The sequence below is a fragment of the Orcinus orca genome, chromosome 11 (assembly GCF_937001465.1).
Source record: "Orcinus orca chromosome 11, mOrcOrc1.1, whole genome shotgun sequence".
Taxonomy (NCBI): domain Eukaryota; kingdom Metazoa; phylum Chordata; class Mammalia; order Artiodactyla; family Delphinidae; genus Orcinus; species Orcinus orca.
Genome location: NC_064569.1, coordinates 75,755,303 through 76,016,524, shown reverse-complemented (window position 1 = coordinate 76,016,524; position 261,222 = coordinate 75,755,303). Strand labels below are relative to the sequence as shown.

Below are 261,222 nucleotides of genomic sequence, written 5' to 3'. Positions count from 1 at the left end.
ACTTTTAATACAGTTTCAGAGCATTTAAAAATAAATCAATACACAGCAGCCATAGGTGCTATGGTTTAGCACTATTAAAGGAGAGTGTGGCGGGGAAATCTGGTATCCTTTAAGACATAAACACAATTTTAGCTAAATGGAACTAAATGGTATCATGGGAATGATAGGAATCGGCTTTATTTTTCTATTTGATGGTTCAGGAATCTTTTGGCTACTTACTCTAGCCACATCAACTTTTTGTTAGTTGCAGTAGCAAAGGTTTAAAAATACAGCCTTACCTACAAAAGGTGGCAAAAAAAAAAATGCCATGATTATAGGGCAGCTAATTCAACAGTCTATTTAAAAAAAATATTTCATTGGAATAATGTATTTGGGGGCTGGGGGCAACATTTCATTTAGCTATTTAGCATGCTGCTTAGTTTAAGAAATATCAGGGGTTTATTTTTAAATGACTTGATCACAAAAGCAAAATATGTTGACTGTAATAACTTGAAATATTAAGAATAAAAATCTGTACTCCACCATCCAGACTGGTGATACTTTGTTTCCTTAACCAAATCCCCCACCCCCTGAGTTAATTTCCATTTTTATCATTGAGGTTGGAAATTGGGAGGATTTGTTCCAAGAGTTGGCTTTGCTACAGCTTTATGTTACAAATTGGACAAGTTCCCATTGGCTGCAAAACTGGGAGTTGGATTAAAGTTTTTCCTGTTAAGTATGGAACTCAACATCAAGAGTCTGGGTCCTCCCTTCTCCCTGCAATTTCACCTTTGCTACCCTTTAGCTGATCTCATTTCGTATGTGCCAGTTGGCGTAGCATTTCGAAAGCGTATGAATGCAGACTTGCTAACCAAGCTGAGCCGCTGTGGACTTGATGTAGTTGTTTCTGGTTGGTTGGAGAAGCATATGGTAATTGTCTGAATATTTAGACCTTCCTTGTCTCGTAGCAGAGCAACTGAAATCCCATGATCTCGTAGACGTACATTTTATGGTGCTCATTAAGGAGCTTTAACAGTGCTCTGCTAAGCATTTTTACCTATGGGACAAAAAAAGTTTTAGAAATTATGAAAGATTTGATAACTCAGGTTCCTATCATGTGGAATAACTAGCACATTTCCATTTTACATATTCCTGATCCATACTCACCCACCATGTGACTCCTTTTGAAATAGTTCATGATCTAGATTAGTAAATCCCAATAACTCTTGTTTCATTATAACCTAGCAAGTTTACAAAGTATTCTGGCTTAGGTTCAACAGTAGACTACTCAAGACGATTTACTCAGAACTGTCAAAAGCAGGTTAGACACGATATGTTGGTTACACTAAATTTGAACTTGGTGCTGTTTTCCTTATGTTTCGGCAGGAAGCATCAGGACTGTGAGTAACCAAAAGAGTAGGGCCAAATTCTTGTAATCCGTGTTTTTTCATTCTGAAACGGTAAATATTTTGGGCTCTGCAGGCCATAAGTCTGTCTCTGTTACTGAACTCTGCCAGTGTGGTGAGAAAGGATCCATAGACAATTTTAAACAAATGGGCATGCTGTGCTCTTCTCTAACAAAACTTTAATTTTCACATGTCACCAGGTATTTTTTTTCCAACCACTAGAAATGTAAAAAACATTCCAAGTTTGTGGACTATACACAAAACAGGCTGGGGACTCCATTTGGTCTGTAGGCTGAATTAACCCCTACCTCCTTGGCAGTGATTGATTATTCCACTGCTCTTGTGTTAGAACCGACGGAGATGTGTCTCTCCTCCCCCTTTTAAAAAGTGATACGGGGCTTCCTTGGTGGCGCAGTGGTTGAGAATCTGCCTGCTAATGCAGGGGACACGGGTTCGAGCCCTGGTCTGGGAAGATCCCACATGCCACAGAGCAACTGGGCCCGTGAGCCACAACTGCTGAGCTTGCGCGTCTGGAGCCTGTGGTCCACAACAAGAGAGGCTGCAATAATGAGGGGCCCGCGCCCCACGATGAAGAGTGGCCGCCGCTTGCCACAAATAGAGAAAGCCCTCGCACAGAAATGAAGACCCAACACAGCCAAAAACAAACAAATAAATAAGCCAAGCATTTGAAGCCCTTTAAAAAAAAAAAAAGTGATACGTTACTGTTACTCCAATAACGGAAAAGATTTGTGGTGCAGATTTCCTTTTTCTGCTTTGATAGTAATATATATTTTGATAAGTTATATACAGGTTGGGCACTTATAAAACCCAGTTTTTTCATTTGAGATTATTGAACATTTTCACACTGAAAATTTCTCAGAACGTTCACTTAAAAACTATACAGGATTTTATTTTTTTGGCTGCGCCTCTCGGCATGCAGGATCTTAGTTCCCCAACCAGGGATCGAACCCATGCCCCCTGAAGTGGAAGTGCAGAATCTTAACCACTGGACTGCTAGGGAAGTCCCTATACAGGATTTTTAAAGGAAATCTGAAATCTGTACAGGCTCCTTTAAAAAATGTGACCTTAACAGGTAATGCTGTATTCTTTTTCAATTAGCATTATTGAAAGGACCTCCATCTGTGGCAGCACATTTCTTTGGTAGCTGTATAGTGTCTATCAAGTAGATGACCATAATTTAACCCCCCAGTTTGTACATTTAAATTGATGCCAGTTTTATAAATAATGCAATAGACATCTTTGACCATATTTTGATTTTGCAACTTGTTGAAGTATTTTTGTTGACTAGATTCCCAGAAGTGGAATTGGTGAAAGGGCTATATGCATTTAAAATTTTGATAGTTACTACTACTGTTGCTCTCAAAAAGGCCATACCGGTTTACTCTGCATCCTTAACCTGAATGCCATTTTTATGTCTATAATATTCCATTATATGGATATATTACTAGTTAACCATTACCCCTTTGGGCCTGGGCATTTTATTTCCACATCTCACCACTTTGGTTGCCTTATCTTGGTAGGTACATCTGTGTCCACATTCCTGGAGATTAGATTCCTAGTGTAGTAACTTGATTAAAAGGTATTTTATTTCTTGATGCACAGTAATAGCCAAGTATTTTTTATTTCACTAATTTGATTAAGGAATGAATTTGAGTAAAAATTGAGAAAAGCAGTTAAGAATTACTGCTTTTATTATGCTATTATAATGTCTGGCACTGGTGTTTAATTAGAACCAGGAAATGGGATGTCCAGAGGGTAGTATTCCACATATTGGGAAGAGTAACTTTTGGGATAATTAGTTGAAATCGCATCAAAGTAGAGGAATTTAAGACTAGCTTCTGGGGACTTCCCTGGTGGTGCAGTGGTTAAGAATCCGCCTGCCAACTCAGGAGACACAGGTTCGACCCCTGGTCCAGAAGATCCCACATGCAGCGCAGCAACTAAGCCCATGCGCCACAACTACTGAAGCCCACACGCCTAGAGCCTGTGCTCACAAGAGGAGCCACCGCAGTGAGAAGCCCGTGCACTGCAATGAAGAGTAGCTTCTGCCTGCCACAGCTAGAGAAAGCCCGTGCACGGCAATGAAGACCCAACCCAGTCAAAAAAAAAAAAAAAGCTAGTTTCAGAGTAAATTAGGGTCTTTGACATAATGCAATGCCAAGCTGGCCCTTAGAAGCCTTCTCATCTTACTGCTAGAATTTAGCCAATGGCACTAGTCAGGAAGGTATTAAAAATGAGAGAAAGTAGCACCAGGGATGAGATCACTTTTCAACCTTTGTTCTGCAATTCCATATAAAAATGTATGTATAAAAGTATTTGATGGGGATCACATTTTTATATAAAATTTTGCTTTTGAAGATGGTACCTATATGTCTTAAAAAATAGATCTAACACGTTGAAAGACATTTTCTGATGTATAATTATCACTCATCTCTACTTCACTAGAATATAAGATCCTTGAGGGTACAAACCTGTTCTGTAGCTCTAATGCTAGGCATAAAGAAGGTGCTGACTACTGTGCAGCTAATGGTAAACAGTTGCATTAAGAATTTATGAAACAAGGTATTGGATGGAAACTTCGAGACAATCAGCTACACAGCAACGTTCCAGCTGTCACAAATCCATTACAAATCATACTTCGATAAATACTCAACTAGTGTTTAGTCTGTGTAAGAGATATGTAGAGAATTCTTGTATTCCAACATGAAGACATTAGAAAATGCCAAGTTTTCTCTTTTCCTCCAATTTAACAATCCTAATCAAAAACCAAATGAGATTTGAGTAGAACTTTTATGTGAGGATTCTAAAGCTCATCTTAGGTAAATAATATTTTGGGTAAATATAATGGCCTCACCAGTCACCCTTTTAAAACAGAGCTGTAATAATTAATATGGGGACATCCCAGGTGGTCCAGTGGTTAAGACTCCACACTCCCAATGCAGGGGGCCCGGGTTTGATGCCTGGTCAGGGAACTAGAGCCCGCGTCCAGCAACTAAAGATCCTGCAGGTGGCAACGAAGATACTGAGTACCGCAACTAAGACCCAGCGCAAAATAAATATAAAAAAAAAAAAAATGTGATGGTAGTGTAGAAAGTGTCTGCAACATATTACAGCAAAATACTCACAGAATAAGCCAAGAGCCCTTGAAAATTGTTAAAATAATTATAACACAAACCCCATTAGGAAAGGGGACTAGCAATAAATAAGACAACCACAGTGGCATGACTAGTGTCCAATAAGATGGAAAACATACATTAGGAGCATAATGGCAACACCTTACTGGTGAGCTGTTCCTTTTAACTCAGTTCCACTAGTAAGGATCATAAAAGGGAAGTGTATAAATGAACTACTACTAAGAGATAATTATATGGCCACCCATGGGAAAACAGTAAAGTTGTTACTGTGGAATGCCAGACAAGTTTTCACTTGGACAGTGTTAAGATATGTTAAAAAAAAAATTCATTCCCATTTTTTATTTGATGTTTCCAAATATAAAAAAAGTCAAGATTCTTACACCAATTATCTCAAATGAGACCATGCAAAGCAATTTAAAGTGTATACAACAATCATTCCCCCTTCAGTTTTGCTGTTTTATACAACTGTATGATCAACAGAAAATTGAATGGCATGTGCCTGGTTGGAAAATTTCACCGGTTTACAAACAAACAAACAAAAACCCAACAACACACATGCAAGATAGCTGCTACTTTGTGTCTGCGAATCAACTTACAAACTTTTTAAAATCTAGGAGCCACACGGAACTGAAAATTTTAGCTGCCCAATTTTATCCAACTACCCCACAGAAAGCACAAATGACAGTCCCAACACTGTAAACTTTTAAGAGTTGAGATAGTAGACAGTATTTGTTATTTATAGTAGATTCAACTGTTGAGTCTGCAAATGTAGGCTTTTTTCTCTTAACAGAAATAAATCTCCTTAGCGCCTTTCCTCTAATTTTGCTAGGCTGGGTTCCAAAAGAATAGTGAAGAACCCTTCATGTGAAATTTAAAGTGTGACGACTGAAATATTCTGATGCATTATACAAATTTTTGCTAGTTGCATAGTAAAGACAGGTGGTTTGCTAAATGGCACTGAAGAAAACCCGACCCAGTGGCACTACTTAGTCCAAATGTTTCTGACCAAAGAAAATTATACAACAATATTTATAGGCTCACTTTTAAGAAATGGCTGACATTAATACTGTACATATTTTACATGTCAAATACATAGTCCAAGGGTTTATAAAATAAGTTCATGCATTATTACTTCTAATATCATATACAAGATACCCAGCCCTCCCCCCCACTCCCAGTACTTCTGACAACATTTCAGGTGTACACAGCCTTATATACAAAAACAATCCAGTTTCTCTGCTGTGTTAAGTATATAATTTAAAGAAACTTCAGAGATCACTGAGGAAAAAACCCTTAGTCCATTGAAGATTGATACAAAGTGTCAATCTGTGGGATTTAAAATGTTTCCTTTTAAAAAAACACCCAGAATACATAACCTCTGTACAAAGAAAAATATAAAAATTCTGGATGATCACGTTTGATCACACTACATAATTTAGAATGAAATAGCACTGGTTAAAAGTTTTTCTACTTCACTCATTCCTTTGACAGCATTAATTTGTGAACTAATATTTATATTTAGTTCAGCTGCATTTATGGCACAAGATCTCATTTTCAAAACAGTGGCACCAATTTTCCTTAAGTGTAACAGCACTCTATTTTTAGCAGCAATTATATTTTTAAAGGTTAACAATTTATAGAACAAATGTATAACTATGCTTATTTTCTACTTTATATTCCACCAGTTACAATTATTTACAAGAAGCTAACGAATGTCTACATATGGAATCATCTTTCACTTGCCCCACCTCATTTCTGACTTGGTCAGGGAAGTATAGGTGTTTCAGACAAGGTATTTATGTTTTAGATGGGATTCTTGGATTTAAGTGACTATAAAGACAAGTGTAAGACAAAGTAATTCTTAATTCAGGTATGTTCCAGTGCCCCAATATTTAGTTATATGATAAACAGTACCTACTAACCAGCTGTAAAAGATGAGATGTTCTAAGGTGCCTTAACAATCTAGGTCTGTAACAGCTGAACAAGAGGCCATTTCACTCAATTGTGATGCAGTCAGCACTGACTGGCATTTAAGGTGGTAACCAGCAAGTTTAACTAAAGAGATGTCACTAAATTAAAAAACTGGAAATATGTTTTTAAAAGCAATTTACATTGAGGGAAATGTGGTTCTCATGTATTCTGTGTAAGGAGAGATTATGGATGAAGGGGATTGGCAATGGAGCATGCTAACTCAAATTCCATGAATACAGTTTTCGTGATGTTATGTACTACATGCATTTTGCTTACTGTACCTGCCCTAACAATCACCAGCTCTACAGAGTTAAACTTTGTGTTAAAGAACTATTGAGTTTTAAGGGAATTGGCCATATCAGGTAGTTAGGGACATAATACCGGTTGTGAAAATTGAGACAAATGAGTTGACAAATTCCCGAAAATAGGGCCATATAGAAATAGTCCAAATCTGGAATCTATGAATCAAAATTGTGATCCTATGAAACAAGTTTTTGGGTTGATGGACTGCTTTAATATCAAGAATTACTGTCGTAAATTACCACAACAGAAGGATTTGTTGAATATGTTAATACTGTGAATGAGAAAACAATTTAGGGGAAAAATATACCCACGAATAAGCTGATCTGACAAAAACCACAGACTGACATCAAATGGACAAAAAACTGAAAAAAAAAATGCTGTGAAAATGCCAACCAAAATAATAAGGTTGGTGGGCTGGGGGCACAGTTAAGGCATCTAAAAAAAATTCCACATGGCTTTGGCTTATTAAAATATTTTACACTATTTTTTTTTTTAAAGAAGATTTGAAAGCATCTGAAAAACATGCAGATTGTTTGAAAATCCTGCATGGCAAATTCAGACAGTTTGCAAGCGTCATTCAGATGTTTGCCAAGGATAATAAAGCCTCTGCCCACGAGACTGCACATGGTGGAAGAGGTCCTTCCAATTCTCTCTATCTTACACTAGATGGCAGCCCAGAGGTCTGTGCAGCAGTTACAAACAGGGTGTTACTATCTGGAAGGGAAGGGACTGTGGAATTTCCATTGGTTGGAGAACAACCCAGCTTTAGTTTTTCCAGGTACTCGGCATGTACAGGCTTATGACACTGGAGAACTTTGATGGCATCTTCTACTTTGAACCACTCTCTCTTTCTTCCTAAAAAACAGTATGAAATTGGTTACTAAAAATAAAAAATAATGAGGTCAATTTTAAAAAGCTATACACTATTAACAATGCCCCCTCAACTGTCTCCACAAATAATGACTATGTTTTTGGGAATGGCTTAGACAACAATATATTGGGGAACAATTTTAAGATAATTCAAATTTGGAGATGTATATTGATCTTCTCTAAAAAGTAACCCAAAATAATTTAAGATGAAAACTGAATACACATATGTAGTATTTGAATTAAGAGAATTCAGACAGCAAAAGGAAAGGGAATTTACCTATATTAACAGAATCTTCCCAGTCTTCTAATATTTCAGTGACAGTAAGAACATAAACATATGTTCTGTGCTTTCGGTCTTGGTTCTGCTTGAATATAAAAAGAAAAGCATTTTAATCTACAAGACCTAGCCATATACACATTTTCGTGTGAAAAATTCAGTGTGGCATACATTAGCATAGTCTATTTGCCAATATAGGCAAGTATACTCAGTCACATAACCCAGCCTAAAAGTGAGTTTATATGAGACAAAATATTTAAAATGGTGAAATTAGCTCCCAATACTAAACTTTTAGCACTTTGATTTCTGTCCATTAGACAATTTTCATGAAGAAAATCTTAAGATTGGAATGGAATCTATATTAAAAGAACTGCATTCCTGTCATCTTTATCCTAGGTCCTATTCCTGTGGGCTAATCCCAACAGTCTTTTGTGACTATGGAAACTGCTTCCTTTAGGACCTCTGTAGAAGAGCAAATAGCCCCAGTTCCTTTAGAACATGCCTCTTAGAGGGTCACAAGATGCATACAGAGCACAGCCCTATTAACCTAGACCAGGGCCTCTCAACCTTGACCATCTACTTCATCACCCAGGATGAAAATTTTTTTTAAGAGACACTGATTCAGTGAGTCTGAGAGGAGGCCTAAGTATTTAAAAGCTTCCAGGTGAACTATGCGCAGCAATGGTTGAGAATAATACCTAGGATAGTCCATTTCTGGAATGTTACATTGATATTTTAGTCCTATATGCCCAAACTCAATTTTTAACCATATTAAAACTGCTGCCTAGCCTTGTCTCTAGGTTCAAAATTAAACCCAAGTTGGCCTTAAGATGAAGGGGCTCATCTTCATCTTGACTAAAGTTAGCCTTGTTTGCTATAGTCTAAGACTTTAGATAATTGCCCTATTTTTTTTCTACCACAAATCACCTGAGCAATCCACTCATTCAGTGTCTTATGTCTTCGAGAATGAAAGAAAACTCGCAATATGTTTTCCAGTTTAACCAGGAGATGGTGCTATTTAACTGGCTAAAGCAAGTGCTGAATTCTGCAAAATTTTGAATAGTATCTTAAGAACTTTATTCTTAACAATTACTGTATTCTGGAAGTCATCAATTCTATCAAGTGCTGTACAATCAGAATTTTTTCTGAATCCCTGTAAAAGACTTAAAATTAAAATCTGTAAGGACTGTATTTACATAGTCCTACCAGCAGGACTAAACTAACACTTAATCTTGGGGGAAAAAAAGGTCACAATGTGTCTGATATACTATGTATCTAGGTCTGAATTTTGGATGAAAATATATTTGAGAACAGCTTGGGTCTCATGACCTGACCTCATTTCTCCCCACCTTCCACAGAATACCTGTCACTTCCAAATTTCCTCTCCACAAATTCCATTCTGACTTCAGTCATAACAAATTATACAAGAAAATTCTACGCTTCTAGTATCTAGTCTGTGTATCTGAGTTCTGCATCCTCATGGTGTCCTTTCAGGATACCATGATACCTTTCAGGATACCTTTCAGGATACCATGTCATTATGTATATCACCCAATGTTACATGCTGAAGGCAAAGGGTACATTTCAAGACAGTATCCATGAGAAACGTAAGCCCTTAGGTGATACTGAGGATATCACCTCCTAAAAAGTCTATACCTAAACTGTATACAGTGAACCAAGAGGTAAGTCTGTCTATATCAGCCCCACTGTATTGTCATATAAAACAAATTACCACTGTAATAATGCTGTATAAAATTAATGGTATACGAAAGTTAAGCAGCTTTTACTTCCCTCCCTCCTAATCCTTATGACTTGCTTGCCTACTGATAGTTTTAGAGGAATGTCTAGTTCAGGCTGCTGCCAGAAGTAGGAAATGTCTGGTTCAGGCTGCTGGCCTGTTAGGAAGGAAGAAATCATTAATTCTATCATCAGCAAGATGAGGATTACTTTTGTAACTCACCTCAAATATGCCCAGGAGTCTGCCCAATTTTCCTTTGACTCCAGCCTATTAAAAAAAGATGAAATGTAAAATTTTTACCTCTACATAACAAAATTTATATGCAAGTTATTTTCTTTCTATGTGTTACACTTCCACTGCACAGTCCTGTTCCTTTTACCTAGTACTGTGACACTGGAACTTCAGTGTGTGCCCCATTCAAACCCATACTGCAAAATAACAAACTGGCACATGCTGTCTCCTAGAGGATGCTCATCCCTTAAGACCCGTCTCTAGGAAACCTTTCCAATTATGCACCAACACCCAATGAGAGCCTTACCATTCACTTCTCATTTATGCCCTAAATGCTGTTCAAGTTTTTATGGCACTTGATCTATGCTGTTTTGCCCCTGGGTAACAGCAAGTTCTATCTCTCATCAGGTGTGAGAAGACAGGCAGGCCAAGTGTGCTTCTGTGCACGTGTGTGCCCTTATTTTACTGAACTTTAAGAATAAGCCAGTAAAATAAAAGCAACTGGCTTTTTTATTCATTTGAAAAGGAATTGTAGCATATGAGGAATGTCTCTGTGCATTTTTGCTCAGTTAATACAAACCTTGCTCTGGGGCAAGGCCATAATGTTATATGTTGATCACTTATCAGACTTACTGTCTATTTTTACCAGGTAGAAAAAAAAATCTGCTTAGCAAAGCACTAGCTGTAGTCACATGCTTTAAAATGTTGAATTAGACAACCAAACAGCACCTGTGGGATCTGCCTGTCTTCTTGCCTTCTCCCCGGTGTACGCAGCAAAGTGCCTTGTTTGTGAATCTCACCCAGAACGTGCTACTCTTCATCTTACCTCTTCATAAACCTCCCTCACGGCAGCACCGCCAGGCTCCTCCTCGGGCTCCATTCCTCCTCCTGGGACAATCCATTGATCTGGGTACCGACTGCTGCTCACCAACAGCACCTGCAAGATCGACCATAATTGTAAACCCCAGCCCCAGAAGCACATTCACATTCATTTCCCCATGCTACAACAGCAGAATTGGGCAATTGCAACAGAAACGGTATGACCCACAAAGCCTAAAACACTGTTTGGCCTTTACAGGAAACTCTGCAAATCTGGGTCAAGAACAGCATTAAGATTGAAATGTGCACACACTTAAAAACAAACAAACAAAAACAAACACTATATTATCACAGAGTAGTATCCTATTAGTTCACTTTTTAATGGTATCTGAAACAGGAAATATATATTCATCCTATAAGTGAAAATTTGTGTGCCAGGTTAGGTTAGAATTCACCGAAGTTGGGGGGGTGGAGAAAGGCTATGATAAATAACCAAATAATGTTCATGAAGGTAACATCTTGACCAACTTGAACAAAAATGTCTGCAAAATTACCTTAGTATATTGCCTTCAAGTAAACGCAAAGAATTCTCACCAGAAATCAATCAACTGAGGGCAAAGCTTGATCCCCAATGCAGGTTCTGGTTTCCTGACACTGTGCCAGCTGTCTGCCCAGCTTCCTCCCTACTGCCAGAGGAACGGATGGCCCTCAGGAGTTCACAGCCAGCCCAGAATTCACCTACTTGAGTAAGTTGCCAGAACTCAACCTTCCCCAAATGGAAAGTTCCAGGCTGACAGTAGTAGTTTAGCAAGTCCCACACCTTTCCCCCAAACCTCTAAAACAGGGTTGGAAGATGAGGGAACACCTGTCCAGGTGCACAATCCCCCTCAACTTGAAAAAAGCAGCACACCTTTGCCTATGGACACACCATCACCACAGAGCAGTGGATCAACTAATGCTCCAGTGATCTGAGCTCCGTTTCTCTCATTCTCGATCTGGATAGGACTCTACTGCTCCTACCAGCATCACTCCTCCTAGTATATAACTGGCAGAACAGTGGCAAGTCCAGAGAAAGCACTGTAAATTAACCCAACAGTTGACAAAGCCTTAGCTAAAGTACTAATGGCTGACACTGAGGGAACCACCAAGTCCAAATATAGCAATTTTGGTAAAGTAAAATGTAAGACAGCCTTAAATTTAAGCTTTCTTAAGTATTAGCAAATAGGGCTTATGTATCAAAATTAGAAACTAAAGAGCCAGAGTAAACAAATCTAGCAAGAACTAGAAAGCACAGGTTTGAACTTGAGGATGTTTATAACTCTACTGATCATAAACAAGATGTGTTTCATTTCTTGATGCACATGGTGATGGGTACCAGTGTCGTCCTCTGTAAAAAGAAGTAACTATCCTTTCAAGACTGTTGAGTGTTAGTATTAAATACCTTAGATCCTAGACTAAATACTCACTGTTGGCCATTACTAGCTCTTCTGCTTTCCCACCAATTGAGTTGAACTAGCCTGTCAAGACAAGCTTGTTGGGATGTCCCTGGTTGCACAGTGGTTAAGAATCCACTTGCCAATGCAAGGGACACAGGTTTGATCCCAGTACAGGAAGATCCCACATACCGCGGAGCAACTAAGCCCGTGTGCCACAAATACTGAGCCTGCGCTCTAGAGGCCGCGAGCCATAACTACTGGGCCCGCAAGCCACAGCTACTGAAGCCCGTGCGCCTAGAGCCCGTGCTCTGCAACAAGAGAAGCCACCGCAATGAGAAGCCAGCACACAGCAACAAAGAGTAACTTCTGCTCTCCACAACTAGAGAAAGCCTGAGCACAACAAAGACCCAACCCAGCAAAAAAAAATAAAAAAAAAAAGATAAGCTTGCTTCCCAAATTTTGCCAGTTGTACTTGTTTTTATAATTACTGACAGTTAATGATAAATGACAGCAAGAAGGAATTACCAAAAATGGGTCTGCAAAGATTCATTAAAAATGTGTTATTAAAAACTGCTATCAAGGACTTCCCTAGTGACGCAGTGGTTAAGAATCTGCCTGCCAATGCAGGGGACACGGGTTCGAGCCCTGGTTTGGGAAGGTCCTACATGCTGCGGAGCAACTAAGTCTGTGAGCAACAACTACTGAGCCCGTGTGCCACAACTACTGAAGCCCGCGAGCCTCAACTTCTGAGCCCACGAGCCACAACCACTGAGCCCATGTGCTGCAACTACTGAAGCCTGCACACCTAGAGCCCATGCTCCGCAAGAGAAGCTACCACAACGAGAAGCCCGCACACAGCATGCAGAGTAGCCCTTGCTTGCTGAAACTAGAGAAAGCCCGCATGCAGCAACGAAGACCCAACACAGCCAAAAATAAATAATAAAAAAATAAATTTTAAAAAATTGCTATCAAATTAAGTATGGATGAGATACTAAAAAAAGACTACAAGAAGGAAATTTTAAAAATCCAGAAAGTTAAAATTCTACTCTGTACAAAGCGAACTGCAAATCAGATTTCACCTTTGTATTTTATTCAAAAACGAGACTTGCCAAGAATCTACGGTATTCAAAGACTCTGACCCTATTATCAAGACTGGCAAATGAATGTAAGTTTTTAAGTTAAAACAAAAATGTTTAAGGCACCAAAGTGTTATATCTTACATCAAGGGAGAAGTAAATGGTAACCACCAGTCCTGACCACAGAGTTGGAAGCCTCTTTTCCTGGTTACTAGGTGTGAGTTAGGGATAATCTGGTTTCTATTATCCAAACAAAATTCTTACTACACAATGCTATGCTCTCTAAGCAACCTCCTTGATTACCTTCATAATGGAACAGGACAGTGCAGGTGGCTAGCCACCAGAAAAGTACATCTTCATTTAGTAAATAGGGAGTTTCAAAACCATCAATATTTGTAATGTTTGAATTCTGAAAAAATGAAATTCAGTGTCATATATCTAGGTCAATGACTATTATGTTCCTATTTGACCAAGACAGTCTTTAAGAACTAAATTACATAAGGTTAATAATGTTGAAAAACAATTAGTACAGTCTGTGCCTGTTTTTGAACTAACACTTAAGCTTCCGATTTAAAACCAAATCTTTATCTACAGGATATCACTATCATATGACTAAGCTTTTCTTCCAAATGATTTAGCTGAAATCAAGAACTTATGATGCTGCAAGAGTCTCTTGACATTCCAAAGTGATTAAATTTGATTAAACCATTAACTTCAAATGTATCTTTTAAAAAAATGGTCAATTTAAAATGAGAATACCTAAGGTATACCAACTAAATGTTTAGATGATCAGCATCTAAACAACTAACTTAAGAGATCTGATAACGAGCCTTTGGTGATGGTACAGATTTGGAAACCAGTATGTTATTAAGTACTTGCCTACTCATCCTGAGTACTTTATTTGGAGTTCAAATGAGGTCAAGGCTACATGGGGGGGGGGGGAAGGAGGATGGTGATTAAGAAAGAGCAAGAGGGCTTCCCTGGTGGCACAGCAGTTGAGAGTCCACCTGCCGATGCAAGGGACACGGGTTCGTGCCCCGGTCAGGGAAGATCCCATATGCCGCGGAGCGGCTGGGCCCGTGAGCCATGGCCGCTGAGCCTGCGCGTCCGGAGCCTGTGCTCCACAACGCGAGAGGCCACAACAGTGAGAGGCCCGCGTACAGAAAAAAAAAAAAAAAAAAAGAGCAAGAACTGAGGGATATATTCCATAGACAAGAATAAACAGAATTATGGCAGAGGTCTGCCAGGGTAGAAGAAACAAATCTGAACACCATAAGCAGAAACAAGGACAATTAAAACCCCTTCTACACATTGGAAGAATCAAAACCTATAGAACCATATCACAAAGCATTATTATGCAATATCTCCCTCTCACCCCCTGCAAAGCCATCTAAACATTCTATAACACCCCCAATGTAGTAGATCTATAATGTAGCTTTAGCAATGCTAACTAATGCTCTAAGAATGGTGTTACTAAAAACAAACAAAAACTTCTAGAGAAAAGGGTCCTCAGACTATCCACTTCCATCTATACTTTGTCTCAAAATAATGCTTATCACAATTTTAAATTCTATGGTTGCATTAACTTTTACAAACTTCTTTCTTCCCTCAGACTTCCAAAAAGGATCCATAATTTTACAGGCTCCAAAAATCCCAGGTTGCCTCTTAGACGTCTGTGATGCAAAATCTGAGAGAAAGTGGTGAAATTTGCTGGAGGTTAAAACAATCTACACTGTAAGGAAGTGAGAGAGAGTGAAGGGAGTGGGGATAAGGTGTAAAAGACAAAAGGGATGAGGGTACAGAGCAGTTGCTATGAAGTAAGTCTACTGATATTTGCCACTAAACATATATATGGATATGAATATATTTATACTTATATATTACCGTTATTTATTAAGGAAATGACCAATGCTTTAAAAAAAAAAAGAACGGTATTACTGAAGTAACAAAAGATAGGTTACAAAAGCTTATTCAGTAAGAGGATACATCAACAGCTGACAGATCCATACATGGTCATTCACAGGTTTTAAATTCCATTTCAACTACTTTTCTAGGCATATAAGATTTTATGCACCCAACAAGTTGACAGTCTGTCACATTAGTGACAAGATGACAAAGATGAAAGTAGACATTTTAACCTTCCAGATAAGCCAAAGCTGAGACCAAAGGAAAGATTTATAAAAAGGAGGTTAGTCCACCCACCAAGTTGCAGTGCTGGACTTGAATCACACTCAAACCCCAAAGCCAATGGCATTAGAGTGGTGAAAAGTGAAGACACTTCTTCCCCTGATTCAACCTGACCACCTTCATATCAGCATTCCTCCTACTGCACTATCAGACCTTATCCCTCTTCATGTACTGGGCAATTTATCAGAATAAAACACTATTCACCTGGCATTGTTGAGAAGTCATTTCTCACATTTGTCTTTTTCTTAGATACCTAATGTTTTAAGATTTGGAACAGAAGTATTCTTCACTTTTAGTAGCAACAGTATAGTGATAGTGGTCCACTTGGAACCAGTCCTGAGTCTTGCTGGACAAAGCTTTGTCTGTGAATTGGAATAACCTATAATATAGATTCTATACCCTATATTGCCCAAGTCCTCCTCACTGGGGATGCGTAAAAGCGTGTAAACTAGAAAACGCTGTTCAATGTCTATATAATGCAGTCATGCCCTCAGAGGCTGGAGGTACATGGGATTGTTAGTTCCCTACACCAAGGGGCCCCAAATTGCCCTTCGTGTTTCAGCTTTTACCCTTAGAACCGCTCTGGGTCATGGCCCCCTGCGGCGAACAACTAGTCACTACAAACTACCGCTTCTTTCCTAGAAAAAACAAAGCTATCCAGAGAACCCCTCAAGTGATGCCTAAATCTAAGAATGAAGAATTTTATTTTGTGAATTGTAGCTATTTAGAAGCTGTTTTGGGGTTGTTGTTCTTTCTTCCCACATTATCATGAATAAGGATAGCATGAATGGTTAAAACGAGCTCTACCGTACTTAACTGTTTCATAGGCATTTAGCCAAAATTAGGCCCGCAGCATATTAGGAACACCTACTACACACATACACATTTTAAAAGATAGTAAGTTACAAAAATAGTTATTATATCCACTAACCACTACCAACTGCTATTACTAAGCAAACTAGTACTACTTTTTTGGGCTATAGAGGCAGAGTGCTATAAGAAGATCAGAAATAACAGTGCATTGTGTTGAAAATGTGTTTAACCCAAATTAGATTATATGGATTGGTAGATAATGGTAAGTTGGGTTGACCATGACTTTTTCTCCTAGCATGTTAATGTTCTGAAGTGCTGAGGTAAACTTTTACAAAAGCAGAGAATGCCTTGGCGCTAAACCAAAATCACAAGAATAAAACCAGAGGTGAATCGTACAGAAGTGCCTTCCCTTGAAGGAAGTGGCTGGCTGAGTAGGCGAAGTAGCCCTTCTCTAGGTCTGGGAGAGCTGCGGGCACGGATGAAGAGGGCTGGTGACATTTTCCTGGATTTAGAAAAGGCTACCTTTGGATAGTTAATTCTGATGAAAGTGGTTTCCATTTGAAGCATCTTCAAGGACTTAAATCTCTGAGGAAGTAAGAGTCCCAGAATATATGTCTGAAAAGGATTGTTGATCCTAGGGGTTAAAATACTAGTAGGGAGAAGTATTAATATTAGTTTTTGTTTATGAGAGCTCTGGTTTTAGAGTTCCGTAGGCTTTGAGACTCTACTCTTCCCAGCAAGTCTTAGTTTTAGTGCATGATTTTGTAGAATGCAGACATTTTGGAAACATACATTCTGCATTGAGATTCTACTATCTGTAGAATGCAGCCCCTGGCTCAGGGAGCTTAAAAATTAATTGGGGGCTTCCATGGTGGCGCAGTGGTTGAGAGTCCGCCTGCCGATGCAGGGGACACGGGTTCGTGCCCTGGTCCGGGAAGATCCCACATGCTGCGGAGCGGCTGGGCCCGTGAGCCATGGCCGCTGAGCCTGCGCGTCCGGAGCCTGTGCTCCGCAACGGGAGAGGCCACAACAGTGAGAGGCCCGCGTACCACAAAAAAAAAAAAAAAAAAAAAAAAAAGTTAATTGGAACAAAAAGTCCAAATGGAAGTTCTTAAGACTCTTTGTCTATGTTTCCCACTTGCAACTGTGCCTGGATTCCATCCAGGATCAAGTCATTTCTATTTCTCTCTTTAGAATTCTAGCCTATTTTGCTGCCAGATCATTCTCAAACTTGAATACATCTAAAATCAAAATATTCCTTGTCCAAAAGTAAGAGTTCCTTTCTTGCCTAGCAACTCCTTAACCTTACATTTAAGGTGCTCATTGTTTTTCAGCCATTATTTGTTCTATGCTATCCTAAGCTGCAGCTTAACTAGACCACAGCCCCAAGTCTTACTGTTTGTGAGGCTTGGTTCTTCCTTTCCCACTCACTGAAATCCAACTCCAAATGACTTACGTTGAATCTTAACCCTGGAGTACCTGATGGTACTTTTAACCTTATTTTATTTCCTTTTTATCAGTTATTTGTCTAACCTCCTGCTGTACAGCATGTTCCTTACCAGGTGACACTTTTCATCTTTGCATCCCTGTTCCAACTATCATATCTGCAAATATGTTCAATGGAATCCATTTCGGGTTACCTTTTGTGAATGTATTGTCCACTTTCACTGCACAAGCAGAGTATCCCAGCTACTCTATGGAACACTTACTTGTTGCCTTGACTGGAAGCCCAACTGTCAAAAGTAAGGGTGGTTCCCCACAGAAATAACTAGCTGGAGAGAGGATCAAGTGAATATGAGATTTAGAAATAAAGGGGCTCAAAATGATCTGCCAGCTTCTGTGACCTCGAGACAAGTTACTTCTGCTGCCTAATTTCTTCCTATACAAATGCTAATGCTTATTATTTAGCTCACAGGGCAGAAAGAGATACAATGGGAAAGTACATAAAACCACACCCAAAAGAATAAAGACTCCTGCTGTTAGAACATCTTTCCTTCCTACAATAACCTATTCTAAAGTAAGGTCTACTGAGACCCCCTTCAGTACAGACAGCCAGACTAGAATACTGCATAGCTTTTGAGGGTCAAACGGCAATTACTATTTTATTTCAACTTACATTCTATAAACACAACTACAGAAATGAAGATCTTGAAGATCTAAACCAGACATTAAAGAGCATATTCTCTAACAAACCAATTCACTTGGTCTCACAACCTCCAGGTTGTCAAAGTTTTATGCAATGAACTTATCTACTAAATTCTCCAAATCTTGCTCTTTACTTCATTTTATAATGGCACTGGTCTCTTGAGTCGACCAGAGGCTAGGAATTTAGCATTTATTGCAGTAGAAACAATTTCAAAGCACAAAAACAACTCATTTATTTGCTAAGGTTAACTTCTGAAGCTCTCCTCAGACTTTGCTTTACCATTCACACAATACAGATCATTTCAATTTCCTCCCATTTCCCATATCTTCCCCTGGGAACTTTTGTTTTTACAAAGCCTGAATTCCAAGTTCACGTTATGGCAAGACTTCAAAGTCACTACTTTCGCAAAGTCTTCCAAGCTCAGCCTCACAAAATCTCACTCATTCAAGCAAATCTCCGTGTGCCCAGTCGCTAGGGACTGAGCCCTGTGTTAAGAGCCCAGCATCAGGAGTAAGGACCCGATGCTGAATTCCGACTCTACCACTTCCTAATTACGTCATTTTGGGCAAAGTACTTATGCTCTGCAACTGTCTCCTCACCTATAAACCTGCACTAAGAGGATTAAATGTAACAAACTTAAAGGTCTTCAGGCAGTGCCCAGCACCTAGTAAGCACCCAACTAAGAAAATAATTACACAATAGGGAGCCAATCAGGTAAGATTCTTGACCTATCTTGATCACTTCTGGCTGCTGTATTATTTTATATTCAAAGTTTGCTTTGTCCTAACATGGTCCTTCCCTCAAGGACCTTCTAATCTTTTTAACAGAATGCACTTAAAGCTTGTTGACTTTGTAAATGCTAAAAACCTTTCCCTCTCTACTTTCTGGCTCTCCTAAATAGGCCCAGTTCAAAGACACCAATTTCCCTTGAAAACTCTTCTGGAATTTAAGTTTAACCACTTAGAGACCCCCAACTGAGCACCGGATCAGCACTAAAGGGCTTGGTTTCTTTTCAAAAAATAAAGGCAAGACAAGAGTTTGAAGAGCACCATTCTGAGGCACTTTGATCTTTGTTAGCATAGTAAGAACAACTAAGCCACTGAGAGTACGCTATGTCATACTCACCCTAACTACAGGGACTGGCAATAAGGAAGCCATTAAATTCCCGTCTCCAGCTTTAGCCTGTAATTTTATTGGACATAATTGGTTATGGAAGTAGAACTCAGAATGTTAATGCTTTCCCTGTCTAACCATTTTAGAAGTGGCAATGCTGAAAGATTTTCATCGGCTACCAATCGACTATTATTGCTCTATGGAAATTTAAAGCAGTGAACCATTTTTAAATTAAATAAATGTAACAAATAAATAAAAACTGTTCTCCAGGAAAACCTCAACGGCCTCACTATCAACCCAATGCTGATGGGTGAATTACAGAAGACTGACTGCTGCTTCCTTTTAGAAAAAGACTGCTTCTCTCCAGACGTCAAGCCAAACATAGCAAAGCAGCTCTGATAAATATGCAGAGAGCTAGAGATTACTGTCTGAAAATGGCAACTTTGCCCAACTCTAGTCCATCTTCTCCCTTCTGGTGTGACTCCACATTTTTCACTACCCATCATTCTATAGCCAGAAAACTTTCCAAGAGTAGGCCTTGTTTAAAAAAAAAAATCAAGTATAAATATGCCAAGTGCTTGGAAGTTAAAGGATCCACTTGAAAGTGGAAATGACAAAACTAGATCGAATGAGTTTTTATTTTAAAGCACGGGGACTGGATATTCCATAATCATGCCTACATTTATCTGAAACCGCAAACTGCTGTAACGGGAGGAAAATGTAACAGAGGCAGAAGGGCTTGGGCTGCAACACTCACGCCATTGCTACCCTCTCTGTTACAACTCAAGGTTTTATCTCGCTCCACGCTCAGTTCGCAGGTTAAAGTGGTAACTCCCCCTGGGCGGGACCTAGACGGCCCGGGACCTTTTCGGGTGCCAGAGGCGTCTCGGCCTCCTGTCCTAACCACGACCCAGTGGGAGAGCATAGGGCTGGGCGAGCCCCTTTGTTTCCACAATCAACCCAGAGAAAGGAAGGAAGGAGGGAGGGAGGGCGGGAGAGAAGGAGGGAGTGGGCTAATCCCTTCCAGCCCTGGGGCCAGACGGAGGGTCGGCTGGGAAGGGGGATGCAGAAAGGGAAGGGCAAGGGCAAGGACCCTCCTACTCCGGCCAGCCCGAACACCCACCCCAACCCCGCCCCGGCGCCCCCGAGGAGGGCACCGAGCGCGCCGACCGCCCTCACCTCGTCCTCCTGCTCGCTCCGGAAGCACAGGCACGCAGCCCGCTTCTTGAAGCCCTCGCGGTCATAGGTCCGCGTCTGGTTGGGCTTGAACTTCATCATAGAGGCGGGCTCTTGCTGCCGCTGCTGCTCCGGCCGCCGCCGCGGGGGCCTGGCCGCCGCCACCCGGCCGGGGAGTGGGGGCGAGGGCGAGTCGGGGAGCAAGAAGGCGAGGCGGCGGCGCGGCGAAGGGCAGCGAGGCCGGGTCAGTCCCGGAGCCGGCGGCCGTTCCGACGCGGTGCAGGGCGCGAGCGCCGGTCACTGGAGCCCAGGTGCCGGGGAGGAAGCGCCGCCTCTTCCCGGGCGTCCGCCGCTCTCCATGGAGCCCGCCGCCCGCTCGCCTCCGCTCTCTCCTGCTTCTGCAGCCGCTGCCACCGCCGCAGCCGCCGCCGGAGAAAGAGCGAGGCTCGAGGATCGCGCCACGAGGAGACAGCGGCAAGAACCGGCGCCGACTGGGCAGCAGCGCCGCGGCAGCTTCGCACCGCCCCCTCCGCCGTATTTAAGGGGACCGCGCACGCCCCGCCCCCAGGCGCGCCGCCAGGCGCGCCGCCCTGCGCGCGCCTCCGCGCCTGCGTGCCGAGACCGCTGAGGTGGGGGAGGGGCGGCGGGGACGGGGCTTCGGCCTTCAGGCTGCTCGATTTCGGCGGGGTCGGAGGGCTAGAGCTCCAACTCGGCGTGGGAGGACCGGGATCCAAAATGCCAGCGAAGGGACGGAAGCAAAGACCCTTACCTCCCTGTTTATAAATCCCGTTATTTTCCCCGTGAGGGTCTTAAATAGCCTCTCCGTGAGAGGGGGTCTAACCACATACCTCCTCAGAAAAGTCGCTCCCTGGTCAGAAAATGCCTGGCGGCGTCGCCGCGATGGCAGTCTCCGCAGTGACTGTGTACACGTCCAGAGAGCGCCCGTCAAGTGCGGGGACAGAAGACAGTGGAGACCTGGAAAGGTGAAGACGTTGATTAAGAGGTTTTACTGTTTTTGTTTTGCAGGGGAAGGGAGAAGGCAGATTTCCTTTTTGTTTTTCAGTCTTTAGTTGGGGGTAGCGTCGCTTATATTCCCTCAAGAGTCAACTCAAGCTTAAACGTTTGTTTGAAGCCCTGGATAACGTCTCTCACTTTGTCCCACCCTCCAGAATGCATTCATTAATGCCGGCAATGGCTAATATCTCCTAAGTGTATCTCGTGCTGAGTTAACAGGCACAGCCAGGTGCTGGGGGCACAACGCTAAATAGAGTGGAATGTCTGCTCTCTAGGGGCGTACAGTCTCTCGGGGACTTGGGACAAACAACTCTTACGTTTTCAGGCAAGCGCCAAGATGGGAGCCAGGAGGCCTGTCTTAGTGTTAAGGAAGGTGGTAAGGAAGCTCAGGGGAGCCCCTCACCCCCTCCATCCTGTCCTGCCCACAGAGCCCGGGCCGCTTAGGTCCAGCCCCACTTGACAGTTCAGTCTTCATTCCTGGAGGGCCTACTGAGTGCCAGGCGCTGGCATCTAAAACCAGCCCCTGCCGTGCCAGGAACGTAGGCACCTGAGAGCAGACAGTCAATCACACAAGTACATGTAAAACTACAAATGTGACAAGGTCTCAGGTGGTAGAGGGTTTAATGGAGAGATTTGACCAGTTCTGCAAGTCAGAGAAGGCAGCAGGGCAGGAGCTGAGGTTGAAGGAGGAGCTAAGTAGACTGGGAGCCTGGTGCAGTTTTAAGGCTGGGAGAACTGGGACTTACGCAAAGTCCAGAGGGGGAGGGAGTGAGGAGAGTTTGTAGAAATGAAAGAAAAAGGCCAGTGTGCCTGCACCACGGGTGTGGGGAGGTGGGTTCCATCTCTGGCCCAGGGAACTGTGGGGGCTGACTGTTCAGAGCCTGGGGGCCCTTGGAGAGCTCAAAGTGGGCATTGGTCTTCTTTTTCTAGGCTCTGACCTCCTTTAGGTTAAGAACTGTTGTGTCTAACTCATCTTCTTGCATCAGGTGCAAGTTTGTACAATGACTTAATGTTGAATAAGTGATTTAAAAAATGAGATTTTTACCAAGGTACAATTGGAAACCTTATCAAGTCTGTGCAGAGACATTTTCTAAGCCTTAGCTTTCTTAAAGAAACCACTTGAAGTTTATTTCCAGAGTTGCAAACAGGGATAGAGCACAGCTAGCTAGGGACCCCAGTACAGCTAATATGCAAATACTATTTTTAGATAATTGGCTCAAATTGATAAAGTGATAGTCTCACTGTAGTCTTTTTAAGTGACAAGGAAGATTACGTTTCTCTTTGCTTAAAACTCGTCAAAGGTCTGGCTCCTAGTTGGCGTTCACTAAATGCTGATTGACTGAATGTTGGTTCACTCAAGTCCTTCCCATTTTAGTAATTACATGAGCTGAAGCACGAATCAGAATTAACTGGGGAGGACTGAGGAGATGCCTGGAACCAACTCACCAAAGGCAGGAAAGGCAGCAGCACAAAACTAGTGAGCAGGAGAACAGGGCCACTTGCTTCCAGCTCCAGACCATAGGGCTTGGTTGAAAAGATCTTGAGTTCAGGTCTCACATATACTCAATTACTATATGTAGCTTTTCTCACCTCTCAAGTGGGTATAATATGATTTATACCACCTTGTACAAAGCTTAACTATGATATCACAGTGGCTCTGAAAATCCTTTAAAACTAGAAAGCATTTAAAGAAACATAAGATTAAGTTATTAACGAGGAAATTTTCATTGCAGATCTCTTTCTCCCTCCTTTTCTCAAGGAGTAGAGGAGTAATGGAGAGGGCCAGGTGCTTGGGGAGGGCTGCGGATTCTCACACTGTGAGGGAAGGTCTATTTAAAAGGAATTATGCAACAAATCATTTAAAATGAAGAATGTTTTGATACTATGAATAACTACCCCCTCCCGTTTTTGTTAAGTGATTAACTTACTATATTATTGCAATTATTTGAGAGGGACCTAACAGAAAAGGAAACTTGTGTGACTGAAATGAGAGAATAGTGAAAGGCTGAATTTACAAATGTTAGGTCTTCATTTTCCTGTGTCAGTTCCTCATTATTAGGGTGCACACCCCAGCCTGAAGCTCCCTGCTTAGTGTTGTCTAATGTGTATTATGCATGATCTGAAATGCACTGTTCAAAGCTTAGATCATATCTAGTCAGATCACAGTGGAGATGGAAGCAAGGTTGTTTTTCCTCCTCAGGGCCAGTAAGGACTGGGCTGCACCGGCAGGTTCCCTTGGGGATCAGAGTCCAATTTCAGGTTAATTTCTGTTTAGTTCACTTACCACAGTATTGTCTTACCTAGAACTTACTATACACAGAGCCATTTCTTGTACTATTTTCAAATGTTTAGAACACCAGAGAGGGAAACCGTTTAACACTGCCTGTGTAGGATAGTTCTTTTACCTGGGTTCTTTTAACAATGTATTGTTAATAGTAGTCGAGTGTCTTGGGGCGGTGTGACAGGGATGTGTGCAGCGAGCTTGCTGCCTTCTCTGGTAACTGACTCACACTGTTACCATGAAGTAAGCTCCTCTCCTGATAAAACCAGTTGTGACAAAAGATCCCTTCCTGTGTCTTTCTCATCATAATAATAACCAGCCTTTACAGAGTGTTAGCCAGTGCTGGGTGCTTCTCATGATCTCATGGGTGATCCCAGCAGCAGCTCTATGAAGCAGCTTCTATTTATTGTCCTCATTTTACAGGCAAAGAAACAGAGGACAGCATTCTCTCTTTGCAGCCCACATTCTTAACTCCTGCACTGTATTACTGTGTGCTTATCCTGCTTCTTCTATTACGTGGTAATTACTATTTTGTGTGTGTTGTATTCTGGGGTTTCTTTCCATTTTAAAATGAAAAAGGAGCTTTGTTTAAGGTAGAATCTGTAAGAGACAGTCTTAACAATGAGACATGAAAGTGGAACTCTTGATTAATTTTATATCACCTCAAGTGATTTTTTTTTCTTTTACCAAAGTCACAGACTAGAATGGAGTGAGCAAAGTTTGAAAATTCAAAAACTTTAAATTAGATTCAAGCTTTAGGATTAAAAATCCTAAGAAGGGTTCATCAATCCAACCAGCGTTGGGAAACTTTAAAAGCAGACTATTTGGTTTGGCCATTTATAATCTTCTCTTTCACTGAAATAGAGAAATGGTTTCCAGATTTACAATCCATTTTCTATTTCCTCAATTTCTGTTTACTGTAGGGCACTTTGTTTCACTAGCATCATGTTTGTATTCAGTTCTCTGTGGCTAATAAAAATGTTTACCGGGAAGCACACTTCCTCCTTTCGTTCTTTATCATTCAGAGAAAGGTATATGCCAAGTGCTTATCTCCTCAGTAAAGGCAATGACTTGACATTTTCACCGACTCCTCCAAGACAGCATTTTGAACTTCTGCTTCATTCGAAGAAGGTTGTTTTTTGCTACATAAACAAAAACAAATTCTGCATTTTTATTTGGGGATAAAGGCTAAAAAAAGAATGTTTGCTCATAAGAGAATGCATGTTAATCAGTTGCAATGTATAGACCTTGTTTTGCTCTAGATTCAAACAAACAACAAAAGACATTTGGAAGACAATTAGGGAATATGAACACCGAATATTTTATATTAAGCAACTATTGTTACTTTTGGGGGCTGTGATCATGTTTAAAAAGGAGAGTCTTTACCTCTTCAATCAACAGTGACAGTAGAACAAACAACGCAGAAAACATCATGGAGGAATGGAAACAACAACAATATATAAATGATAACAGTGATAGCATCTATCGAGTGCTTCCTGGGTAATAGTCTGCTCTACATACTTTTCACGTACTCATTTATTCTCCATCATCATTCCCATCTTACAGATGAGAATATTGAAGCACAGATGAGTTAAGTAATTTATCCAGTTCACAAAATTAGAAGGTGGCAGTGGAGATAAGAGTTGAACTCAGGATTCCAGAACTATAATTATCATCATAGTGACAAACATTGATGGCAGAGCTAATAACCAGAAGACACAATAGCAATCTCTGATGGACACCTAACCTTCAGCTAGAGACCATGTTTTGTTTAGGTAAAGATAACTGGGAGCTCAAAAGTTTGCAGGCCTGGGACAAGTCCTAGGCAACCTGGAAGTTTCTTATACGCCTGAAGATTGAACTAAGTCTTTGAATGCACAACAGGTTCTTATATAAAAGTGAAGGAGAATTTGAAGGAAGGATGTTGTGAAAGTCTAACAAATATGAATTAAAAAAGACTGGAAATTAGTACACTAAAATATTGACAATTGGGTATCTTTAGTGCTGGGATTGTGAGTGACTTGAAAATTCTTATTTATGCTTTTCCTCACTTTCCAACATTTCTACAATGTACATATATTACTTTGGTGATTTTTTTAGGAGGAAAATCTTGGGAGTGATAAAGACAAGCACTAGCTTTTCTCAGACTCCAGCAAAGGTTAATTGCATCTGTTTGTAATGACTAAAACAGATGCAGTTTTTTTTTTTTTTATACTATAGGTTAACCTACCAGTAGATGTCCCTCAAAAGGAGCCTCTAAAGGATCATGAATCTCTTGAAATTATACGCAGATCTGTGTGTGTTTGTGTACATATATATCTTTTTTATAGGGGATGAGTTCACAGCTTTCATACATTTTTCAGGGAACCCCTCAATAGGATTAAGAACCACTACCTGAAATGGACCCACCTAAAAATCCCGGACAAGAGCAACAGAAGTCTGAATCTTTTGTTAGGAAGCTAGAGTCAAAGTTGGAATCAGGTGACACTGTCAAAAACCCAGATGTGGGGTTCAGTAATAAGAGATTACAGTCATGGGTTGGTCATAAGCTTGTAAATCAGAATCCAGATGTAGGGACGGAAATTGTCTAGAACCAGGAAAGAGGAACAGATAGAACACAACGAAGGCAGTTTTAGTAAATACCTGTCACGTGAAAAGGAGTTAATTTTAGATTTGGGTAAGACAAGAAGTTTCCCAGTAACAGTTATATATCAGTATGAGTTAATGTGTCTGAGCTCCCAGATAACTATGTGATTACTCCAACTCTCCTTCCTAAGGGGTCTCTCCATACCCTATGGACAACTTACAAAAGATTCAAGGATGATGGACTCCCTGCTTTCTGTTACTTTCTTACTACCGCCATTACATTTACAAATTGAGGCTTTGAAATCTTCAGGGAGTGACCACAGAAAAGTGATTATTTATCATCATCATCATCATCATTGTCATCGTCGTCATCATCATCATCTTGAAACCGTATACAAATGCAGATTATTGTAGAGTCAAGATGTTCCACAAAATAATAATAACATTTGGTTTTATAGTTCAGAGAATGAGAATAATTTATTTCAAAGACTGGATGGTTAGTAGGACTGGTTCTCATGGAACACTGGATGAATTTTCTTTAAATTCAATACAGACATTGTGGCAGGCACCGTGGAGGATACAAAAGATATAGAAGCCAGAGTTCTTAACCTGAAGATGAAGTCATGCACCTCAGATTGGGACTTGAACCCATGCGGCTGGGACTCAAACCCGGCCAAAACCCACAGTCTTCCAACTGAGATCACACACCTGGTTTTAGGACTTAATGAAACTCAGGTTCTTGATGTCTCATTGCAGAAAGAATTCAGTGAGAGACAAAGTGATAGGTAAGAAGTGGATTTATTTAGAGAGAAACACACTCCACAGACAGAGTGTGAGCCATCTCAGAAGGTGAGAAAGGCACCAGGGTATGGGGTTGTCAGTTTTTATAGGGGTGGGTAATTTCATAGGCTAATGAGTTGGAGGAGTATTCCAGCTATTTCAGGAAGGGGAGGGATTTCCAGGAATTGGGCCACTGCCCACTTTTTGACCTTTATGGTCGGCCTTGGAACTGTCATGGTGCCTGTGGGTATGTCATTTAACCTGCTAATGTGTTACAGTGAGCGTATAATGAGGCTCAAGGTCTAGTGGAAGTTGACTTGTCTGCCATCTTGGACCCATTTGGTTCTAATCAGTTTATGTCATGTCCTCAGGCTATGTCATTTTTTCAAAGGTTGTGCCTGCCCCCTTCCCTCCAGTTTCAAAGATACTTGCAGTCTTTCCAGGAAACATGAAACAGTACAAAGTAGTATAGCAGTATAGAGTAGAGCATTTAATTCAACGTGGTCAAGTGCCAAATTATAACCACATTCAGAGGCTAGTTGAAGGCTCTTGGAAACTGCTCTTCAACAATAACACACATGTGCATACACACATGCAGGCGCACACAGACTCTCCCCATCGCTAATGAAAGTAGCTTTCATTATCACTTTTCCTTTCATCTTTGAAAAGAAAATTAGTAATACATTAAAGTGTTGTGTATAGAAGATGTCTTCTATTTCAGGTTTATGTTCTCCAAGAGTCCTCTGTATTCCAGTTTTCTATAAAAGTCACATTAGTTTAAAAGGCAAACATCCATACGCAGATGCATTTTCTATTGATGAATTTTTCAGACTGAACCTTTATGTATCTAGTCATCAAAAAAAAAGTATTGTTCTACCTTATTTGACAGAGTTTGGAAATGTTAGGATAAATATTCACTTATTTAAGTCACACACAGTGTAGTTTTTTTCTATATTTAAGAGACACACTTGCATTTCCTAGTTTTGTTTGCCATTTAAATGTCAACCATAGTTTTTCAAATATGATACTATATGTGAAGATTCATTTTTATCCCTTTTAACTTTTTGGAAAAATTAATGGTAAAGTTATCTTTGATTCCTACTTATATGTAGGTTAATTAGATGAGAAAAATTTTAAATTCACATCTGAAGAAACTTAGGGATGTTTTTTAAGACTGAATACATCAGTATGTGCTTGAGGAAAATACTCAGGGTTTATATGTTAGGTTTGAAACTGAAGTACAAAACCATTTTGAGATATCTGATCACAGAAGCGCAAGCCATGTCTCCATAGGCTTTCTAACAATACCATTTGCCAAAGCCACTGTGATAGTCTGTAAGAAAAGGCACACTGGGCCTAAAGACAAGACATCTGGGTTCTGGTGGCAGTGCCTTTAGTTTCTTCATCTGTTTTTTTCTTTCTGAAATGGAGGTATTAATACCTGCCTACCCATCTCTCAGGGTTTTGTGAAGACGAACTGTGATAATAATTGCAAACACTTTTGGCAAAACAGAATGAACTCAAAATTTTAAGGTAACTTTATAAGAAAAAAACTTGATTTAAGTGAAAATCAAATGAAAGTATAATGAAAATAGCATTTTGTTTTCCCCAGACTGCCACAAAAATCCAGGGAAATTAGGTTTTAGGGAGACCCTAAATTCTATATCACTTTCAAAGCATTCCTTCCCACAGTGTGATTCCAGCCATGTGGATTCTGTGCAATAACATCTGCCCCCTACTTTGTTGCTGGTAAAGTTTAAAGAGCATAGGAAAAGGTGAATGATGTGGTGAAAAGACAGTTAGTGTAGAAAGGAGATTGCTGTCAACAAATGGCTGTTAAAGTTCTTTGTTTAAGAAAGTGTTCCACCTAAGGACTTGTGGCAAAGCTTATCAGACAGTCTAGTCACCGTCAAAGGCAGCAATGGGAGAAAAACTCTGCGAGGTCACATGAGAGCCTGAGTTTTCTTTTTCCCAACTGCATGTCTTTACACCACCTCTCATTTATTTGTACTCCTTGTTCAACATTCCTCTCTTCCCCCAAAGCCTTCCTAGAACTGGTCCCACCTTCAAGTCAACAGAGGCTTAAATACATTTTTCTTGAGGAAATTTCAGAGTATTTCCTGCTTTTGTCCATAATTCATGATATTGTACCTGTTTTTCTTGGCTAAAGGAAGCCAATGGCTACAGTACTTTCTAAACTTTTCTCCTACTGCTGCCTACACCGTCTTGGAGTTCACGTTTACTCATTGCTGGTATTGAGAGCTTTTAAAAGGGTTAAATCCATATTATTATTCCAAAATATTTGAAAAAAAACAAAATGTCTAGTAGTAGAGAAATGGTTATACAAATTACAATTTCCACTTCAAAGTTTACTATATAACTATAAAAAACTGTTTAAATAGTTTCTAAACACAAGGCAAGAACTTGTTACAAAGTTCAAGTGTAAAAAGTACATACAATATAGTCATAATTATATATAGATCCTTGAGTATAGGTGGAGGTTTTTTCTTTATGCTTTTCTGTATTTTCCCAGTTTTCTATCATGAGCATGTTCGTTTTTATGTTAGAATAGAGTGTCTCTGTATTTCTTCCCCCAGCCAAATCTTAATTGCTTTCACATTGGTTAATAAGAATAAAAGCATGTGTAATCCCAACAATAATGATTTTAAAAAGTTCTGGAAGGAACTGGTGTACAACGAATGAGTTCACTCCAGACCATTCACCTTTAAGTCAGAGCTAGAGCTCAGCCTGTTACGTGCAAAGTAGGAAGTGGTGAGGTTACTGTAGCTTTGTGGTTGACTTCATTTAACCTTAGCAACTGCAGGCATAGATACCTCGAAAGCCCCCCCATTACTGCCCTCCCCTTCATCCTTCACTATCTCTTCCCTTTCCAACTTCCCATTTTATTTCCATGCCTCTCCGATGACTTAAATCAATGGACAGGAAGGGAGGAAAAAAATGAAGCAGGTCAAACTTAAAGGTATTGGAAAGATTCTTTTTTCCATACTTCTATCTCTGCAGGTAGGAGAGATCCCTTTGGACAAGTTCTGAGAAATAGAACTATTTCATGTGACTGAGCACTCAACTACTTTAGCCAATGGAGCTTGTGACCCAGTTGTGGGAGTGGAGTCAAGTTCCCTTTTATTTCTTAGAGCGACTTTTTAAAAGGTACTGGAGCATGTAACGTTTCTTTCTTCCTTTCTCTCTTTTGAAGACTAAAAATTCGTGATAATTAATATTACCCAGCTAACATTTTGTGAAATTGATCAAGGCCTAAAGCAGCTTTTCTGGCATAAGATTGTTGCAATATCATATTCACTAAAGGTTTCGTGGGCAGAGACTGTCTAAAGACAGAGTAGTGCATATTTGGAGGCCCCCTAAAATCTCCATTAGCTCTCTAAGGACACCCAAAATTAACACCAAAAAAAAAAAATGTGTTCTGTGATATTCAAACAATATTTTCTCAATCTTTAAAATGTTGAGGAGGAGGACTTCCCTGGTGACACAGTGGTTAAGAATCCACCTGCCAATGCAGGGGACATGGGTTCGAGCCCTGGTCCGGGAAGATCCCACATGCCACGGAGCAACTAAGCCCATGCGCCACAACTACTGAGCCTGCGCTCTAGAGCCCGTGAGCTACAACTACTGAGCCCATGTGCCATAAGTACTGAAGCTCGGACGCCTAGAGCCTGTGCTCTGCAACAAGAGCCACCTCAATGAGAAGCCCGCGCACCCAACGAAGAGTAGCCCCCACTCACCGCAACTAGAGAAGGCCCGCAGGGCAGCAACGAGGACCCAACGCAGCCAAAAGTAAATAAATTAATTAATAAATTTAAAAAAATTGTTGAGGAGGAAAATTGTCTCTAGGAAAATTTTGCCTTTGCTGTTTATTTTGTAGCATATAATTTGTGCAATTTTAGACAAGTCCCCTAAGTACTGTCTAGTAGGGAAGAAAAATAAATGGTTGCAGGTTGAGAAAGAAGAACAATAACGGATGTAGAACAATAACGGATGTATGTCCAGAGTACTACTCTCCCTGAGTCTCCAGGAAGGCTGGCAGCAGAGGTCTTAAAATGAGAGTGTCCAGGCAAGATAGGGAAAGAAGACGGGCCCCGGCTAAGGGAAGGTCATGTTCAAAAACGCTGCTGTGTGAAAGAGAATCTTGAGGAAAACGAAAGCAGCTTGCTGAGAATAGCTGAAGACAAGGCCAAAGAAGCAGACACTAGCTACCTCACAGACTTAAATGCAGGCTAGTGAGTTTGGACTCTGTTGTGTAGACAGGAGTATCAAAATGACTTCAGAAAGAGTTTTACTGAGCCGGTGCAGCTGTTGTAAAATAGTTTTAGGTTTGAACGCCTTTAGGTGGGACAGGTCTTTTCCAGGTCTTTAGTGCCTCTTACTTGGCTATATCAAATCACATGACTTCACATATTTAAATACCGAGCAGTGAAGGTATTTAAATACCTGGTAGTGAAGGCATTGTCTCAAGAAACCTCTGGGTAGACAATGGAGAGAAAAGGAAGGACTGGAATAGGGCAATGGCATGATGCCATTTGTAATTTGGGAAGGTCAGCCATGCAGTAAAGTAGAGAACAAGTTTTGTGACAGTTGGTGGCACAAACTGCAGGGAAAAGGCTGGTCAGAAAAATCATTTAGAAGATAGAATCTATAGGACTTGGTAACGGATCATGTGTGGAAGATGGAGGAGGAGGTATAAAATGGCTTCTTGGTTCTTGCTCTGGTAAAGGGGTAGATTGGGGTGTCATTTACTGAGATGGGGACTTTGCAAAAGAAGTAGCAGGGTAGAGGCAGTGCAGGGATGTTCAATTTAAGTCTGAGGTCCCGTGGGACATCTTTGGCAAGCTGTCCAGTAGGCTAGTTAGATGGATCCTGTGGGCATCCTTGTCCAGATCCAAGCCAGGTTGTTGAGTGCAAACTTCTCTTAGTACTGTTTGTTCACCAGCTTCCTTGGCTGTATCCCAAGGAAAGGCTGGATTTCTGTTTTCACTTGTTACCACCTACCTCAGTTCTCAATTTGTATCCATCATTCAGGGTTGTTGTTGTTTTTTTTTTTTTTCAGTACGCGGGCCTCTCACTGTTGTGGCCCCTCCCATTGTGGAGCACAGGCTCCGGACGCGCAAGCTCAGCGGCCATGGCTCATGGGCCCAGCCGCTCCGCGGCATGTGGGATCTTCCCGGACCGGGGCACGAACCCGTGTCCCCTGTATCGGCAGGCAGACTCTCAACCACTGCGCTACCAGGGAAGCCGCATGCAGGGGTTTTACGGAGGAGGAATGTAATTTTGTTTCATCTTCTTCGCCCATCAACTAACTGCCCCAAGGTTGTTTGTGCTATCATTGTTAGGAGGTAATTGTGCCTGCATGGTTAACCACCCAGCAGCCCATGCTGAGATTCCTGGGCTGCATGTGAACATGAGCTGCTACCATCCAGAGGTGGCAGACACCCAGCCTTGGCCATGAGCACACCTGGCACAGAAGGCTTCCCTGTCCCATAATGATGGGTTAATTTATCTGTAATAGGCTTACTGGAGGGGGTGGGGCTCAGGCCGAGCTGCTTATGGGGTTGGAACTAATGGCATAACTATTCTTAGAAGCTTGGCAGGACACATGCCATAAAACATTTGCTTTCCCTTCTGTGATTTGAAGCTTCCTCCTCTGGACCTAAGAGGGGTTTGGGTTCTATAAATAAGATCTGCTTGGGACTTCCCTGGCGGTCCAGTGGTTAAGACTCCACAGTTCCGCTGCAGGGGGCAATGGGGAAAATAAGATCCCACGTGCCTTGTGGCTTGGCCAAAAAAAAAAAAAAAAAAAAAGATCTACTTAAATCATGCCTCAAAATGACCAAATTCTTGGTGTGACTTTGGCATATGAAGCTATCTGAAAGATGAAACAAGTGACCAGCGAGTGCAAACCATGAAGGACCTCCACCAGGGAGGGATACTCAATGGCATCCCTCCATGGAAACGTAGGGCTCTGTGAACCTCAAGGTGGCTCCTTGATGCTTTGGGTAATCCACATACTACCCTTTGAGGTAGTGGGAAGGAAAATCTAGGTTAAGGGCAAGAGAGGGTCATTGTAGCACATTTGAATATGTTTGTATATTTGGGTTTATTTTAACTATTAAAATGCTGGTTGACAAGTTGAAAAAAAAGAAAAAGTTAAACAAACATAATTCCACCACCCAAAAATCCTCTCCAAATCCTTTTCTGCATGTACATATATAAACATTGTTTTCATTATAAAATTGAGATTATGTACATTTAGAGATTTTGTTCCTTATTTAAATAGCGGTATACTTTACATAAAGTGGATTATAGAGATGTTAAGTGTATATTTTGATGAGTTTTGATGAATGTGTACTCACCCTGTTCCTCCTCCTCCCCCTCCATCCATATTCCAAGGTTAGAACATTTCCATCAATCCAGAAAGTTCCTTTACCTCTTTTCAAATCAGTCTGCTCTCTTCATCTGCTCTCCACCCTCCCAGGCAAACACTCTTCTGATATCTATTGCTACAGATTGGTTTTGCCTGTTCTTAAAGTTCATATGAGTGGAAGCATACAGTTACATAGAGTTTTGTATTGTTTAAAGAAGAAAAAACTAGTAACATTTGTGATCCATTTCCATTTCAATATTTATCCACAACATCACTTTTAATGGAAAAATAATACTGCTTTTTTACAAATGTACTGCACCATATTTAGTTAAGCAGTTCCTATTGATGGATATTTTGATTTCTTTAATTCTCTCTCTTCCTCTCTCCCTCCTTTCCTTCTTTCATTCCTTCCTTGCTATAATGAACATCCCATATATCGATATCATTATAGGCAAGACTTTGCACGCAAGGCAACATGAATTTACATTCCTAGAAGTGGCATTGCTGTGTAAAGTGCATATTTTTAAAACAGCACACTGTAGGGACTTCCCTGGCGGTCCAGTTGTTAAGACTCTTGTGCTTCCACTGCAGGGAGCCGGGGTTTGATCCCTGGTTGGTGAACTAAGATCCCACATGACACGTGGCAGGGCCAAAATGTAAACAAACAAACAAACAAACAAAAAAGCCACACTGTAAGGAATATTGCCAAATGGCCTCCAGAAAGACTGCCTTAGTTTATTTCCTAGTATTGTTAAAACTTGTTAAGCTTGTTTTCTCACACCCCCACCAACTTAAGAATTGGGGGGGGGAAAGTCTTTTATCTTAGTCAATTTCATAGTATAAACATGATATCTCATTTTAGTCTGTTTTTTTAAATTATTAATGAGGTTGAAGACTTCTTCTGAGGATTTCATTTTGTCATTTTACAGTGAAAGTAAATGGTCTTTTCTTAAAAAAATATTTTCCAAATGACCAGTAAACTGGTTATGGAAAAAAAATTATCCTAGTAAAGATGGGAGGATAAAAAATAAATCAATAAAAAAAGCCACCAGCCAAACTTTCTGTCTCTGTTACTTTTAGCCAATGGCCTTATTCTATATGATTGACACTGGCCTTATTCTGTAATTGCTTTTTGAGTAAGGCTTTTATTTTCAATTACTCTTAGAAAGGTTTTGCTTCTGCTTGAGGAAAAAAATTCAATTTTGGATAACCAGGTTTTTCAATAAAAATTAATCCAATAAGGGTACTATAAACCAGGACATACCTTTGATATTTTCAGAATGATTAAGAGAGAGCCAAATAGCCAGCATCCAGGAAGCCGCTTGAGTTTCGCCACGTTGTCCAGCAACAAAGTTAGTTAATGAGGTTTGAAAACACTCCAACCTTTTGTGTCAAATCCCAGGGTAGGCTGATACTATCCTGTTAGTACACTGTCATTTTATTTCAAATTGTAATTATCATCACTATCAACAAATATAAACAAAGAGACCTACCTTGCCTAACATTTTAATGAGAACCATTGGTATTTTCGTTATAGCTCAATTAAACTTGGGATAGCTCAGATCGTTATTTGTAGAATTGAGGGTTGCTTGAATTTACCTCAAAGGTCACTTTGAGACCTAAACTCTTAAAACATAGACATTTATTACTTTCATAGTAATGTTAGTAATATTTCTATGACAATAGAGATTAGTAAACAGCACTTTGATAAGTTCTTGTTTATGGAATGTCCACGGAGCCATTTAGAGATTCATTAAGCATGTAGGCAGTAGGAGAGAGTGGAGGTTCTGGAGTTGTAGGCAGTTCTGGGTCTGAAACCCAGCTCTACCGCTTACTATCTGTGTGGCCTTCAGCTAGTTACTTAACCTCTCAGTTTCTACATTTGCTCATTTGTTAAGTGGGGATAGTAATACTGTCTGTCTCATGGGATGTTGTGAAAGATAAATATTAAGCACTTAAATCATTGCCTGACACATAGGAAATACACAGGATATGGTAACTGCTATTATTTGTTATCATCATCATCAACAACACAATCAGGAATGTATAGAATCAAACAGAAGAAACCATCGCTTTATCATTCATCATTCTGTTCTAATTTATATTTGAAACTTTTAGACTGGTTATTCATATTATCAGATACACAGTAAATCTGATTCCCTCATCCTATCTGGAAGGATATATTAATAGAAATCTTTCTCTATCCCTTGCAGGTCCTTCTTTCTAACTAATCTGCCCTCTTGAATTGGTGGTGTCTAAGGCCATTCATGTTGTGATGGTCCAGCTGGTCTGGAAGAAAGCCTAGAGCCCCTTGTGACCTGAATGCACCCACTTCCCAGACCACTCCCCTTCTGAGTCCTTGCCACAATGACGATGGAGAGACCACCCAACAGATCTCCAGGTGCAATTGCTCTCTGCTTCATATTCCTAGAGAGATTGGTGTGAACCACTTGTATGTGGCCCTGAAGCTTCCCTTCAATGTCTTTCTACTAATCCCTCTCTGATTTTATGTGACTTGACCTGAAGTGTTCCCTGTTGTTTTTAGGACCCTGTTGACTGTCATCTCTAGCCCTCCCTTCACTCTTTCACCAGCAATAGCATCTGTGTCTTATAGTTATAGTTATCCAGGACCTTGTTGACTGTCATCTCTAGCCCTCCCTTCACTCTTTCACCAGTAATAGCATCCGTGTCTTATAGTTATAGTTAATTATATATGGGTCTGTCTCCCTTGATGGCCTAGATAAGAAGTTCAGTAATTGTGTACCTAACAGATGAATTAATGCATGAAAAAAATAATTTCCATCCTTAATAGGGATGTTCAGAACTAGCCCAAGACAAAGTTTTCAGAGATCTCACAAATACTTCCTTCCACTGCTTCAAACTTTGGAACTTGTCCTACTTCCCCTACCAGGAGGGTTTCCTCATGCTTACCTTTCCCTGTCATGTACTCGGCCTGAAGCTCTGTATGTGTCACCTTCATTACAACCCTGGAGAGTGGTCCTATTTTCTTCATTTTACAGATGAGGACACGTGAAGCTCACAGAGATAGAAAGCAACTAGCCCAAGACTCAACATTAGCAAATGGATTGGATTCCAGGTTTGTGGACCCCAGAACCCATTGCACTTTCCACCATACTACATTGTCTCCAGAAGGAGGACTGGTAGGTGGTGAGGTCTGCTGTCTGACTGTCCCACTGTCTTAGGTGTATATAGGTGGAACTCGAAAGCTTTCACAAATATGTAGTACTGTTTTGAGGTGTGGGAGAAGGTGGATGGTAGAGTCTGTTTTCCATGTGGCAGAAGAGTTTAAAATGTCACCACAAGCTTGTCATTGATATTTAAGTTCTTTTTGGCTCAAGGGATTGTTTCCTATTAAAACAATTAAATTTACTTGGGAAGAGTGGGGCATCTATGGTAAGTCATTTATATACCTTATCAGTTCAAGCCCAAATGACATAGGTTAAGACAGTGAATATATATATATATATATACACACACACACATATATATATACTTATAAATATTTAATTTATATATAATATAAATATATACAAATATATAAGTGATTATATATTATTATTTATACTTACATAAATATATAGTTACATAAATTCTATACATATAGAATATATAGTTACTTGTATATATAGTTATATTTATATATAGAGAGAGTTATATAGAGTTATCTAACTCCTGGACATGTGTTGTCCAGAAATGTGTTAAATTAGTTCATTTTTTTTTCATCTTCTGGAGCAAAAGATGAAAAATATCTCCTTAAATATAAGGAGATATTGTTATTTAAAGGAATCCAAAGAAGAATTTTAGTATTTTAATTTACTAGAGGATTAATCTGGTAGATGTACGCTTTGATATTTTTATCAGGGCTGCATTTGTACATGAGAGTAGCTTCTTTTTTTTTTTTTTCTTCTAAAGCAATACATTAATATTAAGTTAAAGCAATAAGATTTCATAATTTTCATTTTTGCTGTTTTAGAATGGTCATAGTGGGCTCGATGAAATATTTCTAGCAAGATGTAAATACCATATTGAATCTTTCTTAGTAATGTCAAAGATTTTAAAAGTATTTTTTTGACAGAAATATCAAGATAAGAGCAAGATTACTATTGTTTGCGTTTATGGGGAGAAATAGTTTCTTGTTATAAAGGAGTTAATGACTGGGTTTAGTGGTGTGAGGCTCTAAGGAAAGCATTATTTAAATCAAGAATAGCCAGACAGGAGATAAATGCACATCATTAGATGCAATTGCTACATAAGTGGTCTTTTTGTTTTAGAGAGTGCAGTTTACAGTAATTAAAAAAAAAAGTCCCCAAAATGCCATTTTCATTGTTTATTCCATTTGTTTGCTTTCTGTGTAATTGAATCTCACACAAAGGAGAGAATGAAAACTATTTTCAGGTGCATCATTGTATTTTCTACAGATTCTTTAATTTTAGAGCTTAGCTCTTGGTAATTATTCTCCAGGGCATATATTTGCATGTGTGTGTGTGTGTGTGTATGAGAGAGAGAGAGAGAGAGAGATGAGATTCGAAGAAGGAGAATGACATTTTTTTTGAAACCAACCTTTGAGTTGATTGAATGTTACATTTCTTAAAACAGCAAAAAATTGACTTTCAGTCACGTTTTGGGTTTTTTCTAACCATTTTCCAAAGCAAACCTTATTGAAATTAGGAGACAATTCTATTTCACATTTTGTAGGGCTGTGTATCCAAAACTACAGAAACACAGATATATAGCACCCTGAAGGACAGACATCATCAAAAAACAATATATGAGACGCAGTTCTCGATTACACCACATTTTCCGGTGTCTTTTTGTCAGTATTTGGGCATTTATACCTGGATAAAATGAATTTGGGAAAAAGTCAGTATGTCCTCATTTTGAAGCAGCAAATCTTTGCTCCTGCTTCATTTTTATGAATGATGCATGGCATTGGCATGTGGGAATAAACGGGAAACTATAAGACTTAGATAGAGCAACATTCCAAAGATTTAGGGGGAAGACAATGTAAATGTTTTGCATGAATTCAACTATAAACCCATGGATATGGGGAACAGAATGGTTTGCCTTCAAGCTTAATTGGTTGTTTTAATTTTTGTAACTTGGGCCTACTATCTAGAGTTATAGCAGGCAAAAGAAATACTTACAAGGAATGTTCTGAACATAAATCTCTGAATCTCATATTAAGCTTTTAATGATCAGAAGGTGGTTCTGTGAGACTCAGGATCACGTGAGGCATTGGGAAGAAGGAACTAGTGCAGTTTTATGAGTTAGGACAGTATTGATGAGTTAGAGGAGAAGAAACCAGTATTCCTTGGGAAGAAATGGACAAAGCAAGGTATAAATGACAGAGAAGTGTGCTCATTCATTTATACATTAATTCGTTTGACGACTATATGACATCTGCTATGTGCCAGGCACTTTGCTGGGTTGTGAAAGTCTGGGAGAATGTGAGTGGGACTGATATGCTTTGGTATATTATTACATTTTTACAGATCCCATTTCATTCTATTTTTATTTTTTAAAAATATTTATTTATTTATTTATTTGGCTGCATTGGGTCTTAGTTGTGGCATGCGGGCTTCTCTCTAGTTGTGGCGTGTGGGCTCCAGAGCACGCGGGCTCACTATTTGCAGTGTGCAGGCTTAGTTGCTCCCCAGCATGTGGGATCTTAGTTCACCGACCAGAGATCGAACCCATGTCCCCTGAATTGGAAGGTGAATTCTTAACCACTGGACCACCAGGGAAGTCCCTTATTCTATTTTCAAAAACTGAGATATAGGGGCTTCCCTGGTGGAGCAGTGGTTGGGGGTCTGCCTGCCAATGCAGAGGACACGGGTTCGAGCCCTGGTCCGGGAAGATCCCACATAACACGGAGTAGCTGAGCTCATGCGCCACAACTACTGAAGCCTGAGCGCCTAGAGCCCATGCTCTGCAACAAGAGAAGCCACCGCAATGAGAAGCCCGTGCACCGCAACGAAGAGTAGCCCCCACTCGCAGCAACTAGAGAAAGCCCACGCAGAGCAACGAAAACCCAACACAACCCAAAATAAATAAATTAAATAAATTAATTAAAAACAAACAAAAAAACCCAGATATAATTGACATATAACACTGTTAGTTTTAGGTTAGGTGTACAACATAATGATTTGATATAAGTGTATATAGTGAAAAGATTACCACAATAAAGTTAGTAAACATCCATCATCACACAATTATAATTTTTTTCTTGTGATGAGAACTTTTCAGATCTACTCTCTTAGCAACTTTCAAATATACAAAACAGCATTGTTAACTATAGTCACCATGCTGTACATTATATCCCAATGACATTTATCTTACGACTGGAAGTTTGTACCTTTTGACCACCTTCACCTCCTCCGTCCCACCCCACGCCACTGACAACCACCAATCTGCCCTTCCATGTCCTTTTAGCATGAATGTATTATGCACAACATTTAGTTTGATTTGAGTGCAATTAAGAATCATCGTTTTATTCTGTTGGACAAATGTATATAATCTCATCACTTTGGTCTATGGTAAAGGAACAATATGTTTATAGTGTTCTTATTTCAGAAGTACTATGTGTAATAATTGTAAAATTCAGGTCTAATTTCCTGTTCAAATAAAGGGTGGACTGGGAAATATATCTCATAGTTCAAAATTTTGGATTCTCGTAAGAAAACTTGTCCTAAGAGAGAATACTCCTTTTCCTTTTAGTTGATCTCTCACAAGAGTTAATGAGCAGATGGGGATTCAGTATGATTCAATCTGGACTTTAAGAGTCAGACTTTTTAAAAAAGCCTCATAACTGTTTATTGAGATCATTTTGCTCTAGAAAATTGTATACAACAGTCTTCCTGGTGTAAATACCTACATTGTACATTTATAGCATGTTAACTTTGGACGCTCTTGGTCAGCTTCCACACTGCATTTGTGTGGGTATTTTATTACTAGAATCTCCTCACCCATTAGGATCTGTAGAAAATATGACAAGTATAGTGGCACAACTGACCTTTTTGAAAAGGAATAGTCCAAGATCCTGGCAAATAATTTCTGGGTACTACAACAGTTATGAAAGTCCATGGGTCTAATCGAGATATAGTCGCCAGGGCCTTCCCTGGTGGCACAGCAGTTAAGAATCCACCTGCCAATGCAGGGGATACGGGTTCAAGCCCTGGTCCGGGAAGATGCCACATGCCATGGAGCAACTAAGCCCGTGTGCCGCAACTACTGAGCCTGTGCTCTAGAGCCCGCGCTCCACAACGAAGAGTAGCCCCTGCTCGCTGCAACTAGAGAAAGCTGGCGTGCAGCAACGAAGACCCAACGCAGCCAAAAAAAAAAAAAAAAGTCAAACGTGCTTTTGTAACAAGCAGAATGGTTGGTGTTGGGAGACAGTTTTCCATGGGCCTCACATTTCTGCATGTCTGTGAGCAAAGGCATTGATTGTGTTATTTCCACACTCTTTTTAAAGATGTTTGTATAGTGAATGGCCTTGTAAAATAGAGATATTACCTCCTTCTGCAGCAAAGGAACAAGTTTATTTGCTGCCGATTATGAAAAAGTCAGGGTTCCTCTCCTGTCATGCAAACCAGTGCTTGTGCAAGTGTTATCTGGCCCCTTTCCTGTCACCCTGTGGGGACTGGGACTGTGGGAACCAGTGCAAGAATGTGCTGATACTCTGGCTACTGGTATCGTTTTGAGTAGTAAATTCTTTTGTGTCTGACGCAGGAAAATCACGTCTTGTACCAGCATTCATGAACCCGTGGCAGGCTTACAGTTTAATTTGCGGGGCATAACCTCAGAGCCTTCAACAGACCTTGGCAGTCGGTACCATAATTCATAGATAAATTTCATGTGTACCTGTCATTCTGATGGCCTTACTATTTTTTAATTAAAATTTTAAAATAATTCTTTTTGGGCTTCCCTGGTGGCGCAGTGGTTGAGAGTCCACCTGCCGATGCAGGGGACACGGGTTCGTGCCCTGGTCCGGGAGGATCCCACATGCCGCGGAGCGGCTGGACCCGTGAGCCATGGCCTCTGAGCCTGCGCGTCTGGAGCCTGTGCTCCGCAATGGGAGAGGCCACAATGGTGAGAGGCCTGCGTACCGCAAAAAAAAAAAAAAAAAAAAAAAAATTCTTTTCCATTATGGTTTATTACAGGATATTGAATATAGTTCCCTGTGCTATACAGTAGGACCTTGTTGTTTATCCATTCTATATAATATAGTTTGCATCTGCTAATCCCAAACTCCCAATCCCTCCCTCCCTCACTCTCCCTCCCCCTTGTCAACCATAAGTCTGTTCTCTGTGTTTGTCTGTTTCTGTTCCGTAGATAAGTTCATTTGTTGTATTTTAGATTCCACATATAAGTGATATATGGTATTTTTCTTTCTTTTTCTAACTTACTTCACTTAGTATGATAATCTCTAGGTCCATCCATGTTGCTGCAAATGGCATTATTTCATTCTTTTTTATGGCTGAGTAGTATTCCATTGTATGTGTATCTCTCTTTCCCTCTCTCTCTCTCTCTCTCTCTCTCTCTCTCTCTCTATATATATATATATATATATATATATACACCACATCTTCTTTATCTACTCATCTGTCGATGGACATTTAGGTTGTTCCCATGTCTTGGCTATTGTAAATAATGCTGCTATGAACACAGGGGTGCATGTATCTTTTCGAATTAGAGTTTTCTCTGGATATATGCCCGGGAGTGGGATTGCTGGATCATATGGCAACTCTAGTTTTAGTTTTTTAAGGAACCTCCATAATGTTCTCCATAGTGGCTGTACCAGTTTACATTCCAGCAGTGTAGGAGGGTTCCCTTTTCTCCACACCCTGTCTGGCATTTGTTATTTGTAAACTTTTTAATGATGGCCATTCTGACCAGTGTGAGGTGGTACCTCATTGTAGTTTTGATTTGCATTTCTCTAATAATTAGTCATGTTGAGCATCTTTTCATGTGCTTATTGGCCACCTGTATGTCTTCTTTGGAGAAATGTCTTTTTAGGTCTTCTGCGCATTTTTTTGATTGGGTCTGATGGCCTTACTATATGTATAACTAATAAAAGAAATGAAGCAACTGCCAATCTTCTAAAATAATAATTAAGATTCTTAGCGTCTTCTTCCTTTCCCACACTATCCCCCATCTAAAGTGTTAACTAGAAGCCAACTTTGAATTTAAGGAAAGAAAAAAATCTAGTGAATCATTTACCCCCATGAATTCCTTGTTTGATAGAAGTTCAGACATCACTCATTTCAAAAAAAGAGCTGAGAAAGCCAAGGCTGGGATCTGCAAAGGTAATGGAGTAAGTAGGGAGCCTGGCCTGTGATGGAAGATTCCCTGTAGTTCAGGTCATTTCCAGGGTACTTGTTAATGATGACTAGTGCATGTTTTCTTTTCTTGTGAGGTGGAAGTATTGTATTTCCCCTTAACATTTAAAAATGACAAAATAGGGTCTAGAATGGTGATGTGGCACATTGGTTAAGAGTAAGATTATGGAGGGACTTCCCTGGTGGTGCAGTGGTTAAGAATTCACCTGCCAATGCAGGGGACACAGGTTTGATCCCTGGTCCAAGAAGGTCCCACATGCCTCGGAGTAACTAAGCCTATGCACCACAACTACTGAGCCCGTGCCCTAAAGCCCGCGTGCGCCACAACTACTGAAGCCCGCGTGCCTAGAGCCCATGCTCTGCAACAAGAGAAGCCACCACAATGAGAAGCCCGTGCACTGCAACGAAGAGTAACCCCCGCTGTCAGCAACTAGAGAAAACCCACGCGCAGAAACAGACCCAATGCAGCCAATAAATAAATAGATAATTTTTTTTTAAAAAAAGAAAGACTAAGATCATGGAGTCAGCTGGACTGGTTTGGTTCCACCTGTGTAACCTTTGAGCCAAGTTACTAATGTCTCCAGGTCTGAGTTCCGCTGTCTTTAAAATAGAAATTAGAACAATACTCCCTTGTCACAGAATGGCTGTGATGATAAAAGGAGAGGAGGCCAGGCATAGTGCAAGGCACCAGTGAACGCTCATCAAATGCTAGTCGTTACTATTAGCTCTTTGTTAAATATGTGCCTGACAATTATCGAGTGACTTGGAAAACTGGTCAGCAAATCATGCAGTAGCATCATTCATGCAAAACAAATTGTTTTCAAGATGGAGACAATTATGTATGGAGTGATCAGTGATCATTGTCTCTGCCATTAGTTCATGTGGTTTCCCTAAATGTTTCTGTGTTCCTCTTCAGGTCTTGTTTGGAGTTAATTCAACGCGTGGCTCTTCCACAAATGATTTGGCTTTTAGGTGCTCAGGAATTTCATTTCTATTTCAACAACTTCATAGGGATTCCTCTGTCAGAATAAAAGTAGGGGCGTCAAGCTTCCTGGCCAAAGAATGGGTTTTAGCTACACTTTTATTTTCTTTCAGAGCCATATAAAAGAATGTTTCTTTTTCCTCTATTATTTGCATCTTGCAAAGTCAGTAAGCTGACTTTATGATTCTATTATCTTTTATTTGCCTAGTTCACAAAAGCTACTGTCCAAATTCTATGATTCATTTTTTTAAAAAAGTTTAAAACCTTTAATTATTAATTAGTAAAAATAGAAACGTAAGGGTTTTGCTAAAAAAATAAAAAGAAGTGTAAGGGTTTTGGAAAATATGGCTGTCCAGTTGTTCTCAAACACATGAACAAATAATGTATTCACTGCTCCATGGAGAAACGAGAAAAATAAGTATAATATAAAAAATTTCTCTTAAAACTAAATATAAGAATAAAAGTCATGTATTCTGATATTATGTTCTTCTTAAATTTTTAGTGTTATTAAAATATAATTTTTTCTATGAAGTGCTGCTTATGTACTAGGTTTTTAAAAAATGTTTTTATTTGGGAAAAGTAGAAAAAGAAGGCAAACTCATATTGATTCCCTTAATTCTTTTTTTAAAATTGGTTTTGAAGTCCAAAGTATAAGAACCAAGGATGATTATAATAGTGAACACTTAATGTAAGGCTTACTATGCCTGGTCCTAAGGTCTTAGCAGACATTGATTTATTTAATTCTTAAAGCAACTCTATGAGTTGAGTACTGCTATTATACCCAATTTATAGATAAAGAAACAGAAACAGAAGGGTTAAGTAACGACTAAGGTCACACAGCTAACAAATGGTAAACACAGGACTCAAACCCAGGATTCTGGATCTGATCTCTTCCTTTTGCTCTTAGTTACTCTGAGAAGAATGCTAGAAACTTTCATTGAACTAGAAATCTTAATGTTGTATTTGAATATCTGGAGGACATTTTGGCAATATCTATCAAAAGCTTCAAAACTGTGTCTGTGCTTTGACCCAGCACTTCTAGGAATTTATTCTAAGGAAACAATCAAAGAATTATGCCAAAATATATGTACAAGGGTATTGATTACAGCATTGTTTACATTGGAGAAAAATAGAAACTAACCGAATACCCCCATAGAGGGAATTGTTTAAATAACAGATAGGACAACCATGCCAAGGGTACTAATAAATAATTTTAAATAGGTGTTTAAACTGTGTTGCACAAAACCCTGGGGTTTATCTGACATGCATTAGGGCTGTGCAAACTTTTTGTCTGAATTTCATAGATGCTGATGGAGATTGATATATTGTTGTCTCCAGTCACCCCTGATTGAACCTTTTTGTGTTTGTAAAACATAATCTCTTAGATTTATTTTAGGATGAGTAAATGTTCTACGTTAGAATAGTAGTCCATCTTTATGGGTCGACAGATGCTTTTTTTATCTGTTTTTTTAAATGAGGATGCCTTGTAGACTAAGCCTATTTTCAACACCAACTCTCTAGTTATGGTGTGATGAGTGTCCCCATTAGGGTTTTCTTGCTGGCCAGCCTTGTCAGCCTGTCTCTGATGTATTCCTTCTACTGAACACAACCAGATTCATTTCGCTAAACTAGCCTGTAATCTGCAGAGTTCCTGAGAGGGAGATTCTCCCCATTATATTTTATTCTGCTTTAGGTATTAACAACCATATAAAAAGCTTCTTGGATCTAATCAATAACATTTTTCCTTGAAACTACTGAAAGAGGTAAGTGGATTACTGACTAGTGTGGACAACATGAATAGCTTTTTGCAATTAAAAAGTCTTGAAAATGTGACTGCATCATGGTGTAAGGGAAGAGGCAGTGGTTTAACAGACAGTTGTGAATTTGCTTTAGCTGTTCACTAGCTGTGGGACACTGGCAAGTTATTTTATCTTTCTAAGCATTGAATTTTTTGTAATAAAAATGGAAAAGAGGTTATGAGGATTACATGAGGTACATTTAAGCACTCAACAAATGTTGCCATAGAAAGAGTACGGCTAACACTACCAAATGTAAAATAGCTAGCTAGTGGGAAGCAGCCACATAGCACAAGGAGATCAGCTCGGTGCTTTGTGACCACCTAGAGGGGTGGGATAGGGAGGGTGGGAGGGAGATGCAAGAAGGAGGAGATATGGGGATATATGTATACATATAGCTGATTCACTTTGTTGTACAGCAGAAACTAACACACCATTGTAAAGCAATTATACTCCAATAAAGATGTTTAAAAAAAAAAAGAAAAGAAAGAGTATGGCTAATTTAGATAGGGGAGTTGGGGAAAGTTCCATCAATTTAATTCTTTCTCTGTACCCATCACCCTAAATACCAGAGGTAATTTTAGACATTTCAGGTAATAGAGAGATAGAGATGTATTAGACTCTTAGCTTTTAAAATGTTTCCTATTTTTTACTCTCAGAAAATCTCTATTCAGAATTTTACAACTTATATTAAAGATAATATTATACTCACCCTTTGCTGTGTAAATCTTGCAAAGTTCTCTAGCCAAAGGCAATAAATTTCACTCTGACAAGATCAAAGACTATTCATATAATGTGAATATAAACTGCACAACTTTTTCAGTTTATGACTCATTTGTACAAAGACTCATTTCATAGCTTCTTGGCCTTTTGGCTAAGATTAAGTGTAGCACAAAGACTCATTGCTATAGGAGAAGCATCTCAATTATTTCCTAGTAGTGGCGGTAATTTTATGGAATTCTATTTCTATTCTCTCTCTCTTTCCCCCTCTCTCTCATTTTCCTTGGCCTTTCCTGTATGAGTTTTGAGTTGGGTGACCTTCCTATAGGCTTCCATAGTCTTTGAATTCCAAAGGTAATCTGCGGTGCATTGTTCTCTCACTATCTTTGAGTCTCCCCCAATAGATTATGAATTTGCAATGGGCAAGAGCTCGGAGTGTTCCTGGCCAACCCTCACTCGCTGGCCCCCAACCCACAGCTGTGCCACTGCTATCAGACCTGGTGTCCTGCGCTAATCCCATCTTGCATTTCTCTCCATTTATGTCAGCCCTGGTCTCCCAAATCATCTCTCAACCTTTGGACTCTGATCTCCACATGGCCTCATATGTCCCTTTTCTGACTCTGTATCTCACTCCTCCTCAACTTTTGAAACCCTTCCACAGTGACCTCACAATATCCCCTCTATACCTCACTTCTCTGAATGTTCTCTTCACCTTCTTGCTACACTGGAGACATGGTTCTTGCCTGGGCACTGGTTCTTCTGCAGGTGTTGGCCATTTTCTCTCCAACACTCCTTGGGTAACCGAAAGTGGGGTCCAGCTGCTCACTGCTCAAAAGCCAATAAAGAGGCAAGGTTGGTGGAAAGGAAATTTTGCTTTATTGTGGATGCTGGCAACTGAGGGGGAGGGCGGACCCCTGTCCAAAGGCTGACTCCCCCCCACTGACAATCAGTGGGCAAGAACATTTATAGGTGGAGAGAGGGGGCTACATGCAGAAACAACACAGTCAGCTCTGACAGTTATCTTGAAATTGGTTATCAGTGGTCTTGATTTTGTTTTGTTTTGTTTTGAGTACAGTTAATCTTCAGTTCCAGGGTGGGTTTGTCTCCATTTCTTTGAGGCAGATTCTTGGAATTGTGGCAGCTTATGTCATGGCTACAGTCTGGTCATCATGTAGTTAACTTCTTCCACCTGGTGGGGGTTTCAGTATCTATAAGACAGCTCACAGGATATGGCTTAGAATATTACCTATAGCCCTTGAGACGGAACTAAGGGTCATTGACTATGCTCAGTGACTAAACTGTTATTATTTAGTCTTGTTGGACTGCTTTTCTTTGCTTCTGCATTTTCTCATTTCTCTGATTAAACTTATTCTTTGGCTAAAGTTTTTCCACAGACAAAAGGCAGGCAGAGGACACCGAAGGGGCAGGGAGGACCATAGGGTCCTGCTCCATTTCATTTGTACTATGGGCCTACAAGCGGGGTGCATACCGTGGACTGAATGTGACCACCCCCAAATTAGTATGTTAAAACCTAACCCCCAATGTGATGTTATTAGGAAGTGGGGCCTTGGGAGGTGATTAGGTCTTGAGGGTGGAGCCCTTATGAATGAGATTAGTGCTCTTATAAAAGAGACCACAGAGAGCTGCCTCTTCCCCTTCCATCTTATGAGGACACAGGAGAAGATAGCCATCTGTGAACCCGGAAGCTAGTTTTCACCATATACCAAATTTTCTGGTGCCTTGATCTTGGACTTTCAGCCTCTTGAACTGTGAGAAATAAATTTTGGTTGTCTATAAGCCACCCAAACTATGGCATTTTTGTTATAGTGGCCTAAACAGATTAAGACCTGAGGTATGCTCATCACTGCTTCCAGACCATTTTCCAACCCCATCCTCAGCTCTCCTTACCAGCTCTGACTCTCAAGTCATCAGACTATATCCCACCTTGTAGTCTTTTACCACATCCTTCTTCCAACATACACCCTCATTCCTTAAGGTTATAGCTCCAGATGCCTCTTTCCCACACTACTTCTGTCATACTTTGTGATGATTGTTTTACCCTCATGGGTTATTTTTTCAATATCTGGTCTTGGTTTTTGTTTTTTTTTTGGATTCTCCTCCTCTAATGACCTTGCCCTGACCCTACCTTACGGTGCTTACTCCCATGGTCAGTCCTTAGACTTTGTCTCTACGAACAATTTTGACCTGTCCCTAATCTCACTCTCAAGTGCTAGCTATTATCATTACCATTGCTATTTTTACAGAATTTGTTGGGTTGGACTACTCATGAGTTGGGTAACCACAGGCAAATGAGTTACATTCTTTCAGTCCCCTTTGTTCTATCTGGGGGCTGTTGTGTGGGGAGTTGAGATCAGATATTGGTGATAGAATACGGAGAAGAGAAGTAAGAGGAGCTGAACAATGAAGGGATTAAGGACTTCGAATTAAGCCATGAAGGAAGAGGTAAACCCTGGGGGACAGGGGAGTGTAGAACAATATTCTATTCTGGAGGAAAAGGATGGCAGACCTGCTTGTCAGGAAGTGGACGTTGGCTAAGAAACAGTAAATAGATTATAAACTAGAGGTTTGCAGGGCCAGCAGCCCGGGGGCTCCAGGGAGTAGATGTTCCAGAGCACACAGTAGGGGCTGAATAAATACTTGTTGAATAAAAGAATAAGTTATATGACTCCAGGCTTAGAATTTTGTTGTTTTCTCAACCTGTTTTGGATTGAGAAGTGCAAGGGTGTCACATTTTAGGCAGGTATGGGGGTGGGGAAGAGCAAGGCTGCTGCTGGCCTATTTGTTGTGCAAATTAGAAGCGGCTCCAGATCTGGGCCGATGGATTAGAAAAGGGCATCTACTTTTTCAGGTTCTAAGCAGCTTTCTGTCAACAAGTGTGGTGTGTATTTCAGCACCCCTATCTTTGTGCCTAGGTTGGGGGCAGGTGGGTAACAATAATGTGGTGAGGTTCTAAAGTCCATTCTTGAAATCCTCCCAAGTCATCTTTATACTCTTCGGACTTGGGCTCCTGTAGTGTCTGAAGCCAAAAATTTGGCCTCTTATCTTGTCTCTGTGACCTCCCTTTTGCTCTAACAGTTGAGGTCAAGGTCTAATTTGAAATGAAGATGTGGGTGACTGGGGGTATGAGTAAGAGATTTCTCTTTCTTGCTGGGGGTAAATAAAGGAAAGCAACATGGATTTATGATGGACTCCTCTTCACTTTCTGCGTCAGACATTGTTATAGACACTTACCTCATTTTCCATCCTCACAACAATCTTCCCCAGCAAATATTTTTTGCCATTATTCTTACTGAGGTCCAAACAAAGCCTACAACTTGGACCAGGCACAGAGCGAAGACTGAAATTCAGGGTATTCCCTGTACCGCGTGGTTGCTGGGTTTTCTTCTGGTGCAATACACCGCTAGATGTAAACTCAGGAGGTTAGGCACTGTTTTATTTTTTTCACCTTTGTATCCTTCCCAGAGCTTAGCATCATCCCCAACACTAAGAGAATGCTAAATGAAGGTGTGTGGGGTTAAACTGAATGTGGATGAGCAAGGGCTGCTGACCAGCCTTCCCGCTTCTCCCCACGGTCATTTTCACATCAGTCATTGGAAAGCTGTCTTCATAATTTGGCCTGCCAGCTTCCCCTCGTAAGGAAATACTTCTCATCAGGGGTATCTGCCTGGTCCAGTGAGCCGTAGTCATTTGACCCCCCAAGGGAGATCTGGAAACACTTTTCCTAGTGGCTCCCATTGATCCTGGGGGCTGACCGTCTGCTTACTGTCTCTGCTTGCTCTTACTTGGTTCTCATACCTAGAGGTGTATCCCAGGGTTCTTGAGAAAGATAATTTTCAGCTCCTTTTTATTGACCTCAGTATAGTACTATACAGCCTGGGTATCTTCAAATTATTCAATTAAATTTAACTCATTGATTTTGAATTCTTAATAGACAATTAACTGTCTGTTTGTAAACTTAAGTTGTTATGATGCAAGTCTCAACACATTTTAAAATCCAGTCCCTGTTATTAGTTTTCTTTTGATTTTCAAACTTGCCCAAGCCATAGAGTTAGTAAATGGAAGCCTTTTAGGGTTTAGTTTGAATTGATACTCTGTTGCTCACAAACTGGCCCATTTTCTTAACCTCTGTGATAATAATAAAAAAAAATAGTGCCTACCAGAAATTCCAGGCACTATCCTAAGAGCTTTTCTCAACTGTAAATTGGGTTAATAATAACACCTTCTTAATTTATAAGTGTTGTCTTGAATATGACATGCAGGCATGTGTGTGGCATCCTTTGGATGGAGGCTGGAATAATAAATGCTCAATAATGTTAGTCATTGTGATTATCATTAGTAATAATCTTGTCTGCTGAGAAATATGACCAGCCACAGAAATGTATTTCCATTTTAAATGATACTACTCTGAAGAATGTTTGTGAACCTGTCACAAATACTCTTTTCTTTCTAAAAAGTTTAAAATAACCTTTTTATTTTAGGATAATTTCAGATTTACAGGAAGGTTGCAAGATGGTACAGAGTTCCCCTGTATCCCTTACCTGCATCTCACTTATTATGGTACATTTATAACCACAAAGAAACCAACATTGGTACATGACTATTAAGTAAACCCCAGACTTTCTCATATTTCAGTAATGTCTTTTTTCTGTTCTGATATCCAAGGTAGGATACCACACTGCATTTGGCAAATGCTCCCTTCTGCACTAAACAGTCACTTCTGTCAGCCTTATCTCTGTGCTCTGCTCATAAGAAGTGCCACAGGGAGGCACCTGTCATGCTCTAATTCTGGCATTAGCAGCTTGTTGCTCTTCACCTTTTCTCACCAACCAATTACTTACACTCTGACAGATCCATGGGACTGGTCTGTAATCATATCACTTACTAGCTCTGTGACCTAACTTAATCAATCCTCTAGGAATCCTCAGTTTTCTCATCTGTACAATGGGGGTAATAATAATTCCTACAGGGCCCAGCACATAGTGACTCCTCCTCAAAAAATGTTAATTTATTGCTTTTGTTATATTATTGTGCTTTCTTCATCACATCATAAACCAGCCTAGCTCCTGATTCTTCCCATACTTTTTCAATCCTCCGATGTTATCGCAAATGTTACTCTGGTTATTAGATGAGTTTGCTGACTCAGAGGCTGCTTAATTGCCAGAGAAGTTTAAATGCTTCTTTTTAAATGCTTTGCTACTTTCCTTCCCTTATAGAGAATTTGGGGATGTACATAGTACCACGAGAGAGAATCTGAAATACCAGATTCCCAAGCTTTCTTCCAAATCCTCTCCCACTTTTTATTTTGGTCTGTCTTATTCCTAGAACTCCCACCATACGGCCTGCAAAGACAGGGAGGCCCACCCATCCATCTGCCGTGGGAAAAGAACTGGCAGCTGGCGTCTAGGATAAGCGATTTTGAGTATTCGAATTATTTTCAGTGTGATGTGCTTGGGTCACATGGTCTAATCAGGAAATTTCATGCAATCTGACATTTCCCATCATAGTTGCTTAGGAACCTAAGGAAGGCTCTGGCTCTGAATGGCAGGACAGTAATAAATTAAACAGTCCTGTGTCCAGCCATCTGCTTTAAGTAAATTAAGAGCATAACCCATATGGGATTTATCTAAAATAGCAATTCACATTTTTTTCCCTCTTCTCATTTGTATTCCTCTTTATGTGGGCTCTTTAAATTGGTTTAACTTTGCATAGAATACCCCAGCTGTCTTTATCTCCCACCCTCTCCTCCACATTCAGGCAGCCAACCTCAGAGTCTCCTACAGCCCACTAGCGAGGTCCTTTTTAATGGTGGATGATCTTGACATTTTATTTTGAGAATTGCCTGATTGGAGGCTGACACATTTTGACTCGGTGTTCTTAGCTATACCTCTGCAGTGCTTTCCTCCGTCCTTTCTCATTTATCACCTTCTTTTAGTCCCTCCGCATCTCAGGTCCCACTGACCTGTCCAGTTAGTTTCCTTTCATCTGTCCTCTCATCGTGGTTTTTTAGTTTTGCTCTTTGCCCACTAGTCATCTTTATAAACCGTTTTCATCATGCCACTATCCTGCTCAGAAATCTGCACTGTTTACAGGATGAGTCAAATGTTTCTACCTTAAATTCCTCCCTCAAGTTCCAACCTGCCTTTAAACCTCATCTACTTCTTACCAGTTTTTACTCTTACTTCACAGTCTGTTTTCTTCACTTCCTCCAAAGCACATCTACTTTGTCCTGCCTCATTAGTTTAGTATTTTAAAATTACAGCCTGCTTTATATATTTGCTTAACTGTTTGATGTTTCTAATTCAATTGTAATCTCCTTTTTTTGTGTGTGTGTGGACTTCATTCCATGCTTATCACAATTCTAGACACCTGGAGGTATTTGCTAAATAATGAATGAATGTTTGTCATGGTTTTGTTTCAGTGGGGTGACACAATCAGTTAAGACAAATAAGTAAGACATATAGTAGGTGAGACGTGATATGCTGTGAAAAGAATTAAGTAGAGGAAGAAGGGGGTTACAAATGTAAATAAGATAGTCAGGAAAGGCTTCCTGGGAAATGACCTTTAGGTAAAGATGTCAGAGTGGTGAATCTGAATTCTGTAACGCAGAGATTTAATCTTTAAAAAGATTCTTTCCAGCCTATAACACAGTAACATGCATGTTTGAAGAATACAGTTGGAATGGCATATATCATGGTGTCACCAAAGGCACAGAATATCAGTCAAATGATATTTTTTAGTACAAGTTATGTTGTTCTAAATGGGGACATAGTCACCCTTTTAAATCCTCACCTCAAACTGCACACAGGATGGAAAAAGAAAAGCAATAGCTTTGTGACACAGAAATCATTCAGCATAGATATGGTTAAAGAGCAGGAAATCAGTAAAGACAATGCCAAAGTGAAAACTAAATGGAATGCCATACTGAGGACCAGCTCCCTTGATCCTTTGTGGAGGACCAGAGCAATTGACCTGGAGCTTAATCCAACAAGGTCCAGCCTGGGGATGGCTCAAGGATGCTGGACAAGTGAGGCTATCTGGGGTCTGAGAAATTATGGGGCCAAGGCCCACGAAAGAGGGTCCGTCACCCAGCATATGGGAAGCAGCTGCATGCAGGCTGCCAGAGAGTTCTCAGAGGACTACTTGGGTTTCCATGTGAAGAATCACTTCAACCTGGAATTCATCCTGGAAAGTTCATCAACACTGAATGACCGAGGAACTCAAAAATGTTTATTCTCTTTCACAGCTAGGAATCTAGTTTAAGGAAATCTTCAGAGATGTAAATGTAGGGTTATGCATTAGACAGTCAGCATTATTTCACACAATAGTATTTGTGCAGTTATAAAAAATGCTTTCACAATGGCATAAAAAATACACTTATTATAAGCAAAATTCCATACTGTATGTATCATTACAAATGTGTAAAAATGAAATGATATTCATTCATTTATTCACTGAACATTTATTAGCGCATAGATGTTTCAGACACTGTGGTAGGAACTAAATAGATGAATTTTGATGTGTATGTGTGTGTGTGTGTGTGTTCATAAAAACAAAGGCTACAAGGAAATACTCCAAAACATCAACAATGATTCTAAGAGATTGATTTACTGTAATTTTAACTTTATTCTTTGTATTTCCTCTAATTTCCATGTTTTCTGCAGGGAAAAATGAACATGATTATACATACTGGGGCACCATTAAATTTGGGGGTTCTCAAGTAAATAGAATCACTAAGATGCTCTTTCCCTTTGTAAATGTAAGGTAAAAAGTGACCTGACCTTAGGATAGGTTGCATTTCCCTGCAGGCAGCTCCCCAAGACCAGCAGAGCACTCCTTCCCCACCAGTGTCTAAACATTTCTCCTTTCTGGAGGAGACCAGCCTAAACCAGCAGAGCAGGTTTGGGTCAGTGAGGTGCAGTGCATGGGGAACAGAGCAGATTTGAATCCGGGATTAGTAGGTTTGCAGTCAGACAAACGGACCACTTGAGTGGCCTCACCTAGGCCTGCCCAGAGGACGGACTATGGTTTTCAGACACAGGAAGATGCAGAATCTGATAGCCCAGCATGGAAACAAAGCAGCGTGAGGGAAAACAAGATGCTTTTGTGCCAAACAAGGTTTCTAGGCAACTACTCATTTAACTACTTCAATATCCCCAATCCTTTAGCTTTGCTGACCTTTAGAACCCATCTGATAAGGTCATGGGATTTCTGCAATGAAAGAGCTGACATATGCAGAGGAGGCAATCAACATTTGGCTTCTGCCTCATTTTCCAGCCTCCATCATTCCTCCCTGTGTTCCTGTTTTAACAAAAGATGGCCTTGGTGTCCCTAGACTTTCCTGTCTCCAGCTTCTGCCCATGCTGGTCCCTCTGCCCAGAATGCCTTTTCTGGACCTGGCAGTCTCTTTGAGATTCAGTTCGAGTTTCACTTCCTTTGGGACCCCTTTCTTGTACCACCATCCCCTCTAACTCTCCCCCATCTCCCCCAAAGAAGCAGAGAGTACCACATATATACCTCCATGACAAGGTCCTTGTACTTTTAGAAGTCTATGTGTGAGCTCCCTGAAGGAAAGGATGTTATTTTTTTAAATTTTTTTGGCTGCGCTGGGTCTTCGTTGTGGCACGCAGGCTCTTTGTTGCAGCGTGCAGGCTTCTCTGGTTGTGGCATGCGGGCTCCAGAGCGTGCGGGCTCAGTAGGTGCAGCGTGCGGGCTCTAGTTGCAGCGCACAGGTTCAGTAGTTGTGGCGCATGGGCTTAGTTGTCCCACGGCATGTGGGATCTTAGTTCCCCAACCAGGGATCGAACCCGCATCCCCTGCACTGGAAGGTGGATTCTTAACCACTGGACCATCAGGGAAGTCCCAGGAAAGACGTTATCTTATCCATCTTCATTCTCAGTGTCTAGCCTGTTTCTGGCACACAATGGGGGCTCACAAAATGTGTATCTGAACCAATGAATTTTCAGCGTAGGATATACATGGCTTCTTAGGAGCCCAAAATGCGTGTCGAGTTCCATCTATCCATTGCTTCATCTGTCCGTCCGTCCATCCATCCATCCATTATTCATCCATTCAACAACCCTTATCAAATGCATTCTATGGTTAAGAGTTTGCCTGCTAATTCAGGAGACATGGGTTCGATCCCTGGTCCAGGAAGATCCCACATGCCATGGAGCAACTAAGCCCATGTGCCACAACTACTGAGCCTGTGTGCTGCAGCTACTGAAGCCCGTTTGCCTAGAGCCCATCTCCACAACAAGAGAAGCCACCGCAATGAGAAGCCTGCACACCGCAATGAAGAGTAGCCCCTGCTCACTGCAGCTAGAGAAAGCCTGCATGCGGCAACGAAGACCCAACACAGCCAAAAATAAATAAATAAAAATGCATACTATGAGCTAGCACTGAGACAGACATGGCCACTGTCCTAATGAAAGTTATAACCTAAAGGGAAGACTGATATTGAACAAATAATTGTAGCTTTATTTTCCCCCGTAGTACTTATCATGACCTGAGATCCAATTTTATATATTTTTGTTTATTGCCTATCTCTGATATTAGACTATAATAAGCTCTAGGAGGGCAGGGGCTTTATCTTGTTTGCCACTGTGACTAAAACAGTGCCTGCCACTTTGTAGGTACTTGATTAATATTTGTTACCTGAATAGACTAGAACTATATGTGGTCCCGTTTGAAACAACTAAGGATGGGAATTTCTGATGTGTTTAAAACATGCATTAAAACCACCCACCTTCAGGCATCTTTCAAATGAAAAATGATTAAATACTAAAACCCAATATGATGCATTGTTGTGACAATGATTAATGTCTCACTCCCAACTTCAGTTAGAATGTTGGAGAGATTTGGTCAAGATGACACCAAAGAATTTTGTGACAGAAACTTGATGAGTGCTTTGCAGCTTTTAATTTTGTGATTCTCCTGGTGATTTCAGGGAAAGGCTTTGTTAGAGTCTGACCATGTGATAATAATAAAGGACACAAAATAGAAGATATTAGGTGTGTGAGAAAAGGGCATTCTACAGTGGTGTCTGCCTCGCATTATAATCCTATTTAGTTGACAAGCAAATCAAAATGAAAAAAGAGGTGACTATTCTACTGCTGTCCAATCTCCCTTCCCTTGGAACCCCCCTTCCCAACTGGGGGCCTGGGTAACTGGACCAGGGTTTGATCTTGGTGTGCTGGGAGCTTGCGTTGTTGGTGGGGAGGAGCAGGTGTCCCTGGGGGACTGTTTTGCAAGGCAGGGAGAGTGGGAGGCCTTATCTCTGTGAGAAACCAAACCCTGGCCCAGGGAATCTATGGAAACCAGATGAGAGAGAGAGAGAGAGAGAGAGAGAGAGAGAGAGAGAGAGACAGAGAGAGAGAGACAGAGAGAGAGAGAACGAGAGAATGTGTTAGAAGCCTGGGCCTGCAATGACGCTGGGTGGCTTAAAGAACAAAAATTTATTGTCTCATGGTTCTAGAGGTTGGCAGGATTAGCTTCTTTTAAAGGTTATGAGGAAGGACAGTTTCAAGCCTCCCTCTTAGCTTCTGATATCCTCAGGTGCTCCTTGGCTTGTAGATGGCATCCTCCCTGTGTCTTCACATTGTCTTCTCTCTGTTTGCGTCTGTGTTCAAATATCCCCTTTTTATAAGGACACCAGTCGTATTGGATTAGGGCCCACCCTAATGCCTTCATTTTAACCTGATCATCTGCATAGACTGTATTTCAAAACAAGGTCACATTCATAGGACTTCAATATCTTTTGGGGAGACAGAATTCAACTTATAGCAGAGAGAGAGAGTTGAAAGTGGATGGGTGGAGGGTAGCCTGAAGAATTTCTAGAAGAGCTGGAACATAACATAGGGCACAGGAACATTCCACAGGGCCTAGGCAGCCCCAGCCAGGTTGGAGGAGGGCAAAGGAGATACTCAGCTTGGACATATACGGATAATGAAACCAAAAAATCCCCTTGAAGTGGCTGGAGCTTTGGGGGAAGAAATACGATATATAGCCACAATACTGCTTTATTTATGAAGAAAAAAAAAAAAGGATGTCAGATCTGGGGCAAGTCATGAGAGGTAATTTGGTGTCTGGGGAAGTATATTGGTTCACAGTGGATCACATGCCACTTCTCTAGTACTGGCTGTGTGACCTTGCTTAAACTCTCAGGACCTCAGTTTCCTCATCTATAAAATGAGGCCCATGAGCTCAAACTCCCAGAGTGTCTGTGAAGATTACATGAGATTATGAGATTGGATGTGAAAAGAACCTGCTCTCAGAAGGCAGAACTCAACAAAAGTCAGTTACCCATTTTCCTTTTCTCTAGAGAGAGCTTCTGTTCAAGAAAATTGTTTCTCGTTTTCAGTATAATGTTAGAGTGAAAAAAAATAGAGAGATGTGGAAACAGACATGTAAATGACTTACAATTGGTTAGATTCTCCTATCTTAATCAGGGTGTTAGAGAAAATGGTAAGATGGACATGTGACCAGAACCATCCTATATTACTCTAGTCATTAGGGCAGGAGGCCAGGAGGATGGGATTACAGGATCTTCCTGGTGAGTTACTATTTTTAGATGGAGCCTCTGAATGATCCAACATACAGTAGAAAATCTCTCCAGATCTGTAGACCAGCAATCAGTAAATTTAAAAAAAAATGAAAAAACTGTAAAAGTTGATAATCATAAAGGATATGATACCTACAAGCCTTAAATGTTTTTATACAACTCACAACATATAAGGTAGATTCATTTGTCTAGTTTTGGTTTAGGCCTCAAAACTAAGGTTTTCTTTCAGCATGGGTTGGCTGATTCAAGTTCTATGTTGTCTTTTTTGCACAAACGCTTTCCATAATGTATTATGCACATTTTCCAGTTTTGAGTGTAGAATCTTAGTAGACTTTTCTCCCCCCAAACTTTCAGAGTTTACTAGCTCACCCCTAATCTGAAAGTATTTTTAATGATTTATCTTATCAACCTTTCCTAATACATTCAAGTTCATTTCTGTAAAATAACAACTCTTGTTTTGCATTCCTATTTCATCAGCTTCTACAATATTGAATTGAATTGAAAAGTATAATAGCAATTACAATGGACATAAATGTGAGTGGGAACAAAGTCAGCTGAGTCTTAGAAATCATACAGCTCAGCTGGTGGGAGCAGAAGCGGACACACAAATGACCCTTCCAGCTGTACCCTTTCAGTTTGTTTTAGAGAGGAAATGGAGATCTATATCAATCCAATGAGTTGGTTAAGTAAAGATGGGTTGAAGTGTTTTCACTGCATGAGCTGTGAATGAAAACCATAATGGTGCAACTGTTGACAGATTTCAGTATCTCTCTGGTAGGGTTTTGCTGTAAGTTAAGAGTACCACCACCATCACTCTAACAAAAGATCACAGATGTCAGAATAATCTTATATCACTCTTCAGAACTATCATTATATCTATAATTGCAAATCATTTGTATATCTAAGCATCTTTCATTTTTATTTATAATTCAACTTATTTGTTCAACGATCTAGCAAATATTTATGGTCTGCCTACTATTGCTGGATGTTAGGATACAACATAAATAAGGTGTGGCCTTTGCTCTTGGAGAACTTACAGTCTAGTGGGGCAGCCAGGTCAGTAAGTGGGCAATTATCGAGCAGGTGGTTGGCATGAGGGACAAACCAAGAGAGCAACATTGCGCATTCCAGGACATGAGTCTCTTAGTGGAAGTCAGAGGGGAAGTATGGGTTCAGTCATTACAAACATCTGTGGAGCACCTTCTGAGTACCAAGCTCTGTTTTAGGCACTGGGGTTACAAAAATGAATAATTCATAGTCCTGTACTCAAGAAATCCATACAGGTAATTATAGTGCCCTGTAGTAAGTGCTTTCTTTTGGATCAGCACTGAGTCTTCAGATGGTGGGGACAGGGAAGTTTCCTACAGGAGGTGAAGCTTGTCAAGCTTGTAAGCATTCTTAGGGCAGAGGCCTAACTTGTCTTGAGCTTTGTTGTCCTTCCCGCCCGGTTCCTGGGACCATGTTTTGTACACCTTGTGTGCTCAGTCAGTGTTTGAATGAGTAAAGGAACTGCATGATGATTAGAAGTTAACTAGGGGTCAGGCCCTGTGCTCTGTTCTGAGAATACAAAATGAGTGAGCCATGGCCTTTGCCCTGATCGAGATTATAATAAAATCTCATTTCTGGCTGAATCCTGATGACATATCAACAGTGTAAAACACTTGCAAACCTGGGCACACCTTTCTAATAAGTTGTGCTCCATATTGGACCATTTACTGGCTATGGCAAACACTTGTCAAACATACTCTCTTGAGCTTATCCCAGGGAGAAAAGTGGATGGTTAAGGAAGCAGGAGACTGAGCAAGGCCAGCTCCAACCCTGGTAATAAAAAGGCATCATTCAGACTGACTTGAATGATGGTTGTGCCGGGAAATCATCAATACTCAACCCTAGAGAGTGGGTAATACAACTGGTAGCAGACTATTGGTATAGTGAGCAGTTTTGTCTGAGGATCTCCCAAGTGCTTTTTCAAAACTTTCCTCTGCACCACCCTAGGCCCTTATCACAATGGAATTGGCAAGTAGCAATTCTACAGCAACATCTAACACAAAGCTTGGAGTTGTTGGCTGGTCGTTTGCTCCATGTGACCAGCAATTTCAAGCCGGTCTCTAGGAACACGTGAGTTTGAATGAGGTCTCTCGGTGTTTTACAGTCGCTACTGCCTCTGCTCTAATTCCTCAAACCCTCAATTCCTGAACCACCAAAAGCAGCTGAAGTTGGTCAACAGGCTAGTGGAGCAGGGGACACCAGGCAAATCAGGATGGCATGGATATGTAATTTGGGTCCTTTTAGTGTGACTAAATGCCACAATTAGCATGACAGAAAATTCTGCAGCTATGTCACTTTTCTCCAATGTTATGAAAAGACAAGTAGAAGTGAAACACTGCAACCCAGATTGGGACTTGAACCATGTTCTTTTTTAAAAAAAATTAATTAATTTATTTTTTTATACAGCAGGTTCTTATTAGTTATCTATTTTATACATATTAGTGTATACATGTCAATCCCAATCTCCCAATTCATCCCACCACCGCCCCCCCACCACCACTTTCCCCCCTTGGTGTCCATACGTTTGTTCTCTACCTCTGTGTCTCTTTTTCTGCCCTGCAAACCGGTTCATCTGTACCATTTTCCTAGGTTCCACATATATGCGTTAATATACGATATTTTGAACCAATGTTCTTTTAACTGAGATCACACACCTGGTCTCAGGACTTAATGAAGCTCAGGTTCTTGATGTCTCATTGCAGAAAGAATTCAGTGAGAGACAAAGTGATAGGTAAGAAGTGGGTTTATTTAGAGAGAAACACACTCCACAGACAGAGTGTGAGCCATCTCAGAAGGTGAGAAAGGCACCAGGGTATGGGGTTGTCAGTTTTTATAGGGGTGGGTAATTTCATAGGCTAATGAGTTGGAGGAGTATTCCAGCTATTTCAGGAAGGGGAGGGATTTCCAGGAATTGGGCCACTGCCCACTTTTTGACCTTTTATGGTGGGCCTTGGAACTGTCATGGTGCCTGTGGGTGTGTCATTTAGCTTGCTAATGTGTTACAGTGAGCGTATAATGAGGCTCAAGGTCTAGTGGAAGTTGACTCACCCACCATCTTTGTTATGTCCTCAGGCTATGTCATTTTTTCAAAGGTTGTGCCCTACCCCCTTCCCTCCTGTTTCAGAAGGAGTACAGAATTTTGCTTCAGGACACACAGTAAGTTAGGGGCTGAAACACTCCATTATTCCATAACCAGCAAGTCATGGGTCTGACCCAGAAAAAGAAAGGCCAAACCTTTTTCTAGGTGGGACATCTTCACATCTTCGCCATTTCTTTTTAAGAATACTCCTCGGGCTTCCCTGGTGGCGCAGTGGTTGAGAGTCCGCCTGCCGATGCAGCGGACACAGGTTCATGCTCCGGTCTGGGAAGATCCCACATGCCGCGGAGCGGCCGGGCCTGTGAGCCATGGCCGCTGAGCCTGCGCATCCGGAGCCTGTGCTCCACAATGGGAGACACCACGACAGGGAGAGGCCCACGTACCGCAAAATAAATAAATAAATAAATAAAAAATAAAATAAGAATACTCCTCGTTTTTCCTCCCTCCATAACAACCTTTTCCAAGTTCTCATTGCCATACGTTCTCTTGGGAATCCACATGTCAGACTCCACCAGTGTTATAGTTCTAATATCCACTCGTGTCCCCCACATGCCCTCAGCCCTGCCTAGCTGGAGGGTCGCATTCCAGTTCAGAAATAGCAATAAAGAGAAGTCACTTCTGGGATAGAGACTGAGTGTAGCTAGAAGTTGGGGACCTCCAATCAATGACTAACACACCAGACAGGCTCCCCTTTGTCCATTGTTAACTGAGGATGAATGGATTTCCAGACCTCTGTTGCTACCTCTAGAGAAGGAAGGAGGAGGCTGTGGGCAGAGAAAGTTCCATTCAGCCTGACTTTGCCTTGAGTTATTGCCTTTTATTTTCCAACTTTAGTGAGGCTTAATTGACAAAAAAAGTAAGATATTGAGTGTTCATCATGATGATTTGATATACATAAACACTGTGAAAGGATTCCTCCCATGTAGTTAATTAACACATCCATCACCTCATATTTATCTTTTTTTGAGTTGGGGGGAGAACATTTTGAGTTATTGCCTTTTGCAATTTCTCCCACAAATCACTGAGTCGAGTCATGAATTTTTAGCAAGTGGGAACCTCTTACAAATCAGAGGTTTTGGCTCTGGTGAGTGTTCTAAGAAATGTCCCAAAGGCCTGAGTTGGAGGACGTCAGGTCTAGTTCTGTCTCAGACACCAGACAGCCACATGCAACCGTGGGCATGTTGACTTTATGATCTAGGTTTTGGTTTCCTTGTCTGCAGGATGAGCGTGTTGGACGTATATTAGGTCAGTGAATGGAGGTCTCTGGGCCATATATTGCTTGAAAGCATGTGTTTTGTCTGTGTAGTAGTTTTTTTTTTTAATTTACAAAATTTGAATTAGTGTCTATCATTTAACAGTTGACTCAACAACAATAAAATAATCTGATAAAAAAATGGGCAAAGGACCTGAGTAAACAATTCTCTAAAGACATACAGATGGCCAACAAGCATATGAAAAGGTACTCAAAACCACTAACTATTAGAGAAACGAATATCAAAACCACAATGATGAGATAACTACTGCATACCCATTAGGTATACCTAAAGAACAGAAAATAACAAGTGTTGGTGAGGATATGGAGAAACTGGAACCCTTGTGCACTGTTGGTGGTGAGAACAATCAACGTTATACCACGTGGGAGATAGCTGACCTGCTCAAAATGTCCAAATCAAGCGCTGAAAATAATTTTCCCCAGCTTGGTTATGTTAATTGCTTTGATGTTTGGGTTCCACGTAATTTAAGCGGAAAAAACTTTCTTGACCATATTTCTACAAGCGATTCTCTGCTTAAATGTAATGAAAACGTTCAATTTTTAAAACAAATTGTGACAGGCGATGAAAAGTGGACACTGTACAATAATGCGGAATGGAAGAGATTGTGGGGCAAGCAAAATAAACCACCACCAACAATAGCAAAGCTGGTCTTCATCCAAAGAAGGTGATGTTATGTATATGATAGGGATTGGAGGGGAGTCCTCTATTATGAGCTCCTTCCGGAAAACCTAACGATTAATTCCAACAAGTACTGCTCCCAATTAGACCAACTGAAAGCAGCACTCAACGAAAAATGTCTGGAATTAGTCAATAGAAAACACATAATCTTCCATCAGGATAATGCAAGACCACCTGTTTCTTTGATAGCCAGGCAAAAACTGTTACAGCTTGGCTGGGAAGTTCTGATTCATCCGCCGTATTCACCAGGCATTGCACCTTAAGATTTCCATTTATTTCGGTCTTTACAAAATTCTTTGAATGGAAAAAATTTCAATTCCCTGGAAGACTGTAAAAGGCACCTGGAACAGTTCTTTGCTCAAAAAGGTAAAAAGTTTTGGGAAAATGGAATTATGAAGTTACCCCAAAAATGGCAGAAGGTAGTGGAAAAAAAGGGTGAATATGTTGTTCAATAAAGTTCTTGGTGAAAATGAAAAATGTGTCTTTTATTTTTACTTAAAAACTGAAGGCACTTTCTGGCCAACCCAATAGAATGGTGGTTGCCAGGGGCTGGGAGAAATAGGGAATGGTAAGCTGTTTAATGTGTACAGTTTTAGTTTTGCAAGATGAAAGTTTTGTAGACTGGCTGCACAACATGAATGTACTTAATACTACTGAACTGTACACTTAAAAATCGTTAAGATGGTAAATTTTGTATGTATATTTTACCACAATTAAATTTTTTTTTGAGAGATAGCTCATGAAAATCTGAAGTCATCTTTTTTTGGGGGAAAACCCAGAAGATCAGGACTTTGGGCCTTAGACACCAGTTGGCAACAGCCAGCTTGAGCTGAGTATCTGCTCTTGTCTTCAGATGAGCCTATTCTTTGCTGTTCTCCCCAGGCCCCACCTAGTTATCTTCTTTCAATAAAATAACCCATCTGGCCACCATAGACCTTTGGGTTTGCAACCCCTGGATTAAACTATCTCTATGATACTTTCTAGAATTAGTACCTGTGATTCCAAAGTCTTAGTCATCATGAACACTCTGTAAGTAAACAAGATGAGTGAGATGTAGACAGAGGGACATTCAGGTTACCTTCTTGACATCTCTCAGGTCTACGGGAGGGTTAACACCCATGTCTACAATGGGCAGTAAAAACAACTGGCTAGTGACATTGGTTTAGTTGCTCCCTGACCTCTGTATAAACCCCAGTCCTGGCTGGGGTTTATGTTCTGAACCTGAGCTTTTAGTATTACTCAGGTCATTGTGTCTTGCTGATCCAGAGGACACTATTGTCACCAAGATAGATGAAATCCTTAAATGTTACATAATGGATGATCCTAATGGCATGGGGAAAATTAGGAGAGAAATGATACAGACAACTGGAAGCTTTGCTCCCAGAAAAAAAAGATGATTTAAAATTGTCTAAAGGAAACAAAGAAAAAATAGATCTGTTCCTTCAACAACCCTCATAGTTTGTTATCAATAATGCTGTGTATGCTACATGTGACATCGTGATACATAACTCTACTTTTGATCTTGGGACACAACCTAATTATTGAAATTTGGGGTTAGGTAATTTTGAAATCTCCCTCTACCCCTCTGAGGGAATGAGATCAGCTGGAATAAGATAACAGATGGCCCCTCTTTATGAAGAGTATCCCTGTCTTGGTTCCTCATTCATTCACTCACTCATTAACTCATTCATTTATTCAACCAATATTTATTTAGCACCTCCTAGTAATGCCAGTCCCTGACTAATAAGCAGGACAGTTAAGATTCCTACCCTCGTGGAATTTAGGTAGTGGGGAAAGGCAGAACAGCTTGTGAATGTCTGGTCAATAGTTTCCTAAAGGATATTATTTCGTATCTTTTTTCATTTCATTATGTACTAGGTATTTTGGTAGTTGCTCTGGGATCAGCTTGGTGGACAAGACAGGCATTAAACAAGATTGATTATATAAGGTTTTAGAGTTTTTATTAGTTCTGACTGCAAGGGACATGGGAAGTTGCTACAGAAGTGGTATTGGTGTCTGGTCTTGGAGGATGTCTAGTTCTCAGTAGTCAGAGGCTGGGAGATTTATTCTAGGCCAAAGGCAAAACATAGCCAGAGGCGGGAGGTATGGAATGGCAAGAATGTTTGTGGAGAGCAAGACTTTCTGCGTAACTGTTTGAGCTGTATTTCTTCCCCTAATGTTGAAAATTGCTCTGAGATATAATTATAGAAAGGGTCACTCCTAGGGGCAGCTACTCACTGCCCAGAGACCTGTCTGAGGAGGGGCTGCCACAGGCTTAAAGAGATTCACTCTGAAAAAAAATCGGTGTTTTGTTAAGTTTGTTTAGGATTGGGATGGTAGGTGTAGTGTGCAGGATGACAGAATTGAAACTTCTACACATTACTTGTGCCAATTTGTGGGTTGCACTTTATAGAATTGAAGTCAAGCCTTTAGACTGTACTAAGCAAATTTATGAGAAATACTTCACCATTCATGAAAAATCATATTTGCCAAAAGTATCTGATGACCTTAACCTAAAGAGATTGTCTTTAAAAAGCTAGGGATCTTACATTTGGCAGGAATATAAAATGCATTTACTTTAAAAAGATGAGGGCTTCCCTGGTGGCGCAGTGGTTGAGAGTCCGCCTGCCGATGCAGGGAACACGGGTTCATACTCCGGTCCGGGAAGATCCCACATGCCGCGGAGCGGCTGGGCCCGTGAGCCATGGCCGCTGAGCCTGCGCGTCCGGAGCCTGTGCTCCGCAATGGGAGAGGCCACAACAGAGAGAGGCCCGCGTACCGCAAAAAAAAAAAAAAAGAGAGGAAGTGTGCCGCATACCATTTTGGGCAGCTGATAGAAGAAAGTTTTGTGACCACTTCATGCATATACACTTTACATGTATGTGCAGTAATAATAATAGCTAGTATTTATTGAGTTCTTGCTGTGTGCTAGGCACCCTTCTAAGTAATTTATATATATATATATATATATATATAAACTCAAATGGCTATTCTAATAACTCTATAGACACTACTATTATCCCCATTTGATAGATGAAGAATCACAGAGAGGTTGAGTAACTTGCCACAGGTAGCCTGGCTAGTAAAGCAAGAAGCTGGGATTTCAGCCCAGGCCTGGCTCCAGACTCTGTGCTGTAAATACTGCCTCTGAGAGTAAATTAAAAACAAAAACAAGCCTAGAAAACAGTAATCCTTGGCAGTGATATTGTAGTTAGGAAATGGGTTGTATTGGATTTGTATATTCGTCCAGTATTTATTGAGTACCTATTCCATTGTGCCAGGCACTGTCCAGGTGCTGGAACATACAAGTGCACAAAGCAGATGAAAGCCCTGCTCCCAGGATGCTTATGTTCTAGGAGGTTCACTCCTTTGTTTTTCTAAAGACACTGGTCCTCTATTTGAGAGCTTCTCCAACTATCTGTGGTAAAGGAACAGTTTTTTTTTTAAAGTTTTCCAATTTGTCGTGAACTGATATTTTAATAAAATACAATACAAATCAATAACTAGAAAAATGAAATTTAAAAAACCCCAAAAACCTACAAACTACACAGCCTGTTTTTTAAGTATTTGACTCAAAGGTTAAAAATTACTCAGTCTATTTTCTGTATGTCTCTAAGGCTTACTCTCAATTTCTGTACTTATCTCATTATGGATCATGACAGTTCACCAACTGGCAATTTTCTAAGGCCCACACTTGGGGTAGCTGCCATATGCTCTCTCTTTGCCAACTATTTAGTTACTGCCCATCACACCATGTGATCTGAAAAATAAAGATGAATTGGATTGACAATATGATAGGCTTTTTTTCTGTAATGGGCCAGATAGTAAAGATTTGAGACTCTGTTGGCGAGACCATCTCTGTCATAATTACTCAGCTCTGCTGTTGCCATGTGAAAGCTGCCATAGATGATACGTAATGAATGAGCAGGGCTATGTTCCAACAGAACTTTATTTCTAGTTAATGAAATTTGGATTTTATATAATTTATTTGTATCACAAAATATTATTCTTCTTTTAATTTTTTCAACCACTTTTATAAATGTAAAAATCATTCTTAGCCTGTGGGTCATACAAAAATGGGCCCCAGGCTGGATCTGGCCAATGGGTTTTAGTTTTCAGACTGCTGCAATAAACCAATTCTGGACAATAGAAATATCTTGGAGTAGCTGCTGTCCTTGAATTTGCTGAGAAATAAATGCAAGCTACCATATTTTGTACAATTTGTAATGATTATTAGTGGTAGTGTCAATAAACACAAAACAAAGCTGAAAAAGCCAAAATTGCACATGGTAAATGATAATAAAAATTAAGAGATTAGAACCCTCTTAAATTGTAGTGGGAATGTAAAATAGCGTAGCATGTTTGGAAAACAGTGGCAATTCCTCAAAAAGTTAAGCATAGAGTTACCATATGACTAATAATTTCACTCCTAGGTGTGTGTGTGTATATATACATATATGTATATAGGCAACAGAATCAAAACCATATGTCCATAAAAAACTTGTACATGAATGCTCATAGCAGCATTATTCATAATAGCCATAAAGTAGAAATTACCTAAATGTCTATCAGCTGATGAATAAATAAAATACGGCAACATCGATGAACCTTGAAAACATGCTAAGTGAAAGAAAACAGATAAAAAAAGTCACATATTATGTGATTTCATTTATATGAAATGTCCAGAATATGCAAATCCATTGAGGAAGAAAGTAAATTACTGGTTGCCGGAGGCTGAGGGCAGGGAGAGGGGAATGGGAGTGTTGTTTTTGGAGTGACGAAAATATTATGGAACTTGATAGTAGTGATAGGTGAATAATCCTGTGAATACACTAAAAAATAGTGAATTGTATACTTTAAAAGGATAACATTTATGTTCATGGTTTATATCTCAAAATATTAAAAAACTGACATTTAAAAAAATTGACAAAAGAATCAAAATTTGTCAACAGCATTTGACCTGGAAAATTTGATCTTGGTAAAAGTAATAGTCATAGCAGGAACTTTATAAAGGGCCATAATTGATAAAATTTTATTTGGACAAAATAGTGATTGATGAATCTTATCTTTGTTGTGAAATACATGCTGATAAAAATTGATTAATTGAAAATGACTTCAGCTGAACAAAGGTTAAAATAGAAAAAAAACTGGGTATGATTTAACTGATTGCCATAGAAAATTGACTAAGAAATTAAATTGGCTTAATGGCATTCACTGCCTCCCCCCCTCGCCAAATTATTTCTTAACAAAAATTTAATAAATTTTGGTCTTATTTAAATTAAAATATTTGTATTAAAAATGCAGAATCAAAACTTCCTTAGCAAAAATGGCAGATAAACACATGTACTGGGCTTCTAATATTGCTCTAATGTTTGTTAATCATTTGTTGTATTAGTTTGCTAGGGCTGCCATAACAAAATGCCACAGACTGTGTGGCTTAAACAACAGAAACATATTTTCTCACAGTTCTGGAAGCTGGAGGTTCAAGATCAAGTGTGGCCAGAGTTGGTTTCTTCTGAGACCTCTCTCCTTGGCTTGCAGATGGCCACCTTGTCCCTGTGTCCTCACATGTGTTTCCTCTGTGCTTTCGTATCTGAATTTTCTCTTCTTATAAGGACACCAGTCAGATTGAATTAGGACCCACCCTAGTGGCCTTATTTTAACTTAATCACCACTTCAAAGGCTCTATCTCTAAATATAATCACATTCTGAGGTACTGGGGGTTAGGGCTTCAACATAGGAATTTTGCGGGGACACAATTCAGCTCATAACATCTGTTTAGTAATAGTGCCTGCACACACTTTATGACTTGACAGGCTCAAAGTACATTAAATTTGGAAACCTCAGCTGTCGTCTAGTGTAGTTCTAACCTTCTCTCTTTCAGAAAGAGGAATGAACTTAGCATTACGCAGGCACATTTCTCTGACTTTCAACTTTCTATCCTACGACAGGAGAGCAGTCTATATTCCGGATGAACACAATTTCCCTCAAATTTGTTATCAGAAGTGACATCTTGTGCTGTGACTAAGAGAGTGCTCTTGAGGAATGACGAAAAGCTCGTTTGCATAGTTTAGCGACGATGGAGGATTACTTATGAAAAATATAATGGAACACAGAAAGCATATTTATACCCCCAAAGCTGGACCACACCCAGACATTGTCTTAAAAAGTTCTTGAGGGTTAAGTTCACCTTAGAGCGGTATCAAGAGGCTTTAGCTTGCTTTGAAGGTATCCCAGGTGCCATCTAATAATAGATGTTTGGGTTCAGAGATAGAACTAGGGGAGGGAAGGCCTCAGAAATCATTAGTGCTTGGTTCTTGGAACCTCTTTTCTCACCTGTAGAAGTCTAGGGGCTTCTTAAGTTGCTAGGGGGAGAAGACGCCACTAGGGCATCAATTTTTGATGAAATCTTAGAGATTCTTTAGCGAATTCTTAAAAGTGTCCTGTCTAGAAGTAAGTGATAAGCAACATGTATTCAATTCATTCATTTTTATATTCTTCCTTCCATCAAATGCTCATTAAGTGTCTACCATAGTCAGACATGTGCAGGGTGATGGGTATTTAGTTATGATCACAAGACCACAGTTAAGAGACAGTCTATTAAAACAAGCAATTTCCATATAGTATGATAAGGTCTGTGACAGAGAAAATTAGAGTGGATTGTAGGAGCGTACAGGGAGAAGGGCACCCAACTCAGGCAGGGTGGTCAGGAGAGCTTTCCCCAGAGAAAGTGAGGGCAAAGCTGGCACTTGAGAATGAACAGGAGTCGGTCATGTGAAGAGGGGGAAGGGGAGAAAGGTCCTGGTGGAGGAAGTGCCACAGATGTGGCCTGCAGGCAAGAGATGTTGATGGCACCAAGGCACTTTGGCTGAAGTGTAGAATGCAGATAGAGAGAGCGTAAAGGTTGGAAGGGTGGGTGGGGTGGGAGTGATAGTTGGGGTATGGGGATGCAGGTCCTAAAGAACCTTGTGAGCCGTGGTAGAAAGAGGAGCTCCCTTATTTATTCCTGATCTGGTCCTGTTATTCTAAGGTGTTCTAAGGGGGGCTATATTGTGCCCTAGCCAACATCATGGGCTTTAGAGCCAGACTGTCTAGGTTTGAAGCTCTGCTGAGATGCTTCCTAACCTCATTACCTAATCTCTGCATTTCAGTGTCTTCCCTCATCTGTAAAATGTGGCCAAAATAGTACCCACCTCAGAGAGCTATCGTGAGATAGCTCTGGAATAATATATACACATAAACTGCTCTAGAATAAGGCCTACAGCATAAAAAATTCTCACAAAACTGCAGCTATTGGCAAAATCTTTAGTGTGAAGCCCATCTCATGAAATACTATCTCCCCCTTTGTTCTAGAATGAAATTACATTGTTTTGGCTATTGAAGAGTTCTTGCCCTTCACACTTTGAGTCCTCGGTTTCAAAGTAATGGTAGGAATTGATTTATGACACATGGTTGGAATTATGGTCTCTTGATTGTTATTATGCCACAAATGCTTTGAGCCAAAAGCCTGGTACATTTATGAACAGGTGAGTCATGGAGTGGTATACAAGTCCAGACTGCTATAGGGAATTTCCTATTGGTCAGTTGTTGCAGGAGTTGGGATGGTCACAGGTAGAGTCATCCTCATGGCCATCTACCCACTGCCCAGGAAAGCTTAAGGAAGTCAGGCCATCTTTTGTGCCTTGTTAATCAAGAGGCAAAGGTTTTAAATGGACTTTAGGATTTGTGGTCTCTCAGTGGGAAGTTGGGTTAATGGCCTCTTTGTACTCTGTTTTTAATTTTCTTCCCTGGGAAGCTAACAATAATTCCCCCATCTGGTGATTATTGTAAGGATTGGGTTTTATAATGTTGTCCTAACAATGTAAGAACAGTTTATGAATTCACTTAGTCATTAATTTGATAAGTGTTTACTATTGCTTTATTAAGAATGGAATATAAATATGGCTAGTACAGGGTCCTTACCCATGAGAGGGGAGGTTGATGTGTCTACTAATAACTTAAGCAACATAGTAAATGCTAAAATAGAGTTTTATTTGAGATGCTACAGGATGACAGAAAGAAAAACCCTAATCTTGCTCATGGTTAATTTTATATATCAACTTGGCTGGACCATCATGCCAGATATGTGGTCAATCATTATTCTGGGTCTTTCTGTGAGAGTATTTTTGGATGAGATTAACATATAAGTCAGTGGATGTTGAGTAAGGCAGATTGCCCTCCATAGTGCGGGTGGGCCTCATCCAGTCAGTTGAAGGCCTGAATAGACAAAAGACTGACCTCCTCCAAGCAAAAGGGAATTCTGCAGCAGGTGGCCTTCATACTTGAGTTGCAACATTGGCTCTTCCTGGGTCTTCAGCCTGATGGCATTTGGACTTGAACGATAACATTTGCTCTTCCCTGAATCTCCATCCTGCTGGCCTTCCCTGCAGATTTTGGGCTGGCCAGCTTTCATAATTGCATGAACCAGTTCCTTAAAATAAATCTCTTTCTATATATATACATCCTTTTGGTTCTGTTTCTCTAGAGAACCCTAAATAATACAATGGTAAACAGGAAAAGCTTTAGAGAATAGGTGATATTTAAGCTGAGTCTTAAAGGATGAATCAGAGGAGTCCATTTAGGTTTGGGTAAGGACAATCTAGGTAGAGGTAGCTGCAAGTTCAAAGGCATGGAGACTCCCAACAGCATGTGGCTTTGGGAGAATTGTTCAGAGCTTGGTTTTCTTGAACTCAGGGTGTTTGAGAGGCATGAAGGGAGAAGAGAATGGAGAAGAAAGTAAATCATGAAGGGCGTGTATGTGTATTATGGTGAACATGCAATCAGTCACTCAGATGTTGTGGGGAGTGGAGAGGAATGTTTAGGAAGAACTGGAGGAACGGTGGAACTTAAAGGATGGGATTCAGGCAAGGGATCACAAGGGGCTGAATGAGGTAGTGATGGTGAGGAAGGAGCATAAAGATGGATTTGAGAGTTATTTGAGATTATTCATTGATTAGACCCAAGGTGGTAAAGACACCTAGATCCTGGTTCAGGCCTATTGGTTGGGTGGTGGCCCTCTGACTCATATATTACAGACCTTATAATATCAGGTTGCATTATCCTGGACAACTTTCAAAAGGGTTTAATTAACAAAGTGCTAAAAAGGAACTAAACAACCACAACAAGAATAGCAGGCTAGTGAGCTTCCAGAGAATGAGAGAATTAGAGCATGCCTTCCAAATTCACAACTCTCATCAATTTCACTATAAACTGAACATAGGTAATTCCCCCCTCAAGGTGGAGCCTGTGACTTCCAAGGGGGCAACATAAGCCTAAAGTAAAGACATTTCAATGCCAGCTTCTATATTCCATGTATGTAATTGTCCCCCTTGCCTGTGTAACAAGCATAGTATGGACATATATAATGGCCTAGAAATAACTGTGGTAGTTCCATCAGAATAACATGATAAGACTGATTTCCCTGTAATGCCCTCCCTTTCCTGTTCCTTCCACCTAATAAATTCTGGTGTGTGACTCAAGGTGCAGCTCACACCACACCTTCAGGAACCTGGCCCATGTGATGTCAGCCTGCAATTAGCTCTCTTACCCCCACATTCCTTTGCAGCACTTTGGTGTTGATTATAGACTGCCTTGAATATCTCGTTTTCATATTCTGTGAGTCCCCAGACCTCATCTTACTTACCTGCTGTATTATTCTTGCAGTTTCAAGTTTCTAGTCTCGAATTTTATTTGCTGATCACCCGCACTTTTAAACAAGACAGCAAGAATTACATGCTACCTGCCCTTTATGACAATTTATCGAGTATTTACTATGTGCCAAGTATGTGATCCAGCCCAATCTACATCCTTGGCTCCCTCTTACCCTCACTCACTCATTTGCAACTATAGAGACTTATTCCCATCTCAGGGCCTTTCCACTTGTCTCTGGCTGCCTGGAGTGCCCTCCCCCAGAACCTCCCACTGTTCAGTTTCCTTAATCTCATGTCCTCAGAGAGACCTCCTCTGACCAGTCTCTCATGTATTTGCTCTCTATCTTATTATCCTTTACTTTGTATAGAGCACATATGATTATCTAAAATCAACTTCTTTGTTTAGTTGTTTATGGTCTATTTCTCCCTATTTGGGGTGTAAACTACATGAAGGCAGCACTGTCTTTTTCTCTGTTGTAACTTGTGTACATGGCACAGTGCTTGGCTTTAAGTAGGTGCTCTACCTTTTGAACCCATGAATCAGCTGTGTCAGGCAAATAGGCACCTGCCCTGCTTAGACTGCAGAGAAGACAGACAGTGAGTACCTGCTCGTAAGGAACATACCAAGTGAAACAGTGCATGTAGAAGTACGGTAACTTATAACAGGGAGTTAATTGAGACTGTGGGTTCAGAGAAAGACCTCCCTGAACCCAGTGAAGTTTAAGTGGAGACCGGAAGGTCTTCACAACATCTTTTACACCCTGCTGAATATATCCCAGTTTTCCTCTCTTCTTTTTTTTTGGCCGTGCTGTGCGGCATGTGCGGTCTTAGTTCCCCCGACCAGGGGTGGAAGCCGCGTCCCCTGCAGTGGAAGCGCGGAATCAACCACTGAACCGCCAGGGAAGTCCCTGTCCCAATTTTCTTGTGCTTTATGCTGCCCAGAAGCTCCTTCAGTTTTGATTCCTAGGACAAGACCTTTGATTACTGATGGGGTAAGGAAGTAATGGAACTTTCTAGTTATTTTAAGGCACTCGATACTTTTAAGATAGATCCCAAATAGTCTGTTTTAGTACATAATGAATACTAATGCTCCACTCCAGTCCACGTCATCATTATATTTATTAATGGAATTCAGCATTACAGCTGTTCATGAATTCATTTAACTACCACAAACGTTAAGCTGATGCCACCATATATTTGACAAATCTCCTTACTCTGTCTCCTCTTTTACACAGAGGCAGTTATGCTTCATGCTGTCTGCAGTTGTTTATTCCATCACTAAAGCACTGATGTGTTAGGACTTAATTGAAGAGAGTCTTTCTCCCCTACCTTCTGCAACATTGCTAGTGAGGCACTCTCTGGTATGCATTTATGGATTGCTACACTGATGATCTGTTTTTTAAAAAGAGTACCTTTGGATATTATTACCTTGATCTTACTCTTGATATCAAAAGTGTCACTGCTACATGGCTGATGGAAAAATGTTGCATTGCTGGGAGCAGAGCCACAAAACACTTAATCACAGCTTTCCCTTTCCCTGCTTTATAACCCACCATAACTGTAACTCTCTCCCCATATATTTATTTCATTGCTGCAAAAATGGATGTTTGTTGATTCAGTGGCTAGTTAGGACTTATTTCTACAGTCAACTGAAAAGGTTTTTGTGTTTGGGAAATCGAAGTATAATTTCAGCTGGTTTCTCCGTCTCTTTATGAGAAAAATGGGTGTGTGATCAGTATGTACAACATGTAATTAGACTGAAGGGGGAGACTCCATTGTTCTAAAGCTGCAGCCAGGCGCCAGAGGATGAGAATTGGAGAAGAAATGGCTATTGTTGGAATTCTGTCTTCTAGCCTTCTTTATATCTGTGTGACCTTGGACAAATCCTACCTCTCTACCCTGTAATTTTTTCCCCTATGAAACCATAAGATTGGGTCTGTGGGCTCCCTCCTGCAAGGCTGCCAAAGGATTTATTGACAAGATGTTGAAATGTCTTGCTGTGGAAAACTTCTGTTTGGTAGGGTTGCTAGGGACTTATTGTGAGGAGGGTGACTTTGTAGCCTCTGGTTGCCTCTTCTAGCTTTTGATGTCTCTGAAAGCAGCTGGAGAGAGAGAGAGAGAAGGAGAAAAGAAAATTGTGCTTACTGTGTAAACAGTTAATAATGCTATCAATTTCTACCTCATTGCCATATAATGGAGATAGGAATCTCATTATTCAGAGACATTCAAATGTAACAATTCTAGTCGTTACATACAGCCTCTTAATCACCATGCCACTCACACTGTGTAATTTGCTCTGTGAACTTGGGCACATAAAAAACATCACCCTAGTCACTGCCAGTCAGGGCACCACTGAAGACAGAACCAGAATAATAGGTATTTGAAAGGGGACATGCTGAGAACTGCACTGCTGCAAGGCAAAAACAGGTTGCCAAACACAATGGCTCTGATTGGCTTTGCAGAGCAACTGGCTGGAAACTGACGCAACTGTCCCCCAAATGGTGGCAAAGTTTGATGGTGGCCCTCCAAGACCTATATTGAAATTGGATTAGTAGGATTGGAAATGAGGTCTCTCTGTGGTCTTGAAGAATGCTGTCAGATCTGGCTTTCAACTATATCACTCACTTCCACTGTGCCAGAAATAGAGACTTTTAGGAGTTTCTTTGGCCTAGATATGTGCTGTTCAGTATGGCAGCCACTAGCCACGTGTGACTGTTGAGCACTCAAAATGTGGCTAGAGCAAATGAGATGAGCTGTACATGTAAAATACGTATGGGATTTCGAATACTTTGTAAGAAAAAAAATGAATGCAAAGTAGCTCATTAATGATTTTATATTGGTTACATGTTGAAATGATGCTATTTTGGATATATTGAGTTAAATGAAATGTAGTATTCAAATTAATTTCTCGTTTCTTTTTACTTTTTAAATTTATTTATTTATTTATTTAGGCTGTGCCGGGTCTTAGCAGCAGCATGTAGGATCTTTGTTGTGGCATCTTTGTTTGCAGCATGGGGGCTTCTTAGTTGCGGCGTGGGGACTGTTAGTTGCAGCATGCATGCGGGATCTAGTTCCCTGACCAGGGATCAAACCTGGGCCCCCTGCATTGTGAGCACGGAGTCTTACTCACTGGACCACCAGGGAAGTCCTCTTTTTAGTTTTTAAATGTGACTACTTAGAAAATGTAAAGTTATATGTGTGGCTTACATTTTATTTCTATTGGACAACACTAGCCTAGAGAAATCAGATGCTTGTTTACTCTAATTGCTATGATTCTACCTTGTTTTTCTTGCTCCTTTTACAAACTCAAGTCCCTTTGAAGATTCTTCACATTGATACTAGGAGCCTGCTTCCTCATTCCTATTCAGGAGCAGAGCTCCTCCCACCATTCTTCCTCGCACCCCTCTGCCTAACTCCTGGTGCGGACAGCTTGGGTAAAACATGTTCCTATGTTGGCAAAGAATGCCCTGTTTTCAGGGGCACCTGGGTGAGAATTTTAGATGGACTATGACTCATGGTAGACATGGGAATATCAACCTGACACAGGTTTAACCTTTTGATGGGGTTTGGGTTTTGTCCCAGAAGATCTAAGGGGGTGAAAAGGGGGTCAAAACCCACAGTACATCAAAATATGTGTGACTTGTAAAGCTCTGTTTATGGTGGCAAATTTATGGCCAGAGGTGCAGATCCTGGGGGAAGATGGTTTTGTTTGGCAAAAAAAGTGTGTTTTGTTTAGTTGAATTGGAGTGACTGCCATGGGGGACACACTTCCATTTCTCACAGACTTTACCATTCTTGTTATCTTAACTCAGCTGATTTGTGTCACCTGCCTGGCTGCTGAAGATGGATGTGTTTGTGTACCTTGCAAGATGGAGGGGCCACACTTAGTAACACAGCTATGCCTGGTGGCTGGCACAGCTCCTGTCCCCAGGAGCTCACAGCCAGCACATAAGTTACAGCATAACCAAGTCTGGATGGGCAGATGTTTACCAAGCACCTGATTACTGCTCTAAGATCCAGGGGAAAAAATTGAGAGAAACAAATCAGCTGTGGGTACAACAGAAAGTACAGGTGACTAACTGTGCCTTGGGGAAGGATATTTAAGAGGAGGTGGGGTATAGGAGGAAGAAAAGTAACATTTTTGAGCCAAGACTGGGCCATACATAAGATTAAGCACTTGTCATGCACCATCTCATCTACTCCTCAAAACAGACATCTGAGCTAGATATTGTTATCTTCATTTGTAGATAAGGACGGGAGGATCATGGAATCTGCCCAAGGTCACACACAATGGATAGAGCTAGGATTTGAATCCAGGTCTTTCCGAGTGGGCTTAAGGCCATGGTGTGTCCACTATGCTCCCCCTAACACCCCGGGATTAATGAAAGGATGATTCATAACAACTGTTTTATTTCTGTTTGCTGGGCCTCTCTCCCACCCCCTACCCACACCTTTCCAAGAGAGTTCTTGTGTTTTTAACCCTCAACTTATTTATTTATTAAAGTTACAATAATATATTTTTGCAAGCATACAAATTTGCAAAGTAACTAATGATTTTTCAACAAAGATACCAGATATATTTAATGGCAAGATAAAGGTATGTCTAACGACTTCTAAAGTCATCATGAAATCAAAAGTTGCATGTCTAGGAGATGTACCAATGGAGCTCTCTTCCATTATCTGTGTATTTTAATTAGTCTCATGTGAATATCTCTTCCGTTTTGGTGATTGGCTAGGATCCAAGGATGTTTGGAAGATGGCCCTTGGAGTTCATAAGCATTGTTAACTCTTCTAAGAGGAGAGGGAACACATATGTCAAAGAGAGGCATGAAAATGACACATACTAAATCCAACTTCCTGAGCTTGTTCACCCCCTAAGGAGACTCTAAAGGAAATGTCTCTGTCCCTGGCATCCTGTCTTATCTTTCCTTCTGCCTGGAGGGGATGTTTATGGACAGTCAAGTTTGTTGTCTAGGGCATCTGACCAGCCTGCAGTACACTCTGATCCCAGCAGTGATTAGGCCTGTTTGATTATAAAGGTCTGGTTCTCGTCTGTAGTAGCCTTTAGCACTGATTCCTTACTGATAAGCAACTGTGCCCCACCCCAAACCAGTGTGTTGGCTGAACTCTTTCTGTTGCTATCCCAACTAGAAGGCCTTTGCCCCACCCCTTTGCCCTAGACTGCCTTGGGACTGGCTCTTCAAGTGGGCAAAGGTCAGGGAGAGTTGCAACTGAGCATGCCAAGTGTTATGGCCTTTCTGTGTACCCTGAGACAGTGGACTTCATCAGCATGTGTCTGACTTCCCTCTGCTACAAGTGGGAGTGAAGGTCACCATGGGCCCATTCAGAGCCCAGGCTCTAGAATCTGACACACCTAAGTTTGAATCCTTACCCTGCTACATTCTGGGTGGGTCACCTAGTACAGGTTGACTTAATCGTCTATGTACAAATGTATAATAACATTTATGTAAAAATGTATAATAACAACAAGGATGTTGTGATATTTTAATAATAACAGCAATCACTTCTATTGCTTTTACTAAGTGCTATGCACTGTTCTGTGTGTTTTTATATATACTAACTTAATTAATCCTACAATAACCCTATGAGGTAGGTACAATTATTATCCCCATTTTATAGATGAGGAAACTGAGATGGGGAGAGGTTAAGAAACTTCTCAAAGTTCCATAGGTAGTAATTGCATACCTGAGATATCCAAGTAGTGTGAGTCCAGAGTCCATTCCTAAGCACTAGGTTATGCACAAACATTAAACACATGCAATTTTGGATCACAGTAGATGTTCCATAAATCATATTAATCCAATTATTATTATTATAATTCTTATTATAATTTGGCTGTGCTGTGTGGCTTATGGGATCTTAGATCCCTGACCAGGGATTGAACCCATGCCCCTTGCAATGGAAGCACACAGTCCTAACCACTGGACCACCAGGCAATTCCTCAATTATTATTATTTTTAATGGTCCTGGTTTTCATGGCTTCCATGAGGCACCTTAGAAATGGAGTGACACTTGAGGCATTTTTATGAAATGATGACTTCTTTTTTTCATAATTTTGAGCTTGGATGAGGGTATTGTGTCTAAATTCGGTTCCTCTTTTAACTCTAACTTATAAGCATTAATATTTTCATCACATTTTGCAGTTTACATTTTACATTGTACTTACTGATTGACACTAACATCTTCTCATGGGTTCTTATAAACTACAGTGAGTTAATATGTGTAAAGTATCAATACTTAGACAAGAGCTTGGCACTGAGCATGTGCTATATAAGGGGAGGATATATGGAGGGTCTTGATGAAGATATGAATATGATTTCACCCGATCCTCCACTTTGATCTTTCCTTAGGGGGATGCTTCTGTCCCCAGATCCTCTAGGACAAATCAAGACCGTGTGCCATTGTTGTATACTGTGTTGCTAACTGCCAGGGCAGGAGCTCCTTGAGGCTGGAGATCTAGCTGGATTTATCCCTGTGGCCAAGGCCCACCACATTAACTGGTGCACAAAAAACAAGATGAACTTGGCAAGAAACTGAATTACATTTCTTTGTACCAAACTCCAATAAGGAACAAGACAAAAATAAATAAGAGGAACATATCTTTATTTCCCAAACTTGCTATTCTACTTTTTAGGTCCTAGATTTAAATTATTATTTCACGACACAAGGAGTTAATAACACCCTTCAGGTGACCCAACAGTTAAGCCAACATCACCTTATGCAAATTGTCAGATATAGGAATTATGTCACATTACACGGAAGACAGGGACTGCAGGTACAATAAGAAGACTGGTTTTTTGCTCATATTGTTTCTGTAACCCTGAAGATTCTCTGTACACAATTTCTTTGTATGCATATACATTTATATATTATATATAATATTTATTGAGATTCAACTATGGGCCAGGCATTGTTTTAAAAGCCTTATATGTATTAACTCATTTGATAGCCCCATGAGGTAGATATATTTATGATCCCATTTCAAGGACACTGTGGCACAGAGAGGTGAGACAGGCCGCCCAAGGACACACAGCTGGTATGTGGTGGAGGTAGGATTTGAACCCAAGAATCTGACTGTGGTATCTTACATATCACACTAAACAGCTGATTCCTTATTTTGATCCAGTCCTTCACTTTCTAATATGTAACTGCCATAGAAAACTCTGTGTTAGTTATATCAAATTAACACATCACAGAGATTTCAGAAGGGGCTACAACCCCCCCCCCCCCCCGCTGCCCCCAACTCTGGAGAGAACTGCCTGAGGGCTACCTTTCCTGGGTGGTCAGCAGCTGTTTTGCCCCGTGAACATTTTCTTTAAATGGCAAAAGGCTGAGAGAAGTGTGAGTTCCTGAGAGAAAGTGACAAACTCTGCTACTTTAATTAAGTGGCCTTTCCCAAAGAGGTAGCACACTTCCAAATGGTCCATCAGAGGGATCTCCCTTCATCCGCTGCTCCCATATCTGCCCCAAGGACCTGGCCTGGGAAGTGAATCACCTGCAAGCCTAACATTTCCACTCTCCCCTGGTCTCAGTCAAGGGCTGCTATAGCACAATACCATAGACTGTGTGGCTTAAACAACTAACACTTATTTCTCACAATTCAGGGAACTGGGAAGTTTAAGACCAGGGTGCCAGCAGATGTAATTTTGGTGAGGGCTCCCCTCCTGGCTTGGAGATGGCTGCCTTCTTACTGGGTGTTCACCTGACCTCTTCTTTGTGCACTCAAGAAGACAGAGAGCTCCTCTTCTTATGAAGGCACTGATCCCATCATAACCTCATCTAAATCTAAGGCTACTTCTTCAAATACCGTCACATTGGGGTTTACAACTTCAATATATGAATTTTTGGGAGACACAGACGTTCAGTCTATAACACGTTTCCTCTTTTCTGCAGACAGTAGGTCCCAGAGCTGTTGATTCCAGTGCAAAGTGAGGCACTGAGGCACCAAGCAGATACTTAATAAATACTTGTTGAATTGGAAGAAGTTGAATGATGCCCTGGTATTGAAAAGTCTCTGAGGACTTAGGCTTTCCTTTCTGCCTGGAAGAGGGACTGCAGAATATACTAAAACTGCCAAAGCAGCCAGGAGGAGGAAGAGTGGTGGGGGTCAGAGTCACTTAGGCAGTGTCTGGTAAAACAACTTTGCTTTAGGATAAATAGAGAAAAGAGATGGGTGTCAGAGTGAGGAAGCCCCAAGTCTGTGTCTTGGAGCTGCCCCGGAGAGGCTGTGCAACCTGAACACGTCAGACAGCCCTCCTCCTTGCTCTTCTGTAAAGGCGGATGATACTAACCTCATGGAAGTGCTGGGAGGAGGTGGTGGAGCAGCGTTTATAAATCACCAGCACACCTCCTGGCTCGGAGGAGGTGCCAGAAAAGGTGTCCCCTTCTCAAATTAACGCGTTGTCTGTGTCAATGAAGCCTTCGATGGGATATGGGTAATCTGGAGAGCAGATACGGGAGTGCTACGTACACATGAATCACAGGCTTGTAGAAGCTAATGTTAGTAGATGACCTAAAAGAGATAATGTCACGGGAACCAAATAAATTGTTTATACCTGCGAGGCCACCCACGAAGTCTGAGGCTACCCTTGTAGCCCTCAAAACCTCTATCCCCCAGAAACTTTTTTTTTTTTTTTTTGCGGTACGCGGGCCTCTCACTGTTGTGGCCTCTCCCGTTATGGAGCACAGGCTCAGTAGCCATGGCTCACGGGCCCAGCCACTCCGCGGCATGTGGGATCTTCCCAGACCGGTGCATGAACCCGTGTCCCCTGCATCGGCAGGCGGACTCTCAACCACTGTGCCACCAGGGAAGCCCCCCCAGAAACTTTAAAGGGACTGGAGTAATACACTTAAAAAAAAAAACCAGCAAAAAACAGCTTACTGAAAAGGGCAGACTAGACACTGTATGCAAGGAAGAGCAGGGGTAATACTAAGCAAGCATGTGGAAGCAAAGGGAACTTGCTTCACTAAAATTGGAGCTAAACTTACCCACCTGGGTAGCTTTGTGTGCAACAAGTAAGTTTCCAGGCCCTCTGTGCCCCCAGGCTCCCCCTATCACTTACCTGGGAGGTCCAGCTGCCTTTCTCTACCACCAGCTTTACTCCCTCTGCCCGTCCTAGTTCTCATCACAAAGCCCAGCTCTTGACCCAGGTTACTGAGAATCGCAGGGCAATGGGAGTTTAGAAAAGGCTATTGACTCCCCTTCTTCAGGAGTAGTGTTAAGAACATGGACTCCAGAATCAGGCTCATCTGGGTTTGTGTTCAGGCCTCACTGCTTATTGGTCATGTGACCTTGGGTACATTTCTTAACCTCCTTATCTGTGAAATGTTCATAATAATTGCACCTACTTCACATGGTTGAGTGAATTAAAAGTGAAACACCTACAGCCATGACTGGAAAATAATGAACACTCAGCAGAGAATAACTGTTATCATTCTTAGTACTGGTATTTTTACAGACTGGGAAAAACCAGTTGTCTTTCATTCTGTTTCCTCTCTGATCCTGATGGTTGTGGGCTAGTGGAGAGAACAAGACCAACAGGAGGCTTTGCCACTAATTGACTGTGCAACCTTGAGCAAGCCTGTAACCACTCTGAGCCAGACTTGCCTCCTGTCTACAATAAGGACAATAGTGCTCGCCCTCCCTAGACTACCCGAGTGCTGGAGGTTCACAAGAGACAACACCAACAAAGTGCAGCAAGTCTACACAGAGGGGAGATGGGAGATGATACCATCCATGACGCCCTAATGACCCACAGTGGTTCTCCATGTGTGGCCCACAGCACACCCTGTTAGAAATGCAAATTCTTAGGCCCCACCCCAGACCTTGTAAAACCAGAAACTCTGGGTGTGGGGCATGCGATCTGCGTCCAGCCAGCATTCCAGGTGATTCTGTTGCACCTTCAGTTGTGGGAAGCACTGTGTTATGGTCATCCGGAGAAGGGCAGAGATGAGATACCCACAAGAAACTTTTTACTTAACTTTGGAAGATATTTAGAAATAATAAAATGATCTTCCCTCACTCTCTTCTTATGTAGAAGAATATTCAAATGTATTTTAAGTGTAGACATTGTGTCCCACTAGAATTCATATGTTGAAGTCCAAACCTCAGTACCTCAGGATGTGACTGTATTTAAAGAGGTAATTAAGGTAGAATGAGGTCATGTGGGTGGGCCCTAATTCAATATGACTGGTGTCCTTGTAAGAAGAAGAACTTTGGATACAGACAGGTACAGATGGAAGACCATGTGAAGACACAGGGGGAAGGCATCTATCTACAAACCAGAGAGAGGCCTCAGAAGAAACCAACCCTGCCCACACCTTGATCTTGGAACATCTAGACTCTAGCATTGTGAGATAATACATTTCTGCTGTTGAAGGCACCCAATCTGTGGTATTTGTTATGGCAGCCCTAGCCAACTAAGACAGCCTACAACCAAGGTGGAGCCCTAAGCAAAGAGTGAGCTCTGCATAGTCGAGGCTGGAAGCTGCAGGCAAGGAGTCAAGTGCAGGCTTGAGAGCTTCAGACCCTGTTGGGGACTATAAGGGGAAAACCATTTTTAGATACCTCTCCTGATGAAAGCAAAAGAGGTGGGGTGCTTCCTCACTTTAGAAAGAATTATCCACTTTATAATTGACTCACTTGTCACAAGAGATAGATGAGAAGCAGTGATAAAAACATTATGGAATCAGAATGAAGTCAGCAGAAAAATATTATTTGTTCTACAAACAACTGGTTCACATATAACTTTTTAGGACTGCGTTTACCTCAGGAAGGCAGACCCCCAGGACCATGAGCAAGGGATTAGATTGAACCTCTGGAAGAAGTTAGTTGGAAGGGCCAGAAGAGCCTGGCCATTTTCAGCCCAGACCAGGGGCAAGAATATTGTACTTATACCTAAGGGAAAACGATATGCAGGACCTTGATGCCTTGATTATTTGCTAAGTGGGTTTGCTTCTCCCACCTTTGAGTTTCACTTGCATTAAATTTAAAAAAAAAATTCTTCCCCCCTGAATGTTTAGACATAGAAGTGTGGCCAGATTCTACAGGGGTTTGGTAAACCTGAGGCTGGGTTGGTGGGTGCGGCCAAGGGATTTGAGAGAACACCTACAATCAGTTCTTTCATCCTGCCGCCTTCTCTAGGGTGTGACCACAGATGTCACATCAGACAGACAGATGTACGCACAAAACTTTTCACAAGGCTTTCTCTGAAGTCATTATCCTAGGGTTGACATTTGACAGGTAGACAGTTTGGAAACTGCTTACAAGAAGCAAGCCTTTTCTCCGAACCCCCCACCATCTAAACTCAAACTATATATTTTTTAAAATGTTATTTTAAATGATCATACGATAACTGGGCAGAAGGCTGACCTTCCTCATTTAAACGAAGACTCAATTCAATAGGAGATGCAGAAGTTCTTTCAGCTCCTAATGATTTCTTTCTTTTCCTCCATTAAATAATCCTTCCAGGGAATCTCCAGCATGTGCAAAGTTCGATGACTGCATGACTGAAATAACAATTTGACCTTTGATCTCTGCTCCAAGGACATTCCCACTGATAGACCGTTGTCTGTCATAAAGATTTCCACATAAAACTTTTCTTTATCCATTCTGTTTCTTGGCATTCATGAAAAAATCAATATGCCGGAGTTGCATGGAGTAAATCTATTGCTAGTAGACTCGCTTGCATAAAATGCATTTCCCCTTGCATCATTTGTGTTTGGGAAGGTACTGTCAGTGGTGGGCAGGGGCAGAGAGAAGAGTGTATAACCAGCATGAGATTTGCTGCTGGGTTGCTTTAAATTTGGCGCTGAGAAGCTGGGATCAGCCTTGTGCTGAGTATAAGACGCTGCATTGTCTTGGCAGTGACATGAAGGCTTACCTCTGGGTAAAAATTTCCATGGTGCATCTGTTTTTTTCTTTCTTCTTAATAGCTCACTCTTTCTTTGGGAAGTGGTCTTTACTGTCTGCTGGGTCTACACTGACATTTCCCCGGTGAGAGTTGAATGAGTATGTGATTTACACTTGCAGTCAGCGCTGCAGTGTGCTGCTCAGGCCCCCCACTTCAGGACTGCAGCTAGCAGTTGTGATTGGCTGACAGCTTGCACCTATGTCCTCCTGCTCCCATAACCCTCGTGAAGAGAAGCCACCTTGTTTAAGGTCACGTCCCTTTCCTAGGAGCAGCCAGAACACAGTTTTATTTTATAACTTTGTAACACCTGGAATTCTCATTAGAGATATTAGATGACAAATTTAAGCTTTTAGAAAACAAATTTGTGTAAATTTGTAATTCTCTTATTTTGGCATTGTCATTTAATTTTAATAAAGGATAAAATATGCAGTAAAGATTTTTTAAAAAATGGTGGGCTGATGCGGGGGTAGGAAGGTCCAGCCCCCTTCCCTTTTTTTTTTTCTTTTTCTTTTTTTTTTTCCCCCCCCTTCCTTATTTTGGGACTTCTCTGCAGGGCCATCCCAGCTCCAGAGCACCCTGTGGAATTAACAGAGACCTCTGCTGTGACTGCACTGCAGCTTGGCTTCTCCCTCTGCCTGAATCGGCAGCTTTTGTTCCTGCACAGATGTCAATGCCAAGATCATTCCCTAATAAACCTCCTGCAGGCAATTCTCCATCTCTGAGCCTGTTTCCCAGGGAACCCAACCTGCAGCAAAACTTTCCCTTAAATAGGACTGTTGTTTTATTTCTCGTATGGATTATTGTTAAGGGATAAGTTCATATTTTAATTCCAGGAATTGATATGTATTACTTTTCAGAGACTTTATGTATTTAGAAATTTTTCTGTGCATGCAAAGTGTACAAAAGAATTGAAAATGTTTTGAACTCCATTGGAACAAAATAGCAGTGAGAGAGCTCTCTTCAGGTTAACCCTGAAGTTTTGGTCATCAGGTTTAAATTGACTGCCAACCACATAGAGTGGCCATGTGGTGGAGGGGAAAGTCTGAGTCCAGGGGTCTTGATGAAAAAGGCCAAAGGGTCAATCTCTGTATTGTTTGGTTGGTTTTCCGTTCTTTCCTGGTCTCAACGTGTACTCTAACCTGGCCAGTCCTATCAAAAGTGTTCTCTTGACCGGTCCTTGGAACTGGTGCGAGTGTGTAGATAACCACTGCAAATCTGTCATCATGGGTAGAAAAACAATCCCTGGCACCTGCCCCACCATTTATGGAGAGCAGAACATGTATCAAGATCAACCCAGGAGAAGCCAACTTGGGATTTTGCCCCCAAAGGGAAGAGTAGGTAGGTTTCCCCAATTTGTTTTTTTTTTTCAAATTTAGAATAAACACAATTTTTCCTATATTTAGTAGCTTGTTTTACCAACAAGGAGAAACAATGAGTAAGATACAGGGAAAATAGCATTAAAAATGTCTTTGGCTTAAATATTTTGTTAGGTTGAGCTGATGATTGCAAATCTATCAGAAACATTGCTGTTTTTGAAAATGAGCAGGCTGGAGAATTAGTGAAAATTCAATGTAAGTATTGAAAAGTAATGGGATGCCCCTTTCATTCGTACAGTAAAAGTGTATTTTACTTTAGTATACAACAACACAGGGGGAAAACTGAATTCATTTTAATAGAATATTATAGCATAGAAACGAATTTAAATCTAATATGTTAGAATAATACCCCACTCTATTTTTGATTGACCGGGGAGCTTGAGGCTTACTAATTTGACAGCTATAAAACTTGGGCTTCCCTGGTGGCGCAGTGGTTGAGAGTCTGCCTGCCAATGCAGGGGACACGGGTTCGTGCCCCGGTTCAGGAGGGTCCCACATGCCGCGGAGCGGCTGGGCCCATGAGCCATGGCCGCTGAGCCTGCGCGTCCGGAGCCTGTGCTCTGCAACGGGAGAGGCCACAGCAGTGAGAGGCCCGCGTACCGCAAAACAAAACAAAACAAAAAAACCCTTATATCTTTGCATTATTGTTTCGTATTGCTATGCTCTGCCGTAAAATATATTCATTGTTATCGAAAAAAAGTAATGGGAATTTGTATCTATTTCATTATCATATATTATAAAACATGCCCACATATATACATATGTGTATATATGTGTGCATATGTTTTATATCTGTTTATATGATTTATGCACACTGACAAATGTTGGAAGAAATGTTTTGCTAAAAGTAAAACAATTTATTAGAATGGTGGAATTTGAGTAATTAGAACATTTTTATTAGTATTTTTATTATTGTTTGAACAAATTAATATTTTAAAAAAAAGTATCATATGGACTTCCCTGGCGGTCCAGTGGCTAATACTTTGCCTTCCAATGCAGGGGGTGCTGGTTTGATTCCTGAGGGGGAGAACTAAGATCCCACGTGCCTCGTGGCCGAAAGGCCAAAACATAAAACAGTAGCAATATTGTAACAAATTCAATAAAGACTTTAAAAATGGTCCACATCCAAAAAAAAAATCTTAAAAAAAATAAGTATCATAGAAAGAATGAAACAAGTTAATAAAATAAAAATGGAAAACTATAGGACAGGCAGATCTTGACGTTTGAAATAAGAACCTGGTGCAAAGAAGCACTTAGGTAGAATATAAATTGATGACAAATTCTATTATTGTGCCCAGTATTATGTCTGGGTTGGACTTTTAGCCTGGATTCAGATGCTTTGGGCAGGAATGATGAGCTGGTGGTCCTGGTAACCTGCAGGCATCTATTAGCTTGAGCTGATTTGCTTGGGTTGAAAGGGTATGCTAAGGGGAGGAAGAAGGAGAAAGAAGGATGGTTTGGTGCCAGTCTCAGATAATGACCCCTGGCCTGGCCCCAGGGACTCTTGGAACAGATGGGGCTGCTTAAATGAGGGGAGGAAAATGTATATGTGTGTCTGTGTGTGGGGTGTGTTGGGGGCCAGCAGAGATGGAGCGAAAAAGGACCGAGCCATGAAAAGGTTGTGGCGGGGGAACTGAACTGTGAACACTTGTGAGCTGCCCTGTCCCTGGTACCCCGCCAGTCCTCAAGGACAATTTAACTGGGGCCTGAAAGCCTGCAAGAGCAGATGCCAGTTGAGTCAATGGAATTGGAGCAACTGCTGTTACAAGTTAACGTCTACGAGCATTTACTCTGCCCAGGCTTCGTGCTAAATTCTTCACAGTCTTAGCTCTATTAATCCTCCTGCAATCCCATATCAAGAGTACTTCTACCTTTTTCTAACAAATGGAGGAAACTGGGGCTTAAAGAGGTTAAGTCACTTGCTCAAAAAATGGCTGAGCTGCAAAATGTTTCTCAATTTTGGGTAATTCTCTTGGCGTTTTTTTTTTCTTTTTTTTTGCGGTACGCAGGCCTCTCACCGTTGAGGCCTCTCCCGTTGCAGAGCACAAGCTCTGGTCGCACAGGCTCAGCGGCCGTGGCTCACGGGCCCAGCCGCTCCGCGGTATGTGGGAGCCTCCCGGATCGGGGCACGAACCCGCACCCCCTGCATTGGCAGGAGGACTCTCAACCACTGTGCCACCAGGGAAGCCCTTGGCTTTGTTTTTTTAATGGGAAGCATTTAAGTTGGTAAAAGCTTGAGATCTGAAGACAGATTTGGGTTTCTGTCATGGCTTTGCTGTTACCTGTCTGTGTGGTCTTGGACATTTATACAACCTCTTTGAACCTGCCAGAATTGTTGGAAGGATTAGAGATTATAGACACAAAGAAAAATACTTAATGATAGTTATTATTATTTTAATATCATTTAAGATGAAAACCTAGCTAATGACTATGAATTCATTGATGAATTAGTGACTGTTTACTTTTCAGCCAAAAGATAAAAGTAAACTCTGACCATAGGCTATTATACTTAATAGATTAATTACCAACAAATCTTTTTTTCTACATGCATTTATTGTTAATGTGACGATGGTTAACTTCATGTGTCAACTTGACTGGACTAGGATGTCCCAGGTATTTGATCAAATATTATTCTGGGTGCTTCTGTGAGAGTGTTTCTGGATGAGATTAACTTATTTTTAACCATTTTTTAAAATTGATGTACAGTTGATGTACAATATTATATAAGTTACAGGTGTACAATATAGTGATATACAACTTTTTTTTTTATCAGTCCCAAACTCCCTAACTATCCCTCCCTACAACTCTTCTCCCCTAGTAACCATAAGTTTGTTCTCTGAGTCTGTGAGTCTGTTTCTGTTTTGTAAATAAGTTCATTTGTATCATTTTTTTTAAGGTTCTGCATATAAGTGATATTTCTCTTTCTCTTTCTGACTTACTTCACTCAGTGTGACAATCTCTAGGTCCATCCATGTTGCTGCAAATGGCATTATTTCATTCTTTTTAATGGCTGAGTAATATTCCATTGGATATACATACCACAACTTCTTTATCCATTCCTCTGCTGATGGACATTTAGGTTGCTTCCATGTCTTGGCTATTGTAAACAGTGCTGCAATGAATATTGTGGTGCATGTATCCTTTCGGACTATGTTTTTCTCTGGATATATGCCCAGGAGTGGGATTGCAGGATCATATGGTAGCTCTATTTTTAGTTTTTTAAGGACCCTCCATACTGTTCTCCATAGTGGCTGTACCAATTTATATTCCCACTAATAGTGAAAGAGGGTTCCCTTCTCTGGATGAGATTAACATTTAAATTGGTAGATTGAGTAAAGCAGATTGTCCTTTTTAGTGTAGGTGGGCCTCATCCAATCAGTTGAAGGTCTAAATAGTATAAAAAGTCTGGCCCTCCTCTAAGTAAGAGAGAATTCCTTCTGCTTGACCACCTTAGAGCTGGGGACATTGGCCTTTTCATGCCTTCAGACTTGAACTGAAACATTGGCTTTTCCTGGGTCCTGAGACTACCAGCCTTCAAACTTGGACTGGAACTATACCATCAGCTTCTGGGTCTCCAGTTTTCCAACTCACTCTATAGGTCTTGGGACTTGTCAGTCTTCAGAATCGCCTGAGCCAGCTCCTTGTAAGACACAATCTCTCTCCCTCCAACCCCCATACACACACCTCATTGGTTCTGTTTCTCTGCAGGACCCTGAGTGTGTATTCACTCAATATTGCTCTAATGATGTCTGGATCCTGAGCGAGAGAGAGAGAGAGAGAGAGAGAGAGAATAAGGCAGTCTGATTTCCTACTCTCATATAGTTTGTAGTTTTCAGCCACAGAGAAAATATCCCAGTGGCTCTAAGTGCATAAGACAGAGCCCTCCTCTACTTTGGGCTTCCTTGAGGAAGTAACATGTGTGCTGAATAAGCTGAGATCTGAGGGGCCAGTGGGCTGGATTGGAAAGCATCCTGGTTAAAGGCAGCAGCATGGGTTCATTCTTCCCCTGTATGTTCCAGAGCTGAAAGAAGACAGCTGTGCTGGAGCAAAAAGACCAAGTTAAGCTGATAAATAACCTGTATATTCCCTCCTCTGCTGGTTTTTGGAAGAGCTTGTATTGAATTGGTGTTAATTCTTCTCTAAATGTTAGGTCAAATTCTCCAATGAAACCATCTGGGCCTGAAGATTTCTTTCAGAAGATTTAAAATTATGAATTCAATTTTCTCAATATTTACAGGGCTATTCAAATTATTTATTTCATATTGGATAAATTGTGGTAGTTTGTACTTTATGTAGAATTGGTCCATTTCATCTAAGTTGTCAAATTTATGTGTGTAGAGCTGGTTGTAATATTCCCTTATTAACCTTTTGACATCTGCAATGTCTACAGTAATTATAGTAATGTCTAAGTAAAAATCGTATTTTATTCCTGATATTGGCAACTTATGTCTTTTTTTCTTTGTCAGTCTTGCTAGAGGTTTGTCAATGGATCTTTTAAAAGAACCAGCTTTTTGTTCTAGTGATTTTTTTTTCTATTATCTGTTTTCAGTTTCATTGATTTCTGCTCTTTCAAACATTATTTCCTTCATTCTGCTTTCTTTGGGTTTATTTTGCTTTTATTTTTATTAATTTCTTGAAGTGAGAGCTTCTATTATTGATTTGAGACTTTTCCTCTTTTCTAATGTTAGCATTAGTGCTATAAATTTCTCCTTAAGTACTGCATTAGCTGTGTCCCACAAATTTTGATATGTTGTGTTTTTATTTTCGTTCAGTTCCATGTATTTTTTTTAAAGTTTCCCTTGAGACTTTCTCATTACCCCTGAAGTATTTGGAAATGTGTTGTTTAGTTCCCAAGTGTTTAGAGATATTCCTGTTATCTGTCTGTTATTAGTTTCTAGTTTGATTGCATTATGGTGAGAAAACACACACTGCATAATTTCATTTCTTTTAAATTTTTTGAGGTTGGTATTATGGCCCAGGATATGGTCTATTTGGATTTATGTTCCATGGGTGATTGAAAATGATGTGTATTCTGCTATTGTTGGGTGGAGTAATCTATAAATATCAATTTGTCCCATTGGTTAATTGTGTTATTGAATTCTTCTACATCTTTGATTTTGTGTCTGGTTATTCTATCACTTGTTGAGAAAGCGTGTTGAAGTCTACAACTATAATTGTGGATTTGTCTATTTTTTCAATTCTATCAGTTTTTGCTCCATATATTTTGTAATTCTGTTGTGTGTTGCATACACACTTAAGATAGCTATGTTTTCTTGATGGATTGACACTTTTATCATTATGTAATAATGTCTTTCTCTATCTCTGATAATTTTCTTTGCTCTGAAGTCTCCTTTATATGATATTAATATAGCTACTCCAGCTTTCCTTTTATTAATATTTGCCTGATATATCTTTTTCTACCCTTTTACTTTCAAACTACCTACTTCATTATATAGTCAACCCTTGAACAACATGGGTTTGAACTGCATGGGTCCACTTATATGCAGATTTTTAAAAAATAGTGAGTACCGTAGTACTACATGGTCCACAGTTGGTTGAATCTGAAAATGTGAAACCATGGGTACAGAGGAATCTCAGATAAGGAGGAACTGTGTATACAGAGGGCCAACTATAAGTTATACATGGAATTTTTTACTGCATGGAGGGTCAGTTCCCCAACCCCTGCATTTTTCAAGCGTCAACCATACATGAAATGAGTTTTCTATAGATAGCATATAGTTGGGTCATGTTTCTTAATCCACCCTGCCAATCTTTGTCTTTTAATTGATGTATGAGAACTTTTCCATTTATGTAATTATTGACATGGTAGAGCTTATGTCTTTCATTTAATTTTTTTGTTTTCCATTTGTTTTGTTTTCACTATGTTTTTGTTTTCACTGTGTTTTTGTTTGTTTCTGTTTTTTCCCTACCTTCCTATGGGTTGTTAAACATTTTTTAGAATTTTGATTTGATTTACTAATAGTGTTTCTCTTTTCATAACTTTTTAAGTGGTTGCTCTAGGTATTACATTACATATACATAACTTATAACAGTTACTGGTATTGTAATTTTACCAGTTCAAGTGAAGTGTAGAAATCTTACCTAGAAATCTTACCTCCCCTACTGTCCTTTTACCCTACCTGTTTATAAGTGCCTTAAATAATCCATCTACATACATTTGGAACCACAACAGACAGTGTTATCATTAATGCTTCATTTGTCAATTTAGAAAACTCAAGAGGAGAAGGAAAGTGCATTGTATTTATTCATGTTTTTACTTTTTCTGTTATTTTTTCTTCCTTCCTGATGTTCCAAGATTACTTCTTTTATCATTTCCTTTCCGTTAGAGAATTTCCTTTAGCCATTCTTTTAAAGTATATCTGACGGTGAAAAATCCTCTTAGTTTCCCTTCATTTGAAAATGGCTAAATTCTTCCTTCTTTCCTGCAGGATATTTTCACTGGATATAGAATTCTGGGTTGACAGTTCATTTCCTTCAGTGTTTGAAAAATGTTGGGCCACTTCCTTCTAACCACCATGATTTCTGATAAGAAATCAGCTATCATTAGAATTGTTTTCCCTATAGGTAAGGTGGTGTTTCTTTCTGCTTTCAAGATTTTTTTCTTTGTCTTTAGTTTTCAAAGTTTGACTATGATGTGTCTTGGCATGGATTTCTTTGGGTTCATCCTGTTTAGATTCACTGAGTTTCTTGCATCTATAGGTTTATGTCTATTGCCAAATTTGAGATATTCAGCCATTATTTATTTAAGTTCTTTTTCAGCCCCACCTTTTTTTTTTTTCTTCTGGGACTCCAGTGACATGAGTGTTAGATTTTTTTTTTTAATAGTCCACAGGTCTCTGTTGTTCTGTTTATTTTTTTCTTCAGTGTATTTTCTTTCTGTTTTTCAGATTGGGTAATTTCCATTATCCTGTTTTCAAGTTCACTGTTTCTTCCCTTTGCCCCTCTATTCTGCTGTTGAGCCCATCCACTGAGTTTTTAATTTCAGTTATTGTATTTTTCAGTTTTAACATTTCCATTTGATTCTTCCTTAAATTTTCTATTTCTTTGCTGAAGCTTTCTATTTTTTCGTTTATTTCAAATATGTTCATAATTGCTCATTGAAACATATTTTACGATGGCTGTTTAAAAATATTTGCCAGATAAGTCTGATATCTGTTATTTTGGTATTGGCATCTGTTGATTGTCTTTTTAAATTCAAGTTGAGATTTTCCTGGTTCTTACCGTGATGAATGATTCTTGACTGAAACCTGGACATTTTGGGTATTATGTTATGATACTCTGGATCTTACTTAAACCTTCTGCTTTAGCTGACATCCTCTACTACCACTTTGACTGGGGGAAGTGGGTCATCTCTTCATTAATGCCTGGTGAGGGTAGAAGTAGAGGCTTCCCACTCAGCCTCCACTGATGCCTGAGGACAGGCGCAGTTCCTCTTTACTGCTGGGTATAAGTGGGAATTCCAGCTCCCCATGTGACTTCTACTGATACCACAGGGGTTGGAGTGGCCTTGTTACTGCTGGACAGTGATGAAAGTCTTGCATCTCCACTAGACCTCCTCCAACACCACCCCAGTAGCGGGTAGAGGTGCCCCATTACCACAGGTGGAAGTCCAGACTCCCTGCTTGATCTTTGCTAGCATGGATGGAGGTGGGTTCAAAGTTTTTTCTGTGGTGTTGGCTGGAACAGTGGTTATTTTTTTGTTTGTTTTTTATTAATTTTTATTGGAGTATAGTTGCTTTACAATGTTGTGAGAGTGTATTGTTTAGAAGTTCTCTCTCTTGCTAGACTTCTCCTTTCCTGGCCCTTTGGCTGGAGACAGCAGGGTTTTGTTGTTGTTGCTTTGGAGACTTTCTTTGTTTGTACCCATTGGCATTCTGTGTGTCTAGCTCCAAGTTTGGGATACATAAGATAATAAGGAAACCCAGGGAATTTACCATGATGTTATTTCTTGGGTCCTGGGGTCCCTAGTGGTCTGCCTTTTTCTTTCTACCTTTCAGAGTCTTATGCTTGATTTATGAATAAGGGCCAGGGATTTTAGTTGTACTTATCAGGAGCAATAGGGAAAAGTACTTCTCCATTTTTCTGGAAGCAGAAGTCCCTAATGTATATCCAGACTATTTATTTAGTCTTTTTAATCGTGTTCCTCCAGAAAGTGGCTATAAATAAAACTTTAGCCATCAAAATTGAATCTGTATGAAGATTGCTGAGTTTGGGTTCTTTGAGATATTGTGTGGCAGTATTTTTTAGGAGTAAACCTCATGCCCTGGATTTTGCAAGAAAGTCTGGTTTCAGGTAATTTCATTGTTTTAAATAAAAGCATTTCATGAATTGAAGATGAGATTTTCCATGAAAATAAATTCACAAATATGAGAAAAACTCCTGTATCTGACTTCAAGTCCCTATTTGTATTTTGAAAATGAGGTTGCTCTATCTGGTCATGAGATAATAGTTAAGCTATAGGTGACCAACATTTATTTTAATGTACTCTTTTGCTAAACATTTGGATGATTGTTAGAGAGTAATGACGACAACAACAATAATAAAAGTGAACATTTACAGAATAGTTTACTATGAGCCAGCCACTGTGATAAGCTTTTTGTTCATGGTCTGATATAAAATCCACTACAGGCCTATTCAGAAGATAGTAATATTTCCCCCAGTTTACAGATGAGTAATGACGATTAACGAGGTCAAGTATCTTACAGTCATACAGCCAGTAAACAGAGGGAGCTAATTCTCTCTGACATCATTGTCCTTGCTGTAGACCAGCACTATCTCATAGAAATAATGAGAGCCACACATATAATTTATTTATTTATTTTTAAAATATTTATTTATTTATTTGGCTGCACCGGGTCTTAGTTGCAGCACATGGAATCTTCGTTGTGGCACATGGGCTCTTAGTTGCAGCATGTGGGATCTAGTTCCCTGACCGGGGATCGAACTGGGCCCCCTGCATTGAGAGCATGGAGTCTTAACCACTGGAATGCCAGGGAAGTCCCCACACATACAATTTAAAATGTTCTAGTAGCCACATTCAAAAAGTAAAGAGAAACATGTAAAATTATTTTTAAATAATATATATTTTTCAACCCCCTATAGCCAAAATATTATCCTTTCAACATACAATCAATTATTAATGAGACATTTTACATTCTTTTTTTGTATTGTCTTCAAAATGTGGCATATATTTAACACAGCACATCTCAGTTTGGAGACTAAATTTTCATTGGAAATATTTGATGTACATTTAGATTTCAGAAAATTTACAGTTGAAAAAGTAGATTCATATATCCAAATTGTTCCAAACATACTCAGAAATTCATCAATAACTAAATTTGGTATAAATTTTAAAGTTGATGTTTAAATAAAGATCAAATACAATTAAAAACTGAGTTTCTCAGTCACTGTAACCATACTTCAAGTGCTCAAGAGTCGTGAGTGAGCTTTATAATCACTCTATTACCCTGCCTGAATTCAATTTTCTGTTGAAGGCTGAATCTCAAGGAGAACAAAACCTATGCCATAGCCAGAAAGAGGGAGAAAATTCGTGGAAGTGAAAGAAAGGATCAGCCAAGGGTCAAGAGAAAAAGGCCTTCCTTTTGGCTGCTGTTGAAATTACAGTAAGTTCTAGAGTCTTTGGTAACCAGGAAAGGAAATAAAAGTGTTTTCCTTCATTTCTGAGAATGTGTCACGAGTGCATTCTATTAAACCTGGCTTTTCAAAGAGGGCTGCTGTGTCTTGATCTGTGAAGGATTAAAGTCAAATGAAAATGGCATTGAGCTTCAAACACAGCAGCTCATCAGCCAAGCACATCCACAAAATCCCCAGCTGTATCCCTGTGGTGGTTAGTCACACAGGAGAGTATACCAGTCAAAACTGAACCCTCCACCACAAGCATCGGTATGGAAAAGTTCTCAGATTTTAAAACAAATTTATTTTTAATACAGCAGGTTCTTATTAGTTATCTATTTTATACATATTAGTGTATATATGTCAGTTCTCCCAATTCATCCCACCCCGCTACCCACCGCTTTCCCCCCTTTTCAGATTTTTTCATATTGTAGTTGTTTATGGAGGTCTCTCAGTTATGAAACACATCCTAAAATGGCAGAAATATCTTGGTGCCAAGCAGTAGTTCCTGAGCTTTTTAAACTCAAACCCGTTTCACTATAATATATAATTTCACAAAACCTCTTAGGAATTAAAATAAAAAGTCATTGTATTATTTTTGCAAAGTAACTAGAAAGCAAAGAAGTTATTTTAAGTTAAAAATCAATATGAGTGGTATATTATTAAAGATTATATTGAAATATATTTTAATATGTCCTGTAATAGTATTTACAATACATATAGGGACCAGTTTAACTTTTCTCTATTTAGCAAATGAACATACGCTATTTAATTTACTCTCAGTAAATAATATAAAAAACCATGACGACAAATGAATATAAAAATAACATTATGTCTTGCTTTGAAGACTGGATGTGTATTAAAATGTAGATTGAAATTTTTTTTTTTAGATTGAAATTTAACTGTGTTAAATCACCAACAATAATGGCATTCACGATCTGATGGTTGGAATTCTTGCATTTTGTGTGCTTAAAATCATCACTTTAATTTGATTATTTTTTGAGTTCTGTTTCTACAAGAAGAGATGGGGGAGGGCTCTGGGCCTTCACTATATGGCAAATACATATCTATGTATTTGCACAGAGATTGAGAGAGAGGGATTTAGAGATAGATGGTCTGGGTTTGAATCTGACTCTGACACTTACCAGTTTGGGAACTTTGGGAACTTAAACTCTCTATACCTTGTTTCCCTTCTCTAAAAAATGGCATTAATCATTGTACAGACCTCATGGGGGCTGTTGTGAAGATTAAATGAGTTCATGTGTGCAGGGGGCTTAGAATAACTCTCAGTCCATAGGAAGAGCTCAGTAAATGTTAGCTATGGTTTATTTCTACCTGGATGTTCCACTCAGTGTGTCCAAAGCCAAATTTACCAGTTTCCATTCTACACTTGTTCTTCATACACTTTCTATATAAATTGGTCACGTACTTTATTACCCTAAAAGCCCATGATTCAATTTTTCTTATACTGCCTATCTAATTACTTGCCAGGTGCTGTCTGTTTTAGCTCTGATTTCTCCAAGGCATTTGCTCTTCTTCCTCACAGGACCATAGACTCTTTTTTTTTTTTTAATATTTACTTATTTATTTTTGGCTGTACTGGGTCTTAGTGTGTCACACAGGATCTTTAGTTGCAGCATGCGGGCTTCTTAGTTGCGACATGCAGACTCTTAGTTGCATCATGTGAACTCTTAGGTGCGGCATGTATGCGGGATCTAGTTCCCCGACCAGGGATCGAACCTGGAGCCCCTCGTTGGGAGCACAGAGTCTTACCCACGGAACCACCAGGGAAGTCTCAGGACCACAGACCCTTAACTGTTTTTTTGTGTTATTTCTTGTCTCCCTAAATTAATTTTCCATATAGCGTGCATCTAGCTATAATCTAAGTCTGAGTAAAGTCCACTCCCATCGGTGAGTCTCCATTGCCTACAAGCACCCAAGAAATCCAAGTTTCTTAGCGTAGAATGAATATAAGGTCCTCTGTGATCTGTTTCTGTCTACTTCTCATTCATTTATTCAAAAAATATTTATTGAGCACTTGCTACATATTAGCCTAAAATCTTGCCATCTCTACCTGATGCTTTTACTGAACACCATGCTGCTTATCATTTCTTGAACTCATATGTTGTTTCTTGTCTCTCTGGGATGGCTCACAAGTTATTCTCTGCCTGGAATGCCCTTTCCCAAAGTCACTGAGTGTCAGAGCTAGGGCTCAGATTCATGTTTCCTGGTTCTTCACCCAGTTCTCTCTGTCTGCCACACAACAGTTCAGGACCAAGCATCTGTCCTGCATCAACTGTGAGGTATGTAGTAGCCTCTCAATAGATGCTCCCTGAAACAGTGCGTGCTACCTTCAACAATAACCACTCAAATTCTTAGGGTATTTTTACCAGTTCTTATGGAAATTATCACATATCATGTTCTTACTTCTCTTTCTGTTAGTGAGTTTTAGCTTCTTTAATCTTAGAAAGCCCTTAAAGCTTACATGGTCTTTATTGTAAAATACAGGAGGAGAGATGCCATGTCTTATACTGATCTAATACACAGGTTTGGACAATGGGGCTAAGATACCTATTGTGACCTCTAACTTTCAACCCACATTTGATTGAAACTGGAAAGCATAAGAATAAGCTTCTGGATGGTGAGCTCCCTATCTTCTCTTTTCTTGAGCCTGCTTAGCTTAGGCAGGCTCTAGCTTAGGTAACCATTCATACATTTATTGATCCAATCAGCAAACCTTCATTCAGTGTCCATTTTGAACCAAGAGTTTTCCAGAAGTGCCTCATGTGACCCTACAGAACCCTGGTTTATAATCTTTTTCTTTATCCCCTAAAGATTCCACCTCTAAGGTGTAGTTTGTTGCTTCTTTCTCCTGGGACCCGTCTTTGTCTGGCACTGAAGTCTGGCCACCTCTCATTGTCTTATCCCTACTCCTGCCCTTTCATGCTTCAGACTCCGTTGCAGGTCTAAAGACGCTTCTAACTCTCTCCTTTCTCCTCTCCGTAGGTGAATGTAGTATCTCTCTCTAGAGAACCTGGGCACAGTTAGTGTGTGTTTGGGGGTGATGGTGGTAAGATAGTGTGTGTTTGGGGGTGATGGTGGTAAGAGTATTGGAATAGAATTTAGAAGCTTTACTTAGAAGTTAATTTGACCAAATCTTAAGCTGGAACATGCTGGGACCACGGAGAGAAACAGGAGTGAAAACAGGGCATAGAATAAATTTGAAAGCATTTTAAAAATCCCCTAAGGGTTAGTTTGGGTATGAGACTAGGAAAAAAAAAAAACAAAAACAGAACAGTCCTGGCTTATAAGAAGAATATATCATGTGTGCAGTCCAGCTGCTCTGCAAAGATTTTGCTTGGAAAACACAATGCTGGGTGTGAGAGGCAGTGGATTTCAATTTGCAGAGCGTCACTATCTTTTCTAGGAACAATTACTGTATTGTCTCTTGCCTCATCCTCAAAAGCTACCTGGACAGTGATGGAGTGAAGTTGAAAGTACAAGAAGATTCATTATTTTAATTCTTTTGTTTCTAAAAACGATAATTTTACAGCTGGATTCTTCCTAGTTTATAGAGGAAAACAATATCCTAAGAAAAGCTTTGAGCTGTTTTGGCTTTCCCCCCAAAGCTGTCCTAGGTGAAGTGAAAAATAATAGCGCTGGTGCCCTGACTGGCATTGAGAGACTGGTTTATCATTTGCTCCAGCTCTTTTCCTATCTCCTCCCACTCCCCTCCCCCTGTGTCCCTCTCTCTTGCCCATCTTGATTCCTTCTCCAGGGCCCAAGCTTTGTCCCTAGCTGTCTCAAAGCCACTCAAATGGGAATAGTGATATGAGCATAAACTCTCTTCTCAGGCTGTCTAAAGTCTCCAAAGCCCCAGCCTGAATCCCCTCTGCATCCTTGGACCACCGTCCTGGGATCTTGGGGCCTTAGCACTTCTCTGCTTGGGCTGGCCCAGCCTTTCTCAAGCTTCAATCATTTCAGATCTTCTTCACAATTTTGATGTATCCAAGTAGTGCCTATACTATCAATTCCTTCATAGTTTTAATTTGACTCATTTAAAAAAGCTTAAGTAAACTTATTTTTAAAAGAAATTTAATTCATCACCATAAATGAAAACCACTATCATTCACATAAGTGGAAGGTAACTGCTATGGTCTGACTGTTTGTGTCCCCTCCAAATTCATATGTTGAAATCCTAAAGCCTAATGGGATGGTATTAAGAGGTACAGCCTTTGGGAGGTGATTAGGTCATGAGGGTCGAGCTATCATGAATGGGATTAATGCCTAAGAACTCTCTTGTCCCTTTCCACCATGTGAGGATTCGATGAGAACTCTGTAGCTCACAAGAAGGCCCTCACCTGACCATGCTGGCACCCTAATCTCAGACTTCCAGCCTCCAGAGAGGCTGTGAGAAATAAATTTCTGTTGTTTATAAGTTAACTAGTCTGTGGTATTTTGTAATAGCAGCCTGAAAGGACTAAGACAGTAACCTTAACAATGAATGCAATCAAAGCAAGATAACTAATGTCTAGTCATGTGACATCTAGAATCATCTCTCAGACTACCTGTGTTTAAGTGCTGCTTTTTGGAAAATCCCCTGCAGGGACCCTCCAGTATGCTTTCAGGTCACTAAGGTGGGTCTAAGGCAGCTTTCTCTCACCACTGCAAGGACCTTGGCTCCCTGTTCACTCCGTGAATGAACTTGGCCAAGTTACTGTTTCCTGGGTGATTTCTAAGCTAAAGGAATAATAGCCATCTCTTACGAGTTTTCCTTAGGATCAATGAGACAACATCTGTAAAGGGCCTTGCATATGTCTAATAATAGGACACACTCAGGAAATGTTCATTCCTTGATCTAGTGCTCCCACTGGTCAAGGAATGAAATTTGAATGATAGGCCCTCTTGCCTTTGTATTTAACCGTCTGCTAAACTGGGTGATTTGATCCTAAGAACAGCCATCCTGCCTTCCCATTTTATCGACTTTCCTAGAATGGCATAATTACTAATGGTAGAACTAGAGTTCAAACCCATGTCTGTACGATTCCAAAATCCATATGTTTCATAATTAAGCTACACTGATTTTTTAAAAAAATCAACCCTATGGAGATCTATTTTACATATGATAAAATGTAACCATTTAAACATACACTTTGATAAATTTTGACCAATTTATATGCCTGTGTAATCTCCAACACAATTTAAATTTCACCACCACAAAGTTCCCTCATGCCTCTTCCTGGTCATTTACCCTTTTCTGCACCCCCAAGTTTCTGTCTTATTGTTGAGTATTCTCCATTCCTTTTTGTTGCTGAGTAGTATGTCTACACAGTGGGACAATTTTTTCTTGCCCATTGCCTGCTAATGGACATTTATTTTCATAGTATCTCAGTCCTGTCCATTTCTCTTCATCTCTGCTAATCACTGTAGCCTAAAGAACCAACATCTCTTGCCTGGACAACTATGATCGCTTCTCAAGTTGGTCCCCCAGCCTCCTCCTTAGCCCCCTCCAACTTATTCTTCAGTCCATAGGAAGAGTGATCTTTAGAGGTCCCAATCTGATCAAGAATCATCAACTCACCCTAAAACTCTTCATCCCAGGAGAGAGATCAAAAACTGTATTTTGTGTGGCAAGGTCCACTGTGGCCAGCTCCTTCCTACCTATCCTACATGTCTTATGACTGTTTTGCCCAATGGCTCATCCTTCACCATCTCTGACCTTTAGATTCCTCCTATGTGTGGGCTGCTCACTGTCTGAAAGCCTCAAGGCTTTTGTAATGCCATTGCCATCATCTGAAACGGCCCCCTCTCCCCTAAAGCTTCTCAGCCACTCTCTGCTCTGTCAGTTGATGCCTGCTAGTCTCCTCCCAACCTCTGTTCAAATGTCGTTTCTTCAGGGAAGCCTTTTTAACCCTCCTCGCTGGGTCAGCTCATTACTTTTCTCAAAGAATTGTATTGCTTTTTTCCATCAGGGTACTTTTCTCAGTTTGTAATTTTACCTTCTCTGGTGGGATTGCAGTAAATGATTAGTGTTTGTTTCAAGTGCTCAGAGATCTGGGTTGGCAGCGTCCATGACTTTCACATCCTGTTGACCCACAGTGCATTGCTCAGTGCTTGGCACATAATAGAAACCCAGTAAATAGAAGTTAAATGAGTGAATGAACGAACTGACCCTTAGTGTCCCCAGGAACACTTCTGGGGACTTCTAACTGCCATTGAGAGGTAAACTGTTGTTGACCTCAGGAAGAGGGGCTTTAAGAAAGGGGATTACATTTTTGGAGAATTGTTTTGTGTTAGATGAGGTGATTATCTTACTGTTGGTATTTGGGAAAAATAGGGATGTACCTACCTACGAGCTTTGAACTTTGGAAAGGAGATTTTCTTCTAAGAGAGCTAAAATGTAAAACAAACATAAAAGGAGTCAGATTACACATATAGGCAAATTACCTGAAAGGATGGGACGGCTTCTAGGCCCTTAAAACTTGACTGTAACAGGCTTATAGTTATTCACAGAGCTGAAGAAAGAATGAGTCCTTCAGAAATGGGTTAATTAGCCTCAGAGGAAGGGTAAACCCTGTCTCGGAGAAGCTATCTGCAGAGCAAAGGACTGGCCCCATCTGGCCTCAGTATGAACTCTTCAATTCTGATTACTCTGGAGATGGCTGGGTTTGCCTTCTTTCCGGTTTTATATTCACCAAGCAGCCTTCTAATTACAATGTGGTGTCCCATGCAGATTGGTCTACAGGGAGCGAGTATTGCCATCAACTAATCTAGTCTCCGGCCTGCTTGATGTGCTATGTCTCTTTGTAATTGATCATTCGACATTCTGGTTTTGTCCAAGGGTCTTGGTCATGAACTTGGTTAAGGGAAGTCTGTCTGTAAGAGATGGCTGTGTTCTCTGCTCAATGTCAAGTTTTGAGATACCCAGCCCGTAGACCAGAACCTGGACAGTGGGGAATTCACCCTGAAAGTGCTCTGCTGTTGGTGGGGGGCAGTTTGGGTTTCCCATTTTACAGATCGGGAAACTAATTGTTATTGGAAAGGTGGTTTAATATAACAGTTATTGTAGAATATAGGTCTTTATTCAATCTGTATAACATTGATGTGCTCTGGATTTATGACAGGAATGCAAGAGGAAGGAAAAAATAATAACTGACAACTATTTAAATGTTTTCTATTAGAAATCTACACTTGGAATGCTTTGTGTTAAGTTTGGGCAAATCACAATTTGGATACCAAAGGGAGAGTTGTTTTCACAGTGACCTCTTTGTTTATTATAGAATGAGAAGTAACTCATGTATGAAATATTTACAAAGGGCCAGATATTATAGGTTCATTCATTAGATATGAATTGCCACGTCTCTAGCAAACAGACTTTCTATGTCTCCGTTTCCTAAATGTAAAATGGGAATAAAAATAGCAGACATTAACTGAGCATCTACTTTGTGTCAAACAATGTTCTACATGCTAATCTTAGAATTAGATCATTGATTTTCATGAGCAACCTAGGAGGGAGATGCCATTGTATGATAATCATACAGAAGAGGAACTTGCCCAGCTAACAAATGGGAGAGAGCGTTTCTAAAACCAACCAGTGTGGCTCCAGAAACTATTCTTCTAAACACTTGACCACCTCACAGAATTAAGTGAGTTAATATACATAGAACACTTTGATTGGTGTCTGACTCACTTTAAGCTTCAATAACTGTTAGCCATGATTATTATCAATTTGTTTTTGTTGCCCAGTTTCTGGCCTAGGAGGAACTGGGATTGAACCTTCTGTATCCAAGCCGCCACCCTTTTCTACTATCCTTTGTCGGTGTGCATTTTCCTCTAGGGAGAACCAAAGTCAAAAAAACCACTTCGGCTTACTGCGTGCATAACAAAATCACATGTTTTAAAATTTAACAGTCTTTCTTGATGATTTTACTTTACTTGCATTATTCTGAATCTTTCCTCTTTACTCCCTGCACACTCCTGGAATTACTCTACTACTTTTAACCATATGAAAAGCCACCTGTCCCTAGCCCGTAGGGACTGGGTATTTTGTCTCTTGTGACAGCTTTGCCCAAATCTTATGGACATTTACACTTAGTACTTTTATTGCCAATACCTAATAAAGTGGAAAAGTCAAATCTGTTAGGAAAGGTAAGATTTACAGAACTATTTACGGTCCTGGGAATCATATTCACTGCTAGTTGGAACTCAGAAGGCTATAAGATCAGGAGAGATGATTTTTTTATTATTTCCTTGCTCCATAAGCCAAAGAGAGGACTAAGATTCTTCAGCTTATAGCTGACACCTAAGGTAGTTTGTATCTATAATAACAAGCCAGGAACAGAATTAAATTTCCTCCAAAGGAATTATTGTCCTGAGCTCTTTGAAGTGCAAACCATTTTTCATGGAACACAGGATTAGGACTTAAAACCAGATTGAAAACCAACTTCCAATTTTGTTGACTGGATATGCGAGGGCTTTCTGTGTATGATGCAAATTGATTTTCAGAGCATTGGTAGTATTGGAAGTATATTGGACCAGGAACCTGCTTATCAGTAATGACAATTTTTTTCTTTTTCTTCATCAGTTAATTAGTTGATCATCTAGAAACATTAGCAGCTACTCAGCTTGTTTCAGTATTGTTACCTAAACAATATCATTCTTTTTCATAGAAGTTTTATGTTTTGACAGGAAAAGTGAATTATTTTGACATTAAGTGAATTATTTTGACATTACTCTAATGAGGCATTTATGTAGAATATTACTCTCACTGTGTACATGAGGGTCACTTGAATTTTTACGGCATTTTTGGGTGGGTTCTTAGGGGTTTCTAACAAATCAGAATTAAATAACCTTGGTTTTGGTATAGACTTGAGTATTTAGAAATTCACTGTTAAAAATCACTAATGAAGGGCTTTGGCTTCCTTGGTGGTGCAGTGGTTAAGAATCCGCCTGCCAATGCAGGGGACATGGGATCAAGCCCTGCTCTGGGAATATCCCACATGCCGTGGAGCGACTAAGCCCGTGCACCACAACTACTGAGCCTGCGCTCTAGAGCCCGTGAGCCACAACTGTTGAGCCTGCGAGCCGCAACTACTGAAACCCTGTCGCCTAGAGCCCGTGCTCCAGAACAAGAGAAGCCACCACAATGAGAAGCTGGTGCACCACAATGAAGAGTAGCCCCCACTCGCCACAACTAGAGAAAGCCCGTGCGCAGCAATGAAGACCTAATGCAGCCAAAAATAAATTAATTAATTAAAAAAAAATCACTAATGAGAGTGAAAAATTCAATAAGAAACTCTATCCTAAGGACCATGGCTAGAAAGAGCAGTTAGTGGTTTTAGATGACAAAGCTCATTTCTCTCTTCCCTCTACTAATTGCTTTTGGTTAATTTATATTTGAAAATGCAATCAATGTGTCAGCTTCCCTTCTAAAGATGCTGACAATACTTCAGTGTGTAGAATAATGGAGCATTTTGTTTTAACAGCTAAACAAAGTGAAGGAAACACCCCCTTTGCCCTCAGCCAACAAATGCTCTATGGCTTCCTTCATTTACTCTCAGTAGATTATTCCAGTCTCTAGATTCCAAAGCAAACATGGGTTTGAGAATGAGAGCCAGGCTGGACGTATCAGGTGATGATTTAAACTTTTCCATGGGCCTGGTCCCCAAGCCAAGTTTAACATCAGTTCCACCCAGACCTAGATCTCAGGACCTGGTTCTTCTGGCCCCTCTCAGGTGGAAATGAGGGTGCTGGCATTTTCATATTAAGCCTATTTTAAAGATTAAAAAAACAAAAACAAAACAAAACTTTCCATGGGCTCTAGAGCCCTTTAGAAAAGTTTCATTTATTTATTTTAAAATCTCATAGGAAGAACTGCTTTTACAGATTCATGATAAAAGAATGGAAAGATCTATGAATTGTGATTCAGATGTGTGTGTGTGTGTGTGTGTGTGTGTGTTGGGAGAAGAAAAAGTGGGTTTGGGATCTGGGTTTGAGTCCCAGTAATATCACTCATTAGCTATGTGAACTTGGGCAAATAACTTGGCCTATCTGAACCTTGATTCTCATCTGTTAAATATTTGCACTGTACATTTCTATAAAGTGAAATTTAAATCAACTAATGAATATAAAAAGCCAGAGTGGTGCCAGGCACTTGTATAAGTTATATATTTGAATGGCATTTGACAGTTCTGAACACATTGTAGAATGATAAGAGGGTGTTGTGTTGAGATGTGGGTGACACCTCTTACTGGAATTATAAGCTGTTTAAAGCCTTCAATTTCTGAAGAATGGTCCTAGCAATGAAAACACAATGCATACAAGATAGATCATGCCTTGATATTCCTGACCAATATAGAAATGCAAGTTTTAAAATGAAATATTTTGCATACAGGAAAATGCACAGATATTAAATGAACAATTCCATGAATTTTGACAAATGAACACAGTCATGAAATCATTGCCAAATCAAGATATAGAACATTTCTCTCACCAGAAAGATTTTTTTGTGTCCGTTTCTGGTCCATACCCTTTGCAGAGGCAACCAGTCTTCTGATTTCTGACACTCAGATTAGATTAGATTAGACTAGATCCGATTAGATTAGTTCTGCCTTTTCTGAGCTATCTATACATGTAATAATATATATATATATATACACTATATATATATATATATATACATATATATATATATACTATCGCAGCCTCTCTTGTTGTGGAGCATAGGCTCCAGATGCGCAGGCTCAGTAGTTGTGGCTCACGGGCCTAGTTGCTCCGCGGCATGTGGGATCCTCCCAGACCAAGGCTTGAACCTGTGTCCCCTGCATTAGCAGGCAGATTTTCAACCACTGCGCCACCAGGGAAACCCCAATAATATTTCTTTGTTTCGGGGTTCTTTCACTCAAGCTGATGATTTTGAGTTGTGTCCCTGTTTTTGTGTATATCAGTAGTTTGCTTCTTTTTATTGGTAAGTATTGATATTATCCTATCATATATCACGTTTTTTATCCTTTAAGAGAAAGGACGTTTGGGTCTGTCACTTCCAGTTTGGATCTATTATGAATAGATCTGCTGTGAACCTTCTTTTTTTTTTTTAATTAATTAATTAATTTATTTTTGGCTGTGTTGGGTCTTCATTGCTGCGTGTGGGCTTTCTCTAGTTGTGGTGAGCAGGTTCTACTCTTTGTTGCGGTGCGCGGGCTTCTCATTGCGCTGGCTTCTCTTGTGGAGCACGGGCCCTAGGTGTGTGGGCTTCAGTAGCTGTGGTGTGCGAGCTTCAGTAGTTGTGGCTCGTGGGCTCTAGAGCTCAGGCTCAGTAGTTGTGGTGCACGGGCTTAGTTGGGATCTTCCTGGACCAGGGATCCATGTGGGATCTTCCTGGACCAGGGCTCAAACCCATGTCCCCTGCACTGGCAGGTGGATTCTTAACCACTGCGCCACCAGGGAAGCCCTGGAACATTCTTGTATAACTCTTTATGGCGACAAATGTTTTTATTTCTCTTGGGTAAACACCAGTTTCCCACCAGCAACATATGAATGTTCTGATTGCTCCACCTCTTCACCAACACGTGATATTGTCTTTCTAAATTTAATCATTCTGGAAATGGAAATCTTTACCACTCAATTTAGGTGTAATTATTTCCTTCAGTTATTCTTTTGTTTTTTGGCCGCACCATGCAGCTTGTGGGATCTTTTTCCCTGACCAGGGATCAAACCTGTGCTCTTGGCAGTGAAAGCGTGGTGTCTTAACCACTGGACCGCCGAGGAATTCCCGCAGCAGTTATTCTTAATCTGAGTGTCTTGTCACAGTGTTGGTTCTGGATGAATTATGAGGAATCACGAAGGATTTATTTTAAAAAACAGTAGTAGTAATAGTTTAAGCACCGAAACTTATAAATAGTTTTGCTTATACATTGAGAAAAAAATATATATGTTTTCTGAAAGGGATAAAAGAGATAATAGTTAATGCTACAGAAATTATATGTTACAGACTTAACTATGCTTCAGTCCATAGAAATGGAAAGTTCTAGATGCACTTTTAATACCTGTAGCAATTATAAATTATTGTAAGACAGGATAAGAAACTTGTAAAAACTCAAGGGTTAGAAAGTAAAAAATTTGCACAACCTAAAAAGGTAGTGGGTAGTCTGTATTCAGGTAGTTCTCTCTACCTGTCCATTCATCCATCTATCTATTCACTCAAGAAGTATTTATGGAGAACTTAACATATGCCAGTGACTATACATGTAATAATATTTACATGTATAAATATGTCAGTGACTGGTAGGTTCCGGGAATACAAGAATGACAAAAGTGCAAGGAATTTTCTAGTCTAGTGGGGCTAACTGACATAAACATGGGTGATTATATATAATAGTTGGTCAGCACCTAAAGAGATCAAGATTGCAAGTTTAACGTTATGATTTTTACAGACGTCACAGAGAACCTAAGGATAAACTAGTGACACTATTTATTAATTTGTTCAACCACGTTTGTTAAGCTCCCACTGGATGCTGGAGACTTTGTTGATCACTGAGGAACAAAAATGAGACAACTTCTGTCCAGTGGTTTTCAAGTGTTAGCATACACAAGAAAAAAAGAGGAAGCTTGTTAAAAGTGCAGATTTCCTGATTTAGTAGATTAGGTGGCCAAGAATCTGAAGTTCTAAAAGGTATTCCAGGAAATTTTGCTGTCCATGATCTGTGGGCAACCCTTTGAAAAACATCCTATGACTTATTGGAGAAAAAGACATAAATAATTATATAACCCTGTGAATGAGCAATACTGGAAATATGTACGAGGGAGGTAAATCCACTTTCACCCCCAGGAAAACAAAATCTCTTATTGTCATTGTCTATGTCTGGAGGTGATTGAGTAATGTTAGTACTACACTTACATTGTAATCGTAAGCAAGTGATTGCTACCCTGCTGAATTCGGACTCAAGATGGTAACATCAACTATTACCTGAATTTCCGACCTACCCCATGAATTTTGGACTGGCCAGCCCCCATAGTTGTGTGAGCCAATTCCTTAAAATAAATCTCTCTATTTATATTTTTTAAAAATTGATCCAGCAACACTGACTCTGCTTCTCTATGGTAACGGTTGACTGGGGCTGATCAGCAGCTGTTCCACTTCCGCGGGGTATTTGTATTTCAAGTTCCTCAGCTGGCACAGTTGCTCACGTATTTAATCTGCTTGACCTCTGTAGGCATTTGGGTTTCTGACCCCCAATCCAGAGAGACATAAAATTAAATCTTGTTGGTATTTCAGGGGCCAGGCCAGATTAGAAGCTTTGGAAGTTCTAGCATGGGAAAGAATAGGGTACCTATCTTCCACTCCCTACTCTAACCTTGCCTCTATGTATTTAAAAATAAAAACGATATCCAGCCACACCAAAGTGTAAGCCAGTCCAATAACTAAAGTTCAGATTTTGGTTTTTTTTTTCCCCTCAGGGAAAGTGACTTCCTGGGTGCCTTTGGGTAATAGTGAATTCTTTGCAAAGTAATGTTTTGGATGTTATTGCTTTGCTGGTGTCAAGCTATGGACTTGGTCTGTCTTGGGGGCACTGGGTCGCCTCCAACCTGCAGCATTTGCTTTCACCCAGGTTTCCCTGCACTCGCTCTGCATCCCTAGTCTGGAGTATAACCCCAACCTCAGCCTCTGTGACAGCAGCTGGGATAATCCCTGTCTCTTTGGAGCCCCTCTCTTCTTGGGTCCCAGAGCCCAGCCTGCCCCTCCGCAGCACTGGAGGCCAGGCTTATGGCGGTAGAAATCAGAACAGGTCCCTTGGCAGAGGGGGCCAGGGCTCTGGATATTGTCTATTAGCTCAGGAACTGAGATGGTCGGGTGTGCACTTGGAATTCGGCAGTGACTCTGGTTGTGAGAGTGTCCCAAGAAGGCTTTGAATTTGGGTCCTGCCTGGACCCATATTATCTTATCGATTCTCCATTTTAATTCCCATTCTCCAGATGAGGAAGCTGACGCTGATGATCTCTTGGTAAGTGGCACAGTCTGGCTTTGAACCCAGGTCTGTGTGACTAGTCTCAGTGCTTTGTTTGGGGCACGGAACAGGGGCAGTCACTGTTGCCCCATGGAGACAGAGTAGATCACAGGGAAGACTACATGTAAGTAGGTTGTCCTTTCTAGCTTAGCACAATGGCTTTAGGAACATGAGTCTTTTGGACTGTGATAAGGAAGAGGACATTTAAGGGCACCAGGTAAGATCTGTGGGCTCTTCTTTCCTGCTCTGTCCTCTGAATTCTACTGTGAGAAGAAGTATCATCAGATTAGGTCTCCTTTCTTTTTTCATTTCAACCTGGATTCTTGTGGCAGGAAGCAACAATACTCTTGTTCTTGTTTCAACGTGAAGTGGCATTCATAAAATTGTAAGCTGCAGGAGAGCAGACCCCAAGACCAAATCTGATAGTTGTTAGCATGTAAGTCTGTTTGGGTACTTTTACTTGTCTGAAAGAATCCTCGTAGAGTTGATTTTCCAGTTGTGATAGACACAGGGCCCCAAATGAAGACTTCCTGAGCAGAGGAAAAAAGACAAAAGAGATATACAAGTGGATTGGGCGGCACTTTCTTAGGCTCATGTTGAGAACTTCCTCTATATGGGTTGTCTGTTTACCTGTATGTGTTCTCTCTGGACCGTAAGTTCTCAGAGTCAAGGACTACTACCTCCTTAATCTCTGTATCCCCCTTCACTTAGCACAGTGTCTGGTATATACTAGGTGGCCACGGATGACTGATGCACAAATGAATGCATGAATGGAGGGATGAGAAGCAGAAGAAAAGTCTATAGACTATACAGTATTTAGGGGGCATCTAGGGAGGCAGCCCTGGTGACAGTGGGCTCTGAAGTCAGACTACTAGGGTTTCTATCCTGGCCCCACCCACCCCCACTCCTTAACCTTGAGCAAAGTGCTCCACCTCTGCAGGCTCCTGTTTCCCATCTGTGAGATGCTGATAAGATGGATTGTGATGGTATTTTTCTTATAAGATTATTATGGGGTTTAATGAGTTATAGTGTCCTGGGTTGGGCAGCGCATTCCACCCCTATGATAGTCAATCTAGATTTTTAAATAAAAATATGAGGCTTGTATTGAGCTGGAGATCTTTTTCCCCAGTTTTATTGAGATATAATTGACGTACAGTACTGTATAGGTTTAAGGTGTATGGCATAATTTTTTGGCTTACATACATCATGAAATGATTACCACAAAAAGATTAGTGAACATCCATCATTTCGTATAGATACAAAGTATATCTATAGAAGTATAGATAAAAGAAAAAAAGTATAGAAATAGAATTTTTCCCTTATGATGAGAACTCTTAAAATGTACTCTGTTAACAAATTTTATATATAACATACAGCAGTGTTAATTATGTTAATCATGTTATACATTACATCCTTAGTATCAATACTTAATTGTTTTATAACTGGAAGTTTGTACCTTTTGACCACCTTCATCCAATCCTCCCTTATTCAAGCACCACAGTTTCTTTTCCCAGTTGTCTAGAGAAGAGCCTTTGAATTGCTGTTACCACGCTTGTACATACACCAATTTTATGTTTGCAGGTGTATCCAAGAGAAAACCTGCAGATCCCCTGGGAGTGGGATGCTGGACCAAGGGCAGACATATTTATAATTCTGATAGACGTTGCCTAACTTACAGGTTATGTCTGTCGCACTCCGGCGAGTGGGTATGAGCCTGTTTGTGTCCTCACAGCCTCTCGACACAGTATCTTATCATACTTTTGCCTGTCTGTGAGGTGAAACATGTTTTCTCAGTGGAGCTTTAACTTGTATTCCTCTTCTTATGATGATGTTGAGCAACTTTCTGTGAGATTAAGAGCCATTTGTTTTTCTTTATTTTGTCAATCTTGTGTTTATGTCATTTGCCTATTTTTCTATTACTTAAAATATTTTGTTCCTTGAGATCAGAATACCCTGGACATTCATTTATCAACTCTTTACTGATCAACTACTGTGCTCCAGGCTCTGCTAGATAATGTTGAATAGGATGCTGGCCTTGCCTTCTAGAAGCTCACAATCTAAGGCAGGAGCCATTATATCTATAATCTATCTATTTCTCTATCTCTCTATCTATCATCTAATCTCTCTATATCTATAGATATCTATGTATCTATTTTTGTCTCTCTATATCTATATGTAGTTATCTATGTGTCTATCTGCCTGTCCCTATCTATATATCTATCTATATCTATGTATCTGTATCTGTATCTATTTATATTTGTATCTTTATGTAGTTATATATATCTCTATCTCTATTTAAATCTGTATCTATATGCAGAAATCTATGTATCTATCTATATTTCTCTATCTCCCTATCTATCTATATCTGTATGTAGATATAAATAGAAAGAAACACAGTATAATGCCCAAGCATTATGCTAAAGGGGGGTGGAAGGTGTCATGGGCCCAGCGAGGTGGGCGAATGCCCCATCCAAGTATCAAAGGGCTAGAGGTTCGAGTACACACTTTCTAGGCTGACAGGGAGGTGGAGAGAAATGCAGGCTGAAGAAATCCAGAGGCTCCTAGTCCCTTGTTCCTTAGTGCTGCTCTCTGGCCCTCATCCCCCACGCCCTTCATTGCCAGTGACTTTGTGAGTGCTAAATGCTTGTTCCCTGAGCGCAGTAACTGAAGAAGAGTCTGACGTAAGAGCTCTGCTGAGGTGTGAGAAGGCTGGGCGGAGGTGTGGCGCAAGGTCATCCTCACTGGGTGGACCATGGCAGCATACTGCTCTTTCTCAATCCCTTCCCTCGCTGGCAGGGAGTGTCAGAACCTTCTTTGACTCTTCTCCCTTTCAGGGAGCTGACCCATCAGACTTGGTTCCAGTTCTCCTCTATTTCCTTCTCACCTTGTTTCACTACCTTTACCATCCATTTCTGTCTGTCTGTCTCTGTCTTTTGTGGCCAGCATCCTTGCCTCATTCCCCAGGCCAGTATGCTAGAGATAATCTATATTAATTGTCTGAGAGTTGCCTTGCCTTTCTCCTCCCTCCCCCCAAACACATACACACACACACACACACACACACACACACACACACACATGCACTCCTCTCTCTCTCTCTCTCTCTCCAAACTCACACAGACAGATGCTATATTAGTTTCCTAGGACTGCTGTAGCAAAGTATCACAAACTTCGTGACTTAAAACAACGGAAATTAATTTTCTCACAATCTGGGGGCCAGAAGTCCCAAATCAAGACGTTGGCAAGGCCATGTTCTCCCAAAGGCTCTAGAGGAGGATCCTTCCTTGCCTCTTCACATGACCGTCTTCTGTCTGTGCGTGTCTGTATCCAAATTTCCCTCTTTTTATAAGGACACTAGCCATTGTATTAGGGCCCATTCTAATCCAGTAAGTCTTCATTTTAACTTGTTTCCACCTGCAGACTATATTTCCAAATAAGATCACATTCACAGGTACTGCAGGGTCAGGACTTCAACATATCCTTTTTGGAGACACAACTCAATGGATAACAGATGTCCTATAATTGTACCTGGCTTGGTATTTTTCAAAGTAGACTCATAATCCCTGTGGAAAGCAGTTTGTAACACTTGGTTAATAACATACACTTTGGTGCAGATCTGAGTTTAAGTCCTGCCTCTGCCCGTTAGGGCGTGACCTTGAACAACTGACTTTAGCTCTCTAAGCTTTAATTTACACATCTGTAAACTGGGGAAAGTAGTCCCACCTACTCTATGGTTGCTACATATTGGGTACTGAGCACAGATCGTGACACATGGGTCTTAGAAAACGATAGTTCTCGTTGTTATGCAGGTAGACTATTCCCTTCCCTCCTCTACTTGCCCTTGGTCGGTTGTCACAGGGACTGGGGGCAGAGCCGAACACTGGACTTGTGAGTCCCGAAGGAATGCTCCACATACAGAGGCTACCCACTGTCAGCACACTAAGCCCTCCGGACCAGAAGATGTCAAGTCAACTCAAGATTTATCCATGAGACAAGTTGAGCCTTTCCGTGTCCTTCCCTGTCCCTGTCTTGTCTGTTTGCCAAGCTTAAAGTGTATAGCGTAAATGTTAAGAAAACAAACTTTTGGGAATGAGGTGGAGGGGTGTGAGCTTTGATCACCCCTGTGGGATGCTTTTTGTACACAGCTCTCTTCTCCCCTCCCCCTTCTGTGTGTCCTGGAGGCAGGCGAATTCCCTACTGGGGGGATAGAACTCCCCTGCCTTGGCTTTCTGCTCATTTCTTGCTCTTTGATGCTGGTGTGGCGCTGAAGGAGTGGCTGGTAAAGACAAACCACCATTTGTTGCTGGGGAAAAAAAATGAAAAGAAGGAAAAAAAAATCCAGTCTTTTATCTCTGTGTCTCTCTAAATTTCCAAAGGTCTTATTGCCCAGAGAGGGAACAAGGGGGGTTTTATCTTCCTGCCCCTGCAGGCAGCCACGTGAACATCAAAGGTCTCAGGGCCCTGGGTGGTGGTTAGGGGTAATATGAGCAGAGACAAAACCAGGCTGGGCTCCAGCAAGGAATGCCGTGTGCTCCCAGGAATTGGGCTCTTTTGACGGTGGCTGTCTGGGCAGGAGGAGGAGGAGCTCACAGTTGTAGCACAGAAACCAGAGGCTCTAAGGCGTCTGGAGTGAAATTGACAAAACCACTTTGTGTATGGGGAACGAGATGCTCTCTTCACATTCGAAATGCTGGCTGCCTGGTGAAGAGGCAGTCACACTGTGTGGCACCACCCCAGTAATAAGCATAATAGCCATCAGTTTTTTCCTGTGCAGGTATAATGTGCCAGGATCTGTGATAAGTACTTTATGTATAGTTTCATTTAGTCCTAATCACAACCTTGTGTTATAGGAATTGATATCTCATCCTACCTATGAGCAAACTGAGGTTCTTTTAACTGAGGGGTTAAGTGACTTGCCTGAGGTCACACCAATACAGATTCAAACTCAGGTCCATCTGACACCAAAGTTTGCCCTTAACCACTAGGCTCTGTGCCCTCCTACAACATTTTAAACAATAAAAACAAAGAAACAAAACATGAGAAATTAGCCTTCTTTCACTGACCAATGATAAATATAGAGGTGGTAATGGTAGTGGAGAGAGGATGTCTGGAGTTTGAGCTGGATACAAATTTTGTTTTATGTGTGACCCTGGATAGGTTACTTTGGATGCAAGTTATATCTGAACCTCAGATTTTCATCTGTAAAATGAGAATGTTCACAGATATCTTATAGTCTGTAGGATGCTTTTGGGTGTAAGAAATAGAAAACCCTCATTCAACTTGCTTCAATAAAAACATTTATTATCTCACATATCAGGAAGCCCCAAGGAAGACCAATTCCCGCCTTGGTTAGTTCCGTGGCTCAAAAGTGTTGTCAAGAACCCATGAAATTTCCTTCTTTCTGCTCTGCTATATTTGGTGTGACAAATTTTGTCCTTAGTCAAGCTCGCTGCTCTCATGATCACAAGATGGATGCCATAGTTCTAGGCATCACATGTAGACTCAAAAAAGGGTGTACTTTTTCCCACATAGGTCTTTTTAAGAGCAAGAGACCTTTCCTTTTGGAATCCTCTTCTCTGCCCGCACCTCCCAGCCATGTCTCATCAATCACTGCCAAGGGAACTGGGACTACCATGGGGACTTAAACCCATCAGGCTTTACTTCTGGGGAAAGTTGGGATAAGGTCCCCTTCCCTGAGACTTGAGGGGAGAGGTGAAGACTACTGGTCCAATAATGGAGTTCTTTAACTGCTGAAGAAGGGGCGGTAACTGTTGGGTAGACATTTACAGGTATCCAATGGAATGCCAAGTGCCCAGCAGAGAGCCTGGAAGCTGTGAGGACTTTATTCCCTTCCCATCCACTCAGCTAGATGAGGGAAGGCAGCCCATTTTGATTAGTTAAGTTTCCAATTATGGGATTTTTTTTTTAAATGCCAAACTGTTTTCTTTTTTTATAAATTTATTTATTTATTTATTTTTGGCTGCATTGGGTCTTCGTTGCTGTGCGTGGGCTTTCTTTAGTTGCGGCGAGCAGGGACTACTCTTCATTGTGGTGTGCGGGCTTCTCATTGTGGTGGCTTTTCTTGTTGCAGAGCACGGGCTCTAGGCACGTAGGCTTCAGTAGTTGTGGCACGTGGACTCAGTAGTTGTGGCTCATGGGCTTTAGAGCACAGGCTCAGTGGTTGTGGCACATGGGCTTAGTTGCTCCGCGGCATGTGGGATCTTCCTGGACCAGGGATCAAACCCGTGTCCCCTGCATTGGCAGGCGGATTCTTAACCTCTGTGCCACCAGGGAAGCCCTATGGGATGTTTTTAAAAAGGTATATTGTGATGCCTTTATGCAGCCTAACAACTTAATAAAAAAAAAAAGTATTCAGGGATAGTGCTGGCTGGGAAGTCTTTAGGAATGGAGAAGGACAGCAGAAGATCCATTTACCTTATTAAAAGATAATTTTCAGAAAAAACATAAACTCATGACTCTTATACAGCTATAAAATGAACATGTTTTGAAGAATTAATTTTATTCATAGGATATAAGGGTACTAGGCAGTTGTTATAACTAGCATATTGGTTTGCTAGGGTTGCCATAGTCAAGTACCATAAATTGGATAGCTTAAACAACACAAATTTATTGTCTCACAGTTCTAGAGGCTCAAAGTCTGAGATCAAGATGTCTTTGGCAGGGTTGTTTCCTCCTGAGGGCTGTGAGGGAGAATCTGTTCCATACCTTTCTCCCAGCTTTTGGAAGTTTGCTGGAAATCCATGGCATTCCTTAGTTAGTAGATGTATTAGCGTGATCTCTGCCTTCTCCTTTACTTGGTGTTCTCCCTGAGTGCGTGTCTGTCTCTTTGTCCAAATTTCTCCTTTTTATGAGGACACAGTCACATCGAGCCCATCCTAGCAATTTCATCTTAGCTCGATCATCTGCCAAGACCCTCCCTATTTCCAAATAAGGTCATATTCACAGGTACTGGGCGTTAGGACTTCAACATATCTTTTCTGGGGAGCATGGGTACTGTTGATTCTGTAACAACTGTTAGAAAGGAAAAGTCAGAACCACACAGATTTATAGAAGCAAAGGAATGTTGAGGTGAATTGCAAACGGAGACAAAACTTTTGTCTGGTTGGTTGGCGGTGGTGGTGCAGGGGAGGTGGGGCTGTTATCAGTCACGTACCTCTCAGTTATCTACAGCTTACAAAGCTTTACCAGGCAACTCCAACACAATGCGCAGGGGTGGGATCTCATAACCTGCTCTAGATGGTACCTAGTACTGAAACATAAAGTATTTTCCCACAGTGCTGTAGCTCCATTTATTTTATTCCATGGATTAAGCGGCCCTAAAATCTGCTAAGCACGAAGTAGTCCTGAAATCTCATGTGCATGGTTCACTTTCTTGGCAACCTTGCAGCCACCTCTATCTTTTAGAGTCCTGTTTCTTATAGCACTGGTGGGAGGTTTGGCCATGTTCCCTCAGTGGTGCTATTGGATGCTTGAGAGTGGCAGTACACTTTATGGAGTGGTGTCAAGTCACAGGGTCCTCTGTTCATTTCCTGCTTGGTCACCTCAGGGAGGTGGGAGACCCCGCCACTCGGATACATCACTGCAACTACATGGGCCACAATACCCAGGACACCACGAGCCATTTTCTGTGTTGTATTTACAATCTCCAGTCCTCATGCCTCGGCCTCCAAAGTGCATGGGGCATAACTCCCTGGTGTCATTAGCTGTGTTTGCTGGGCCTGTTGAAATTCTTCCCACAGCTGGATGCGCGTGTGAGAAAAGAGCTGACAGAGGCAGCAGCAGGTATTCAAAGTGACTACATGTTAGAAAGTGAAACACAAGCAAGAACTTCTTAAGCAAGTACTTTAAGGAACTGTAGATACAGGGGCTCAAGAAAGCAATCGCTTTCTTCTTGATAAAAATAACTTTGGGAAAAGATAAATTTGGGAATTCTTTCCCCCATGATTCATACACTCTGACATTCTTTGGCATTCTCACTATACAGTTTCTCTCTTTTTACTGTATTGCTTTTTTTTCCAGAAAGAGAAAAATCTTACCGGAGAAAACCAGGCCAAGCTCAACAAGGCCAAGGAGTTTTCCTGCAAGAAATGATTCCATCTGTAACAAGGTCAGTTTCATGGGCTGTAGCTCACAATCTGTAGGAAGGCAGTAAATCTCCTTTCATCTTTTTTGCCCAGTTTTCTAATTTACTCCCACTTATTTAAGCTCTTACCAGTTTCCTAAGCATCACTCTTCCCAGAATTTCCCCAGGCAGATGTCCTATCCTGGTCAAAAGTCTTAATCTTAAATTCTATGTCAGCACCATAGGCCTCTTCAGGCAGTGTGGGTGGCCCTTGTCATTTTTTCTTTCCTGTCTGTCGGTGAACTCACCTCACACGTCTGAAGAGGAAGCACGAGAGGGATAGGGCTATTTGCAGTTTGTTTCTAAATCCCAGCCCAAGTTTCTCTTAGGCTTCTTAATTTCTTTTGAGTCCTGGTGTGTGTGCCTGTTGGCCTGGCTGGCTCATCACCTGAAATCCAGGGCACTTCTCTGTCTTAGGAACTGTATACTCCTTCTAGACTTTGCCAGCTTCCTCACCTATCCCTTATTTTCAAATTTCTCCCATTTATTAAATGCTGACAGCCTGACAGGCAATTTGCTAAGCACTTTAATTCATTATTTTATCTCATCTGCAAAGAAGCTACAGTAGGGGTAGGTACAGTAATGATTCCTGGTTTACAGCTGAGAAAGCAGGTTGAGGGTGGTTAGAAGATCAGCCTGTGATCACAGGGCAGTCAGGATTTGATAACCAGGCCTACATGACAGAAAAGCCAGCATAATTTACTTACTTAATCTTGTGCCATGGGGGAGAAACTTCTATTACGAGATTCTAGGGAAAAAATACTGAAATCAATATATTTTGTCAGCTACAGAACTGTGAAGGATACTTGAGCTACTGAAAGTGATTTAGGTGGGAGACTCAGGTTAGGTTAAGTTACAATGTGTTATCGGCATTCTCACAATGTGGTGCTTCCCTCCTTTTCTTGGATTGCTTCCTTTCCTGGACTTCTCTCAAAGGCTGAGACTATCCTGGGCTGCATTAATCTCTATGAAGGCAAAAGGTTACATGATTTTCTGGGGATCAGACTGTTAATGAATTCTGGCAGGGATGGTCTTGACAAATATGAAATTTAGAAAATTTAGAAAAATATGAAGTTTTTTTTTTTAAGTTTATTCTTTTTTAAAAAAAATATTTATTTATTTGTTTATCTTTGGCTGTGTTGGGTCTTTGTTGCTGTACACGGGCCTTCTCTAGTTGCTGCGAGTGGGGGCTACTCTTCGTTGCGGTGCGCAGGCTTCTCATTGCGGTGGCTTCTCTTGTTGTGGAGCACAGGCTCTAGGCGTGCAGGCTTCAGTAATTGTGGCATGAAGGCTCAGTAGTTGTGGCTCGTGGGCTCTAGAGTGCAGGCTCAGTAGTTGTGGCGCATGGGGTTAGTTGCTCCGCGGCATGTGGAATCTTCCCGGACCAGGGATCGAACCCGTGTCGCCTGCATTGGCAGGCGGATTCTCAACCTCTGTGCCACCAGGGAAGTCCAATGTGAAGTTTTATCTTTGGGGTTCCCCATCTCCTATTTTTGTTGTCCCTTTCCTCTTTAAAATAAACCCACTGACAAAGATTCTTTGCTTGACCAAACTTTGGTTAGGCTACTGAACCTTCTCCTAGGCTTATCTGTGCACTTCTTCGTAAAATCTAGTTTTAGCAGGAGCCCTGATAAGTCAGTTTAACCAGAACCCCACACCCTCAATATCTGATCACCTTTGATATTTGATGAGGTACCTGATCCTCCAGCATCCCCCAGATGAGGTCTGATCACCTTGGCATGTCTTCAACAAGAATCCTGTTAGGTGGGTTTAGCCAGAACCTCTCTTACTTCTGATATTTCCTCTTAATAATTTTCCATTTGATGCCCCTCACCCTGCTCCTTGGCTATAAATTCCCAGTTGCCCATACTGTATTCAGAGTTGAGCCCAGTCTCCCTCTCCTACTGTAAATTCCCATTGCAGAGGTCCTTATACCTATTATGATGGTCCTGAATCATCTGCCTTACCATCTTTAACAAGCATCATTGAATTTTTTTCCTCTCACAGTTATGGTGCCATGACTTGGGTAGGATCATATTCATCATTGGACCCCATACCTCTCATCCAGGACCCTAAGAGTGGACCTTTGTAGCTTTGTCTTCAGTCCTGACTGATTGATCAGGGATACATTGAATAGTCTGACTCCTGAACCAGTGCTCCAGACAGATGTCTGTTGAAGCTGGTAAAGACAGATTTTGATCCTTAAGGTTCTGAGTGTACTCCAGAAGCTGAGTTAGAGTCCAGACAAAGATGCTGGGCTAGTGTCTGAGGTGTCTCTGTGTGTGAGAAGCTGAGTTAGAGTCCCAGGCTTCCTTGTTTGGAAGGGACCTGCTGAACTGGCAGTCTCTCCTTGCTGGCTTTCTTTCCTGAGTGGAGAGTATTCCGTGATTCTCTGGGCTGGAAGCCTTTCTTCTTGGCTCTCTGTGAGACCTCTCTGTTCTCTCTGTTGGATCCTGCTTCTCCCATGGGAACTTCTCAGTCAATTGAAACCCCATTCTTGAACCTCTAACTGACTACATGCTCCACCAACTCTGTCTGCTTCTTTTCTTGTTGGCATGATTTTGCTGAGGATAATTTGGAACTTCATTGGCTTCTTTGGAAAACTTGAGACCTCCCCAAACTGGCGCCTCTAAGACCTGTGCCTTCCCATTGTGTTTGTTCCTCCTTCTTCCTCTTACTACGTTCATTGTTCTCTCCAGTTCCCTTGAACCCTTTTATAAGTCCCCTTCAAACCCCTACCTCCTCCATCCCTCTCTCCACCCTGCCAGACTTTTCCCTTCCCACTTAGCCCCTCATCTCCCTTGGATTTTAGGCTCCCTATCCTCCATCAGAAGCTCTCAAGGGACTCAGGGACCTCCAAAAGCACCTGAAGCTGAAAAGAGGAAAAAAGTTTATTCAGAAAGAGAGCTGGATGTTTTGTCCACTCAGATGTGCATTAGAGACATCCAGGTAGCAACTAGTTGCCTTCTTGGTCACTGGCCTAAAATTTAGTTCACAGCCTCCATCAGATTACATATCAGGGCAAGAGAAAATTTTGAAAGTCTCCTCCACTGATACTGGTAGACAGGTAACCTTAACTTGTCCCATTTGTTGGAAATACAATTCAGACAAAAATATAAAGTGGAGATAAACCAGTGAGTTTGTATTACTATGTTTTACTGACTCAACTAAAATTTTAGAATGAAGACTATAAGATCTCTGCATTTGCCTGAATATTTGTGTATGTTTGTATGTATATATGTTATATGTACATTGATATTTTTCTATTTCTGGATAGTATTATCAAATTAACTTATAAACTATTTCAAAGGAATTTCTTTGAATTGACTTAGAGATAAATGAGCACTTTTATAAATTTTTTCCTAAAACTCTCAAAAATATAGAAACCAACCCAAATTTTTTTTAAGTTTAGATAATCTGGGATATTCTTTGGTAAATAAAGGTAGTTTTAAAATTGTTGGTAGAACAAAACATGCATGTCTTCAGAGGTTTCAGCATTAAATATTATGTGGATATACAATTTTTTCCTACCTAGGTTTATGAGTCAAACAGGCTTATATTATCTCTACTAGATATTCAAGATTATAAAACTATAAACCCAACCTCAAAACAAAATGTACAGTAAAAAGGAATTGCTTGATGCATGTCAAGCATGACAGTAAAAAAGAAAAAAAAAAAGGAAAGAATCATGTTTAACTTTAGGTTTTCCACTTCTGTGATTTTTTTTTTTGATACTTTCCTGAATTGTTCACAAGAAAAATAAGATGATGGCTAGCTTTGTTTGATGTCTCATGAAATTTTCATGAACAAGTCAAGCATAATTTTAAAAACAAGTGAATTAAATAAATATAAGTGGGATAAAAGTTTATAAATAAACTTTTCAACAGTAATTATGCTTTATAATATGCCTAGTTAAAAATAGTTGTAAAAATCTTTTTGATGACTTGAACTCTTAAAGCTATAATAAGTTAAATTAAATGATGGAATTCACTGAATGTCTAGATCATTTCCAAATCAGATAAAATATTGAGACATTAATTGCTAAACATGAGTTTAAGTATATCAACTTTTGACATCTTGTTTTTATACAGTATAGAGAAGCTAAATATATTTGCAACTGTTAATAAACATCAGAAATTGTACTATGAAAAAGACATCCCTCTAGAAAATTGTGTATTTATACATTCATAAATTTGCTACAGAATGACAGTATGTGGCAGACAGTTCACAATTGCCTGCTTCCTAGTAGTCACTGAAATTTGGGTTAGTAATTGTTAAAAATTCTAATCAATATGTATAAAATGAATCTATCAGAAATAATAAGGGCAAAGAAAAAATTCTGTGTGCCGTAAAGTAAGATGTGTTTTTGATAAGGGAAGGTGTGAGGTATGCGTTTTTGTTAAGGGAGAAAAAGAGTAACTTGGTCCTAAAGTAGAATGGCTGATTGTTTCAGAATTAGAAATAAGAAAGAGTAAGACAAAAACTGAATAAATATTTAAAAAAATTTTTAGAATGTTTATGGAAAAGAAATCTTGGAAAATGATTTTTTTTTTCTCGTGTGGCCAAAGCTGGCCAAGATTGGATGGATTTATTTACTTTAAAAAAAAAAAAAACCTTACCTTAGTATTAATGGTGCATTGATGCAAAACTAGAACTTGATTTTCTCCTTGTGTTGCACTGACCAAGTTTTCTTAGATTATTGGTCTGCTCTTAAAAAGAAACTGTAAAAAAAAAAAAAAAAAAAGATTTTTCTTTACCTTTTAAGTAATCTGCCTGGGAAATCAAGATTTTGTGTCTTAAAATACTTTCCTGTGCTTCATATTGTCTTCATCAGAAGCCTAAGTCTTCTCAATATTAAAAGAGCTAAGTGGTTTGTTTGTTTCTTTGTTTTTTTACATCTATGTAACTTTCTGTATTTGCCCTTGAAATCTTTTTTTTTTTTTTTTTTTTTTTTTTTTTGCGTTACGCGGGCCTCTCACTGTTTTGGCCTCTCCCGTTGCGGAGCACGGGCTCCGGATGCGCAGGCTCAGCGGCCATGGCTCACGGGCCCAGCCACTCCGCGGCATGTGGGATCTTTCCAGACCGGGGCACGAACCCGTGTCCCCTGCATCGGCAGGCGGACTCTCAACCACTGTGCCACCAGGGAAGCCCTGAAATCTTTTAATTGTCACTTTGGTCAAATGGATAATTAAGTATTGTTTCACAGTGACCTGTGATCCTATTTTGTCAAATGTTCAAACCTGCTGACATTTTTGACAACTTTCCAAAATCAAATTCTAAATGGAGTCTTTTTGACTTCAAACTGAGATTTCCCGGAAGCACTCCTAGAAAATCTCAAAGGATTTGTCTCTCACCTTGTAAAAGAAAGGTATTAAGCTAATTAGTTTTATTTGGTGCATTAAGTTACATGGGAATCATTGTCAAATAAGAAGTGATGATTGGGCTTCCCTGGTGGCGCAGTGGTTAAGAATCCACCTGCCAATGCAAGGGACACGGGTTCCAGCCCTGGTCTGGGAAAATCTCGCACACCTCGGAGCAACTAAGCCCGTGCGCCACAACTGTTGAAGCCCGCGCGCCTAGAGCCTGTGCTCCACGACAAGAGAAGCCACTGCAATGAGAAGCCCGCGCACCGCAACCAGGAGTAGCCCCCGCTCGCCGCAGCTAAAGAAAGCCCGTGCGCAGCAACGAAGACCCAACACAGCCATAAATTAATTAATCAATTAATTAATTTAAAAAAAAGAAGTGATGATAAATCTTCTTAGGTTATATGTGTATACATGTTGCTTGATTATAGATATTCCAGAAATCGTATGAAGTTCTTAAAAATTTGCAATACGTTTGTTTCCAGTTATTATGTTAAAATGTTACATGCCACGGAAGTAACTATTTTCCTTATCAAATGAACTCGCATAAGAACTTTAACCATGGCTGTTTTTAAGTTTTTTGTCATTCCCAGGAAGTTACTGTTTTCCTTTGATTCTACTCTGAAAGCATTTACAATCAGCCACAGGTGAGAAGGCTCCATAATGGCATCACCTGAATAACTTTAAGACCACGCCGCTGGACTGAGTGAGAATTTCCAGAACTAATGAAGAAGCTGATGAATTCATAAAACTGCTAACCCAAGATCAAGCAGAACAAGAATTAATTCATGGGACTGAATGAACTGATGAGGATGACTATAAGTTTTTTATGACTTTTTGTTTGAAACGTTGATGGTTCCTTAGTGTTTTTTTTTCCAGATTTAAGGAAACTTTTTCTCTTTTTTTAAAGCTATCTATAACTTACAGAAATTTGGTAAATTATGTCTTTGTAAATAGAATTGAAGCATTTATCTTTTCTCCCTACCTACTCACTCCAGAAGTAACTCTTAGTATTCTTATTTTCATGGCAATATAGTCATTTGCATAAGTTCAATGAGAATCTGTTCTCCTTGTAACAGGACACAACTGGAAAAATTGGTTATATTTCTAAGGATTTGACTGGAATGCCATATTTAAGAATGATGCGCATCAAATCAGATATGACCAGACAGTATTAAGGAGCTAAGGTTGACTTTCAGGAGGCAACGCTTACAAAAGCCCCCTTGGAAAAGTCAGTGTGTACCTGGCTTTTGGGTTTTCCTGCTTTACGGATGAGTAAGGAAGGTCACTTTTGGCAGAGGACCTCAGAATATTTTGGGGACACTGAGAAGAGAGGAATTCACCTGAATTAGTAGGCATTGCAGGCAAAATATGGTAGTGAATTCTTGGCTTGGCTTCTCAGCCTTGAGAAGCTTTTGAAAGCCCAATCTGGTATTCCTTTTGAAAAATTCCAGCAAAGCGAACTCAGAAAAAGGGCCTATGCAAGCTTTTGCTGTGCTTGTATAAATAGGCCAAGTTTAATGAGACCAGATGTACTTCGCAAATAAATTAGTCTTACTTTGATTATCTTTGATAGAAGTGGGGGTGACTGTAGGACGAATTTTGTTTGTTTCAATGGACAACTTGTGGGCTCTGTCTTGCACATTTTGCTAGCCCTTACGAAATCCTGAATTCTAGTTTCTTCCAATATCTAGCTACAACTCTCCAAATGCTTCCAGTTTTTCTCCCTTCTGATTTGGAACTAAAACTGCCCTTCTCCTGAAAGCCTATGAGGTGAAGCTGGAGGACTTGACATAAACTTAAAAATGACCACAACGGATCATGTATGGGCAACCTTCATGCCTCCTACTGTATGAACCATTCAGAAAGTTCACTAGAAAAAAAAAAGAAAAGGGACTTCCCTGGCAGTCCAGTGTTTACGACTCCAGCTTCCACTGCAGGAGGCGTGGGTTTGATCCCTAGTCAGGGAACTAGGAACCCAAATGCCACGAGGCCAAAAAAAAAAAAAAAGAAAGAAAAAGAAGAAGTTCACTGGAACACCTGGTGCCATCACCCAAGGCATTCAAACTGCAAACCAGGAAAATTCATCAGAGGGCCACTTCCATCTTCACTCCATCTGATAAAGATGCTTCAAGCTCAAGCCTAAAAATCTTGACTGGCTATCCTCAGAAATTAATTTTTTAACTATTAATTTTTGATTTTCTTTTATTTTCACAAAGCTCCCCTTATTAAATGCCTGACTGCTAGCACCATCCAACAAATACCTTCTACTACCAAGTCCCAAAAGATGAGTCAGCTGGTCCTTAATGAACAAAAGGTGACTGAGAGAAAATGGACTTACATTATTCAGAGGAAAGAAGAATGTCTCTTCTTTCTTTGAACAAAAGGGGTATTGGCAAAGATTGCTTACTTGACGAACTTTAGTCAGGCTTCTGGACCTTCTCTTAGGCTTATCTGTGCACTTCCTTGTAAAATCTAGTTTTAGCAGGAGCCCTGATAAGTCAGTTTACCATAGCCCCACACCTTTGATATCTGATCACCCTTGATATTTGATCAGGTTCCTGATCTTCTAGCATCCCCTAAGTGAGGTGTGATCACCCTGGCCTGTCTTCAGCAAGAATCCTATTAGGTGAGTTTAGCCAGAACCCCTCTTACTCCTGATGTTTCCTCTTAGTAATTGTCCATCTATTGGCCGCCCCCCCACCCCCGCTTCTTGGTTATAAATTCCCAGTTGCCCCTGCTGTATTCAGAACTGAGTCCAATCTCTCTTCCCTATTGGGAAATCCCATCGCAGTGGTCCCTATACCTGTCGTGATGGTCCTGAATCAAGTCTGCCTTTACTATCTTTAATAAGTGTCATTGAATATTTTCTTTCTTTAATGCCACCTACTCTAACCCCTGTACAAATCTCAAGGACTTGTGGCTATAACCTGTGCTATTAAGGAAGAAAATTGACCAGATAAAACCATTCACTTGATTTAATGGATTATTCTTCTGAGCATAAAAGAATGCTTCAGGGAAAAAGAATCTTAACCCAAAGCATGCCTTAATAATCGTGAGATTTTAGACAGCAGAGGCAGAGGTGTTTAGGGGTTGGTGGACCTTTCTGGTGACTCTTTAGGTCAGATCTCTTCTGACTTCCCTCCAAGATGGCTCCCTTCAACACTAGGTCTTTGCATCTGCTGTTCCACTGACCAACACTTTGTCTCCCTCCCCCATTCCTTGGCCTAGTTAACCTCTACTCATCCTTTAGATCTTAGCTAAAGCATTGCTTTCTCAGAGAAGCCCTTGCTGACCTCTCTGACTAGGTCAGACTCTCCTAACCCCTCTGACTAGGTCAGACTCTCCTAACTTTGCCTCTCAAAACACCATGAACACTCCTTCCTAGCACTTGTCGCAGCTTCAGTTTTTCATATGTTCGTGTGGTTATTTGATTGTTGACTGACTCCTCTACTCCACACCAAATTCCACGAGGGCAGCAGTGATGCCTGCTCTTTGTATCTGCAGCACATGGCACCTTACCTGGTGCATGGTGGTCTTCCAATAAATGGTTGTTGAATGAATGGACTAAGGGCCTTCAGGGACTTTAGGTATTTCCCTTTCCACTCTCTTCATCCCCATGCCATACTGAAGGCCAAGGATATACATCACTATCGTTCCACATAAACCTATAAATGTAAAATCTGTTAGACCAAAGCAAAAGACGTTAAACAGTCTCTTCTTTCTTATCCCCTCAACATATTCCATTTTCAATGTTCTGTATCAACACTGTTTCACTGAAGCACATACATATGTGTGCCTCTCTGGTGTGGAGTCCTTACCAAGCTTATCATAACGTTCCTTGAGACTCACTTTGAATAAAACAAGCATAATCACACTGTGACCAAACTTGTGGGACCAAGCTTGCTGTTCAAGGCCCACAGCACTAGGATGCTGTCCTCCTCAGAAGTTGATTAGCATGACTTAGACCATTGAATTAGGATTCCCTGCCTCCCAAGCAAAGATTAATTTGGACTTTTTCTGTTTTTGCATTGGAAAAAGAGGCTTCCAGCTTTTACAGATAAGATCTTGGTCATTTACAAAGGCTATTACCTTTTTTCTCTACCCTGAGGCCATGATGGTCACATACTGTCATTGCTGGGTCCACCTCACCCTGGGAGGTCTTTCTAAAAGCTGAAAGACAACACTCTGGCCTCAGACTAAATGTGGAGTGAAAATGGCCTGGCTTCTTGGCAGCTTCTCTGTCCCACTGACAGCAGCCCAGCTTGTGGAGGCATCTGGTATCAAGAATATCTTGAGCTCAGGTCCTGGGAAAATTTTTCTCTGATGCTTTTGTGGAAAAAAAAAAAGCTTTAAAGCCTGTGTGTGTGTGTGTGTGTGTGTGTGTGTGTGTGTGTGTGTATTATATGTCAAGTGTTTTAAAAAACCTTAGAACTAACCAAAATGGGTTTCAGGTCATTTATGATTGAGACTTTTTATAGCTGTTAGGGTTGAGGAACAGAGATTAAGTTACATCAAGTTTTTTATAACTGCAGTTATTTTGGAGGAGTGAGGGTGGGAAAGCAGATTGTAATTTAAATTGTGTGCTAGACATTTTCCATCCAGCTTAATATGAAGATTTAGGAGTCAGGATTTGGGATCTTCAGCCCAAACTTCTTCCAAGGAACATGCTTCTTCCAAGGAACATGCAGAAGAAAAGAACAGTGAGAGTAATGTTGATTAAGTGTGTTGGCTCAGGTGTTGGTCAAAATCTCAGGTTATTAGCTGTGCGACTTCTGGACAATTATCTCTCTGAGCCTATCTGCAAACTGGGAAGAGTAATTCTTACTTTTCAAGCTATAAGGATTATTTGAACTAATATATATAAAAGTGCTTAGTACAGTTTTAGGCACACGTTAAGTGCACAATAAATGGTGGCTTTTGTTATAATTACTATTTCTATAATATGCCCAAACCAAACTTGACTCTTTAGGGCAGCTCCCTTAAGGTGGCAAGAGGAATCTGGATTGCAGTTTCTATGTGGTCTGGAGGGTGCAGGAATTCAAGAAGCAGAAGGAGCTCATTCTGGAGCAGCTATCTCTAATCTCTCTCTATTAATGGCAGTCACATGTGGATGATGCTTACCGTTTACAACATGCTTTATCCTCCCCCTCTCTCCAACATCTTAGTTTTTTGTTACAGAACCATGTGGGGTAAATAATGTTTGCCAGTTCTTAGATGAGGAAACTGAGGCCCAGGGAGGTTAAGTGACTAGCCCAAAGTTGCACAGCTAATAAATGACAGAACCAGGATCTAAATACGGGTCTTCTAATTCCTAATTCAGGGGTTCTTTCTATTATACTACAGCAGTCAAAGTTCAAGTAATATCAGAATCAGAAATTTAAAAGTATGTATTCTACTTCTATAACAAATGTTGATGCTATGTTTTTTAAAAATTTTATTTTATTGAAGTATAGTTGATTTACAATGTTGTGTTAATTTCTGCTATACAGCAAAGTGATTCAGTGATATATATATATATATATATATATATATATATAATTCCTTTTCGTATTCGTTTTCATAATGGTTTATCACAGGGTATTGAATATAGTTCCCTGTGCTCTACAGTAGGACCTTTTTGCTTATCCATTCTATACATAATAGTTTTCATCTACTAGTCCCAAACTCCCAATCCAAGCCTCCCCCACTCCCCTCCCCCTTGGCAACCACATGTCTGTTCTCTATGTCAGTGAGTCTATTTCTGTTTTGTAGATAAGTTCATTTGTGTCATATTTTAGATTCCACATATAAGTGATATCATATGATATTTGTCTTTCTCTGACTCACTTCGCTTAGTATGATAAACTCTAGGTCCATCCACGTTGCTGCAAATGACATTATTTCATTCTTCTTTATGGCTGAGTAATATTCCATCATATATATCTACTACATCTTCTTTATCCCTTCATCTTTTGATGGACATTTAGGTTGTTTCCATGTCTTGGCTATTGCAAATAGTGCTGCAATGAACATAGGGGCACATGTATCTTTTTGAATTATATTCAGAGATATGCCCAGGAGTGGGATTGTTGGATCATATGGCAACTCTACTTTTAGTTTTTTCAGGAACCTCCATACTGTTTTCCATAGTGACTGTACCAATTTACATTCCCACCAACGATGTAGGAGGGTGCCCTTTTCTCCACATCCTCTCCAACATTTGTTATTTGTAGACTTTTTAATGATGGCCATTCTGACCAGTGTGAGGTGATACCTTATTGTAGTTTTGATTTGCATTTCTCTAATAATTAGCGATGTTGAGCATCTTTTCATGTGCCTATTGGCCATCTGTATGTCTTCTTTATGAGCTGTTTGTATATTTTGGAAATTAAGCCCATGTTTATTGCATCATTTGCAAATACTTTCTTTCAGTTTGTAGGTTGTCTTTTCGTTTTGTTTATGATTTCCTTTGCTGTACAAAAGCTTGTAAGTTTGATTAGGTCCCATTTGTTTATTTTTGCTTTTATTTCTGTTGCCTTGGGAGACTGATCTAAGAAAACATTGGTACAATTTATGTCAGAGAATGTTTTGTCTATGATCTCTTCTAGGAGTTTTATGATGTCATGTCTTATGTTTAAGTCTTTAAGCCATTTTGAGTTTATTTTTGTGTGTTGTATGAGGGTGTGTTCTAACTTCATTGATTTATATGTGGCTGTCCAACTTTCCCAACACCATTTGCTGAAGAGACTGTCTTTTTTCATTGTATCTTCTTGCTTCCTTTGTCGAAGATTAATTGACCATAGGTGTGTGGGTTTATTTTTGAGCTCTCTATTCTGTTCCATTGATCCATATGTCTGTTTTTTGTGCCAATACCACAGTGTTTTTGATTACTGTAGCTTTGTAGTATTGTCTGAAGTCTGCCTCCTGCTTTGTTCTTTTTCCTCAGGATTGCTTTGGAAATTCTGGGTCTTTTATGGTTCCATATAAATTTTACACTATTTGTTCTAGTTCTGTGCAAACAGTCATGGGTAATTTGATTAAATCTGTATATTGCTCTGGGTAGTATGCCCATTTTAACAATATTAATTCTTCCAATCCAAGAGCATGGGATGATGATGCTATCTTTTGTTAGCCTCACATAACAGTTTGATGAAAATTTCAGATGATCTTATTCACTTGCTCCCCACAAAGAGCCTGGAAGACGTGTGTTTCTTCAGATGAGAAGGGTATTAAATTTAGAAATGTAGGGTCTTCAGGAGTTTGTTTGAATTTACTGGGGCCTGGTGATGGTACAAACCAGACCTGTTCCCCAAAGAGAGCCCCTCTGTGACCCCGCAGGACTCACCTGCACAGGGACAAGCACCTGCTAAACTCCCAGTTTGTGTGAATTGAATGATAATAGCTCACAGTCAGGTAATTACATGCATTTTCTCATTTATTCCTCAAGACAGCCCACCAGAGTCCAGAGACATGGCAAGCTGGGGAAGATTCTGCCTGAGTCTCTTGTCCATGCTTAAACACCACACGCACTCCTCTTTGATAAATCAGGCCAGGCTTGCTGATGCTTAATGTGGGACCCTTTCTGGTACTAACTGGTTTAGTGCAGGTCAATAAAAACCAAAGTTCCAAATCAAGTATGAAAACTAATCAACAAATCCCCAGAAACCTATCAAGAGGCAAGAACAGAGATGAATGAGATCTGAGGCGCTCTCTGCAGCTCTCCTCCTAGCAACTGCAGTCAACATACATCGTGTTCCCCCACCGGGAGGTCCCCACCCTCAGCTTTGAAAGTAACTAAAACACTCCACGTTCCTGATGCTCTGTTGGGATGAACAGACTGCAGAAACTGAACAATCTCAAGTTATTTTTGTTTAAAAAAGAACAATAGGTTTTAAAAAGTAGTGTGCTTTCGATCCCTGTCTGCAAGTGAGCACCAGCTTAGCTTCTTCCTCTCTTCTCTGCTACTCCCTCTCTTTCCCCTTGTTGACAGCTATTGGCCACAAGTTCAGGACTGTATAATCCTTTGTCCAGTGTCAAAGGCCTTTCAAGCTCCCATCCTGAACCATCAAAGATTCCTTAACTTCCTTTTAGTCTCTATAAATATCAATCTCTTGTTCTGTCTGTTTCTTGTACCGGCCCTGAACCTCTTGACAACAGCTTGATTCAGGGGAAAGCTGAGATCTTAAACATTTCAGAGAAGCAGTGGGTGATGAGAGCATTACTGTAGCTACTGAACTGATCCTTGGAGCAAAAAAGAGAAAAAAAGTTTGGTTTCAGAATTATAAGAATTTTTTTGTTGAACAATGTACCAACCAGGGCAGCACATTAGCTGATCATATTGCCACAGAAGTGTTTCCTCCCAAAGAGGAAGGAGTTGAAAGATAAGAAGGGTTACAGGTAGGCACAGAATGAGCTGCTAGGCAAACGTGGCAAAACATTGAACTGAAATGCATTGAGAATCACGGTATCTGAGAAGCTAGCAGTAGGATTAAGGATGGCCAAAGAGAAAATTCAGTCTTCCTTTGACCAAAGACTAGAGCAAAGCTGTTCTTTTCCTACCCTACAAATGGTTAAGAGGAAAGAGAGCAACCACTGGCCTGTCTATTGACAAGCCAATGGGATATGCTGGGTCTAAACAGGTTGTTTCTTAGCAAGGCAGTTAGTGGCAGGCACTGGAACTCTTAACTTCTCAGAGCCTCTAACCACTACACAACCCAGTTTCTCTAGCCCTCAAAAGTGATCTCAAGTTCCAGTACTCTACAGAAGGCAGCATGGTGTAGACAGGGTTTCCCAAACTTTAGCCTGCATCAAGATCCCCTGGAGAGCATCTAAAAACAGAGATTCCCAGGCCCCACACCAGAATTTCAGATTCAGTAAGTCTGGGGAGGGCCCAAGAATTTGTATTTCTAACAATTTCCCAGTTGATACTGATGCTGCTGGTCTGGGGACCATTCTTTGAGAACCATTGGTGTAAAGGAAAAACAAAGACTTGGGAGTAGGCAGACATGGATTCTGGTCCCAGTTCTTCCATTTCCTGTGTGTCTTTGAGTGAGCCACTTCTTTGAGTTTTGGTTTTCTCATCTAGCAGGGCAAATAATGGCAGATACCCATACTAAGCACTTGTCAAGGGCTGGCTCTCCAAATATCACCAACACAACCTGTTGATAAGACAAAGGTATGTTTATTGTTTGCTGTGGCAAGGCAGATAACCAGCTAGGCAGAGCCTGGGTGATGTCTCTGAAGGGAAAGAGCAAGGTCAGATTTTATTGAGAATTGGAAGTTTGGTTTAAGGTACTCTTTCAATGAGGGGGCTTTTTTAAAAAAATTGAAGTATAGTTGACTTACAATGTTGTGTTAGTCTCAGATGTATAGCAAAGTGATTCAGTATTTCTGTTTTATATATAAGTTCATTTGTATCTTTTTTTTTTTTTAGATTCCACATATAAGTGATATCATATGATCTTTGTCTGGCTTACTTCACTTAGTGTGATAATCTCTAGGTCCATCCATGTTGCTGCAAATAGCATTATTTCATTCTTTTTTATGGAGTAATATTCCTCAGTGGGGGAGCTTGATTAGATAAGGATAATAATACAATAATTTAGGATTGGAAGCAGCAAGAAAAGGATTTTGAGGTGAGGAATTTGAAGATCCTTAGGGTATTAACTGACTATTGATGCTTCCTGTTGAAGAGGTGAAACTTCTTTTTGGGAAGTTCCTATAATGCACAATTGAGTGATTTACCTGGGCAAGAGTCTTCTGGCTTAGTTAAAGCTATGATAATGAGGACAGTGGAGTAGTAAGTTCTGTTAATGTGTTGTTGAAAGTAAGGGGTATGTGTGTGTGTGTGTTTGGGGGAGGGGAAGGGTTAGATAGTTCTAGTCCTCAGTTTCCAAGCTGTGTGTGTGGGATAGATGATTTCTATTCTCACCCTCAACTCTTGAACTTATTGCTTGGATGAACACAATGAATGCTCATCTTTTATTTTAGGTATTTTCTCCAGGCTAGAACACAATGGGATATAACCTGAGGACACTATCTGTGTGAGATTCTACAAGTTCATTATTGTTGAGTTACATTGTGTGTCAATGCCAAGATCCACCCCCCCACGCCCAAATTTGAATTTGTGAAGTGTCAATGCATATAGATGACCCTCAGGTCACCCAGAGCTGAGAAACTTCTCTTCAGAACAGTTGCATCTGGAGACTTATCGGCAGGAATGGCATCCATTCCTTTGTTGCATTTTAGAATATTTTGGAGTGAAGATAGATAACAACTTTGAAATGACAGTTAGGCCTTTGTTTCCTGAGGGCAGAGCCTCCTAGAAGTGGTGGACCCCTTGGTCATGACCAGATGAGGGATGCATTGATGTGGACTGCTTTCCATTTACTAAGAAGTTCATATTCTTTAATGTGTTTCTTATTTTACAAATACAAAATAAGTGTCACTGATCACTCAAGTTTTATATAACATTTTAGGAAAAAAAGGACAGATTTGGTCTCTAAAGGGTCAGAGTGCAGAATGAACTATAGATTTAACTGATATCTTTAATAACAATAAAGGTATATTCCGTGAATTAAATATGAGCTAAAAAAATAAAACCTCCAATTTAATCTCAACACTCTGATATTGTGCAGCCAACTCAAGCAATATTTTCTAGGAAATTATTTTAGCTTTTCTATTGGTGAACTACTTTTGTCTCCAGGTATTTGATCTTATTTGGCAAAAAGAAAAATTTGGGGCTAATGGAAGAGTGGCTTTGAAAGCATAGGAATGGTGCTACATTACATACTTTTTATTGTAAAAATAAAAAAGATATGTTTAAGATCTTGGATAGTACAAATTTAGTGTGAACTTTAATAACCAAATACTAGCTGAAAGAAAGCAGGCCTAATTGTTTAGACAGCAAGAACAACCTGAATTCATGAAAAATAAGAAATATAGACTGTATTTTTAAGAAAGAGGACATATAGTAAGTGGAGATAGTACAGTCTAATAGCATACACTTATTGAAATTCATACCAGTTACAGCATTATGCTAGATCCTGGGAATCTAAAGGTCAGGGACAGTATCAGTGCTTGTTCCTGAGCTCATTTTTTAGAAGGGGAGACTGAGGTGAAAACATGAAAGTCAGAATATAGCGAGTGCTATGGTAGAAGGGGTTACAAAATGCTGGGGGTTGGTAGAAGGTTTCAGGAAGAGATCATGTATTAGTTTTGTATCGCTGTTTAACAGTAACCCCAAATGTAGTGCCTTTGAACAATAAACACATAGCTCCTGAGGGTCAAGAAACCTGGAGTGGCTTAGCTGGGTGGCTCTGGCTCAGGGTCTGTCACGAGGTTGCAGTCATGATGTTGGCCAGGGTTGCTGAAATCTGAAGGCTTGACTGGGGGAGGATCCACTTTCAAGGTGGTTCATTCACATGGCTCTTGGCAGGGAGCCTCAGTTCTCTGCCATGGAGGTCTCTCTATAGGGCTACTCATACCATGGCAGCTAAACCCATCCCAGAGTGAGGGATCTAAGAGAGAGGAAGGCAAAAGCCACAATGTCTTTTATAACCTAGCCTCAGGAGTGACATTCTATTATCCTCCATAGCCTATTGATCATGCAGATCAACCTGATACAGTGTGAGAGAGATGTGACCTCCAAGAGGCTGGGATCATTGGGGGCCATCCTGGAGAATGGCTACCACGATACTACCTAACTCTAGTAGAAGTTCCTAGGGAATATACTTTGATAAACTGTTATTCAAAATACTTTTTAGTTAACTGATAAACTTAACTGATAATTTTTAACTGGAATAAAAATGTCTGTATACAAGAGGAGAATAATAATACTAGCCAATATATATTGAACTCTTTCTATAGGGCAGGTACTGTCAAAGTACTTTCCATGTGTCATCTCATTGAGGGACAGTACAGCATAGTGTTTAAACATTTGAATTATAGAGCCGCATAGGCTTTTTTTTTTTAATATTGGCATATTGGGGCATATTACTTAACCAATCTGTGCCTTAGTTTTTTTTATCTATAGGCAGAAGGAATAGCACATCTCTGGTAGGATTGTCTTGAGAATAAAGTAAGCCCAGACACCATGCTCTCCCCTAATTGTTGGAACACTTAGGTCCCAAAACCCATATTTTTTTCCCCCTTTTCTTCATTTATTTTTTACCCATGGGAAACTGCAGGGCATGAGCACCACATTAGACTGACCCAGTGGGAAGCAAGGAAGTCTCAGTTCAGAGTTGGATGTCCTCTACAAAATAATCTGGTCAGCTCCTATAATGCCAGTCATCTAGGCTGTTTCAAGCTGTCAGTCTATTATGTTCACTCCTGCTGAAAAAAAAGAAAAAAAAAGAAAAGGTGGATCACCTCATAGACTATTGGGCAAGTATCTGACTACTCCCTAGGGAAGGCAGTTGTGCTCAGTGGCTGGGAGCAACCCACACTTTTTCCATTCGACGTTGAAGCTGGCCAGTAAGCCACCCTAGGTGTCCCTCTGACCTCATGCCCTACGACTGAGGACATTCTCTGTTTTGGCACTGGCACCCCTTGAAGTCCCACCTTCTATTCTCATCTGCGTCAATCTGGTTGAATTCAGCTCCTGTCATTTTTATCTCTTTAGCATTCGTCAAAATGTTACTGCAGGACCACCTCTATCCCCGAAACTATTTTTATATTTAGAAAATAGAAACCTTGGATACTAGTGCTGGCTCCTCCTCAGCTAGGTCGTCTGCCCAAAGCCTTCCCAGGTTACTGCAGGCATGCCATTGCATTCACATATCACTCTGAATTGTGAAAACAGCTTTCCCAAACTAAACAATCAAATGTCCCAGACAAGTTTATCTGAATTTGTAAAGGTCTCTGAGGATGTTTCTTTCCTTTTCTTGTGCACAGTTATTTAAAAATAAATGGTAAGGGGCTTCCCTGGTGGCGCAGTGGTTGAGAGTCCGCTTGTTGATGCAGGGGACACGGGTTCGAGCCCCGGTCCGGGAGGATCCCACATGCCGCGGAGCGGCTGGGCCCGTGAGCCATGGCCGCTGAGCCTGCGCGTCCGGAGCCTGTGCTCTGCAACGGGAGAGGCCACAACAGTGAGAGGGCCGCGTACCGCAAAAAAAAAAAAAAAAAAAAAATGGTAAGGACTTATAATGGCAATGAGGGGAAAACTGCGTTTAGAATGATTCCCCCCACCTCCTACTTTCTACCCCCCACTCTCCTTTGGAAATGATATTGTTAAGGCCCTTTTTTTTTTTTTTGAGATTAAGTGTTTTTAAAAAATTTTTTTAAACATCTTTATTGGAGTATAATTGCTTTACAATGGTGTGTTAGTTTCTGCTTTACAACAAAGTGAATCAGCTATACATATATCCCCATATCTCTTCCCTCTTGCGTCTCCCTCCCACCCACCCTCCCTATCCCACCCCTGTAGGTGGTCACAAAGCACTGAGCTGATCTCCCTGTGCTATGCGGCTGCTTCCCACTAGCTATCTGTTTCACATTTGGTAGTGTATATATGTCCATGCCACTCTCTCACTTTGTGTTAAGACCCTTTAAAATGTACGTGAGAAACACCAACTACTCACCAGGGATTAAGCTTCAAATGAGAACCGAGTAAGAACTGCATTAGTCAAGTAAACCCTCGTTAACTGATGGCTGCCTATTGGGCTTCTATACTTACCTTTTTATGATGAATGGCAAGATTTACCATCACCAAGATAAAGGGCGTATCTGAAGTTTGAGCAGCCTCCACCTTTCCCGGGGAGGCTGCCATCCCTGGCCCCAGTTCCTACCTGCTGGCAACACAACATCTATAGTCAGCTGTCCACAGTTGGGGTGAGATTGGGGCTGGGAGGCCGGAGCAAGCTCCTGGTTCACATCTTCTAAGCCCTCTCCTTCCCTTTGTTGAAACTTCTCAAATTGTCTCCTTAGAGAAATCTGCTTAAAATCATTTCCCTGTCCCCACAAGCAACCATCCATCCAGTCTAGCCACTCCCTATGGATTTTTTTCATAAACGAATGAGAGCATCTTTCTTCACAAAAAGAATATAAAAGACACAAGGGTGTATGTATCTGTCCATCTTATTGCCTTCAGAACCACACAGTTTGAGGAAATGACCCCATTCTGAGACTTTGCACTGTTGTGAGTTAGGGGTGTGCTCAAGATTGTGGGCTCTGCAGTGGGACATTTTGGTTCCAATTCTGCCACTTAGTAGAAGTGCTATCCAACCACCCTAAGCCCTATTTTCTTCACTGGTAAAATATAAATAATCATGGTGTTTACCTCATGGAGTTGTTGTTAAGTTTATGGAACCATATAAAGCATCTTGGAAGTGCCTGGAATATATAAGCACTCAGTATTCCACTTATTATCATAATTATTAATAAAAAAAAAGTCCATCTACACTCAAGGTTTCTTCCTGAGGCCTTGTGGGAAGGTGTGACTGAAGCTATCTCACTGTATTCTATTGCTACAGCTAATAATGCAGGCACCATTTTATCCATTATTATTAACAATTCATATTTTAGGTGTGAAAATTGAACCTAAAGTGGTCAAGTGACTTGCCCAAAGTTGTCTCATGTCAGAGCTGGGACTCAAACTGATTTTCTCAAATTCCACCTGAGTGCCAAGCTCAGGGTTTAACATTAAATCACAGTTTCTTTAGCAAGGTAGATGGATATGTAGGAAAACAAACAACAACGACAGCAACAACAAAACGATCATAAAATGTAATGAGTACTATAACAGGGATACACATAAGTTGTGTTAGTAACTCAGATCAGAGAACAGTTAATTTGGGGGTGAGGAAGGGGGGGAGGTTAGAATGGGGTGAAGTTATGGAGGCTCTGAAGGATAGTTATTGTTGTCTTATCTAGCAGACTTCTGGAAGAAGAGGTCACAAATTGGGTTGCTTGCAGACATTTTATTTGTCCTTCAAAGTGTTTAAAATTATTTTGAATTAATTGCCAACATTTAACAACAGGAGATTGCACATAAAAATAGAAATTTCTAGCTTCTCTTGGAAAATCAGATCTGTTGACATGGTTGGCCATAGTTCCATGCACTGTCAGTTGGCTGCTTCAGCCTGGGCTGACCTCCGTCACTGTCCCCACTGGGCCTCTTCTTGACCCTTGAAAAAGGTCAAGAAATTGAGAAGATAAGATTTTCATAGGCACATCAACAACTAAGCATGAAAATTTAAAGTGCTAGAGGGGCAAGAACAATCTTTGTTTACTTAAGTAGATTAAAATAGTCAAGAAATCTACTCTTTGTTGACTAAACATATCCTTTCCTACTTAGATTCCAAGGGACCATACACTTTGGTCCAGTGTATGTCTATATGTGATTAAAACAAGGGAAAGAAAGTTGGAAACCCTGTGGAGACTGTGGAGGTATTGAAGTGAATTCAGAAAGAATATGCTTCTGAAAAGGGCTGTAATAAAGTAGGAACTCTAAGGGTTGCATACCACCATGTTTTCTGGCTTTGCTGATTGCTATTAGACATACATTAATAAAAATTAATTAACTAATTTATAACTTATTCTATTTTTTCAAATTTCCATAAATGAACATACAATTTAACATAGGGGTTTCAAGCATTTTTGACCATGACCCACAGTATGAAACACATTTTTCATCACACACATGCATATACATTCATCAGTGCATAGGCACTTGGGTTGCTTCTACCTTTTGGTTACTGTGAATAATGCTACTATGAACATGGATGTACAAATATCTGTTCCAGTCCCTGCTTTCAATTACTTTGGATATATACCCAGAAATGGAATTGCTGGATCACACTTCTATTTTTAATTTTTTGAGAAGACAATGATTTTTACAAAGATTACAGCTACTGTGAAATAATGTACTGCATTAGAATGTGTATCTGTGTTTCCATTGCTTACCAGCACCCTGCCAAGTTTGCAAGTAGGAATTCTCAAAGAATTTTGTTACCATGGTTGTGAGGAGCACAGGATTCTGTAGAGGCATTATTAGAATAGAACCAATCTCTGAGAATTAGCTGCCCCTCAGTGATGAATAAATGAACACTCATTAAGAAGCTCAGTATGATGATTGAGAAATAGCCTCTGCCTTCTGTGTTAAAACATACACATTTATTAGTCTAGTCTATTTCATGTCATGACTATAAAATCTTTACAAATGCTACTTTTCTCCAAGTGCTAAGCAGTCTCAAAAAAGAGCAAAAAATGAGGAAAGGTCCTAAATCCCAATCAGAGCCATCTATATTTACATTAAACAAGATAGAAAGCCCCAATAAAACCAAAAACCCCAACTCTTATTTCTAAAATTACATTCGTAATGCAGGTTCACTGTGGGATAATTAAAAAATTATAGAGACATAAAAATAAAAAAAATTGAAACTATCTATAATCCCACCCCCTTTTGTTAAATTCTTCCAGGTTATTTTCTAGGCATAAATGCATTTTGTGTAATTTTGAACTATAAAATAGGGTCACACTATAATTTATTGTTTTGTAACTTGTTTTTTCCCAATAGTATATTGTACATGTATTTGCATGTCATATCTTTTTTCATGATATGATGTTTACGATCACAAACTATCCACCTTATGGATATCATTTAATTAGTTTTTTCGATGTTGTATTATTGGACTTTTTTCTTTGAAATTTTATTTTGCTAATATGACAATGAATATTTTCACAGCTAAATTTTTAATTTCATCTGTACTTTTTCAGGATAAATTTAAAAGATAATATGGCTTCTACAAATGGTATGTTTAGATTCTTATTTTTTCAAAAAGAAAATATTTGAATGTTTTTCAATATAGAAAGTAATGTATGAATAATATAGGGACTTCCCTGGCAGTCCAGTGGTGAAGACTCTGCCCTTCCATTGCAGGGGCTCGGGTTCGATCCCTGGTCGGGGAACTAAGATCCTGCATGCCACACAGCACGGCCCCCCGGCCCCCACAATAAAAAGATAGTATAAATTTATTACAGGTTTACAGGTTTGCATATTACAAAATGGAATAAAAAGAAAAATTAAAATTGCTCCTAGTTCTCAAGGTAATAGTTGTTAACAATTTAGTGAACATCTTTTAGATTTTCAATGCATGTATACAAACACACATATTTACAAAAATGAGATCTGACTCTACATTTGTTTGGCAGCCTTATTTTTTAACTTGACCGATGGTGGATTTTTTTCCATGCTGTTAAATACTCTTCTACAGTATAATTTTTGATGGTTTCAAACTATTTCTTTGTGGAGGAGGAAAAACGTTTTTTTTTTTTTTTGGCGGTACGCGGGCCTCTGACTGTTGTAGCCTCTCCCGTTGCGGAACACAGGCTCCGGACGCGCAGGCCCAGCGGCCATGGCTCACGGGCCCAGCCGCTCCGCGGCATGTGGGATCTTTCCAGACCGGGACACAAACACGTGTCCCCTGCATCGGCAGGCGGACTCTCAACCACTGCGCCACCAGGGAAACCCAGGAGGAAGACCTTTTTCTCTACCCTTTTAGGTTCTATCTCTGGGTGGGGGTGGGGGGGCTGAGAATTTAACTGAAAAAAGATAGTAAAAGAAAAAAAAAGATTTTTTATTCATGTTATGTGCATGGGAATTCACAGAAAGTTGTGACTCAAGGAGGTGATTAGAATTTGGGGCTTATATACCATCATGATAGGGAAGAAAATGGGGAAAAGGGTACTTTTGGGAAAAACAGATGACTTTGGGGGAAGGTAAATGAGCCTTTATGAGGATAGGTAGGAGATATGCTAGTTTAGAGACGATGTCTATTTAGGTGGTTTCTTATCTGGTGCTATCTCCAGTGATAGGAGTCAATCTTTCCTGGTTTCCTGGAGGGCATTTATGACAGTTGAATTCTTTTGTCATAATTCATTTATGACAGTTGAATTCTTATCTGCTTTTAGTCAGATAAGGACAATTCAGAAAAGGAAACTCTTCACAGTGGTATATTCAGAATTCCTTCACCAGTGTGGCACATATATACAGTGGAATATTACTCAGCCATAAAAAGAAATGAAATTGAGTTATTTGTAGTGAGGTGGATGGACCTAGAGTCTGTCATACAGAGTGAAGTAAGTCAGAAAGAGAAAAACAAGTACCGTATGCTAACACATATATATGGACTCTAAAAAAAAAAGGTTCTGAAGAACCTAGGGGCAGGACAGGAATAAAGACTCAGATGTAGAGAATGGACTTGAGGACACAGGGAGGAGGAAGGGTAAGCTGGGATGAAGTGAGAGAGTGACATGGACATACATACACTACCAAATGTAAAATAGATAGCTAGTGGGAAGCAGCCACATAGCACAGGGAGATCAGCTCAGTGCTTTGTGACCACCTAGAGGGGTGGGATAGGGAGGGTGGGAGGGAGATGCAAGAGGGAGGACATATGGGGATATATGTATACATATAGCTGATTCACTTTGTTGTACAGCAGCAACTAACACACCATTGTAAAGCAATTATACTCCAATAAGGATGTTAAAAAAAAAAAAAGAATTCCTTCACCATATTTGTATTACCCAAGTCAATCCCAGTTTCTGCAGCCTCTGCTAAGGGGAACTGACCCACCCACAGCTCCTTGTAACAGGGTGGGGCTCCCCTCCTCTCCTGCTCCCTCCCAGCCAGCCACCAGCTAATTGGAACAAGACCAGGTACCTGACCATGGATAAGCACTATGTTATGAGGGGGCCTGGGGCACCATCTTTGCTCTGACATGGAAAAGCTGAACCAATCATGATCTCATTATTAGATTTGAGATAAGAAACAAGTAGAAAGTTGAGCTGTTCACATTGGATACATAGCTTGAAAATGCGTGAAGGAGAGACAAGAGGGAGAGTAGTTACCTTGAAAGGTCATAAATAGGTCAGTTGACATTATAGGGAAGCAGGATGTAGGCAGTAAGACAAGCTATGAAGTTGACACAAATAGGTAGAATAAAGAGTAATGTTTTATTTTTTTTTATTTGTATGTTTTTAATATTTATTTATTTATTTAGACTGCGCCAGGTCTTTGTTGTGGCACGTGGGATCTTCGTTGCGGCATGTTTAGTTGCGGCACGCAAGATCTTAGTTGCAGCAGGCATGTGAGATCTAGTTCCCCGACCAGGGATCGAACCTGGGCCCCCTGCATTGTGAGTGTGGAGTGTTAGCCACTGGACCTCCACGGAAGTCCCAAGAGTAGTGTTTTAGAGTAGAGACTTTGGAGTCTGATGAGAATTTGAATTCTGACAGTTCTACTTAAATGGTATGTGACTTGCACCATTTAATCTTCTGAGCAGTAGTTTCCTTATCAGTAACACGTGGATAATAATATATCTGTTACTGAGTTGTAGAAAGAATTTATTGAGGTATTATAGGTAGGGTTCTTAGCACACAGTCTCTGACACATAGAAGCACTAAATAAATGAAGTCTATTATAACTATTTCTTCCCAAATATATCATATATTTGATATTCTTCCTGTACTATATTTTGAATCTCTGGCATTTAATATATCAGTTAATGAATAAGTAATTAATGTTTGTATATTATATTCCAGAAAGCTTTTGTATTGAAGTATGGATTTTTTTTATTGACCAGAGTTCTGAAATAACCAAATCAGTTTTCTAACCTACAACTTTCTTCTACTTTTAAGGATAAAAGGAGATTCTACCAAGACTGCTCATTTAATTTGGGGCATATGCAACTTGACTTTTCTCTCCCATAGCCTGTTAAAGTTTTGAACTCACACAATAAAAAGGATTATTAGCTATGAAATGCCAGTTGGCAACTGGGTAGACAGCATTCCCACAGGATTGGAGGTTTCTTACCTTTTTCTCTTAGAAAGGAAGTGCCTAGAATTTTCCCTCTTGCTGGAATGGTACAAAAGGGGGTGGGGGATGGATTTAGTTTTTAGTCATGTCAATTTTCCAACTCTTCGCATCCCCTCCCTACCAGATAATTAAGGACCATGTGACATGTATAAATAGCTTCGGCTGAGAACATCCTCATATCTTTGCCCCTCTCGTCATTGAGCAGTGCCCATAACTGATGTTGCAATTAGAGTACTGATTTAGCTCTGAGAGACACATTGCCGATGATCCGCTGAGGAGGATGGTATTTATATCAGTACTGACTGATGAAGACTTTGTCAACTGTACCTTTGGCAGATCATTTGATAGCATGCTCCTGGGTTAATCTACTTCTCATTATAACCGATAATCCATGATGATGTATTTTCAGAACCACTCATCTTACACAGGGTACCACAATGTGGAACAGATGTACGTAAATGCAGACAATTAAGGAAATTCTCAATCCAAAATGTAGAGCTCAACAGAAGAACTGTAGAGGTCAAGGCATTTAGTGATTTACTGGGACAAGTTTGGTATCATTTGTGCCAAGAGGAATTCACACTTCTGTACTTCAGGTTTAACTGTCTATTTTGACATAAGAGAAAGGAAATGAAAATAGATTGACTAGTTAGGTTTACCATAGAAATGTCAGGCAATTTGAATTTGTCTTTTTTCATTTCTTAGATCTTATGAGTGCTTCAAAATCATAACATATTCTCAGGTCAAGTAAGTAATACAGAATCAGAAATTCTAGGATTATATGATTAGAGTTAAAAGCCAGTGATTAAATGTCTATTTATTATCTATCTATCTATCTATCTTTCCTTACTGAAAGATGAATAGTGGAAACACAGATAGGGAGGTGGGCTCACTCTCTTCCTAACTCTGTCCTTAATGGCTAGGAGGTGCGACGTTATAGTCCTTTAGTAGAAAGCTTCACCTTTGCTCTCTTCTTTGATATGGAGAATTGATTTTTGCAATCCGTTGTGAACAGGTTTGCAAACATAGCTTCATGTCCTTCCTGATTTTCCAGCAACCCCAAGTAGATTACCACCTCTCAGCCTTTCCTACCTAAAAATATTTCTGTTGATCCAACATGCTCCAGAAGTCTAGATGATGTTTCAGTATGGAAAGTCACTGCTCAGTATACACTGAGTCCCTGAGGCAGCAGGGAAGTCCTCTTCCTCTCCTTCTTTTACGGTTCCCTTCTCTAAGGACCAACCTCTTATTCCTCTCTGATTCTGGCTCAGGTGCTCAGCCAGTTAGATGGGCCCATTGGAGGTGGGGATGTGGGAAGTAGTGAGGATTCTTACTCTTAAGAGAAAGGGCAGAATGAAAATGGCAACTTCTGGTCTAGTCTCAAAGTGAAACAGCTACCAAACTAATTCTTCCCTTACTGGTTTTGACCCACTCTAAGAAAACTTCTGTGTAGTTTTGTGTCTTTCTTCTCTCTGACCACAGACCCACCATATTGTCCTAACTTGTATGGAATAAGATGAAGAGAATGAAAAACTCTGGGTTACTATATAATCAAGTCCTTTTCTGTCTTCTTTAAACGTCTGCCTCCCTTGTGACTACTGTCTATGAGCTAAGGACCATCTCTACACTCATCTCAGAAATGTCTGACGTAGCCCCTTGGTAGGATAAAAAAAATAAGTGGGAAATCAACATGTGATTTAGGACTTTTATCCAGAATATATAAGAACTTTCAAAACTCAGAACTAAGAAAAAACCCTAATTTAAAAAATTGGACAAATAACTTGAAAGGAAACTTAAAAAATATATAAATGCCCAATAAGCACATGAGAAGATGCTCAACACATTAGAGGAATGCAAATTAAAACCAAAATGAGAAGCTACACACATAAAAGAGTGGCTAAAAATAAAATAAAATAACAAAAAATAAAACTTGACAATACCGAGTGCTGATGAGGATGCAGAGTAACTCGAATGCATGTCCATTGCTGGTGGGAATGCAAAATGATATAGCCATTTTAGAAAATAGTTTGGCATTTCTTATAAAATTAAAATACACTTAACGTGTGACTCAGTAATCCCACTTTTAGGTGTTTACCTGAGCTAATTGAAAACTTATGTTATACAAAAACCTGTATGCAAATGTTTATAGCAGCTTTGTTCATAAACACCTAAAACTAGAAACAACCCTAATGTCCTTCAACTGGTGAACAGTCCATATGATGAAACCCCACTGAGCAATGAAAGGAACTAACCTGTGATACGTGCAACAATATAGATGAATCTCAAATGCATTATGCTAAGTCAAACAATCGAGACTTAAAAAGCCAAAAATCATACCATCTGATTCCATTTATATGACATTTGGGAAGAGGCAAAACTACAGAGACAGAAAAGAGTAGTAGTTGTCAGGGGCTGAAGGGGACAACAAAGAACCATAAGGGAACTTTTTGTTTTTATTTTATTCTATTTTTCTTTGCTTTTTGGCCATGCCATGTGGCATGTGGGATCCTAGTTCCCCGACCATGGATCGAACCCATGCCCCCTGCATTGGAAGCATGGAGTCTTAACCACTGAACCGCCAGGCAAGTTCCAAGGGAACTTTTTGAGATGGTTGAAATGCTCTATATCTTCATGGTCATGGTTATATCACTGCATGCATTTGTTAAGACTCATAGGATCGTACACTAAAAGGTGTGAACTTTACTATGTGTAAATTACACCTCAGTAATTTAAAAAAAGGAATGCCCATAAATAAAATAGAAGACAAAGATAAATGGGATCAACCATGGCAACTTACTTCTTTAAGAAAACTAAGAAAATTAGACAAACCCTGATATTAAGTAGGGTTGCCAAAACTAGCCAGCGAGAGAGGTAGAGCATGTAGGGTAACAGGCCCATCCAAGGCAGCCTCTCTTAGGTCCCTCTGAGGTTCAGGACTGCAGAGGAAAGTGACAATGACGAAGCGCTAGGAAAATAACACCTACAAGGAAGGGTTAAAGGAGTTGAGATTACTTTCCCTGGCAACGAGAGGCCAGAAAGATGATTTAATAGCAGTCTTGGAGTTTCCAAGCCTTCTTGACAGTTTGATTACAGTGCCATTTAGCAGGGGTGAACAGCTTCAGGGGTCTTTAGCACATTATAGTGGAATTGTGTCCATGGAATTAATGGTTTCAGTAGACAGGGAAGTCTTCTCTGAAAGGGAAAGTACTTGTATTGTCCTATAGAATGAGAATGTGCCTGAAGTGCACTGAATAGCCATGCGGCTTGGAGCCTCTGTTTCCTCATCTATAGAATGGACACAGTGTTACCTACTTATAGTTTTATAGAGAGGATTCAAATCAGATGGCTTATGAAAAGTTCCTGGCCATCCTCCTCTTTCCCAAAGTCATTCTTCTTTTCCTTTCCTAATTGAAAGCTGCAAGCATTAACATTTTGAAGATAATAATATTAAAAAACTAACAATTTATTTTGCTTACTATATGCCAGATGCTCTTCTATGCTTTTCATACTTATTAACTCATTTAATCATCTCAGCAAGCTGTGGAAGGAGGTATTATTATTATCTCCATTTTACAGATTTGGACACTGAGGAACAAGAGAAGGAGTTGCAGTTGTATCTACTTGTTGAAATAAAACGATGCTTTTTGTGGATTTGTCTCGCTCTTGTGTTCTTTTTTCTCTTAGTAGCATTCTTTCACTTATGTTGCATTTTATACTTGACAAAAGTACTTTCAAAAGTTGCAACCATAGGAATTTTGGTCTGAAGTAGTAGTGATGCATATGTATTGTTGAAGTTTAATGGTGATAGTTTCTAGAAAGGTCTAGGAAGAGTTAAATGCTGATGTTCTGAATTCCATATTTTAGTTTTTATTTTCTATACCTCTTATAAAATTCCCTCTTTTCTTTCTTGATTCTTACTGACACTTCAAGGCCCAGGTGAAGGTCCCACCTCCCTACTCAGTGACATTTATGAAGTGCTTGCCATGTGCTGGGTATCAGCTTTTCTTCTCTGACACCTGAGGGAGTGTACTACCACCTGTCTTCACAGCAAGACTGCAAAGATGAATGGACCCTGCCTCTGAAGAATTTACTGTCTAGTTGGAGAGTGGACAGTTGCATGACTTACTTGATAGCACAGTATGATAACTGCAAAAGTGGGCAACTGTAGGTTCAAATGGAGACAGTGAATGAATCCAGGGACTTACTCATTCTCCTGAAATAGGAAGAGCAGGGAAGAGGAGAGTAAAAGGTGAGACAGAAGAGAGAAGATGAAGAATAGTCATCTGCCAAGAATAAGGGCATTGGGGATGGAGTTGGGGGCCTGAAGAAGTAAGGATGTTTAGGGACAGTTACCATGCAGAATAGAAAAGGAGTCAACTCAGAATGAGTTAAAACAATGATTCTCAACCTGGTGCACAGTAGACCACCTGTATTTAAAAAAATACCAGTATTTGCTTCCCATCCCAGAATTTCTGTTTCAGTTGATTTGGTTGGTGGGGTTCCACTACTGGTGTTTTTAGAAAGTTCCCAAGTGATTCTAATGTAAACTGGGGCTAAGAAACACTGAAAACAATTGCTGAATAGTGCTGAGAGGCTCATGCCCATCCTGCCTAAGTAAATTTCTCACTATTACTTACTCTCATATTCACTCACTTGTTCATTCAAAAATGTTTATTGAGCACCTACTATGTGTCAGGTGCCTCACTAGACAATGAAAAGGTCTTCTTATTGCATTGATTTTTATTTCCCTCCTGTTTTGACACTCATATTGTGGATTAAATCCTTTTCAAAAGTATAATAGAAGTCAAGATACTTGAACACTTACTTATATTATTGAAATTTTATAATGTCTGCTTGTGGTAGCCCTGTCCTTATTATGTCCCACATTTGGGACATATGAGGCACAGAGACGTGAAGTAACTTGCCTAAGGTCACACAGCTAGTAGCTGGCAGAGCTGAGAGGCTCCAGAATGTTGTCCTTAACTGCTCTGTTGCACCTACCTCTGTGCTGAGCCCAAAGACAGTGCTTCATAAATGTCTTGAACCCTTAGAAATACTGAAAACACTGTTAGCCAGATAGCTTTAAAATGATGGAGGATATCTTGTCTCAAATGTATACATTTCACTGGCCAGTTTGCAGTCACAATGGCCACATCTTGTTGCAGGTGAGGATGAGAAATGCAGTCTGGCTGTATGTACAGGAGGAAAGGACAAAAGGGTGAGTGAACAACTAGGAAGTCTTTGCTACAGTCTTCTCTGATATAATACAAGTTTTCAATTTAGTGTAGTCAAATATGTCACTTTTTTCCTGTGTAAGTTATGCATTTGGTGTCTTATTTTAAAAATATTTCTCTATCATAAGGACATGGAGATTTTATGCTATATTCTTTTCTAAAAGATATCAAGTTTTGACTTACACATTTAAGTCTCTAATCTACCTGGCATCAATTTTGGTATATGATGTGAGGTAAGGATTACATTTGTTCTCTTTATATCTGATGTTTTGGAGTTTCATGATACTGCTTTTTGGTATAGCTTTTTTCTTTTGTTCTAAAGTCTCTCAACCTGAAGGTTAATGTTGTTTAAACTCTGAGAAAATTTCCTGAGTTCTTTATTTGATAATTTTATGCTCTTTATTTTTTCCTTCTGGAATTCTTACCAATATTTGAACTGGATTGATCTTTTATATATTCTGTTTTTCTCTCATATTATTCATCTTTATCTTCTGTTTTGCATTTGTGTGTGTGTGTTGTATTTGATTATCATCATTAATTTAATACTAATCACTATCATTTCATGCTGCATATTCTCAGGCCAACATTGACAAAGGCCATTCAAAACAATGCATGTCACCATTTTGGCTGATGGTGACAACAAGAGTGCAAGCCACTAGGTGTTCTGGCAAACATGACCCTTGCCTCTCTGAAAACTTAATAGCAGATTCTGGAGGTAAAATCTGGTCTGTGTAATTTCAAGTCCAATGTTCATGTACTCATAAACTTTGCTAAGGCCTCTTTTTTGTGCAAAGTGGGTGAGAGAATATTCAGGAAGAGGCAACATAAACTGAGCCAAGAAGGCTGGCAGAGGTCATACTGGGGCTTCACCGCTGCTGTCAGTCATTCATTCTTTCCTTCACTCCTTGGACATTTGCCAGCCTCATGTGCCACAGACTTTAAGATTACAGATATTTCTAGTGGTCAGGAGCCCTCCAGTGTAGCCCAGGGCATGGGACATGGAAGGAAAATGGGTTAGGGAAGACAAGATAGACTTTATGATGCTGCAGTTGGGATAAGTATATGTATATATGTGTGTGTGTGTGTGTATATATATATATATATATATTTAATCTTATTTTCCAACTGTTTTATTGGATTTTCATTTTTAGCAGCCCTATTTTTAATTTCCTCACAACTCTTTCTTGTTCTCTGTTCTTTTTTTAAAATAGCATTTTGATGCTGTTTTTATAGATGCAATATCTTTTTTAACCTTTCAAAAGATTCGAGTTCTCTTCGGTTTTCTATATTTTCTTTGTTTACTCTGAGATGCCGTTATCTATTTGTTTTTCTTGGTGTCTCTCTATTATTAAAGGTCTGGTCACCTGTAGCACTTCATTCATAATTAAGCGTGAGCTGCTGGGAAACAGAGTGGGAATGCTTCTGATCTGGGTGGGGCTTGCTGTCCAATGGTAGTTGTTTTAGGGTGATTGGCAGGGACTTGGCTCAATGCTGGGAAACTTCCACATGCCAATCTATGGAGGTCTTTTCTCTGCAGCCATTCAGCTTTTCCAGATAAGAAACCTCATAATTCCTGTCTGGAGAAAAAAGGGGCTGGCTACCAGGAAACTGTGTTCAGGCATGTTTAGGTGCATAATGTTCATAGATTAAGTGTTCCAAATACAGGCCTCTTCAATCAATCCCACTCTTTACTGTAATAACAATAAAAATGGCAAACTCTCATCTATAGCTTTCTTTGTGTCAGGCACTAATCTAACTGCTTTACACTGTTATTTACTTTATTAATTCCTTTACCCATTTAATCCTCCCCCAAAAACTTATGATATTATGGAAGAGGAGACTTAGGCACAGGGAAATTAAGTAACTTGCCTGAGATTGCAGAGCTACTAAGTTGTAAAGCCAGGATTTGAACCCAGGTCCTCTGACTGACCATAAGGCCTATGAAATGGTGCCTCCTTGAAAGAAAAATGACATAGGCTGGCGTTCGGACAGTGTTATTTTTGAGGGAGCCACAAGACTATAAGCTCCATGCTGGCAGGGATTTTGTCTATTTTACTCACCACTGTTTGCCCAAACTCTAGCACAGATCAAAACAATAAGTTTTCATGGAATGAAAGAATATACAGTGCCTTTTGTACAGAAATGGCACGTGTCTCTCCTGGGAGTGGGCTCACTAAAGGAAGGGGTGGTACGTGTTCAGTACTGAGGCCTTCTGTGTTTCCTTTGGTTGCTAAAACTCATTTTTCCCTCTTGGCTGGTGAAAGAGAGTAGATCTGAGGTTGCAGGAGAGGTGGTCTAGGGCAGCAGTCTCCAGCCTTTTTGGCACCAGGGACCGGTTTCGTGGAAGACAATTTTTCCAGACTCGGGGGTTGGGGCAGGCGGGGGGTTGGTTCAGGCTGCAATGCGAGCGATGAGGAGTGATGGGGCGCAGCAGATGGAGCTTTGCTGGGTCGCCTGCCGCTCGCCTCCTGCTTTGCGGCCTGGTTCCTAACAGGCCATGGACCGATAGAGGTCTGCAGCCTCAGGGGTTGGGGACCCATGGTCTACGGCACATTTCTTCAGTTAAATGTCTTCATCTTCTTCCATAATTGGTTACCTCGTTCTTTAAGACTGCTACTATTACTTGGGAAGTGAGCTTATTAAATTTTTCTCAATACTGGGTACTATGAACCAACATTCTTCTCATTAGTCATCATCTGAAGTTTGAAGCAACTTTTAGCTACCACCATTCCCAGTTAAAAACAAAAAGCAAAAAACAAAAAATTCCAAGGTTTGATTTTGATATTGTTGTGCTTGAATGAATGCTACTACCATTCTTTTCCTTACAAAATGGCTCTAATTTTACAATGATTATACAAAGCATGAACTTCCTGAAATGGAGTGACCTGAAGGCAATGGCCATACACATGCTTCACATGCTTAAATGAAAAAAAAAAAATTGGGTCGTAATGTCAAGTATTTATTGCTGTTTTGACAATGTACTTATATCTTCCACTGAAATGTTTTTGTAAAAATGGGCCCATGCATAATCAGGATCTGAAGCTTTATTGCCAACGTCACTAATATTTATTGTAGTTGTGGAGCAGAAATGATTACCTTTTAATTTGGACTGCTTGTTTGCAATTCCAGACTTTTCAATGGCTTATGGTTAAGGAAAATACTTTTGGTGGATTTTTCTTGTTTTAGGAGGATAGCTATCTTAGTCCGTTCAGGCTATCATAATGGAATACCAAAGACTGGGTGGCTTATAACAACGGAAATTTCCTTCTCGCAGTTCTGGAGGCTGGAAGTCCAAGATCAAGTCACTAGCAGATTTGGTATCTGGTGGGAGCCCGCTTCCTGGTTTATAGATTACTGTCTTCTCACTGTCCTCACATGGCAGGAGGAACAAGAATGCTCTCTGGGATCCATTTTATTTATTTTATTTAATTTATTTATTTTGAAGTATAGTTGATTTACAATGTTGTGTTAGTTTCAGATGTACAGCAAAGTGATTCAGTTATACATATATATCTATATTTCTTCAGATTCTTTTCCCTTATAGGTTATTACAAAATATTGAGTATAGTTCCCTGTGCTATACCGTAGGTCCTTGTTGGGATCCGTTTTATATGGGCACTAATTCCACTCATGAAGATTCTATCCTCATGACCTAATCACCTCCTAAAAGCCCTACATCCTAATGCCATCCCATTGCAGGTTAGAATTTCAGCATATGAATTTGGGGTGTGTGTGTGGTGGATACAAATATTCAGTTCATAACAGTGGCTCTGATGATAGGTCTTTTTTTGTTTGTTTGCTTTGTTTTGTTTAATTAAAGAAAGCAATTCTCTGGAAGAAAACTGTGATACAAATGGGAAAGCAAAAAATTGCTTGAAAGTAATCAGCAGCTATCAGGAATTGCTTGATTAAAAATCACAGAAACCCATTTGATCTATGTTAAGCAAAATAGAAACATTTATAGAAAATTATGGAAGCCTAATATAGGAGAGTACAAAGGTTGATTGGAACCAGGACTGGAAAGTCAGAGCCTGAGATCTCCCTGCCTCCCTCCCTCCCTCCCTCCCTTCCTTCCTTCCTTCCACATACCCCCCCACACCATGTGCCAAGCACTGTGGATACAGTGGAGAACTAGTCAGATGAGAGCTGTCTTGTTAAAGAGCTTATATTCTTGTAGAAGGAAATTGACAATAAGCAACCCAAAGTCAAACAAAAATAAGATTCTTATAAACAGGGTGACCATAAAATTTGTTGGCCACGTTTGAGAGTGAATGAAATGCTAGTAATAGTCATGCTTGACAATAAGCATAAACCTGTCCAGGGTACACCGGAAATATCATGGGCAAAGGACTATGGAGAGGATTAGAAGAGGACCATGTGGTGACAACTGGGAGGCTACTTGAGACAGGTGATAAAAGGTGCTCTTATGTAAGCTGTGACCTGAACGACAGGAAGGAGCTGAGCATTGGAAGATGGCAAGGATGAGCCTCAGGCCGAGAGACCAGCTAGTGCGAGGGCTCTCGGGGAGGAGAGAACGTTCAGTACTAGTGTGGCTGGTGTGCAGTGGGAGACTGGTCAGGAATGGGATCAGAGATGCAGGCAGGGGCCATGTGAGGTTGGACCTTCTAAACCTTAATAAGGGGTTTTGCTTTATTCAAAGCGTGATGGGAAGCCACTGGAAGGTTTTCAGCAAGGAAATGGCATGACCTGCTTCACCTTTTAAAAAGAACACTCTGTAATGTTATGTAGTTATGGTTTTTAAAAACTTGTTTGCAATTTTTATTGATCTTTCCTTTTGAAAGTCCTTTAAAGAACTTTGTATCTTTAAGAGATAGAAACTTATGCAAAATCATAAATCAAATGATATGGTATCTGGGATTTATCTCAAAATTAGAGATAGAAATGAAACAGAATTGGCCATGATTGGATACTTGTTGAAGGTGGGCACATGGAGTTTTGATTCACCATCAGTTTTTTTTTTTTTTTTGGTTACTGTTGTCACTATTGTTAATATTGTTACTATTAATATTGTTACAACTGTTTCAAACTTCTGTTTATGTTTGAAAATTTTTTATAGTGAAATGTAAAAAATAAAAAAAGAGGCTCACTCTGGCTGCAGCTGTGTGAAGATTGTATTGTGGAAGAGTAAAGAGCAGGAGAGCCAGTCAGGTCCAGAAGAGTCCACCTGAGGTATGGTGATGGATGGGGTTAGGTTGGCTGTAGGGCAGACAGAGAGAAGTGGATGGGTTTGGGATGCATTTTGTAGCTAGAGCCAACAGGATCTACTGGTAGATGAATTGGGGAGGGGAGGGCAATGAGAGGAAACCAATGGTAACTCTTCAATTTTTAGCATAGCAACTGATTGGATTAAGATGTTATTGACTGGACTTCCCTGGTGGCGCAGTGGTTAGGAATCCGCCTGCCAATGCAGGGGACACGGGTTCGAGCCCTGGTCCGGGAAGATCCCACATGCCGCAGAGCAGCTAAGCCTGTGCACCACAACTACTGAGCCTGCACTCTAGTAGCCCAAAGCCACAACTACTGAAGCCCGTGTGCCTAGAGCCCATGCTCCACAACAGGAGAAGCCACCTCAATGAGACGCCCATGCACTGCAACGAAGGGTAGCCCCCGCTTGCCACAACTAGAAAATGCCCACGCACAGCAACAAAGACCCAACGCAGCCATAAATAAGTAAATGAATAAATAAATAAGATGTTATTGACCAAGATAGAGAAGACATAGGAGGAACATGTTGGGGTAGGGAGGGAGGAAACGTTCTCTTTTGACCACATTAATGTGCCTTTTAGACATTGATGTGGAAATGTCAATAGGCAAGGCTGGAGCTGGGAGGATAGGACAGGGATGTTGTATAAGACAACTCTTATGAGTTATTTCTGGTGCTCTCTGCCTCACCTGACACAGGAACCTTTGCGTTTTTGTTCTGCCTCTGTTGTTGGTTCTGTGTGGGCTCCCACTGACTTTGTGGGTGTAACCTGACAAAGTCCTGTTTCCCAGGTGCCTATCACCTTCCATCCTGGGGATTCCCTGTTGATGCAGACCTGCTCAGTGCCTTTGTAGAAGCAATTAGGAAGTGAGGAGGAGTCTGTTCTCCATGGAGTAAACCTCTGGCCATTGGGGAATGGGAGGGAGGAAATAAATTCTTCCCTCTTCGTCTCTCTGAAAGCCAGTTCTAAGATGTCATCATTCATGTGGCCTTTTGGAAGCTGATCCTGGGAGATGAAGCAGTCAATCATGCTTGATCCCAAGGGGAAGGCAGATCCATAATGCACAATTGTATTTGCTTTCCTACCTTTCCTGATCCACTCTCCTTTTCCTCAATATTTGGAGAACAAAGAATAAGGTAGATCCAGTGAAGTTGATGGAGATGAGGCAGCAAGGTAGAAGGTAAGCCAGGAGAAAGCCATGTCATGGAAACTTTGTGAAGTAGGTAATGCTCGTCTTTGCTGAATGCTGCAAACAGCCAAGTAAGAAAAGATTAGGAGAGGGATCCTTAGATTTGGCAAACATGGACATCATTAGAAACCTTGATGAGACCAGTCTTCATCATGCAATGGGCAAGGAAGTGGACTGAAGAGAGAGTATAAGATTAAACATTTTAAAAGTGGAGGAAGTAAACAGAGATAACCCTTTGCTCTGAAGAGGAGCAGAAAATGAAGTGGTTGCTGGAAGAGGATGTGTGGAAAAGGGAGGATCTTCCTTTTTTAAAGATGGGCAATAATTACTGTATATTCATGGGAATAATCCAGCAGAGGGGGCATAATCATGAGAGTGAGAAGCCTGTGGAAGGAAAATAGGGGATATAATTGAGGACTCAAATGAGAGGGCAGGTGGGCATGGGAGGGTTGGAGTTTGAAGAGGGGTGAATATGTACTTTGGAAATGGGAAGGGAAATAAACCAAGGATGTATAGAGGGGTCACTGGACGTATTGAGGGCAAATTGAGATTTGTGGCTGCCACAAGTCCACTTGGATTGATGTCTCTCTTTCTCAGAGAACCTGCTTTGTTCTGTTTTTCCTCCCTTTGAAGACTGGCGTTTCTTCTCAGTTTAAGACAAGAAAGAGGAGTTCCGGAATTCTGGTCTCTAGGAGAGGTGCCCTAACAAGGATCTACTCCTGTACTCCTGGTCCCATCAGCTGTGGTAAGGAGCTGGGGTCATGGGTGAGGCACAGTTGTCAAAGAACAGGGTATGGATAAGGCAGGCACCCAGGAGGTGTTTATCCAACTTCCCTCACCTTCCGGATGTCCTGCTCATTAGAAGAGCCTGGAGAACAGGTTGGATGCATTTGGCTAAGTTGATTTTTTGGTTTGTTTGTGTCTTGGGGATATCCTTGCTATAGACACAGTGATCATAGTCAGACTGTGTTCTGATTTTAGTCTGGAGCATTTGCTTCAGGGAAACATCTTTATTAAACTCAGTCATTTCAAAGGTTTTGTGTAGGCTGGATAACAAATAGAGATAGAGTGTGTGTGTGCTCTTCCTGTGAGTGGTGTCTTGGTTCTTTCTGGATACAGGAAGATAAATCTTTTCTGTGAGAGAGGAATGTCATGCAGTGATTTGCTCACAGGAGCTGATGAGTTAATGGGCCATTAGGGGAATGTTTTGTGAGTCTCTTTTTAGTTGTCCTCCTAGCAGCATGGGGGCAGAGGAGTTCAGAGCTTAATGAATTAATGTTGTGGCCTTTATTACTACTGGCAAGTCTCTGGGCCACTGTATTTGTCCAGGGTTGCCATGTTAGTCCTTCATCCAGGCTGAAAGGTTAGGAGCTCAAGCCTGTAGTCAGATTTGGCTCAGACCCCCACTCTGACATTTACTAGCCGAGTGGCCATAGGACATAATTAATATACACCTTCTTTATGTGGTTCTTGGGAAGAGTAAATGAGCTGTGGTGTATAGAGGATTCAGCGAGGTGCCTGGCACAGAGCAGACATGACACACATAATATTAGTCATAATTTCTAGGGGGACTTATTGGCATGAAGTGCTGCTATTGGATGCCCAGTGCTGTGTATGTTCTAGAGAAAAAAGAGAAGGCTATTTGATGAATGAGGTGAGACTGGGGAATAGAAGAGCAGCAGGTGAAACATGGAATTATGGAACTTCAGTTAGTGATGCAGATTTTGTTGCAAATTCCAAGCATACTGCTTGGGCCCTTGGGGAAGTTACGTCTCTGAGTCTCAGTTTCCCATCTCTAATATGAGGTCGTCGTAAGAAATAGATCAATAAAACACTAAGCATAGACCCGACATATAGTAGCTAATTCATTAAAGCACTTTGATGATTAATAGTAGTAGATGGAAATCATTGCTCACATAATAGAGGCAGTGTAGCTGAGTGGGAAAGAGTGGCCTCCTGCATTCCTGAAATTGCACCAAGTTAGTAATTACCCACTTTGCAAGGGCAGAGGCTGACCCTGCCCAAATCTCAATTCTGATTATTCAACAAAGGTTGTTAGATTTGACATGACAAGGGCCCCTTTCAAACATACTAAGTTATTAATAATCTTGGACAAGAATCTTTGACACCCCATCTTTCCTTTTGCTGTAGACATCACACCCTTCTGTTAAAAGGAGTATATATTAAATCTCATTTTAAAAAATGACATTTTTTAAACTCTGTTGAATTCGATCACTGAGGCCTTGGTAAAATCCTTGTTCTGGAGTTTGTTCAAAGTTCATGGGAAAGCATTACAATGTACTATTCTTGCCAAAATTGCTTAAGCGGAATTGAATCACAAGGAAGCAATCAGATTAACTCAGAACATGGGACATTCTATAAGACAACTGCCCCAGAGTCTTCAAAAAACTTGAAAAACAAAACAAAACAAAAAGAGCAGGGCTGGAGGTAGGTAGAATTAGATTTTAAAACACTTAAATATACATGATAACTAAATACAACGCATGAACCTTGAATGAACGTGGCTGTCCCTCTCCCTGCCCAAAAATCCAACTGTAAAGTGCATTATGGGACAACTGGGAACATTTGATTATGGATTGTATAGTAGATAATGTTATTGAATCAATGGTAAATTTCTTTGGGATGACAAGGTATTGTGGCTATGTAGGAGAATATCCTTGTTTTTGTAGGAAATACAAGCTTAAATATTCAGGGGTAAAGTATGATCTCTGCAATTTACTTTCAAATGGTTTAGTAAGAAAATATATAAATATTCATAAGTATATAGATATATTAAGAGAAAGAAAATAGATATTCTTTGGAATATTTGGAACATGGAAAATGCTAACATCCAGTTAACCTATATGAAAAGTTTATAGGTGTTCATTAAACTGTACTTTCAACTTTTCTGTAAGTTTGAGAATTTTCAAAATAAAACATTGGAGGAAAAATTTCATGGAAGAAAACCAGCTGGCCAGTCTGCATGTCTTCTTTCTGTGAACATTCAGTGAGGAACCTTCAACGCAGCCCTATAAAGACTCAGGGCTCCCACCAGAGATAAAAGGTAGGGAGGTATTCAAACCCCTGGCCAAGCCTCACCTGGGAAATCCTCATTCTTTACAATCCTGCACTTGAAACTCTGGATTAGGAGATAGGTGTGGAGAGAGGGCTTGCTCAGAAAAAGGAAACAATAAAACAAACATGCATTTGAGAGAGCAACCATTAAAAAAAACCCTAAGAAAGTAAAAGTCCCTTCAGTTTTTACAAGGCATTTGACCCATTAAGCATCTGTGTAAACTTGGTAGGAATCATGTCCTCCTAGGTGAAGAATCAGAATTCCAGGGTGAAAAGAATCCTTAAGTTTTCACCTTGAATCTCTGGGGAGAAATGAATATAATCATGCTATATTAATGATGTATCTCAGGGAGAAGGAATTTCTTTTCAAGAATGGCTTTATTAAGGACAGATGAGTCCTGGGGTCCTTCTCCTTGGAGCCTAAATACCATGTTCTGAAGCAGTTTGATATCTTAATGACTTGACTCCTTCACGTATCCGCTGGTGTCAAATTTAACACCAACCACACAAAATGTTGGGGGCGAAAAGTAGTTCAGTAAACAAACTTATTAATAGAAATGAAATCCCACAGGGAACACAGACACACTCAAGTCAGTGAGATATTAAATTCCTGTGATAAGTTAACATGGATTAAGCAAAACTTTTTATAGTGCAAGTTCTTCATATCAAATTTTGAAGCACAGCAACATCTAATAATATAATTATTTGTATTAACCATTTCTACTAGTTTGCAAATAATGCTAAAGGGATATGTTGAAGGAAAACACTGATTTATTCAATAAATAGTTGTTGGACACCCATTCTTTTCCTAATTTGGGAATAAAACCAGAGACATACCTTCCTGGAATTCACTCTCTATGGATGAGGTAGACTTAAATTATTACATGATGAGTTACAATAGCAGGAAATGCTATATAAGAGTAGTTTGTAGATGTGACATCTGGAGTAGCTTAGATTTTGTGAACATTAATAATTGCAGAAGAAAATTATCAAATGTAGAACTATTTTTTAATATATTTAAAGTATTTTTTAAAAAAATTCTTCATTGTACAAAGGTTTTGTGAAGGCTTTAAAGATCACTTTTTTTTTTTTTTTTTTTTTTTGCGGTACGCGGGCCTCTTACTGTTGTGGCCTCTCCCATCGTGGAGCACAGGCTCCAGATGCGCAGGCTCAGCGGCCATGGCTCACAGGCCCAGCCGCTCCGCGGCATGTGGGATCTTCCCGGACCGGGGCACGAAGCTGTGTCCCCTGCATCGGCAGGCGGACTCTCAACCACTGCGCCACCAGGGAAGCCCAAAGATCACTTCTTAAATGCTCAAGGTTGAAACCTTTATTCTCTTGCTTAGTTCTCGTGTCCCAATACTCCCAGGTAGGGTGATTGACAGGATTGGTATCTATGCATGTGATGGTGGATGGGAAAGACACGTGGGAATTTACTCATAGTCCTCCATTCCATCAGCATGGTGGTGTAGTTCAGTGGTTAAAGGTACCAATACTAGTGTTAGATCCTTGAGTTCAAGCCCAGGCTCTGCCACTTGGTAACTGGGTGGTCTTAGCAAGTTACTCAACTCTCCTAAACACGATTTCTTCAGCTTCAGATGGGGATAGTAGCAGTACTATATTCCTCTTTGATCTCTATCTCTATATCTATTTTGTATTCTAAATGAGATGATTCAGGTAAAGCACTTGGCAAAAAGTAAGTCCTCAATATTTTATGGTTAATTATTATGACTATTAGGTTGTCTGATCATTCATAACCTCTCCTATTCTTGGCAAGCTTATGGCTTTTTATTCTTATTTCCTAAGTTGAATGCAGGCAGATGCCTGATTCCACACTGAATACATTCATCTTCAAATCTTGTATGTATAGTAATCAAAGTAAGTGGGCTTTTATTCCCATAGAGGTAAAAAAAAAACAACCCCAAAACATAAAATTTTAGCTGCAGTATGGAAACCCAAATTTGGTATAGGAAAGGATGTTTAAAGATATCAGAGATTAATATATGAAAGTAAAAGTTGTTTAAAAGGCAAATACACAAAGTTGAGAACAGTGTTTTCCCTGAATGAACATCTGGGTTGACTTCATGTAGATTAAAACGCTCATGAGACAAGTTAGTGCCAGCTCCTTCTGAGTCTATTGGGGACTTTTCTAGTGACTGGGAAATCCACATATTTTTGCTTTTATTTTTTATGCTGGGCAGTGTGACAGAGATGGCTAGTTGTCCCAATATTCTTTTCTGCCTTCTTTTTGTTAGAGACCAATGATTTTTAGCTGGACTTATGGCTAATCAGAATATAGACTACATTTCCCAGGCTCCCTTGCAGCTTGGTGTGGTCATGTGACTAAGTTCTAGCTGAAGGGCTGTGGATAGAAGAGATGTGTTCTTGAGAGGAAGTATGTGCTCTCCTTCCTTCTCCCATTCTATCAGCCAGGATGTGGATGTTGTGGTGAGCTACCTGGACCATGCAACTTAGGATAACACCCAAAGAAAAGTGGAAGGAACTTGGGTTTGTGACACTGTGGAGCAGTCATGTTGTATGAGGGAGAGAAATAAATTTCTATTTTGTTTAAGTATGATTACTTGGTCTCCATTACTGCAATCATGTCTGTATCATAAATAATACAGGCAGGAATGAGTATGGTAGCAGAAGTGTCTCCCCAGCCACCTCCCAATCTTCTTCTTTGTGGCTTTAATACGGGGAAAAATGTTGGGGTCTGTGTGTGTGTGTTTTGTTTTACTCTGTGTGTAAGAACTCATTTACCCAACACATACAGTATTTATTTTGAAAGTGCCAAACATTTTTACCAGGCATACACATATATATTTATATATCAATTATAACTTCTATGTTTAATGAACATACAATCTAGAATTGGGAGAATCTATATAATATGAGAAGTACTCTATGGCCAAATGAACAAGATAGTGGGCATTAGAAAATTTCAGGAAGCCTGGGCCACCATTTTTACTCTGAACCCAGTGAGTTACCCATAAAAGTAGAAAGATAGTTTCCAGAATGACAAGGGATGGGAGCTGACTTCATTTAGTTTTCTCTATTGTTTACAGAACAGCCTATACGTAAGACTCAGAGTCCTGTGTCAGGTGGCGCCTCCCCCTGCCCGCCATGGTCTTTGGCTTTTTCTCGGCATCTCTCCCCCTCCCCACTCTTGTAAGGCCCCTGCTCCAGAAGCCTCTGTTATCTCATAAACCTAGCCTTCCTTCATCCCTTCATGCGAGGCAGGCAGCCAGCATCACTGCCCCAGTTTCACAGACAGCGCAACTGAGTCATTTTTCTATTGTTACTAGACCAAAGTTAACCAGTGAGTCATTCTAAAGTCCTAGAACTGGATCCTAATTCTTGTTCCTGACATCATTCACAGAGCTGAATTACACCGAAGGTTCAAGAGGATGTTGGCCTTCGAACAGCTCAGAAAGGAACGCATTTCATGTGACTGAGTCAAAAACAAGGATTAACTCTCTCTTGAAATCTGCAGACCTGAAAAATAAAAAGGGGAGAAATGTATCTGTGTAACATCATTATCATACCAAAAGTATTCTTAACCGCTCTCTAAATGCTCCACAAATTCTCTGGTTCGTGGCTTCCTTAGTACTAGGTTTTAAAATAGAAAATATCTTATTTGCAGTTGAGGCAATCAGTTTTCTTCATCTTATGACAGACACTTATGTGAATTTAGATGAGAGGAAACTAAATTTATTTCCTTCTTTTCACAAGAGAATCTTTAAAGTATCTGGCAGAAAAGAAATGAGCTTGCTCATGTAATAAAATTAGTAACCCAAACCATTCCAAACACACACTGTTCATATTTAGTAAGGAGATGCTTTTTATGTAGCATTTTCTGCATAGCTTAGAATTTCCTAAATTTTTTCCTTTCTTGTGTTTTTCTTTGCATCACATGACACCCTACTTATTCATCTTGTCACCCCCCACCCCCACCCCCAACCGGCAAAGTTGATGAGAGGTACAAGGTGTGTCTGCAGTAGTAACTCTGGATTTAAAAGTAGCTACAGCATCAGTTTGAAGGCAAGTTATAGCTTTTGTACATTAAACTTGGTGATTTTATCCTTTGTTTCATAGCTATGGGAGAAGGGAAAATTTTGGAAAGCAGAAATAGGATTTCTAACTGGGAGTACAGGAATCCTTAAAGCTGTCTTTCTAAAAATTATCACCTTCACGAACCTTTCAGACTCTACCCCAGACACCTTGAGTCAGGATCCTCAAAAATGGGCCCTGGGAATCTGCATTTTCACACACTTCCCAGGTTGTTCTTATATCCACTAAAATCTCCAGAGTCCCTACTTTGAGGGGGTCCATGGCTGGTTATTCAGGGGTGCTGTGAAGCCCCTTGATGTGTATACAAAGTGAGGTGTGTGTGCATACGTGCATTTTTCTGAGGGAGCTTCTCAAAGGGATCAGTGACCCTGGAAAAAGCTTAAGGATGTAAATCGACAATAATTGTTAAAAAAAAAAAAAGCCCAATCTCACTTATTAGTGAACAGGAAAATGAAAGTTAAAACAAAGATTATCACTTTGCACCCACAGATTTTTGAAAAATCTGACACTGTAGTTGGCAAAGATATAGAAAAGTAGGAATTCTTATACATTGCTTATGATTACAGACATTTTGGGGAGCAATTTGACAATACCTAGTAAAACTCAAAATACATTCTCTTTACAACCCAGCAAATCCACTTTTAAGTAAAAACAAACTCTTGAAAATAGTGAGCATGGCTTGTTTAAGGATATCCTATAGGATATTGTTTAAAATTGACAAAAATTGGAAATAACCTAAATATCCACCAATAGGGGAATAGATAAGTAAAATGTAGTATAATCAGTGATAGATAACTATAAAGTAATTACAGGGAATGGTCTAAGTCTATATATTAATAATAATGAAAATAATAATAGTAGTTACTTACATGGTCTTTACTGGCTTTAGGCTTACTAAAATCTTTTCATATATTAACCAAAAAAGCTGAATCTCAAAACATAACATTGAGTGAAAAAAGTGCACAAGAAAATGATGCAACATTGTGATACTACTTATGTTTAAAAGTACAAAATAATATTTATATGGCTTATCGGTACATATGTAGTAAAAATATTAAAACATGGATTTCACAAATATACACAAAATTCTCTATATTGGTAGTCTAGGGTGGCACTAAGGAGGATTTATGAGACTGGGGTAATTTTGGTCTACTTCAACTTTATCAGATATATGTTATTTTCAAAAGACCTAAAATGAATGAACACTTATATGATACAAGACCAATTAGTAAGGTGTGATGGTTAATTTTATGTGTCAACTTGACTGGGCTAAGGAATACCCAGAGAGCTGCTAAAACATTATTTCTGTCTGTGAGGGTGTTTCTAGAAGAGATTAGCATTTGAATCAGGGAACTGAGTAAAGATCACCCTCACCAGTGTTAGGTGGGCATTGTCCAATTCCTTGAGGGCGTGAATAAAACAAAAAGGCACAGAAAGGGCAAATTTGCCCTCTGTCTGAGCTGGGACATCCATCTTCTCCTGCCCTCAGACACTAGCACTCTGATTCTTGGGCTTTCAGACTCAGACTCAAACTTATACCACTGACCTCTCAATTTTCAGATCTACTCAGAATTCACAATATTCAAGGAGTAAAGGGCTTGGTGTTGCCAGGCATGTGCCTTAAACTTAAGATTGGAAAAACTGGGAAAACTCAAAATATGCAATTTTGATTTAACAAAAGCAAGATCCCCGTCCCCTCAACTTCTACACCCTTTCCATATAGAAAAAAAGGAGAAGGAAAAAGGGTTAGAAAAAAAATTAATAATAGTTACTCAAGGAATTCTCCTTTCAACCAGATTTCAAATTTAGAGCACTTTACCTCCCACTTTTCTGTCCTCTTTGTCTACAAGATTAAGTGGACCTAGAAAGATCTCCGTATTTGGTCACAACATCCTCCCGGTTCACCCCACCCACATGGTTCTTCCCCTTTCATTTTTCTGAAGCCAGCTTTTGCCCATGCCACTTCCTTTGATTTCTCTCTGACTCTGCTTGCCTGGGAAAGCCCAACCATCCTTCAAGAACCAGCACAAAGGTCAGCTCCTCAGTTAAGGCTCCCCTGAAAGAGGGGTGGCACAGTCACCCTTTATACACCCAGTTATTCACTCCACCTATGCTTACCAAGTGCTGTCAATGCCCTTTAGCCAAAGACCACCAGGAACATGCTGACAATGAAGCAAGATGGGCTTCTTACTCATTGATGGAGGGAGAACATACTCCTTGGGGAACCATGGGGTGTCTCAGTAACAGAGTGTTAGGAAGAACTTCTAAGATTTGAGCTTCATTTGGGTAATTTGGGGAGGGTCTGAGATATCGAGGATCCATTCTAGATTGGAAGCCACCAGAGAGCAAGGGCAATCCTGTGATTGGGTGGCACAGTGACCCTGTTTTTGTTTCTGCATAGACAAAGTTATACAGTGGCCTTGTTTTGTTTCATTCTATCATGGTTCAGAGTAAGCTTGTCTGAGGTTGGTGTTCTGTGAGATTGTTTATGTCCAACTTGGGAATAGAATTGCTGGGCTTTGAGTGTCAGACCAGCCTGTAATGCTTTTGGGCTCCAGCTGTGGTTATTTCCAGATGTCAGGGGCTGCTTTCTTTCTTTCTCAGCACCTACAATGTACCAGTCATTGGACTGTGATATTGTACATTTGTCTTTTACATCACTCAGCATGTTGTATTGCGTAGCAGATAGTGTGGTTACCTCTCAAGATCCATTCTAACCCTTTCCCACAGTGGGGCGGATGGGATGTAGTGAGACTGACACCATCTCTGGCTTCAATGATGAGCTCTGATTTGTCTAGAACATCCCAGTGACTGGTTCAAGGATGGGCATTGTAGGTGGGGTTCCCTGGAAATAGACACTGAGATTTGCATGCAGGAGATTTGGTGGAGAGATGCTCACAGGAACAATGTAATGGAGCAACGGAAGCTCGATGAGGCAGAGGGAAATGTTGTGGTTGCAAAAAGAGCCTCCCTTGATCCCCCACGTGAGCTCTGGAGCTGGGATAGCCCTTCAGAGATGTCTGAGTTGAGGTAGGGCTTTTGTACCAACCCATTAACCTGTCCTTCAAGGCAATTTCTTCCCAAGAGGAGCAGGCAGCTCCTTTTGGCAAGGGCAATGCCTGGGGAGGAACTCAGCTGTGAACCATCAACAGCAACCCCTTCCAGCAGTGGTGGGGGATGAGTATTTCAATCCTGAAAAGATCTGGTTAGTATAGCCATTGTAATGGATAAATATAAACAAGCTATTTTCTTGTCTTGCTAATAATTTCACCTTTCAGAGAAAAGGTTTTTGGTGCTGATTCTGTCCAACAAGGAGCACTTGGTAGGTGAAATGAAGAGCCGTGGGAGACAAGTTACTATTACTTATTTAACACATTGCCCAAGGCTAAGCCAGCTGGGAGTACCATTTTGGGGGGTACAGTGATTATTTCAGGGGAGCTCAGGAATTTTTTTGATGATTAAGGGAAGAGAAGCTTGTTCTTCTACTAGACACTAGCAAGAAAGTATACAGTCCCAGTTCCTGGTTGCATCATCAGGACAAAACCAGCCCCCAGAGGATGGAAGAACCATAAGACTTGTAGAGAAATGAGGGTGGCAATGGTGTGTTGGAGCTAGCCTGCATCAGCCCAGAGATGGATATGTACATCTTGTCCCAATTCTGTGTTCAGTGACTTCATGTTGGGAGCTTGAAATAAACAGGCCATGGTGGGAGTATTTACAACATGGATATTGGCAAACACTATAAATCAAAGCTTTGTTCTCTGGAGTCAGTTAGTTGTTAGAGACATTCCAGCACACCACTGAAGGAGCCCAAATCAAACCATGCCTGAAGTCTACCCTACCTCTGGACCTTTAAATTACATGAGTCAATAGACTCTATTATATAAGCTATTTTGACTCCTAATTATCACATACAATTTATCTGTTTGCACATTTGTTTTCTCCAATAAGCTGAAAGCTTCCTAAAAGTCAGAGAACATACTTATCTTTGAATTTTCAGTGTTTAGAACACACTCAGTGTCCCATTGAATAAATGAAGCAAAATGATCCTTGAACTGAAAAGGACTGAGCAAGAATTGATAAAAGAGAAGTAAAAGTATTTAAGGTGAGTGAAAGTACAGGTGTTCAAATAGTCCATTCTTCTGGCCTAAACAAATTACATACCACAGCTGAGGGAACTTTGAGAAGTTGTGGATATGGGAGAGAAGGTGAAAGATAAGATAGGCAAATGCTCATCTGATTTTTCTTTTTTTCTTTTTCTTTTTTTTTTTTTTTTTGCGGTACGCGGGCCTCTCACCGTTGTGGCCTCTCCCGTTGCGGAGCACAGGCTCCGGACGCGCAGGCCCAGCGGCCATGGCTCACGGGCCCAGCCGCTCCGCGGCATGTGGGATCCTCCCGGACCGGGGCACGAACCCGCGTCGCCTGCATCGGCAGGCAGACTCTCAACCACTGTGCCACCAGGGAAGCCCTCATCTGATTTTTCAAGGAGGAAAGTGAAAGTGGATTCTTTCAAGAAGGAGGAAAGTGAATTCAAGCTATATAGCTTCCTGATTACCTCATGTCAGGTTCTAGAAGAGATCACTGAAATGTTGGCTAGAGAAGAAGAGGAAACAGTGTTCACTGATGATCAGGACATGCTCATTAATAATGAAAGAAATGTAAAAATAGAATGGTCACAGGTTTGCCTGATGAGACATGGCCATAGAATTAAATTTAATAGGGATAATTGAAAGACACTTATAATTGGGTCCAGAACACCAACAGCACACTTTCAGGATGTGACATGGCTTAGCAGCAATGTGTATAACAAAGGCTGAGAGATTTTATTTGACAATATATCCAACATGAGTCATTGATGTGATGTGACTACCAGGAAAGCTGCTGCCGTGCTGGATTGTGTTAAATGAAGCTTAGTCTGGTCTGGCAACTTACTGATTGACGTCCGGGTCTCATCTGATGACCCAAACAGAAACAGATCCTGCTTGAACACCATTTTGAATAATTTGTTCTCCTTCCTCCCTCAAACCTGGCAGTCTTATTGAGAAACCGGTGTGTGTGATTCAGTCAGGGGTAGTACCTGCTTATGAATCACGTTTGTGGTTGCATGGAGAGCTAGGTCCACCCAGATTCAGGTGATCTGACTAACTAATCATGTGCCATCACTGTGCTGTAAAAATTACAGAGGCTTTGTGGTATGTTACTCGCTGAGAGAGCTGGTCTCCTTGCATAGGTCTTCCTTTGCAGTGTTTTTGAGAAGATTTTCGATGGTGTTGATGATCTATAGGCTCCTATCATCTCTGGCACTGATGTCTTCATTCCATACCAGTGGGACATGAGCATGGATGCGAAAAGGAAACAGCATCTCTTGGCATTCATATCTCTCTCTCACTGTCTCTCTCCCTCTACACACACAAGCACACACACACACACACGCCCCTCTCTCAAGGAGACACAGTGAACGTGGGCTCTGGTATCTGACAGCCACAGCCCTAACTTCCATTTTTGGCTCAGCTGCTCATTAGCTTTGATCCTTGACAAGTTCTCTAAAATCCCTAAGACTCATCTGTAAAGTGGGAAGAGGATGCCTTCCTCAGAGTGAGGATGAAAGGAAATGGTACATGGAAAGCACGTAGTACAGGGAAGAGTCTCCATGGATGGCAGCTGTTGTGCTTGTAGCAGACGTTGTTTGTTATTATAGTTCTGTTTTTATTGTAATTATTATCATCTGCAACCTCCTTCCCTTTATTTCCGTTGTTCTGGTTCATGAATTTGAATGGGAAAACACTGCATCTCTATTTTATCTCAACTTTCCCTGAAACCTAGCTTTTCCTTCTAGGAAGAATGCAGGCAACAAGCTGCAGTGGTGTTAGCACTGTGACTTTGTCGCCATAGAAATCACAGATCTTTTCATAACATCTGATGGTTTTTGCAGGCATCTCGAACCATTATTTTCTTCCATTTCACCCTTCATCAGCTCTTATTATTTAAAGCATTGATAAAGGAGTACAAATATCACTATATCACATTATTTAAATGTTTGATAACTATAGCAGTGTAATTGTTTTCCTTTACAGTTTTACAAATTTAAAACATGATTCTGAAAACAAAAAACAAAAAAACCCATTATTCTGAGAAGGGGTCTGTAGGCTTAACCAGCCTTCCAGATGGAGCCATGGCACATTAAAGGTTAAGAATCCCTGCCCTGGAGCCATGTTGCTGTTCGGACTGTCACCTGGGTGGGCTAAAGGGCAATAAGGGTCATACAAGTCCCCTTGGTCAGTTTACTTCACTTCATTCTATTCATAAGCCCTAAGTCCAGAGTATGTCAGGGCCAGGCATGTCCAGAGACCCAGAAGGCGCTGAGTAAGACCCACCCTAACAAACCCATCTATTTGACAGGAAGCAGAGTGTCCTGTGGATGGTGGATTAGCCTTGGCATTGCATTAATTGGGCAAGGGGGGCACTTGGACATGGAACTTGTTAGTTAGCCAAACACAGTAAAGGCAGAAATGAATCACTTGTAACTGGTGGAGGGACCTGTGATGTATCAGCAGTTCCTCATTCTGGCTGTCTCTCCCTCTCAGTGCAGGCCTTGCAGTCTACAGCCAGTAAGGCTCCCCACTTCTTATTCCTTCCTCTCCCATCTCCACTCCTCTCTTTCTCTTCGTCTTTGTTTCTGCTTCTCTTTCTTTCTCATTTCCCCCCCTTTTTCTTTCTCTAATTCCCTTTGCCCTACTTCTTCAGGCAGGAAGCAGTAGAAAATCCTGAATTTAGTCGTTGGGCACAGAGTAGATATTCTCTCTGCTTGGCCTTGTGTTCCTCACACTGATCCACTGGGCCTTTGCTTGCTCCCCTTTCTGTCATCACACACACACATGCACACACACACTCACTCCATTTCTGTCTCTTCCTGACACACACTCACACCTCAGAAAGATTATATTTATAATACCCTAGGGCATTTCTAAATACCAGTATTCATTTTGGGAGCACACTTGTTTCTCTTGCTTGGAACAGACTGAATTTTCCACCGGCTCAGAGTTTTGAAGTTCTTCTGGCTGAGAGAGGGGTGAGAGTCTCCGGGAGACCAGCCATATGTCAGAGTGCTATCAGCTTTTTGCACCAAGGGGTGCGCTCACGAGAGCAGAAAATTTGCTGGAGGACTCACGGCCACATTTGGCCCAGGCGGCTCGTGTTGTGTCTCTTCAGATAAAACCTGGTGGGGGAAAGGGCATCTGGAGTAAAGAGACCAGGTGTCAAGTGAGGATGAATCCTACAGGGCTGATAGTTACAGGCCATCAGAATAGATCTATTTCCTAGGAGAAGAGAAGGGTATTAAAACCAGTCAATCCCTGAAGGACAAATTATAACTTTCACTCAACTTCTGTGAATTCATCTGAGTGGCAGTTGAAGGCTCTCATTTCTCAAAACTGGACTCAAAGCTGCCTTTCTGCATAGGTAGACTTGGGCAGTTCCTCTCCTTTTCCTTGTATTTAGCTGTTTCATGAAATATCCTTAAAAGTGTTCAAAGACAGCCATTCCACAATTAGAGCTATGCCTTGAAATCCTCATTCCTGTGAGAGTTGACTCACTGACTTTAAATTCACACTAAAGTGTGAATGACTAATGTAAGATTCTTTCCTTTCTTGAAAACAAGTTTATTAAATAAGAAATATGGGAGAGTATGGGAGAGAAAGAGGAGGGGGAGGGAGAGAGAGAGAGAGAGGCTCAAGTTTGAAAGGGAATTGGGTAAAGGGACAAAGGAAGGGAATGCTGGAGATTTTATAACTATGCTCAGAGTTGGTCCCAGTTAATTTTCTGGAGGCAAATGCTTAGCTTAATTCTGGATTTCTCCCCGTAAGTTTCTAGCACTCAATTTCAACTAGACATTACATTGGCTGGTTTTCTTAGCCTCTCATATGAGAAGTTCTTTAGTGGGTAAGATGGGAAAGTGGCAGGAGAGAAGGGGGAAGTACTAAAATGGATCAGAACCATTGTTCAGAGGATGATGTTTCCTCACCTTCCATGAAATTTCATCAGATGTCATTTCAAACCAGAGATAACGTGCTCTTCCCTTCTACTTCAGAGCAAACAAATCTTGGGAGAATTCTTTCTGGCTGAGTGCTTCCCCAAGTCATCCTTCTTTAAGTGGAATTTATGTAACAATTTGACGTTTATTTCTAGTCTGGCTGCCATTTGTTACTTGTATGGGTCACCAAGCAAAGGGGCATAATGTGTCACATGTTCCACATATAAATGTCACCTGATTTTAGCAGTTTGTTGAGCTCCAAGGTCAAAGGAGAGGTTACCATCAGTGGAAAAGTATCACTTTCAACACAGGATGTGCTGTACGTATTAGTGACATGAATCACATTAAGCAATTTGTGCAGGTTTCCATGAACTTGTCAGCAGGGTCTGCATAAACTTCACAATCAAATTCACTTTGTTGTCAGTGCAAATTTTTAGCACGCCTTGCAAGGAGGGGAAAAAAATGGAAGAGAAGGGGATGGGTCCCAGAGCACCTTCTGCCATGTGAGGCTTCTCCCTCTGACATCTGGAAGGGAGGAGGGTGGTTGAGTTCAAGGTCACTGCCTTCAGACAGAGAGAACGGAGAGGAGAGTTTTCCTTGGGCTCCGCTCTCTTTGGGAGGAGAGTGAGGCTCCAGCCCCAGATTGTATAGAAGTAACAGAAAAATTATGCTTCACTACTGGAAACAAAGTACTTTTCAGTGTTTGTAAATTGTGAATAATAGTACCTTTGGTACAGAGTTGAGAAGTAATGAGATAAACTATGGAAAGTACCTAATATGATACTGGGTTCCTAGTAGTCACTCAATTATTATTTGTTTCTTTCTGGCTATGACCAGGCATGGCTGGAGGTAGCACCCAGTTCATGGCTGACTTTTCTCGCCAGTATTCCAGCGATCAGACTAATGGAATTATATATTGTATCTTTCAGTTTAAATTCCCTCCCTCCCTCCCTCCTTCCTTCTCTCCCTCCTTCCCTTCCTTCCATGAGGTTAATTAAGGGTCTGCTATGTACCAGGCACGTGGTAAGCGCTAGGAACCTGAGGATGAATCAAACACAGGAGCGCCCATGTACGGGGAAGGCAAACCCAAGCAGTATTGACTTCAGAAGCACCTACTGGGCACTATTGGAACCAGGCACAGGGCCAACAAGAAAGATGTGGTTCCTGCCCACACACAGCTTACTCTTGAGAATGGATGATTATGATAGAGAATAATGAGAGCAATAGAGTTCTTGTTATGAGTGCAAAAAGGAGAGAGTTCAACCAGAGGGGTTGGGGAAGCTTCTCAGGAGAGGCACCTTTTCCCTGGACACTCAGGGCACAGTGGGTCTGACAGTGGGTCAGAACCGTTGAGGCAGACGGGACCCTGGAATGTGTGGGGCTGGGAGTAGCTGTGTGTTGCCCTAGCTGGAATGACCCACACTGACCAACAGCAACTGATAGTGGCTGGGGTAGGGTCTGGGGTGCCAAGATCTCAGGGGGACAATGGGAGGTTGTTGATTAGGGCTGCAACTAGGAAGTTAGATTTGTTAACAGCTCCTGGAAAATTGGGCAACGAAGTAGTTCTTAACCATTCATTCATTTAGTCAACAAATGTTTTTCTGAGCACCCACTATCTTCCAGAGACTTGCTGGCTGCTAGGAATACGGAGGGAAGCAAGGTCCCTGGTTTCCACCTAGTGTTCTCTGAGTTTTGGGTTGAATTTCCCTAGGGCAGCAGTTCTTGAAGTGTGTTACAGATGCCCCTGGGCACTCAAGGAGGTGTGAAGTGGTACAAAGATGAACACTTTTGATTTTATAAGTTGGCTCTGTTTAGGACGAACCTAAATAAAAATGTCTCTGCAAAGGAAATATCCAATAAAAATAGCGTAAGTGATAGGCAGGCACAGCAAAATTTGTGAAGATAGGATGTGAAGGGCTGAAGTTTTGGAAATATGCTATTAGGAAAATCTGAATAATTTTGGGACATAAAAACCACCGCAAGTTAGAGATATAATGCCTTTTCCCTTGACTCATCCCCAAAGCCTCACTTTTTAGGTTGGTGAATGGGTGTCGGGTGCTCAGGGGACCCAGGGGAATCATGGAGTCGCCCCCAATGAAAGCATTTGTGCCCTCATCTCTGTCCACACCCCCGTTCCTCTTTCCTGCCTGTCTTGGGTTCTCTTTGGCCTTGGTAGCATCTATAAGAAGTAACAGGAGGATGTGGGAACGTGTGGGTTGTCCCAGCATAGCACACACGGGAGAGAGAGTGCAGTGCAACGGAAAGGATCCAGAGACTGGAATCAGGAGATCAAATGTTCAATCTTAGTTTGCAACAGACTGTGTGTGAATAACGGTACATCAGTTTTCTCATCTCAAATAGGAAGATAATCACATTTACTCCACCAAATAGAGTTGGTCTGAAGATTATATGAAATAATATACGGGAAAGCTTTTGTAAAAAGACTATTTTTTTTAGAGCATTTTTAGGTTTACAGGGAAATTGCTCAGAAAGTACAGAGAGTTCCCAAATACTACCCACCCCCGACCCCTGCCCACAGTTCCCTCTATTATTCATATCCAGTAGTAGTATGGCACATTTGTTGCAGTTGATGAACCAATATTGATACATTATTTTTAGCGAGTCCATACTTTATATTATGGTTCACTCTTTGTGTTGTACAGCTCTATGGATTTTGACAAATGCATAATGTCATATATCTACCATTACAGTATCATACAGAATAATTTCACTGCCCTTAAAATGCCCTGAGTTTCACCTATTCATCCCTTCCCCCTCCCTTTGAATTCCTGGCAGCCACTGATCGTTTTACTGCCTCTTTAGTTTTGCCTTTTCCAGAAGGTCATATAATTGGAATCATATATTATATAGCCTTTTCAGATTGGTTTCTTTCACCTAACAGTGATACTTTTAAGGTTTCTCTATGTTTTATTGTGGCTTGAAATCTCATTTCTTTCTTTTTTTAAAATCACTGGGTAATATTGCATTGTCTGAATGTACCACTGTCTGTTTACCCATTCACCCGTTAAAGGACATCCTGGTTGCTTCCAAGTTTTGGTAACTATGAACAAAGCCACTATAAACATTCACATGCAGGTTTTTATGTGGATGTAGACTTTTCAGCTCATTTGGGCAAATACCTAGGATTGCAGTTGCTGGGTTGTATGATAACCCTATGTTTAGCTCTGTGAGAAACTGCTGAACTGTCTTCCAAAGAGACTGTGCCGTTTTGCATTCCCAGCAGCAATGATGAGAATTCCTGTTGCTGCATATCCTTGCCAGCATTTGGTGTTGTCAGTGTTTTGGATTTTAGCCATTCTAATAGATGTGTAGTAGTATCTTATTTTAATTTGCAACTTCCTAATGACATATGATATTGATCATGTTTTCGTATGCTTATTTGCCATCTGTATGTTTTCTTGCAGATGTGTCTGTTCAGGTCTTTTGCCCAGCTTTAAATTCGATTTATTCATTTTCTTATTGTTGAGTTTTATGTGTTCTTTGTATATTTGGGTACCAGTCCTTTTATGAGTTCTTTGTATATTTGGATATCAGTTTTGCATATATTTTCTCCCAGTCTGTGACTTGTCTTTTCATTCTCTTAACAATGTCTTTCACAGAGCAGAAGTTTTAGATTTTAATGAGGTCCAACTTATTGATTCTTTCATTCATGGATCATGTTTTTGGTGTTGTATCTAAAAAACACAAAGTCATCTAGATATTTCTCCTATGTTATCTTCTAAAAGTTTTATAGTTTGGGGTTTTCCATTTAGGTCTATGATCTATTTTGAGTTAATTTTTGTGAAAGGTGCAAGGTCTTTGTTCATATTCATTTCCATCCTCCCTCCCTCCCTTCCTCCCTCCCTCCCTCCCTCCTTCCCTTCCTTCCTTCTTTTCTTCCTTCCTCCCTTCCTTTCTCTTTTGCATGTGGATGTCTAGTTGTTCCACCACCGTTCGTTGAAAATACTACCCTTTCTCTATGGAATCGACTTTGCTACTTTTTCAAAGATCATTTTAGTTGACTATATTTATATGGGCCTATTTCTGGGCTCTGTATTCTGTTCCATTGATCTATTTGTCTGTTCTTTCAATACTACACTGTGTTGATCACTGGAAAGGTTTTTTTTACTTTTAAAATTTATTTATTTATTTGGCCACACCGTGTGGCTTGTGGGATCTTAGTTCCCCGACCAGGGACTGAACCTACGTTCTCAGCTGTGAAAGTGCAAAGTCTTAACCACTGGATTGCCAGGGAATTCTCTGGAAATTTAAAGCTTTTTAAAACCATAAAGTCTTAAACCCATGGACGGCACTATTACTAGAGGCAGTGATCGGGCAGGGTGTGGTGGGCATTTCCCTCAGTTCTTATCTTCTCCTTGCTGTTTGTGAATTAGGGAATGGGATTCCTCATCTGTGAAGAGAGAAAGCCGAGGCTACAAGGCCAAGGGCTTATCAAGGGGATGGTGGACTTTGTCTCTTCCTTTAGGTTGGAGGACAGGGGTTGATCAAAAATGTCTTTTTGATTAATCCCTGCTCTTTCTGACTCTAAAGACCAGATCACTTTGCTTCTGGCAACTCAAGCATTACATGTTCTATTATTTGTATATGTTTTATTATTTTCTTGCTTATTCTGGACAGAACTGTTTCTTTTTACTGCTCAGTCTGGGCATTCCTCGTGATTGCCCATTATAACTCTAGCTGATATTTTTCTTGTGCTTTCACAGTGGTTCTCAAAGTGTGGTCCTTGACCAGCTGAATCAGCATGCCCTGCCTGGGAAGTTGTTAGAAATGCAAATTCTCAGGCCCTACCCTGACCAACGAATGGAACCTCGGAGTGAAGCCAAGTAATTTGTGTTTTAACAAGCTCTCCAGATGACACTGATACACACTGGAGTTGGAGAACCACTAATTTTTTTTTTTTTTTTGAGAACCACTAATTTTGAGTTAGTTTTTTATCCAGTTAGTAGCAACCTTCTTATATGCATTCTCTCAGATAGACTGTTGCATTGCCTCACTTACACTCTTGAGCTGGAGAAATGGAGGCTTAGATATGTGATGAGGAGGAGGGTCGAGAATCAGACTTCCCTTGTAGTGTCTACAGTTCTCCTTTCCCTTTGCGTATCAGAACTCATCACAGGATGTCCCCGCCTCTGCTGGTACACCTTAAGGGAGCTATCCTAGAACACAACTCAGAGCACTTCCCCCACGGCCTCAGAAAGGAGAGCACCGCTGGTCATGCTGCTGAGTGACAGCTGATCGACAGCCTGCCTCCTCTGCTACCTCATATCCTAGCTCAAGGGAGCTCTCCCTTCCTTCTCAATCTCTCTTGCCCTCTCTACAGTCACACCTGCCCAGATCAGCTTAGCCACTGCCACTGCCTGTCTCTGGAGAAGACTGTGTGACCAGAGAATCGTTGGGCAGATAGAATGGCCTCTCTTTCAAAACAGGCTCTCTGAGGTCAAGGCCTCGGAAGATTGCCTCTTAGGGTATGGGGCAAGGCCTTGTCTGTTTAGTGAGGGCATGGACGTGGAGTCAGGGCAGGCATTTTATGAACAGAGAAGAAGTTCTTTTGAGTTTGTGGCCTTGTGCTGATTCTTTTGGGGAAGCTGAGTGGCGTGAATTGAGAAATCTATGATGAGGGGAAAAAATCAATTTTAGTGAAATAAATGTAGGTAGATTCACTTTCATCTGTAAATATATTTCTTCTATTTGTTGGTATTTCATCCATAAGTTGCATGCATATACCCATAGATTCAGAATCCTTTTTATTACCCATCTAGGTTGCTTTCTCTTCAAGCTTAGCCTAAAGTTTAAAATAAAAACTCTGAAATAATGGATGAAATCCATTCAGGCAGCTTGGTGGTTTAAAGTAAAGCTGAACTTCCTGTTTTTTGAAAAGTTTATGTCCAGAAATAAAGCTAAGTGGGCAGAGGAAGGACCTATTCCTCCCTACTGAAGAGGAAACAAAGCTACACATATTAAAGGATGTCTCAAAGGTGCTCATACTGCTTGGGAAAAATGCCCTAGACACCCAGGCTATTTGTGTTAAGATTGAACACATGACCTAAATGTGAATTAAGCAAGGCCATGGTAAAGTTGACTGAAAATGAGTCAGCAGGACTTTGTGAGCCATTCATTCCCCTAATAAAACATCTTCCTCCCCCCAAAAAATCCCTTTTCTCTCTCTTTTGACCTTGGGCGGTCTTTAAAGTACAAAATTCTTCATCTGTGATTATCTAATCTCTTTTAAAAATGCCTTGCCCTCATCTATTGCTGGTAGGAATGTAAAATGGTGCAGCTGCTGTGAAAAAGTTTGTTGATTCCTCAGTAAGTTAAACACAAAGTTATTATGTGTGTTTATGACCCAGAATACGCCACTCCTAGATACATATCCAGGATAATTGAAAAAGTAGGTTCATACAAACACCTGTACATGAATGTTCATAGCAACATTACTCATAACAGCCCAAAAGTGGAAACAACGTAAATGTCCATCAACTGAGGATGAGATAAACTAAATATTATATCCATACAATGGAATATTATTCAGCCATAAAAAGGAATGATGTACTGATGCATGCTACAACATGGATGAACCTTATAAACATTATGCTAAGTGAAAGAAGCCAGAAACAGAGGCCTGCATGCTTCTGTTTATATTAAATGTCCAGAATAGGCAAATCCACGGAGACAGTAAGTAGATTAGTGGCTGCCAGAGCCTGGTGGGAGAGGAGAAATGGAGAGTGACTAATGGGTATGAGCTTTCTCTTTGGGGTGATGAAGATATTCTGGAGTTAGATAGTGGTGATGGTTGCACATCCTAATGATGTTATTAAAACCCACTAAATTATACACTAAAAGGGTGAATTTAGTGGTATGTGAATTATATATCAATTAAAAAAAATAAAAGGCCTCAATGAGGCTCTACTACTTCTTCATTTTTCTTCTTTTAGATTAAATCAGGTAAGTAGAATGCTTCTCTACTTGGGCCCCTGGTCAAATGTTCATTGAGCCGAGTGCTGTCCTTCACCTTCTTGATATGCTGTAGGGTATCAAGTGCTAGAACTGAAAGAGCAGATAATAAGAATTAAGAGGAGCTCAGGAAAGGAATGAAGAATTGGATAGGTCAGCTGGGACCTTTAGGGGAGAGCTGTACTCTACATATTTATGCAGTCAACAAGTATCTATGGAGCCCTTTCATGGGCTAAATGTCATGTGATTACTAACACGAGTAGGACCAAGTCTCTACCTTCACGAAGCTCAAGTTAAGACAGATATGTTAAGTAAACAATTATAATTCAAAGCAGTCCACCTACACAAGAGATCGTGGACTTGACAGGAAAACTTGTAGAAGAGATGAGGGAAGAAGATAATGTCTTCCCAGCATTATCAACAGGAACAAAGGGGCAGAAGTATGAATGATGGTGTATTTGGGGCAGATGAGGAAATGGTCAGAGTTTCATCTACATCCTCAAGGCACGTAATTGTGCAATTCTTTGCTTTATCTCTTGCGAAAATTCTTTCTAAATGTTATGGATGCACTGGCAAAAGTTTTGAGCAGTACAAAAGGGAACACAGTGGATAGTAATCTCCCTAATACCCTTTCTCCTAATTTTCCTCTTCAGATGGAACCATCTCCAGAAAGTCTTCTCTTTTAATAGACCCTATGTATCCCCCTTTGCTTTATTTTTGAGAAATAGAGACTTCATGATCAAGACTAGATCACAGAATAAAATTTTAAAAATTGAATTCTATAAGTTGGTTGTTTTCCATTTGCTTAATTCAATTCAGTTCAGTCCAATTTTCTTCATTCAACAAGTCTAGTTATCTTTACCTTATGGCAGTCATTTCGTGCTAATTAACTGATTTTAAAATTTTAAATAAAAAAAGTTTTTCAGTTGCTATTCATTCATTTAAACGTTTTTCATTCAATAAATATTTCCTGAGTCCCCTACCAAGTGTTGGGCTCTGTTCTAAGACTTGGGCTACATAGTGAACAAGATAAACATCTTATGTCTGTCCTCAGGGAGCTCACTGGGGGACACAAAGGGTAAGAAAGTACATAAGTTAACAAGAAAAGCAGGTGGTAATAAGTGCTATGATGGCAACTTTTAAAAGGGTTAAGAGATAGAGAATGGGGATCAGGGGATCTACTCTAGATTATCTAGTCTTTGAGGATGTGATATTTAGGTTAAGACCTGAAAAACAAGAAGGAGCAGCCATGCAAAGATCAGTTGGCAGGCACAGCTGGTGCAAAGGACCTACAGTGGGAACCAGTCAGGCAGTTGAAAGAAACAGGAAGAAGGCAAGGATGGCTGGACCTCAGAGTGGAAGTGGAGAATGAGTGAGGTTGTATGTTACTATGTTAGGGCTGCTGTAACAAAGAACCACAGGCTGGGTGGCTTAAACAACAGAATTTATTTTCTCATGTTTCTGGAAGTTGAAAGTCCAAGATCAAGGTGTGAGCAGGGTTGATTTCTTCTTGGGCCTCTCTTATTGCCTTTTAGATGGCCAGCTTTCCCTGTGTCTTCACATGGCCTTCCTCTGTGCATGTCTGTGTTTTAATCTCTTCTTATCATAAGGACACCCATCATATTGGATTAGGGCCCACTCATATTACCTTATTTTACCTTAATTACTTCTTTCAATACCCTATCTCCAAATACAGTCACATTCTGAGGTATTGGGGTTAGGATGTCAACATGTACATTTTAGAGGGACACAATTCAGCCCCTAACAGGACTGGTAAGGTCTGAGCAGGGGCCAGATTGTGTAGGGTTTTGATGGCCAGGGTAAGGAGTTTTATTTAAGAGTAAGAGTCACTGGAGGGTTTTAAGCAAGGGGATCTGCAGATCTGATTAATATTGGGGAGTTAGAGCTTCTCTAGATATTCCCACAAGGAGAACTAAAGCACTCCTGGCCCTAGCCCAGAGGTGTTCTTCCATATCAACCGAGGGTCTGGACTAAACTTTTTCCTCCTGTTCATGGTCCCTGTTTTTCATCAGAGTTTGCACAGAAAGAAACCAACACACTCAGGATAGCATTCCTCAATATTCCAAACAAATTCTGAAAAACATAAAGGGTCAACGATAAATACACATTTTGCAAGACTCTCTGATCTACTTATGTCACAAAAATCTCCTAAGTAGAGGAATTGGATTGACTGCAAATAGCCATTGCTGACTTTCTCTGAGTAGATGGTTCTGTGCCACAGGATTTTTGTAAAGAGAGATTTCTGCATGGTGGTGATTTTCTGTACTCATCAGTAGATTTTGTTTTTTCACTTGGATCAAGATCTCCAGCCATAAACAAAGGGGACATATTGGCTTGAGAAATATCTGCTTTACTTTGTTAATAAGCAAAGCTGAAACTGGAAAAAATAATTTCGTTTTGTAAACATAGACTTGTTGTTCAGTTAGTGCAAAACATAGCTCTTGCAAAATGCTATGGTGACATGGTCCCATGGGGCTAGCATTTAAAATGGAGGGATAGAAACAGCAGATCTGTTTATTGTGCAAATGCAGGGAATGTCAAAGCCAGGTCGTCAAAATTATTTTAAACAACCAAATGCCACTTACCAGCGGTGAGCTACCTGCCTCAACCACCTCTTTCAAGTTTAAAGGGAGAAAAATCTCTCTTTTCTCTCTATGTGTTTGAAGACAGCATCACAATTAACATCTGACTCATAAACAGTCCATGAAACTGATGACTCTTCACATCCTATGACTTGATATTTTTAGATAAAATCTCTTTCTCTTTTGCATTTTAATTAATTAATCTATTTATTTTTAACATCTTTATTGGAGTATAATTGCTTTACAATGGTGTGTTAGTTTCTGCTTTATAACAAAGTGAATCAGTTATACATATACATATGTTCCCATATCTCTTCCCTCTTGCGTCTCCCTCCCTCCCACCCTCCCTATCCCACCCCTGTAGGTGGTCACAAAGCACCGAGCTGATCTCCCTGTGCTATGCAGCTGCTTCCCACTAGCTATCTATTTTATGTTTGGTAGTGTATATATGTCCATGCCACTCTCTCACTTTGTCACAGCTTACCCTTCCCCCTCCCCATTAAAAGCTAGTTTCCTTCTCTGCTTGGTCCTGTGGTTAATGTGTGGAGGCAGGCTCTTGGCAGCCAGATGGAATATAATCTATATTCAGGGCTTCCATTAGCTCTTGTGTTTGAATGTGCTACCATTTCCTAATTTCAACACAAATATTTTACGAGAGTGGATTGCCATTTATGTTCTTGCTATATAATACAGTCATCATGCTCATATGTCTTGTTTTTGGTGGAGATTAATTTAAAAACACGTGTGCCCCTTTTCATTGGTCACATGTTGACAAGTGGGGTCACATTTGATATCAGACTGGTCAGCCTCAATTCTGATTTTAATCCATGTCCCTTCCAGGCTGGTCTGGACACTGTTTAGCACTTTCTTTTTAGTTTGTGGGAGTTTAGCAACCCAATTAACCTTGAGAATGGAGGAATGAGAAATGGAACCAGTTCATCTTAAGCTAAAAGGATCATGTTGCCAGGGTAATTTTTTTTCCTAGAGTAAGAGATTACTGTGTCATTCCAAATGCACAGGTACTACCATGCCAAAGTGCTACAGAGAGCTTAACACTGAACTTTGCTAAAATTAATTGGGTATTAATGAAAGTTTGGGGGTAGTTGAATTTAAGAGAGAAGTATTCTGCTTTTATTACCACTTCCCAAAACTATGTAGTAGAAGGCTCTGATGATGATTATAAAAATAACAGCTCCTCCTTGCTTGTGCTAGACAGAATATAAAGCAGTTTCCCAACATTTCTGCATTGAATCAGAGTAATCCTCTCAGTGTCCTCTAGCAAAGAGCTCCCTCCGGCCAATAGAATGCTGGCATTGCCATCAGAATCCTGGGAATGAGGCCTTGGGCCGGGTCTTGGGATTCTAATAAATACAGCACATGGAACAAGCTTCTTGAATCATGCTCCTTAACAAAAAAGAAAAAATTGAGATCACAATTACTTAAAAGGTTTTTTGGACCTTAGAAAGGAGATGTGGAATCTACAAATGGTCTTCTGTGCAGAAGAAGAGAGTCAGACTCATGTTTGTTCTCAATGATGGCAGCTGTTTGAACCCAGAAGGAATATCCACTATCTAGTTTGTCACATGAAGGAAAAGATCAGGGGTTCAGTGGAGTGGCCAGAAAAATTGGACTTTGCCATTCCCAGTCACCGAGGTGAGCGCCAGGTGTTTCTGGATCAGCACAGAGGATCAAACATGGATGTCTGGTGTTTGCTCTTTTACACATCACCTGAGACAAGCTTCTTGCTGCCATGTCACAAGGCCCCTGGCTGGAGAGGATGATAAGGGGAGATCTCAAGTTACATCAATAACTCTCAGTCCAGCTCCTGCTATTCTTACAGTGTCTTTGTTTTCCCCTCACAACTGGCCACTACAGGCTCCCCTCTGACTTCTCTGCTTTTCTGTGCTTTCTTCCTTGGCCTCTCTTCCTGAAAATGCTGACTTCAATGTTGACATCCCCTGGGTTTGCCCTATGACTTTTATCTGTCCTCACTTTACCTACACTCTCTGGACAAGCTCATCCGTTCCCATAGCTCCCGTTGTCATCTCTATTCGTGATGGCTCTAAAATGAAATCTACATCTCTCTGGCCCAGACCTCTTTCTCTGCTTCCATAGATGTCTCAAACTCAGCATGTTTGATCTGAATTCACAATGCTCCCACCCCTGTGAGTGTGTCTTCTCCTGAGATCCTTGTTGCTGGGATAGTGACCAAGATTGACTCTGCTCATGGTATTCCAGGCTCGGTTCCAAGCATTTAACATGCTTTACCTCATTTCACCTTTTCAAGAGCCCGATACAGAAAGTACAGTTATTGTTGCCATTTCACACTTCAGAGGCAAAAAGTGTTCAGTGCCTTGCCACAGGTTCAAGAGTTCATCATGGATAGAGCTGGGGTTTGAAGGTAGGCTGTGTAGACAGAGCCCATACTCTTTTTTTGGTTTGTTTTGTTTTGGCCGCGCGGCATGCGGGATCTTAGTTCCCCGGTCAGGGATAGAACCCGTGCCCCCTGCAGTGGGGGCACAGAGCCTTAACCACTGGAGTGCCAGGGAAGTCCCCAGAGCCTACACTTTAAACAGCTCTGCTGTGCTGCTTGCTGTTGTACATTTACCTGGTCAGAAACCTGGGCATCATTTTTGAAGCCTCCTTCTTGCTTGCCTCCCATATCTAATCCAATGCCAAGCCTATCATTTTTGCCTCTGGAATAAATTTCTATTTCTTTCTGTTTTCACTGTCACCACCCTAGTCCAAGCTATTGCCTCTTTCCTGGACACATGCAATGACCTAATGGCTCTTTCCGTCTTTCTCTCTTTTCTCCTTCCCACCCCGTATACTTCCCGTATTACAACAAAAGAAATCTCTAAAACATAAATTCAGTTGTGCCACTCTGCTAATTAAAATGCTCCAATGGTTTCCTACTGTCCTCAGGTCAAAATCTGAACTCCTGTTAAAGGATAAACTGAGGCATAGTAAACATTTTTAGAGTTTATTTGAGAAAAAAATCGATGTGGATAGGGCAGTGCCAAACCAGAAGTGGCTAGGAACGCTCTATGGACAGGAACCAGGGGAAAGACCTATAGAGAAGGTGTGGAAGCAAAGAAAGGAAATTATCGCATTGGCTACAGCTTAAAGCTTTATTGGCTGTTTGTGATTGGTTGTCCTTAGGTTTTGATTTCTTAGCCTTGAGGCATTAGCAGTCTTAGGTTTTGGTTTGCTTGTGTAGACCAGCCGACATCAGAGCCACCTCAGTCTAATGGGCTCCGTGTTTAATTAACTTAGCGCTCCTCAACATGCCGTAAAAGGCCTGCTCTGGGCTCTGATCTCTGATCTCTCCACCCTCATCCTTCTTCCCACACTCCCTCCCCTCACCTTGTATTATCCACGTGATCCAGTCTTTCTGAACCTCTTCCCTTTTCTGGCTCTTGGAAGGACATCTGCTCTCTTTCACCTCTTGGCCGCTGAGCTGTGTGATCCCTTCTCTTTAGCTGGTTTACTCCTACTCATCCTTTAAAGCCTCAGGATCTCCTCCTTAAGATCCTAGAAAGGGATTTTGGTGCCTTGGCTGTGTGTCCCATAACAGTTGCCACTTACTGTGTGCCAGGCTCTGTTCGAGCATTTTAAATGCATTCACTCATTTAATTCCACAACAGCCCCCTGAGGTGCAATTATAATTTCCTTCTGGCAGACAAGGAAGTTGAAGCACAAAGTGTATCAGTCATAGTCCAGTCAGAAAAGCTGATGTTGCTCAAGTAGTTCCCCAGCGGAAACTTGATACAGGGCTCTGACTACAAGGGAATTATTGCAAGAGCAGAAAAGGCACATAGTAGATGGCAAAGCAACCGAGAAATCATCAATAGGAAGAAGCTGCTCCTGCAGGTTAGAGGGACAGGGGAAAAAGGTGATGTCACCAGAGCCGAGGGCCTGGGGCAGCCTAACGGCAACTGGAACCCGGGAGAAGATGCAGCCCCTGCCAGAGCTGCCACCCCAAACAGAGAGGGCAGGGAACAACCTGACAGTCCCCCCTCCTACCCATTAAGCTCCCCCAGTGCTTCCCATTGGCTAAACTAACCAGACCCTCATTAGCAAGGGAGCTTGGGAAAAGTAGTTCTCAGAAGTGTTGGGAAAGATGGGGAATAAATTGAGAGTAAACAGGCAGAAGACAGACCCAGAGAAGTTAAGTAGTTAGCCCAAGGTCACACAGCTTCTAAGTAGCAGAGTGCAGGTAGTTTGTCCCCGGAATGTACACCCTTAACAACTGTTAATGTATTGCCTCTCTGAGAACTTTAGGCAAAGCACTGAATCATTCTTTGCCTCAGATATACAAAATGCCGATAATAGTAGTACCCTCTGTGAAAAAGATTAAAATATGAGTTAAAATATGTCAGATACTTTGAACAGTAATTATGCCTGCAATATCATAAATGCGGTCCATCTTGTTCACCATTTCAGGGACAAGGATTTCAGGTGGAGGCAGCGGTCTCGTGATGGAAACCATGTCCGCTACTGCTCTAAGCTCTTTCTCTGTAATGTAGTTGCTAGCTCCATCTTATGGAGGATAAAACTAAAGCCCCAAGGGTTTGACTGTCTAAGGTGATATAGCGTAAGTGGGAGTAGGGTTCAAGAATCGGATCTAGAGTCAGGGTGTTTAACTGCTATATTGAAATTCTTGTGTAACAGACTCTCCCACCTAAACTGCAGTTATTACAGCACATGGTCTGTGCCTTTTTGCCTTTCATTTCCCATCACTAGCTTATTGCCTAGTGCCAGGAAGGTACTCACTTCATGAGTTGAAATGGCCTGGTGATTTGCTGGTGCCCAGGAAAAGCAAATGTTCCCAGACCTGTCTCAGGACTTCTTGGTCAGCAGAGCAGCAAGGTGTTCAGTCATGAGCTGTAGCACAGCCTCTCTTCAGGGACTGATTCTAGGCCATCTCCATGTTGCATCTCTGGGTATCCCAGCTCTGCCATTTCATCCAGCTTTGTGATGTCTTCTCCTGACCCTTCCCATCCATTTTCTACCTCGCTGAGTGCTCAGGGTGACCAAAGCTGAGTCAGAGTGGAGAAGATTGCAGCAGGAGGATGTAAGAGAAAATGAAATGGGGTCAAAGGTCACCATTAGGAAGTTCTTGAGGGTATGTAAAGATCAATGTCTATGAACTGCCCATCCAGATGTAAGGTGGGACTGAGAGTTGCATCTTGCTAGGACATTATTTCCGTTTTTATCTCAGTAATTGAGTTGGTGTATGAAGTGGAAGCAATCACTCTTTGCCTGTTTCCCCACATAAAGAAGACAGCAAAGATAATTTTCACCAAGTGTCGGAGAAGCTGTGCCAGGTCAATCTCGTAATCGAGTTTTGGCATGAGGACATAGGCCTGATTTTTTGATTCGTTGGCAACAAGTATGCTTTGGGGATGCTGCCCTTTCTTCAGTTTCTCTCATCTTGCCAGTCGAAAAGAGTTGGGCTTCTTGTGAGATGCCGATGTGTGTTCATCTAACAAATAATATCAATTACATACTTGATAATGGTTCCCTTTTTCCTTTGGCTGCTTACAAAGCGCAGAGCCAAAACTGGCCGTTCAGCGCTTGGCAGTCTACGGGATTTCCTAACCTCGCCACTGGGATTCATTCTCTATCCCATTTTCTTTGTCTTCTTTTCCTGCACTTCGATTTAATGGCTTATATCCTGCAGGATTGTGTGCATCTTTGTAAGCCACACCTAGTCCCTCCAGACACAATGTGTACAAATACAAGGCTACTGACTCAAACGTTTTTATCATAGACTTGATTCCTCTGTTTAAGCGGAGCACTTTAAATTACTGACATGCATCAATGTCCCATTACTTTCTGGAATGAATGAATTTAGCAGAGGCCTTTTTAAGGCAAAAAGCTAAATATTAAAAGTCTGTGGTTTCTAGCTGAGAGAATTTGTAATTTTAGAACTGGTTGATGAAGAAATATATGTTGAGTGTTTGCAGGGGGTGGGAGGTGGGTAAAATGGGTGAAGGGGAGTCAAAAGGTACAAATTTCCAGTCATAAGATAAATAATCCCTAGGGATGTAATATACAGCATGGTGACTATCATTAACAATCCTGTACTGTATATTTGAAAGTGGCTAAGAGAGTAGATCTTAAAAGTCTCATCACAAGAAAAATAAGTTTGTAATGGTGTGTGGTGATGGATGTTAACTAGACTTATTTGGGTGATCATTTTGCAATATATATAAATTTAATTATGTTGTACACCTAAAATGAATATAATGTTATATATCAATTATGTCTCAAAAATATATACAATCAAATGATAAAAAAATCAGATACTCATTTCAAAAATAATCAAGTCATCAGAAATGGTAGTAAGTGACTGAAGAAGTAGTGTTTGCTGAAATGAGAGGTACCAGAGGCAAGGCAGTCCTGATGTTTTAATACTGGCTTGTTAGACTCATTCCTACCTATTACATTTGTTATATTTTGGCCTTTGCTCTTGTAAAATATAGGCATAGTATACAGTAGAGATCAAGGAAAAGGGAATAATTTGAGCAAGTAGATTAATACAAATAAATCTGCAATGGTCTGCCTTAGCAAAAAAAAAGAGAAAGAAAGAAAGAGAGAAAGAATTATATACTGAAAATCTGATTGATTTTGGTAATGTTTTAAAATGAGTTTATACCTTATTAATGCATAAACAAAAAACAAAATTAATAAATTTGTAATTTATTAGTCATATTTGATTAACTATAACTAATCTACATATATTTGAAAAACAGGTGCATAGACATCTGGTGAAAACAGGGGTCTTGGATAATGTCTTGAGCACATGGAGAAAAGACCCTTCTCAGGAGCCCGTAGTGCCCCAAAGGCTGAGGATCCTGCCCTTACTCTGTTTTTACGGCACACTTTGTTAGGTGTTAGTGCCCCAGGTATGCTGTTGCACTAGAGTGCTTTTCTTTTGTGAAAAATGGAAAACAATGGGCTCAAACGCCACCTTCACGGATAAAATTTCCCTTCTAACTTTCTAGACATGCATCAAAATCACTTCATTAAATTTGAACAGTGTTTAAATAAGGACATATTTGTACTGAGATTTTTTAAACTGTTTAAGTCCTCTGATATAATACGTTTGGTTTTCCTTTTTTAAAATTTTTTTTCTTCCAGGTTTATTGAGATATAATTGACATACAGCACCGTACAAGCTTAAGGTGTACAGCATAATGATTTAACTTATGTAGATCATAAAATGATTACTTCAGTAAGTTTAGTGAACATTCATCATCTCATTTAGATACAAAATAAAAGAAAAAGAAAACAAAAATTTTTCCTCATGATGAGAACTCAGGATTTACTCTCTTAACTTTCACATAAAACATACAGCAGTGTGAATTATATTAATTATGTTGTACATTACATCCTTAGTACATATTTTATTCCTATCAATTATATATAATTTAACAATTGTATATTCCTATTAAAGAACAGATCTAGGAAGGCAGGGGATCTCGTTTTCTGAAAAGGAAGCTGTAGAGAGGCTTGTCTGAGGTAACCCTTCAAGTTGGAGGCTGAGCTGAGATTAGAACTTTATTTCCTAAAATGAATTCTATTACTTTTTCCCTTGACTATGGGCTGTCTTTTTTTTCCTAAATCTTTTTAGGCAAACAAGGTCACAGCGACCCCTTCATCTCTCAGCCTTTTCCCTCCAGTGACATATTAGTACAGTGCCCAGACCTGTGTCTCTGTGTTCTCCAACACCTTTGCCTCCGCTGGGGTCCTGTAATCCCTCTACCATCGACAGACAATAAGAAATCAAGATTATTCACTCTAGATGGCAGCTTTTCTTTCCTTTTTTAAAAATAGATCTTTTTTTTTTTTTTTTTTTTTTAGAATGATTTGAATTTATTTTTAAGATACACTATAACAAGAGTTCATCACTTCTGTGTCCCCGCCTGGACATTGACCATAGAGAAATAGATGCCTCTCTGTGCTAGCAGCTGCTGGTGTGATCTTTATTGGAGTACAATTGCTTCACAATACTGTGTTAGTTTCTGTTGTACAACAAAATGAATCAGCCATATGCATACACATGTCCCCATATCCCCTCCCTCTTGAGCCTCCCTCCCACCCTCCCTATCCCACCCATCTAGGTGGTCACAAAGCACCAAGCTGATCTGCCTGTGCTATGTGGCTGCTTCCCACTAGCTATCTATTTTACATTTGGTAGTGTATATATGTCCATGCTACTCTCACTTCATCCCAGCTTCCCCCTCCCCACTGTGTCCTCAAGTCCATTCTCTATGTCTACGTCTTTATTCCTGCCCTGCCACTAGGTTCATCAGTACCTTTTTTTTTTTTTTAGATTCCATACATATGTGTTAGCATACGGTATTTGTTTTTCTCTTTCTGACTTACTTCACTCTGTATGACAGACTCTAGGTCCATCCACCTCACTACAAATAACTCAATTTTGTTTCCTTTTATGGCTGAGTAATATTCCATTGTATATATGTGCCACATCTTCTTTATCCATGCATCTGTTGATGGACATTTAGGTTGCTTCCATGTCCTGGCTATTGTAAATAGTGCTGCAGTGAACATTGTGGTGCATGTATCTTTTTGAATTATGGTTTTCTCAGGGTATATGCCCAGTATGGGATTGCTGGGTCGTATGGTAGTTCTATTTGTAGTTTTTTAAGGAACCTCCATAGTGTTCTCCATAGTGGTTGTATCAATTTACATTCCCACCGACAGTGCAGGAGGGTTCCCTTTTCTCCACACCCTCTCCAGCATTTATTGTTTCTAGATTTTTTGATGATGGCCATTCTGACCAGTGTGAGGTGATACCTCATTGTAGTTTTGATTTGCATTTCTCTAATAATTAGTGATGCTGAGCATCTTAGACAGCAGCTTTTCTACTATATTAATTAGCTGTTTTATGGAAGAAGACTGGCACATCTTATCTATAGGATTTTTGTGGCTGTTAAATGGAATTTATTGAAACCAGCTCAGCAAAGCCCTGTTTGTGTGGATAGCTATGCCTCAGGAAAGGTCTGTGCTTAAACCCCAATACTAAACAGCGTGCAATGAAAGGCCCTCTTGCCTAAATCATCCCACCCCCAGCACCCCCCTGCAGACACTTCCCAGGCTTGGGGGAAAGCTGGTGGGGCTCCATTTTGCTAATCTCCACGTGGAGTTTTTCCTCAGCCCCTGACATGGGTTAATTCTGAATTATAATCCAGCCTGCTTTCCCGGGGTCTCTGAGGAAATTCGGAGAGAGAATACAACTTGTTTTGTTGAACTGAAAACCAAGTAGCCCATGTTTGGCTAAGAGATTTTTTAAAAAAAAAAAAAAGAAGGGAAGAAGAAAAACTCCTGAGAAGAAATCAAACGCCAGCTCTCTCTTTCACGTGGGGCAGTGCAGGGTATGGGAGGACAGTGGGAGGAGGTGGGAAGAGTAGAGGAGGGAGGCAGCTGAGTTTATTTTTAACACCAAGTTAAAGGCACACTCTGTGTTCTTTCCTTTTAAAAATAGACTTTGAACCTCTTAAAGCGTTTGACTCTATTCTGCCTGTGGGGTAATACCCCTTTTGTGGCTGGCAACTCCCACTGGATCTTTTCCCATTACAGGCTTACTGGCCAAATAGTTAGAAGGATGGAAAAACCCCAGAATTTTTCTTCCGAGAGCTCCTGATCAGCATATGCACACAGCTCCTGTGTGCAGAGAGGCTTATAAACTCTGGCTGCTTACCTGAACCTTGAACTTTATGGCATTTTTCAAAACTTGATGGTCTGGGAAAATGTCCTCTTTTTAAAATAGCCCGGGTTACGTGGATAGACCTAGAGATTGTCATACTGAGTGAAGTAAGTCAGACACAGAGAAATATTGTATGATATCGCTGTATGCGGAATCTAAAAAAAGAAAATGATACAAATGAACGTATTTACAAAACAGAAACAGACTCACAGACTTAGAGAAGGAACTTATGGTTACCAGGGGGGAAGTGTGGGGGAGGAGGGATAGTTAGGGAGTTTGGGATTGACACGTAAACACTGCCATATTTAAAATGGGTAACCAACAAGGACCTACTGTATAGCAGGGGGAACTCTGCTCAATATTCTGTAACAACCTAATTGGGAAAAGAATTTGAAGAAGAATAGATACATGTATACGTATAACTGAATCACTTTGTTGTACACCTGAAACTAACACAATATTGTTAATCAACTATACTCCAATATAAAATAAAAAGTTAAAAAAATAGTCTGGGTTAGTAAAATAGTGGATAAAGTCTTTTTGAGGTCCATTGCAATAATTTATTCATTGAGCTTATAAATGACACAACATACATGTATATACACATTTACACACACGAAATTAGAATAAGTATGAGTAATATGATAATAGCTGATCTCCAACACTTATTGAGGGCTTACTCTGTGCCCGGCACTGTTTCACATACATTTAATGCTTTGAACAATGCTCTCAATATTATCATCCCATTTTACAGATGAGGAAACTTGGGCTCAGGGCTATTCAGTAATTTGTGAAGATTATAAAGTCAGTGAGTGGTTTTGTTTTATTTTTGGGTTTTTTTTTTTGCCCATGAGGCATGCGGTATCTTAGTTCCTTGACCAGGGATCGAACCCATGCCCCCTGCAGTGGAAGCCTGGAGTCTTAACCGCCAGTGGTTTAGGAAAGTCCCTAAAGTCAGGCAGTCAAGCAGTTCAAGTCCACTGCTAGCCCATACAGTTAGTCCATTATTAGAAAAGGACATTTCGAATGTCCTACCTTAAGACATTTTTGCTTCCATCTGTTGGGAAGTTATCATACATGTACTGATTTTGTTAGAACATGTTATTACCATTTGCAAGACAGTTGTCATAATAAAGATGTAAATCCACAAAGTTGATGATGTGAAGGGTGCCCCCTTAGATGTGATATCTTTGTGCAGTGCACAGCCTGCACAAAGGTACATGGCGGCCCTAGGTATACACACACAAGCACACACGCATGTACTCCTGCAGACATGGTAGTTTATGAAGAAAAAAATCATACCGCTGTCGTTTAGAAGGAGAGGGGACTAGTCTCTTAGTGTTTTAGAGGTAACCAGACTGATCTGATGTTAGCAACAACTCTTCTATGTGCCTCAGTCTAGAACTAGTACAAATCTTATATGAAACTCTGGAGCTTGTATTTGTGCACAGCAGAAAAGTGCCCTACTCCCACTTCCCTCTTCTTCTCCTCTGGGGAATACACATTGAATTCACATTGGAACACGGTGGTCCATGTATATGCTTGTGTTAAATGGCAGCGGGGGGCGGGGAGGGAAATAGAACAGTTCACAATCCTAGGAGATGAAAGTTTTACTATGGAAAATTTCAGAAATATACTGAAGTAGACCAAAAAGCATAATGAACTCCACTTACCCTCATGAACTTCACACCCAGCGGCAGCAATTATCAACTAATTATCAACTAATGACCAGTGTTGCTTCATCTGTTTCTACTCAATCCTCCCTTATTTGAAGCAAATTCTAGACATCATATCATTTTATCCAAATACATTGCAGTGCATTTCTCTGCAAGATGTAACCTGTTTTTTTGTTTGTTTTTTTTGCGGTACGCGGGCCTCTCACTGTTGTGGCGTCTCCCTTAGCGGAGCACAGGCTCCGGAAGTGCAGGCTCAGCGGCCATGGCTCACGGGCCCAGCCACTCCGCTGCATGTGGGATCTTCCCGGACCGGGGCACGAACCCGTGTCCCCTGCATTGGCAGGCGGACTCTCCACCACTCTGCCACCAGGGAAGCCCGTAAACTTTTTAAAAGACAACCACAATATTATCATTACATATCAACAGAAATAGCAATAAGTCCTTGATGCAATCATATATCCAATCAGTGTTCAAAATTTCAATTGTCTTCCAAATGTTTTTGTTTGTTGTTTTTGTTTGTTGTTTTTGTTTGTTGTTTTCACCTTGTGTTTGTTTGAAATGGGAATCAACTAAGTTCAAACATCACATTGGTGGTAGTGTCTCTTACTCTCTGAATCTACATCACTTTATTCCACAGTCTGGATTTTGCTAACATGCTGATATGGCATCCTCATAATGTAGTTTAACACATTTCTATGTAGCAGAATCCTTTCTGGGAGGAGTCCAGACATCTGCATATTCTTTTAAGGTGCTTTTGTGCCACAACAAGTGAATTTGAGCCACAACCAGGCTTGGAAAGCCCTGGAAAAGCTCAATGTCTGCCCCCAGATTTCTTAATAGCTGGGTTGAAGAAATGAAACTCTGAGGATCTTACTTGGTGCCATGGTGAAAGCATATGTCTACCACCCGTTGACAGGTGAAGAATGTTGGCTTGCTTCTTGAGGGCCTGTAGACTCCCCATGGTAATTTCCTGTTCTCCAGGAGAACAGTTTCTCAGCCAGGCTTGAGAGGGGGCAAAAACCCTGCATTGGTGGCATCGGAAAAAAGACAATCTCCCAGAGGGGTGATTTGCTTTTATTGGGACAATGTGAGAACCAGTAACCAGCCAGCAAATTGCCAATTAACAGGCAGAGCCTCTATTTTGCAGGCCTGAATAAGCTGGTGCTTGACTTAAGTGGAGTTTAAATAACTGGTAATACCAAATGTTCTATGGATACTTGACTGATGTTAAATCTACATGTCTTCAACGGATTGTGACATGAACACATTTGATTCATTTTGTGCATTTTTTTTTTTTTAAAGATTCTGGCTTTGCTGAAGAAATCAAACAAAGGCTGATAGGTTTTCTGGGTTCTGGTTTACAGCTTCTTTCTCCACAAGAATCTGCTGCACTCATGTCATTGCTAGCCAAAGGCAGCCTCACCCTTGCTGTGGAAGATGTTATCTGTCCTAGGCTGCTCCGCTTCTTGGTCAGCAGCCTGACTTTTCTTTTTGTGTGTCTCTTGAAGGCTCAAGATAACTAAAAAATAATAACAGAACATTGCAGTTTCTTGGTAAGGTTAGGGTTTTGAGCTTTTCCCTTCCCCACTTCCACATTGGTCGTCAGCACCTGCCCCATCCCCTGATGTCCTCCTTCCCTACACAGGCTGCCTGGAGAGGTGTTTGCACCGTGCTTGTTGTCACAGAGCCTGGGGTCAAGGTCTGCTCTGCAACCTCATTGGCTAGCTGGGTGGCCTTGGGTAGGCCACTTGATGGTCTGAGCACTGATATCTTTACCTGTAAAATAAAGATTGTATCAGCTGCTCTGCCTATCCCATGAAGATATTATGAGGATCAAACTGAGAGTTGATGTAGGGGAAAGTCCTAAGCATTGCACAAGAGCCCTTGGGGCCTACACTGCATCAGTTCACAGTACAGAAGAAATCACATGAATTTTAGAGTCTGATGAGGTCCCATTGCCTTTTGGCTGTATCATTTTGGGCAAATTGTACTCTGAGCCTCAGTTTCCTCATAAATGAAATGGGGATTATTTTACCTGGCATTTGTTTACTTGCATCTTTATTTATTCACACCACACTTTGATCTACTGTTGTCATGAGGACTAACGCTGAGATAACATATATAAAGCACCTAACATAGATTTGGTACCCAGTAGGTTCTCAGTAAATGGTAATTCTTTTTCCTGTCCTGTTCTTGGCAACTGGACTGTGGTATGACCCAGCTGATATGTCTTCCTTTACACAGAAATATCTCTTCCTCTAGATTGCTGAGTACAGAACTGCCTGCTTGTTCCTCTGTCCTCACCTATGAGGATGCTTGCTTACAGCCCAGACATGTTTCAAATTCTCTTTGTAAGTCTGTAGACTAGGAAGTTACATAATGAAGTCCTTCTCTTATATTACGTGGGAATAAAGATTCCTCAATAGCATATTCGAAAAAGACCCAAAAGTTTGGTTGACTACAAAATTAACATGAGTCAATAGTGTAGTGAAGTGAACAGAAATCAATGAATTTTAGGAAACACTAATGGAAAGGTCCAATCCTACTGGACTCATCCTACTTGTGTTTAAGATGCTGGCGCACTGGGATGGATCACTAGAAGGGGAAAGCTGACAAAGGGCTTGGGATCCAGGGTGTTTGAGTAACTGTTAGAAAAACTGAGGATACTTAAAGATGTATTTCAGGAGAAAGATCTTACTGCCTTCTGCTTTTGAATGGGCCAAGCAATTAGAGAAAATAGAACACCACCACTTTGCATTTACGTAAAAGAACAGATTTCTAAGGTGTATGTACAGGCATGCATTTGAGGCTATGTGACTCAACTGGGAGGAATTAGAGATAGAAGTTATAGGGGAGTAGTTCTAGTGGTATTTCTATTTCTATTCCTGCTTCAAACTCTGAGCTATTGTAAGCATTTGCTATTACAACATGTTTAAAACTGGGCTTCCCTATGGCCAATCTCAGCATGGCATTACATACAAAAGATATCCAAAACAATATTGAAATGAGAAATTGGAAAGCAATATAATCACAAATGTACCAGAAATTAAGACAGCTAACAAGGAACAATCATGTACAACTTTATGTCAATTAACTGAAATATGCAAAATAGTCAATTTTCTAGAAAACTATAATCAATTAAAACTGATTCAAGAAGAAATAAATGACCTAAATCCTATAATCTTCAAAGATATTAAATCATTGATTAAATCTACCCAAATTATTAATTAAGATACAAATAGTTTCTTACAGGTGAGTCTTACCAATTTTCTAAGAAGTATATAGTTCCAGTCTTCTATGAACTGTTCCACAGAATGTAGAGAGAGTATAAAAAGAACCCCAAAACTCATTTTATTAGACTGGCACAAACTTGAATCCAAAAGAAGACAAAAATAATTGGGGAAATTGTAAGCCAACTTCATTACTGAATATAAAGGTATAAATTGTAATAAAATTTAGCAAAAAGCAAAACGAGACAAAAAAATAAAACCAAAAATACACTATGACCTAATTGGGTTTATCCCAGGAAAGCAAGGATGGTTTAAGGTTAGAAAAATCTGTTAGTATAATTTATCACATTAACAAATTACAAGAGAAAAAGCATGCAATTATCTTAATAGAGGCAAGAAAAATCATCTGGTAAAATTTAATATTACTTTACATTAAAAAAAGGAAATACAAATAAGAGGGAATGGAATTTTCTTTATTTTGTATACACTTATTTCATAAAACTCGAAATTATTCTGAATATTGAATATTATTTTGTCTAATTAATGTAGGTTGCTCATTTCAGGGAATAATTTAGGAATGGAAATCTCCCCCCAAATTCTCCTCGGTAAAGGCAAAAACATACTCTCTCCCTGTTACCTGAGCCTGGCATTTATTTTATTTATTTACTTTCACAACCTTACTGCAGTATAACTGATAGATCCAAAAGAAGCCACACATTCCTGTATACAATTTGATGAATTTGGACCTGTGCATTCACTTATGATGCCATCACTACAATCAAGGTTATAAAACACCTCTACAGGTTTCCTTAGGTTCCTTTGCTTTTGTTGTTGTTGTAAGAAGACTTAACTAGATCTTCCCTCTTAGCAAATTTTTAAGTGCACAATACCATAGTGTTAACTACAGGCATTGTGTTGTACAGCAGATCTCTAGAACTTATTCATTTTTACATCTGTGAATTTATACCCCTTGAACATCTCCCCATTTCCCCCTGCCCTCTTCCCCTGGCAACCTCCACTCTTTCTTCTGCTTATGTAAGTTTAACTATGCAAGCCATCTCATATAAGTGGGATCATGGGGGGATATGTGTCTTGCTATGACTGACTTATTCACTTAGCATAATGTCTTCCAGGTCTATCCATGTTGTCACAAATGGTAGGGTTTCCTCCTTTTTAAAAGCTGAATAATATTCCATTGTATGTATACACATTTTATTTATCCATTCATCTGTCAGTAGACTGATTATCTTCTCCATCTATTTTTCTCCTCTATTCAAGCTCTGAGTGTTTTCAGAGATGTAACCTCACCTCATGTTCTAATTTCTTCCTGGGCCTGGAAACTTGAATTTGGGTTCTTGAACCTGTTTTGAATCGTAACCAGGATTAACCCAGCTATTCTACTTTGCAAGAAGGGCCCAGCCTTCATTTCCTCCCAGGGAACTGGGATGTGACTCCAGTTCATGGTTTATCAGATCTGGACTTGTTATCATGAAAATCACTTTAAAGGCCTATAGGGTTACCAATTTAAATGCTAATATATTCTTCTCCATTTGCTTGTATATGCGTAGGAAATGGTGGAAATTGATGGAGATTAACAGCGGAAGGGCATGCATCGGGTCAGTGACAGGGACTGAGGGAGGGGAGAAAGAAAAAGTCACTTTTCAATTCCCACCTTTTCTTCTTGAATTTTTTATAGTAAGCATATATCATTTTTATGATAAAGATAAAAATATGCAATGAAACACTGTGTTCTAACTGGTATAATACGCTGTTAGCATTTGATCCTGAGATTCTCTCTTCCAGAGGCAGCTGTAGAACAGATATACTACTAAGGATAACTTCAGCTTCTAGAAGAAATCATTATAGAGAGGTGTAATTTTCAGATCCAGTAGGAGAGTGGCTAGGGCAGGGTATGGCCATGAACCCTTTTCCTAATTTGAAGAGGACATTTGTGAGGGAGTCACTGTGTGGATGTAGAGATGAATTATGGGGCTGTTCTTGTCCTGCAGCTGCTTCTGTCTCTGCAAGCAGTTTAGGGGAGAGCCAAGAGGAATGGAACCCTGCCCCTTTAATTAGCCCCAGGAGCCAGGCAAGGTAAATATTTGTGGCTGAAACTACATGAATCCATGGAAGCTGGGATTCTAGCCTAGAAGCATTGTGCTGCCAAGTTGCCATGAGACCCAGAAAGCTGGAGCTGGGTTCTGCCTCAGAAAGTGCCTCTGAGTTTAAGAGAAGTGGGAAGCATAACAAACAGAGCAGTGGTATTGAGGTCTAAGTGTTAGATGAGGATGATGAGTGTGTATCTATGCCTTATGCTAGGCTGCAAATTTTACCTATTTTTATTTTATCTCGATATTGATTTCTTTTACTAAAAAAAATGTCAGTGCTCCAAATGCAGGCATATTTAACTTACTGCATTTATTAACTCACTATCTGGTTTCCAGTTATACTAAATACAATCAGATCATGCAATTGCCCTGCTTAAAACTTTTCAATGTCTTTCCATTTCTCTTAGAATAAAATTCTGACTTTTATGGGATTTTGTATGTAGGGTGACTGTACAGTTTATCATCCAAACTGAGATACTCAATATTTATGGTGGGAAAACAGGTGTGATAGGGACTTTCCTAGGAAAACCAAGATGTATCCATGAGGCTCTGTTGGATTTAGCTCCTAGCCTCATTTCTTACTGTCCTTGTCTGCTCACTTGGCACCAGGTATGCTGGCCTCCCTTCTGTTGGTTGCTTCAAAAAGTCATCATGGAGTCTTTACTGTCCTCTGAGTCCTGCTTACCTGTGCATTATTTATCTTTGGTGTCTCAGATATCAACTCCTCAGAGAGTCCTTCCCTGACCTCCAGTCTAGAGTGGTCTCCGCAGTTACTCTGTGTTTCAACTCTCTGCTCCCTTCCATCATCATACCTGTGACAATCTCTAAGAATCTTCTCTAGGTGTTTGTTTATTATCTGTATCAGCTACTGGAATGAGATCAAGGACTTGTGTGTCTTATTCATGGGCCTGCAACACAGTAGGGGCTTAATAAATATATGGCAAATGAATGAATGACCAAGTGAAGGTCTTTAAGTTGGACTGAATCACCCAGAGATGATCACTGCCTTGATTCTCATCATATGAGTAAGGTCCATCTTCAGTAGAAGAGGATGAACTGGAACAGAGAAAAGCAGAGGGAAGAGACAGAGAGGGGAGAGTAGGGGCTGATGCTGGACATGTCTCTGGTTACAGGCCCTATGGATATACAGTTTATCCTTTACTTCTTCCTTAACGGGGTGAGCCATTCAAATATATTGTAAAAAAACCTCTCTTCCCCTTGCTTAACCTTAAATTAGCTAGAATTGGGATTAGGGTTCTATTTTTGCAACCAAAAACTTGTAGTAAAACATAATTAACCTATTTCCTTTGGATTATATATTTCCTTCTTTTTTTTTAAAGGAAAATATCATGGCAGGATATGCTAATTGTGTGCCTCATTATCCAATTTTACCTTCTTCCTTGTAACTTAAGGGAGATGCATTAGTTTCCTATTGCTGCTGTAACAAATTGTCACAAAATTAGTGGCTTGAAGCAACATGAATTTTTTTTTTTTTTTTCTTGCGGTACATGGGCCTCTCACTGTTGTGGCCTCTCCCATTGCAGAGCACAGGCTCCGGACGCGCAGGCTCAGCGGCCATGGCTCACGGGCCCAGCCGCTCCGCGGCATGTGGGATCTTCCCGGACCGGGGCACGAACCCGTGTCCCCTGCATCGGCAGGCAGACTCTCAACCACTGCGCCACCAGGGAAGCCCAACATGATTTTTTTATCTTACAGTTCTGGAGGTCAGAAGTCTAAAATGGGTTGATAGGCTGGGTTCCTTCTGGAGGCTCTAGGAAAGAATCTGTTTCTTTGCCTTTTCCAGCTTCTAGAGGCTACATGCATTTCTTGGCTGAGGGCCACTTCCTCATATCACTCTAACCTCTGTTTTCAATGACACATCTCCTTCTGTGACTCTGACCCTTTTGCCACCCTTCTATAAAGGCCCTTGTGTTTACATTGGGCCCACCTGGATAATCCAGCATACTCTCCCCATCTCAAGATCCTTAACTTAATCACACCTGTAAAGTAACATATTTATGGGTTTTAGGAATTGGGACATGGGCATCTTTAGCAGACAATTTTTCTGTATGTCACGAGGGGCATGTTCTTCTTTACCTGTTTCCTCTTCTGATGGCTGGGATGTAAGTATAACAGCTGGAGCTCAAGCAACCACCCTAGGCCATAGTTTGGAAGCCATGTGCTAAGGGTAGGAGAGCAGCAATGGAGAAGGAAGATCTAAGATCTAATCAAATCAGGTGGCAGAAGCTCACCCTGATTAAAAGAACAGGATTTACAAGAAAATCTTCAACTTTACATCTTCTACACTTGAAAACCTGAATCCAGTAAGGTGACAGAAACATCATAAAAGAAACATTTTTAAAGTTACCGAGGTGATAGTATCATTGTTCAGGTAATTAAAAAATAATAACAGTTTTACATCCTTGAGTAAAATCTGATTTCATTAAATATTTTTATGTTGACTTTTTCTGCAAAGCAGGTTGCGGGGCTGGGGGGTGGGGAATGAGCCCTTTGTACTCTCATTCCCCATTGGGGCAATAATAAATTATATTATTCTCTCAACATCCCACACAAACAGCACATTAAGCAGTCTTTAGTGCTCTGTATTATTTCCTTCAATAGCAGTCATAAAAGAAATTCAAAGGAACACAAATATAGGTCAATGATAAGAACTCTTTTGTAATATGCAGTCACAGGGGTGTGTGTAATTATAGTGAAGATCAAGTCCATGGCATATTTCTCTGTGGAATGCCTATCCTTTGCGGGTAAAATTTAAGATGTTATTTATTTACCTATTTATTTAGCTTACCACTCTCAGTTTCCTTACCCTTTATTTTTCTTACCATATTCTTTACTACTTAATATTGTATATTGATTTGTTTTCTTGTTTTTCGCTCTCTTGCTAAAATGTAGACTCCATAGGGCAGGGTCTTGTCTGCCTACTCACAGGAATCTCCACAGTGTCCAATCACAAATGCCAGCTGCAAGGTGAAGAGTGACTGGAGGTGATACCGAAGGGGTATGGGGTGACTGGATCGTGGGGGAACTGAAGGGGCTTTGACTGGATCCTGAGGCAGTGGGATGTTGCAGAAAGGTATAAAGCTGACAGTTGCGGGTGTGTGACATGATCAGACTTGGATTTTAGATAATAATTCTGAGTTTGGTGTGGACAAAGGATTTGAGTTGATGGAACAGTCTGGAGGCAGGGACACCAGTGAGGAGCCTACTGTGATATTTCAGGAGAGTGGAGATGAGAGCCAACCTAGAAAATTGGTAATAATGACAGTGATAATAACAATAATTTAACAAAGTTTGCTGCACAGTCACTAAAATTCATTTCTTAGACTACATTTCCCAGACTCCTTTGCAGTTAGGTGTGGCCATGTGATTATGTTCCAACCAACAGAATGTGAGCAGAAATAAAGAGCTCCAATTCCAGGCCTGACCCATGGGAATCTCCCATGCACACTCCTCTCTGTTCTTTCCCTTTTCTGGCTAATAGGGATGGAGAAGCCATGTACTGAAGGTAACTGGGAATCCATTAATGTAGGTCCTTGTAAAGCCATGTAGAGAAAAGTTGCCCCAATTGGAATGTTACTTAAATGAGGAAGAACTATCTGCTGTGTTTGAGTCATTGGATAATTCTAGCTCTTCGTTACAGCAGCTAATGTTAAACCTAATGAATTTTAGCGCTCATTTTTGGCTAGGTACCATTCTTAATGCTTTCTATATGACAACTCATTTAACCTTCACAACAGTCCATTAAGTAACATATTATTATTATCCCCAATTTACAGATGAGGAATTTGCAATAAAGAAGGACTATGTAACCTACTGCAGTTACATAGCTGGGAAATGACAGAGCCAGATTTCAGAATTCTAGCTCCAGTATTTTAAGCAATATCTGGCAGTGGAGATGGATAGAAATTAATAGACTTTTTAAAAAAAGACAGATGTCCTTTCTTTTCAATTAAACATTCTGAAAAAAACAGAACCTTTAAAATGTTTAATGGTCCAGCATGAACATTAATTAAAATTGAAGTCATTATTTACAAAATAGTAATATTTCCCCAAAAAACTTAAAGAGATAAATTGCTTTTGGTTGGATTTTCTGGAAACAAACTCTGAAACTGAGGTTTCCAAGCAGGAGGTTTATTGGGAAGTGCTCCCTGAAAGTAAGGGAAGCAGGATTGGGCAGAGAGAGAAGTTGAACTATAATATAATCACAACAGAGAACTCAGCCTATCCCATGGGAAGCTCTGGAGCTGGGATAACCCTTCACAGTTATTCCATCAGGGCAGGAGGTCTGGGCTTTTTGTCCTGCTTCAGTCACCGAATGTGAGCTGCTGGCTGGGAGGGAATGTAAGCTTGGGTGAGGCAGCATCTTTGGAGAGGGATTTAACTATGAAGCAGTGCTCCCAGCAGCTGAAGGAATGAGCAATGTGGTCTGGGAAGGGGGGTGGGCATGGAATCTTGTTGTTGCATCACAGTATTCACTATAGAAACAGTTCAGAATAAATAAGTACCGTATTTATAAATTTTAGGGTTGTTCCAGATTGCTCTACTGAGCCTCAGACTCACATAGCCCACTATTTCCTGATTGTGCCTGAAGCTTAAGGGGGTGTGTTGTGAAAAGACTGATGAGAGATGAGACTTCAGAGGTGAGCTGAGCTCGCGTGAGGGATGAAATGGTGCACCATGGAGCCTGGGTGAGAGGGAAGTCTGGTGGCAGCATGGAGATGGAGTAGCACAGGGACGGACCCCTGGCAGGTGAACCATTCGGAGCAGTTGTACCAACCCATTGCTCCATGAGACCAAAGCATGAACCAGTATCAATGGGATGGAGGAGGGCTGAACTTGCAAGACATTTTAAGGGTAGTTTTTAATGGCTGAATGTGAAGATGAGGGAAGATTTGGAGCAAACTCTGTAGTTGTAGCTTAAGAGATTGTGTGAAAGGTGACTCTTGAAGGGAGATTGTGGTCATGTCCACTCTATGGGGGCCAGCATGAAATCTTGACTATCTTTTTAATTGACGAAACAAGAATTCCCTTTTCCTTCCTCCCTTCCTTCCTTCCTTCCTTCCTTCCTTCCTTCCTTCCTTCCTTCCTTCCTTCCTTTCTTTCCTTCTTTCTTTTTCTTTCTCTTCTCATTTCTTCCTTCCTTCTTTAATTTTTCTTCTATTTGAGGAAACTTTCTGTTGCTTCCTCCTGTCCCTTAAAATGAGTTGTTCTTTCCATATGTAGTTGGTTTTTTCATTAATCTATATTAACAAAAATTTCTTTCATCATGTCTTCACCTTTCTGGTTATAAATCTAAGTGTACCCAAACAAAACATACACTTAAGTAAAACCAAACGAAGTTTTAAAGCACAGATAGGAAATCCATTTTTTTCTTTATATCTTCATTTTTTGGCAGTTCTGTCATGGCTCATACTGGAAGTTCTGATAACAGGCTTGGACTGTAGGTGCAATGAGAGGTGACATGAAGTGTGCTGGGCTTGGGCACAGTGTTACCTTGTGCGTGGCTGGTTGCTCTCAGGTATGTAGATGTACAAGATCGTTTAGTAAGGCCAGGTCTGAATGACCATATTATATCCCTTGGTGTACCCAATGAGTGAGCCGTTATGCAGCTCTGATCTTTGTACTACACCCCTTTTATTTTCTGGAGCAAAAGTAATCTTCTGACCTGATATAAACAAGATTAGAATCTAGCCTTGTGCAGGCTGCATTATTGCCAAGCAATTGGAAAACTTCTAATAGTGTAAAAAATTATTTTTAAAAGAAAAAAAGTTAGTAATTAAGTGAGAGCAAATCAGTGGAGATGACGTTGATGTTGTGTATACTCAGGGCAGCCAGATCAAATCATCATTCATTGAAAAACATTTATTGTGTAGGTTCTCTGTGCCAGGCACTATCCTAGATGTGCCAAGAATACAAAGGTGGATGAGACAGATGAGGTCCCATCTCTCACAGAATGTACCTCCTAATTATGGGAAACAGAAAAGAAGAAATAATAAGATAGTTTCCGATGTTTGCAAGTGCTCAGAAGAAAACAAAAGTTGGAATTCATTTGTTTATCCAGCCCTTTCTTCCCATTTCAAGAGGCTGCACTAGTGAGAAACTGGGTCTTTTAGGGACCTAGAAACGAGATAATGTGAACCCAAACCTATTGCCTGAATAGGTAAATTGACAGACTCTGGGGATTTTGTGGGTTGGGAGGGTGGGATTTTAAAACTTTGAGTATAAATAGGATAGATATAATTTAAACTCCTGCTTAATATTAACAGTTAGCTAGTAGAAACTACAGTGGGTGCTCTTTTAGCCAATTTCCACTTAAGCGACTCACAGGAAGAACAAGGGCTTTCTGTCCACTCTGTAAGGGCTCAGCTGGTGCTCGGAGCACACTGAACAGTCTGCCCACACGGGCCCATCTCTACCCCCAAGAGTTGAGTTTCACGCTGTCTGACAGTCAGAATTGTTTGTTCTTTAACATATTTGTGCCAGTTTTATTTGTTATTAAAATTATGCAGTTTACTTTAATATGACCTAACTAATGAAACATGAGTCTGGAAAGAGAGACAGACAGACAGAGAATTACTACAATGAAATTTAAATGGAATGCTTTGGAAAGGCTCAATAACGTCAAATGAGTTAATTAGCAAAGATTGGGAAAAATAATAAAATCTACAGTATTTTGTCCGTAAGTGTCTTTAAGTTCTCACCCACTACACAGGAAGAAAAACATGGAAGTTAAAAATGAGATCATATGAGTGTGGTTTGGGTAAAAAGTGTAGGTTTGGAACCTTTCCAGTGAATTCATAGTGAGGGAAAGTGCCACAACCTTCTACCAGATTGTTGAGTACATTTACATTTATTTAAGTTAAAATATAAGATTTACAATATAAATGTATCCTTCCCTCCAGGGCCCCCGCCCCCATCTCTGATTAGCTCATTAATTAGCAGTTCTGATTGTGTTGCATAAGAAGATTTTTACTGCATTGTAAGGTGTGTGTTCAGTGCAACGGGGACTCGCAATCCCTCCATTCAGAGAGCTTCAGAGTATAGTCCTAACATTATTAGATGAAGAATTTATGTCTTCCAGTAATTCCTTAACCTGAGCTACATCTTTTTATCGTTTGCACAGCAGAAGCAAAGAAAATATTTTCACTTTTCAGCAGCACCTTTTCACTGAGAATATCAAAGCTCCTTAAAGGACAAATTTCTAATTGAGCAATAATGCTTATATCCCCAGAGAGAGGTGGACAGAGATGATTTATTATCCTCTCACAGAGGATGTTAGACCCTTGCTAAGTAGCTAACAGATGTCTCCGTGCTGTCTCTCAGGAGAATTATGTTTCTGCTAATCTCCTGGCCACACTGTGTCCTGTTCCCTATTCTTAATAATTCCCGGTATTACAGAGAACTATGCGAGCATGAAAAGAGCGCTTGTCTGTGGCCAGGACATGTGGACTTAGACCCTGGCTGTGCCACTAACTCATGGGGTTTTGGACATTTTGGTCAGCCTTTCTGTGCCTCAGATCCGGTAAGATGAGGATGACGGTACTTGTCATACCAGCCAACCAGGTTGGGGAAAAAAAAATGTTTGTCAACAAATATGGACATTGTAGCTGCAGATAGTGAAACAACAGTGTTTCTTTTCATTTACCTTATTTCCATTTCAAAACATGGACCCGCTTTTTGTTAGGATATTTTTGATCATGTGTTGATTCATAGGTTCTGGTTTGAACTTTCATTCTTGAGAGCAGAAGGGAAAGTCCTTCTTCAGATGCTTTTATCCCAATCTTGCCCATCTACCCACCTTTACCATCTTTCAGTGACGATCCCGGACTCATAATAAGAGTATGTAAGGAAAGGGTAAGACTGTGGTAGGATACTGGTCTAATTGAATTCTGAACTACAAGACACCAGTAAGTGGTAGCTGTTTTCTAAAGATTTTGAGTGACTCATTGTATCTTTTCACTCATTCACAGAAATATTGCCGATAATGGCCAAAAAAGAAAAAAAAAAGTGAAATATACTTAATTTCTAGCAATAGGGAAGTATTCAAGTAAATGATGGTATTTCCATACAATGGAAGGCCATTGTTATGAGCGAATATTTATAAAAAGATATTGTAGATGAGTATTTTCTGGCATAAAATGACAGGCATGATTAAGTGAAAAAGCAACCCCAGATGGGCAGCACGATCTCATTATTATTTTAAAAAACAGGTACTGAAATAAAACGTACTTAGAAGGATAAACAGTGGCTGTCTCTGGGTGATGGGATTACAGAAATAAACTTTCCTTCTTTATACTTACCTACATTTTCTAAATTTCTATGATGAACATATGTTGCTTTTGGCAAAAGAAGAAAACTGATTTAAATTAAAATTCTATTGATGAAAAAGCTGCTTGTGGGAATGAACAACAACATTTTGAAAAAAATAAATGCCAACTCTAAGGATGGAAAACTTTTAAAATAGGAAGGATAGAAAATGGGCAGAAGACCTAAATAGACATTTCTCCAAGGAAGATATACAGATTGCCAACAAACACACGAAAGGATGCTCAACATCACTAATCATTAGAGAAATGCAAATCAAAACTACAATGAGGTATCACCTCACACTGGTCAGAATGGCCAACATCAAAAAGTCTACATACAATAAATGCTGGAGAAGGTGTGGAGAAAAGCGAACCCTCTTGCACTGTTGGTGGGAATGTAAATTGATACAGCCACTATGGAGAACAGTATGGAGGTTCCTTAAAATACTAAAAATAGAACTACCATATGACCTAGCAATCCCACTACTGGGCATATACCCAGAGAAAACCATAATTCAAAAAGAGTCATGTACCACAATGTTCATTGCAGCACTATTTACAATAGCCAGGACATGGAAGCAACCTAAATGTCCGACAGATGAATAAAGAAGATGTGGCACATATATACAATGGAATATTACTCTGCCGTAGAAGGAAACAAAATTGAGTTATTTGTAGTGAGGTGGATGGACCTAGAGTCTGTCATACAGAGCGAAGTAAGTCAGAAAGAGAAAAACAAGTACTGTATGCTAACACATATATACAGAATCTTGAAAAAAAAAAAGGTTCTGAAGAACCTAGGGGCAGGACAGGAATAAAGTCTCAGATATAGAGAATGGACTTGAGAACACGGGGAGGGGGAAGGGTAAGATGGGATGAAGTGAGAGAGTGGCAATGACATATATACACTACCAAATGTAAAATAGATAGCTAGTGGGAAGCAGCTGCATAGCACAGGGAGATCAGCTTGGTGCTTTGTAACCACCTAGAGGAGTGGGATAGGGAGGGTGGGAGGGAGATGCAAGAGGGAGGGGATATGGGGATATATGTATACGTATAGCTAATTCACTTTGTTATACAGCAGAAAGTAACACACCATTGTAAAGCAATTTTACTCCAATAAAGATTAAAAAGAAAATAGGAAGGATAAATTTCATTCTTTTTTAAAAGGATGGAGTCAATGACAAATGTTTGAAATAAATGAATTATCAATTGGAAACCTATTTCTTCTTAGCTGAATTCTACCTTAAGTTGCTTCTAAAATTGACTTACATCATGGTAAATAAGCATGATATTTTGAAATACCTAAATTAAACAATAATAAATAGTAATACAATGTAATTTTTTTCTTTTCTGGCAAAACATCACTATAAAACAAATTACCTTATAAAACAGAGAGCAGATGTATTTATCTTTCCCATCGTAATAAAAGCAGTAGGTTACCAAGTGCCTTCTGTGTGCCTATGTGTCAGATACTTGCAATGTTAACTTTATTGGTTAATTTATTTAATTATAACTGCCTTAGGAGAAAGGTATTATTGTATTCATTTTATAGTTGCTGAAAACTAAAACCCCAAAAGTTGTTTCTTACCCAACTGTTAAGTAGCAGAACCACATACCTTTTAAAAAATTACTTAACAAATATTTTGTTGAATCCACTCTGTGCTAGCTAGCCATCATGTGCTGTATGCTGGAAATGCACCAATGAACAAGACACTGTGGTCCCATCCTTCAAAAAAGCTTACATTCTAGTTGGATGACATGGAGCAAATAACTATAAGTGTGATGAATCTTACAAAATGGGAAACACAGGATTGAGGGGGGAGTTAATCTGGTTTGCAACATCTGTCCTATGTACTAAACATTTAAACTGAGATATGAATAGGAGTTAACTGGGGGAAGAGTAGGTGTGAAAGAGTATTCCTGGTAGAGGGAATGGTACATGCTAATGCATGGAGATGATATTTTGATACAATAATCTAGCATAACTAACCGTCCACACTCTGGCTTAAAACTGTAAGCATTTTTTTCTCTCACATGGGTCTGTGGATCAGCTGCAGCCCAAATGCAATCACACAAGCCCATTAAAGACCTTGTGTCATGTTCAGGAACGTTTCATTGGCTAAAGCTAGCTGTATGGCCAAACCCCAAATCCATGAGATAGGGAAAATATTTTACCCACAGTGGATAGTACTTCAAAATCACATAACACAAGATGTGGATGAATAATTTAATACAGGAAAAAATTGTGAACAGTGATTCAAACAACCACCCCTGGATTTTTTAAGGAGCCTGTTGCCAGTGTGGCTGAAGTATAATGAGATGGGGAGAGATACTGCTTGCTGGCTTCTCTTATTACTCGTTGTCCTTGGGAACTTCTTATTCTAGAGATTATATATATGTGTGTATACATAAGCTCACTCCAAAAATAAGCTCACTCCTAAAGATAATGGCTTATCCAACTTCTACCCGAACTTTGTTTCCAAAGAGTTGACCAACATTGAAATACCATGGTTATCCCACAGGATTAATATAGTGTTGATTGAATTAAATGTTCCTCTGTAATGCACCAGTGTTGGGTCTCTGTGTGACAGTAGCGCATTCAGAAGTTATGCCTCAGAGCCGATGAAGCCAGTGTTTGGGCCCCTGAGCAAACAGCGTTAAATTTGGTTGCTACTCACTCTCCTGGAATGGAGGTCAGCTATTTTATACACAGTGAATGAGACAAACTAGTCATAAAACGTGAGGAAACATCTAATTTGACTACTTTATCCCACGAAACATAATCTTCTATTTGGTAACATCGTTTTGATAATGTTACGAGAATAGTTCAGTTTATTTTTACCCATTGCTGTACAGATACATTCATCTGCTTTACAAGTGCTAATGCCTGAATGAACAGGTGTGGAGACATGAGTTGGGCAAATACAAACACATACAGTTCATGTGTTTAACAAGCGTGGACTTTTTTTAAAAAGAAGATGCATTCAACACAGCCAGCCACTGCATTATTAGCTGTAATGGTATATTCTGCCACAGAAAACTGTCTTAGTTTCAGTTGAGGCTATTCCTTTTTTTCCTTTTGCTGATAAGAAGAGATTAAATAGAAATCACTTGAATAATCCTGTTCAAAAGCCAAAATTTCCCCTTCATTTGTAAAAGCTCAGTTTTACAGTCTTGAGGATTTAAAACAGAATCTACTAGTCTTTCTGACAATTCTTATCTCCCATAAAAACGAAATTTTTGTTAGCTAGCTCACAGTAAATTTTGTTTTAAATCATGCGTTGTTTCAAGGGAAATCAGTGGTTCTAATAAATTAAATGGATTTGGAGCAATTCTTTTCCCCTCGTTTTGTTCACAGTTAAGTAAGCCTTCTGCTTGGTTACATTATTGTATTTTATTACTAAGTTTGCAAAGCTGCCTTTAAGAAAGGCTGCAGTTTTCTGGTTTCCTCTTCTGATATACTTTGATTCTTCTTGTTTGAGCACCTTTTCATCTTTATGGGTACTTTCTTGATCTTTTAGCCTGACATCCCTTCAAAAGTCAGTGCAATGTGTACATACCAAGTAATAGCAGCATTTAGAGATGACCCCCTCTCATATTAATACATTCCTTAAGTGGAAATGCAAGTAATAGGAAGAAAAATACCCTAATTGTCAGAAACAAATGCGGTCCTAATTGCTTCCTGGTGGTTAGTCTTTTAAAAGGGCTGTGGGAATCTTCTGCTTGTGTGTCTGTTGAGATGTCATTCCATATGTTTAAGATGCATTGATTTCCATGGGCAAATCACTAGGGCTTGATTACAGAGAGCTGGTAGACCAAACTTGGGCTTAATTCATATGTTCTGTTCACAGGTCTCTCATTTCCCAGTGAGCTATTTGTTCAACTAAGAAATTGACTGACTTAGTTTTTCCTCCTGAAAAAATGGAAATAGTACTATTATTTTTACAGCAGCTTTTAAATGTTTGAGTCCAACCAAATGAAAGTTGTAGCTGCATTGCAGTATTAGAAACATAAATTTGATTAATATTTCTCTCCCAGTTCTCCTCTGCCCCACAGAATTAACTTGTTCACCTGAACTGACCAAATTAACTTAGTGTTTTGCCATTGTATAGACCCCAAACTTTGCAGAATTACAACCTCAAATGATATGGCTATATGGTTTTTAAAACTTTAAAAAGTTTAGAAAAAGAACCTTTAATATCAGCTGATACAGCTTTTTAGAAAAATGATAGGATTATATCATATCACCTTTTGCAGGACAGTATAGGATTTAAATAAAAATTTACTGTGTATATTACTGAATTAAATCATGTAGTTTTATATATTTTGACTAGACATGAGTTAGCCTGCTGTAGTAAGAGAATTTGAAGCTTAAAAGACCTGAATATGAATTTTGTTCCTTTCTATGTCATCCCCCCAAACCCAACTGTACTAAGTCTTATCTGTAAAATGGGCCAATACTTATTCTCCCTACCTCCTTGGGGTGTTTGTAAAATTCAAATAGTGTAATAGGTATAGGCACTGTTTGAAAACTGTAAAAAACCATACAATGTGATTTTAAAAGAGAATTTAGACATGTTTTGCTTTCACTGTTACTGTTTAATAACAGTTAACTGTTAAATTGTTTTACATATTAGAGTTTCTGGCCAATACATGAAGAAAAGGAAATATAAAGGTTGGATGAGCAGACTTAATCAACAGACTAAAATAAGGGATTTCAAAAAATAAATAAATAGGGCTTCCCTGGTGGTGCAGTGGTTAAGAATCTGCCTGCCAGGGCTTCCCTGGTCGTGCAGTGGTTGAGAGTCTGCCTGTTGATGCAGGGGACACGGGTTTGTGCCCTGGTCCAGGAAGATCCCACGTGCCGCGGAGCGGCAAAGCCCGTGAGCCATGGCTGCTGAGCCTGCACGTCCGGAGCCTGTGCTCCGCAACGGGAGAGGCCACAATAGTGAGAGGCCCGCGTACCGCAAAAAAAAAAAAAAAAAAAAAGAATCTGCCAGCCAATGCAGGGGACATGGGTTTGAGCCCTGATCCGGGAAGATCCCACATGCCACGGAGCAACTAAGCCCGTGCGCCACAACTACTAAGCCCGCATCATAACTACTGAAGCCCGCATGCCTAGAGCCCGCGCTCCGCAACAAGAGAAGCCACCGCAATGAGAAGCCTGCGCACCGCAACAAAGAGTAGCCCTCGCTCGCCACAACTGGAGAAAGCTCGCGTGCAGCAACGAAGACCCAACGCAGCCTAAATAAATTAATAAATTAATTAAAAGTAAATAAATAAAATAAAATAAGGGATTTCAGTAAGGATGGTGAATATCTGATCAGTTTTTAAAAGTTATTAGTCTTTATCAACTTTAGCAAAACCATCTAGAAAATCCAATAGAAAATAAGATAGCAATTTTACAGTATAAAGCATGTAGGATATAACAAAGTCTTTCCTGAGAAAATTTTAAACTTAATTACATATTTTAAAAGAAGAGCTGGAAAAACAGAAAGATATACCATATCTTTGACATTTAGTTTCCCTTAAAATTACCTATAAATTCAGTGTCAAAATTATGGCAAGGATTTTTTGAGGCCTCGACATACTTACTCTAAATTTATACAAAGGAATAAAGGTTCATGATACCTAAGTCAATTTTGAAAAGGAAGAGCAAAGAGGAGGGATTCACCTTCCCGGATAAAAACAGTGTGGAACTGGTGCAGAAGCAGTCAATTAAATCTATCAAAAAGAATAGAACATTAGAGATGGAACCAGGTCTACATGGGAGACTACGGGGATAAACATGGTACCATAAATCAGTGGGAAAAGGATGAATTGTCTAAAACTCACTACTTGGTGGTGGGGAAACAGCTCATTATACAAAGAAAATAGATTGGTTCACTAACTAAAGCATATACAAAGGAGAAATCCAGTGTGAAAGTAAAAGTATAAAGCTACTAGAAGAAGGTACTGGAGGTGTTGAAGAAGATCCTCAAAATCTAAGCTGTAAGTTGAAAATTTAGTAAATTTGACTACATTTTAAAAATTAAGAATTTCTGTTAGAGGACAGACACAATAAGTAAAGTTAAAATATGACAGAATGAGAAGAGATTTGTAATATCTAAAATTCACAAGAGATTAATATCTAGAAGACAGTCAAGAAGCTTCAGTTTCCCCATTTTTAAAATGGAGATTGCTGTACACCTGAAACCAATACAACATTGTAAATCAACTATACTCCAATAAAATTTTAAAATAAAATAAAATGGAGATAATAATAATAGAAAGTGAAGTGCTCAAGGCAGAGCCTGGCATTAATTAATGCTTACCATTTGCTTTTATTAGTTTATCTGTTCTTGTCCTCTCTGACAAAACATATTTTTGTGGTGAGCCTGAATTTCCAGTTTCTGCGTGGTTTTATGTTGCTAGTTTATGGAGTTATGGAGAAATGTATGTGCAAATATCTAGCTAGTCTCACTGTCCACAATCCTGTTTGATAAATATCCCTGGATAAGCCAATGGTTAAAAGAAAAGAAGGGAGATATTAGTCGCAGCGCCCATGACACGGAGGTGAGCAAAATGCTACATGCACCACTGCAGCTGTGGAACCAGCTGCCAAGGGCACCTGCCAGGTGATGTAGTAAGAAGAGTATGCTTCATGGCTTGAGGTGTGGATCTTGTAACTGTCATGTTCCATCCTGCCTGAGGCTGGGACCCGAGACTGCTGTGGACAGAGGACGGAAAGACTAAGTGAAGCAGCTCCCCACTCCTTAGCTCTTTGTCCAGGTGTCTTGTATGACTGTGGTTGGTGGGAGGACCACGTGGGTCAGCCCTGTCCTGCTGGGTTTCCTGGGGACTCCCATCCCGGGGGGACAGGCTGGCCACAGAGAGATGGCTTTGCTCACGGCCAACCAAACCTGCTCTCTGAAAGCAGAGCTTTGTCTTTTTCTGCTTTATGACCTCAGCTTCGGGGAAGGCTTTGGCTCCACAAGTGTGGCCCAACCAAAAACATGGATGATGACACACAGGACAGAAGGCAGTGAGCTGTACTCAGCGGCAGTGACCTGAGCTGGGTCCCCTCCTTGGGCTTGGGGGGAGATAAAGCTGTCCTTCTGAAAGGGAAGAAAGGGAAACTAATGATAACTCTGTGCTGGACATTGTTCCACACACTGTCTCCTTCAATTCCCTGCAAACCTGTAGGATGAATGTTCTTATCCCCATTTTACAGATGTGAAAACTGCAGCTAGAAAGGGAAAATTTCCCAGCTTGTAAGTGACCCAGTGAGATTTGAACCCTAGGTCTGTTTGACTCTGAGACTCATGGTGATTGTTTTGTTTGGTTTCTTTTTCACTGCACTACTCTCTTTATCTGTGGACTTGGGCTGGAGCAGGTGGGGCTGGGATCTATGGCTTGGTGGAGTCCAAGTAAGAATGTATGGGTAGTCCCATCCGTATCTGATCTTGGCGGGCAGTTCAGTTAGGTTATAGAAAGATAATTACACTTAGTGCTGGTTTTAGCTGTGGCTTTGATTTCTCAGCAAAAACTGTGTTCCTATAAAATAACGTGATCCTTGAAGTGTTGTCCTTTGCTTGTCATTCAGAGAAGCCCGCACTTCCAGGAGACACTCTGTATCCCAAGGATTGATTCCCTGCCCAGGAAGGAAACCAGGCAGGCCTTCCAAGACAGAAAGCACTTGCTCCCAGGTGGAATTTCATTTCTCTGTACTTTGGGGATCTGACAGGTGCTTTGAAGAACTGGCTTCACTAGCCATTAACAGAGACGTCTTTTGTCCACATATCTGCAACTGACTTTTCTTTGCGCTTGAGAGATCACATGTTTTTTGTACTGTGCTTTTTGGAGGTCAGCAGGGTTGCCAGAGCCACACGTTCTTGCCCCTGTCTCTAAGGCCCAAGTCAATGACTAATAATGATAACAATCACGATAGGGATCATTGCAAACCATTGACTGTGTATTTGCTATGTGCTGGGCCATGTAGCAAGTTCACTTTATATTCACAACAACCCACTGAAGTACAGGCATACCTCAGAGATATTTTGGATTTGGTTCCAGACCACTGAAATAAAGTGAATATTGCAGTAAAGTGAGTCACATGAATTTCTGGGTTTCCCAGTGGATTGAAAAATTATGTTTATACTCTATGGGAGTCTATTGAGTATGCAATAGCATTATGTCTAAAAAAATACATACTTTAATTTAAAAATGCATTATTGCTAAAAATGCTAACCTTCATCTGAGCCTTCAGCAAGTCATAGTAGTAACATCCAAGATCACTGATCACAGATCACCATAACAAATATAATAACGAAAAAGTTTGAAATATTGTGAGAATTACCAAAATGTGACACAGAGTCATGAAGTGAGCAAATGCTGTTGGAAAAATGGCACTGATAGACTTGTTTGATGCAGGGCTGCCACAAACCTTCAATGTGTAAAAAATGCAATATCTGTGAAGCCCAATATGTGAAGCCCAGTAAAACGAGATATGCCTGTGTGTATTGTTTAGGATTGGCTTGACTGCAAGTAGCAGAAATCCAGCTTCAATGGCTTAATCAAATGAGGGATTTGTAAATAAATAAATAATCTGCAGTCTGTAAAAAAAAAAAAATGAGGGATTTGTTTTTCTCATGTGATAAGAAGTCTAGCATCAAGCACTTCAAGGGGAGCATGGGGGCTCCATGATGCCATCAAGAACGAAGGTTCCTTTTCTGGGGGCTTTCTTCCTCATATTTGCAACATGGCTGTTCTACTTCATGCATTACAACTGATTTTTAGACAGAAAGAAGGAAGAAGGGAAAAAGCTAAGTGGGAAAAACTAAAATGGTGGATGTAAGCTGAATTGCCCCCTCTAACAAGCTTTCTCAGAAACCCCAGCTGACACCTTCAGTTGCTCACTGTCCAGAACTGTATTGCGTGCCCACACCTAGCTGCAAGGGAGTCTGGCACCCAAGATTATATAAGTGAGCACCTTGGTTGGGAAGGAAGAAAGGAGGAATGGGTATTGGCTAGGTAACCAGCAGTGCCTGGCTTATCTAGTTAATACTTGTTCAAAACTTATAGATAAGAAAAATGAAATTAGAGAAGTAACTCTGTTACTCCTAGCTAAAAAGTGACAGAGCCCAGACCCAAGTCCAGGTATGTCTGATTCTGAAGCCACATTTCTAAAAGTTCTGCTAGAATTTGTTCCTGATGCTTGGGGGTATCTGTGCTAGAGAACAGAGGACTTTAGGGGGCTCTGTTATGGAACAGAAGAGGGATTGATTTGTCCGCTTCTTGAGAATAGTGTGAAGATCAACACGTGAAAGATATGAAAAGGCAGATTGTGGCACAAGGTGAGGAAGTGGTTTCTGACAATTAGTAATTAATTGTTCTATGGGCTGGGTAGCAAACTCATTTGTGTAGAAATTAGATTACCCATCAGAGGAGATCCCTGAACTGACTGCAAGCTTGGGTCTAGGAAACAAAAGCAGCTGAGATAGAATAATCATGATTAGAGGAAGACTTCTGGATTAAATGTAGAAGACTCCTGATTTGTCAGAGCTATAATGATCATACAGTTAATTTATGGTCCAACCTAGGGCATTTTTTAGAGTAAAAGGGGGATTTATTGCTAATTACACTGGGACAAATGGCATATCCCAGGATCATCACAGACCTGTGGGTTCCCTAGGCAGAGGCTCCTGATGAATAAGGGAATAGAGAGGCCTGGACTTCATAGCGGGAAGCAGCTAGGGGAATCGTCAGAAAGGTCAAACACCCCCAAGCCAGATCCCATTTCCATAGGCTGGATCTTCTGAGAGGCCCTTCTTTGTCAGTGATGGAGTTTAGGGATAGGTGTTGGAATCTGATGGGCAGGACAATGTGTGACATTGAAATATTCACCTGACACAGACGCTTGTGCCTGAGTCTCCTCTAATATGACTCGTTTTTAAGAGACATTAAGAGACGCAGACCTACTAGAGAATGGACTTGAGGACACGGGGTGGGGAAGGGTAAGCTGGGACAAAGTGAGAGAGTGGCATGGACATATATACACTACCAAACGTAAAATAGATAGCTAGTGGGAAGCAGCCGCACAGCACAGGGAGATCAGCTCGGTGCTTTGTGACCACCTAGAGGGGTGGGATACTGAGGGTGGGAGGGTGGGAGGGCGGGAGACACAAGACGGAAGAGATATGGGGACATATGTATACGTATAGCTGATTCACTTTGTTATAAAGCAGAAACTAACACACCATTGTAAAGCAATTATACTCCAATAAAGATGTTAAAAAAAAAAGAAGAGACACTGAGCTTGGATCATGCTGTGTTCCTTCCTGAGTCATGAACCAGAACCGTTCTAGGCTAGGAAGGAAACTGGATTTCACATATCCCCAAATCCTTCTGAGCCTTTAAAAACTGCCTTTCTACTTAGCTCAGTGACCTTGGGCAAGTCACAACCTCTCTCTATGCTTTGGTTTTTCCTTTAGTGGAAATAGAATGGAAATAATTGTTACCCAAGAGAAAAAAGTGATTCAAGGTTTTCCAATGAAAAATGCCACATGGAGCCAAGTGATATTATTATTTTTATGACAGTTATTAGCAGAGCTGCTTCTTGTCCCATCCCCTCTCATTAGGCCACTGAGCATGAATAAACACGGGTTCAGCCAGTGGCTGGTATTTGATGATGTTGGCACTGGAGATGAAGGGAAGGAATTTCTCTCTGGTTTGTGTTTCACTATTAACCTCCTCATGCCTGGATCTCAATGTTTACTAGTGTGGAAACTGGAGACCAGCGGGAGTCTCAGCTAGTGGTTTCATAACAGGGGCAGCCTATTCAGGAAAACTTTTAATAATGATGCTATTAAAATACTGTCTTCAACCCTTCCTTAACTCCTTTCTTCAATAGACATCGATTGTCTCTGTGTGCCACGTTCTCTTTCCCAAGCATATGACAAGATGTATAATGGCAAACATTAAGCTCTCTGATGTTTGTTGAATCAAGGAATATGGTGGAGATGTAAGGTTCGGAGAGCTGGTCTTCTGCTGTAATTTTACATCTCTCTTACCTATCTTGATGCCTGAGAAACATTTCTAAATGCAAAACTGCTTTTTTACCCATTTATTAAAGAGTCAAGACCAAATTTCTTTTTTTTTTTTAAATTGAGTTATAGTTGATTTATAATATTATGTTAGCTTCAGGTGTACAACATAGTGATTCAAAATTTTTATAGCTTATACTCCATTTATAGTTATTATAAAATATTGGCTATATTCCCTGTGCAACACTTTCTTGTGGCTTATTTATTTTATACATAGTAGTTTGTACCTCTTAATCCCCTACCGCTATCTTGCCCCTCCCCCCCTCCCCTCTCCCCACTGGTACCAAATGTCTTAATACAGCATAAAAGAACCTTCAGGATTTGGTCCCTGCTCCCCTTTCGGTCTCATCTCTCACCAAGCCTCTTTTAGGACCACCAAGGTCCAGCAATTGGGACTGTCCTACAGGCTCCTGAATATTTAGTAAACATACTAGATTTTGTGCGTCTTGTGATCTCTGTTGCAACTAATCTCGGTGGTGCTGTTGTAACGTGAAAGCAGCCATGGACAAAATGTACATGGGCCGGCATGGCTGTATCCAAATAAAACTTTATTTACAAAAACAGGTGGTAGGTCAGATTTGGTCCATGGGCTCTAGTTTGCTCGACTCTGCTTTAGATCTTAGCTCATGCTATGTTCTTTCACTTCCTACATTAAAGACCTCTTCCTCCCCCATTTATCTGGCTACTACCTATTTAATGTCACCTCAAGCCTGAGGCCTTTCTCTACTACCCTGGGTAGCACTGACCACTCACACCACTGTATTCTATATCTACCACCTGCCTATCTGTGTTTTCTCCCCTTACTTGATTGTAAGCTTTATTCCTTCATTCATGCATTCATTGATTCATTCATTCAACATTGTTTAATGAGCGCACGCTATGGGGCAGAGTTGATGACTTTTTAGTCTTTGTACAGCACCTAGATGAAAGCCTAGCACATAAAACGTGACTAATACATGCTTGTTGAATAAAAGGACGTAGAAAATAAAGAAGTCCATTGCCAAAGAGATATTTGTGTCTTTGGTGTAAGTGCCTAAAAGTGGGGAATGGTCTTGATTTGGAAACCTCTCCGTTGTGCAGAAGGATTAGGACAGTTGATTGCATTTGGAGTGTTCCTTTCAAGGTTTATATAGCCTGATCTGGCATAGTTTGGTGGCTCCTACCTGTTGTCCAGCCTCATCCCCTTTCCTAAGTCCCCAGGGTCCTGCTTCTGGTGACCCTGTATGGCAGGATCAAGGGCAGCAGCACCAACTCCCAAACTCCTTCACGGGCAGGACTCACGTGAGTTTGAAGTTTACCAACAAGGTGTCAGCATAGTGTAGTGGTTTCTTACTTTCATTTTAAATAGAAGATCTTTTAAATGGAAGCATTTCCATTGCTTCCTGAGCGAGCAGGGCTATAAGAAGCTTAAACAGCTCACAACATGGGTATATTGACATTGCCTCCTTGCAGAGTCTGAATCAAATTTTTTTTTCATCCACAGTCTCTGGCTCTTTGAGAATGACCCTGAGGTAAATGTAAAAATGATTACTCATACTACAGCAATTACTTCATGGTGCCATGGACCCCAAAATATTTGAAGTAGGGCATGAGCCGTTTTCTTAAATTTACAACCCATCTAAATGTAAGCAGAACATTTATTTAATTGGTTGTCACCAACAGAACCAAAATGACTTCATTCCGTTCAACCTGGTCAGATGTAGTTTTTCAGTGGTTACCGGAAGGTTATGGGTTTGTAGTCAAGAGGCAGAGAAAAGAAAATGGTTACAGCTGGTGACAAAACAAACACAAAACCTCTACACGTTTCTCATGTTACAAGAGCAAATAGGAAAGGAGCCCCACCTGGAGATTGTAGCACAGAGTGTGTACTGGGTAAATACTAGAGAAACTGGAGAGAAGGTTCTGGGTCTCTTCACCTATTTTATTTATTTATTTATTTTTTAATACAAGAAGCCAGCAAGGAAAGTGGCAGCTGAACAGAGTATGAGGTTGTCATTCATGAACTCACTCCCACAGGTAATAGAAAATTAAATAAATCAAAGTTCCATTGTGACAGGGCCCCTTTCATGGATGCATCTGTAACCTGCCTGACCTGACATTTTAAGAATGGTTACTTTTGTGAGGGAACGCTGGTGAGAAGAAATGATGTGCCTGGTGATTCGGAGGAGGAAGGGAGGGAGCAGGGTTGTAAACTGACCTTTGGTTACAGAAGAAAAACAAAGCAGTGTTGCTAAATGACCAAGGCCGCAAAGGGTAGTAAACACAGCAAGGACACAGTGGAGAATGTGTGGTATTCGTGAGCTAACCCCATTGCAACACTCACGCACTGTGGTGGTAAGAAAGTTCTGGCAAGTTCCTCCTTTAGTGAGTTGTTCCCAAAGCACATTTTGAATGGATTCATAATAACGTCTGTGTGTGTGTGTGTTTAGGTGGGCAAGACATTGGCAAATGAGTTTCATAAAAAAAAAATGAGCTGCTTGCCTGAGGTATTAAAAAGTTTAAAATAAAATACAGCCTTTGCCTTGTTTCTGGCATGAACAAATACTTTACTTTTGGCAATTCTCATCAAAATTTGAGTGTCACTGTTTGATAATGTCTATCAGAATTAAAATTCACATATCTTTTGACTGCGATTCCATTTTAAGGCATTGATTCATCACTCGATTCAGATATGTGCAAAAATACGTTTGTGGGAACAAAGGATTGGAAACCACCCATTTGTCTATCGGTAGGGGGCTGGGTAAATTTTGGGACATCCATACAATGGAATATAGTGCAGCTGTTGAAATGAAAGAGGTAAATCTAAGTGTAAGGATTTACAATAAACTCCACAATATCTTGTTAAGTTTCACTAAGGAACAGAGGAGTATGTGTAAGAAAGGGAGGGGCACATATGCTTGTATATACATAGAAAATTTCTGGAAGGATACCCAAGAAATATAATAGTGGATGCCTCTATGGAAAAGACTGTGAGACTGGGTTCCAGAGGTTGATAGAAATTTATTTTCCACTCCTAATGTTTTGTACTGTTTGAAATTTTTATTGGCCTGATACGCAAATCATTTTTAAAAAAGAATTCTAAAGGAAATGTCATTCTTCCCAATTAATTAGGGTTTTGCTGGTGGTGATATCAGTGCCCAGTGAAACAGACTGAAATATATGGTTTGATTCATGGACTAAATGGTTTAAAACCCTACAGAAAAAGACATCTTTCAGTTAAGTGTGCATTTGGGAAGAGGATTTCAGTAACTAATGAATATTAAAAACATTGATTGGGGGTGCTATTTTTATGCTGACAGTTTGGAATCCTAAAGAGCTGTGTAGAAAGCCCAGTACCTCTCCCCAGTAAGTCATGGCAAATGTCCTTTCACGTTGAAGGGTCACCCTGGCCTGCAAAATCATTAATTAAAGCCTTCTAACTTCTCGTACATTCTAATTCCATAGCTATTAAAGAGTCATCATTGCCACTTCCTTCTTTGCCTGTGGATGGCTGAAGAATGATTGAGAGGATAAACACCCATTGATTTATCTACATTAAATAATACCCTGCTCGTTCCCAGGAGCTGATAAACTTGGTGGCCTTTAGAAACCAGTCACATGACAGCAACCTAGCAACCTCCCTCTGAAGTCGGGCTCACAGGTGGGGTGGGCAGGGTGGGTGGGGTGGGGGTGATGATAAGTGCAGAAGAGTGGCAACTAACACACATTCTTTTCTGCTGAATCAACACATTGTGTTTTGGGAGAGGGTATATGACAGTATACCCTTCATTTAACCTTTAGTACCCTGTGTTATCTTTTACTGTTAATTAATGCTTCATTTGTCTATGCCTTCTCTCTTCTCAGAGTGTGAGCTCTTTAAGTGCCAGACTAGTGTCTTCATTCATTCATTTGTTCATTTATGGAACAAATATTTAATGCATTGCTGCCACATGTGGATCCTTTGCTAAGCCCTGGGGGATGTAAAGATGAATAAGACATATTCCTTGCTTTCAAGTCACTCACAGTCTACTAGTCTCTTCACAGTCTAATAGTTTCATTCAGATTTGTATCTCCCAAAGTTACTGACACAGAAATGTTTAACAAATGTTGAGAAATTGAGAAACTGCTCATGCTGTGAACCCAGGACCGTGCCATGATACTGTGGGTGCACATTAAATTTTTACTGACGAGATTTCAGTAAATCACCAATTTCTTGAGACCTCTTCAATAATAGCATTTAGAAACACAGTTTCTTCCATAGGTCAGACATTTCTAGACCTGGGAACGAATGCTTTTAGGGCTGGCATTGAGGACAACAATTATTCTAACCCAACAATAACCAGGGCTATAACCTCCTGAGGAAGTGGGTTCATTTTCACATGGATAAACAGCTACACCAACAAAGAGCACAGGAAGAGGGAAGGCGATCAGGGAAGCTAACATTTCCTGAGTGCTCACTCACAGCCTGAAACTCCACATGTTTCACTTCATTTAGTGAACAAGACCCGAGGAACACAGTAATACTGATGTGGAGAATAAGAAATGAATGTTTTCAATATTGGCCTGGGGTTAGTAGGTCACAGATATATTTGTAGGTATGTATACATATACTTATAACTTAAAATTAAATATTTACCAAGCACTCTTCTAGATGCTGGGTGCCTAAGGAGGTATAAGCCATAGTCTGTGCCCTCAATTAGGCAAATATAAAGAAACACATACAAAGATAACCACATGAAAATTATATAATGGTACCCGAGAGGATTTTAGAGCTGCTGGATCCATAGTGAACATTTAATCCAGAGTTTGCTAAAATGGTGTGTGCACTTCACAGGTGGCCTGCAAGCTGATTTAGATATTATAAAAGTATTTTTAAATTTCATTAGGTATTTATTTAAACACGTGTTAGAAAAATCTATAATTACCATATCTAACCCTTGACTATACGGATATTCTCTCTTACTGTGAGGCTACATATGAAAGTGAGTTGATCTGAAGATTATCTGAAGGAAAATATCAAGTAAGAGCCAGGATGTGATTCAGGGATATGGTAATGATTCTACAAGTGTTATTTGAATAACCTGAGTTTGGAAAATGCAGATAAAGTCCAATTTCTGGGCTGCAGAGAGGTTAATGAGTTCTCCAAGGTCAGAAAGTCAGTAAAGAACACAGACCAGAGTCTGGTCACCTGACTGGTCCTCTGCCCCCACATCCTCATTCAATCACTGCTTCCTATTTTGCAGATGACGAAACTACAGCACTGAATTACATGTCCTCTTTTGGTGCAGCAACTCACGTGAGAATCTGCAATGTAGAAAGGATAGAACTGGTCCCATGAAAAATCAAAATTGACATATTTCTAGAGTACTCAACTGTGCATGCCAGTATTACAAAAATATCATACTTACTAATTTATGGTCACCCCCAAACCACCCTGTGAGATATACTTAGCTATTTCTACCATCCCTCTTTTCATAGGGGGAAATTAAGGAACAAAGATCAAATACCTTTCCTAAGATTATAACTTGCAAAGCTGGGATTTGAACCTACATCATTCAGCTCCAGAATTTATTCTTTCAACCACCACGCACAGAGTTCACCAATAAGTGAAGAGGTGGAAGAAGCAACGTCTCTCCCTGGTGAAATGGGAAAGAGTCTGCTCAGACAATATATTACTCCCTGTTTCAAATTCCGTAGTTAGACCCTGGTTCGCCTCATGAAACATATTGTTTCTTCTAACCATCACTTTTTAAAGTGCAGAAACTCCCAAGAGGAAGCAGTGATTACCAAAAGCAACACTCGTATAAGAATAATTTGTTAGATCACTATGATAAAAACTATAAAGAAATAGCCCCACCCCAAAAGGGAGGAGAGGGAGAGAGTCACTGGGAGGTGAATGGAGAGAGGGATAGTTTGGGGACAGGGTGGGGCTGAGAGCGACCCGGGAGAGGAGGCCCCTGAAGCACTCGCGTGCACCGCAGGGGGTCACCGGGTGCTGTGAAAGCCCTGCCTGGTGCCCAGCGCTCGGCACAGCACCTGGCACAGAGCAGGGGCTCAAAAGCTTTGTGGAGTGAGTGGAAGCCTGGATGGAAACAAAAGCCAAGCCGGGAGGCAGGCACGGGTACAGTGATTGGAGGTGAGAGGGCATAAAACCCGCTACTTTATAGCTCTGCTCCAGGTGGGCTCGAGGAGAGCACACGATGAATCTGTCATCAGACAAAGGGGCTGTGTGCTAACCATTTAACAGTGCTCCTGGCATGTCTAGGATGCCTTGCCCTATCAAAGCAGTCCCAGTTCAATCTTCTGGCCTAGACTTCCTTAGATGAAAAGTCCTCATTCCCCCTCTCAGCAGGGTGCTTCATGGTAGACCGAGGCCATCTAAGGACCAGAGCCAGCCTTCTCTGTGCTGCTGCCAGAGGGATCAGCCCCTGGCAATCGTCTTCGCCTCACCGGCAGGTGCCAACACCTAAGCCGTTTCACGCGCCTTTGGGGCAAAGAACTGCCGCAAACCAGAGCCAAGTTCGGAGCCTGAAAATTCCTCCGAAGGATGCGAGGAGAAGCCTGAGGGCGCGCTCATGCATTACATAAGCTGTGGGTTTGTGGAGCCCCGCTGGTGCATGGAGCCCTGGGCCTCTCGGAATTGCGCAACGCTTACGCAGGAGCACTTGTTAAGTGTTGCAACATGACTCCACATCTTTATCAAAAATGTGAAACATCCACCCAGCACACACTTAGAAAACTCTAAAGCTCTTCACCAGGTGGTTAAGGCTGCTTGATCCAGCTGACAGGAGAGGAGCAGCCTGGGCGGGAGTGGGGGGTGGGTACTTACTGTAGCTCTTGGCCCAGGAAGCTGAACACGCAGTGCCTTGTACCCCACTAGCCTTGGGCAGCGCAGGCTTCTGATAAAATGTACTTTTTTGTGTGTTTGTTTTTCCTGGCAGTCTCATTTTGGGTTATAAATGGCTCATTATTTCCATCCCATAGATCCATTCGTGCCTCTGTTGTGTTCTCGTCTTGCTTCCGAAATAACTGAAAGGTTGGTAAAATCATCATTGGTGATTTTAGAACTGCCTGTTCTGACCTTGAGCGGAGGCTGAATTTCCACATTGCTCAATGCTGTCTACAGTTGCTCCAATGCCGGGAGCGTTTGGCTGGAAAGGCCCCCCGAAAGCAGGGGATATCATTCTATTTACACTAAAGCACTTGGTGCCCTTCAGTGCCAGGAAGCGGTGTGGACTTTCGTTTGCTCCAGTTCTGCAACCTTTTAAGAGGACTATCGGGCAATCGTCAGAGGTTACAAAGTTGGTACAGCATTCCCCCCAGATAGGTCATTTTCCCTGCAGGACAGCCTGGAGGCAAATTTTATTAAGTATCACGTAGCTGACCCAAAGCATTATAAATAGCAAGAGAGCATGTGACAAGCTCAGAATTGAATGTGGTTAAACCCCAGGCTGAATACGTGTAATGTGTTTACTGTCATTGGCACCTGCATGGAGATGTTTGCCCAGCAACCATCCAGGAAAGGTGTTGAACCATAGAAATGCTTCAATCTTAGAAAAATAATTTTCAGGTTCAGTCTTAGAAAAATAATTTTATCCCTACATTTGAAAGCTTGCTGACTATACAGTTATCCCAGGGAAGGCACCTGCAGATAGGCTGAATGTGTTTTTTTTATAGGTAAAGACTGACCCTTATAAAACTCCCAAGTTCATCCAGGTAAGAGCCAGGGAAAAGGGATGGAAGCCTAGTTTATAGTGGGTAGTAACGGTAGGCAGTCATTATCAGGCAAAATGGACCCCAAAATGAGAATTTTTCAAGGGAAACCTGGGGAGAATTTTAATTTCCTGTTTTCCCCCGTTGTTCCCTATCTTTATTTTAAGGAAGCAACACAGTATAAACCATGCCCTAATGGATTGATCAGACCACAGATGATTGAGTGGTGAGAGGCCTCTGAGCTTTCCAAGGCCAGTTTCCTAAACAGGCTGCCTTGTCCAGTTCTGTCCCTACTTGCTGGAGTTGTTGACATTCCAGAAGATAATCTTGTGTTCTTATAATGATGGAAGGAAGCTCTGGGAAGGCATAGTGTAAGACTGATGTACAATGGAACCTGTTGAATGTTTCTACTCAGAGACAACAAATTTCCAAGGCCTCCCTGGTCTTTCCTGCAACTGCAGTTTCCAGTATCCCTCGTAACGAAAGACTTCTGCATCATAGAATCAAAACTCCAAAACTATTTTAAAGGGTGGCAGCACTGTTAGGGTCTAACTCCTTTGAAGAAGATAGTAGCCTCCTGAATATATCAATTCTTGTGTGTTTATTAAAAATCGGTATCTTTACTTTGTATCTAGAACCGAGGCGAAAAGAGCCATAGGTGTTCAGAGGCCAGAGTGACCATGAGGGGCTGATGTAGTTAAGAAATGCTGCTCGGAGGGTGTGGAGCCTGGATGAGGCCCTGTCCTTTTCCCAGGCTCACTCTGACTCCTGCAAAGACTGTCGGCTCTTTAGCCAATATTCTCATTTCTTCCTTAGTAAAACAACTCTGTGCCTGGCTGAAGACTGCATTTCCCAGCCTCCCTACCAGTAGGGGTGGCTAATGAGGCCTAAAGAGTTGTTGGGAGGGCAGCATTGCCAGATAAGATATTAGTTTCCCAGTTAAATTTGAATTTCAGATAAACAATGTATGATTTTTAATAAGTATGTCCCATGTAATATATTAGTATTTTCATTTACCAAATTGGCAACTCTATGGATGAGGCTTCTGGGAAACAAGCTCGAACACTCCTTTTGCCCTTTTCCCCCTTTCTCTTCTTTCCCCTTTCTTGGGATATGGATGGGATATCTGGGACTTCAGCAACCATCTTGGATCATGTGGTTAAGGATGGCAGAAGACAGAGAGGGAAGTCTTGGGTCCCTAATGATTGAACACCTTCCAACTTGATGTGTAAGAATAAACCACCGACTTGCTTTAGCCACTAATAGTACCTCTGTTATTTGCATCCAATTGCTATTCCTAACTGATATAGTCATAAAAACAAGCGCACTGTTAATTTTGGTGTTAAGTTTGTTTACCATGTGTCATCTTTGATAAACCACTCCACTTTCGCTTACTGTATTTTTTTAGGACCCCAAGAGGGATGGATGGTGCTCCTTATACCCTTTAAAATGACAGCCCTCAGCATGAGTTTCTACATGGCATTATTGCCGATTTTGCAAATAGCATTTAGGTATTTTGAGTACTTGCTTCAGGTGATTAATAATAGTATTTCTAAAGCAGAACAGTCCTTATCTCAGCACAAAGATTTGGTCGTCTGAAAACTCAAGTCCCATAAAATGATACTCTGAAACTCCAGAACCATTATTTCAAAACAGTAAAATCACATTTGAGTTTTGACCTTCTGCTCTGAGAAAAAAAATATATAAAAAAAAAATTATATAAGTCTTCATTGGCCCTTACACTGACAGCCTTTCTTCTATGTGGTAAAGTTTAGCTGAGGATAGTCATGTGCACAGGTAAAGCTGATTTGCAAAGCTCCATCAGTAACTCAGGAATGATGTAAAACCTAACTCCTCCAGCCTTGTTAGCAAGTCGGCTTCTTTGAACGTTCACTGTGAGGCATGTGGGGAAATGCAGAGGGTCATAGGATTGGCTTCTTTATGTATAAGACCAAGCTAAATAGCTTAGCTTGGCTGGGTATGCAGAGGAAAAGACGTTCCTGGGCTGTGAACTGTATAAATACCTGCCCTTCCTTTTGCAGTCGAATCTTTCGAAGGTTAAGTAATAGTAAATAATCAACTAAGATTTCTCAGATTGGCTGCGTTTACCTTTCTCTGAAAAAAAATTTTCCTCATGAAGACAAAGCAACTTTGGAATGAGAGCAATATTTCCTTTTAGGCCTCCCTACTTCAGGCATTCAGAGAACAAGATCAGGCCTGGCCTGGCTGGCAGAGGCTGCCTGGGGCAGACAGCTAGACTTGCCATGTGGGTGAGGGGAGGTGAGTTAGAATTTAACAGAAGGGAGGGAAAGAAAACTCCCATGTCATGTTATAAGTTTCTGCACAGGCCTTTCAGAGGTGAGCAGAGTCTTGCCCCTCACCCATCATTGGGGGTAAATGATCAACTCCTGAAATCTGACTTCTATATACATTTTGTAAGATATACATTGATGTATATAATTATATATATATATATATATATATATATATATATGTGTATATATATCTCTCTCTCACACAAAGGAACAAGTAATACACAAATGGAGTAAGACTGACCTAGAAGATCTGGCCTTGGTGTTCGGTGACAGGTCACGATGTCATGAGTATTAGCTCAGCAGAATTGACAGATGAGCCTATTAGTATACATCCGTACCACAGACGCAAATAAAAGTTGCACTGATGTGAGCTGGGGAAAATTTAAAAGCAAACCTGTTTATTAGTATTATCTATACAATGTTAAGGGGGAAAGAATGTATTTTTTTGGTTCAGAGCACATTGATTTCTATTTTGTCCACAGTATACTGATTATATTTATATTGAATACCCATTCAGCAAGCATTCATTGAGTGCCTACTATGTGCCCGGCACAGTGCTAGGTGCTGGGAATGCACCCAGGAGTATAGTGCCGACAGCAGAAAGGATAATAATGCCTTTGAACTTCACAGGTAGGTTAGAATTTTACAAGGCCCCTCTATTCTCTTCCCCTAACAAGAGCACAGCCAGAGCCAGCCATCTACCTCGTACTGTGACCTCTTAAGATAATGACAATTGCTGTTTAAAACAAAAGTGCACAATGGGCATATTTGCAATTTTTTCCTTTCTTTTAATAGCCTTATTAGAAGCCCTGTAGTAAAAAATTAAAAGACCAAAAATTAGAAGACCTTTTTATGTTAGAAATCTTTTGTCTGCTAGTGAATAATAACAACTTTGGTCAAGTTTTTAAATTTCTCTGGGACTAACTTTAAATATTTATAAAATGAGATGGTAGAAAGTAGGACTAGTTTGAGTTAATGATTCAGTTTTAGGATAAGCAATAAGAGTAGCCGCTGGGCTTCCCTGGTGGCGCAGTGGTTGAGAGTCCGCCTGCCGATGCAGGGGACACGGGTTCGTGCCCCGGTCCAGGAAGATCCCACATGCTGCGGAGCAGCTAGGCCCGTGAGCCATGGCCACTGAGCCTGCGCGTCCGGAGCCTGTGCTCCGCAACGGGAGAGGCCGCAACAGTGAGAGGCCAGCGTACCGCCAAAAAAAAAAAAAAAAAAAAAAAAGAGTAGCCGCTAACAAACTGTATGATCTCAGGGTAGTTACTCAAACCTCTTAAAGTCTCAGTTTCCTTATCTGAGAAATGGGGATAATGTGCTAGTTTTGTTAGGATGAAGTGGATTAACAGGTAACACACCGGGTTCAATGTAAGGCATAGCAGAAATCCACCTGTGAATGTAGCTATTTTTATCTTACTAAAAAATTATTTGACTCTTGGTCTATTGTAGGTATGTATGTATGTATCTCTCTCTCTCTCTCTTGCTCTGTATTTATCATCTATCATCACTGATATCCTAGTAAGTGGTTAACTGAAGGATGTCAACATATTAGGGCATAAATGTGTAATGGATTCCTTTTTTTTCCCCATCAGTACTTTCAACGATGTTGTATCTAATCTCTTTTTCTATCCTTCAACAAAATCTAGGGCAGACTGTAGAAATTTACAGCTTAAAAAGCTAGGTCCATATAGTTGGAATCTTATTCTGCTTCCCAGCTTCTCTCCTCCACCCTTTCCTAGGCCCGGGCTCCTCCAGTGCACTGGGCAGGGAGGAGGGAGAGAGGAAGGGACCAGCACCTCTTAGCTGCCCACCCACGCCTGTGGTTCTCTCACCACAGTGGGTACCATGTCTCAGGCTACCCCTGCTGGCACGTCGCTGCCCAAAGCTGGCAGCACACTGTGGGTCTTTGGAGGCCTGGTGGGGGTTCTGACTGTGTAGATCAGTGACCTGCAAGACCTGGCCCTGAATGGGACTTCCTCCACTCCTCAGCTCCCGCCCTGGCTGTTACCCTCCCAGACTCTTCCGCTACGGCGCTATCGTCGCGCCAGCGTCTATCGAGTAGTCTCCACGCTCGGGCGTGATTTCATTGGTATTTGAACCGTGTTGCAAGAATGTAACTTTTTCCCTTTAGATGCTTAGAGCTCCCATGGGTATCTACTTCTGGCTGAGACACAGTTAATTGAAAAATGACATGAGGGGTTACATTGTGGTCTTGATTTAATCCCAGTGATTTACTTGTCTTTCATTAGTTTGGATTCAAAGTCCTTTATTAAAAACAAGGGAGTTTGGACTTCCCTGGTAGCGCAGTGGTTAAGAATCCACCTGCCAATGCAGGGGATGCGGGTTTGAGCCCTAGTCCGGGAAGATCCCACATGCCACGGAGCAACTAAGCCCGTGCGCCACAGCTACCGAGCCTGAGCTCCAGAGCCCACAAGCCACGGCTACTGAGCCCACGTCCCACAGCTACTGAAGCCTGCGTGCCTAGAGCCCATGCTGTGCTACAAGAGAAGCCGCGAAAATGAGAAGCCCGCACACCGCAACAAAGAATAGACCCTGCTCACCGCAACTAGAGAAAGCCCGCACACAGCAACGAAGACCTAACACAGAAAAAATATACCCCAAAAAACCAAAACAGTGATCCCAAAGAGGCGGAGTAGGAAAAAAGGGAATGCGACAGGGAAAGAGGGAAACCCAATACAAGGATGAGTTGTTGGTTTGACCACTACTGCAGACAACTCTGTTCTATCTCACTGGAACCTTCTGAGGAGCCTTATGAATTGTGTCTCAAAAATGCCTACCTGGAAGACAAAAAAAAATAAGGAACTATGTATTCATTAGCTTCTGTCATCTATTGGTCAATGGTGGGCCCATGGCATTATTGACCCTCTTACTTCTGGGTTGCAATGTGGTAGTGCCAATATTCCCCTTGGTGTATTGCACCTGGCATAAGAGAAGCCTTGGGATGGGAAGCAAGAGGTGTGTGATGGAGGCACAGGTGAGACACTATCAGATTTACACCCATGGGAAGCTGGACAAAGACTCCATGGGACTCGATGCTGCAGCGGTGGGGGCTGTAGTAGGAGACGGGGCTGAGAGGATGTGAAGTGGTGTGTGACAGGTATCCAGTACACACACCATGAATGTTTTGGTAGTGTAGACCAGACTGGGAAACAGTTTCCAGTAACATGCCTCTTCTTGTAGCAGATATTTCAACCTGAACCCAGGCCTCTTTTGCTGGAGTTCATGTTCAGGCATGTTTGGCAAACTAGTAGGGCAGACCTGAGAGAGTCTATTTGTATGCATCAGCATGGAAGAGCCTAGAAAGAGACATTAAGAGATGGAGGGGATCAGATGGTATCCCATGACAAAGTCTGAACTCTATGGAAAAAGGGGCTCAGGCAGAAAGGGCAGGATCTGTTTTAAGAGGGATCCAATACCTTCATACCCAGCAGTATAAACTCTGCAAAGGCCCTGGTGATAAACCAGTAGGGAAGTTGAGCATTATTCCCACTTCTGCATGGTTCCACAGGGAAGATCAAATGTTTATAGTGCAATAAACACAGTTTGGGTGCTTCCAAGAATGCTGTTCCATGTGGCCCTGTATGTTTAGGGACTGAGGAGGTTTTTTAGAGATGTTAGTAGTTGTCATAACTGCAGATTGGCCAGTGGGTGTGGAACTCAGAGTCTGAACCAGCCTCCAGAGGTAGCACAGGGTTGGTCCAACCAGTAGGCAATAGGAAGAAGGCTTGACAAGTGAGTAGAGATCAGTATTTGGTTGCAGATAGCTCTAGTATAGGTGGCTATTCAACTGAAGAGTGGAGACCCAGTGATGGGAACTTGGTAAGGAGGTTACACCGGGGTTTTTCCAGGCCCAGAGGAAGTAGCACGCAGGGTGCTAATCTAAGATGCAACTCAGCAAGGCATGAAGAGGAATCAAATAAAATCCCAAATGGGCTGAATCCAGTCACCAGAAATAATGAGCCTTGAGACTGACCGGGCCATGTCTCCATTTAGTTCATCTTCCTGGGGTTTGTCTGAATGCCCAGAGGGAAGTAAAGAGGCTGTTACTAGCTAAACAGGCAAGTGGGCAGCAGAGGCAGTGAGTCAAGCTGCTCCTCAAAGTTGAATTATCGATAAGCCCTGTGTGTCTGAATCCACCAGGATTCACGAAGCAGGGCCCAATTTGTGAAAGCCTGTAAAGGCCTTATAAAAGAAGACTTGTTGTTCTCCCCTGTCTAGAATCCCTTATCTTCTTCTTCCAGCAGAGCTACTTTTTTTCCTTTTTCTTTTTCCTTCCAGTTTTATTGAGATATAATTGGCATACAGCACTGTATAAGTTTAAAGTGTACAGCATAATGATTTCACTTACATACATCATGAAATGATTATCACAGTAAGTTTAGTGAATTCCATCATCGCACACAAATACAAAATTGAAGAAATTTATCATGTACATTACATCCCTAGCACATACTTATCTTATAACTGGAAGTTTGTAAACTTTTGAGTGCCTTCATCCAATTCCTCCTTCCCCCATCCCACCTCTGGTAACCACAAGTCTCATCTCTTTTTCTATGAGTTTCTTTGTTTGTTTGTTGTTGAAGTATAATTGACCTACAACACTATGCTATTTCCTATTACACAGCATAGTGTTTTGATATTTCTGTACCTTTCAAAATGATCACCATAATAAGTCTAGTTATGATATATCACCATAGAAAGATATTACATAGTTATTGACTGTTTTCCCCACACTGTACATTTCATACCCATGAATCATTTATTTTGTAACTGGAAGTTTGTACCTCTTAATTTCCCCTGCTAGTTCAATCCTCCCCCCAACCCCCTCCCTCCTGGCAACCGTTTGTTCTCGGTATCTATAACTCTGTTTCTATCTTGTTATGTTTGTTCATTTGTTTGTTTTTTAGATTCCACATACAGTATTTGTCTTTCTCTGTCTGACTTATTTCATTTAGCATAATACCCTCTGGGTCCATCCATGTTGTTGCAAATGGCAAGATTTCATTCTTTTTTATGGCTGAGTAGTATTCTATTCTGTGTGTGTATGTATACATATATATGTCACATCTTCTTTATCCATTCATCTATTGATGGACCCTTAGGTTGATTGCATATCTTGGCTATTGTAAATAATGCTGCAATGAACATAGGTATGCATATAACTTTTCAAATTAGTGTTTTCATTTTCTTTGGATAAATACACAGGACTGGAATTGCTGGATCATATGGTAGTTCTAATTTTAATTTTTTAAAATAAATTTATTTATTATTTTATTTTATTTTTGGCTATGTTGGGTCTTTGTTGCTGCACGTGGGCTTTCTCTAGTTGTGGCAATCAGGGGGCTACTCATCGTTGTGACGTGTGGGCTTCTCATTGCAGTGGCTTCTCTTGTTGCAGAGCATGGGCTCTAGGCGCACGGGCTCAGTAGTTGTGGCTCGCGGGCTCTAGAGTGCAGGCTCAGTAGCTGTGGCACAGGCTTAGTTGCTCCACGGCATGTGGTATCTTCCCGGACCAGGGCTCGAACCCGTGTCCTGCATTGGCAGGCGGATTCTCAACCACTGCGCCACCAGGGAAGCCCTAATTTTAATTTTTTGAGGAATATCCATACTGTTTTCCATTGTGGCTGCACCAATTTTCAATCCCATTAACCATATACAAAGTTGGTGGAAATGTACACATATTCCCTTTTCTCTGCATCCTTGCCAACACTTGTAATTTGTTGTCTTTTTGGTAATAGCCATTCTGACAGGTGTGAGGTGATAGCTCATTGTGGTTTTGATCTGCATTTTCCTGATGATTAATGATGTTGAGCATCCTTTCATGTACCTGTTGGCCACCTGTATGTCTTCTTTGGAAAAATGTCTATTCAGATCCTCTGCCCATTTTTTAATCAGGTTTTTTGTTTTTCTGATGTTGAGTTCTATGAGTTCTTTGTATATTTTGGATATTAATCCCTTATCAGATATATTGTTTGCAAATATCTTCTCATTCAGTAGGTGGCCTTTTAAATTTGCTGATAGTTTCCTTTGCTATTCAAAAGCTTTTTAATTTGATGTGATCCCATTTATTTTTGCTTTTGTGTCCCTTGCTTGAAGAGACAGACATATCCAAAAAAAAAAAAAAAAAAAATCAATAAAACCTATGTCAAAGAGAGTACTACCTATGTTTTCTTCTAGAAGTTTTATGGTTTCAGGTCTTATGTTTATGTCTTTAATTGATTTTGAATTTATTTTTGTGCATGGTGTGAGAGAGTAATCCAGATTGACTCTTTTGCATGTAGCTGAAACATGACCTAAGCCCAGCCAATCAGAGTGCTTTCTTTATTCCCTTGGTTTGGGGAAAGGCAGGAAACCTAGAAAGGCCAATCAGATTCTTCCTTGATATTTGATATTCAGGTGCTTAGACAGAAAGCAGAGCTCTCTCAGTCTTGGTATTACAAGCTGTAAAGACGATGTAGATGGGAGTTATTTTCTGTCACCTTTCCTGGATGCATGAGGAAAACCATCTACAGTTAGAGAGAATGAGTTCAACATTCAAAGAAAATAAGAAATGAAGAGAGATGAGAGAGAGGTAGAGAGAGACAGGGTCCTAAGGACGTTACTTGGGCTCTGAATCCAGCCATGCCTGAAGCAAAAGCAATCCCTGCTCTTTCATGCACCAGTAAGTTCTCTTCTACTTAAACTAGTTTCTAGCCTATTTCAATCGGGGTTCTGTCGTTTGCCACGTACGGGAATCAGACTAATTTATGCATTTATTCACTGCTTCATAGCAGGTACATAACTATTGCCTCCATTCATAGCTAGCCTGAAATTTAGAGTTTGGACAGAAAATACTCAAGTCTGGCCTCCATTGCTCTTCACAAGGACACACTGACCACTTGGGTGAACATATAGCTAATATTTCCTATCTGGCAAAATCTCTGTGATATCATATCTTTGTCATTGCCCAGCACTGCTTTCTTTTTTTTTTTTACATATTTATTAGAGTATAATTGCTTTACAATGGTGTGTTAGTTTCTGCTTTATAACAAAGTGAATCAATTATACATATACATATGTTCCCATATCTCTTCCCTCTTGCGTCTCCCTCCCTCTCACCCTCCCTATCCCACCCCTCCAGGCGGTCACAAAGCACCGAGCTGATCTCCCTGCCCAGCACTGCTTTCTGACATTTGCTTGTTCTTTGGAGTTCACTCCTCCGTTTTTGTGCTTGGTCTTCTCTGACTGTGGATGAAATCCTCAGCCCTTTCCACTTTGAAACTTCCTTTTTGCCCATGAGTTTAAACCTACGACTCAAATCCTGACCTTTCTCCTGAAACCAGATACCTGTTTTCAATTTCTATTTGTGGGTCCCATGATCAGCTCACACTCACCAAGTCTGAGACAGAGGTCAGCAGTCTCCTGGTAGTGTTGATGGCACCACCATTGCACCTATCATCTGCTCCTGACAAGCCCGAAATTATCTGGGCAGGACTTCTCTCTCTCATCCTCATGTGCACTGAGTCAAGGAGACACCCTTCACGATGTCTGTGTGTGCCAGGAGCTGCGTGAGGTGCTGTAGGGAGAAGAAAAAATCAGTCATGGTCCCTGACCTGAAGAGTTTGCCTTCTAGCAGAGGAGCAATCCAAGGCAGAAAGTGCTGAGTGCCAGAAGAGCGGCGGCAAAGAAAGGATGGAGTCAGCCTGACAGAAGGCAGCATTCATGTCTTCTACTGGGGAAGAATTTCCACAGTCCATGAAGGGACAAGGACGTCACGAGAAGAGGGAGCTATGAGAGCCATTGATTGAAGTGCTCTTGGAATGATGACTTGTGTTTGCTGGTTCATGGGCATGGCTAGGGAAAGCGTTGGGGAACCATGGTTGAGATCAACAGTGTGAGTGTGGCACAGAAAATCCAGCCAGAGCCCCCTTCTGTCTTGTCTTCCCATATTATGGAGATAGAAAACTGAAATACCAGCTTCCCTTGCAATTATGCATGACCAACTAGTGGCCAAAGAGAGTAAAGAGAGTGTAAGCTGGTGGAAGTCGTGGGAAAGCATTTAAAAAGTAGACAGGCTGTGCTGGCATACTCACTTGGGCTTCCTCTCCCCACTTCTTCCTACTTAGGAGCACACATCATTATTTGTGGGTACAGCAGCCATCCTGGCACCATGAGACCCTCTAAGAATGAGGATATGTTTGCAGGATGGCAGAGGAGAAAGACAGAAATATCCTGCTTTCTCAATGACATCATCTAGCTACTGTTTTCCCCCACATGCCTTGTGTATTAATAAAAAAAAGTCCTAGGACTTCCCTGGTGGCGCAGTGGTTAAGAATCCGCCTGCCAATGCAGGGGACACATCCTGACTCCATCATGTAGATCATAGGGTTTGAGCCCTGGGCCGGGAAGATCCCACATGCCACAGAGCAACTAAGCCCGTGAGCCACAACTACTGAAGCCTGCGCACCACAACTACTGAAGCCCACACACCTACAGCCTGTGCTCCGCAGCAAGAGAAGCCACTGCAATGAGGAACCTGCGCACCACAACGAAGAGTAGCCCCTGCTCGCGGCAACTAGAGAAAGCCCGCATGCAGCAAGGAAGACCCAACACAGCCAAAAATCAATTAATTAATTTTTAAAAATCCTTATTTGAGTAAAATCAGTGTTAGTCAGATTTTCTTTTGCTCACAGCTGAATAAAAATGCTAACTTATAAGCCATATGTTAGAAATACTGCATGCCATTCTAGAGAGATTGAAGTGTATTCTATAAGCAAGGAAGAGGCAGAAAGCTCTTTACATAGAAGTTAGGAGGATGCCATTAACAGAAACCCCTCTCCTTTTGCTATTCACTGTCCATACCCTTCAGAGCTGAGTTCAGTCTCCTCCTATTCATGGAAGCTTCTGTCTCTTGTCTTAGCCACATTTATCCTCACTCCCTGCTGGGCAATTATCAAGTGTAGCTTAGTGACATGTACTGTTACTGATTCTTCATGGGTGTATGTTATGCATGCCCAGTAGGACTGTAAGTGCCTTGCAGGTAGTGGCCATGTTTTATCCTTTCTCTCTTGAAGTGCCCAGGCTGGAAAAAAAATCACACAGTGGTTAGGTGCTCAGGCACTGGAGTCTCGGGTTTTAATCCTGACTCCATCATGTAGATCATAGGCAAAATTTTAAACCTCTCTAGGCCTCAGTTTCCTCATCTGGGGAACAAAGACTGATAGTAGAACTTACTCACAGGGTTATTGTGAGGCTCAGATGAAATATTTTCATGAATTCCTTAACATCATTTTAGTCATCATTACATACGTAGTTGATGGATTGCATTAATGACCTCCCTGTGTCCATGTGTGTTCCAGTGTGACTTTGCTGCTCTTCCCATCATGAGGTGGACTCCACTTCCCTGCCCTTGAATCTATATTGGCCTTATGACATTCTTTGGCCAGTAGAATGTGGCAGAAGTGAGGCTGTGCTAGTTCTCAGTCTAGGCCTCAAGAGGCCTGGCACATCTCCACTCTCCCTCTCGGTGCCCCTGACTTTACCATAAGAACAGCCCGGGGGGCTGCTGGAATTGAGACCCCTCATGAATTAGACTTGGGTCTTCCCAGAGGAGGCCCTTCTAGACCAGCCAGTCTGCCATTTAGCTATATACACATGAGAGGGTCCAGCCAAGATCAGAAAAACCACTCAGGAAACCGATACACTTATGAGCAATAATAAATGCTAATTGTTTTAAGCCAGTAAGTTTGGGGGAGGTTTGTTATACAGCAAAGCCAGCTGATATAAGTTAGCTAAGAGATATGTGGGACTTCGCCTGTTTCATTCACTGCAGTATTTCCAGCACCTAGAACAGTGTATCACACAATCAGTTGCTCAATAAACATGTTGAATAAATTCTTGAATGTAATTATTACTATTATTATTATCTTAAAGGACCATAGTGACAAGTAAATGAGATGATGCAGGAAGAGCATTTAGCATTGTTTCTGGTGCACAGCGACTTCTCAATAAATGTTAGCTATTAATGGGTGGTCCACAATGACTGATCAATTGACGAACACATTTTGTATTAACTAAGACTAGCTGATGAGTAATGCGGTCCTAAGCCCAGTAACTCAAGCAATCCTGTCTTTCAGAAAACCTAACACGAACCACAGTAGGGTCTTCAGCTTGTAACTTTAAATAGCTAGATCATAGATAAATAGATAGGTAGATAGATAGACAGGTAATAAATTAACTGCCCCAGGCCACTATGTGTTGAGTTCCCAACTCTTCTCAGTATGCTGCTTCTTCCCCCCAGATCCTGGGGAACTCTCTCCCCTGTGGCACTGCTGGTGACCATGGGGATAGGTGGTGTGTGTGGGGCTGGTTGGATGGGAGGTGGGGCATGAAGCCTGTGGTAATTCCTCTGTAACTGTGCTAAGGGGCTGGTCCCGCTTGTTAGCTCTGCTTTGCTATTGTGAAAAGAGGCCTTTTCTTCCTCACCAAGCAAAGGTTCACACTTTGTAATCACTCAGTGACCTCCCTAGTTCCCAAATTACATTTGGCTGCTAGAAAGATGAACACATTGTACCCTCTCTGTGGGACTCATTATTTCCATTCTGGAGACTGTCATTTATGAAATTCTGACTTTTTTTTCATTTTGTATTTACACTAGACAAGGCTAAGAATATTGTAATTGTCTGCAGTGTTTTGAAAACACTTGTCACAAACCGAAGCCAAATGCTGATTAATGTTAAGTGTTTTGAAGAACCAAGCTTTTGGCTCATTAACTGGACTTGAATGGCATTACCCATCAGCTTCAAGTTCTGATAATTGCTCATCACAGATTGGTGCTAATTTAGTAAAAATGGTGCTGACAGATTTGTATATTTTGCCCACACTGAACATTATGTACATATAAAGGCTAGTGTGAATGCCAGACCCAGAGTGAGAGGACCCGGTCCCAGATTTGCCACAATATAAATGTGAGCAAGTCAGCTGACCTATTCTGTCTCCATTTCCTTATGTAAAATAAGGGGCTTAGAGGAGATGATCTTCAATATCCTTCTTACCAAGATTCAGTGGTGTCAGTATTATGTGGTTCGGTCTTGAGTCACACAATAAATACAGATTCATTTTAGGAAAGGCACAAACATGGGGCTAAACTGATATACACAGAATATGGGCAAGGATGTCAGTTTATTTCCTTTCTGCTCTGCATCTTTTCTATATTAAGAGGGAAAGAAATGTTCCCTGTTGGGCATGCAGGATAAGCCTTTAATCAAATGTTACATACCATCTGTTTGAGACAGTATTTGGTAAGTCAACTTAAGTAGCTATAATCACTGTGGAATCTGAAACTGTTTCCTGTTATCCTGTCTATTTTCTAAAGCAGAGGGAGGTAATCTAGTTCCTTAAGCCAGCACAAAACAGTAATATTCCAAGGAAGAAAGACACTGTTTTTTTTTTGCGGTACGCGGGCCTCTCACTGTTGTGGCCTCTCCCGTTGCGGAGCACAGACTCAGCGGCCATGGCTCATGGGCCCAGCCACTCCACAGCATGTGGGATCTTCCCGGACCCAGGCACGAACCCGCGTCCCCTGCATCAGCAGGCGGACTCTCAACCACTGCGCCACCAGGGAAGCCCAGAAAGGCACTTATTTTGAGGTTCATATTAATACTTTGGAACTGCTTATTGAATTTGCCTTTCCTTTTCTCCCTCTTCTCCCATTTATTTACACTGCTTCTTCCCCTCACCCTTCTGTATCAAAGTTATCGACCCCCTCAGTGAGACTCACTGTCTTCCTCTCTATTCCCATTCCTTGGCATAATCCTTGGGGATTTAATGTACTTGTTGATAATTCTTACCCTGGCATTAGAAGCGGGCCAGGTTCAGAGATGTTAATGATTGGGTCAAGATGGCATCTCTGGTTCACGCCAAAGGATGGTAGATTGCCATAAAGATTAATTCAGTGTATATTGAGTGTTTCATGGAGTGTGGGCCCACAACATGCTCCCCAGGTGTTAGAATCACAGAAATACAGAGCTTAGTCAGGCCTAAGAGTTGTTCTCTGTAACTCTCTGCTCTGGGAATTTATTTCTCTACTTTGAAGATTAGGAAAGTAGCTTCAAAATCTGCCTTATTTTTCCTTCCAACAATAGACATATTTTCTTAAAGGCCCTCTTTCTCTTCTACTGGCTGGATAACATGTAACATACTACCCTTTTCTATTTGAAAGCCTGGGGTCATCCTGTGGAGTCACTGGCTATTTCCTGCTGGTTGGGGTGATGGTGACAGCCAAGTAAATGGTGGAGATCATCTTGAGTTTACCACTGGTCCAAGTCCATGGGGTTGGCTTACCTGGGTATGGGCATCCTCATAAGTCCAATGCCTTCCAGGATATTAAGTGTCATGTAAACACAGCCTCACCACTGCTGCCCATGAGAGTCTGTTGTCATCTGTCAGAAGGTAATGCCATGGGCTGTTTACTTGATGTAGAGACAAGATACCGCCTCTTCCTGGGGCTTTTCAAGTTCTTAAATTCTGATCCTGGACAGCAGTAGTGCTGCAATATCTGGAACTACCAAAGAACACTGATGCGAGAATGTGGGATTGTTGAGGACATGACCTCGTAGGACTTACCATGCACATTTGGGTGTAGTAGGGATGGGCAAAGATTGGGGGTCTGGAGGTACAGATTGCCTTTCCATGGTCAGAGAAAGGCCCTGGGGCTGAGAGAACTTGATGATCTGATCTTCTGTACCATGTTATGCTGTGTGTATGGGGAGAACTACCCTCTATGCTAGCGCCTGCCCCAAGGGCTGTGTCAGCTTTACTTTAAAAACCAACTTAAAATGGTGGATACTAGGCAGACATTGTTACTCCCACTCCAAAGGTGAGTGGGTCTGGCCCAAGGTCACCCTGCAAGGTCTTATCGAAGGCAGAAATAAAATCTGAGTCTGGACTCCAGATCCAGCTCTCATTGCTCATCCCAGTGTGCCATGGCCAAAGGGACACGACAAGGCATTTAAATGTGAGAGCCAAGTTCTAGGTTCAGGTTATGTCCTTCTGTTCTTTAACTTGGCCTATTGCTGCTGGTTCAGGGCAGCTCTGTGCTCTGACTTACTGTTTTTTTCCTTAGACTGGAGAGCGTTACCACACTTCCTGGTCCAGACCTCCAGTCGGGGAGGATGGGACATAGCGCCAGCATTTAGATCATACTTGACTCAGTGACTGCTCCAAAGTATGAGAGCATTTGAGTCTTTGTCTTTTAACCCTATCAAGCAAAACTGGTCTTTAGTACATGATTTGCAATAATGAAGCTGACTCAGACAACCATCACATGTCATAGGTCCTTGCTGGGGAGGCATCAAGAAGTTAGGACCCAAACTTTGAGGGCAGAGTACCCTGGATTCAAATCCCAACTCTATTGTTTCCTGGCTGTGTGATCTTGGACAAGTCTCTTAACCTCTCTGTAGCTTAATTTCCTGGTCTGTAAAATGGATTAAAAAAATCTGTTAGGATGAGATAATCTTTCCAAAGTCTCTGTCACATAAAAGATTTCAGGAACTCTTGGTTTCTTCACTCCTCCTCACCTCACATACATGTTGAATACAGTAGCCGTATTTTGAACCTCACATTAAAAGAATAAGTGTTATGCCTAGGGAAGCTAAATGACTTAAGGGCTAGCAAAAATTAGCTCTTTGGGGTTAGCTATGCCACATGCCAAGTATAGATTTCCTGTTAATGAGCTTTAAATATATTACTGAGAGAATGCTTGTACTCCTCAGATGGTAGCACAATATTTTGTGCCACTGGTATCCATGAGGAAGTACTGAAACAAATGGATCCCCATAAGTTGTGCAGTGTGAGTGAACTGAACCCTTTTTTTCTAACGTCACCAAGGCATTTGATCTCAAAGGGTGAAAATATACAAATGTGTGCCATACAATTGTAATATATTGCCTGCAATTGTAATTATTGATGACTCAAGTTGAGGCACAGCCTTTTACATAGGAGGCTTATGATCAACAATTAAGAAACTTAAAAACATTAAACCATAAGATATACTATTACCTTTAAACATAATCAATTTGAAATGACTTCAATACTTTAAAAAATTGGGGGGCATTAAATTCTGCTGTACTTCTCTCTTTTTCCTCCTGAAATCAAAAAACAGGTCTGTCTTACCTACTTTATGGCCCACGATATACTTTTTTTTTGTTTTTACATCTTTATTGGAGTATAATTGCTTTACAGTGGTGTGTTAGTTTCTGCTTTATAACAAAGTGAATCAGTTATACATATACCTATGTTCCCATATCTCCTCCCTCTTGCATCTCCCTCCCTCCCACCACCCCTCTAGGTGGTCACAAAGCACCGAGCTGATCTCTCTGTGCTATGCGGCTGCTTCCCACTAGCTATCTATTTTACGTTTGGTAGTGTATATATGTCCATGCCACTCTCTCACTTTGTCACAGCTTACCCTTCCCCCTCCCCATATCCTCAAGTCCATTCTCTAGTAGGTCTGTGTCTTTATTCCTGTCTTACCCCTAGGTTCTTCATGACGTTTTTTTCCCTTAGATTCCATATATATGTGTTAGCATACGGTATTTGTCTTTCTCTTTCTGACTTACTTCGCTCTGTATGACAGACTCTAGGTCCATCCACCTCACTACAAATAACTCAATTTCATTTCGTTTTATGGCTGAGTAATATTCCATTGTATATATGTGCCACATCTTCTTTATCCATTCAGCCGATGATGGACACTTAGGTTGTTTCCGTCTCCTGGCTATTGTAAATAGAGCTGCAATGAACATTTTGGTACATGACTCTGTTTGAATTATGGTTTTCTCAGCGTATATGCCCAGTAGTGGGATTGCTGGGTCATATGGTAGTTCTATTTGTAGCTTTTTAAGGAACCTCCATACTGTTCTCCATAGTGGCTGAACCAATTCACATTCCCACCAGCCGTGCAAGAGTGTTCCCTTTTCTCCACACTCTCTCCAGCATTTATTGTTTCTAGATTTTTTGATGATGGCCATTCTGACTGGTGTGAGATGATATCTCATTGTAGTTTTGATTTACATTTCTCTAATGATTAATGATGTTGAGCATTCTTTCATGTGTTTGTTGGCAGTCTGTATATCTTCTTTGGAGAAATGTCTATTTAGGTCTTCTCCCCATTTTTGGATTGGGTTGTTTGGTTTTTTGTTACTGAGCTGCATGAACTGCTTGTAAATTTTGGAGATTAATCCTTTGTCAGTTGCTTCATTTGCAAATATTTTCTCCCATTCTGAGGGTTGTCTTTTGGTCTTGTTTATGGTTTCCTTTGCTGTGCCAAAGTTTTGAAGTTTCATTAGGTCCCATTTGCTTATTTTTGTTTTTATTTCCATTTCTCTAGGAGGTGGGTCAAAAAGGATCTTGCTGTGATTTATGTCATAGAGTGTTCTGCCTATGTTTTCCTCTAAGAGTTTTATAGTGTCTGGCCTTACATTTAGGTCTTTAATCCATTTTGAGCTTATTTTTGTGTATGGTGTTAGGGATTGTTCTAATCTCATACTTTTACATGTAGCTGTCCAGTTTTCCCAGCACCACTTATTGAAGAGGCTGTCCTTTCTCCACTGTACATTCCTGCCTCCTTTATCAAAGATAAGGTGACCATATGTGCGTGGGTTTATCTCTGGGCTTTCTATCCTGTTCCATTGATCTATATTTCTGTTTTTGTACCAGTACCATACTGTCTTGATTACTGTAGCTTTGTAGTATAGTCTGAAGTCAGGGAGCCTGATTCCTCCAGCTCCGTTTTTCGTTCTCAAGATTGCTTTGGCTATTCGGGGTCTTTTGTGTTTCCATACAAATTGTGAAATTTTTTGTTCTAGTTCTGTGAAAAATGCCATTGGTAGTTTGATAGGGATTGCATTGAATCTGTAGATTGCTTTGGATAGTAGAGTCATTTTCACAATGTTGATTCTTCCAATCCAAGAGCATGGTATGTCTCTCCATCTATTTGTATCATTTTTAATTTCTTTCATCAGTGTCTTATAGTTTTCTGCATACAGGTCTTTTGTCTCCTTAGGTAGGTTTACTCCTAGATATTTTATTCTTTTTGTTGCAATGGTAAATGGGAGTGTTTTCTTGATTTCACTTTCAGATTTTTCATCATTAGTGTATAGGAATGCCAGAGATTTCTGTGCATTAATTTTGTATCCTGCAACTTTACCAAATTCATTGATTAGCTCTAGTAGTTTTCTGGTAGCATCTTTAGGATTCTCTATGTATAGTATCATGTCATCTACAAACAGTGACAGCTTTACTTCTTCTTTTCCAATTTGGATGGATATACATTTAATTAAAATCCCTCTATTTGTAATACACTTAGATTGGCAGTGGGCAAGTGGACAGATGCAAAACTATGTGGCTTAATTTTGCCCTCAAGGAGCTTATACTCTGGTCAGTCCTTTGGGAAATAGCCCAGGTAAACCTGGCCAGAGCAATTGCAGGAAAGTAGGCTGTTCTCTTTCTGTAACCATCTGTTGGTCTCTTGCTCTCCCTCTCTGTAAAATAGGACATAAGTAGTGAATGGAGAAGCCAGCTAATGTTCACCCTCAAACTGAATCCTAAATTATTGAAAATAACTAGGCTTTTATCCCAGAAGTCAGAAAAGAAATAAAAGTGCAATAATTATTTTAAAATTGTACATTAGGACAAAGCAGCTAAAATTCTAAATAATCATTATACATACCTTTTAGGTAGAAAACAGTAGATATTCATTTATGTATCTACTGGAAAATTAGGGCTGCCCTTCCAGGCTATGACATTCCAAGTTCTCATTTGTATACAGGCAGGTACAATGAATGCCCTTCTAGTTCCAGGTGTGGAAGGGGATGGTGGGCCCATCAAGCATGTCAATGGATATACTAAAGGATCATCTGGGCATATATAAGTAACAGGCATTCCTTCCAGCCAGAGTACCCAGCTCATATTCATAAAAAGAGGAAGAGGATATTTCCAATGTGCTGTCAGTAGGGCACGAACTCCTAGTTGTTTTTCTTTTATTCAATTACTTATTGACTCATTCATTCATTTACTCACTCATTCAACCAAGGTGTTCCAAGCCCTATACTAGGTGCTGAGCTTCAGAGATGAATGTGATACCATAGCCGTCCTCAGTGAACTAATTGTTAAACAAGATTCCTTGCCCTGTGGTCCATAGATTCCCAGGGTCAAAGTTGGGCTTTAGGGAATCAAGAAATCCCTTGAAATTAAATGAAGTCATTGGTTTGAATGTGTGTATAAAATTTTTTCTGGGACAGGAGCCCATATCTTTCATCAGATAATCAAAGGGCTTGAGATCCAAAAAAAAGTTAAAGAATAACTGACCTAGAAGGGAAGAAAACCCAGCCCAGCTCCAACAAACAACCATCAGCTCTGTAACCGTGGCTGGAAGCCAGGTAGTAGGTTTCCCTTGTCCCCTGCTCTGGGGCTCTACCATCAATGTGTCTCCATCCATGGATCTCTCTTCTAGTTCCTAAGCTACCCTCTCCTTATATCTTCACTTTGAATTCCTAATAAGGAACATTTGATCAGCCCCATAAATTCCCATCATTTCTATTAGGGCAGAGCCTTCTTGCCAGGACACCTCAAAGGTTTTTGGCTGCCAATTGACTGCCTTTGGGTCAAGCACCAAAATGGCTCTAATCAGTTATGCCAGGTTGGGTGGGGGAGTGTCACTGGGAACAGATCATGGCCACTGCTCTCAGCCCTTGTCAGGAATCCTCCCCGGAGAGCTAGTAGATGAGGACATTCCCTGAGAAGTTATTTGTAGGTGTGACAGTCCCTGCTCTCATGTATATGGAATCCTAAATCCATCCATAAAAAAAGTATGGTTAGATAAGTTGGATCAAGCTATCCATTAACTTGCCACATCCCTGTTGAGATTGGTTAGTAAGATGATTAGTCGTATTCCATTTTATGGCTATGGAATACAAGAAAGCTAACTGTGCTATGCATATTTAAAACCTGGAATTTTGGCCTTCTTAGTCTTAGCTCAACCCAGCTAACTGGTAATAGTAACTGTGAAAAGCACAGACACTAGAACAAAGTGTCTTTATTACATGTCCACCATAAACTCATACTTGTCCCAAGTCAGGGATCCAAAACCAAATAGGATTTGCAACCTGTCCTTGCAGGGATCACATAAGAATAGAAGTTATATTGTTTGGCATAAATAGCTGAATTGAAATGGCAATGGGCTGGGGGCCAGAGAGCCAGAATTCTGGTGTCAACTTTGCCGCTTACTGGTTGCATAGGCTTGGCTCTACTATTTGAATGCTCTGAACCATAGTTTTCTTACTTTAAAATGGGCATAATGAAACTCACTCTGCTTGGCTCTATGGTTATCTGAGGAACTAAATAAGATAATATATGTGAAAATGCTTTACTTAAAATTGCCAAAGCAAAACAAGGCTTTAAAAACTTATTGCCTTTGTTTTGGGTATTGTTGGCAGAACCGAACCATTCATTACTGGCGCCATGCTAGCTCCTCTCCTTAAACACATTCTTTGTCCTCTCAAGGTCTTTGCAAATAGGTTTAAAAGACATCTGATCACATTGGAAACATGTGTATTTTAGTGGTGTGCATTTGGTTTCAAAGAACATCTGATAAAGGCTTTAAAAGTTTAAAAGTACAAACTGAATATTAAAACACCAGTTAAAGTTAATGAAGCAGGGCCCATCAGGAAAAAGAAGCTGTTTGCTGAGGGTGAGACGGTGCCACTGTCTTTTGCAAGAAGTTTCAAACTCTCAGAATTGTGCTAGAAATTTCCAAAGGGATTGATTGGATTCTAGTCATATTAAATTTCATAGAAGACTTTTTGACCATGGCACCCAAAGTTCCAGAACAATTATGGTTCTGAATGGTTTATTTATGCTGAGTAAAGTATATGAACAAGAGTTCCTTTTCTGATTTTAGTCTGGTAGGATGAGGTCTGTGAATTGGTCATTCACATAGCAAAGTAGAAAGTGCTTTGTTTTGAGGACTTTTGATTGTCCACATAGTCTTAGTACTGTCTGGCCCATTGAGGGCTTAAATTGTTTATGTTCTTGAGTATTACTGAACTTTCTGTTTTCAGTATCCCCAGTGGGAGAGTGAGATCCTTGGGGACAGGAACTGTATTATATTCCTAAAAATACTTAAAGTACTATACAGGATATCACATTAAGAGAGCATAAGCCTTGTCAAGGCAAAATTCTGAACAGGAGATAGTTATCTATTTTTGCCCGTTCTGAGTTTCCAGAGTCTTACTGAAAATAGATATGGTTTGCTGGATCAGGTATCTGTATGTAATAGCACCTGAAGTGGTTTCTTAACTTTGGGTTTAATGAAGCCAACAAAAGGATTTCTGGAAATGACTATGTCTACCCATTGAACTGAGGATTGTACATAGTTTACTAGTCATATTTAGAAACAGGGAACTAAAAAAACACCCATAGTGTGGTGGTATTCATCACCAGTTAACCCTTTACTAAGGACTGGCTGTCATGATCAACCAGCATTGGGGTTAAAGAACTTAGGGCCTGGAGTCAAGCAGACTTGAGTTTGAATTTCAGCTCCACCACCAATTAGCTGTGACCTTGGTCAACTTACTTAATTCCTCTAAGCCTCTGTGTTGCCATCAGTAAAATGAGGACAATAATAGTACATTCTTATTAAGAGCTGTTGGGAAGATTAAATGAGGTGATATATGCCAAAGTGCTCAACAGTGTGCTTGGCACAGAAGATGTGATTAATGCCTGGTAGCTATTACTGTTAGCCGAGAAAGTAGTCTTTGAGCTGGTCCAGGTTATAGCCCACTTAATGTATTCCTAATTGTCCTTGTCTCAAGGGTTCTGTGCTTGGGCTTCTATTCTTGCTTCTTCCTTTATTAGTCACTACATATTATTCTTCTCTTTGTGTTTGAACCCTGGGAATGGCTGCACAATGAAAGATCTCTCCCTACCCTGAGTTAGGATTGGACATGTCTCATCTACTGACTGCCTGCCTGGTCAGCAGAGTCCACATGCCATTGTGATTGGAGGAGAATTTAAACCCCTGTAGGCCAAAAGGAGTCACTTTCCACTGGGAATGTAAACTGAAAACAGATTCCCCTTCAACTCAGGGTTGGTGATGTATAGCACCATTAAATAACCCAGGAGCAGAGGCTCTGGACGTGATAGTTTAATCACTTCATGCCCAAAGCCATATGGTGGCAGAAAGCAGCTCAACACTGGATACTGAAACTGCTCCATTAAACAAATGCCTTTTAATTTAATAATTATGAGCATTACATAGTTGCTGACTTCAATTATGGGCTTGAGAGAGAGGTGAAATCTGGAATGCTTTTTAAAGTTCTTTGGAGATAAGCTTCTGTCTGAATTGACATCTCTTGAGCTAGCCCAGAGTGAGTGTACTTTTTGGCTTTAAGGATCATTTACCTCATAGAAAACCTGGTTACTTACTGGGCTAGTGTGCCACTGCTATGAGCTGGATGTCAAAATCTCACTATGCGCTCTGAGGTTTATGCCAAACCTGGGTAGTTTGACCAGGAAGAATGTTAAGAGAGAAGATGTGAGTCATCTCAAGTAAGCTTGTAATGGGTTGATACAGCTCTGCTGTGGGAAAAACCTAATCCCAGGAACATGGTATCTTACCCTAGACCTGTTGAATTAGAGGAAAGCAGAGCTCTCTTTCTATGAATTTATGCCTGTTCTTTGTTGAAGTACCAGACTTCTTCCAGTCTTCCCTCTGCTTTCTCTCCCAGCACTGTAGGCAGACTGAAGGCTTCTAGATTCAGATCAAGGAATCATAGTTACATCTTGCCCACTAGGTTAGTGTTACAAATATGTCAGCTAATCAGAGCCCTTAAGCATGGAGGAATGATGACGGTCCCTGAGAATTTTAATATAGTATGAAAATGCAATAAGGTCTGTAATGTTGCCAGATGGCTTCCAAAGAGTCTAGTTCTGACTAAACTGACAGAGTGAGGATTGCTTTCAGTGTTTGTATTGGCCACATCTAGGCAATGGCAGACCCACTATACATGTTTATTGAATGGATGGATGGAGCTTCTGTTATGTGCTAATAAAGGTACTGTAGTTTACATTTGATGGAAGAAGCAACATGGAAAGGAATGAGATGGTTTTCCAGAAAGACAGTAGTACCAACAAAGCAACATGGAAGTATTCAGGGAAGGTGAAGAGAAGACAATGAGGCCAAAAAAAGTAAGTCTGAGAAAATAGAAAGTCACAACTAAAAAGTGAGAGAGAAAGTTCCCTTCTAAACAAAAAGTAAAGCCTATTTTTCATTTTAAAGAAATACTCTAACATGACTGAGGTTCCTTTCTTGAGTCAAAATGTTTTTGTTTCTGTTTCAGAATAATTCCCTTATTTCTATACTGTATTTTGAGCATATTTTTATCTTTTTATGAAGGAAGGGGGCGAGAAAAATGTTCTTTCTGCAGAAAAAAGACTCACCTTTTCTCATCCGTTCATTAAAAGCAGGATTTCCAAAGTGACATATTGAGACTATCCCATAACAGTTTCCTCTAGAAGCAAACATGCAAAGGAAGGTTTGAGGTGAATTTAGTTCTTGAATCCCACAACTTCTACTGTTCTTGTAAATATTTTACTACACTCTAATAAAGTTCCTCTGTTTTCCTAGGATGAAAGATAGCATATGCTTCCTCTTTGCTTTCAGCAGCTTCTCTAAGAATGTAAGAGGCATTAAACCTCAATACATTGACAGAGGCTACTGAAGATTTAGTTTTGAAACCATCAATTACTCTCAGCCCCACCTTAGAAGTATTAAGTGAAAGCCATCCTGTAAAGTTATAATTAGAGATCGAAAATGCTGACCAGGAAGCTCATAGCCATTTTTAAGTTGCTCCCAGGAGCTTGCTCAATTTCAAAAGGCTATTGGAAGAACGTCATTAAAGTCAACAAGGGAAAAAATGCTCTAAGATTTTCAGGGTGGGAGAAGGGTAGCAGCCAGAAGTAATATTGATTAGAAACTTATCCCCACAGACTTCCTCTGAGACCACCAATGAAAAGTGCTACAACATAAGACTGAAGGACATCCAGAGTTTCTTTCTGTATCAAACCTTTTGGATGCAGACTTAGGCAGCTTCATTCTACTGTGTGGAAGAGCCAAAAGACTAGTGCCCTTATGGGAATTATTTATGGTATGAGGAATTAGCGAGAGCAGGGCCCAAGCACATGCCTAAGAACTTGGGGAAATTTTGCTACAACCCCGAATAAGGGGTCTGTGATTTTCAGCACACTTGGTCAATAATTTAACTCATAAATGCATACAGAGGCCCTACTGTGTGCTAGGAGAGCTCCTACTGTGTGTTAAGCACGATGATGGCATGAGGACAAAAAGACTGGCCTTGCCCTCAAGGAGCTCCTTGTCTCATGAAAGGAGGAAGACAAGTAAATAGGAAAGTGACTGAGATGAAAGTAAGATGTTCAGAGAGGGGCAAGTACAGGGAGATAAAGAAATGGTTCTGCTTGTGTGGAAAGTGGCTGCCCTCTGATGGCAACACCATCCGAAGGAACCTAAAATACCACACTTAGTCTCCCAGTGAGAGGCCTTACTCTCCCAGTGAGAGGCCTGTACATACCCTGCTTCCTAATTCTTTGTCTAGAGCCTAGGGCCAGGATTGGGAGTGCTGCCTACTGGAATGTGTTAGAAAGAATGGAAGAAGAGTGTAGTAATCAATTACTGATGTCTGCCAAGGGTGTAGGAAATGGTGGGTGGCAGTATGTGTGCTATGCATTTGCCAACCCTGGACTAGGGCATATTCTCAGTGAGCTATGTTTGCAGTGTAACTGTAGCATATAAAGCTAAAATTCATTCAGTTGTAACTTGAGCTAATAACGGTTTTGGCGATTTGCACTGACATTGAGAATTTTCACTGACTTTACCAGCACTTTGTAACTGTGACAGATACACTTTAGTAGATAGTAACAGTCTTGGGATCAGATAGATACACTCCATTGTGGAACAGGGATGGTTCATTTGGATTGTTTATATCCTGGAGAATGCTTCTTTCCAGACCTTTAAATTTCCTGTGTTCTGGTTTGATACTCAACAAATACCCTTCTCAGTTGCTAATCTGATTCTTTGTTTCTGGAAAAGAAGGATCCTGGTTGGTTGAAAGCAATATTATTGTTACTGGAAAGCTATTTCTCAAAGGGGAACCATAACAGTATCTCCTTGAAAATAGTTGGCATTTGGGGTTATATGCCAATTCTTTCTAAGTGTAAATTTTAAGGGGATTGATCACTCTTGGGGGTTTGGTTAATTAAGTTTCTCAGTTTGGTTCTCCCACCACAGGACTCCCACCCCAGGAATACTCTCTCCCATAGAGCTCTAACTTCAACAGCAATAGGGGCTGGTTTGCTTGCTTGCTGGTGATTGAAAGCTGATCAGTGTTCTCAGCAGCATTGATAAAAATGCTTGTCACCGCTGCTCTTAATAGTAGATTGGTGGCAAAATGGTGGCAAAATGATTCAATTACATTGAGAGTAATATATCTTTTTTGATAATATATTTTTTAGTTCATAAACTTTTTTGGTTAAAAATGTGATTGCAGGAAGAGTCAGATTTGGGGTGTGCCCAAAATTTTGTTATTAGTGAATTTTAATGGTCCCTCAAAAACGTTTTTAATGAGGAAACATCATTATTAATGTTGGAAATTAATTACCTTTTCGTGTTTAGCAGCAGAGTAAATGAAAAGAAGTATGAGAGCAATAACTTTATATTCTAGAGTGTATAATCTAGTTGGGGACATAAAAGATAAAGATAATAATTAAACAAGGTAGTATATACTTTATTGCATATATAATTAAATATGCATGCGGGAGCTGCTCATACTGGCTTGCAAGGAGCCAGCTGCTAAATTTTCCAGTTTTGAGAGCTGGTTGCTAAACTCAGCCATTATTAAAAATTAAATGATATAAACTTATGATTAAATAAATTATATTAAAAACAAAGGTAATAAAGAACTAAAACTCATCACTTCCTAATCATTCTACTACATTTTACTATCACCTCTAATCTTGAGGTCATTTATATCTACTGTGTCTATATGGTGTGCCGTGTGCATTTCTTCCAACTGTGTTGGGTGATGTCACGTTGGTGGCTTGAACTCAGCCATGGTGGGAGTATTTACTCCATAGAAATTAACAAGCACTGAAAAACAGGACTTCCTCCCTCCACCTCCCACCCCCAGCCAGTTGTTAAATATTTACCAGCACACCACTGGATATAAACACCAAATAGGGAGAATAGACTCTAAGAACTATCACTGGGCAGAGGAGGATGAGGTCACTTCAGGTTTGGGGGTCAGCGAGGTAAGTTTTTGAAGTTGGCTCTGAAGCCAACTTGCATGTATATGTATGGGTCAGGGCCACCCTCAGGGGCATTTAGAACCAGGACAAATCACAGAATGCCCACATGTCCCTGAACATTTCCATATAGATGAAACCAGGTTAATATGAATATTATAAACCTCTTTGAAGACAAAACAAAGTAAATAAAAAATCAACAGTCAGCTTGAGGGGTGTGTGTGTGTGTGTGTGTGTGTGTGTGTGTGTGTGTGTGTGTAAGGTCGTAAGGCATGTAGGGCAGTCTTGCCAGTTCTGGCTGAGGGGTCGTGAGATGGTTAGATAACCACAGTGACAGCCAGTAAAGAGTTAAAGGGCTTTCTGTGCTTCTCTTCCTGCCAGGAGCTGACACCCCAGAGACAAGGTATTCCCTTTCATCTTGCTGTATAATAGAAAAAAGAAATTTAAATTTAAAAAAAAAGGTAGTCTAATAGAGTATGTTTAGGTGGCTTCCTGCAAGTGGGGGAGGGACACTCTTTGAAGTAGCATCCTGGATCACTGTTCTTTTCTACCCCCACGTCTTTGCAGACCTCTACCTGCCTCCTGGGAGAGAACAGTTACCCATTTTCAATCAATGGAAGTTTTTCTTGCTGTAAAGAAAAAGAAGCTTAAGGAAAAAAACGTAAAGAGTAATAATAGTAGGAACAAGATGGTGATGGTGAGCCTTAAGGAGTTTTGGAAAAGGAAAAAAGAAAAAAAAAAAGCTTGAGTCTTAACAAGTGGCCACGGAGTAGGCCAGTATGAGGTGTTAGCTGTGCAGCCAGCCCTGGAGGGACCATGGTGGAGCACAGGAAGGAAGAGACAGAGGAAGAAGAAGACTCCAAGGACACAAATAGGAACCATTCACCACTTGGGGCTACAGCTGATGTCCGGTGAGGAGAGGCTATTGATTGCATGCAGTCCTCATCTCAAGAATACAGGTGCTATATTTCACCACTGTGGAAGTGCCCTTTTTCTTACAATTTAACAATTTTGAAATCAGGATGCACCTTATAATTGATGGTGTCAACATCACTGTTGGTCAGGTGGCAGATGTGACAATGTGGTCATTGCTATGCATGTGGAAACTTGGTATAGATGTTTGTATTGTGGTCATGTGTTGTTTTAAAAACACATATCTATATCAAATAAATTTAGCATAACAGAAAATGAAAATTTCTAATAAGAAAGCATAGTGTCATGGTTCAATGGGCATTTTTTTCTCCATGACAGATTAAATAATGGTGTGTCTTACGGTTAGTGGCACCTTAGATTCAGTGAAATACAAGTTGATTCGCTGTTTAGATATTCTAAATTAACTCTTTATGAAATTGTGTTCCATTTACACACAGTCTTAGGTCTTCATTGAATACCTCTGTTGAACCAGAAATGTGTGAGTTAGGTTGATCAAAATAATCACCCAGAGGTCACTGTTCTGTGTACAGAATTGGCCAACCATTTACTGAATTTGGTTGTTCATTTATAACAATGCATGGACAAGTAGGAACTATTTGGCTTGGTACTGCTGGATGCTAAAAGTTATAATTACATGGAGATAGGTGAGTTTCTGGGGTTTTTGCTTAGCATCAAAGAATTGAGCCAACCTCTCATCTGTCCTCTTTATGGCAGTGAACTGCCACTCACTACATCAGACCAGTGTCCTCCAACGTGGGTGGCTGGGAGAAATTGTCTTCATTTTGTATCCACTCCAAAATGACTTTGCTAGCAGACTGAAGGATGTAGTGATCAGAAAGTGAAAATTGTGTTTGGTAGATGGTGGGTCGATCATTTGCCTGGAGTGGATTGGGTTTGTATGGGAGAAGGGTTACAGGTAAAGATGGTGAGTTAGACTGGTTCTGTGTATTGGACTAGGTGAGAATCTCTGGATACAATGTGCGCTGACATTCACCCACAAATCAGCACACAGCAAATTTTTTGTTAAGCAGAAGGAGCGGGCTAATGAGGGAAAAGAAAGCTTCAAGGCAGTGATGCAAAATTCTTGGCAATCTTTGTCAAAAATGAGGGCTTCTGTTCCAGGTGCAAAGTTGCAGGGCATAATCCATTTCACAGCTGGTGGCCTGTTTTATTTTTCAGAAGGGATTGGAGACGGGGAGGTGGGGAACCTCTCCCCTGATGGCACAGCAGAGGTGGGAAGAAGGGGATCCAGCTCATTTATTTCCCTTTCATTAGGCCCCTGCAAAATTAATGATGAAGGATTTAATTGCACTGTTTGCTTCTATCTCTAGAAAAGCTGAATTAGTAATTGCATTAACTTGCTACTATGCCTTGCTCTTACAGGGTAATAAAATTTTAACTATTGCTTACTAATTACAGGGTTTTCATTATTCTGAAAATCCCATTCAGCATGTGTTCCATTTTCACTTTTATGAAGTGCTTTGTGGAAAAACGGGGGCTGCATCTTTGAAAGACCCAAGCTGAGTTGAAGCTGTGACTTGCCTAAAGCCATTCCCGACTATGAAGAGCAGGGTACGACTGTGATTTTTATCCTCCTTTGATGAATAGCGCTGTTGGCAGAGACCATATGTGCTGTCGCGCTCTGGAGTCCCATGGCACTGCACAGCAGAGGGATTACCACATTGAGCCAGTGATGGTTTTTGTTGGGTGGTAGTAACGGCAGAAGTAATGGCAGTCATTAAAATCATGCTGCCAGTGGCATTGGGCCTTCGGACCACAGTTAACTCAGGACATGTCAAGGACAGGTCGCTCCCAAAAGCTCTCTGGAAGGGATTGCCCATCATGCCTTGTTCTTTCCATGGAGAGCTTTGCATCTGAGAATTACAAAGCTCGCAGGGGCAGTGATAGGCCTTGAGTATTTGCCATCTCTTGCATCTACATTGTGGTGCTTTTGATGTTTCCTGAAGATCTTCCTTAGGTGAGAATCAAAGTGCACTCGTACAAACCTGAGTTCATTCATAGAAAGGTAGCAGGAAATATCCTTGGGATGTCCCACTCCAAAGTCAACAAATACAAATTTTGCAATACCGGGATGCATATGCAGTGCTAAAAGCTATGATGGATTTGAAGATTAGAATGGTTACCGTTCTCTGGGACCTACTCTCTGGGGATGGAGGGATCTATTCACAAGGAACTCTAATGCAAAGCAACATATGATATCATATATGTGTTACAAGAGAACTGGATTAGTGGCGGGGGGTGTGAATTGGTTCAGACTACAGTGATTTGAGAAGGTATATGTGGGGTACAGGGGGAAAAATACCTGAGTTAAATTTTTCTGCAAATTTCACAAAGGTGACCTTGAACAAATCATTTGATCTCTTGTTTGTCAGTTTTGTCATCTTTAAAAAGGAAGTAGCTATCTTAAAGATTATTGGTAGGGCAAAGAACCACTCAATGCCTCCTACCGAAAATTTAATTTTAACAAAGCTCTGAATTCTAGGTAGGATTGGACAGGTAGATATGGGAGGGAAAGGAATTCCAGGTGACGGGGACAACATGGATAAGGGCCCAGTGGTAGGAAGGTGCTTTTCTGGTTGTAGCATAGAGTTTGTGTTGATATTTGTGTCTATGTGTGTCTATGTTGTATGTGTGTGTCTCCTTTCTTTGTGAGGATAATCTTCCTTTACCCTCTTCCTTTACGACAGCACCTTTAAAATATTAAAAAACCCTAAGACAGAAGCAAGTTATTTCTCTCTTTTTTTTTTTTAACATCTTTATTGGAGTATAATTGCTTTACAATGGGGTGTTAGTTTCTGCTTTATAACAAAGTGAATCAGTTATACATATACATATGTTCCCATATCTCTTCCCTCTTGCGTCTGAAGCAAGTTATTTCTTAAATTATATCTGCAGAGACACTTGCACAAAAATGAAAAAATGAATAAATAGATAATTCTTAGATTTCTTGACTCATACAGAGTTATGCTTAGATGATGACTCAGGGACAAACTGAAAATGTATTGCTCTTATCTTAACAAAGGGAAAACATTGTTTATAGTAGATAGTCTGAGGTCCAATAAATGCATTTTTATAGTCTGGTTCTAACCCACAGAATTCTGCCTGTAGGAGCACAAACACTTGTAAAAGATTGTAGGAAAATAATAAGATTTAGCATAAAAATTAGAATAAATAGAATTTTATAAATAATATTACCTTACATTTATTTGGTGCTTTTTCATTTACAAAGTGCTTTCTTCATTATCTAATTTTATGGTCACCACAAATCTGGAAGAGGAGTGTTTCTGATATTACTCTGCCCATTTTCCAGATGTGGAAACTAAGTTTCCATGAAGTTGTGTGACTTTTTGTGAATTTTACACCTAACAAGTGCTAGAACTAGAACTTGAACTTTGGACTCTTGCTCTAGGATTCTTTCCAGCACATTATGTTGTTTTCGGATGATGCAGTCAGCCCACTCCCCCCCCCCCTTTTTTTTTTTTGAGTAAATAGGTCCAGAGGGTTGAAGTGATGCACTCAAGATCACATAATTGATGGCTGCATTGGACCTTAAGCTCAAATTTCCTAACTTCTTGCCCAGAGCTCATTTTATAACACAGGCTATAGAGAACACATGTTCAAACTAAAAGCACTGCAGAATCCTTCCACACAGTATGGATCCCATAGGACAATGCCTCTGTAAATGTCAGGCGGTAAAGTTCCTATAGGTAATTTCAAGGAAAATAAATAAGAGCTGGAATATATGACACACTATGCACTGAGCTCTTGAATTACTTTACATTAACTCATTTAATCCTCCCAAATACCGTCTGAGGTAACTGTGGTTATTATTTTCATTCATTTTCAGAAACTGAGGTACAGAGATGTTAAGTAATCTGACCAGGGGTACATAGCCAGAAAATGATAGGTGGGAATGCAGAGTTAGGTAGTAAGGCCCTGGAACCTGACTCTTAGGCACTCAGCTATTAAGCCAAAATGCACCAATAGTTGGAATTGAAACAGGTGCTGAAATGAAGTCACATTTGCTTAGGAAACCCTTTTAACAAATTGAGCAAATTAATCATGAAAAAGCAGTGTAGGGTAAATGTTCAGACCAATTAAGCATATAAGTAACTAATGTCAATTATCCATCATCTTACCTAGTCACTAGCTAAATACATCTACTACTTGGTTCCTGAGATCATAGCATGTTTGGAAGCTATATGCTGTTGCACTTTTTTTTTTTTTTTCGGTACGCGGGCCTCTCACTGCTGTGGCCTCTCCCGTTGCGGAGCACAGGCTCCGGACGCGCAGGCTCAGCGGCCATGGCTCACGGGCCCAGCCGCTCTGCGGCACGTGGGATCTTCCCGGACCGGAGCACAAATCCGCGTCCCCTGCATCGGCAGGCGGACTCTCAACCACTGCGCCACCAGGGAAGCCTGCTGTTGCACTTTTATGTTTATTTTTTAAATTGAGATATAATTGGCATGCAACACTGTATAAATTTGAGGTGTACAGCATAATGATTTGACTTACATATATCATGAAATGATTACCACAGTAGGTTTAGTGAACATCCGTCTCATATGTCTCATTAAAGAAATAGAAAAAAAATTTTTCCCTGTGATAATTCTTAGTGATAACTAAGTGATAACTCTCTTAACTTTCATGTATAACATACAGCAGTGTTAATTATATTTATCATGTTGCACATTACATCCCTAGTAACTGTTTATCTTATAACTGAAAGTTTGTACCTTTTGACTGCCTTCCTCCAATTTCCCCAACCCCAATCCCCCACTTCTGGTAACCACAAATCAGATCTCTTTTCCTATGAGTTGGTTTGTTTTTGAAGTATAATTGACCTACAGTTACTATGTTAGTTCCTGTTACACAACATAGAGGTTCAGTATTTCTGTACATTTCAAAAATGGTCACCACTGTAAGTCTAGTTGCCATTTGTCACCACACAAAGATATTACATAACTATCAACTATATGCCCCACACTGTACCTTCATGTGACTCATTTATTTTACAACTGGAAGTTTGTACCGCTTAATTTGCGCCACCTATTTCACTCATCCTTCCACCCTCTTCTCTCTGGCAACCACCTGTTTGTTTTCTGTATCTGTGACTCTGTTTCTGTTTAGTTATGTTTGTTTATTTGTTTTGTTTGTTAGATTCTGCATGTAAGTGAAATCATATGGTATTTGTCTTTGTCTTATTTCACTTACCCTTTAGGTCTATTCATGTTGTTTCAAATGGCAAGATTTTATTCTTTTTTATAGCTGAGTAATATTTCATTGTATACCATATCTTCTTTATTCATTCATCTATTGATGGACACTTGGGTTGTTTCCATATCTTGGCTATTGTAAATAATGCTGCAACGAACATAGGGGTGCATACATCTTTTCGAATTAGTGTTTTTGCTTTCTTTGGATAAATGCCCAGGAGTGGAATTGCTGATTGTATGGTAGTTCCATTTTTAATTTTTTGAGGAATGTCCATGTTGTTTTCCACTGCTGTTGCATTTTTTAAAACACAGTCTATGCACTGCATTTGTGCTCATTCAAATCAGCATTTCTATTATTAGTCTGACCTACTAAAGTTTCCTATCCATTCTACACTTGACTTCATTATCAGATAGTAACAATACCTTGGGGTTATAAAGAATTTTCTTCTATGGACGATGGATTATTTTATTTAATTTATGGTACATCAGAACAGTTAAGATTGCATGGGCTGTTTCTCTCTGTGTGTCAGAGATGGGGAAATTGAGTGAGGGTGCTTCAGACGCCCTGGAGTGAAATGGTCAGAGGAGAGAAGCAGGGTAACTGCTCCTGTCTCTAGGATGCTGCTCCAGGGTTCGGTGGAGGGAGCCTCATTTCTGGAGTCACACAGGCAACCGGTCATATTATCTTCTGTTCCCTGTGATGAACTCAGCTGCTATCTATAGATTCTGCGGCCAGTACAAACACTCAAGAAATTCCTCTGGGCTTTGTATGTTCTGAGGCTGGAGAGAGGTAGTCCCCTTGCTAGAAAATTTTACTAACTCAACCGAGATTGAGTGAACAGTGAGTGAACAGACACCTCTGATGTCCATAAAGCATTGCATTTCCACGTGATACACCACCCAGGAAACCTCTCTGCATTTTCAAAGGTTAGCTCCTTCCTGAAGATGTGTAGCTTGTGGAGAGCTGATTACTCAAGAGTCCTTGGAAGAATGCACATATAGAGCCAGCTAGAATCACGACAAAGGAAAAGAGGCCTCATTTTTTCCTTCTTTTTGTCCCCTTATTTCCATAAGTTCAAATTCTACCAATAACTTTAGTAGTTTAGCAGTTCCTGAATTACAGGAAAGCCAAAAGCCATTGATTCTGCTTATTACTTATAAAAAGCAATAAAAATTTGAGGGGTGTCAAGATTTTATGGCTACATTTGTCTTGTCTTTACAAATAAAGTTAAATGGATAATAATAATAAGTTAATTGCTTATTTAGTCCTTGCAATGTGGCAGACACTATATAGAACCATGGTCTCACTCCTTAGCACAACCAGAAAAAGTGGCTCCTTGGACTTAGAACTGAGATCACTTGTACCAATATGATTTAGTTATTGTTCCATGAAAACTTTTTCTGGGAAAGGTAAGACTGAAAACCAATAAATAAGTTCTCTGTTTGCGTCAGGAAATTTCTGCAGATCAATTTATCTGAGATAACAGTCTGCTCGTCATGGGCAGACTTCTTGTTCTCATTAAACCACAGTTACCTATCAAGACTTGCTTTAAGACTCTCACCTCCCTGTATGCATCAATCCTAAACAACTATGTCAGGATCTTAGCCCAATTTTAGGCTGTTCCCTTCTTGAAAGACCTGCTTGAGTTCACTTGAACCCAGAGCCTAAACCCTATAAAGATCCTCCCCGGACTTCCCTTTTCTGAGATACTATTAAGACTTTGTCCTAGGAGTGCCTCCCTTATTCAGTTGTCTGGTAATATTTTGGAGAGTTCAGTAATCCTTATTTTACAGTTGAGCAAAGAGAAGCCCAGAGAGTTTCAGTAATTTGTCCAAATTCACCCACTTAAGAGGTTCCTATCCGGGACTGTCTGACCCCATCTCATGTTCCTCATCACTCTGCTATTCTGCCCTTCAGTTGGAATTAAAGTCTAATTTTTCAGTTTTACCCCTGAAATTATTTGACTTTCTAAGATTAATATATATATATATATATAAAATATGTCAGTGATACCTCAATTTTTTAAAATGCTCATTTTCAAAAGGTAATGAAAAACTCTCATTAGGCAGTATTGCAAGAAAGATCAGCAGCAAAATGTTAACTGGTGGGAAATCTGATTTATTACTTATCTTATAAAGCAAAACTAAACAAAATTTGCTACAAGTTCATAATCTCTGTTACATTAATTAATTCTGCTATTCACTAATGAACTCTAATATTAATAAATTAACTTATATATAACAAAAAAACTAAGTCATTATCTTGGTAACTGCTAAATAAAAGGAAATATTAAGAAAAAAAAATCCGAAGAATGGTCTAGTTTACAGTCCCAAGAAAGGCAGTCGCTGTGTGCCCTTATGCATTTAAGTAGCCGCAGAAATTTAACACTCAATTTCAAAATAAATTCCAGCAATGGTAACTCACCAACATTCTCTAAATGAAGAATATGAGTCAAGCGAGAGCTAGGAGAACCAAGCTTATAATTGGTGTGACTTTTTTAAACTATTAGTAAATTATTCAGCTGGCATATTCATTTCCTAGGGCTACCGCAAAATTGGTGACTTAAAACAACAGAAATTTATTCTTTCACAGTTCTGAAAGCCTGTGTCAACAAAATCAAGGTGTCAACATCAAGGTGTCAACAAGGCCATGTTCCCTCTAGAGGTTCTGAGGGACAATCTGTTCCATGCCTCTCTCCTAGCTTCTGGCAGCTCCTGACAACCCTTGACATTCCTTGTTTTGGGGCTCATAATTCCAATCTCTGTTTCTGTCCTCATGTGATCTCCTCTCCTTTTCTGTCTCTTATAAGGACACTTGTTGTTGCATTTAAGGCTCAGTCTAATCCAGGATGATCTCATCTTGAGACCCTTATCTTAATTACATCTGCAAAGACCCGTATTCCAAATAAGGTCACGTTCTGAGGTTCCAGGTAGACACATCCTTCGTGGGCCACAATTTAACCCACTACAGCTGGTAACGTTTATTACTGACCCTGTGTTATCATCAGCATTATCATGTCTAAAATAAAAATGCCAACCAAAAATAATACAAGGAATAATGTAACAATATCTCCTTTACATATATGCACTCTTTGAAAAAATTGATATTAAAGTACTTTCTATGGAGTATTCCAGTGATCATATGATGTTTGATTATGGAAATGCATATATGGAATTTTTAAATACCTTATTCATATCACTGATTGTGATGTAGATACAATGACTTTGTGAGCAGATCATTTTTCAGAAATGTATCAAATGTTTATCTAGAGCCTTTGATATTCCAGGCACTAAAGAGATACCTCAATGATTACAGTATTGTCAAGGCTCTTGCCTTCTGCAGTTTGCAAAAAAGAGAAAAGTAAAAAGGAAGATGATGAAGTGGTAACTTGGTCCCAACTTTAAACCATCAGTGGAAGAAAATAGTAATGCTCAAAATATGACTCCTGTAGATGTTAACAAAATTATTTATAAAAACTATACTGTGTTTTCTTCATGTTTCACCTCCACATTGACAGTATAACAGGGTAATTTCTGAACCACAGAATTTAGTCAATCAGAATTTTGCAAACTGTTTGACCCTGTAGAAATACATTTTACATTGTGATCAAGTATATGTATCAGTGAAATCAGTTTCACGAAACAATATTTACTGTTATAACCATGATGCCTTCTGATATTTTCTATTCCATTGTATTTCATTAGTGATCTAAATTCAAAACTTACTAATGGGTAACCACAGTTTATTAAATAACATTACCCCCTCCTCTCCATATCTACCCAACACATACATATTAACAAGACTTGGTAACGAGTGGCATTCTTGCATTTTGTGCAGTAAATATTTAGACGTAGCCTCATTCACATGACTTTGGTAGGATCGATATTTCTGGGACTTTAAAGACACAGTTAAATAGTTGAAAAAACCCCACATTAGGTGATTTTACATTAGCTTGCGTACTGTTAGAACAAATTTTTTCCTGAATATGTTAAAGCCTTCACATCATTAATAAATAACAGTCTGCATCTTTCCTCCATAAACCAATTTTTGCGACTGCCCTATAGTAGCTTCAGCTTGCTCGCAGCTTTGGGTTGCCATGGCACTGACTCTTGCTATCTCTGGGTGAGCTTATAATTCTCCAGCTCTCTGCTGGCTCAGTCACTCAGAGCTTCTGTGACTCTATTCCATTGTTAGCAGAGAGCCTCTGGGTTGTTCACCGTGGTCAGCTGCTCACATCTGGTGTGGTCAGCAGTGACCTGATTGAGGGGCTCATGTAGGACCAGTGGTGCCTTTTCCCCGGGTCTCTAGGAGGGTAGGTAGCAGTCAGGGTTCCAGCAGAAGTAGATGAGGCACTGAAATTGGGAAAATTGGGGTAGATTTTAATAAAAATGTGATTTACAAAGGTCCTTGCAGGGCGTAAGAAAACCACAAGAAACAACAAAGGAGATTAGTACAGTGTCTTTAGGTTAGTAATTATGGGGTGCCACTACCATGACTTGGCCCAAAGGGGCAATGGGAGGGAGCAGTTACAGAACTTGGGGAAAGAGAGATCTGGGTGGAGAGGTCTGCTCCACAGTAATTGTGACCTTTGGCCAAGTGACCCCACAGGGAGGGCACTCAACTTAACTCTCTTTCCCTCTTCCAGTTTCCTGCTGGTTCTCCCCCTATTATAAGTCCAACAGGACTGGAAGCCAGAGGGCAAGAAGGAGCACATTGCTGTGGGTCAGGATCCAGAAACAGAGAGCAGGAAGGAGCAGGGCTCTAGAAGAACAAATGCAAAGTATCTTGAAGCATAGGAGGTACGGACAAGGAGGGAATGATTGGCATCTCAAGTGCAGGGGGAGGTC

At 40.5% G+C, this 261,222-nt stretch overlaps 1 protein-coding gene and 3 long non-coding RNA genes across 5 annotated transcripts; 3 read left to right on the top strand and 1 right to left on the bottom strand.

The window, feature by feature from the left end:
• Window positions 1-4,864: 4,864 nt before the first annotated feature.
• On the bottom strand, window positions 4,865-21,151 carry NUDT4 (nudix hydrolase 4). 2 transcript variants are annotated; one of them, XM_012532927.3, is made up of 5 exons: window positions 20,700-21,151; window positions 10,757-10,867; window positions 9,922-9,966; window positions 7,962-8,049; window positions 4,865-7,669 (listed from the first exon to the last, which is right to left on the bottom strand). In XM_012532927.3, exons 1-5 carry the CDS (start codon window positions 20,796-20,798, stop codon window positions 7,467-7,469), a joined length of 546 nt encoding a protein of 181 aa, XP_012388381.1. In that variant the 5' UTR covers window positions 20,799-21,151; the 3' UTR covers window positions 4,865-7,466. The 2 variants fall into 2 exon arrangements, with proteins under 2 accessions (XP_012388381.1, XP_012388382.1); XM_012532928.3 differs by having other exon boundaries at window positions 7,962-8,046; window positions 20,700-21,146.
• Window positions 21,152-30,383: 9,232 nt separating this feature from the next.
• Window positions 30,384-36,885, top strand: LOC125960538 (uncharacterized). Its single transcript, XR_007470312.1, has 3 exons — window positions 30,384-30,525; window positions 35,965-36,152; window positions 36,772-36,885. It is a non-coding gene; the product is annotated as an uncharacterized LOC125960538 (long non-coding RNA).
• Window positions 36,886-47,343: 10,458 nt separating this feature from the next.
• LOC125960545 (uncharacterized) lies at window positions 47,344-201,842 on the top strand. The gene is made up of 3 exons (XR_007470325.1): window positions 47,344-47,460; window positions 117,982-118,069; window positions 201,822-201,842. It is a non-coding gene; the product is annotated as an uncharacterized LOC125960545 (long non-coding RNA).
• Window positions 153,362-166,138, top strand: LOC125960542 (uncharacterized). Its single transcript, XR_007470321.1, has 3 exons — window positions 153,362-153,675; window positions 155,533-155,644; window positions 166,049-166,138. It is a non-coding gene; the product is annotated as an uncharacterized LOC125960542 (long non-coding RNA).
• Window positions 201,843-261,222: the final 59,380 nt, after the last annotated feature.

What these genes read in the sequence shown, in the direction of transcription:
- NUDT4 (XM_012532927.3), bottom strand. Translation starts at nt 20,798, where the DNA reads ATGATGAAGTTCAAGCCCAACCAGACGCGGACCTATGACCGCGAGGGC. An exon ending in GACTCCTGGGCATATTTGAG is followed by an intron (nt 8,050 to 9,921) that starts GTGAGTTACAAA and finishes TTTATATTCAAG; the next exon opens with CAGAACCAAGACCGAAAGCA. An exon ending in GGAAGATTCTGTTAATATAG is followed by an intron (nt 7,670 to 7,961) that starts GTAAATTCCCTT and finishes ACTGTTTTTTAG; the next exon opens with GAAGAAAGAGAGAGTGGTTC.